Consider the following 288,358-nt stretch of genomic DNA (forward strand, 5'->3'; position numbering starts at 1 on the left):
GGGAGAAATGTCCTCACTGGCTAATTTTCTTGAACCAAAAATGTATAATATGTATGTTACTGCACAAAACATACTACATTCCCCCAAAAAGTTGTAAAATTATGAGATTCCTACTTTTTTCAGGGTTGTTCTTGCACGTGTCTCCCTATAAACTGAGAAAACAATTGAAACTTTGTGTATAGCATTTGTGTAGATTTAATTAACCCAACTGATTTTCTTAAACCTTACCAAGTGTTGTTGCCTAAATTTAACCAAGCAGCTTTGCAGTGAAAACAGAGTCTGAAAATACAAGAAAATGTGGAAAAAAAAGACTGGTTATATACAGGACTCACACTCTGTTCTCCTGGATAAAGTCCTGTATTTAGTTAGTCTGACCCGTTCATTTGGCCTCCTGATGAGGAGTCTGTTGCTCTTTTAAAGTTTAGTCTAAAAGTCTTAAAAAAACAATTAAAGCATCTCCCTCCTCAACTGCCTGGCCTTTATTGTGAAAGTAACATATTTTATGCTGTGGATCCATGTGGGTAAGACACATTTTGGAGTGACACTGTGTTGGTTAGACCTACAAAAATAAAGAGTTCAATTGATGGAAAAAAGACTGTTAAACCATTTATCCCAGAGATTTCTGTCTTCAGTAGAAATTAATCAAAATTACTTTGAGGTCTTCACAGAATATAAAAAACCCAGCAATATTGGCTGAAGACTCAGCGACGTGTCTGCGTAGTGACAGCATCAGGAAAGCAACGAGATTTTTAAACTATAGTGGAATCTTGTGTCTGATATTTAGGGATTAAAGCTAAAACTTTGATCGTGGAAGTCTAACAGACTGTATCTAAGTCATCTCGATACAGACCAGATTAATGAAGGCTTTTACAACCGTTAACAATCAGAGTTTTTTCGCTGTGATTGTAACATCAATGAATACGAATGGCCAGTTTACAGAGGGAATTCCATGGGGTTTATACGCCTTGATTACAGGGGTTATTCGTATTTAAATGTGGCCTGCTCACAATAAAAACAGGACGAGCTTTGAGAGTGTGGTGATGCCGTCAGATAAAAGCTATGAGAAAGTTAACAGGAATGAGAAAAACAGAAATGTGATTATCCAGAAGATGCTGTACTGTTGTTCTTCAGCCACATGGAATAAAGATCACATTTTTCAGTTTACATACAAACGTATCTTTCTTGCTGATTTGTATCTTTTGCAGATATCCCTGTGTTTTTGCAGAATCCTTGTTGCCGCTTTATTACCGTAAATGTGCCCTCTGTCTTAAAAAAATAACAACACACATAGTTCATATATAAATAGGTATGCATATTTTTGGCTCGGTTGTGTGAAAGTGATAAATGCTTTGAAATACATGTAATGAGTTTCCATGTACCCAAACATAGTCTGAGATAAGGTTTAGTTTACATATCCCGGTAATAATAATACATCAACAAACTGATGTTGTCTTTAGCACATTTAGTTTATTGTGTTTACTAGCACAATCAGTCCATAGCCTCATAAACACAGACCTGCCTGTTTCCCTCCACTGGCAAAGTAACTGTTAGTGTTTCAGTAGCACCGTAGCCTTTACAACAACACCTCTGCTCTCTTTCCACTTCTGACTTTACACGCACTCTGCACCTCTGATAAGACATCAGAGAGAGTTTCTGTTAATTCCGTCGCTAAATTCCAGGCAGAGAGGAAGTGCCTCCATAACTATGGCTCAGATGCCAGAGGTCAGATGGCATTAAAAAGGATCACAGGCAGATGATCTGCTGCCAAAATCAACACTTGCTCTGCAGCCAAAGAAGAACAATGAGGCAATTCTTTTTTTTTTTGCTTAGATGCCCCCTTTTGCCAGTACGGCTCTTTACATGGCGGGAGTTTTACTTTATTGGTTGTGCTGTAGGTGCAAACAACGAATTGCATGGATCAACAATATGCAACATGCATGTAACAGTCATACTTAAGGTTGCAAAGTCATGCGAAGATCTTAAATCTGTCAGTCTGGACCTACAAGTCTACCAGCAATTCAGTTTAGTTGAATCTACTCACTGTTAGATTTGCTCAATCTGGATGTGTGTAGAACTTATGCACCTTCTTCTCAAATGCACCTTGCAATTATATATTGAACCTCCCCATGTTTACATACGACACCATGTATTTACTTCCTGCAATACTTTGTCATTATATTTTTGTTTATGTTCAGTTTTGTGCAATATCCACAGTTACAATACTGTTTTGTAGTTCTTAGCTAATAAGCTATCCTTCCAACATAAGCCTTGTCACTGTTTTCATAGTTTACTAATATAACAAGCCTATTTAAGTTTCACATTTCTTACTGTACTTTCCCAAAAAGTCAGGTTTATGATTGCACTGACGTTTTAAAGTAAATGTTTTCTATTCTGATGATGAAAATAAATGCAGCAAAAACAACCACGTTCGCTGTATAGTTGGTGTTTTCATTTAATACAAGACAGAATGGTCGGTGAATGCTTCTTCAGTTTTTTGCAGAAATTCAAAGTGGCCAAATGTTGTCTAAGCCCTGTTCAAGCTAACAGCTCTTTGGGTCTGTTAATACTGCCTTTAGGAAACACACATCAGCAGACTAGATTGACTTCTATGTAGGTGGCACACTTCCATTTTGTGAACTTGTAGTGTTTAAAAAAATTGAAAGGGTTTGTTTCCAGAGCCTCATGTACAGCCTCTGTAACTTCAACCCTAGCGGAGCTTTAGAGTCAAGCCTTTAAACTGCTACAGTGCATTTTCTGGATGTTTTTTGCTCCTGTCATATTTTGACTCACTGTGGGCTCATTATTTACTGCACCTCTAGCCTAGCTGCGCTAGACCCATGTTCTGAAGGCACAAGGGTCTAGGGCTGTTCAACAGGGAGGGAGGCGGGCTAAAAGGTTGTCTTTCAAATCCCTCTGCAGCAACTGGGTAGGTATACAACCAATCAGTGCAACGAATAGGCTGACGTAGTTCCTAGAGCGCCGGCGGATTGTGGCTAAGTCTCATTAGCTTCCCAACCAGCGGAGCCAAATGGTATATTAAGGATTTGCCATAGCCCATCGGCATAAGTCCAAATACGTCTTTCTTCTCAATGAAACACTTAAGTGCCGTCCTTTGTTTATCTTTCAAGTTGAATTTTAGCTTCAAATCTTTAAGGGCTGTGGCCAAAGCCGAGTCGAAAGATAACTGTTTATTGTGCGCCGGTTGTTTCTGTCAGAATCGTCACGCCTCTGTCGTCACTTTGTTACGCCCGCCTTCTGACTCTACACTTCATGGTGATTCGTCGGCCAGTTTTAGGAGAATCCAGCCTCGAGCCTTATGGAGGGTAACTAGACCCACCCTGGCAGAGAATTAAATTTGTTGCCGTGGGTTGTCTAGCGCGGCTAGGCTACTGCACCTCTATAACAACCAACACAACCCTGACTAGAAGCAGAGAGAACATAGGAAAAATGTTTTGTGTGTAGGATGATGTGGTTTTAATACCTTCAAAGAGTAAAAGTTGATTTCTTTGATTGTTTAATTTCCAACTATCTAGAAGAAACTGGAACCAGAATGAACAATATTTTCACAAGTGCCTAGAGGTGTTAGAAGTAGTAGAAAGAAAAAAAAATAGACTGGCTGCTTGACTAAGCCTTTCAACTTTCTGGAAACTTTTGGAAACTGTCTGTTTTTCGCACTACTCTGTACATCAACTAGAGAGATACTTCGCCATGCTGAATGTATCTTCCATATATCAGGTTTTTGAGTCATGCTGCATTTATTTTACTGATCTAGTATGTTAGATTTTTCTCTCGCTCTGTTCTTACCTCTGCTCTGTGTAAACACTGCCTGCAGTTCAGCAGAGAAGTCAGAATTCTTGTCTTGTGACTGTTGGTCACATCAGTCATGACTAGTCTGTTGCTCTGAGGGTCACAGAGGTTTGTATTATAGGGGATCTGATGCAATTTATGTTTGACAAATCTTGGAATCAGACATGTAAATTTTAAGTTAATATTTGAGGTTTTTTCTAAAGGAACTAAACGTCATAAGAGTTACGTTCCATATCTGTTTGGGCTATAAATTCAGTGAGCTTTTCTGGCTTTACAGTTTCTTGCCTGAAAAATTTGTGTCATTTTGGCAATTTTTCAAAAGAAACTTTCAAACCTGCTGGCAGGTTTCGGGGTTCATGTCATTGAAAATGCACTGTCACGCACACAAGTTGCACAAGTCCACCAGTCTCTCTCTCTCTGGGTGTGGACAATGCCCATGAGTCAGATTCGTGTTGACTCATTGCACAGGTGGACTGGCAAAACATGATTCATTTCTGCATGATATGACTTCAATAAAACTGCATTTCTTGAGTTAATATGGTTGGTGCTGGGCTATGCAAAGCGCAGTCCTTCATGATTCTTTAGTATGTTAGAATAATGTACAAATCATATGTTGTAAGGTGTTAAATAACTGACAGCTGAAGCTTTTTTCCCTCCAAAACAGAATCTTGCAATCTCTGCTGACGGCTGACTTTTTTTTTACAGACAGGCAGAGGACAGCCCATCAACGTCATACAACAAAAAGGAATGTATCAGCTTTTTCCATATTTGGAGGTAAAAATAACAAAGCTTTGGTTTTTAACTGACTGTTCCACTGGGGCCCTGTGATGGAGTCTCGACCTGTCCAGGGTGTAGCCTTCCCTTTGCCCTATGTGAGGCAGAACAGGCTGCAGCCGCCCAGTGACAGGATAAAGCAGCTACAGAAAATGGACAGACAGATGGATGGAAGTTCCACTGGGTTGTACTGTCACTACTACATGTCACGGGGCTGCCCACTGGGCTTCTCAGCAGGGACTAAAATACCTGTGCAACCCCTTTCCTGGGGTCCCTCCTACCATAAAATCACAATCGTCATTCATGCATCTCAGGTTACTGCCAGCTGTTTAGGACACAACTGCCCTGTAAATACATGTAGCAAAATGTGAACAATGCTAACTTAATTAAACCCACACCTGAGACCTGGGAACGGGGCTGGGGTGCTATTAGTTTACCACATGGGGGTTACACAGCAGGGGCAGCTATATGATGGGCAACACCTTTCCCTTTGGTCGATCTCACCGGTCCTCTCCGGTTTTTCTCGAGCACATTTACAAGGATGGACTTGTGGATTTTTAACCTAATTTCTCATTCACATAAACTAAAAATGTGGATTCTTTGCAACAGTAGAATTCGTGGCAAAGCTGTAGCATTGGATTGCATGAGCATTTTTATTTAAACCTTTGATGCGCAGTGTGGGCCAGGAGATACCTATTTTACACTGGATTTGTGTCATTTTTGACCCATGTTGTGCATCAAAGGGTTAAGAAATTTTCCTGTAAGTTATGTATCCATATTTGGGAAATGAGATTCCAGTTGTTTGTGGAGCATAAACATGCTTCATGTAAAATTGCTATGGAAAGAAAAACATCCAATTTGATGGAGATATTAGAGATTCATGCACTCATCAATATCAGTTTGAGTTTTTGTGTGATCACACAAACACACGGAAATATGCAAGTTGGTGTGCATATAGTCTGAAGTCTTTACAGTTATCTTCCTGTCCTGTAACTTGTGCAGAAAAACACCAACAAACCCACATCATTGGTGTCCAAATGTTCAATGCACATTGTCTCGAATTAAGTTTTCTCTCATCTGCTTCAAGCGATTCTTCCAATATAAATTCCCAGGAAAAGCCACAACACTGAATCCGTTTGATTTACTACTGACTGTTTCACCGTGATGTGCTGCCACTCCACAGCTTCCCGGAGCTGCCCAGCGGGTTTCACAGCAGGGGCTACAATACCTGTCCGGCCCCTTTCCTGAGGTCCCTGCTATTTATGGATGGCCTATGGCTCAGTTTACAGGTGTAAAGGTGTTTGGTTTAAATGTACTGTAAAATACTCTAAGAACAATGGGGAGGAGGTAGTTGGTATGTGATGGAGTCATTCTACCCAAGCTGCCAAAGTGTGCCTCACACCAACATGTAACCAAACCTTCTCCCTGAGCATTTTAGACACCAGAACTGTGCATCTTCACACCTCTCCATAAAATAGAGGCTTTCTTTCAAACATTAATGATTGTTCTTTGAGGATATTTGCAAGAAACGTGATGGCATTCAGAATAAAAGCAAAGTATAATGGCTTTTATAGTCTTATAAATAGTGACCAACCAAAAAATAAGTGTCTACGCGTGTGTCAGCACATGCACAGACATGTTTCAATGCGCTTGTGTTCACGTGTTTGTGTGTGTGAACCTTCTCCCTGGCTGCACCATCCATCCCTCACCTGTCGCCCTGCCTGTCTCCTGCAGTGGGAGAGGCTTCACACTGTGGAATGCCTGTTGCCATTTAAGCTCCATTACTACCTGCTGCTGCCCTATTCTGCCTGCCCTCTATTGCCTGGGGTTCATATTGGATAAGAGCCGTAAAGCCCCACGTTTCATGGGGCTGGGTTGGCTGTAATTGGAGGGAGGCAGGCCCCTCATTCCCGGCACTGCGGGGGTCTACAATCACAGGCTTGCCCTAGCCTTTGGGCCGCCCCACCAGGCGCTAAAGAGGGTCTAAAGAGGGCACCGCAGGGGACGATATCAAACACCACCAGAGTCCCAGGATAACAGCAAATAACACTGCAGGACGGGGGACACACACACCGGCAGAACACACATACAACCAGCGTGTCTGTCTGTCAGGGCTCGAGGTTTTATTGCAGCAGATAAAAGTATTGTGCTCAGTAAAGCAGCATGAAAAAGGAAAGGGGGTGATTTGGAAATTAAAGGGGGGAGTTGTTTGTGCTGTTGAATTATGACTTCACAAAGAAAGACGAGCCGAAAAGTTCACACAGAATTAGCTCATTCGTTGTTCACCTGAAGGCAAATTTACCAATTAAGTAAAGATTTATTCATATGGCATATTTTTAAAAGCACAGCTACAAACTGCTTCACACGTATAAAAATCATGCAAATAAAGTAAGAACAACTCTCACAACTCAAACACAGTGCAGAGACAGACAGATTCACCAGTTACGGGTTTTCAGGAGCCACCTAAAGCAGTCCAAAGATTCTTCAAATCAGATAGATTGGGGAACGTAACTGCAGAAGGTTAACAACTACAAAGGCACAATTAGTTTTTTCTTTTGAGCTAGAGCAAATGATGGATAAAAGGCTGAGGACTGGAGTGACCCAGACATGGAATGACGAACAAGGAAATCAGAAATACATCTGGTGGTAAAGGTCATTTACTGCCTTAAATGTACTCAGCATTAGCTTTCTACAGGGATACAAAAACTATAGCAATGTGGGAATAATGACTAGCAGTATTTAGTAACTTAGCAACAGCATTTGGAACCAAATTTGATAGATTTATTGTAACTCAAGAGGGAATTACACTGCTGCAAATGCGAAAAAATGAAGAAAATAAGAGTTAGAGATCCATAGAAGACAAGATACATCTGATCCAATTTAAAAAAAAAAAGTTTAATCAGACATAGACAGTTGCTTACCATTTAGGGGAAACCCATTTATTTCCCTTCTTGCTGAGCGACAGTACATAGCCTGTCAGTTTAGCTTCGTATGCAGACTGGAAATGGGGAAACAGGTAGCCTATGTGCAAAATTAAAAAAAAAAATCCACTTAACAGCGCCTGTAAAGCTCAGAAACAAGTGTGCTACCTCTGGCTGGCTTGCTTTTAAGAATCTGCATGAGTATGATTTAGATCGACGTGAAGATATTCAGTATTCTCATTTTTACTTAAATTGTTGAACTACCTCTTTAAATAATGTGTATTAAACCACAACTGAGCAAACCGGATGAGATCCTGCACACACACACACACACACACCTGTATGGCCTGACACACAGTAATATAGCTTATGCCCAAACTTGTCCCTCCACATTCAGCCCGAAATGGCCTTTCTTATTTACACACCCAACGATAACAAAGATTCAGGATGTGTCAGGCAGCTTGTCATTGGCGAGAAAGACGGTGCAAAATCAACAACGGTTGCTGCCGCTAATCTTTCACGTGGGGATCACCGTGTTTAAAGAAGCACTAAAGTAACAGTGAGTGAGACACAATGTACAGTAAGTAGTGTCAATATGAGAGGGCAGGGTGATCTCCGTGTACATAGCAAAGCCTATCTACTGTATGTGTGTGACACAGAATCCATGTACGTTGTGTTTATTTACATTTTATGTGAGTGTGTGCATAAATTTGAGGTAAATATGTGTGTGTGTGTGTGTGTGTGTGTGTGTGTGTAGCATTCAGCTTAATGTGTGTAACTGCACGTGAGTGGATTTGTGTGTTTTTCCTGCTTGTGAGTCAGTGTCTGGGTACAGGTCTGTGTGTGTTTTCTACATCTCAGTGTGTGAAAATCTACAGTATGTTGAAATTTAAGGACAGAGTTTTATGTTAGTGTGTGTATGCATGCAAATGAGCTTAGATGTGTACATACAAGTGGGCTTGTGTGTCCTGTAAGTTGTACACATGTCTGTGTGTGCGTGTGTGTGTTAAGGTGTGGATGGATGTTAATCTTTATAGAAGCCGCAGCATGACAGCACAAAGCTCGGTGCAGGTGTCCAGCAGATCATGTTGATTTAGCGCCAACAGCTTGAAGAAAATCCCTGTGTCGGTTTTCTGTGCTGTCACGAACAAACATGTGGGTTGAGTCGGGGGCACAGCAGGGACAAAACACTGCAACGCTTCAATCACGGGAGCTGGAGCCGAGCCCTCGTTATGGCTGCCATCCACCTGGCTGACCTGTGTGTAAGATGTTCAAGAAGTGCTACAGGGCAGCTAACCCTGACCTCTGACCTCCCTGTGGCTGAGAAATGGAAAATTCCCCTGCAGGGATTATTCACTGGCTCCATTATTACTCCCAGCTGCTGAGTTACTATTCTGAAGCTACTTCAGTGTATTAGGTGAAGTGAGATATACAGTACAACATATATGGTAACATGGGACTAAAGAAACTATTGAAATGTGCTACTTATTGAAGATCACCATGATATTTTGCTTTTTCTATATTTTAACACAGATGTCAAATGTTATACACTGCCTGTCCCCCAAAAAAAGTCGTACATTTTAGTATTTCATTGGACCACCTTTAGCTTTGAGTATGGCACACATTCACTGTGGCATCATTTCAATAAGCTTCTGCAATCTCACAGCATTTATTTCTGACCAGATTTAAATTATTTTTCTGCCCAGATCTTCCACTGATTGAGAGTCGGACCGCTGTGCAAAGTCTTCCCCAGCACATCCCAAAGATTCTCAATGGGGCTGAAGTCTGGACTCTGTGGAGGCCGATCCACACATGAAAATGACGTCTCACGCTCCCTGATCCACTCATTCTCAATGTGAGCCCCATGAATCCTGACGTCGTCATCTTGGAACATGTCCATACCATCACGGAGGAAGAACTCCATTGATGTGAAGACCTGGTCATTCAGTGTACTCAGGTAGTCAGCTGACCTCATTCAACATAATGTTGCTGAACCTGACCATCTCCAGATCATAACCCTAACCCCCACAGGCTGGTAGGCACTAGGCATGATGAATGCGACACTTCATCCCCCTCTCTTCTTAACCTGATGCCCCATCACTTTGGCACAGGGTAAATCTGGACTCATCAGACCACATGACTGACCACATTTTTTCTTGGAAGATGATGGTTCACTACGATCCTTCCAGGTTTTAATAACGCATTGGACGGTTCTTAACCTGATTTTAGTAGTTTCAGAAATCTCCTTGATTGTTTTCTTTGCTTGATGCAGACCAATAATTTGACCCTTCTGAAACAGATTAACGTCCTTTCCATGACCACAGGATATGTCTTCTGACATGGTTGTTTAAGAAATGAGAAGCTCCTCACTGCATCAGCTATAGGGTTAAAGAAGTTGTTGCAGCTGAAACATATTCATCACTGCAGTAATTATCCAAAGGAAGGTTCTTAGCTGTTTGTTTAGTTTAGTCCAGGTGGTGACTTTTTTTAATGGGCAGGCAGTGTACATTTCACAACAGAAAATGTGATATTGTGATGATGTAAAGTACATTGACTCAGTTACTTTTTAAAATTTTGAATCTCTTTTGCTTTGTTCCAGGAAATTCACCGCAATATAGAAATTTCTCCACTAGATGCTACACATAGGCTGCACAGTGAAGTAGTGGTTAGCACTTTCACCTTGCAGCAAGAAGATCCCCGGTTCAAATCCCGGCCTGGGTTCTTTCTGCATGGAGTTTGTATGTTCTCCCTGTGCATGTGTGTGTTTTCTCCGGGCACTCCGGCTTCCTCCCACAGTCCAAAAATATGCTGAGGTGAATGTGAGTGTGATTGTTTGTCTGTATATGTAGCCCTGTGACAGACTGGCGACCTGTCCAGGGTGTCCCCTGCTTTCGCCCCAGTCAGCTGGGATAGGCTCCAGCACCCCCCACGACCCTAGTGAGGATAAAGCGGTGTATAGAGGATGGATCGATGGATACTACACACACACTGACACATCAGGAGATTTACTTCAACAGTATAATATAGATTGTTTTGTAAGACTCTGGAAGTGACAATCATACATAATGTGTACTTTTCCTGGAGTACACTTTGATGCATTTTGAATTATACAGTATTGTATAAAATCGGTACTATATGACTTTCTCCAAGATAGCACGTTGAAACACTAGGACTGAATGTGAGGAGCGTGTTTTGTACATGAAAAAACTTTCAGTGCAGGACACTGAGGAAGGTGCCTCCCAGTTGCTGGAAGGTCTTAGTCAAGCGATGATCTAAAGTTTGACTTTGGCGTGGTTCTTTGAATTTCCTGAGTTTTCAGCTCTTGGCTGAACCTAAAAGATCGTGTCAGCGTTATAACGTGTTCCTCTCCCTACTGTCCCTGAGACCGATGCCTTCACCCTTCCTGCTTTTTGTCATTGTTGCTGTCAGTTTGAACTCACTGCACCTAGTAGATGTCACTTAATAGAGCGTCATTTACACCATTAAGAAAGAAAGGAACATTTTATCCTGAGTAAATAATGGCTCACCTTAAAGTCCTCTCTACCCTTACTTGGGTTACCATTGCAATAGTGGTTGAGGCTTTTGTTATTGCACTGTACTTATTTTATAATGCTACCACTTAAAATTATCAAAAAAGGCCCCTTGATGTTAGAGGTAGACACAGAAAGCCTCTTAATATTATTATATCTAGCAGGACTCTATTGATTGTGTTGACAGAAATGACAATCTCACTAGCAGCCGTGGTTGGCTGTTTAGGCTAGCTTTAGCTCCATGAGTTGGTTAAAAACGCTGTCTCTGGCTGACTTTTATTGTTCCCAAGTTAAATAAAACAAACATGCAGGTCTGCTGTATTGCATGATCCCAATCTTGGCAAAACTTTGGGCATAAAGGTTGCTGTTCGGAGGTAGTTGTTTCCTGTAGTGAAGGGAATTTTGAAAATGTAGATAGTTGAGCGGAAGGAGAATCCTGCGTAAAATGTGCTGCACAGCTTAAACCAGAAGTCTACATCTGGTAGGTCTGACTTATCGTCCAAATACAGAGGTGTTCTGAAAGGACTGTGCAGATGGTCACCAAAGACTGTAGAACGTTCTGCCAAGGGGGCAAACTCAGTGTCTTCTTTTAAATCTCTTCTTCAGCTTCTCTTTTATCATATTGCTGTTTTTTTAATGTACAGTATTGTCTGTTCTCACTGTATGTTTCTCAGGTACGTCTGGCTCTGATATGTGGTTTTCTTGCTCCAGTAATTATGTTTTCTCACTTCTTGTCTGTTTGTTTCTGCTATCCTGTTCATTCTCTCCTTTTTCCCCTCACCACAGCCAGTGGAGGCAGACATCTGTCTCCCCTGTATCTGCTTCTGCTGGAGTTCTGCTGTAACAAGGAAGTCATTCCCCTCACCGTTGCAAATAAAATACAATTATAACAATAAAATAAAAATTAAAAAATGTAAAATCTTTTCTAAGTTAGCCAGTCTATCCCCGATAGCAATACTGGAGGGTTTAAGACACAATACACACACATACACACACACATACACACACACACACAACTAATTAGTCCACATTAGTTCAGTTATTTTCCATAACTAAAATCACTGTCGGGTCTCAGCCTTAATCTGTGTTATTATCAAGGAAAGTATATAATTTATGTTGAGTTTAATCCCTAATATGTGCATTACTCAGCTATAATCCCCGTTTAAATGAAACTACAGGGTGGTAACTGTAATGTTTAGTCTTGTTAGGTTGCTTTGGTAATACCAATCATAATCCTTGTTAATGGAAGGGACTTTGGCATCTCGGCTGTTGTTGTAGATGCACTTAATGAAAACGCTGTTGACTTGTCTTGACTTGATTTAACTGTTTTATCATGCTTATGTTGCACTTATCGGTTGATTTCGTTGTCAATATTCATCCAGTTTGCATCCATGCAACTTGAATACAGAGGAATTCTCTTGTTGCAATGAAAATATACACAGCGGACGAGCTAATGGAGACAAAATGAGCCACTTTATATCACTACACCTCTTTTTGTCTGTATTCCAATGAAAAGCAAGCGATCCTTAATTCCCTTTCCCATCCAGAGACATCAGGAAAGAACAAAATCACTGAACACATGAAGATGTCAAGAAGGGGAACGCAGGCATACCCGGAGGAGATCATCCTCTGGGCTCTGACTGCCTGAACAGAATAAAATCAGGTCTGAGCCTGTGACTGCTTGCCTCCTTTTAATACTGAACTGTTGAGCTGGCTACAGCTTGAATGCCGCGTCAAACTCAGAATCAGATGTCACATTCTGGATTTCCAAAAGGCCTTTTTTTATTTATTCCCATTGAGTAACTGATGGCTCAGTCACAGTCGTATCACATATCAGTCAGACTTTTGATGTAATAACCCTGCTTCTCTGGCTTTCCTGCATTTTTCTCTTCACCCACACATCATGCATGATGCAACTGCAAATAATAATGAATTCTATGATTAATGTTTATTGGACGTTCTCATGCAAGAGGCAAGAGAATGCGGTGTGTGAAAGCTATGCAATAAGGGCTGGCCTTTGCTCTCAATGATCTCATCCGAAAATGACAACAACAGTTGCCTAAACTATTATTGAATTTTGCCTTTTGCTGCATGACTTAACCGTTTGGGGAAAACGTCAGAGATTCGTGTCACTTTCAGGGCAGTTGCTGACACCTCTCTTTCCTAAATGCGATTCCTTTAATTACGTAGCGCAATGTTTCATTCAAATTGCATTCAAGTTCTTTCACTTCTCACTCTCTAAATGTCACCACAGACACCAAAGAAGAGCCTTTAAGCAGCTACCAGGTAAGTAAACACCATTTACTCTAAGCTATAATTAGTCTGGCATTTCAGTTTTAAAAGCTCTTTATGTCAAATGGTCCCAGTCAATTAAAATTCCTGCTCCTCAGAGCACTAATTCTCACATAAATTAGTCAAAATTGAATGAATTTACCTTAAAGCCAATTTGAATAAGGCTGCTAGTTTAACACTACATACACATTTGCTGAAATTGCACAAACATCTTTTGAATTTCTAACCCAAGGAACATTGCTATGAAGCACAATTATGAGACTGGCTGGAGTCTAACCGACACCTATCTCCTTCTGTGCCAACTGGGATTCCTTCACCTGACGCTCCCATTGGCATTCACACTTTAGTACACACACATGAAAGCGTTCCCAGTTCACACTGACTACTTGATCGTGTTCCAGAGCAACAGACATGACAGTGTTTAGTTCAAGAGAATCGGCATTGCTGTCTTCGCTAACACCTCGCTGGTATTTGGCTCTAGGGGAAATGAATTGTCAAACTGACATTCTGATGTACCATTAACGAGCTGAGAAGGAAAACAAAGATGAGCCATCCAGGCGGGCAAAAGGAGAAATCTTTCTCTCAAAATTTCGCCATTTTCAATGTTTTTGGTCTTTTTCTTAAATGAAGATGAACAAATGTGAAGACAGCTGCCCTCAGCTGGCTTCACATAAATCAAGTAGAACTGAAATCTGTGGTCTCAAGTGTTTTACTGATAAAATTCTGCAGAAACAGAAATTCTGACAGCAGTCCAAGAACAACACTTCGATGTGAGCGTTCAGTAATCTAGCCACAGGGGAAAGTGAAGTTTACCACCGCAGATTGTAGTGTCACCATGTGGGGAAATAAGCTGCACAACAGAGTCACTGATCAAAGATTAAATCTTTTTAGCCACTCTTAAACATATTTCACATGATACACTGAAAATCACAAGTTATACTCACAGACTGACTTAAATCTGCACATTTTCTAACAGCCAGCAGGGGGCGACTCCTCTGGTTGCAAAAAGAGGTTTGCTGATATAAAAGTCAATGAGTAAATGTAACACAGAATTACAGAGACCACTGTTTGCGTTACAGACTTTGGTTTAATATTATTCCTGTCACAACCTGGCTCATAAGGCCACAACAAAACAGCAGTCAAACAAAGTAACTTATTAAACAAACTGAGATGGCTTAAATAAATAACAAAACTCATAAAATGTAACAATCAGTGAACACAGCAGTGTGGGATGTGCATGAGAACTGAAGAGGAAGTAACTAATGAGCAGAGAGAGTGCCAAAGCTTTATAGACGAGGAACACCACTCTCCATTTGGTACCAATGGTCACCCAAAACACTACAAACCTGACAAACCTACCTCACCAAATCAAACAACTCACTTCTAGTCTTAATAGCCGGGTTTCAATTACCCTTAGATATGCGCAAAATGTAAATAGCGCAATAAAAAACTGGTAACGGAAACACCTGAATTTCGAAAAAGGACTAAAATATCGCTAAAAAGTTTTTACGCTCTCATGAGGCGAGTTTTCAGACGTTTCGATATTGAAAAATATCGCAAAAGCGCGATGGAAACACTTTTTCCGCAATTATACGTCACCGGACGTGACGTACCTGGTCACATGACCAGTTCTCTCGGAGTAAACATGGCGCGGTACGTGTGGACAGAAGAGGAGACCGAGACTTTTCTTGCCATTATTCTTGAGAAAAACATCACTGCCATACTGGACAGCAAACAGCAGAGGAATGCAGAGTGTTAGAAGGAGATAGAAACAGGTTTTGGGTATCCATCTTCCTGCAGTGAAATCTCACGGGATGATATTTTACGAGAGTTACGATGCTTCTGCCCAGAACAACCTTCAATGGAAACACGTTCAAAGCGCATATATACTTTGTCGAAATTTTAGAAATATCGCTTTTATTTTGCGAAAAACTGTAATGGAAACCCAGCTACTGTGACTTGTGGTGGGTTTCTATGCAACTGTAACCCAGTAGTATCCACCAGCCTGCTTGGGAGAAATAGTAGTATGGTGCAACTCCCATTTCCGGAAATACGGCTGAATAGTTAATAATAACAACATATTTTATTTGTAAGCACCTTTCTGGACAACCAAGGTCGCTTTACAGTAAAAACAAACACAACAAAACGGATAAAAACCATACAAAAAGATTAAAACCACACACAAAGAAAGAGGCAGCTAGAGAGACTAAATATTCTTGAACAGATGAGTTTTGAGCTTGGATTTGAAAAGAGGCAGAGTCAATATTTTGAATGTCCAGTGGGAGTGAGTTCCAGAGTTTGGAGTGGTACTGAGGGTGAGGAGGGCGCTGTGAGGTGGATGGAGGAAGAGGATCTGAGAGCGGGTGGAGGAAGCGGTGTGAAGAAGATCGGACAGATAGGGAGGGATGACGTTGTGGGTGGCCTTGAATGTATACAGAAGGATTTTAAATTCTGTTCTGGATTCGACAGGGAGCCAGTGGAGCTGCTGTAGGACGGGGGTGATGTGCTGAAATGAAGGAGTTTTGGAGAAGATGCAAGCAGCAGAATTCTGGACCAGTTGAATCTTATGGAGGGATTTGTGAATGTTACCAAAGAGGAGTATCAATGTAGGAAGTGACGAGGCTGTGGACCAGGATAGAGGTAGTGGGGGGGGGATTGAGGGGCGGAGACGAGTGATGTTTCAGAGATGTAAATATGCAGATACTTTAAGCTATTTTTTAAAAATTTCATATTTATTACCAAACACACTAATTCATTGTCACGTCTTTCAATAATTTTTAGTGAGTTTTAATAAGAATATTGACTGTAAATAAAAATATTTCAGGTAATAAAACTGTGGTTTGCCAGCAGTATTCGGTCCTCAGGTATCTGCCTGGGGCTGAATAAACAGCAAACTTGGGCATGAGCGCAAGATTTCAATCACTACAGACATCATGATATGACTTTCAGAAAAAAGAAAAGAAAGAGTGCATTAAGGTGGATATGATGACGGGACAGATACTGGCCATCAGCCAATGTGAGGCAGTGAATTATAGCTGTAAGAAACAGATTCTTATCTGCTTCACATCCTTTCCCCAGCTGTAAACACCAACATATTTCCAAAACGACATGTGGATGCCACTTGGAGAAGTCACAACCTTTAAGCTTGATGGCAGAAATTCTGATCCATGTGTATAAACATTTGCAAGATGGCACCAAATTGCACAATGATGCTTTTCTCAAGTTTTTTTTTCCCACTTTAGATCAAACGAATGGTTATACATACAGAATGCGACACATTTAGGTTTCTAGTCTTACAGTGTTTCTGTTTGTGAGAGATTTGAAATCTTTACCGTTTACATCTGTCATTAATTAACATTTTACTAAACCATAAGACGTTAGCTCATGATTCCTTCCCAAATCCTCAGAGCTCAGAGGCCCTGGCCTACAGAGACAGCAGAGACTTGAGATTGAGAGGAGTCAAGTTGAATTTAATCTGAAGCATGAATGATGATGTTCTTCGTCGTCTTTCACATTTACGTCAGATTGTTTGATACAGGGGATAGGCTCCAGCACCCCCCGCGACCATAGTGAGGATAAAGCGGCGTATAGAGAATGGATGGACGGATGTTTGAAACAGGGAGGATACAGGTTTATTCAAATGAGTTCTGTGGAAGTCAAACACAAGACGCTGAGCGGTAAACCACACCACAACTATGAATCACGTGTCCTCCAGGTAGCGTGAGATAGTTACATAGACCAAAATATGTTTTACCGCATTTTAACCCCAGTACTGTGCGTCAGTGTTTATCTCTGCTCCATAGCAGACAATTGCTATTATAAAATGGGAATTCAATATATATTAGTAAGGTACATGTGCACATTAATAATCTAATTTAAACGTATCTTTAAAAGAACGCTCAGTCAAAATGTGTTGACAGCAACAATGAAATTCAGCACAATCCAAAAAAAGCTGGCAAGTGCTCAGATAGTTTTGTGGTTATTTTACATTCACATCCAGTAAGAAAAAGCAAACAAACAAAAAAACCAATGATAACACATCATGAATGCTGCAAAGCTCTATTTAATTTTTAAGGTATCATGTATTTTTATAAAATAGAGGACTTGAAGAAATACTTGAAGAGATATTTTTGCACCTTAATATGTAAGAATAGCACATTTTGAACAAAATGCAACTTTCTTATTTTTAATTAATATTACTGTAGTTTATCTACAACAAATTATTCGATAATACTACTATGTTTTCATTTTAATTGTCTTACAGCTTGTCTTGGCTCCTTAAAATCAGAATGAGATTTTCACTCATGCATGTCCTGAACATCTGTTTCAATCCAATCTTTTCTGTAATTCTGTTTTTGATTATTCTTTCGTCCATTATTTATCTTACAGTCACATTTAGCCAATCCACACTAGACATGTCTGACACATAACAGCAGTAAGAACACATAACCTGCCTCACAGCTTTCCTCTGCAATACTGTCCATACTATCCATACATTTTTAGAACTTTTACAAATACATTTTTTTTACATAAAAATAAAATTGATTAGAAATAAAATGCTTACCTCTGTAAAATAAACCATGAGATGTTTGAATGGAAAATCACTAACAACCGCAAAACTGTGTATACAGCATGTAAATGAGTGCAGGGCAGTTTTTCCTTTTTTCTCCTCCCATTAATGATTTTATACCACTTTTCATTTATCTTGTGACCAGCTACAAAAATCAAAAACAGCAATTAACATTGAATGTGGATGCAAAACCTTCACTTATAATGGAATACTTTTAGTACTATGCTTTCGGTGAACAAGCTGAGGACTCCTTCGACCACAGAAGCAAGCATTACAAACAAAAGTAACAATAAATAAAAATTTATTGAAAATTAAATAATCAAAAACAGCCATTACTTTTGAATTGTTGATTAACATAATTATTTAAAAAACAAACTAATGAAACAGGCCTGGACAAAAATGATGGTACCTCTATAAAAGATTGAAAACTATTTGACCAGAGTGACATGATTAACTCAGGTGTGTCATTTAATTGACATCACAGGTGTTTCCAAACTCATAATCAGTCAGTCTGCCTATTTAAAGGGAGACAAGTAGTCACCCTGCTGTTTGGTGAAAAGGTGTGTACCACACTGAACATGGACAACAGAAAGCGAAGGAGAGAATTGTCCCAGGACATCCGAAAAAAAATCATAGACAAACATCTTAAAGGTAAAGGCTATAAGACCATCTCTAAACAGCTTGAAGTTCCTGTGACAACAGTGGCTCATATTATTCAGAAGTTCAAGACCCACGGGACAGTAGCCAACCTCCCTGGACGTGGCCGCAAGAGGAAAATTGATGACAAATTGAAGAGACGGATCGTTGGAATTGTATCCAAAGAGCCCAGAGCAACCTCCAAAGAAATTAAAGGTGAACTCCAAGGCCAAGGTACATCAGTGTCAGATCGCACCATTCGTCGTTGTTTGAGCCAAAGTGGACTTCATGGGAGACGACCAAGGAGGACACCACTGCTGAAAAAAACTCATAAAAAAGCCAGACTGGAATTTGCAAAAATGCATGTTGACAAGCCACAAAGCTTCTGGGAGAATGTCCTTTGGACAGATGAGACCAAACTGGAGCTTTTTGGTAAGGCACATCAACTCTATGTTCATAGACTCAAAAACCAAGCATACGAAGAAAAGAACACTGTCCCTACGGTGAAACATGGAGGAGGCTCAGTAATGTTTTGGGGCTGCTTTGCTGCATCTGGCACAGGGTGTCTTGAAAGTGTGCAAGGTACGATGAAATCTGAAGACTATCAAGGCATTCTGGAGAGAAATGTGCTGCCTAGTGTCAGAAAGCTTGGTCTCAGTCGCAGGTCATGGGTCTTCCAACAGGACAACCATCCAAAACACACAGCCAAAAACACCCAAGAATGGCTGAGAGAAAAGCGTTGGACTATTCTAAAGTGGCCTTCTATGAGCCCAGATCTGAATCCCATTGAACATATGTGGAAGGAGCTGAAACATGCCATTTGGAGAAGACACCCATCAAACCTGAGACAACTGGAGCTGTTTGCTCATGAGGAGTGGGCCAAAATACCTGTTGACAGCTGCAGAACGCTCATTGACAAATACAGAAATCGTTTAATTGCAGTGATTGCCTCAAAAGGTTGTGCAACAAAATATTAAATTATGGGTACCATCATTTTTGTCCAGCCCTATTTCATTAGTTTGTTTTTTTTAAATAATTATGTTAATCAACAATTCAAAAGTGATGGCTGATTTTGATTATTTAATTTTCAATAAATTTTTATTTATTGTTACTTTTGTGAGTTTCAAGTGATTTCAGTGAGAATTGTGGGTTTTTCCTTCTTTAACTGAGGGGTACCAACAATTTTGTCCACGTGTGTATGTACTATAATTATATTTCATCTTCCGTTTTTACAGCCTCTACAAACTTGCTGTTTTTCACACTATTCTGCACATGAACCCACATCAACCACCAATGTTCCACCATGCTGTATGTATCCTCCAACAACTTACTGACAATGTGCTACTCTTTACACTGTTTTTCAACCATACCACATTTATTTTCCTAATCTAGTGTATTTTTATTTTTATCCTAGTCTTTATAATTTGTTCTCATACTTGTCCTCTATCTGCTCTGTTTGAACACAGACTGCAGTTCAGCTCAACAGTTCCAGATTTTGTACTTTTCTACTAGAATTTAATAATACATTTTATTTGTAAGGTCCTTTTGTGACATTCACTTCGCTCACTTTGCAGGAAAAACAAATACAACAGAACAGATAAAAAACATACAAAAAGATTGAATATATATATATATATATATATATATATATATATATATTTAAAAGCTTACATCTGGTTAATTTTCCTGATGGAACCGTAAAGTACAAGTTGAAAATTTGATGATTCTTTCTTGATAAATGGCAACTGCAATAAAAAAGAAATCCCTTTTAAACAGACGAGCAGGTTTGGGACTAATAAGGTGAACCAAAGCATTGGCTCTTCATAAGGACCCTTTATGTAACTGTGCTTGTTTACTGACACTCCAGGACAATGCTGTTTTGCGTGTTTTCATTTGACAGCTCAAAAATCCGATTTGACTATCAAGACTTATCATGACAAAATGCCAAGAGGTAGCTGACTATGACATCTTGGCTGTCATTTTTATTTCGGTCTGTAGATAAACAATTATCATTACATCTTTGTTTTGTTTTTGTTTTGTCTTAGTGACACACACACAATGCAATTTTTTAAATCCCTTTTTATTGCTTTTCAACACTGTGGTCAGTTTAATCAGCCTTTTTTTACGATGTCAAAGTGAAAACAGATTTCTATGAGGTAATGTAAATTAATTACAAATATGAAATGCAACATAAGTGAGTGCATAAGTATTCACCTTCAAGTCAGTATTTATTTGAAGACTAAACAGGAACTAAATAATTTATCCTTTGTCAGATCAAGTTGAAGATATGATCTCCGATGCGGCAGCTTTCTTGCTTACCACCCGAACTTCTTTGTTAGTCTCAGTGTGGTAAATATTTCCCACACACTTCAGTCTCCACCGTTCACCTCAACCATGGAGGTGGGATATAAAGGGGAAAACCCCTTAGAATCCCTGCTTTCTGTGTGGCCTGTGAACCCCAGCTCAGAAGGGCCGCAAACATTCTGCCAACAGCCTCATGAGACCAAAATAAAGTCAGTTTTTCTTCTCAGATGAAAGTTAACTCAACAGAAGACTAAAAAAAATCCAACATGTCTGGAGAAACCCTCTGGTTCCCTTAAGCCCTCTACAGTTTTTCTTTTCCTGCATTGTATGAATGCAGACTGTATGAGACCAGAAGTGGCCACACTAGACCACTAACTAGCCCCCACTGACCCTCTTATAATAATCCGGGCCTAACTGATTGAGACAAGCCAAAGTGGTGGAAGGAGACTGGATCCCCCGTTGGAGCTACTGTGGCTGTGAGCTTCCTCCACTGGAGGAAATGCTGCCCCTCGGGAGACTAAAGCACCATTAGCATGAAGACGGAAACTGAGCTGCTTCGTCTTCCCAACTTCCCACTGGGGCGGAAATAGCACACATAGAGTCTGGAAATCAGAGAGATAGGAGGATAGAATGAATGGGTAAAGGAACTGTGGGACTGAATCATTTGTGGTTTGAAACAATTTGCTAAAACCCACTGAGCTTCAGAACTCAGCACCTAACGATAGTCGTTTTAGTCAGTTACAAAAACTGTAGAACAGAAATGCTAGAGATATGCTTTAAAGCACTGTCATTATTTTGTTTTTTGGCCATCAGAGACAATTGTTTTTTCATAGAATACAAGCTGATATATAATTTTCAGATTTCAGAACCCAGATGTCCATATTCACATGAATTTCAAAAATCCTGTCTTGGTTGATCACGACTAGAAATTTGCAAAACATTCAGTAGCCCTTTCCACATTCTCCAGGCTAAAGTTGAAATCATCTAAACAGGACAAAGCTGAGTTAAGACCAGGACCAGCACATGACACACTTATGATAAAATCTGGAACATGCAAACCACTGTGTCACTAAATCAATGCTCTGACATGAGTAGCCAAAATAAATCTTTATGGGTGAGAAGAGATGTCTGTTTGGCAAGGAAATAGATCGATATCATTGACTAACTAGCATCCGTATTGTACCTATCTACACAGTGTTTTTTCAGTGCTATTGGGGGAAAATGCTCCTTTAATGCTCTTATTTCTTGAAATCCATCATAGTGATTTTGACCGACGTTGTGCTTAGGATGTAGCATCGTTGCTCCTGCAAAGCAGTGACGGGAAATGTTCGGGTGGAACATTTCAATCCTTATTGCAAGACCTAGATCTTTGGTCAAACTTGACATTTTCAATGTGTTGGTTGCTGTTTACAGGTTTGTGTTGCTGTGTCCCATAGTGAGGGGCTCCAGAATCCTGTGTTAAATGCATAGCGGGAATGGCAGGCTCATACCTGCAGCCTACATCAAGTAGGTCAGTTCATTTACACTTAGCTTACTTCTCTTTTTGCATAATTTCTGAAAGTCTTTAAGTGTTCACCTCATCCCAGCCATGTTACTAAGTGCTGCATTGAAACATTTTACACACCTGTGTGTTTTGTTTTGGATGCTGTTATACAGTTTAACTGTTTGAGCAAAAATTTAAAGTTGAAAATTAGTCAAACGGGAAGTTTAACATCCAAACACAATCACAATGGTGAATAAAACAGGCATGGCACAGACAATTTGATCATATCCTGAGTCTTCTTTGCGTGAGAAAGATACAAGACCGAGTACAAACCTGGTCGATTCTGAGACAAGAGCGAGGCCATCAGAAAAACATCTCACTTGATCTCAAGTAATCAAGTACTACAACACTACCCAGGGTGTCAGATTAGCTTTGTGTTTGTGATATAATATAAATAGATAGCATGTTTGACACTCAGATGACCTATCATTTAGTCTCTTCTTGGGTTCATAAAGCTGCAGCCACAAGTGTTTATCTTTGAGATCAATCAGTCAAACTTTCTTTGTACAGAATGTTCTATACTGTATTCCCGTTGAGCCTTTAGGCTGTTGTTCAGACCTGACAGTCTTCAGGAACAGACCCTGAATCATTAACCAGTCGGAGATGCAAAGAACACCTGTGACTAACTGAGAAACTGCTGCAGCACGTTCAAGTGACGAAGTACAAACAGAGAGAAACTCTTCTCACTTTCTGAACCATTATTGATAGAAAAGCGTCCAAGTGCTGCATTAGCTCATGTACTCCTCCACAAATTGCGGAAAAATTTGCCAAACCCTTTTATGATACATTATCTCCGCTGCTGTTATGGCTCAACATTTAAACACACAATGCGTAATGTCAAACAAGTTCTGGATGAAGTTTGAATGCTATCTGCTAAAAAAAACACAAGAGGAAATATGAGTTGGGACCACAAGTCAATACTGATTATAGACTGATTAGTGACGCACCTGCAGAATGTGAAAAGCAAAGCAAATAACGGTAACTGAGTCCTGTTGGCATGTATACACACAGCTACGTGAGGAAAACTGCGTGCGGTCAGCAAATTAGAGCATTCGTAGACACAAAAGCTACCTTGATATTGCTTCATTATCTATTTTCAGGAAGATGTACACAAATTTAGTAATCTACTAATACGAATACATGCTACAGGAAGTCGGGCTCTTCTAAATCTATGGGGTCAAGACAGTCTTTTTTGACAACCATATTTCTGTTATAAAATATTTTGTGACCATTGCGTTCGAAGTCATTTTACATTATTTCCATGTTTACAGACGAACCGTGAGGTGAAACAGCTCGGTATCCCCACTGTGAACATCTGACTCAAGCAAACGGTAACATGCAGACAATCAATCGATGAATACATTTGTGAAAATAGTACGTGTTTTTTAAACCCATGTACAACTAGGTTTAACTATCCATCCATCCGTTATCTATGCACCGCTTTATCCTCATATTGGGATGACGTGTAAGCACCCGGAGAAAACACACTCATGCACAGAGAGAACATGCAAACTCCAGGCCGGGAGGAGAACCTGGGGAGGCGACAGTGCTTACCACCGAGCCATTGTGCCGCCCAAGGTTTAACTAATATGGTATGACAAATCTTGAATTATAAATGAACCCATCTAGCAATAATATGTCTTAAGTAGAGATTTTGTGAAAAACAGTAAAGAACTGTTCCAAAATTATTCTCCCTCTTTCAGAAGAAAAAATGTACATTTGTGAGGCATTGTTAGAGATCCACCTCTTTACTGGGGTCAGAATGTAATTGTGGGACTTGACAGGTGTCATTGTTGACATTTTTGCTTGTTTCAGGCCCAAAATCAACATGGCCACCGTTAACCAAACACCACATGGTATTTTTAAAGAAAGATTCTTCTAAATATTATATATACAATTGAGTAAAATTGAAATTGAAAGTTAATTATAAAGATATTGTAGTAAACCTGTTGATAAGTCCACACCTGACTCACACACTGCTTTATATTAAATAACTCAGAAAGCCTTGGAGTCTTTTCTTCAGGAGGAAGTGACATCATGTGGAGCAGGTCATGTGATCTGGAATCAACACACTTCCTTGAGAGGTGTTTTTGTAATGGGGAACTTAGTTGAAAGTGATTTCAAGGACACAGATGCAATTTGTTGTTTTCCATATAAAATTTGATATATTGCCAAAAAAATAAATATCTACCATTATTATTACAAGCATGGGTTTATTGGAATATACTGAGCCAGCTGAAGTGTATGTTGCAGCAGAGGGATGTTTAAACATCAAAACAAACACAACCTGAACACCTTCTACTGCTTCTTTCTATTCAAATCCACCAACCAGCATCCGAACAAAAGCTGAAGCACCTGCAGCACTGTGCACGTGTAAATGATAAATGAGGAATACAAACAGTAGACAGACATGAGAGACTTCATTTAGCAGGAATGTAAATGGAATCCTATCAGCATGATGCTTAGTTTACTCTCTTATCAGGTATTTCACTAACGTTAAGCTACATTACGCACAGGAGCAAATTAGCATCAACCTCATTATGTGTTTTACTGTATCTTTATATCAAACTTGTGTCTGTATATACATCACTTTGGTGTATGCGCCTTGATATATATCTGTAATATGTGTGTGAATAGGAAAAATATGATTGAAGAAGAGGGACACGAAGAAATGTGCAATAACTTTCTAGCTCAGAGCCATGTGGAATCTGGCTAATGCCGTCTGTCTTACAGGGTTTTTGAGCAAAAAAAATACACACAAACACACATAGGCATGCATGAATCAAGGCACGTATTGTTAATTCCCTTGAGAAACTAACCGCAAACTGGTTTTGTAATGCAAAGAGGAAGTGCTGGGTCTCGCCGCTGAGGAACTTCAAAGGCCCCAAATGGGACGCTCATTTGCTCAGGCAGATTTTCTATTTAGATGCTATTGCAGCGGTGGCACCACAGCAGCACTATCGGACATCTAGGAAGCCCCACGTTTGGACTTCTGTTGTGGCCCTTTTTTCTTCTTTTTTTTTTCTCCAACTCTCTCGTTTGACCTTATTCTCTCTCCATCCCCTCGCCTCTCACTGTTTTTTTTTTTAAATTTTCCACTGTTTTTTAAAGTCTTCAGCTTGAGTGAAATACACATACAGTACATGCATGCTTGACATACGCAGCTCTCCACATCAAACAGCATAAACACTGATGATAACTTCAATTTGTTTGTCTTAAACTTTGATATGTATCTCCAAGTCATGTGTTGTTTTAGTCAGAGCTTTCAAGTGTCCCAGTGATTCATGTCCCGTCAAATGCTCTGTCGCTGTGTTCTTAGGTTTCATTTTTGCATTTACATTTGATATTCTCTGTGTGTTTTATCAAAGATGAGAAATAACAGAGGCAATTTATAACAAAGAAACCTCATTCCACTTATAAAACCTCACATAAATCCCATAAACTTCAATTTATGGCTGTTGTACCGCATGGTACCAAACGTGTGTGTGTGTGTGTGTGTGTGTGTGTGTGTGTGTGTGTGTGTGTGTGTGTGTGTGTGTGTGTGTGTGTGTGTGTGTGTGTGTGTGTGTGTGTGTGTGTGTGTGTGTTCGCCTGGTTCCACACAGTCATTATGTCCATACAGACAACTCATAAACATAATTGACTGATAAGGAAGAGGAGACGTGATGAGTTAACTTCATCTTATCCCACAGTGCAGACACACGCACGCACGCACACACACACATCTAAACACACACACCTAAACACACACTCACAAGTCTCTCTTGGAGGACAGTGATAGGTTATCACAGGCCATGCCATACACAAACAAAAAAGCAGGCAAGTCTCCAGACAAAGAGGAAAACGTGATCTCATGCACACACACAACTATGTTAATAGGATGCATGCACAACTGTGTAACTACCTGTAGCTATGTGGTTCAGGAAGCAGGAAATAAAAGTTAAAAGGAAGATCAAATGAAAAGAAGAAAACGGCAGATTCTGGCAGTGACTCAACATTTTTTAAGTATTTCTGACAGGCCAATTCAGTTCATTTATTTTAGCAAAACTTAGTTCTTAGACTTCATTAATAGCACTCCTTCCTTCACTGTGCTTCTTTTACATGCACAAGGTACCCATATTACTGATTAATAAACACTGAAGGTGGTACAGATGCAAACAAGGTAGACAGGAGGGGACATTTTTACTGGGGATGGGAGTGACATGTCCTTCACACTTTTATTATTTCAGGTTGATTGTCCGACTGAAGTCTCATTGTCCTCTGGCTTTAGCTACTACAGTCCAGATGATAAAAGACGGCAGCTAAAAAAAATGTTGTTGATTGTTTTATTGCATATTTCGGGCGCTGTGTGTTTGGTGACCTTTTTGCCCTGGGTTTTGCACTTCAGGCTGCAAACAGTATGCAGGCAGGAAGAGATATTTGCAAACACTACAAAAGCAATACTTCTGAATATATTTTAATTGACAGCCACTGATTTTACATTTTCCTTACAATTAGTCTCAAAATTGATATATAAACAAATGCAAGAAAGATGCATGTGTGCATCCAGTATTGTACAACAGTTTCTGGCATTTTAGAGCTTGAGATTACTTTCTGTCACATCACATCCTGCCTACAGTCCATTTTGATTAATGAATTCATTCAATTAAGACTGAAATATACTACCCCCAGGTGGTTGCTGTCAGCAATGCACTTTGCTTCTGCACGCAACAAATTGAACTTGTCAATGGGACAATAAATCAACATACAAATACATTTTACTATGATTTATGCAGTTGCAGTTGTAAAACTGAGTAAACTGCTGGCCTACATTTGTATTTGAGTTTGTTTACAGGTGCGACTGCATAGATTTCAAAGCATTACATGACTTTGGTTCTTTAGTTTGCCCCTATGTTACTATTTAGTCACCAAATTGTGATAAATGGTTTGTTTGTTTGGAACCACTATAATCTCCATCCGAGAAACGCTACCCACCTCTGAATGGCAGCCATCATGGTGGATGAGTTTGAAAGTTAAATAAAATGATGTCAACAGATCAAAATAGTGATTAGAGACATAGAAAAAGGGGGTATAAGATGGCGTAATGGGCAAGGAACAAAGACAAGATAAGACGGTTATTGAGAAAAGCCAGTTGCCTTCTAGCACTGGGCACAAGATGTAAAAGCGTTTGCACGGAGCGCTGCAGTCGATTACCACCCATCATGTGGAAACGATCTGAGTTCTTTGTTGTCCTCTCAGGATGGAGAGAAGGGCAATTAAAACAAATAAAATAAATCCATTTGGGAGCATATTAGGATCATTTTTTTTACTCAAAATTCGCTGCATCCGACCCGAGGCCAAAGCCAGAACAAGACAGTTGCATATCGGTCATAAAAACACGGTGTCATAAAAACATGAGCACACACATCCAGATGCCTCACCTGCATTCATACCGGTATGATAAGATCAACCTCATAAATGAGTATGGCTGGGCTGTAAAACAGAACTCTAATTACTCTTTCTGTTACACAACTGTCACCTTTCAGTTGTGCAAGAATGTGTTTATTAATGACAGGAAAGCAGAGGATCCCTATTTTTCTTGTTAGACAAAAAGTTGACACATGAAGATGGACTCTAAAATGACTCATAGTGTGGACATAGTGGTATTACTTTTACTGGAAAAATAACCAGTCAGTCCCCAGGTACATCCATCCATTCTCTATACACCGCTTTATCCTCACTAGGGTCGCGGGGGTGCTGGAGCCTATTCCAGCTGACTCGGGCGAAGGCCGGGGACACCCTGGACAGGTTCCCCAGGTATAGCTAAAACAAAATAAAGACAGTATTAAACTAATTGTTGTGTCCAGTCAACCTACTGATAGCAGAATTTTCTTGTAGTCTTCCTCCTTGTTTGTCAGTCATCCAGGTCACGGTGATTCTCAGTGTCTCAACTGGCCTTTTCTTTTTTGTTCCTGAACAGATTTTACCTTTTACCCTGGAGGCTTTTCTCAGTTCTAACTGTCTGTATGTAGCTGGTGTGTCTGAGAAACTTCAAAGGATTGTCTCCAAACGAAACATCCCGGTGCAGTTCAGACCAAGTAGCACTCTTAGACAGAAACTAGTTCATCCTAAAGATGAAACACCCAAAACCTTGTCCAATCCACGAGGAGTCCACAGTCCTGTATAAAGACTGAGACTAAACTACCACTCCACAAATGCATTGCCCAACACAGGAGAGCAGTCTCAGCAGTCTACCTGCACCTGAGGAATTAGGAACACTCCTCTGAGAATGGCAATGTGCACATTCTGGATGGAGAAGATCAATGGTTTGAAAGAAAAGAGAAGGAAACCATCTATGGGAAGAGTCTATGACTTACCAGGTACTTATAATGCAGTCCTAAGATCCGTCTCCAGACAGTCTTACTGCCAATAATGGCCAGATTAGAATGAGTCTTTCATTGGTAACAGGACATGCACCATGTGGTCTAGGGTGATGATACATGCAATACCTGGGACGCCTCACCAGTGACTTAGAATTTGGAGTAAATGATCGTAGCTGTTTCGGTGCACAGTGCATTTCACTGTGCATTATATGATGTATAATTGCATTTGTGATAAATAAAGGTCTTGAATCTTGGGGTGAAAGTGAAACATCTGCAAAAAACAAAAAGAGAAGTCCAGTTACTTTCTTTTAAAGCATTCAGAGTATACTTACAACACCTTAAGAAAAGTCAAATGAGGTGAGCTGCTTTGTGTGATTGGGGAAAGACCCATAAAAGCATCATTACTCCATCTTCAAAAACATCAGGCCAATTCAGGTCTTCAGTCGATTTGGAGGTATTGCGTAACATACGATGCTGTCATGTGAAATTAAACTAAGACACAATGGGGCGTTCAACTGAGTTCTTGCTTGTTGTAGCTTAAAATATGCTGAACGCCTACCAAGCTGCTCTGAAAATAGAGTTGGGGAACATTTGAGGACATTGGGATTTGGTATGATAGAGTTGGCACATGGCTTCAGTTCAGGCATGTCTCCTGTAATTCAGTTATGCAACATCAGCACACTCTGTACTGGATCCTATTCAAATTATTGTCTCCTCTGGCTGTCAGAAATCTTGTGTTGCCTTTTAGACTGCACTGACTAGATGGGTGTAAAATCTGATTTCTAGATTTATGTAACAGCGATATGAATATCATTGTCAAAACAAAGATTTAAAAATCACGAACACAGTATTTTAAAGCGTTTCGTCGGTACTGAAACACTGAACATACGAGGGGCGTTCAATAAGTAATGCCCCTGACCCACTTCCAGTTGTCTGATCTAGCTGAAATTTTGCAAGTGCAATGATTTATATCTCTATGGGTTATGTGACAAATTACAGCTGTACACTAATTATGGTTTCTGATTTATACATCTTTGAACTGAGTCAGGTGTGAAATTGAGCCTATTGAGTGTCGTGCAGTTATCCAGTTTTTGTATTTGAAAGGACGCACACCACAGATAACCTTTGATGAAATGAAAGAAACTTATGGTGATGATGCCCCATCATATGACCTTGTAAAACACTGGCATCGTGAATTCAAACATGGTTGGATCTCTGTGGAAACAGCTCCCAGACCTGGTCGCCCCTGGTCACATAACCCATAGAGATATAAATCATTGCACATGAAAAATTTCAGCTACATCAGACAACTGGAAGTGGGTCAGGGGCATTACTTATTGAACGCCCCTCGTACTTTTATTCCCATTTTTTCTTTATAAACCAATATGTTTTGCTTCCCCCCGACAATTTGACCAGTTTCAAAGATGAAATATTTTCCTCTGGTGTCCCGACACCTATGTGATCATTTTCTAGGGTGTAGTTTGTGGTTGTGTGTTGTTATTCGGTGCAACTATAAAGTGCATCCTCCAATATAATACATACATGAATGAATAAGTGATACGGCTTCTAAGGGATTGTTCGACAAATGCCTATAAACACAAATAAAGTTGAAAGATGCGTTCCTTCCTTAAAGATAGCATTAGATTTCTCTTTTTCTTGCCTTTTCTCTCCCTCACACACACAAACTCACTCTCCCTCCCCTTTCATATGTCTCTCCCCCTCTCAGTTCTCAGTATCAGCAGGCTTGATCATAACATTTCACTCACATCTATCTTCTGTAAGGGGATCCACGCACACACACACAAATACGAGCGCGGCTTTTGTTACAAGCGCAACCCGATGGAGCTTATCTTGAAGAAGGACAAGCATTATGGAGCCCCCCCACCCCACCGCAGTGTGTGTGTTTGAATGTACCTATGTGTGTGTGATGCGCATTGTGGAGGAACAAGTGTGTGATCAAAGCCAACAGGTCTGTCTTCGCCGGAGGTCACAGGAGGTGACAGACAGAGCTGCAGACGCACAGAGGAAACGTTCAGGCAATGCATGACCGTGACTCTCCTGCAAAAGGTTCCTAGAGAGAATTCATTTTGTTGGTTTTTGAAGTTTAGCAGAAAAGGGATGTGCAGGTGTCTTCATAATGTTTGGTTGGGCAAGAAAATAAATTTTAAAAAGAACATCTAAGCGTGTGTTTCTATGCAATGTGCCAAATTCTTAGTGACTCATCCTGCAAGAATCCCTTTACCTTCCTTGTTTGACTCTCTTTTACAAAGTACTGCACGGTGGTGAATGTCAGGTTGGTTAAACCTGTCCATCAGAGTTGCCCTTTATCCATGGTAGAACCTTAATCAAAAGGATTAAAACCTGTTTGAGAATGCAGGAACTTTGAACTAAAAGAATCTATATCTTGATACTTGTGTTTGGTTCCTGGTACATGTTTCTTCCATCTAAAATGACCTGCAGTGCTTTAAAAAGGAACTGGAAAGTTTGCAGAGCTGAGCTCCACTGATTAACCAAACAACGAAGACTTTGCACCGCATTCATTGAGACTGCAATTAACAAACGGTTGTCGCCAACACAAATATTAAACTTGTTCTTGACTCCCACTTTCCAATTTTGCACATTTACTTTCTGACCTCTTTTCGAGCAGCATTAAGTCGCACAATAGAAAACACAAAAGAACGTGTTGTGCCAGTTCTGCTGCGTTATTTCAAGCAAAATTTACATCTCAAACAAAAACCTTTGTCATTTATCGGTTATCTGTTTAATAACATATTACACAGATAAGGTTTTGTTTGAGATCTAATTTTGCTAGCAAAAATGCAATTGGTTATCTGTCTAATATTTTAATCTACATGTTTGTGAGATGCAATGGAAACCAGAATGCACTGAAGGAATTATAAGACTGCTGAGTGGCTTTCCAGACAGATAAGATCCCATTAATTTGAGCATCACAGTCGGTACGAGGGGCACTAATGCAGATCGCTCCAATAAATGAACAAAAACAGCATGTAGAATCATTTAGCAACAAATCTGAACTCAGTTCAACTTTTCAATAATGCAATATCATCTCGTAAAGATACTACACTGGCACATTCCTTGTAGATTAAACTGTAACACAACAAAACTATTACTGACTGAGAACTGTCCAGAGCAGCAAAATCTTTTTCTGTAATTAAGTCTTTTCTTGTAATGTTTTTTTCATTTATTTCATTGCATTTATTTGAAAAAGGAAAATGTTCATTCATCGACATTCAGATAAATGTTACTGAGCTCACCTAAAGTCTCATTCTAATCTGCAGTCTGTTGTCTGATGCTGTTCTTGATTTGCTTCCAGTCTCAGATCTATTACTCAAAATGGAACCCTGCATTGTATCACATTGTGTCAGTGGCGCCTGAAACAACAAATAGAAAACCTGGCAGTCATGTCCACCTGATGCAGTGACTGGATAAATGTGTGGAGGTGTGAACACGAAACAGGGTCACGCTCTTTTTATTCCTGTCTGCAAATGTGGCCATTTAGGAAAACATTTAGAGCTTTAGAAATGTTGGTCAGTATCTATAAAAGGAGATTTGTGGCAAAATAATCAAAGATAATGCAAATAACTATTTTAGAGAAAATTAAGTTCAATGGAGGAAAAAATATCATCAGAAAGTAACACTTATAATGAAGAAATAAGCTGGTCTTTTACTTTGTTATTAAGTTTTTTGTGTCTTTTGTTTACAGTTCCTGCTCCTTCTTTCACCTTTGTCACCTGACATTTTGTCACCTCCAGCTTTCCTTCAGAGTGATCATCCAGATTCTTTCGATTAGATTAGATTAGATTGCAGAAGAAATGCAGTTTACCAAAATTGCAAAAGAAGCACTAAAAATGGCAGCCCAGTGTAACATGCTTCAGTGAAATAGTTTTAAGGGAAGAATGCATGTGCTAAAATATATACAGCATGTGCCAAATCAGTGCATGTAACTTGTATAGCATATGCAGTTTAGGTATACAGACTATGATAAAGTATTATTGAAGAAAGGTTTACATCTGAACTTTAGTTAGGTAGAACAAACAAGAGAGCTGGCAGTCGGATCAGTGTAAGAAGCAGTAAACAAAAGGCCATGTCACAAAAGAAAAAATCCAAATAATTAATTTGCAAGATATACATTATTCAATTTAACTCTTGAGATAATTTTTTTGGTAACTCTGTCTTGCTTTTGTTTGAAATTTAAGAAGTTTTGTGTAATTATGTGGCGCAAATCTGACTGAAGAGATGCCACATAGTGTGACCTCATTCATTCCAAGCATTCTTAACCTTTTAGTTCCTCATTTAGTTCCTGAGTTTAGTTTGGAGCTCTTTAATTTCCTAGACTGTCTGGTTTAAAAGGGTCAAATGGCTTCTCTGCACACATTCACTTCTCTCAGAGGCTCTTGCACCTTTACCAAGTACAAGACTTTTCACAAAAATTGTGGAACTTTAGCCTGAAACTTACATTTATACACAAGCTGCCCTCTTTCCTCATTTACACCCTTTATTTAAATAAGCCACGACTGCTGGAATTTGAAGCTCTGTTCTCACGTTTGCAACATCCTCATGCCTCTTTCATATCCTCAGGTAGGAACATTGCTCAGGCAGAAAGAATCCCTGCATTAAGGCTGACATTTCCTGATTACAATCATTTCAAGCATGCATGTCAATACAGTTTATTACCTGGCATTTCATCCCCCCACTTACACACACTTCCATCACACCACGTCAGTTCTGCTCAGCTCCTCGACATGTCAGTTCCACACAATCAGTCACAATAGGCGATGTTGCATGAACAGCATGTCTGTAAAGGTCACATCACTGACTGAAAATAAACACCTCCTCTGATCTGAACTTTAAAGAAAGAAAAAGAAACTGACGATGATGCCGTCACTTAAATCAAAGAGAGGATTATCGTCATTTTTAATGCAACTTAAACATTAAAACCATCTAATCACAGCAGGAACTAGAATACCCGTTTCTAAAACCGTATCTATTATCCAAGAGGACAAAAGCTATTGTTTCCCACAATGCACAAGTCTTTCCTACGTACAGAGACGATCCCTGTGAAAGCTCAGGCTGGTCGTATCAAATACACGGTTAACACTGCATGTCAAACCCTCGGTCATTGGATCCAATGGATAAATCACTAAATCACGCCACAATAGCCGCGGACTCGTCTCTTTCACACAGGCCACATGAAAAGGGAAGGGGAGAAAGAGGGAAGTCTGACTTCCATGGCCAGACAAAAGGCTCAGGAACAGCACTGCCTCAGGACAAAATCATATGACACTGGCGCACAGGAAATCACCCAAATTGTCCATTGTCTGGGACAACATCAAAATCCCTCTGCCTCTGCACAGGCACTGAAACCTGGGGAGGGAGAGGACAGAGGGAAGATGGATAGGAGAGGGGCGAAAAGTAGAAAGTGAGCAGTGGAAGGATGGAGGACTTTATCTGGTGTTTTTATACCACGTTTTTTTTGGAGGGTAATAAATTAGAAACTACTGGAGCTGCTGGTGACAGGACACCTGTTTGTATTGCCAGATTGTGTCTGTCAGTGTCACTCTGCGTTTTAAGGATGACTAAATAATAACAAAATGACTCCAAAAATAAATACTTTTCTAATGCGTGTCTGTGCAGGTGGATCCTAAAGACAGAGATTTATAACAGCTTAGTTTGCATCTTAAAACCATTAAATACAAGATTAATAATTTAAAAGCAAATAACTAGAAAGAAATTGCAGGATTTATTTAAATATTATTTATATAGCACCAATTTACAAGTCATCTCATAGCACGTCACATAGTAAGCATAAAGACCGTGTGAATTTTAATCAGAGAATCCAACAATCCTAAGTCGCCTTTTGGATTTCTGATGATCAACCAGTCAGTGATGGTGAGAAGGAACCAAAACCTTTTGAAAAACAGGGATGGAAAAAAATTATTTCATTGCTTTGTTTAGGCACTTTCCCGATTTCTCAGGGAAAACCTAAACCAGGGCTGTTTGTTCTTTAAAGAGTAAATCACATTAACGCAGCCTTACATCAGGAATATTTTCTGAAATATTTTTGTCATCTGCAAATCTGCAGTGTCAGACATGAATCACTGCAAATGGTAGCTTTAGTATTGTTGCTGCCACAACACCAGATTGTCACTGCATGATTCTGGTGACCAAAAGAAATCATGTTAAGAATGTTACTGCACTATTTATTAAAAATTAGCAAACATTACAGAGACAGGCAGTGTGTTTTTTATGTTCATTGGGATCATATTTATAAAAATCCCATCATTATTTATTATTATCAAGACTAACAATAGCAAAAGTGCAGCTGATTCCAAAGAAAGCTTATAGGTAAAGCTGGTGTTTTCTTTATTATGGTTACAACTTTAACAGAATTTTCTTGAAACTCACAGTGACAGACTACTGTACATGCTGCCATTCTGTTTCCTCTGGAAAAACTAAATGTGAAGGGACATAAATCATTACAAACACTCAACCAGAATTAGTAGAAATTCCAAATTATATACAAACCTAACAAAAAGTTCAGGTTTTACGTGGGTCATAATGCAGACGAGACACATGCAAGTATGGCAGCCGCTGCATCAGGCTTTTATCTTCAGCTGCCTTCTCTTTGTTCCTCCTTTTGTCCAACTGTGGTCAGTTTACCCTACTTCTTTTATTCTGTTTATAATTAAACCTTACATGGTTGAAATGCAATTGAAAAAATAGATCCTGAAATAATTTTAAAGGAAAATTTTAACTGACAGAAATACTGGAATACGCAGGGTTGGTGAGGACAAAGCAAACATTCAAATGAAGGCAAGAGTGTAGAAAAAGGTCTTTAAACACAACACGAAGTGACTCTCGGATCCACATCCCCCTCAGTTCGTGGCTGTTTTAGAGCATCCCAGCAGCCTGTCAGGTAGAGCCTGAGGCCACACCGACTCTCCTCTATTCAGCTCCACAGATCATACAGGCAGACAGACGGCTCTCCTCTGGCCTCTCATTCATCCCTCATGTCAGCCCTCCTCCTCCCCACCACACACACTGATTCTTTCATTCACTGAGATCTTGTGGTTATCCCTCCAGAGAAAATCCACCATGTTGTTTTCTCTGTTTATTCTTGCTGTAACTGAAAAAAGCAAGCGTGTGCTTGTTCTTATGTACAAAAAGTGTCCACACTCATTCTGTTTTCTGTTGAAGCTGCTTTAGAGAGGTGTTATTTCAACTGTTATTCTGGAGGATGTAGCTTGGGGTGGTATTGACAGGTGTCTCTATTATTTGGTCCACACCAATCACAAAGTTTTAGAAAATATATAACCCAAAAGCATACATGTGATTGTAGCTACAAAATGCTTGTATTTTTTGAAGCTCAGGTGAAAAGTCGATATAACAAAAGTTGCATTCACCTTGACCTTTTGTTCCCTAAAATATTATAATAGTCACTGTAGAATCCAATACAGAATGTAAATGGCATTTCTGATGTTACCATAGTTACCACAGGAGTCATCACATCAACCAGGGTCAAAATCACAAGAATTCCGACTTTCAAAAGTGACACAACAGTAGCTTCACCCTGCTCTTTATACAATAAGGACAAACCCGACACTGAATACAGGAGCTGGTGATGATGAAAACATTTAAAAACAAATTTATCCTGTTTAGAAAAATGGAAAATTCTTCACTACAGCCGCAGCATCATCATATTTTTTATTTCTTAACACAAAGACTGAAGAGTTTCAAGGTTCATTTCCACTTTAATCCCATCCAGAGACGTTCACAGACATGCACTTGTCTGGTTCCTCTCTTACTGAGATGCCTTTAAGCAAGACGTTGAATTCCAGCAGCTCAAAGTCATCTTCCTGTGAAGTGTAGAGTTGGTGGGGTGTGATTCCTAATTTCTTTTTCAAGCACTGCTAACTATGCACTATGAAAGCTACCGGAGTCCCCCTTAAACCATCAATGAGCTCTGTGTCAGCGGGTGTGTGCTCACATGTGTGGACATAAACTAACGGCTACAGTTTCTGTATTAATCCCCCACTAACCAGCCATTGTTTCTCTGTTTGCTGAGTATGAACGTTGAGTTTACCTATTTGCTTGTAAAAATCTTGACAACAATAACAGCCACAGTGGACTCTTCCCCTTTGACAAACTGACATCTTAGTTATAGGATTAGCTCCTGCCAGTTACAAGTGTTAGGATGTGATTACTGAAGGCTGATCTACAGGGGTGTTGGAAAGAGGCTCAGCAATAATGCCTCATTTACAGAGACCAGCTGAACACGAACAGGACTGATGTTTACAACGTCCTCATTCTTTGAAAAACATACACATCATATCACAGTTAAAGGAGACTGTTGCAGGTTTTTAAGCCGGTACTATGGAGTACTAGAGATTCTAACTAAATTCAGTGGAAACACACGAAGCAAGTTAATCATGATCTATCCACATCCACTGAAGGTGCTCCTCCCCCTAAATTTGTAGAAGAAGAAAACATCAGAGTTATGTGGGCTGATAAGGAGACTGAGCTTCTTCAAATTATCTTCAACGTAGTTCTCCTGAAGTTCTTTTGAGTCAATATAGAAGTGAGGGACTTTTGAAGCCTATGTACACTATATTGCCAAAAGTATTCGCTCACCCATCCAATTAATCAGAATCAGGTGTTCCAATCACTTCCATGGCCACAGGTGTATCAAATCAAGCACCTAGGCATGCAGACTGCTTTTACAAACATTTGTGAAAGAATGGGTCGCTCTCAGGAGCTCAGTGAATTCCAGCGTGGAACTGTGATAGGATGCCACCTGTACAACAGATCCAGTCGTGACATTTCTTCGCTCCTATATTCCACAGTCAACTGTCAGCTGTATTATAATAAAGTGGAAGTGTGTGGGAACGACAGCAACTCAGCCATGAAGTGGTCGGCCACGTAAACTGACGGAGCGGGGTCAGAGGATGCTGAGGCGCATAGTGCCAAGCGGTGGTCAACTTTCTGCAGAGTCAGTCGCTACAGACCTTCAAACTTCATGTGGTCTTCAGATTAGCTTAAGAATTCACTTTTAACTAAGCTACACATAACAAAAACACCTCTCAAGGAAGTGTGCTCATTCCTGATCACATGACCATGAGAATATGTTTTGAACTACACTGAATGGTCCCTGTATTGTTTTTACTGAATTTTGGACTGTTTGGACTGAGATTTAAGTTGATATCTAGTCAGTGATACAGACCTGTTCTTCCCGTGTTAAGAACAGTTGGAACTCCACTTCCTTGCACTGTGAGCACCACAGACCAGAGTTTGTCAATCATCTATTTTTAGACTTATCTTGTGCTCGTACAACTTCTTGTGAATGAGGTTTGGTCCTAAACTCATCAATCATGACTGTATTTTTCCTTACGCTCATAGTTCAGGCTCCTGATTAGCATCTCTCGCCCTCGAATGACACTTGTGACAAACATCCAAACGGAGCTACAACCAGAAACCTTATCTTCGTTGTGAGGATAAGTACATGTGTGTTGTCTATCACCTTTTGTTGATCTTCACTTGAGCTCTCTGGTGATTAGAGACACGCCATGCAAACAAAACCTACCATTACCTTACAGTCAGGCTTTGCAAAGATTAGTTGCACCTCCAAACAAGCCTGCTGTTGCCTAATGTGTTATGCAGAAATCCTCTTGCTGTTTACATTGCAGAGTATGAGAGATGTTAACAAGGTCTTGAGGCTAATACTTCATCTCTTCTGTCATGTGTTTCCTTTCTTTAGGGGTCAGAATGGTTTAGTTCTGTGTTTTATGAGCTTCAGACTTCAGGCACATGAAGGTAAATATGACACAAAATCGTGCAGACCAGCTTGGATGAGCATGGAATCAAACTGACCAACATAATGCGTCGTTCTCTTCTGTCACCACACCTGATATGTCAACAGTTTGTCTTTTCTTCACACCACACGGTTGGGATTACCAAGTGGACTCTAGCTCAGGATCAAGCAGTGAACGCAGGTCATGCACCGCTGGCTTTGTTTCACTCAAGAGCAGGATGTGAGTTTTGCATGTACAGACCACAGCAAGTTCCTTTGAATTGTATATCAAGTAATCACGCCAACGTCCAGCAGCCAAGTCGTTCTGCTCCTCTACGTTACTGATTTGTATTATTTTAAGATTATGAAGTATTCCCTCCGTGTGTCAGTCTAAAATGTACAGTTTGGATTTAGAGGTATTGTAGTTTTTGCTCACACCGTGGTGTCTTTTGTACATTAATCCATCTTTGTTCCCAACTTTAAATGTCTGTCTATTGAGCTGCCATAATATAAAAATGCAACATCATGTATTTTCTGTCCTGGCAATAATAACAACTCTGATTTTTTTTTTCAGTCTGGGTTTTTTAAAAGTTGTTTTTTGTCACTGCCAGAGCACAATTTAAAATCACAAAAGCAAACAACACAATTAAATTTGGAGACATTTTGATTACTTTGGATCAGGGTTTTTGATTAAATATTCCCACAGATGACAGCGTTACTCAGAAAAGGATACACTTTGCAACATACATGCTGTTTTGCAATATTTTGTATTATTAATTATTAATGTATGTTAATGCATTTTCCCCATCAGTCAGCCTAAATTTTACAGTTTGGATTTAAAGCTATTAGTACCTCAAAGAACTGTGTTCCTATTAGTATCTTTTATGTAAAATATTATTTTTCCCCAATTTAAAATGTATGTAAGTTGAGCTGCCATAATATAAAAAAAATTAAATCATAGTTTTTCTTCCCCTTAAAGTTATGCAAATATAGACTTGATTTTCTTTTTTCTGACAGGTTTTAGTACAGTACATTATATAGTTTAATCACTACCTGAGTTGGTGTAAAACAGTGGAATCTATATATGTATTTTAATTGTTTGGCCCAACAATGAATGTATGGTCCTGCTGGGACACAGAGCTGGTCTGAGGTCAGGCAACTTCCAGGCTCTGCTGTAAAGTCTGGAGAGGGAACATTTTATTCCGTTTTATCTCAACGTGACAAATAAAGGCTCTTTTCTTTAAACTGCAGATGGCAAGAATGTGTGAATTTCTTTGCAAAATAAGGTGTTAAAACATGCAAAGTCACATGTTTTGCTACAGCCACAGCTTAGGCTGTGAGCTGTGGCAGGGCTCTCTCCTCCCTCGGCTTTGCTCTCTCTCTCTGACAGGTGTGTTCTGTGCTGATGTGTCCAGGTGTGCGTCATCTGTAATCAGCAGATCATGTGCAGGTGGAGGCCAGCTAATCAGGTCCTGGTGTCCTATAAAAGCCGTCGTCAGTCGTTGTTTGATGCTGACCTCTGCTTTGTTTAGCTGACTCCAGCTCCTTGGTCTGCTCCTGGTCCTCCGTGGATTCTGCTGGATCAAGGAAAATCACCTGTTGTCATTTATTCTGATGAGCGATTCTTCATATGATAATCGTGTTTAATTTTTTGCACCAATGTAACTATGAAAATTTTTTTGCACAAATTTGATCTGGCTTCCCCACGTTTGGCCTGGATTGTTTATATTTACATATACCTGGATTGTATATACAGTTGTTCATTTGTTGAAGCAGTTTTTCATTAAAAGTTATCTCAGGTGATCGCTTTATTCGGAAACAGACAAACTGTGCATGCATATTTATGATGTGAAGCGGAACAAACAGACTGATTTTGGTGAGCCGACAGAGTTTCCTGTAGTGACACAATCAGTCACATGAAAAACGTGACGCAGAAGTAACAGTAAGTTCAGCTGAGAGAGCAGCGCGTGTTGGAAATGTGGGGGGGGAAGACAAGCAGGTAGAATATCAGAGGTTTTCTTTAGTGGAGGGGGTTTGGGAAGGAAATCAGCCTCATAACACACACACACACACACACACACACACACACACACACACACACACACACACACACACACACACACACACACACACACACACACACACATCCCTGTTAGTCCTTTCCACCATTATCTCATGTTGTCATCTCACCCTTTCAAGATATGGGGATCCTCTGGCGAGACCCCAAAACCCCCCTCTCTTTGTCGGACACACACACACACCTACACACACACACACACAGAGGGCCAGTGTTCTCCCCTGGGGGGAGTTGACAAAGATGAAAGGAGGAGTGGTGAAGGGGACTGAAGGAGCAGATGAAACAGATGAGATGACCTCGCTCCTCATCTTTTCTTTCAACTCTCTCTGTTCTTTTGCGTATCGCCTCCCAGCATTTCTACACTCAGATTAGGGCTAACCGACTGTTTTTGTTTCGTTCTGTTGTTGTTTTTTATTTTATACATCAGTGTCACAGTTTTATTTAACTCATTCCGTTTTTCATTGTACAGTTTACTTACAGGACTCGTCACGAAGCCATCTGGGGTCAGATCTTCACATCTGTAGCTTATGGTTCAGATACATCTTAACATTTGTACAGAGTTTTTATTTTCCTGGTTGCTGAGCGTTTGACCCTTAATCTTTACTTGTTAGTTTGCAACACACTTGCATATTAAATTATATATAATCCTGATTGGTCCTTTTGATAATCTAGTACATATTTTCCATCCTGTGCAAAATACCCTAGTAAGACCAGAAACAGGTATTATCTTCCATTAAGGTAAATGTCACTCCTGCTGTTTTGTTAAACTGTGAAGGTGTTTGCTATCAAATACTGCCACCCTGTGGACACACGAAGTCACTGCAAGACAACTGATTTCTCAGACTCCAGTTAAGCGAATAAAGTAATCTGTAAACATGATAAGATGAAGTTCAGTGGTTATTAAGAAGGAAGATAGTGTCAAAATTATTCATTTCTGCAAAAATAGATTTATGGCTGCAAGTTGACAGGTGAAAAAAAGTTATACTTGTTTTCAACATGCTCCTTGTACCATCTCAGGTGTACTGCAGAGGCGGGTGAAAAATTCAGATTCTGAGCAAAACCAGAAATCTCACTACTTAAAACTACCCAGTTATAAGCAAACATCCCATCAGTAAATTGGAAGTGAATACTACTAATACATAAAAATGGATGGCAAATTAAAAGAGAAACCAACATAAAGTGTCTTACTAAGGCGTTGAGCCACTACATGCCATCAGAACAGCCTCAGAACTCCTTCAAAATGATCCTCCAAATCTCTGGAACTCTACTGAAGGGATGAAACATCACTCTTCTTCAAGATATTCCTTCAGTTAGTGTTTTGATGAAGGTGTTCAAGAGCGCTATCTAACACATTGGTCCAAATTCTTCCATAAGTGTTTGGGTTCAGATTTAGTGCAGGAAAACACGATAGCAGGTGAAGCACATCATTTTCACGAAACCATTCAGGGACCTTTCATGTCCTACGGATAGAAGCATGGTAGTCCTGTAAGACACCCCTCTGATCAGACATTGAATAGAAATGATTCATCAGAGGACAAAGGTGACCTCTCAGAACAACTTTATAGGCTATTAATTTGCAGTGACTCTTCCCTCTAAGTGGACAAGTGGACCTAAACTATGCCAGTAAAATATCCAACCAGTATAACAGAGCCACCAGAACCCTTCACTGTAGAGGTCAACAGTTCAGATTTTTCCTTTAATTTGTCACCACTCAGTAAATGATAGTTTGGATCATGAGTGCTAATGTATTTCAGGCCCGGGGTGGCTAATCGGGAGGACCAGGACAATTCCCGGTGGGCCGGTCCGATGTTTGGGTCGTGAGGGCCGGTGTTCAGTCCTGGCACTGGGTCGATCATTATGCTGCTACCACTGGTCCTGGGCTGCCTCCACTGACAGCTGTTTTTTTGTTTTTGTTTGCTGTTTGTTTGTTTTGCAGACGAACCGTGATGTAACACGTTCGTGCACACGGTCAGAGGTACTTGGAAGATGAAAACAGGAAGAGCAAGGGTGGCGCGGAGAAGGCAAGAATAAAAAACGGGAAAGCTCTGGAAACAGACGCAGCCGAATGTGCAGAAATTGGAAACTTTTTCACTAAAGCTTGCGGTTTAAAATGACAAATGAGGACGAGGAAACGGATACGGACTTTGTTGAACTTTGCAATCCACCTTTCAAGTTAATTATCAAGTCACTGTGGCGTAAAACACAACGTTATATAATTTAAATAATAGTATGATGCGACCACATAGCTGGGAAACTTTGTCCTGCAGCCCCTCAGAGTCAGAAGAAAGATCCAGCACCAAGCAGCAGCCAAGAGCCACAAATCCAGAGTGGGAGGTAGGATTGTTCATGGAGTGAATATTATTAGAATGAATAGAATGAAGAGTCTGGTGTAGACCTGCCCTATATGAGAAGATGATTCAGCTCTACATTAATGAAACTGACCTGATGGCTTTGTAAAAGGGGGAGATTAGTGCTGAGAATTTTGACCATTTTAAAAATGTGATTTAATGTCAGAGCCAGTAGTGATGAGGGGATTACTGCTGTCAGTATGGAAGGAACAGGTGAGCTGCTGGAACAGAGTGAACAAGCAAGCATTAGTTCCAATGCCACCCTCCTCATCACTTAATCGCCGACAACCCTACCCTGGGGCAGGTCGCACTGGATTACAGGTTACCGGTAGCAGACCTGACCTGGAAGAATCTGCCACAGAGGTAAAGTGAATGACACTGATCATCTCATCGCATCTCAAAGTGCTGCTGGGAAACTTTGGATTCTTGCATTCATGTCGAAGTTGCTTTGACCTGTACTACTTGCCTAAACATTATTGTGGACCAAGCACACCAACCCAATGGCAACAATAATAACAAACAACAGTGGCCTCGCCAAGCACGACAGTTTAAACTACCACACTGCAAAAACTGCCGAAGAACAGCTCAAGGAACAAAGAGCTCAAAGTGTTGATCTGATTTCCAAACTTTGCAGATGCAACAGTGGGATGCACCAGAGCAATCCTGATCCACAAAGGCCACATACTGTAACCCATAGGATCAATTGCCAACATTCAGGTTCTAAACATCATAGCACACCCCTGTACTTGAATACAGCACTTCAGTATTTATACTTTTTGATGATTTGCAAATAAATGCCATAACAAGTCAAAAGTTCCCAACACTTTCTCACGTATACACTTTGCTCAAGAAGACATTATTGACTCTGTATCTGTACTAAGCAACAGTTCAGTTTGCTTGCAACCAACAGTTGACTCTACAACACTTATTCACTTTTCACATTTTTTAGCAACGTAAATAGAATTTTGTGACTTCACTCAGTGTTTACAGCTCAGTGGCATGATATAATAAGAAGAGGACATGGAGGCCATGGGAACTGAGTGAGTGGTTTAGGGTGGAGCTACTTGATGAGGTAAATGGCTCTAATGACTGTGAAGCAGCCTTCAGGGGGTTCTCCTGTCAACTGCTTCAATTTCCTGCCTCTTTCTGCAGGCGCCTCTTGGATAGACTTCCTGGTACCTCTGGCACCCAACGTGGACACATACTCACACACACACACTGGCCAGTCTCATTCTCTTCATCCACCCAGAGTAAGTTAGTCATTAAATCAATGCACAGTTTGTGTCAAGCTGTGAGTGTGTGTGTGCGCTCTTACTATATCTTATGTATGTGTGTCTTCAGGAGGTGCAGGGCGGAAGAGGGGACGTGGAGTGAACTATAAAGTGTCATATTGACTGATCTGTGTGAGTGTGTGTGTGTTTATAAAATGTCAACAATGACCATATCCACACTGTGTACATCCACATGAGGACATACACACTGTCTGAGAGACATCAGCACACACAAACACAAATACACACATGGATTGTAGGAACTTTGTATATACACATTTACTTATATTAGAAAACAATCTGAAGAGTAAAACTGGCATAATAATAAGTATCGATCATTATGTTATATTCAGGGCTGATTACCCTCAACCATGATCGATACTGAGAATTAATATTTCGGACTGACATACATTTGCAGTAAAATTAAAAATCTTGGTGTAAAAAATTAGAATAACACAAACTCCAACACAAAATCTTGTTAAAATATCTTTGTGTGTTTATGTTTTAAACATATTTAGCTGATCTCTTTCCTTTTCATTCTTAAGGTATGAGAATGGTGACTACAGGTGGAGAGAGGTGGCTGCATGGGAGTCAAAATAACACATTTTTAAATGTATTTTATTTTCATGAGAATCAGTTAAAAAAAAAACTCATACTTGAAAATAAGCATGGATATTATATCTGTTGAACGGCCAGGCCTGCACATCATCTAAAACAGTGATGTGATATATGTGAGAGTGAACATAATTGACCAGTATCATGTTGATAGAGGAGGTAACTAAAATGAGCTGATATTATAGGCTGACTATAAGCGATATTTGGGGACTACGGATGAAATTTAGCATGCATGCTAATTCCAGCATATTTACATTACATCATGTATGTACTGTCCATTAATATGCAATGTCCCGACTAAATAAACCAGAAATAAATAAATATTTGACCATTGTCGGCTATAGTGGACTCTCCGATCCTGGCACAGCACTAAACCCAAGGGCGGAGATAAATCTGTCTATGAAAGACAATAGTTTGACTAATCTTATGTTTTTCACTTGTTTTGTCTCTCCATGAATCAAATGTCTTGCTAATCTTGAGCCGAGCTTTCCGCAATGTCAGTAAAATTCATGTCTGGTGGTTTGTTTACATAGGTGGACTCCATTTCTAAGCCATTAGCAAGTGTTGCACTCTCTTGGTGCTGTGAAGCAGCGAAAGAGAAACACTGAGGCATGGCACTTGGGAGTGAACATTAATTTGACGTCATTTAAATTTTCCTGGAAAGTCCATCCCAAGTCCTTTACATAGAAATCGGCTGCTACAGACAACAGAGAAAGTCAGAGAAGTTACATCACAATCTGTTCATACAATGACAATAAAAAAGCAAATAATACATGTACATTGTTTCAGATTCTTACACACAGCATCTTTAAATAGGAAAATGATACAGTACGAATGTAGTATATAACTCAAGGTGACTCCTCATTAAAAATGTTCTTTTACCACACAGTCCTGTTACAAACCCACCACTGGGAGTCACTAAAGTCCCATTTTCTTAAACCATACACACACAGATGTGTGGTAAAATAGCCAAAACACAATCTGTGCTCAGGGTCCATTGAGAATGAAATGGTAAATAACAAATACAAAACAGCATTATTTAACTTTGGTTCATTAACTTTGGAGAATAGCCAACAAAGTTACAATCCCTACCCAATTCTGAATACAAATCATGAAATGTACCAGACATTGACTGTGAAAGCCCAGTTTTCGCGATACAAAAATAACCTATTATTAGTCACTATGCTTTCTGACAGGTCTCTGACTAACCTAATGTACCTGTAAGCTGTCTTTAAAGCACTCATCTAAGAAAAGAGCAGATCATTTCAGTCTTGGCCCAGGCTTGTAATCATGGGAATTGTTGAATCAGTCAGAGATATTTGAACATGCATACCATTTATCCTCTTTGAAACAGGATCTATAGATAAAGTTGTTAACTTGAACAAAAGCACAATGAAAATCAACTTTTTAATCATTTATTTAACAACAACATAAATGGGTGTAAAATTTGTCCGTGGGAGCACTAAGTACAAACCTGACCTCAGAGGCTTGTTTTGCCTTCTTAACTTCTAGTTAACACCTATATTTTCCTTGAATTGAAAGATATTTTAATGTTTTCTTGTGTGTACTGTTTGTCTCCATGTCAGTGGGGTTCAAATCTGGGTTTTGACAAGTTAATTCCATCAACCTCCTTTTATTCTTTGTGAGCCAGTCCTTGGAGGATCTGCTTGTGTGCTTACGATTATTATCCCATTTAAAAGTCTGGTCCAAGTTCAACTTTTGGACTTTATCTTTTAGCACTTTTTGAAATAATACAGAATTCAAAGTTGAATCATTGACTAAAAGCTGCCCAGTCCCAGAGACACTAAAGCAAACCACAGCATTTTCACCGAAACGCTTCACAGTTAGTTTGAGGTTTTACATGTCTCCTGTTGGCCAAACTACTCCTTGACTCATTTATCATTCCTGTATGTTCACTGTAATTTGACTTTAATATTTCCTTGGACAGCAAAGGTTCCTGTCCTGATCATTGCCCTTCCAATGGAATGATTTATTTTCAATATGTTGGAAATTTTTTGAAATTCACTGTCAAATTCAAAGACATCCACAGCCTAAGACACTCTTTAGGTCTTGGCATGACACCACACTCTTCAGTGGCAAAGAAGAAGTGTCAGAGGTTTAAACTAGACTAGTTCTCTGTGTTATAAATGTAGGGGCTTACTTGCTTTGTCCATTGGAATTGAATGGAATGGAATGCAGTACCTCTAGCTAACAACATGCTAAGCTAAGAAGGATCTTAGTCTTACAACTCAAAATAAAGCAGCCATTCAGCACTAACTGTCATTTTGTTTTTGCAGAACCAACATGAAAACACAGTATTATTGTCCAAATTACTCACTTACTGGATACCTGATAGACTACACTCTTTACCCATATGCAATCAGAATTTTGCAGTAGTCATGTCCAGAAGCACACAGCTCCAGAATATCCAACAAAGCTCGTCTCCTGCTGTGGTTGCCTCTCATTCACTGCAACTTTATTAGCATCTGACAGCACTTACAGGAGCGCTTACTGGGCAGGGCTCAGGGCTGGGTCTAATAAGGCCTCACCTTGGTCTGGGTAGGAGAGCGCTGCTGAAACGCTGCTTTTGTTTAAGGCTTGGACGCAGATCTGAGCGCCAAAGTGGTTGTGAGAGAGATCGCACTTGAAATTCTTGCTAATTAATGTAACAGGCGGCTGCTAAATAAGCTCTGATGTTTGGCAGGGTTGGTTTCTTTAGCATTGTTTAACAAGGGTAAGCAGGCACACACACACACACACACACACATGAACACACACTTTCCCAGAGCATGCGGACACCATCTGGCGATCTGCTGATAACTTCCTAATAGCAGTAGTGGGATTATGTGAAGTTTTATGGAGAGAGCGGTGACTGTGTGTTAAAGTCCTCTAGATGGCAATGCTGTCTTCTGGTTTTGTTTCGTAACCCCAGCAACTGCAGCAGCTCTGATTACTGCAACCCCACATCAGCTACCACTAGCAATGATTGGAGTTTTTTCTCCTGATGTTGCAGTATGAGATTCTTATTAAATTCATTCACAAAAAACAAGGTGTTCACTAAAACCAAGGAACAAATATTCTTTTTCTGGCTACAATTTGAAAGTGCTAACCACCAAACCACTGTGCAGCTCCCATTTCCACCAGTATATGATAAAACAACACAAAACATAAAGTCTAAATTTTGAGCTACATCTCCTCAAGACAACTCAAGTCTTAATTTTTGTGCTGACAGTTAGCTTTGGCTGTCAGTGTTACTAGATGACAGGAGTGGTGCTCCAAGATGCAAGGATGAGGGCAGGAACAGCCAGTAGTGCAAACAGGAAGTACTCTGTAGACCTGGCTGTCTCATTTATCAACCATCGGTTCAGATTTAGCGTCCCTCAGAGGTTGCAGCCTCTAAACTGGGAAACAGTTTAATAATTACTGGACACGAATTGCCAAAATACAGCATTACAAAAAACAGTAACTGAGCAACTTGTGTTCACTCCTGCACTCTCAACTTCTAATCGGTCACAGAATAAGGCTGATCTCAAATATTTAAAAAACATTTTTTATAAAGTGTGGAAATGTGACTTTCTGCAGTAGGTAAAAAATGACAAACATGTTTCAATATTGTGAAATTTTGTGCTTCACTTAGCAGAACATCATTTGTCTTTGTCTTGCAAACAGTTCAGAGCTGATTTGCAGTGATGATCCAATAATGGTGTATTTCTGTTAGAAATAGTTTCAGTACACTGTGTTTTTTCTTTCTGTAGAACACAGCTATTGAATGTTACAGGAGGGTTCAGTGGCGTTACATAATTTGAGCAAATTCAGCAGGTTTTACAGCACCTCCACACTCACAGAGTATGTAGGTTAGAGGTGGTTGGGGTGGATGTACTCTGACAGGAATGCGAATCTGAGACATTGTGGTTTTGGGATCAGTGCAACCATCATGGCGCCTCGCCATCCAAAACTGATTTCAAAACAGTTTGGTTTTAAACAAGACTCACCTCCTGCTGTGGCTTCCTCCCTCGCAATAAAATTTTACTAGCATCTGACAACACTCTTCTTAATGACTCACTCCGACAATGATCTAACACATATATATGTGGTTATTCCACCTTATGGAAAACAAGCTTTGAGTGTGGCGGCATCTATTGCAGTTATAGTTTCTGCCATTCTGCCTGAGCAGCAGTAAGAACAAACCTGTTCAAGATATTCAATTTGAACTGACTTGTACCCTGAACAGACTGATAAAAGTCTTTAAAAATATATAATGAAGTCATGTTTCTATTACAGGCTGCACGGTGACTTGGTGGTTAGCACTTTCGCCTTGCAGCTAGAAGATCCCTGGTTCATGTCCCAGCCTTCCTGGGATCTTTCTGCATGGAGTTTGCATGTTCTTACTGTGCATGCGCGGGTTTTCTCCAGGTACTCCAGCTTCCTCCCACAGTATAAAAACATGCTGAGGTTGTCCGTGGGTGTGATTGTCTCTATATGTAGCCTTGTGATAGACTGGCGTTAGGTCCAGGGTATCCCCAGCTTTCACCCTGAGTCAGCTGGGATAGACTCCAGCCCCCCGTGACCATAATGAGGATTAAGCGGTGTCTAGATGATGGATGGATGTTTCCATTACAATGCTTTATATCTGTAGTTCATATTTTCACTCAAACATGTATATACACAAAAAGTGTAGCTATTAAATAATGTCAGAAATGCTGCAATGTGGTTTAAATGGAGAAAATGTATACTTTACTTCCTTTTCCAATTAAGTATATTACTTTTCTGCAACTACACATTGCTGTGAAATCTTGAATTCAAAATTTGGCCTTCAAAATCTTTTGGCCTTAGGAGTGAATCGTGGCTCTGACTGAGAATTTGAGAACACTGCATGCAGATATATTAGCGGCTAGTCAATAGCAAGTTAGACCCGCCCTAAAACAAACCCTGCTTTGTCATCTATTTTACTCTAAAAGGGACAAGAACTTTCAAAACAAACATCGTGCTGTACTGAAGTAGATGTTCAACTATAAAATGGCACCATGAACTTATTGGGAAGATATTGACTGAGGTAAGAAATCAAATGTCAAGTGGGATCATTTTCTGATAGGCATCTATGCAATCACATTTTTTTGCCAACAGAGCAGGTGCCCCCTACTGGCCATTAGAAAGAACTTAAGCTCAAAGCACATTCACATTGGCCTCAGTTTTCAAACCTGCAGGCTACATCTACCTTTAATCTACAGTCTTTGGTTGCAGCTGGCAAAACAGGTTGAAAACTGCTAACTTCCTGTGCGAGGTAACGTGATACCACGAGAGTCTGCGGGACTTCTCTGTTACTGTTTTGCCCGGCAATGAACATGGCAGTGAAATAAACTTGGTCAGAATCCAAGAACGTCGTGTTTTTGGCATTTACAAAATTCACTGCCTTAGTGGATATCGAAGCTAACAGATACATGTTAATATTAGGATACACTTGAGTATACTACGAGATGCATCAGAGCCATGACTACTTTACAGTAATGATGAAAAAAAGAAAAGAATCATTAAAGTCCCGAAGACCTCATAGGCAAAATGACTGAAAAAAAAACTAAGCTGCTTTCTTGGCAAACATGTTTTGGCAGCAATGACAGCAACTCAAACAAGAAAAGCCATGGAGGGGGGGTAATTGAGATTTACAATTATTTAATTAATGTCAAATGTAGTTTACAAACGGGAAAGACATGTATCATTTCCAAGAATATACAAGACACAAATTAGTTCTGACACAATTCACTTGTGCAGTTTCTAATCTTTGGGGCAGGTTCGAATCAACAACTTCAGAGGAATGCAGTAACATGAATGCCACTGCTTAGCATTGTTTCAGTCCAGTATTTAACCTACCAAGACTTATAACTACATAGTGAGCTAAACAAAGGAAATTAAGCTAAAATAAAAATGACTTCAGCTACCGAAGCTGACCAACTCATGCTTACTTTACCCCAGAATTAGCCAAAGGATCCCAAAATCCCATTTATTTATCTCTGAATGTTTAAATTGTGGGCCTTTTTTCATTATTGAACAGTGAATGGAGATGAACAACATCCAACTCCAGCACCAAAGCCCCTCTGTGAGAGCAAACACTGCTGACACTGAGATGGCACATAAAATCTTTTAAAAATCACATGAACAGAACGTGTCTCCTGCATTAAGGCCGTCTTCTTCCCCTTCACGAACCGTGCCTTATTTTATCACACAGGCTGCGTCAACAGGTCCACTCATGGTATTTGAGAAGTTTTATTTTTTCTTTTTTCAGTATTTCTTACAACAATACAGACATCACAGAATACATAGTTTTACAAACACAAAGCACACCACCACCTTGGCTGCTGATGCTGCTGCCGTAAAGGGAAGGGAGAAGGGGGGGGGGGGGGGGGGGGGATGCTGCGGGTTCTGGAGGTTGCCAGTTCAGCCTTGGCCATCCTTCTTTTCCAGAGACTTCCCTCAGTTGTTATAGCTTACAAAGAACCTGCCCTTTGGGTTTGCCGTTTTGGGACCTCTTTTTGCAGCATAGCAGTATGGGAAGAATGGAAAAAAGCTTTCTTTCGAGACATGTAGGGGTAAAGAAAAAAAAAGTGTCTAGACTATGATCTGAGCATGTTGTTACTCCATCGGGTTGGAGGTTAAAAGAAGAGGCTCAGCTGGACAATGTTTCAACTAAAGAGCAGTTCCATCTTTCTGCAGGGCAATAGGATTCTCTCCATTCAAAAAACTAACAGCGTCTGTCCTCGCTTCATGATCAGATCTACAGTTTTTCAGGGTACTCTGCAGAAAAGTTACACCACCTAAATCTTGACCATCTAGTCTCGAGTAGATTATTATTACTTAAATTTTTTTAAATTCCTGTACAGTCAAATAAAACTTCAACGGATCTTCAAATGATCTTCTTTTTTAAAAAATACAGAAGGCTTCTTTTATTCCAGCCATTTTTTTTTACCCCCCCATAATCATCATTCCCAAACCCTTCCAACTAAAAACAGGACTTTGATATTATATACTTCTGCGTGTGTCAGTGGATGGTAATGTCTGTGTTTGTGTGTACATGTGTATGAACTCTATGTCATTTACACCCAACATTGTAAACATACATAGAACTATATTACATGTGCTTGCACTGCATCTTGGAGGGGGGAGAAATTTTGGTTTACTTCACTAGAACACCACAAAAGAGGGGAAAGAGGGGGCGGACAGGGCTCGTGAGAAGAAGAAGAAGAAGAAGAGGTGGAGGAGGGCGAGTGTCAAACTCCTTTTCAAGGTTGTGAGGTTATTCTCAGTTTGGTTGAAAGCTCAGTTTTAGTGGACAGGCCCTTTTTTAAATTCTCTTAAGCAACAGTTGCATGAAGTTTTCTCTCTGCAACAGATAACAAAAAACAAAACAAAAGAAGCTTTCTGTCAAGTCATGACGGTAGAGCCTGCTGTCCAGCACCACTGAAATGTCAAAGAAGAGCTAGCAGGGGAGAAAAAAAAGAAGTTTTTATATTCTGTGTTAAGAAGTTCCTTTCAGGTGCACCTCCAGCAGCGTGAAGCTACCAGGTCTCAGCAGGGCGTAGCTGGGCGTGGGAGGGTCTCCACTGACTGAAGGTCCACTTTCCCACCTTACATCTAGAAGAATCATGTCAGCGAGGCAGAGGAAACAGGCCTGTTGACCATCTGAGGGGTTGGAGGGCTCCGTATTTTATCTTTTTTCATGTGAGCAGGTGACGGGGCAGCCAGCCGGAGAGTCAGTAAGTGCTGCTCAGTCTTTTGTTCAAGCTGCTGCCCCCTCTTTTGTCTATGAATGCTCTTGGAGGCTCAGGAGCTACTGACTCAGGCCACGCGAGAAAGAGGAAACGAATGACGGTCGACGGGGAGGGAGATGAAATCCAAGATGGAGGAATGGACTGGAGGGACGAAGAGGCAGGGGTTGTGCTGTTTACAAGTAGACACGCCTCAGGTCTCCGGGTGAGGTGATGGTGTTGCACTGCGGGCACAGCTTCTTGTTCCCCTGTGGTGGATGGAGAGACAATAGTTAGCCTGGAAAATGAGGGGTGTCTGAGCCAGTCAACAACATCATGAGCGTGCCGAACGTCTGGTGGCCAATTACAGAATTTTCAGACATTTTGTAGCGAGACTGCTGCAATTAGTCTGGATGGATGGATAGATAATAGATAGAATAAAAAGGGGGGTATAATGAATCATGTTGACACTGAATCTGCCTTGACATCAATATCAAACTGTGTCTAAAATGCTTCCAATCATTGCTACATGTTTTCTTCTGCACTAGTATTTAATTGCTGTACCATAATTTCACTGAACTCAATGCTACAGTTCTAGAAGATGGTGGCTTCAGGGTAAAAGTTTCCAAAGAAGCTGCCAGTGTATTCTCACTGAACAACATGTACTTTGTAGACTGCAAAGTTTCAGTAGCTTAGCACAACAACAGTTGCACAATGAGCGAACATCTGAAGGGGAAACCCAGAGGACACTACTCAGCACAGACTCTTTACTAGGCTCACATATACTGTATTTTAATGCAGCTAAACTCCCAATGAAGCTATTTCATTTACAAAATTTCCAGTTTCTGTTGTCAGACTACAGAACAAGTATTAAATAGTGACTAAAACATGGTCCGTTAAGACTATGTGGTAACCAGCAGTCACTTCCGAGGTGCTGCTAAAATACTAATATTGCGCTGCAGCTCTTACAAACTCCTCCTCATGTGAATCTAGCCCTGCCTGTGTGCAGTACAGTACCATCTTACAGTCTTCTGCGCTGCCCTGGTGCTCTCCTTCTGCACTGCTTTGATAGTGTGCCATCTGCAGTAAAGCAGCAGGTGATAATATGGAACACAGAGCTGACAGCATAACAACATTCTGACTGGGTGGTCTCTACCACTGTCCTCCAGCCTCGTCTTTTTTCCCCCTGCTGCCTCTCTAGCAGTCAGCTTGTTTCTTTCTAGTGCTGGCTGCTAACTGCTGGCTGCAGGCGCATTCCTTCTAATGGTTTCACTGTGCTGCTTTTGGACTGGTTATGTATGAAGGAATATAAGTGTCAAAAAAAGACTGAATAAAAGAAGCATGGTGGTAAATCTGGAGTGAGATAGGAGAGGAAGTTGCAGCAGTTTCTGATTTTGCTGTGGATGCTCCTATGTCTGTGTTCCCTCTACTATGATTTAAGGCCATTCTAAATATTACACCACCCCAAAAAGTGACCTGTTCGACATGTTAGGGAGTTCAAAACTGATAATCATTCATCACAAAAGCATGCCAGTATGTGCAGACTTTCATCAGTCTGCTGTCGTGTGTGTAGAAAGTAGGGAGTGTGAGTTTAGCCTTTCTCCCAGGAAACACCTGGTGTAATATCTGACATGGGTCCAACAGAATGCAGAAATCTCATCACTGAAATTCCTGCACTTTCAAAAAAAATCCTCGGTGGTCACTACAAATGTACGAGTTCGTCTGACCCCGGAGGATTTATAGGCTTCTTTTCCTGTAAGCCACTGAATAAACTCTTAGCGCAGGCTGAGGTGGTCCGAAGGGCGTATTCACACAGCCTCAAGTGGACTGAGGTGGTGGAAGAGTCTGACAGATATCACACACTCCTGCTAAGAGGATTTGTGGCTCCAGAACACTCACAACAGTCTTGAGAGTAGAAGAAAAAGAAGAGAGAGTGTGATCGTGACGAAAAAGAATGAAAGAGGGATGATGTGTAGAAAAGTTTGGGAGGATTTAAAATGCTTTCATGAGGACCCTGGTAGTCGCACTTGGTGTGGGCGTCCAAGACTACTTAAATCTTTTCAGGTCATTCACGAGGCCAGAAAACCACGTAAATGTATAAAACAAGACCTAATGCAACATTTACATAAAGAGACTCAACTGTAATGTTTCCTGATGTTTCAAGAAAACCCTCAGATAGAGACACACCTGTCACATCCCCATTACATACAATGATAAAAAAGAAACACGCACCACTGACAGTTGTGTTTTTTTATGACTACAGTGTGTGAGGGCACATTCCTCTTGTTTGTTTGCATGTCTGTCGGAGCTGTGTGCTTCTGCTTGGTGTGGGCGGTAAGCGTGTGTGGGTGTGTGCTTGTCACGCTGCGCTCCAGCTGCCTTGCTTATTAAAGCGGTAAGGGGCCGGGCTGACGTTAACTAGATTCCCGGGCATTTACTTTGATCAGCTTGGCCCTCCCGTTTTTATAGCTGTCTCCAGGCTACGAGTTTAATGCTCCATACATTAGACTGGCGATGGCAGCATGCACGTCTGTGCACACGCTTACACAGAGAACACACAGCAAACGGAAACAATGGGGTTCGTTCGAGAATGCTTTCTCTTACAGATTAACAGAAAATTTGGAAATTCAACTAAGGCATTTCTACAACATGCACATACTGTTTCATCAATCTTCATCAATCAGTATTGATTCTAAAATGAAAGCATACTCCAGACAATCATTAACACATCCAAATGTCCAATTAAACCTGAAAAAAAGGAGAGCGAGCTAAAGTTTGATTTATACCTCTTAGTATGGAGCCATGTAACCTTCGCTGTAACCTGATCTGCACCTCCGTAAAAATGTAATTACATGTCGCAGTAACTCAGACAGTGATTGCTCCACTTGGTGTAAACACCACAAATGTGTGTCCGCAAAATGAATGCCTCGGTGAAACAGAAGAAAATATGTAACAGGCTGTAAATCTATCTGGCTTGTTCATCACGCAAACACAACAGCCAATATTTTGTCATTGTTCACTGTTTAGTAGTTTTCTTAGCTCTACCAATCTCTGTACAGTTTACTCTGGCCAAGAGCAAGCTACTACATCAACCCTGGACTGAACTATTATCACTATGTTTATCTTGTGTGTGATCTTAAACGTGAGATTAATTAAGCTCAACAAGCTTTTCATTTGTAGGCAAACAGGTTCAGTCGGTGCATGCAGGTATGGCGTTAACCTCTGCCACTGTACAGATACTATCGCACCGTATGCTCTAAAGTGGCACGAATGGTGAGCTTGGTAGTGATCCTTTCCCTACAGGTTAAAACTGCCATTTGAGTATACCGGTGACTGGAACGAGGCTTGACCAAGAAAAGGTGAAAGAATGAGAAACAAGAAACGTACAACGAGGTGAGACGAGAAAGTTGACAACATCGAAGAACGTGTGGAGCGAAAAGAGGCGAGAACAGCAAAGAAATCAGAGAAAACCAATCAGTCGACTGTTTATCCTCCCAGCAGCAGGAACACTGTTTTCCTCTGCGCTCCATTTACCACATTAGCACCAGCTAATTACACTCTACTGAATATATTAGACTAACTAATAACCAACAAGAACCACTGTGGTGTGTCTCCGTGTGTGTGTGTGTGTGTGTGTGTGTGTGTGTGTGTGTGCAGACCTGAGGCACTATGAAGAAGTCATTGGAGGTTGGAGTTGACCACTTTATTCCAACATTTTAACAAGCCTTTTGGGGACCATTCCATCTAAGCCTTTCCCCTTCTGAGACTACGAGTGTTTGCATTGCTTGGATTGTGCGTGCAGCGAGAGAACAGGTCATTTGGGGAATATTCCATTTTAGTTTCTCCCTATGGGGCACGGATACAGAGAGAAACTCACCGACTATGAAATGAGGCTGCAATAACTGCGTGTCATGAGGAGGTGCCCTGCAGCAGAGAGTGGGTATGTGTGCGAGTGAACAAGTGTGAACCAGTGTGTGATTGTGAACGTACCAGAGTCCTGAGCCAGCATTCTTCACAATGGACGTGCCAGCACTGGATGGAAGTGAGCGGCATTGTGTAGGAGTCCTAAAAAAAAAGGAAAACAATGGAATTAGACTCAGTTCACAGGACACACACATGCCAGTTACCGACAAACAACCAACACTGTACATTCCCTGACCGACCAACAGTACCAAACCACTAACCATGAAACGACACAGCCAGCAGCCACAGAACCACTGAGCAAGGCAGCATGGGGGCAATTGAACCGGCAACCTGCAGGTCTCACACACACACACACAAACATACGCGAATGTACAGACAACATCGGGCAAGCAACGAGCAGAGACGGAGGGAGGCAGGCAGAAGGGGGGAGAAGATGAGGGAGGAAGCCGTGAACAAGCCCTGCCGGGCGCTCGCTTCTTTTCATTTCGAAAAGAACGGAGAGATGAAGGAGGAATGGAAAGGGGTGAGGAGGGGGAGAGGAGCGGAGGAGGGAGGGAGTGCCTTACCCTCCGTAGGGGCTGTGGGAGGAGCCTCTTTATGCCGCTGCCGTAGCCACCAATCACAAGGCCCCTGTACAGGCAGTACAGGCCGAGGGGGAGGGACTTAGGCTGCCTCTCTCCGACCTCATTGGCCAGTGGCCGGGGCCCTGGCCACGCCCCTATGCTCTTGATCTCCGCACCTGACTGGATAGCAGGCTTCCTCTGCGGAAGGAGGGGGTGAGGGTGGGAGAGGAGAGGGGGCGAAAGGTGGCAGCTAATCATAGAGCCGGGCTTGTACTGACCGCGCACACACAAACACCACAGTGCTGCAAACACGCGTGTGGAAAAACACGAATACACCCACATACACACACACACACTTTGGAGACATGTAGCTACATAGCCAAGAACCAAAGTGACTTCGCCTGAGTCTGAAAAGGCACGACGACTAAATTTAATGGTAGTGTCTACGGATACGGGTCCGTATCCGTAGCCCACAGGCTACGGGTACGGCACTTTCCATTTGCCAGACAGATACGGACCCGTACGCGAGTCTCGCGAGTCAAGAAGCTGCTAACCACTGCAAACTGTTGAAAGGTAAGCAAAGGTTAAGGTTAGGGTTAGTGTTAGGGTTAGGTTTAGGGACCGTACCTGTCGTACCGATGCTACGGGTCCGTACAGCTAGCGTCTACCGGGAGTCACGGGACCAGATCTCGCGTATCTGATTGGCAAATGGCAAGTGCCGTATCCGTAGTCCACAGGCTACGGGTACGGGTCCGTACCTCTAGCAACAACCAAAATTAATAGCAAACGCTCAAAATTTTAAGAGTTCTCAGTGGCTACATCTTTTAATTTTCTTGCAGTGCAGGTAATGGCAGGTAAGAGTTGGCTTCGATATCCCCTGACCTCACCGGACACACCGGGCTAACAGAAGAATGCACTTAGAAATCAGCTGCTCAGATAATAAGTGTATTGTAATTATATTGCTACTGTAGGTATAGGTTACATCTCAAGTTTTATTTGCAACAAACAGCTCTGTGGTATGTATTTGTGTTAGGACGAAATGGTTTAATATAACTACGAGTATCTAAATTCAGGAAATCTAGCCATAACTCACAAGTCCCACTGTGTCCTTCATTATCCTGGTAAATGTCCTCACTGGCACTCCATCCTCTCCATGAAGCTTAGCCTATTGCTTGGATTATTTTCTTCTTAAATTTTCAATCTGTCGCATGACATCCAGCTCTAGGAAAGTGTAACGCTACACCACTGAAAAACCGCTGACAGTAAGAGGTAATACAGAGGAATAGAATAAATATACTGGCTAGTACAAAAACATGATATTTTGTTATTTTTTTAAACTAAACTTAGCTACTAATCTGCTCGACAGAAAATGTATAGCTTTCCAACATTCTGTTTGCAATGTTTACCTGTAAATGCTCTTTCTGTTGCATCATCAATCTGTACTAAAGTCAGCCATTAATGTCTACCAATATTAACAGTCTTAGTTTTTGTGCCTTGAATCACTTCAATAAATGCAGCTGCAAAACTATTTTCAGAAATAACTAGACAAAATTTTAACCCCACTTCCTAAAATGACCAGTAGATGGGGGTAGAAATCCACTAAGCTTCCCTCAAGAACCCAGAAAGGAGAAGGGACATCTTGAGTCAACTTGGTTACAGCAGGAGAGCATTTGTTTTCCAGTAAAGCGCAGTGATCTGACAATGTAAAGGTTCCGACTAGAAAGAAACATTTGGAGAAAATTTGAGTAAAGGCGACAGCAGCTGTGCTTCTCATTTCTACTTGGCACTGGAACTCTCCGGTGTCTTTAAAATGCTCCCCCTCTTGCCAACTACTGAGAGTAATCAGATGACTTTTAGATCAGACACGGTGACAGGGAGGGAGCACAGTGACAGGTTAAAGACAGACAGAGACAGATTAGATGGAGGACGTCTAGTGTGCGTACGCATGCTTGTGTTTCTCTGTATGCCGCGGTGTGTGTGTGTGAGAGATGAGGGACAGTGACAGATGAGCAGAGAAGAGCCGAGTGTCCATGGGGCAGTGAGTGATCGATCGCTGTGCCTTGCCCTCCGTGTCACCTCAGGCGACCAGCGACCTTTAGGAAGCGCAGGCGTCGGTAATTACCCGCTTTACACGCACGCACACACACACACACACACACACACAAGCAAGCACGGGATGCCGACGCTGCACTGTCCACAAGCCTGAAGGATGACAGGATGGGTACTTGACACAAAGTGGGGAACACAAACACTGATGCGGGGGACGGAGGTACAGCTGCATCACAAGTGTCTGATGAACATGAATATTGTCCCTCAGTCTGCCTGATGCTGCCGACATTATTGATCTGAGCCCAATCAATCGCCAATACAAGCTGTGAAGCACTTAACAAAGCAGCACTCCTCCAGATGTTGCACGGATTGTGTGCTGCGACAGCCATCAGTATGCTTTAGAATACACAGATATGTAGCTCCATTTTTCATCAGATCATAAGGAAAAAAGATTAGCTCAACACTCATTCATGCCAGAAGACATTCATGTTGACTTGCAAAGCCATGCAAGGGCTACGACCACGACAACACAACAGCAACACCACCAGCACTCAAACAGTCAAATAAGCTCCCAGAAACTGAAGAAATAAGACGCAGGTAGTTCCTACATGCAAGCCTATGAAGCATTAAGTATCCAGAATACAGCAGAATTAATTAAGATTGTTTAAAATGACTCACTCAAAGCTAGAAACTAGAGATCCAGGATAACAAGTCTGATCACAATAAATACATTTTGTAGAGATTTTCCTTTGGAAGGGTAAAGGATAGGGTTGCCTCTAATGATGCATGGATGCATCGTCTGAGCACGACACGTCATCAAAAGCAGAAGTGAGCCCGCAATGCAACAGAAATCAGCGTCTGACCGGAACGCGGAACACGGACGGACATCTGCGCTGCATCGTGCTTATATTAGGTATGCACGATACAGCGCGGACATCTGCGATCTATCGTAAACGCGGATGTCAGCGTTTACTACAGCTGTATCTAAACGCGGACATCCGTGCTGTATCGTGCATACATAATATAAGCACGATGCAGCGCAGATGTCCGTCCGTGTTCCGCGCTTCGGTCGATGCATCGTTAGAGGCAACCGTAGGAAAGGAGCAGTGTAGTGGGAATTGAGTCATTTTGCAAAGCACAAAGTTAAGAGTATTTACTCTGTGCTAAACATCCCAAATGGGAGCAGGGATATCTTAAAAAATATCTACAATACAACAGAGATGGGAGAGAAGATAAAGGCAGCAGCATATGGAGTGTTTGACATGAGACTGGTACCATCAGCCCCTATGATGTATTTGGCCTCATAATGTAAACGTTGGAAGATTCCACCACTGACCTTGAACAGCCTCTGTGTGCATCTGATTGAAAACTTCCAAGATTTGAGGATAGGAGGAAGGCATGCTCACTGCACTCCAATGGAGACAAAAGCAACAACCTCCTTCATAGCAAAATCAGCTACTTCTATATAAAGTTGTTCACCAGCTGCTTCAACTCTCAATTTTTAACCTGTGGCTTAATTTGTTTCTGCACTACATGAAGATGCTGCTGAATCTTATACTCACCATGCAGATGAGACACTTGTATCGGTCTCCTCGCAGTATCTGCTTCTCCAGCTCTCTGATTCGAGCCTTCAGAGCCTCCATAGTGGTGGCCGTGGACTCCTCCTCCGTTACCCTGAGGCAGAAGAAGACACAGAGACGGAGAGGTTTAGGTTCACGGCCACATCAGTAATCACTGAGGAAGACAGTCCACGTAAGAATTATAACAAAGGCTGTTCAATAGACTTCCATAGTTGTGTTTTCAGGTTGGTTTTGTAAGTTCTTCTTTGACAGTAGAATACCAAAAGCAGTAGAAAATTGGTTGAATCTCCTCTTCAGTGTGCTCAACTCAAGAAAAGAACAATCAAGTTTGATTTGTAGCTTTGTGGAGGTTAATCTTATTACCAACAATTATTCTGCCCATTTCTGTGATTTTACTTATTCAAATATGTGTGTTTAATCCACCCAGGTGAATTTTGTTTACTCCAATCGTTGCATAAGTTTCCCTAAAGATGCTCATGTAGCCCTTCCTGCAGTGCAAACCTGACCTTTCTGTCAGTTAGTAGAATATGTTCCTATACAAGCGTCTTCACCTCAGAACACAGCGAGGCATCTTTGAATCCCTCTGCTTTCTTTTGCTGTGTCCAATATATACCGGGCTTTGCAAAAGTTCTGTTACACTCGGTTTCATGATCTTTAGAGACGTTTACATGTCGGAGTGAAAAATTCCATTAAATAAACTGAAAGTTCTACCTTATAGGCAGGTGTCCTTAACCCTTTACGCTTCAGTGCGTCGTAGGTGTACCGCCGGCGGTACACCTACTAATTTGCATAGGAATTTCAAGAATGTCCGACGGCTGCAAACACGATTATACAAACACTATACGCCGATGGAAAGCTTAGATTCTCATGAATCCGCCGGTATAAACCACTTTCAGATGTGATTACCACAGCGGGTGAGAAAAACACATTTGTCCGACAAAAACAAATATTCATCCATCCGTTCTCTATACACGGCTTCAAAGCACACAGCGCGACTCACATTTCCGGGTTTATTATTACACACAGAAAAAAAGATTCCACAAAAAACGGCCATAATCCAACCTTTTACATCCAGACAACACAAGCCAGTAAACTATTTTGTCCAAAACATGTCCTGAAGTCGGTATAAAATCCACGAATCTGTCGTTTTCAAGGAAATGCACCTCGCGATGTGCGTCCAATATTCCCTGTATTTTCGTCATTTTTTTAATTTAAAAATAGAATATTAGCGATTTTTTGTACTGAAAACGGCTGGAATTGACTGAAGCTTAAAGGGTTAATACAATTTTTTTTCTCGGGTGAAGTTGTATCAAGATGGAAGTCAAAAGAGTTGAGATATCTGCTCTCCTTTGTGCTGAACATCAGCCGGATGACCGTCCACAGAGTCGCGGAGAGGCTAAAGAATGGTGAAGATCTTTCAGGTCTTCACCATTCTTGAAAGATCATCTGAAAGATCTTCACCATTCCGGCTGATGTTCAGCTGCTTGGCTCTGTCAGACTTGTTGTGGCCAGCATGAAGGAGAGCAGATATCTCAACTCTTTTGACTTCCATCTTGATACAACTTCACCGGAGAAAAAAATTGTATTAAGGACACCTGCCTATAAGGTAGAACTTTCAGTTTATTTAATGGAATTTTTCACTCCAACATGTAAACGTCTCTAAAGATCATGAAACCGTGTAACAGAACTTTTGCAAAGCCCGGTAGTATTTACATCCTTCTATTTAACACATCTCTATCCTCAAAGGCCCCATCTTATCACAGATTTACAACTTGAGCCCCCTCCTCGTCTCCCACCATCCTTTAATTTTTGCTCCGCCCTCCTTTACTTGACTTCAACTTGAATGCCCTTTCATTGTTTTCTAAGACCTCATGTTCACCTTCCATCCTCTGCATCTTCTTTGCTATGCTTTCCTAACTGGCCCACCGTCTGTCTATCTCTAGCAATTTATTTCCTTGTCTCTGCATTTATCTCCTTATCTCCGTGTGTCCTTGCTTCATCCCTCTCTCCTCCAGTTCCCTCCTTCGTTCCATCCAGCATCCTACCTTTCTCCCTGCCTCTGAGCGGCCTCTGATTAATGCGTAGCACGATAACAGAAAATGTGCATTTAACACTGTCCGACAGCATATGAAGCAGCCATAACGAAATCAATACGGACGACGTACAGACCGCAACGCTGATGAAGATGACGATTCGGTGCGGGGAGACGAGACCACATGAGCCAGCTGGTGTTTATTATAGCCATCCACTCGTTCTCTGGCAAGATGCGAGAGTAGTGTGTGTGTGTGTGTGTGTGTGTGTGTGTGTGTGTGTGTGTGTGTGTTAAAAGGAGTGTGTGTGTATTTATGGTGATGTGGTCATTTTGCAGCTTGATAGCTAGCTGATCTATGGTATTGATCTGGATGGGGAAGGACAAGCGGAGAGAGGGAAGGGAGGGCGAGAGCATGAGAGAGCAATAAGTGGCTCAGTGTGTGTGTGTGTGTGTGTGTGTGTGTGTGTGTGTGTGTGTGTGTGTGTGTGTGTGTGTGTGTGTGTGTGTGTGCATTTGCTGCATCCTCAAACAGCAGAAGAGAACAGCTACAGGCGAAAGGAAACAAGGATGGACTTTCTTAATTTCCCTCTAAGAGCCAGGTTTCTGTAAATCCATATTTCCAGCAACATCAGTAGCTTTACATCACATCTCCACGTGCTCAGAGAGGCTCATTAAAATAAATTGAACATTTAAATGAAATTGAAGATGAAATTAAAACTAAACATTTCAGGTTTGCACGGCGATCACCAGACTCCTCAAACACCCCGGCGGTAAGCTGCACTATAAAGCTCAGCAGAGAGGCCTTATTAGAGGAAAATTTACCAGGGGCAGGAAAAATGTGAAGAAAACTTTGATGGCTTCTCTCCATCAAAAGGAGACAGTACTTGCAATTAACGGGGAGCAAAGGAGAAAAGAAAGCCTCAGAATCTCACTAGAAATGGTGATAGATTGGCAAAACTTGCATATTGTCCTAAACCTACCATTTTATTTTCACGTGATTAATTTAATTTCTATTTCCATCCGTAGCAGACATTCACACAAACAGTACACTTGTTCACACCGAGAAATGTGACTGAATCATATTAAGTCCTCCTGTTTAATGCTACTGTGATACAAAACCCAGATAAACCTGGACTTGCATCAAAGCCCAACAGGTTCTGAAGAATACAACCCTCATCCTGGGCTGTCAGTGCAAATGTGACCTCTGTTTCTCTAAAGCTCGCAGAGTTCCTCCACCCAAACATAGCCTTTGACAGCAAAAGGCTAATCTCAGCTGTGCTAGAGTTCCTGTCATCTCATTGGTTAAGAACCAAAATCTCATCTGTTTGTATGAAAGTCCTACATTTAAAAGGTTTTATTTTTCATGAAAATAGTCCCTCCCTGGTTCAGATGTGACTCTACAGCATTGTTCCCTGTAGAATCTATAGATCTATGAAGTCCACACTTCTCTCCACTCACAGCTCACTGCAGCTCGAGCACACCAGCTCTGTTCAAACACTGTAAAACTACTTTCTGCAGCGTTATTACTGGATTCTGTTAATGTTGTTTATAAGGCTGATGATTAAAGACAACAAAAATCATGACTTGAAGCCCTGCTAGAGGCATTTTATGGGTCAAACTTTATTAATTCTTTCAGTATCATCTATAAAAATGAGAAGTATTGCTGCAGCTATCCACGAATCAAGTAATCGTCTGTCTCTCTCTCATGCATGTTACAGCATCAAAAGCGGAAGTGAGCGCGCTGTGCAACAGAAATAACTGTCCGGGTGAAACATGATCAAGGATGGACATCCGCACTGTATCGCTTATCTGTCCATGCTCCGCGAGAAGTATAATTTGTTGGGCATTATTGCCAAAAAAAAAAAAAAAAAAGAATTGATATTTTAATGGTTCTTATATTCTTAATGCATAACTTTGCCTCTGCAACAACTACGCTGGACGCTTCAATACCTTTAGCTTTGACCACAAATGTAACCAAATTTGTATTTCCTCTCTCAGATCTCTGGGTGAAGCTGACCTGCCCGACCTCCTCCCTGTAACCCCGTCATCCTCTTCCAGTGTCTATAAAGACCTCGCCTGGCTCGCCACCCCCGTGCCCTATAAACTGCTTTACCCTCTCCTCTTATTAGTGCTGAGCTTGTAAAAAGCCATTTAGCCTTGATTAGCCTGCTAGCTTATAAAGCAGCAGTGGACTCTGGGTTGGACAGAGCTGGACGAGGGCTGTCCCTCCAACAAGGCCGTCTCTTTCTTTTAACAGCTCCAATAAATCCCTCTGTCACTCAGTCGCCCACAAAACTCCACCAAAGGGGTCTCCTTCCTCGTCTGAAGTGGGGCAAAGAAGGGAGATGGGGGGAAGTTTTACTCTTATAAAAAAGATCTGTATAGCTTATTTTCTTCCAGCAGCTCTCACCTCTAATACCTTTTGTCTCTATAATGAGTATTCATTTAGCAATGCTAATTTATAGAAAGACACTGTTTAATGCCCCGATGCGATAAAAACATGTTAATCTTTCTTTATGCAGCTGTGGTCATCTAAACACGGGCTGGAGGGGGAAGTAAGAGGGGAGGGCAGCGATTTAATGGAGGTAAATAAGAGAAGAGGATGACTTCACAGGGCCAAGCAAAGGAAAGACAACTCTCTGGGGTGAAATGTGACATGCAGGGAGAAAAACAGCCTCTCAGCCAGCAAGATGCACAAGTAAAGATCCTTGAGTTTTAGAACGTTATGCTATTTGTGTATGCCACTGAGTTAAGCTGGCTCATGGGTTTTCAACATTTGCAGTCTCTTAGCCAAAACAGGAACATTTATCTCACTCTGGGACCAGGTTTAGCAAACATGTCATGTCGTCTCAGAAAAACAAATTAACAGTTCAGTTTGGGCTACATCTTCAAATGGAAGGTATTCCTGGGTCAGAAAGTGTGTGAGAGTAGTCAGTGTGAGTTTTCTCCTTCTCAGTGTAGCGGCAGGTTCACATAAGTGGATTCTCAGGAGGAGAGGCTGTATTTACGCTGCTTTAAAACATATATGTATATAGGTTGTACGAGTGTGTGTCCTGGTGGTCACTGAATTGCACAATGTGTTAACAGTTGTGGTTTGATGGCGTTTTAGTGCATCCAATTCTGCTTATTACATCAAATTTGAATCCTTTAAAATCCCTTAATAGCTTAAGCCAGGAGCCACTTAAACTCTGAGATTTACTGTAACTGAGGTTTCTCATTCCCTTCTGCTAGCAGAGAAAGTAGAAACACGATAGTTTGGAATGGAAGTTTATTATTCTGTAGTTACAGCATTAAAATGAAATGAGCAGCCTAATACTAAATGTCAATCAAATGTATGCGACACCATGAAGTAACAGCTGTAGTCTACTTGTGCTTTATTATGTACAAGCTGCAAATACAGGTGGTCCTGGTTCTTGATTCCCACTCAAAAGGAAACTTTCCTTACAGAAAACTCACTGTCATCTTGGTCTTTTTGAGCTGAAAAACATACAACTCACTCCTGTTTGCAGTGAGGAGGAAAAGGTCTTTGGTTGAACCTAAAGGATTAGCTTTGGCTGCTCGTCTAGGTACTTCTGAACTTCTCGTTAATTTGCTACTAATCAGGTCTATAATCTGTCACCATTTTGCTGCTAAATATAACTAGCTCAGGTGATTGTTTGTGCATTCCAGTGTCCATATTGTGGTATTCTATAGTATGCTACATCTGGCCTCATTTAGCATTATTCAAACCATCATGCGTTCCTGGTCATTTCAACCCACAATCCTCTGCGTAGTGAAGATATGCCACATATGCAACAGTGTCTTGTTTGAGTAACAAGCTTTTGTGATGCTGAGAGCACACAAGCAGGGATTTCACACTGCAGAGTCTGACAAATATATATGTTAAGATGAGTGTACGTGCAACAGTACGTCCTTTGCAAAGAACGGTGCTGTTTGTACTCACACTAAAAAGGAAAAGCAAACAATTTGGATTGCAAGGTTTGAGTGTTCACTAAAAATGAGATTTCTACTGCTAATAGTTTTGCTCATGTATCTCAGCTAATAAAATAAAGGAAGAAGAGAAACAATAACCAGGAGACTCCAAACTCAGAGCTGCCTGCCTGGATGTAAATCATAGAAACTTTTGACGCCAAACTTCCACTATTTGGTCTACATTTAATAAAGAACTGCCCTTCGTCTTGACCTAAATTTTGGGGTGAATACAACGGTCTAAATGTGCATACGTGTTTCTCTGATTATAGATATTTACTGCTGTGTGAGTTTTAAGGATTTGTAAGCACACTGGGATGAGTCTCTGGCCTGGTAGGTTTTAACTTGTGGCCTTGACCTGAGGGCTCGGTATAATAAAACCCGAGGAACTAATACTGAAATACAACTTCCATCCACACAACATGCTACTGCTCCAATTTAGTTGCTGCCCCGTAGGGCCGTGTGGATGGTGTGTGCATGTATGTGAGTGAAAGAAAGTGAAACTGCGGTGTATTTCCAGCTCAACTCATCCCTATGGCGGAAAGCAAGTAGGAAAGGCTGACAGAGACAGATAGATGGCTCTGCCTCCCCTCTATTTAGCGCCGTGTCCCCAACGTGCGTGGGGCTATTTCTCATTTCATTAGTGTGTGTTTGTGTGTGCGTGTGTGTGCGTGTGTGTGTGCGTGTGTGTGTGTAGCTGAAGATCTCTACCATCCATCTCAATCAGTCCTGTGTCTTAATCTACTGTCTACCCACATTTTGGCCTCACTCGGCTTCTCTCTCAACACGGGCACAAATGAATGATAAAATTACACATCAGTTAATTTTAGAACCATCTTGGCACCATATTCGAGAAAACATTTTATCCACCAGGTAGTGATATAAACCTCTCACATGCATGTGCTGTAAAAACAGCAGCGGTAAATCCCTTTAGAGCATCATTCTCTGCTGTGCGCTGTTAACCGAGGCCTTAACTACACCGACACACCATGATAAAACATTTAAGTCACTATTGATTTCCCCTGCCTCTGCCCGATATGTGCGCGTCACTGTGTGTGTGGGTCTCAGATGGCAAAAGGCAAAGTGGAGGGGGGTATCGGAGAAGAATTGAGAGAGAGGACGGGATGAAACAAACAAGAGAAACGGGAAAAAGAAAAGAAGGGAGCAGGAGACAGAAATGCAGTTTAGCGACAGAGCAATAAAGCGAAGAGAGGAAAAAGGCAGAGACGGAGACTGGCCGGTGTGCATGTAAGTGTGTGGGGGGTGGGGTGGGGGTTGGAGGACAGAAATCTAGCTTCATCACTTCCAAATTGAGGACAGATTCAATTATTTGCAGAAACCACATGGAAATCTCTCCGCATTGTTCCAGCTGGAGCACCAAATTTGGCAGCAATCGCATTGGCGGCATTGGAGAGACCATTTATCTTGGAGGGGAAAGAGCGTCTCAGCCGTTGCATGTGTATGCGTGTACGTGTGTGCGTGTGTGTGTGTGTGTGAGCTCATTTATCTTGCAGGGGAATGAGCAGGGGAACGAGGACGCCCCGGGAGGCGACCAGATCATTACCCATCTGGGATCAGAGACAGAGATTTCACTAACGCTGCCCTGTGCAAAGCCACATGCATGCGTGTGCTCACACACACACACACGTGTACAATGTATCAATGTAACGAAAGGAGACAAATCTCATTTTCATTTGGGGACGGAGGGGCACAGAAGCTCCACAAATACGTGCATTTATAACAAACGGAGAGGAGAGAGGCAGGGAATTGTTCCAGCCAGCCAGCTGACTGCTTGTTCCAATGCAATCATTCAGCATCTTGTTGGCTTCCTTTAAATGGATACTTAGATTAAGGCATGTTCAGCTCCAGGTGGCCACTAAAACCTCAGCTAGGACATCATGTTGCAACACACACTGACATTTGTGTCATAAAAAGTTACATCTGATTGTGAGCGGAGAAATTGAGGCCATTATCTGTATTTATTTTCCCAAAGTCCTCAAACCGCATGCAGTTTTTTGCAGTACAGCTACGGTTTGGGAGGTTTCAAAATCCTTTTCTGTAATATACAGGCAAGTACAAGCACATACTCTACACAAGACACTGTGATTAATATAGTGATTTTGCCACATAACTGAAGGTCATCAGGTAAAGTCTCATTCTTTCGTTAAAAATAACTAAAGCATAAGGATCTTTTACCACTTGAATTTAGTGCATCACCCAGAGGCTCAGCATTTCACTTGCTGAACGTCTGCATAACAACAGGCACTACGATTTACTGATGTTTCCAAAAATATCTCACATGTAAGCTGTGGTAGATGCAAGCTGATTTCTATTCTACATTTTATCTACACGGGCTGTTTTCTGTGAGAGTTTAACACATTTTGCAGACACACAATCGATCATTTCCTGAATTGTGGAAAGCCAAATTTGCGATAAATAGTTGCTTCATTGTGCAGTTCAGAACTAATCTGATATGAGTGCTCTCTCTCCCTTTTGACCAATTTAAAGCGTGCATACTAACAGGAATAGGGTTTAAGGAATACGGATGGCAGAACTATGAGCACTGAACTTTTTTATGACACTGAAGAAAAAATCTGTGGACCCACTATGTCAGTACGTTACCTGATCTGCTCACGAAGGCAAGTATCAGATCAGCACATATACTTAACTGGGGGATCTGATTAGTGCGTTATTACTTTTAGAATCAATGGCGGCTTCTTAAATTGCTTTTCGTACATCTAATGCCTGTTACTCTTGCTTTTTTAACCAGAAGTATGATGGGTTTTCATCTAAAATTCTGACCAAAGCCTCAAACATGAGACAGAAATTCACTTAAAACGATGCAGATAATTCTGATAAAATGCAGTCCATGATTAACTGTATTTTAACTATACTGTCAAATCAGCCTATCTATATAGGAATGCGCTGACTGTACGTTTGCATGTGTGCAGTAGTAAATCAATGCTGCCTCTCAACACAGCCCTACTGACCGACATCTTCTTCCTCACAGACACAAACGCACACAGGCATGCACAAAATAAAACTGTCTTGATCACATCGCAGTCTGCAATTTACCAAATTCTTCCCCTAGCTAAGAAAACACATACACAGTTCCTGCCCTGCAGTGTTGTTTCTGATCAATTCTCTGCAAACTGTTCTGCTTATTCACCCGTTATCCCCTCTACTGATATTTAATATGTGGAAGACACACACACACACAGTGCTGATTAATTCATTTAAATGAAGCATTTATCACATTTAGCCTTTTAGCCTTCCCAGGGGTGAAGGAGGACAAACAACAATATGCGAGTTAGAATGACTGTAAAAGTTTTTTTAAGTCATTAGTCTGTAACTTATCAGAAACCTGGCCTTCAGTTTCGATATCCACTAACAGGACAAACACAGTTTCCTGTAATTTCCAGCAGTTTTCTCTTTAATAGGGAATAGCTGAAGAAGGAAAGGTTGGAAAAATGAGATGAGGGTGGCAAATTTTTAGGGCTATTCTTCACTGCACTTCAGGGGGACAAAGGAAATCACTGGAAGGCACCAAGCTAATGTGTGTGTGTTCATATCGGGCAGGAGGACAGCAGAACATACCAGATGAAACCAATCAAGCAAATCCCTCTTTCTTTTTGCGTGCTTCTCCACCAGCGTTTTGCTCTCACTCCTGGAATGAGCTGACCTCAATTACTCATGCAAGCGACGAAGTGTGTGAGCGTGAGTGTGTGTGTGAGTGGGAGATTGTTTACTTGTGGCAGAATGTGAATGAGGAGATGGAAATGAGGGAATTACAGAGCGCTGGCCTGTCACACTCAAAGTGTCCTGACAAATAGGGCAGTGTGTCTGTTGTGAGTGTGTCTGCGACACGGTTAGGTGAGATGGATTGGTTTTAATGTCAAATGTCAATATGAGATCATTCCGCTTCGTGTCCAGCTGGTCAATAATAATCTGTTTCCTAAATTCAACTAGTAGTCAGGCCGTTATCCAAGGAAATTGAATGGTGCATTTGATGTTCTGTCTTTGTTCTTCCCTCATTCCAAAGAGTTTTTCTTGAAAAATATCACCAGACCACACTTTTTATGTTTTAGCATGGTGTGATGAAACATTTGCATGTGTCTTGTTTATGTGTCTATATTCACAATAACAACGTTCAGGCAGCTTTGTGCTCAGACGACACAACTACATAGAAAATCAATACCTGGCAAGACCATCAGTGACACACACAAACATCCACCCAGCAAAAACACAACACAGACAAAAAATGGATCATTTATGACCTTCAACAAGTCAGCTCTCCCACAAGGAGGAAAACTCATCAGAAAGTCATGGAATCGCCATGAAAGTGTGAGACAGTGAGGTGGTAAAGACGACAACTAGAACATGAGATGTGTGAGTGGGTTTGTGCATATTTCTGTGGGACCTACTTTTCGATCTCGCTGTTTTTACAGGTACGTGGGACGCAGCAGGAGGAGGAGGAAGATGAGGGAGTGCTGGGGTCCGTCTTGCTGCTCTCTCCGTTGCTCGTTGAAGGCATCTCTGTAATCACGACGACAGATAATGCACTTAAAGCTGAATCTGGAAGTCACAGTTGAAAAAGCTTCGATTTTGTAAATTTTTCAGATGGACTCCCAAGTCACACACGGTTAGTTCAAAGACTGTCGGAACATAGAAAATCTAATGTTTTTGCGCTTTTATAGTTTCTGGCTTCGACTGATGGTGTAGTTTAAGAGGTTTTTGAAAGCCACCAGTGGTTTTGGGGGTCCAAGGGTAAATGATCAAATAATGACTGACAACTCTGTCCTGCTGAAAGAAGCCACTGCCAGCAGGGAATACTGTTTCCATGAAAAAGTGCCAACAGTGTTTGAGAAGATTGTACATGTTCAAGTGACATTTACTTACCATCACTGGCCCATTTGGAGAATTCAGGCGTTATTCTGTTAGAAGGCATCCCGCCACTGCAACACAGACACGCAAATGAAGTGAAATGATTTTAATAATGACAGCAGAATTAAGTGAGTATTCTGATAGCATGTCCAGTAGTTCAGCCTTCGTACTTGAGTACAGCGCCCCGTAGTGCTTCTCTCTCCCTGGCTTCTCCCTGGTCCTCTCCAGCACCAGAACAGGGGATGATATCGGCCTCGGTGTACTGGGCTTTGCCGTACTCCAAAGTGTCGTCTCCGTCCACGTCAAGGTCGGCATCGCTGTCGGCTGCGCTCTCCTTGATACTACACGTGGCAAAACCTGTTCCTGTGGAAAGAGAATAAACTACCTTGAGCATTACTTTGGTTTAATCAGAACGAAGAAGGACACTCAAAACTGGTGAATGCTCTTAAAGAATTGACACACAGATGCTTAAATTTACGAGCTTTATCAATCCACTACAAGTAATTTAGGTCTTTGAAATGGGTCGCCAAACTTCAGTACTGCTTTATGCCCCTTACTCTTCAAAATGTAAGTTTTTTGTAAACAAAAGTCTTACTTCAACTACTGCAGCAGCATCAGACTCTAATGGTAATCACTTTTAACTTTACAAATCCCTATGAGATTATACACTACATTTCTCAACACATGCAAAGCAAACTTGTAAATTCTTACTTAAGTGCAGTGTATTTACTGTGAGACACCATGACTTAAAAAAATAAATTCCCTCACACCTCAACTTCAACTATATACTACAATCAGATGTTATCAGTATTAGTGCATAAAACACTAGAAATGTACTTTCGTAAGAGTCAAAAGAAACTCCACTAAGACCTCCACTAACTTTCTGAGACATTTAAAACTTAAAGATGTTAAACTTAGCTGCACTAAAACTTTACTTTTCCAAATTAAAGACTTTCAGATATCCTGGAGTTAGGTGAGAAGAAGACGGAGATTTGGTCTGAGACAAGAAGGTGAAGAGAGAAACCGCATTTAGACTTGGGGTGAACTGATGGAGGCTGACACCTGACCCATCAATCTTTGAGAAAGAGAGAAAAAGAGGTAGTGTGTGTGAGTGTGTGTGTGTGTGTGTGTGAGTGGCACTTCTATAAACCCAGTGATGAACGCTCAGACAAACCCTTACCACTGCTTGACTGCTCCCTTCAGCTCCACTTAACCACAGAGCCGGCTATGTGTGTGTGTCCGTCACTTAGAGGTGTCTCTTCAATGTTTGTTTGAGACTGTCTGTCCCTCTGTCACTTAGGTCCTGTCTCTCCAACCCTTTGAAGGTGTGTGTGTGTGTGTGTGCGCGAGTCTGTCTACCTGTCACTTACACCATGTCTATCCTCCACGCAAAGGCAGGTAGGAAGGTAGCTGTGTGTGTGTTCAAGTGTGTACATCGCTCACACCACTGTTCAAACTGTGTGTGTTGTGACTGTGAAGCTGTCTGTGTGGGTCTAACCAGTGACAGGCCTGACAGCCATCTTATTTACACCTATTCCAATTTCTACAAGCTCTCAGCTGGACTAGTGTGCTGTGTGTGTGGGGGACCAGAGAGAGTTGACAGCCATCCTATTTAACCCGCCTGTCCCAGTGTGCGAGTCTCAATACTAGACTTCCTATAACAGTTGCTCTCAGTGCACTGCCGTATCTCACTGCAGTATGGTGTCTTTGTCAAAGTGCAAATCAGCTGCTGGGGCTCGTCTCCGAGACTTTTCTGGGATTTAAACATCTGCTATGGCTGCTGCTTCTCCTCCCACCCGACTCTGTAATTCACTCTTACTCTGGAAAACCATAAAAAATGAAAAAAGGAGGCGAGAGGACACGTGCGAGTGAAAGCCACCGCGGTAAAACGCGCCACCAATGCTAAGCCGTTTTACAGCAGACCCATGGTTTTTAGTGATCAAATAAAAAGGACCTTTTAATTTTTATTTGGTCTCGGTGGCAGAGGGGAACATATGGGAACAATGGCCACGAGTGTAAATCTAGCAGTCTGCTCAACTATTGAGGCTATAGTTTTCAGGGCATGGCAGAAGAACAGGGCACATGTCGCATTAACATGCGTCAAAGCAGTGACATATGATATGTAAAGACTGAGAAATCCTTGTTTTCGGTTGCCAATATGTGCACTGGATAAAACATATCCCATAATACCACCAAGAGCACGATTTCATTAGACCTTGTCTTTCACACTCTAGTTAATGCTGGGTTTCTGGTTATGACATCACCAGAAATCATTACCCAGCACACTGTACAGCTGAGTGTAATCGAGTACTACAGCTGAGTAGTAGCAATCGGTGCAGCTGTAAATCATAAGCTGTGAATGCTGCCAGGTTTGTGATCCATCAGCTCTGACTGAGTGATCAACAAGATGACAGGGAAGCAGACAGTTTCACCTCCAAAAAACGAAAGCCCTACTGTGCGTGCTTTAGTGGGATGTAGTGGTTGAGGAAGTGATCTAATCAGTCTAATCAGCTGATCAGACTATAGATCTTGTGGCCAGTTGATCACAACAAGAAGTGGACCACGGACACACGGGCATTGTTGCTACAGATGCATTTGAAAAAAACTCTCAAGTGTCATTAACATGGCCATACAGTCAACACCATGATGAGGATTTTTACTTTGAAACTGCAACGTACCGATGACAGTCTCAACAGCACAGCTTCATAACATGTATGGCTGATTTACTTCAACATTACAAGTAGGAATTGTGTAGTGTAGAGAAGGATTACAGTGTTTGAGCAGAAGTGAGCTGGTGTGCTTGAGCTGCAGAGAGGGCTGAAAAGGCAGGGACTTCATAGATCTCAGCCATTTAAGGTCAGGATAAAATGGGAAAAAAACTTCTAAAATATGTACCTGATACACAGAAATTACTTTTAGAGGTGAAATCATGAACTGCAGAGGGATGTTAAAGTTGTGGTTTTAGGGTTTACATACCTGGTCTTTCTAAGTGTGTTCTACCTCAGATATTTACTGTACAGACATAAAAACACCGTGTAGGAACCACAAGAACTATGATTTTAACAGTGGAGGTAACGATGATAGAGATGCGACAAAGGCCTCTGAATGTCGTTCCTCCCGGCCAGCATCTCAATTCCTAAGCTTTCCAAACACTCACCAAATCCAACTTAGTAAAGCTGTGAAAACTTCCACCTCAGTGGAGTCACACAAAGATTTTGAAATTGTGAATTTGTCAGTTTTTTAAAGTAGTGGTAATTAACACCTTTTCTCCCTTTATTGTCTAACATACAGTACAACATACACTAAATATAAAAAAATCAGAGTTTTCATTCATTTTCAGTTATCTACTTGTGATGGATATGATGATGCGTTTCTTCTTCTTGCACTTCAAAGCTGGATTCCAGCTGGTCTGATGTGTGGGTACACACTCTGTCCATGCCTGTGGTGTGTTCACTGTGAGTTTACATGTGGCCTGTTTGCTCTGGATGTGTGTTCGCAGTGCTTCTATCTGTCCCTCTAAGCAGTCTTGGCAGGCCAATCTAATCTGGCCAGGAAAAGGTCAGCCCCACTCTAACTGCCTTTCACTCACATTATGCATCGACGCCCCCTCCTCTTTTCTTTCCCTCTTCGCCTTTCTTTCTCTTTATTCCTCCTTTTGCTCACCTTCTTCTCCCTCCTTTTTGTACAAACACCCCCTTCTCACCCACCTATCCTCCTTGAATCATTTCCCTTGCTCTTCTTCTCTTCCACTTTATCATTTCTTTTTCTTCTTCGCTCATGTGTCACTTGTCTTCTCCCTCTCCTGTACTCAATGAGTAGTTTCCCTTCTCCTCTGATACATCACATGAATCAATACAAACACACCGACTCCTTCACAGCCTCCGAGGTTTGCCTCATTATCATAACCATCTCCTGCAAATCGTTGGCTGTTTAACATGCTAACTACACATTTGATCCTCGGAGTTACACGCTTCCTTGACAGCAACAAAAGAGACCCTCAATTTCCATACATGTCACCACAACGAGGCTACAAGTACAGATCTGAACAGGCAGCCGGGATCAAAGGACTCATCAGGCTGACTGGCAGCTCGGCTCAACCAATCGACCGACCTCTGCAACATCCTGTTACCATAGCAATTATCGGGACCCCCTGAGAAGCAGATAGGAGTTGTGTCACAGGTCATCACACTATCTTGCTGCCATTTACAGGTCAGAGAGAGAGAGAGAGGCAGAGCGACGGGGAAAGGGACACAGACACAAAGACATGAGACGGTCATCTTTGAAGTCCATTTACAAAGCAGAGATTTCTCCTCTCCTCAATCCCTCTGGGCCATCTCAGCCCGCAATAATCCCCCTCTTCTCCTCCTCGGTCTCTCAGGACGGCCCCATATCAAACCTCAGGATCTGTCTGCCTATCGCCCTGTCTGCCTTTCTGTCTGTCTGCGGCTAAACTGACAGATCAACGATTGTGTGCCAAACTTTGATTACATTTTGACTTTTCCAACTCAGTAAAGATGCAAAAAAAGTGAATGCCACACTCAAATAATAGCATGATACAGTGGGGTGTGGGAAGACAGAAAGACCAAGAACAATTTCAAAGGATGACAAGATGATATGAAATGTGTGTAAATAAGAGAGTGGAAGTCAATGCTTTGGTCTTTCTTCTACAATTCAATTCTAGAATTTCATTTAGCAGACGCTTTTGTCCAAAGCGACGTACAACACAAGCAAGAATTCAGACAAAAGGAAAAACCTGTAGTAAGTGCAAAAGTGCTTCAAGTGCGATAGGTCAAAGGTGTTGCCATCAAGTTGCAGAAGAATTGCCCCCCCCCCCCCCCCCCCCCTTTATTTGTTTTTTTTTCAACTTTGTCAGCGCTAAACAAGTGCTGGGTTTTGGACCACCTGACTTATTCTACCCCTAAGGTGGAGTCGGATTAAGTGCCTAGGTGTTCTCTGAACAATTGAGTCTTCAACTGTCTCTTAAAAGTAGAAAGGGACTCAGCAGAACGCACAGAGTTTGGTAGATTGTTCCACCATTTGGGAACAACAGAGGAGAAGAGTCTGGTTTGAGATTTCGAGCCGTGCTGGGCTGGAAGCACCAGGCGTCTCTCACATGCAGAGCGAAGTGGGCGTGAAGGAGAGTAGACCTGGATCAGGGAATCCAGGTAGGCCGTTCTTGTAAATGTTTTGTAAGCCAGGAGGAGAGTTTTGAATTTGATTCTGGCTGCAACTGGAAGCCAGTGAAGGCAGATGAACAGGGGAGTGACATGAGCTCTTTTGGGCTGGTTGAAGGCCAGACGTGCTGCTGCATTCTTGGTTTAAATGAATGACTAAATGTTTGTTTAAAGTCCTGAACTTTCCCCTGCTCTGAAATGATAGATATAAAACACCCATTCTGATGTCCTGAGACTTTCAAAGTATCTCTCCAATACTCATTTCTTTCTAAATCTAGACATCCTATCACCTTAGAAAACTACTATTAAAATAAAGAGAATTCTCAGTTTTATTTATTTTGATCTGATAATCACAGTTTTCGCTCTGCATTGTAAAACCATGTGTTGAAATGCAGGTGCTATTCATTGTCAGTTGAACAAAACCAGCAATTTAAAGCTGCTACCTTGGATTTTAAATAATTTCTAAGTAGATTTCCTACTGAAGAAGTCTAAATTTTTAATTGGCAGACTGAAAATTAAGTGCTTGATGTGAGCAAGTCATCATTAGCATGAGTTAGGGATTTTATTTGAACACTTTTTTGATACCAGGTGTCAAAAATGTCAAGCTGGACCTAAATGTTTGGTCACATTCATATTCTTATTTACTTACTGCTTGATTGGAATGCAAATTTTTTTAATCAATTTTTGACTATTTAATGTCAATGTAAAAGGCTTTTGTGGCGCTGCTTGTTCTTTTTAAGATTTTTTAATGTAATTCTTGGCTTGTTTAAGTGGATAGAGAGGAAATTTGGAAGAAAGAACAGGAGTGACATGCAGAAAAGGTCTGGTTCAAAATGAAACTTAGACTTACTGCTTGAAAACATTTGAACTCACTTCTGGGGAAAATAAAATGCTCTTGCATAAACAAGAGAAAATAAATAAAAAATATCTTAGAATAAGCTTTCTTTCTGGTATCAGTGCCAGACTCGGTTCTCAGATTGACACTGGCATCAAAAAAGGTTGCAGATATCCGGCCCTGTCAGAACCCATTAAATATGGACAAACCCCTTTTGCAATGAAACCAAATTTGTCCCTTCTATAGAAACTGGCAAGCCCTTAAGTTGAAATCTAGTTACTTTGCAGCTCAGAAAGCAGACACTGCGTCCACTAGACAGACAGAGAAAGCCGTCTGTGCTGGGTGGGTCCTTTCAACCTGGCTAAGCCGGTGCGAGACACAGGGAAGTCTTCACTCACACACAGTTGAATCATAAACTGATCTTGTTCGATTTTTTTTTTTTACTCCCTCCCTCTCCTCTCCCTTGAAAAGGGCCCGTTCCCCCCGCCTTTCTTCCTCGTGCTCTCAAAGGGAGGGAAGGATGGTGGCACTTCACACAGGAATAGGCCCTCTCTTTATCTCGCCAGCTGAGGAGACCCCCCTGCAACATCTCTATATCCATCCAGCCGGCTGCTGGCTCTCGAGAAGCCTTGCTGGATTCAGCAGCGTGTTAGAACCACTGAGGAGCTTTCAAGACAAAATCCACCTTCTGAGCCTTCTGCCGAGTGTGTGTGTGTGTGTGCGTTTCAAGTTGCTCTCCCCAGGCCACCTCAGTTATCTGTGTCACATCACAAGGTGCCTTATTAGAGCACGGCAGAAGGGTCCTGTGTCTGCTCGTTTTAACGACGTGAAAGAGAGACGGATGGATGGAGGGAGCGTCGGGGAGATGGATGGACGGGTGGGGAGGCCGCATCCCACCCCACGAGCTGCACTTTGTCGTGGTTTAGTTGAGACTTCAACATTGATCTGTCTCGTCTTCTCTCCCCGCAAGGCGAGGGAGGCAGGTGAAGCTCAGCATGTGTGTGTTTAACAACGGATCGAACAGGAAGAGGGGCACATGAAAGCAGCAGCAGAGCCAAGAGAGTTTGAAAGAGCCTCTTAGAGATGACATCAACTCTTTACCTCCATCTGTGCACATCTTGATGGCTTGCTTCCATCTGTTTTTCTCTACCTGTTTCACATATAAAACCCAAGTGAGGCCACAATAAGAGGCCATTGTGGAGCACAATGTAGTATAAATCATCAAGCTGTGTGCAAAATCAGACATTCAGTAAACAAAACTACAATTCATGCTTTGCTTTGATGCACTTTCTAGACTTTCAGTGTTGCAAAGTACACTACAAAGTGTCTTCTACTCATTTATGAATTCAAAAGCAGTGCTGCTGACTGATTTAAAGTTGCTATTCAAAGCAGCTATAATTATTATGCAGCATCTTTGCATACAATATTAAAACAATTGCAGATTGTTTCAGTCAATTTATGAAGGAAAATAAGTGCAATATTTTCAGCTGCTGAAATGTGATGATTTGTTTATTTCTTTCTTTAAACTATGTGACAAAAAGAATATGAACACCTGAAAACCACATTCAACTGCTGAACATCTAATTCCCAAATCATGGTCTGTTCTAACAGCCTTCGTCCTTCTGGGAAGACCTTACACAGAATGACGTCTGTTTGCAGGGAACTGCTCAAGTTCAGCCACAGGAACATTAGCAAGATCCATACTGATGGGCAAAAAGAACATGTTTTAATTTTCCAAATGTGGAAGTAGAGCTTCAGTGATTGGTTAATTAATGAATATGTAGGAAACTATTTTGTTGTTGTTCACACAATAATAGCTCAATGTTCTCAGGTTTCTGCTTCCCAAAAGAGCAGATTTGATCATTTTCTTTGTCATTGGTTGCACAGCTGTGGTCTGACAACCCAAACTGACTACAATACCATACAGGGACATTTTATCGAATAAGTAACTGCTCAATTAATAAAGAAAACAGTTACACAATTGTATTAAAGTTAGGTGCATCCATCTGAAACATTTACATTGGGCTCTGTAAAGTTATGACTACCATTGGGCTAGTTCAGATCTTGCATAAGCTGCTAAATACCGTACATAAATATGTAGATACGAACAATGTTTCAACGATAATCAGCCTAAATTAATATTTTAATGCATAGTTTAATATTTTACATGAGAAAACCATTACTCAGCATTGGCCTGAGAGCTTTAGTAGGAAGCAACTGGACTTCTCTTTTTGGTTCTTGACGTTTAATCTCTAATTCACGAAGCTTTTTCAGTTCTAAAGTAAAGTTCTGTTACTTTCTGCTGAAGCTGTTAAGATTACTGTGACCTGGATGAATAAAAACCTACACAGAAATTATAGGAGATAATTGCCACAATATTTATCCAGGCAACCTCTCCTTGGGAAAACAAAATGCTCAAAAGTTGAGCAGAGAATGAAATTTGTTTAAGATAATGAAGATAATAAAGAATTTGTGGAAATAAAAGGTGAGAGCGAGAAGTGAAGGGGATGGAGAGCTCAGTGGGAGCACTGTAGGTGCGTCGCGTCACATCGCTGCTGCTTTGCTCCCCAGTGAGCAGCTCTCCCATCCAGTTCTATAATTGCATTTTTGGGCACACACACATGCACACAGAGCGGTGACCAGCAGGTCAATTGCCCGGCTAAATGTGTTTTCCTTCCCCTCGCTAAGAGGGTTGTGTAGGGCCGAGCCAAGCTGAGCTGGGCTGACCCCAGGCCAACCCGCTCTGCCACCACACCGCTGGCACCATTACGGCTCCCTGGTCGCATTCAGCGCTGGTCTCACAGAACTAACAGCGCTCACTCTGGACGGGAGCGCAGTGAATGATGGATGAGCAGGGAAACAAAGGAGGAGAGAGGTAGAAAGGAGGGAGGGACGGACAGAACAAACAGTGCTGACCCACGCTGCTGTGACTGGAGGCGACCTCGGAGCCGTGACAGGCCAGTAAGTCATCCTCCAAGCAGTCGACTGGACAGATCCATCATCACACAGATCACAAAGTACTTCAGAGCAGGACAGCCTGCACTGACTGAGAGGTAGTCTGAAAATAAAAGCAGCACGGGACAGTATGAGGACAGAGTGTGTTTGTACCTCTGAAGCCTCCTTCGAGCAACGCTGTAGCTCTGATCCTCTTCTGCCCCGCCCACTCGTACTCCTCGAAGCCCCGCCCATTCTCTCCATCCATGTCCGCAGAGTCGTCATCGCCTAACGCACCTTCGCGCTGATACACAAACAGAGACACATGTTAATCACAGCAAACAGAGGTAGAATTTGTCAAAATACTCTGTTGATAAGCATCATTTCAGTCTGCGGAATCACAGATCTTCTCAACTGAGTCATTTTTTGCTTACAAATTTCAACAATTTAGAGTAAAATATTTCACTTCTTTGAGCAGAAGTGTGGTGGAATACAAACTAGAAATCCATAGAGCGCTTTACCTGTACTGTACCATGCGGAGAAGATGCTGCTTATCTGAATCACATGTTTAAAATTTGGCGACACCTCCGATTGTTTTTTTTTCCCCATTGTGGTGCTTTTTTCTTTTTTTTTTAACTCAAACACCAAAAGTTAGACTGTACAGCCACACTTGGCCATGGCACAGTTGCATTCTGCCTTTGTGCTGCTATGTTTGCTGTGTTTTTCTAAAGGAAAGAAGGAGGACTGCTTCCTCAACAGCTTTGTTTAGCTGTACTACTTGTACAGTAGCTATGATGGTGTCTATGCCACCATGAAACTGTTCAATCTGATCTGCTGTAAAAACACAGAACCAGCAGAAGAGATTCAACTGTTTCACATGATCTGGTCAAGAAAGATTTTTCTACAGGCCTTGCATTAGTCAGAATTTTTTAAAAGACACTACAGTTCCATTATTTGTAAGGAGAAATTGGAAGAAAAAAGTGAAGGTGGTTAAAACTAAATCAGTAATCACTAATCAGACAGTAAGCCCTGTCTTACTCTACATTTCAATTCAATTGCATTAATATAGCACCAATTACAATTCAGATTGTCTCATTTCAGACCATCAGATAAATCTAAGGTTGCATGTTAGGCCTCCTTATAAGGAGCTAAACACTGTGCCATGGTACCGATGAACAATTTCAAGCTAAAAATGCTTCATGAAAACACAGCTCATACAACATGGTACAGTACTGGAATGCTTACAGCGTGCTCGTGGAAAAGAGGTGTTAGTGTCACTAGCTAGAGTAATGGACAGAAATTCAGGCAGAGTGGTGATTAGTGGTGATGATTTGTCTTAGGTCTACTCTAGGAAAGAATGTTTAGCATCTACCGGACAGAAGGTGTGTCGTTCAACTGTGACAGAAAAGGACGTCACTGACTGGCGGATAAAGCAAAAATATATAAAGAAAAATATTTCTATTTGGGCTACGGCTACAGAGATGTGGATACGATGCAACCATGTCATAAGGGATAAACTGCAGGTCTGAGATTGTGACTTGAAAATAGAGAGGCAAATTGTTTGAATAAGAGTTGGTTTTTGTGTTGAAGTTATTCAGACAGTTAATCCAGTATGATGTGACTGCAGACCGCCATGTGAAGGAAGTTAAGAGGTGCTCGACAGCTAGTGGAACAACAGGTGCTACTGATCTGCACTACAGCACGGATGTGACTGCACGGCATCTACAGGGAGTAGAAAGGTGACTGGAAGAGAAGGGTTGACAGGCTGTCCGACTGGCAGTAGGCAGGGTTCAGGGCCCGGATTGTACTACCTGGATCAGGCATTGTTCCACATGTCTACTCATCTCCTCCTCGCTCCCAGCCAAGGGGGCGCTGCACAGCGGACATACCTGGCCCCCATCCTCAGGCTTCCTCCTCTTCATCTTGCCTATGCGGGCTGGACAAGCGGAGGCAGTAAGGAGAAAGAAGAGAGACAAATTTATAATGGGGCTGTGGTTTGTAGTGGTTACATCAATTAAGCTTCCACACATGTTCTTGCGCATGATAGCATCACTGATTTCAAGGCACAGGAGAGAATCGAAAAGAGACCTAAGAGCTATTTTTGTTAGATGAAACTTCCAAAAGTTAAACATATACAGTGTAGTATAATTCCCCTAAAGGTTTGCTCTCTTTTCCCAGTTCTTTACAAGCCTGCAGGGATGTGAAAGAAGGCTGATGTGGCTAAATGTGCCTCTATCTGGAGTGCTACAGGAAAGGCAGAGCTGGATGTGACAGTCTCAATCCTATTCCCCCTCTCTACATCCACACCACTCCTCACCCTGTTTCCTCCCCCTCTCCTCCTCTTCCCGCCTGTCACAGCTCCCCCCTCTACCACACACACACACACATTTAATTAGAAATTTAACAGAGCAGAACAGCCGTCATTGCACCCTGAGACTCTGTCGTTTTTCTTAACTGCAAATGGCGCACGGGGACATTAATTTTTAGCTGGCTGGGAAAGCAAAGGAGGCCAGGAGGGACTGGATGGAGGCAGAAGAGGAGGGCATGAGGAAACGCCATAACTGCAGGAGATGAGGATGGAGAGAGCAAAAACCGGGAGGGTTAAAAAAAGAAAAGGCCTCCTCCTCTTTCCACCAAATCTTCCCGTGATGCTAATTGAGAGGAGCATTGTTAAATAGAGAGGGAAAAGGGCTGCTAATTAGGTCCGGCAGGGATCTCTGGCACCCCAATCCCCCACCCGTTACACCTCACATTACAGTGACTCCTGATTTCACATGAGGCCAGAGGGAAGGTAATGGGGGCAGAAGTTTCAACAGAGTCTTCACTGACCCTTGTCAAAAGCTCAGACCAATGCACTGAGAGTTATCTGATGTGTATAAATATAACAGTCTGAACATTAATGCATTCGGCACATTGCTTTTAATCACTTTAGGATCATGTAATGTGTGTTTTTGAAAAGGAGACATACTGACTTTGATCCCTTTGGTACACACTGATTGACAAGTTTTCATTTAAAATAATGTACATATATACTTTTTACTTCACTGAGCTTACATGTCATTTGTCTACCTGGATTTGGAAATACCGCTGCAAGCTGAAAAACAGCTTAATAATCTTTGAAATGACTTTTTTTGTCTTTGAGAATTCTATAAATACATCCAGAAAAGCAGTAAGTGGTGTTTAACAGCCTTCTGGGATTTTCAGTGCACTGGTAAAACATAAAAGGCACAAAGTGGGGCTTTAAAGAGCGAAGGCGAGCCCAGTCCATCGGATTTAGATGCTTCTGGCATATAAAAAATAAACCATACTACAGTAAATTTATCGAGAGACGGATGGGGCATGAGCAAAAATAAAATAACGGACTCAGCACACTAAAAACCCCTAATGCAAAGCACAGAACGATAAGGCAAAGTTAAGCTACATCAATAAATCCCAAGTGAGTTCCCTCCCAGGCTCATGAACAACCCGGCATGCCCCCCTCACCCTCTGTCATTCTCCCCCTAGCTGTCATGCAGGTTGTCTGGGCCTCTCATCACTCTTCTACTAAGCCACAGACCTCCTCTGGTGAAGGCTCTTTGACCTTGTGAGACGAGCTTCATGGTCTAAAAACACCCATGACCCAGTGTTGCCACAACCTCCACCAACGCAATGTACTGCTGGAGGTCTGGTCTGAGGCTGAACTAAGATGACATTGCAGATACCAGCATCTACCTGCATGGATGTTGGTACAGTGTCTCCATTTGGTGACATTTAACCCAGACCAGCTACTCTGAGCCTTATCCTCAGCGTGGTGCTGCGCCTTTGCCCAGTACACCTCCAGAGTTTACTTGGTTGCTTCATTCAATGTGAATCAAGGCGAGCATGTTCCTTTATCATTGTATATTTCGATATACTTATGTATGTAACATTATGTATTTCTGTGCACTTAACATTAAGTGATTACCTGTGTATTTTTTTAAATTAGTGTCTGGTTTCTTAGAGCCTTTGTCTTATTTGTGTTTTCTACTGTGTTTTGCGTGTTTGCATGTTCTGGGAGAAACGGCATTTCAATCCTGTACATGTGGCAGAATTGACAATAAAGTTGACTTTGACTGACAAAGAGGCTAAAGCACTTTATCCCAATGTGGTTTGAATTCAAAACACGCCATTCTTCGTCCTGGTCTTTATTAAAAATAGGTGCTTAAGATTTAGCAGAAACTACTGACTGAAGTGAAACCTTTCATTTCTTTTGCAATAAAATTACTGGGTGGACATTAGTGCATTTCTAGTTCAAATTAGCATTTCAGCACTGTTTCAGGAAAATTCTCTGTCTATCCTAGCACTTCAGTGTTAAAAGAAGACAGACGGTTGTTTGCTTAGTTGTACAGCTATATGATGGGACTTAATGATCAAGGAAGACCCAATCAAGACAGGAACGTTCATGTCTGCCTTACCAGTTTACAAAAGACTCCTTGTTTCTCCCTGTCTTTTTATCAACACTGCTAATAGAGTTTCTGAAAGTTCCCCCTTGGACAATATGCTCCAAAATGTCTATTCTTAGTGACCTAAATCTGTGTTTGTGTGTGAACTAAAGGTCAAAACAAACAGAAAAAGCTATATTTAGGGGAAAAAACCCTGTATGTTGATAAGGCCTTTGACAGAAGGACTCTCTGTGGGTAAATGACATCCTCTATTAGGCTTGGGTGGTATTATGGTAATACCGTATATCGCCGGTGTTTAAAAATAGCAGCGGTATCAGTTCCAATACCATCATGAAAAAAATGCAATGTTCTTATACAGGAGATAAGTGTTATGAGAGTGTGTGGCTCCGTTATGAGGCTCCTAGGAGAGTGAGATGTCCGAGCGACCCTGAATGCAGCGCGAGCGAGGAAGACGGCAGTCAATTCGGGGAGTAAGAGAGAAGAGGCGTGTAGCTGCTGGGTTAGCGCGACTGTATGATTCAGCCGCTGTTAATTTACAATAAAGGCTGCAGTATTCTTCAATAAGGCCGGGCTCCTGTGTCTTTGCCTTCTACGACTCCTGAGGAAGTGAAGGGGGTTAACCCCAAAGTAACAACAGTAACTTCAGCCCTGGAGAACTGTCCTCCCCCTGCTCCCGACCGGGTCACGAGCTGAGTAGGAAAGGTTAACATAAGGATTAAAAATTAAATAAAAGTCATTTAATGCCTAAAATTGATTCTCTGTCCAGTAGCACTTAAACAGTTATGTTTTAGCCTACTTTTGGAGACTTTCCATAACGTGACAGCACGGAGGAGAGAGAGAGGGGGGAAGATGGCAGATCCCGCAAGGACTGACTTGGTGTCAAAAAAGAACACAACGTCTGCAGTTTGGGAGTATTTCGGGTTCCAGGCACACGAGAAAGGAGAGCCGGTAAATACTGAAGAAGCAATTTGTAAATTCTGCAATCAAAAGGTGATCGCGAGAGATGGAAACACCTCTAACCTAAGGACGCATCTCCGAATCAACCACCCACTCACTGCTGCGAGTATTCAATTTCCGAACGTGAAGGCACAAGCCAGTAATGGTAATAGTCACGGTAATACGGTATACCCCGGTAAAATGTGAAGGAAGTTTGACGGTATCAAAATTTGGATCCCGCCCAAGGCTATTCTCTATATCAACTGAGCTTCACCTGAGGGGTAATATATGCTCCACTAAATAAAAGCACACATCTTTCAGAAATGACAAATTACACAATCAGTCACCATTGTGTCACATAATAAAATTATTTTGTCTCCTGTGCCTTGAATGCAGTGGTACAGTTTGTTTTAATTTCTGTATCAACTTTTATTCAACTGTTCCAACTAACAAAACAATGGTCAAAAAGAAACCTTAGCACAGTAATAAGCTCTTCACAAGGTCATCAGAATGGCATCAAGTTATTAGAGCCTTAAATGAATGGGTGATGTCAAATCAGGAGACCAAACAATATTTATACATACCATTCAATCTCGTTTGCCTGTTTGCCCGCACTCGTAAAAATGTCTGCAAGCAGAGGAGGAAAAAACAGGAAGGAGACACACATTAGATAATGAAGAAACGCTTTCGTATGTTTACAAGCGCAAACAGAACTTCTCGGAGTGGGATTGTTGTGGATGCTGTGAGTTTGTGTGCTGAGGCTGAAGCAGGTAAACAGTGAAACCTACATCTCTCTTGTTTTCCACCTCCTCCATGACTGCCGGCTGTCTGTCTCAGCTCCTTCCGCAGCCGCTAAAACTCACTGCAGCAAAGTGCCCGAGTGTGTCTCCAGATACTGAACATCACCGCAAACCCAACGTTTCGTTCACAATTTAATACGGATGGGAAAGGATTGAAAGTGGCGCCCGTATCGGTGAATACCACTCATGCCCGACGCCATGTTGGATTGTTTTGATCATGTGACCGCGCAGGAAACGGAAGTAGGGGAACCTGTTGTTCCGGCTCTAGGTCGGTAGGGGGAGGCAGCGGGTTTCATCAGGAGGTCTCGGTGATGGATTTAAGACTGCTTACTGCACACACAGATACTGTACTAACACTTGAACTTAAATTTATTATATTGGCTGGCATAAAATACAATAATGAAACGATTATACTTTTAAATTCAATGTTTTACTGTGCAATTTATCTAATTTTTGTTTTTGTGTCTTCAATAATTCTAGTTTTTCCTCTGTGATAGAAGATAAATTGCAATTTTTTTCACCCCTAAACCCTCATTCAAAATTGTATTAAATCATGATGGGGCAAAAGAAAAAGTATTTATTTAATTATTCAAAATTTTACGTAAATAGATGGTTATTTTGGATGCTTAAGTTAGTAGATCTAGTGTTAACTACCTTATATGACATTGCAGACAATAACTAAAATCAAAAGGTGTTCCTTTTTTTCTATTTATTATTCTGTGGCACATTTTACCTTGCTGGATTGTGACTTTTGAGGACCAAATATGGAAAAATTAAGGGTTACCAGCAAAAAAAAAAAAAAAACCTAACTAAAAAAAGCAATTAGTGGTTAAATCATTAACCATACATTTAATTTTGTACATTATTATTATATTATTTGAGATATTCAGAGGTGTAGTGTGGTTTGTTTAACTACCTTGGCTTCTTTGTTTAACTTCTTTGGCTTGTTTAAGGTCACAAGTTTACACACATTAGTCATCTATATTAGTCATCTATAACTGACCACATGATCAAACGTTAGACTGACTTCATGAATAGTTCATCAGGTCATTGCAGTTCTTTCATTTACAAAAAGAACAGTTGACATCTAAAAGATTATGTCCACATCGTCTCAATGTCTTATCAGTCGATTCGGTCACTATTATATGGTGAGTCAAAAGCCTAATTAACCCAATTTAAATAGCCTGACTTTAAACCTCAACACTGAGAGAGCTTGCATTAGCAGTGAAGAATGAGGTCAACAAGCATAAACAAAGGCTTTAAATAAATTAGAAGTTTTTTATTATCATTACATTTATAGCTGCCACGAAAAACTTTTGCTGCCTATTTCATCTTTACTAGTTAACATATAGACTAGGAAAATACAAATAAATTAATTCTGAAAGACAATTGGCAGTGTCCTGCCACTTTTAAGGTGGAATGCTTTCTTGCACATTGCTTGAGCATCTTCAATACAAACTTTGACCGTTTGTTTTAATGGCTCTTTTGTGTATGTCTAATACATGTTTGTGATAACTGGATCTTCCGGTGCTTCAAAAATGTAGGAATTTTCACCAGATTATTAAAACTGCAAATATTCTGTTTCCACACTAGAAGATAAAAGTGGCACAGACTCATCCTGTTGTGCTTTGGCAGCACCACACCTATAGAAATATTCAAAATCACCGTCAAAAAAAGCAATGTAGTTAAGAATACAGTTCTTCCCTACTAAACACAGTAGACTAGAAGTATAAAGTACAGTAAATTGCAAAAGTATCTCCAGATTGTACTTGTGTATGCTCCCTCTTTCCACCTATGGAAATCAAACATTCATCTGAGTGGATCAGTAACATTTGGGGTCCCAGCTAGTTCAGGTTGCCTGGGGTAAGTTCCCTGCATCATTAAAAATAATGGTCCAAGCAATAAATGTACAGCATTGTGAAATTAATTATGTGAGGTCAGATCCGTCTGTCCTTTCCACTTCTACGTCTTGAGAATGAACGCCTCAGGTCCACTGGGATTCAAACCCAGAAGCCTTTAACTATGTGCTGACTAAAGCAACCCTACACTCACGGTTATGGATACCCTCTCTTTGACACGGCAATGGTGAACAGGCAACGGTTCAGTCCTCTCACCGCCGGCTCATCGTCCATCAGCGAGAGCCGTCAAGCAGCCGGGCCTTCACCTTCTCCCCGTTGCTTCCCTCTCCCCTCCCCTCCCTGCCCACGCTTGAGTTATAGGCCTACTTGCTGCGCATCACCGCTACTACCGAATCATTATGATACACTCACTGAATGGCTGCGGATAGGTCAGGTTTTTAGAAGAAGTGAAGAGGTAGAGTGCCCTGAGACGGACTGACAGGCAGAGAGGAGGTGGCAAAGTCTGCCATTATGCTTTATTTTCAGGGTGGTAAAAAGAGTCACCATTGACTTAATCATTTGTATAATATAAGGTGATTTCAGCAGTTTCACTTAATGAGAAAATCTACTTTATTGCTATAAGGTCTTTATGAGCTGTGTCATCCTGAACGTATGGATGTAACGTCTGCATGGACTTAATAGTTCTTATTTTATGGTGTTAGGGGGGAAACCCACTTAACCCTGAGATACATCATAGCCAGAGGAATTACCCGAACAAACTTTGATGAATTTAAGAGATAAAAGCAGTCAGGGTGACATCTGAGATTTAAGGAGATTGGCCTGTTAGTCAGCTTAACTGCTGAGAAGGCATAAAAACCCAAATCTGCCATAATGTTCTGCTCCACTGTTATATGTCATAATTACAGAAATTCACCATTTGATCAAACGCATTATGGAAGTGTCAGGATTTGCCACATCGTTAATACAGCCAAAACAGAAATGCTAAGAATGTGCTTCACATTTCTAGCAGATATTTATTTTAAAATTCAACTTAACAAAAGTAGTGTTAGAGTCCTAGAAGGGCAACAGTGAAGGCTTGTCGGATTCACTGGTTTCTCAGCAGCAAAGTGTGATAGAAACATGAGATAAAACCTCAACTACAATGTCTTTTTTTATACCTTTATAATATTAGATCTTTATTGAAAGCTTTATTGTACTTTTCATAAAGTTTGTCCTGCCTTTTTCATACCTCATCTGTATCTAGCTTCTGTAACATGTAAATTTCCCAAGGGATCGATAAAGTTTATCTTATCTTATCTTATCTTATCTTATCTAATCTTATCAAAAACTACAGTGTTGCCATTAAGCAGAGTTTGAAGAAAAATGTGGTAGAAATCCACATTAGAGTATACCAGTATTGATATTATTCTTGATATATTTAATAATTACATACTGACAGCATGCTGATAATACAGATATGATAATAGAAATAATCCATCACCAATAACGGTCAAAGGAACATATAAGAAAACACACAACAAAGTTAAAGATGAATTGGATTGATAGCATTATGGTTATTTCAAATTCACTACAGATATTGTGATAGTAACAATATCACAATTTCTTTAGGCCACAATAGCGGTGGAGTGACCATCTTATATTGTGTGATGAACTGTAGTGATACAATTCATCATTTTAATGTTCGATTCAAAGCGTTCCCTAAAAATCACAATTTTAAACATGTTTGATCAGAACTTGACTCCAGATATGGTAGCTGTTGAAGGAAATACAGTCAGATGAGTAGCAGAGTGTGCCCACATATAGTATATTTCACTCAGGGTAAGTTGGATAGCTTACTATACATGGCATCTTAGACCGTACAAGCCTCTAGCATTACCCCTTGAGTACTGGTGATGTATTATAAGTGTGCAGCTGACTGTGCTTTGACCTCATGACAACATACATCACATTTGAATTTGAATGAATACTTGGATAAAATACTAAATATTCTACATTCAGGTGTGATAGGGGACCTTAGTGGCAAACAGAAAACAAAGACATCTGTATATATGTGTGTATGTGAGTGTGTGTGGCCGTGGGTGTGACCTGGTATCTGTCGGAGTGGTGGGCGTCCTCCGATGACAGGGGCGAGACCACGGGAGATTCTCCCTCGCGTTTGATGTGCACCGACAACAGCATCGACTAGCAAAGAGACAGGAAGAGAGAAATAAAATGTGTCTTTCTATGCAGATGATGTTGTTACATTGTCACCTCTGGAGAAAAAAGATTGCAGCAGAACCTGTAATCATTTGACAGTTTCTGCATGGTGCAACGAGAATAATGCTGTGTTAATATAAAGTCAGAGCTACAAAAACTGATTCCATTTGACTTCTAGACAGATAACACTCTTGCATCTTAGCTTAAGGTGAAAATGAATTAATCTGAATGGTTTACCACAGTCATAAGCTTCCTCCCTTGGGATTTGTTTTTTCTGAAAAACACTTATAGTCTGTATTATGATAGCTGACATTCTGAAACACATAATGAGGTATTTCATAAGTAAAGGCAGGTAAAATAGAAGTGCTGAAAGAGTTATAGTTTAAGCCCTGCATGAAGTTGAAGAATTTATTGAGATGTAAATGGTGAAGGGAGTTGAACATTCAGTTCAAGTTAAAGCATCAAAAAGCAATTCAGTCAGAGCGTGGGCGATAAACTGAGATGAAAATGTCAGATGCACCGAAAGAAATTAGTGCAAGTTAGAACGAATAAACTGAAGTCAGTTAAAAGTGTTGGTTGAAGACCAAACAGTGACAGAAATTGCAGTAAAAACTAGGAGCAGGAGAAGTTGTAAAGTTGAAAATCCAATATCTGGAAAGGTTTGAAGTGATGGCGGAGATGTAAGAATTGAGTTGAAGAGAAAGACATGAGTTCTGTCACGATGTAAACTGATAGTAACAGCAGCTGAATTTTTATTTGAGGGGAAACAACTGGAATCAGGTGTAGAGAATGAGATTTACCAGTGGAAATCAGTCAAAGAGGAATAACAGAATACTGAAACGCTGCAATGCATCGAGAGGTTGTATGACCTTGTTTGAAAACAAATTCTGAACTTTAAAGTATATTCTTGCATCGGAAAGGACAAAACAATAGAAACAAGGCTAGCGTTTTTTTTTTTTACCCTTGGAGAATTTCAAGAGTGTTATTGCCACTGATGCTGAAAGTGAAACGTCATTGATGATGACTGTAACCTGCCTGACTTTGTCTATAAAATCCCTTCCACTGATTAGAGTTAATGTTTATGGGATGTTAAGAGGAGTTAGGGAAGAATGAGAGATTGGAAAGAAAGGAAGCTTTGGGGAGGAAGAGAGAGAAGGAAGGAAGATAGGAAGGAGGAAGGGTAAACAGAGAAAGGAGGAGAGTAACTGTCTGACATTACGGGACGCTGCCTGTCCATAAATCTGTCCCACAACACTTTGCACGGACAATCTCTCTCTTTCTCCGTCACAGAAACACACATATAACACAATATCCTCTTTCTAACCCACTCTGTGACAAAGACAGTCCAGGGAATTCCTCAAGTAAAGAGGGAGAGAAGAGAAAGACGTGAAACTGAGAGAACAGCAGTAGAAAAAAGAGGCAATATCACTTTTTTACAAGGCTTAGTCCTGACAGAGCTGTAGTCGTATGTGTGTGTGTGTGTTTTCATGTGTGCCTGTGCTGCAGCTTTTTTTTTTTTTACAAGGCAGCTATGAAATATTTGTATTTACAGTCGTCTCCTATTAATCAAGTGGAAAGGGGCAGAGCAGAGGCTTAAGTGCTCGACAGCAGTAATCTAATAATAATATGTGAGAAATGACCAACCTCCAGTGCTGCCACAGTAAATTGGACATTATGCATGGTGCTTTTATGTGTGTGTGTGTGTGTGTGTGTGTGTGTGTGTGTGTGTGTGTGTGTGTGTGTGTGTGTGTGTGTGTGTGTGTGTGTGTGTGTGTGTGTGTGTGAGGTCTTTTTCTCCTCTTTTTATCCAGGTTTAAAAAGGTCAGGAATCATTTACCTGAGGGCGTTCTGGGAATATGCTTAAGTTTTATCATTAGAATATGACATTTAAGGGTATTCTACAAAGAGATTATAAATGAAGATCTCCCTGAAATTTTGGTCTTTTAAACCAACCAATTAAATCAGTATGTGTGAAAAGATCAGCGCCAAAAAGGTCTGGTGAACCACTGGATCTGCACCTCATGGGACAAACATTTGAGCTCTGATTGCGACTGTAAACTCTGCAGAAAAAAAAAATCATGTTCTGTGGATTTGCATGTGAGAATTTGAAGAGTGTATTTTCAAGAAAAGGAGAAATACTTGCCTCAGTCTTCCCAAATATATGTAGGATGGTGTAGTTTCCAACTTAAATGTGTGTGTTGCTTTACAGACATTGCATATTTTCCCCCTGAACCAATTGCCTCAGCTTAGCAATTGGGCCGAACCCCCCATAAGTAGGCGCGTTGGGGTTAATCTCCGGTTTAACAGGGGCGGGTGGTGCATACCAGGCGGGGGGACGACAACAACATGCCCATGTGCTTCAGACTGGCCCTCTCCATTCTTTGTGTCCTTCTGCAGAATACTAAACAACAGCGGTGAGATGCACAGTCACGGCCAGAAGGAAGGCCGGCACTCAACCCTCAACCCCGCTCTGTCTGCATTTCTCAAGTACAAGCCCACCCACAGTGCTGCGAACGCTGCTCTAAGCCCGGGTCAGCACCCGAAGGTCTGTGGGAATGAAAACGGATCACCCGAATTACTCTAGATCTCTTGCAGGAAGTCAGTTGCACTTTTTTTCCGCATTCGGGTATCTGACTTTCACCTGGTCTTTAGTTGAAAATGAAAGCAAACATAGTTGGTGACTTTACTGGTCTTACCATAGATCTTATCCATAATATATGAATGAGGTGACAAATTAAAGGAAAATCCTGAACCCTGATAACCCCCATTTAGGAGATCTAGTGGTTCTGCTGCCATACTTTGGGTCCAATTGTCCCCTTAGAGGTAAGGCTCAACAATCACCTTTACTCTGTGATAAAACATTTCTATCGGAATGGAAGCAGTCTCTTCCAGACTGGCAATGCTTCAATGTATGGAAGATGAAGGGTCACAGAATAATTTCATCAGTATGAAACTAACATGAGCTACATACTGTAGCCTTCACAATCAAAAGATGTCAACCCAATTAAACACCTATGGGAGATTTTGAACAAATGTTTCAGACAGCATTCTCCACCACCATCATCATATCATTAAACAAGGGAATTACTTTTGGAAAAAATGTACTTTATCTTTCCAGAGTTCCAGAGATTTGGAGATTTAATGCCAGTATCATTGAAGCTGTTCTAGCGACACATTGTGGCCCAACATCTTCCAAAAGTGACCAAAGCTCTGCTGGTGTTCCTCATCCACTGGTGCTCAAGGAAGGGAATAGAAGGAAGTGATTCCTTAAAAAATTACAGCCTAAAATATTGTCAAAAATGCCGATCCAGGCACTCAAGGCAAGTTTGCCTTTGTTTTTGTGGATGTAGGCCATTTTTTGGCTGTAGTTCGTCTACCCTCCTTAACCTCCCTAAGACACTTTATGATGGTTCTTACTTCAATTTATCCCCTGGTGTATATACAGTATGGAGTACTCAACCTAAATCATGATGGGAATCTTGGCCAGCTCCGGTAAAGCAGCTTCTACATTTATAGTCAAGTCAATTTTATTAAAGGTTCATATAATTTTGAATAGCCTGCAAAAATAGAAATGAAAAGGAAAGAAAAACTCCTTCCAAAAAGCCTTATGAAAGCAACAGAAACATTTCATTTTTGTAGAAATACTGTTCTACACTCAGGCAGTTTAAAAGAAAGCTCCACTCTGACAAGTAATTTCTTAAAACCAGTCATCATTAAGCCACCCCACTGTAACTATCCTCCATTCTGTCTTTCCATCCATGGCTCACATAGCTTGAACTGTGAGCTGGACTTTTCGATTAAGCCGACGAGACACCAGAGTAGTGAAGAGGTCTTTTAAAAAGGTCTCAGTCTGGCAGCTGGTGCTGGGTTCAGATGAAGTGGCACATACTGTAAGGAAAAGCTACTTGATGGGATCATGAATCTGTCGTCTTGCAATCTGACATCGTCTTTCTTTTTCCTTTCTTTTGCCATCCGTCTGCATCTCTCTCTCTGTCTCTCTAATTGGAACAATCACAGTACAGTGCCTCTTGCCTCTGCTGCCTGTTGGACCACAGGAGGCTGGTACTTCGATGTGTGTGTGTGGATTATAAAAGACAAGAGACCCACAGTACAGCTGATTTCCTCTCAGTGCAGCAGAGAGGAACAGAGGGATCGGGGAAATTGATTGCTGGACAGTAAGGAATGTACTATATATCACTGAAAACCACTCATTATGCTGTGCAATCTAACCAAGTATGCTATGTACACGTTTAATTTAGTATTAAGCAATATAGAATCTTCCTTTCCTGTATTTTGCACCACTTTCTCCACCTGTTTTAAAGACACCCTTCTGTGAAAATCGAGGTGTTTTGTTGTTTTTAACAGTTACCATTACTGTATGGTATAATTCAAATGATGGACAGATCATGGGGGAAATTTTAAAGCAGGAAGGGTCTATTTTCATGGAAAAACTTCTAAATATTTAACTTTGACTTCCATAGATTCATTTTTAAGAGTTTAATTAACAATCTGATAGAGCAGGAGTGCCAAACATGCGGCCCGCAGGCCAAAAGCGGCCCTCCACAGGGTTCAATCCGGCCCGTGGGATGACTTTGCAAAGTGTAAAAATGACAGAGAAGATATTAACAGCAAATTGCAAACTGATCATAAAGTCAAATACTGTATTGTTCATTGTTCTTTTGTCATTTTGTGTCTCGTTGTCTGACTTTTGTAATCTGTCTCATGTTTTTACCATTTTGTGTCTAATTTTTGTCCTATTCTGTCTTGTTTTTGTTGCTTTTTGTCTTTTTTTTGTCTGACTTTTGTCAGTTTGTTTTTCGTGTCTCGCTTGTGTTTTTTGTCTTTTCTTCAGAAATTTCTGGTTGTTCACAATGTTTTGTAAAAAGATAATTCCTTAAAAATGAGCATTTTCAGAAAATACTTTTTTGCACTAAAACTAAGGAAACATTTGGAGTTGTGGCTACTTACAGGTCATTATGCTCTGAGTTTACCGGTCCGTCACCACTTGAGATCAAATCGGACTGAATGTGGCCCCTGAACTAAAATGACACTTCTGTGATAGAGGATTTAACATATGAACATGCTGATGCTCACTTCTGTTTGGCCTTTTCAGTCCCTCAAGCACTAAAAAATGGAACTTTAATTGAAGAGTAAGACAGAGAATAATAAATATAAAGAGATGTACGAGGCCTTTTTGCTTTGCTATCACAGAGACCATATTGTGTGATGATGAGCTCACCTTGGGGGTTCCTGGAGTGGCTGCTGAATCCTTGGGTGAGGTGTTCTTACTGCAATGGAGAAAGAGAACAAAACAGAATTTAGTGGGGTTTACGTGACACGATGCAGCGCAGAGCGGAATCTGCTTACACCTCTTGTGCTTGTTCAGCAATTTCCTGGGAAACACAAGTACTCTGTGAATTTTACCAACGGCTCACTTGGGACCAATTCACCAGATTCTTGTTCATGCATTCGTTCGCTTTCATCCACTGCTCCTCTATTCTCATTGACCCTTTATCCATCCGTCTCCTGCTACTCTGTTTGAGGGTAATTGAAGTATTGCAGCAAACCCTGACTACAAAGCAACGAGTGCTAAGAAAATAGGGCTGTGTGTCTATATAAATATTTATTGATGTATTCATTTGACTGCTTTTTCTCATCACACTCATTCACGTACACGGACACACTGGAGCAGAGGCAGGAAATAACAGATTTTGCAGTGATTTGATTTGTCAGCGCAGTCGGCCTGCGGTCACTTTGGCTCTGAATGATGTTAAATACAATCAGCTGGCTTGTACACATTATAGGGAAGAAGAGGGGAGAAGAGGGGCTTGTTGCATGTAGATGGAAATGTGCGCATGACATTTTAGATGGAGGATGAATGATGGCAAGTCAAAATGTATTAAATAGACAGCCTTACTGCTGAACAACACGTTTTTTTTTCTGACCCTCCATTTTCAATTGATTCTTTGCTTGTTTCTTTTTTTGGTACTCCCTCTTCCTTCTTTTTTTTTCCTTTTCTCTTTGTCCACCTCCCCATCATTGTTTCCCATCTTCTGCCTATGCCATCCTCTCTCTCTCTCTCTCTCTCTCTGACTTTCACTGAAACACAGAGATAAATTTCTCCAAGCTTCACGAAGCGTTGCGACAGCCTTGACGCTGACAAAGCGAGACAGGGTTGTCATGTTTGCTTTGAGACCCTGTTAGCACTCTCAGACCCTCTTGGACACACACACACACACACACACACACACACACACACACACACACACACACACACACACACACACACACACACACACACACACACACACACACACACACACACACACACACACACACACACACACACACACGACACTAACAGACAGACAGTGTCAGACCATGGAGGGAAGGTTGCCTAAAACTGAATTGAGCGCAACCTCTAATCTGACAGCATGCCTTGGTAGACAAGGGATTTCCTTTTTCAATGGATGGACGGGTGGATAATAAGAATAAGAAGCCTTATTTATATGTCACTTATCTGAAAGAAGAGTTTACAAAGTGGTGCACAAAGAGCCATAAGAGCAAGACCAGGAAAACATAAGAGCAGTGAAATATAGTGAATAGCTTCAGAGATAGGAAAGAATGGATGAGGGGATGGATGTGTCAGAGGACCATGACAGTGCGTCAGCTCATCTGTCCAAGTGCTGTATATGTCCTCTTATATATTATGTGAGGCAGGATGTAGTTCGTGTATTTTTTAATCTTAAAAATAAATATTCTTTGCACAACATCCATCAGTTTGAACATATTTAATGGGGCGCTCTGCTAAGTTTACACATAAAAGCTGGTGTTCTTGTCATGGGGAATACAAAAGTAATTCATCCAATTTACAGTGGAATTGCTAAAAATAAGCTAAATACATGATGGAAAATACAGGACAGCGCACTTTAAGTACTGGCACTCACAGGCGCTGTAGCTTAGTTGGTCAAAGCGTCTGTCTCGTAAACAGGAGATCCTGGGTTCAAATCCCAGCAGTGCCTTCAATAATTCTCTTTGAGAGGAATAAAGTCTTAGTGCTAAAAGTCAAGATTCCCGGGCCTCTATTCAGAATTTAAATGTCCTTCTACAACATGTTTCTACTCAGCCTTCCAACAGGACTGAAATGCTGGAAAAGTCCTTTAAAGCTCAGCTGGAGGTTGTGTAGCTTCTTGTTTCTGAGAGAAACAGAAAATGAAGTGAAAATGTAACATAGTGTACGGCACAAACTTTTTAAAATAAATTACCAAATGACTAAATATTATGTTAGTGAGTTGTTTATATTGGTTGTCATTTCCAAAAGTCCTTATTGTCGCAGTGATTTGACTGATTCTGCATGTATCTCAGGGGACGATATAGGCTTTGGTGTGTGTAATAAATGTCTTTGTGCGTGTTAAACCTGTCTGTGAATCACAATACTGTGTTAGCGTGGATGTGCATATGCATCTGTATATTGTCTTGCAGCTGTGCGTGTCTCATGTGTGAACGGTAGGCCTCACCTATACCAACAAAGAGAATAAACATGGGTGACACAGTCAAGCTGCCGTGTAATGCAGGGGAATCTGCCAACACCCCCCCCACCCCCCCCACCCCGCCACACATCAACCCCTCTCTTACCCCCTTTTCTATCTCTGTCTCTGTCATCTCTCTCCTCTTCTCCCTCTATCTCTCTTTTATTCATTACCTGGAACCTCTGCAGAGGCATCAACAATAACAGCCACCTCTACCTGCTTGTTGACAGTGTCAAACAGCGACAAGAGAAGGAGGGAGCGACAGAGAGGGGAAGAGAGGGAGCGAGAGAGGACGGCAGTCGCATGCCTGCCACGACGGGAGAAAATTGCCACAGTGACAGAGGGGGTGATAGAGAGATGAAAGGAGAGAGGAAAAAGGAGGGGAAAGAAAAAGGAGATGAAATGTGAGGTGAGAGAGAGAGAGAGAGAGAGGGAGAGATGTGGCGAGGGAGGACGAGCGGGTAACATAAAGAGGGAGGATTGAAGGAGGGAAAGATGAAAGAGGACAGAAAACGAGAGAAGGGAAGAGAGGGAGTGATGGGAGAGTTGGTGCGCCGCTGACGTCTCTTCTCTCGCGGCTTCACGCGTCTGTTTGCCCGGTTCCATGAATTTTTGATGCTGTGAGGTTATGGGGCTGGAAATTCCAGCTGGCTGCCATGTCAAAGCAAGGAGAGGAGTGTGGAAATGAGCAGCACAGCAAAGCGAAACAAACACGCCCGACAAGCAGGAGGAAAAAGGAAGGAAGCAGGAATGAAAGATGCAATTTAAAATGTGTGGCGGTAATGAGGCATGTGTGTGAAGAGGGGGAGACAGTCGAGGGCATGTTGGTGCCTCAAACAAGTAGTTCTTGCAGCGCTTTGTCCCACAACGTCACGCAGGGAAGTTGTTTATACAGTACCTTGTCTGAAGTAGATTTTTCTATAGCTGTGAGATCACAAACAAGAAGAAGTCAGACAGTATAGGTACAACGGATCAGGTGGGAGGTCAAATGTAGGCAATCTTTTAACTGAAAATCATCCATTTATAGTTGGTTCATGACCACAGCTGATTGTGGCCTTTCTGGACTGTTGCTCATGCTGTTTAACCAGCTTTTGCTTGTCTATGTGAATGCAAAAATGCGGCAGTATACCACGACATCTTGAGATGAAGACATCCATTATGATATAATTACAGAAAGAAACGTGTAATCATGAGTGCGTTTTTTATGATTTCCATCTGTGTGGTGACTTCCAGACATAACAAAAAACTTAAAATGTAAACAGCAAAAGTGAAATATTGACAATTTCAACACACATAGAGGTCTTTACACAGCTACTCTTAGTCTGTGTGATGAAGTAGCCTTCAGGTATAAAAGTCAGTTTTTTTTCTCATTAAGGATATTAATGGGCTGTTTATGCCATAACATGGAAAACAGTATTTGTTTCGCAGCTGATACCCTGGTCGTACCACAGTACTGTACAGTGACTGTATGAAATATGGGTAGAATTTCAACTTTGGAAACACAGAACTCCAGGATTTGCATTAGTGCATTAATTGTCACAATAGTGCGGACTCATCATAGGTTTCACTTGACGTGTTAAATTAATGTTAATGTGATGTCAGGTGATTATTTAAGTCTGATCTAGAAATCTTTATGATTTCCCTCCAGTGTTATAATCTGCAGCTCAGGTAAGAGCCAATTAGTGACCAGTTACATCAGTCGGAAGCAATCTTTGTCTAATCAGGGGTTCTGTCCAGAAAGTGAGACGTTTTTTTGGCCGCTTGCTGCTGCAGTAGCTGCTTTTTTTCTGCAAGATACTTTCTGTTGTGCAGTGTAGAGAACATGTAACACTACAGACCCCATGAACGGAGAAAGAAAAGTGTGTCTTGGACTTGACAATCAGCATGTCAGTTGCATCATCCAGGTGCAGTGGTTTAAAATGTTGACTCTACAAATTAAGTCAAAGATCTAGATAGAACATCTGACTAAACAAAGTGTGGCTCCTTCTTCTCGAAGTGAGCACTAATTGGCTTCTACAGATTCAATAACACAACAAGGCATTCCTTCACGAATAATTGTATGTTCAAAGAATAATCAGGGCTAAGTGATGGAAAAGAAGCTCCAAAACAGACAGATCACATCACCTCCTATGTTTAATCTGGGGCAGTCTTCTATGTCAGTATTGAACCGGTCTGATCAGTAATTTGGAAGCAGATCAATTCACTAAAACTGCCCATCCACCCCCAGCCAAATTAAATCTGCATCCGTCTTGCACAGCTGGAGACAGACTGGGTTTGACTGACATCTCACCACCTCCACTCCCTACCAGAGAGGGGGCAGAGGAAGATAAAGATGGATAAGTGTGGTCTTGGTGGGAGTTGGGTGGACTGGGTGGAGGGAAGAATAGAGGAATGGTGCTAAACTCAAGATACTGATTGCTTTTTGCCTTTTCGTGTCACCTGGTAGAGAAGTGGGAGTTTGCTCGAGTGGAGGCAAATTGATTATGGAGGAGGAGGAGAAGAGGAGCAGGGGTATGAAAAGGAGGGGGCGATGGGGTATGTAGATTACTTTGCCCCCCTGAGCCACCTGACGTGTACAGGGCAAGATAGATTTCCATTTGCCGAACTCCGTGTGTGTGTGTGTGCGATTTCCATGTCGGTACATGAGAAGCTGTGGGCCATGAACAAGTGATAGAGCTCAGAGTCACCAGAGAGGACAAGCTGGCAGCTGTAATCAAACACACACACGCATTTATATGCAGCGAGAAGAAGAACGAGATAGGAAACAAATGGAAACGCACATAAGAGCAGATATTTATGGAAAAAAAACAGGCAGATACAGGACACGCGCTCAAACATGCACACCTTCGTTTCCATACCCGCAGCTCTTTGATTCAGCGAGCGCTGGTCGTCATTAAAGGCAGATTTACTACAAATTGGACCAAATTCCCACTGTCACTTTCAATGATGGCAGCTACCTTGCAGAGAGCCAGAGAGAAGGAGCGACAGCGGGTGTGTGTGCGATTCGGAATGAGGTCAGTTTTGTGATATGCAACGCTTTCTGCCTTCAGTCCATCACAAACATCCACAGACGCTTCGTGTGTTTGTTTGCAGGTAAAACAAGACTTCTCAAAAAAATATCTTGAAATGTTACGCCTCTCATCTCTCTCCTCTGTTGTCCTCTTTGCTTCTCATGGTGAGCGTGTGGGTTAATGGCGAGTAGGTAAATCAGTCAGCCGTGACGCGAGTCACCGTCCCATCTCACCCAGGGATGATGCCATTTCCTTAAATAACCGTGCGCGTGAGACGGAGAGAAGGTGCATGTGGAGATCTGAGTTTCCCCAGGCTATAGTATCACAGACTGCCAGTGGGAAGGACAGACCACTAACCTTTATTAATTATTGAAGCACACACACACCTCGCCATATCACGTGATGATGGACGGCTCCTTTCTGTTTGGTTTAGTTCTATTTTAAGATCTAAAAAGCCCTATTTCACAGATTTAGTGGCTTTTTAGGATAAAACTGAACAAATTTTATCCACTGAAGGCAGACTTTGTGACCTTTGTTTTGCTTTGTTGTTTAGATTTTCTTCTCCGTAAAGCTGCTATATAATCTGACATTCATTTTGATCCCTTTCCTAACTTCTCTTCCAATTTACCCCCTTTATCATCATGCTACCTTCACTTTCCTATTTTTTTAAAGCCATCTCAGTTTCGTTCTACTACTCATATACAGCAAACATTTTCCATGATTGCCCTACATACTTCCCCTTCTTCCTACAAAGTTAGATCACTGTTTCCGCCCCAAAGACAAGGCAAAGTCAGCTCATGAAGAAATGACTGAATTTGATTAGAAGAAAGCATGAGAAGACTAGAGATTTTGGGAAGAAACATGGGTAGAAGTGGAAAAAAGGAGAAGGATGCTTAGATTGAGGAAAGTAAAATGAGAAAGAAAGTAAAAGATTGGGGTGAAGATAGAGGATTGGAGACAAGAGAGGAGGATTAAAAGTTGAAAACAAGTGTCAGATGAAGAGTGTGGAAAAAAAAATCGAAAATGAGTGGTACAGTATACGGTCACAGACAGACAGGAGGAGGGGAGCATCCAGGGTAAACGGGGGTAAATGAAGTGTGATTTCCACGTGGGGTGACGCTATGTGTTGCCCCGTTCCTCCAGGTTAATGGGGGCTATCATAAAGCCGGGCCGCTTAGGTGGACACCGGGTCACACACAAACACACACGCCACGCCGACCACACACGCAAGTACACAAACACTCGGGCACATACACACAGCCAGACGTGCGGTCAAGGTGAAATATGGATCCTAATGGTTGTGTCCCATCGTTAAAAGGGCTTGGAGTTGATTTATCCGTCGTAAAACAGCTCGTGCGACTGCCATGAGGAGAAGAAGGGGGCTGCAGTGATCCTGAGGTCACAGGTTTGAATCCTAATCCCTGTAGGAAACACTTAGCTTTACGTTGACGGCATGCCTCTGCCTTTTATGCTGATTTATGGCACCGAAATCTCTGCTCAAAAAAAATATATGGGTCAGTGAACCTGACATAAAAGCTGAGCTGATGTACAGCCCACACCTTATTGCCTAAAAATTACAGTTTTACGAGCCACAAAGATTTGTCTTTTTTTTGTGCATCAAAAAACACATTCCGTTCTTACTATTAAGATAAATGTTATTTCTTTGAAGAAATAAAGAGGCATGCTAATTTAAGGTATCTGACCTTTTAATATGAAGGGTTGAGTGATAACATCGTATTTTAAAACATCGCTTTTGCTGCTCTACTCAGATTATAGGATTGATATTGGTTTCATCAACAGAAATAACTTTACCTTGTCTATTAGAAGGGGTTTGGATTTTTTTCCCTTCTTCAGTGGATGAAATTAACCAGAGTTTGTATTTAGATGGACAGATATTGTTATGTTGGTGGGGAAATTAGACTGCATAGAAAAAGATGCGAGTAGCCTCTGGGTTTCAAAATTGAACTCAATGTGGAAACCTTAAACCTGCATTCTTACTAACAGGCAGCAGGGGGCGACTCCTCTGGTTGTCAAAAGAGGTCTGATTGTACAGAAGTCTGTGAGAAAATGACTTACCTTCACACCTGGTTTGTTACCTCTGTAAACATTTTCCAAATAAGCTTCTGTTCTGAGTTGCTACTTTAATGTCTCTTTCAAACAGTGTAACGTTAATTGAGTAAATTAAGGTCTCATTTAAAGACAAATAGATGATAAGGCAGGTTATATGACAAGTATCCACAGTTTAAGTCCTGTTAGATTGAGAAATTCAACATTTTGACTTATTCTACTCTACTTTGTAAACGCAAATACTCACCTTGGGAGTCAGTGGACTCAGAAGGACCTGGATGTAGACAGGATGGCAGGCCTCTACATGAGCTACCTTTGCAGCTGACGGAAATTATATAACTTCAGCAGCAGAAGTTGGTCTTATCTGTACTGTTTTTGCATGAACTTCACAGCAGTATTAAGCAGATAAAGGAACTTTTATTAAGCTGTTGCGTTTCCAAGGTTTTATCAAACTTCATTACATATATTGGAGAATCCAGAAACCATTGGTAAACTTTTAAAAACATTTGTATAACTTCAATGAAGCCTGAGTTTAAAGTAGTTTAAAATGGGTAAAGTACTGCGGAGTACAGATAGACTGAGTCACGCTACATTAACTGGTCAGCAGGGTTTGGTTGCTCAAATGCTCCATCTGACCCTTAAAGCTCGCAGTGTTGCACGCAGCTGACTTTTTCCCACAGCTGTACTGTAGGGCCTGCAGGCTTAGTCACTGCCTGGGAAAGCAGCTCATAACTCAGGCTATGTGTGTGTTACTGGGTTACATGGAATGATTGGATCATTTGCTAACTATTTTTTAGATTCCCATCAAATCTTGGAAGTTCAAGAACAAAAGCAGCATCAAGCAGAGGTCACCATGAACACGGAGAGTTTTAACGCGATCAATGCAAAGTTGAAGTATTCCGATTTAAAACTATGTGCTGCTTGGTTATGTTTTGAAATGTAAACTTACTTAGTTTTGAGCTGCAGTGATGATTTTGACTCACAACATAAAAGATTTTGCATGAATGCCCAAAGGGTTCATTGTGATTTTGGAAACAGAGGTTGCAATAAAAGTGCAAAGGGGTCATTGTTTTCAGCAGCTTACAGACACACCCTGTTGTCCAGTCACACATAACCCATCCACACTGTTTATTACATGTTCTAGAAAATAAATTAGATTTAAATATTACATAAAACATTGAAAAGAACTGGCAACTTTTTTTTTATAGAATTAGAAAATTAACATTGCAAATTATTTAAAGTTTTAAAGACAGACTTTAAAAATATATTTCTACTGACTAAACTTTGTATATATTTTTTAATCTATCTGCTGCTTCATGGGACAAAAACAACACGACAAAGGCCAACTTCCACTGTTAAGGTCATATTATCTCCTCTGAGGTGCTACCATGATCTGCTATCTTGTCTGCAGCCGAGTACTCCTGAGTGGATTCCGTTTCGATTCACACTTTCTCTAACTGTACACATTAAAGTCTTACCTGAGACATATGTTGGCTAGCCTCTCTATCTCCGTCTCCATGTGTTCCTGTAGCTCTCCGGGCCTGAGCAGCACCTGGCAGATGGGACAGACTGGAGCCTGGCTGTCATACAGGGACATCTTCTTTTTACCTGGAGACAAGAACAAAGAGGAAAAACATTAATACTGCAGAGGCAAATAAAAACCAGGCACAAAGAAACATTAATTGTATTTACAGCAGGTATGGCAACAAAGTGAGTTCACCTCTGTGATAATGTTTTACTTTTTGTGGTGCTGTGTCAGAGGCAACTTAAAGTCAAAAATCAAGAAAATCGGGTTATAAATTCAGCAACCTCAGCACTGCCTGCATTAGCTCATACTGTACAGTGCTGCACAGCCTCTGTTGTGTAATGTTGTTCTCAGGTCAAAGCCGGGGGTGGGGGTGGTGGGGGAGTTAAAGAAGTGTCTGCCATGGATGAGATAATGCTGTATAGAGTCTGCCAACACTACCTCACTTCATTGTCCTTGATCAGCAGGGCACAGGGTGGGGCCCACCTGTTTGTGTGTTAGTGTGTGTGTCATTGGGAGTCAGGAGGTGTAAGTGGGCCGTGAGCGTATTTAAAGAGTGTGCATTTTGCATGGTCTGCGAGCCTTTGTGTTTGTGCAACATACATCCCACCTCTCAACGTTTACCTCCGAGTCTGTCTGAGTTGGCTAAAAATAACGCCTATTGAAATCAGTGCTTAATGTTGGAGGACACTTCCTGATTTCCTGTATTTGGCCAATCAAATGGGCTTTTTATAGCCCCCGAACAATAGGCCCCGCCTCGGCCAGGACATCCCGTTTAGACTGCTTGTCACCACGGCAACAAGAGGGCCAGGTAGAGGGGACTCCCTCTCCGTCTCGTCGCTGGCGTTTCTGTCTTTTAAGGCACAAATGCATACACATGCAGGCCTCGGGGGACGTGTATCCTTGCTCACATATTGGTCTGTCAGAACAGTTTCCTGCTAGAGGACTCATCAGGACACACACTTACACTCACACGCACACACACACACACGTACACGCATCATCCCCCTCTCCCCTCCTTGCTCAGAGCGTGTGTGTGCATACCAGCCTCCCATTCTCCTGCGCTGCTGCTTAACAGAGCCCAAAGCACTGGACACGTTAAGTGACTTTGAAAAATAGGTAATCGATGACCCCCGCTTTTTCTCACTCTTTCTTTCCCTGCCTCTCTTTCATACCTCTCTTTCCCTTCTCACACCTTTTCAATCATGCATCATCCATTTATAATTTTGCGGCTCCCCAACATTCATTCATTCGAGTCATTTCTTTCTTTCCTTCCCATCACCTCTCTACGTATCCACGCTGTTCATCTCCTCCCTTTCCTCCTCCAGCATGCTCCCTTCACATATTTCCCTTTCTCTCCTTGTTTCTCCATCTCCCTTTCTCCCCCCTCCTCACCCTCTCCTCCTCTTTATTGCTTTGACAAGATAATTTGAGTCATGCTGAAGCCATCGCCATCCGCCACAGCAAACAAAGAAAGATCCAATCCCCGTCTGCAGCCGATGGGGCTCTTTCCATTTCGCAGACAAACACACTCCTGGAGGTCGTGGACACACACAAACACACACACACACATAGACAAATGCCTATGCCTGATTATTTTTAGGCTTTTGTTATGCCAGAAAGTGTAAATGCTTATTTTTGCATGATGTAAGTTTACATTTTGCATATCAATATAGGGTGATTTTCTTTTGAATTGTGAAATTGTTGTGCAAGAATGAGGGCCTTTGTATCGGCAGATTGATGATAAAGAAATGTAGATTCACAGACGTGACAACAGAAAAGCAACATAGAATAACAAGAAAGACTAAAGTGGAGGAGTTTTTGTGTTGGGAGAAGTGATCTGAATTCACTTCTTCTTCTTTTTTTTACAATAAGACCAAAACTATTGCATTAAAAGCAAACATGTATTGTAGACATGCAAATCACACTCGCTCTGATGTGATGGAACAGGTGGAAAAGAATGCAACTTTTTCCATTCTCTGGAGATGGTCACCAAAACTTAAAAGCAGCTGAAGAATGTGCAAAATACAGAAAGTGGTAAAAAATATAAATAAAACCTGCAACACAAGAAGAAAACAGAAGAGAAAATACAGTTATTTTAGTTTTAAAATGTGTATATTTTTAGCCCAAACTGGTTAAAAAACATGTCATCTCAGATTTCCTGATGTGTTTCATTGATGTAAAACTGATCATAGCAAATGTTGGCTAATTAAATATTTGTCAGATAAAGCAAAGTGGTATAAATGTAATGTTTCACAAAGCTTATGACTCCATAAATGTGTCAAAACTTTTACCGTTTTCCAACCCCTTTCACTTTCCACAGGCTTTTCCAACTTGTTCTCTGTCGCTGTCCCTCACCCTTTCTCGTCATTCTCACTCCTTGTGTTTTTTCCCTTTTCCTTCCTCTATTCCCCCCCCCCCCCCCCCTTCTCTTTACCAAATGCTCCCCGAGGGATGTGAGTGATGGGGAGAGGCAAACGGACAGATAAATCCAGGGGAGGAGGAGGAGGAGAAGGGGAAGAAGGGCGTGGTGGTGTTGATGTGATGCGATGTTGCACCCCAGGCTTGTCAGCCCCTTAAAGATGATTAATGTTGGGGCAACACACACAAACACACACCAACAGACACACACTCACACATGTCGTGGTTTAGACCTCACGGCGCAAACACACACTCGCCCTGCGGCACAACGAGGGAGCGTTTAATCTCGGAGAAGCTCCGAAGAAGCCACCGGAGTCAGGGAAAGGTGGGGGGAAGAAAGAGGATGGAGGTGAGAAGACGGCTGGACAATAACAAGGAAATAGGCCTGACAGGACTTTTTAGAGATTCCTCAGTAGAAATGCCGACTGGCGGAGCGAATGAGGGATGTCTGGAGGAGAGGAGAGGGAGAAGGTGTGCATCCCTCTGACAGCCATGATGGACTATAGGCCTGATCCCCTCTAATGTGCCAAGATGGATCATCTCATCTCTCTTTCTCTGACTTGCTTTCTCTCTATCCCCTCATTTCCCTTTTGTTTCTCTTTCCAGATCTCTCTTTTCCTCTCCCTCTTTATCCCTCCTCTCACCACCTTCCCTTCTTTTCATCTCTGCCACTTGATCCACTTAATGGTGTTCACTGGTTTTCCTCATGTCACAAAACAATAAGTCACCCAGCTGGCAGGAAGCATATCCTCTGACTTTCCTCATCTTCACCCTGATTTATTTACTTGCTGCTGTTCTACTGACAGAACACAATAGAGTAACTAATTCCTAGTTTGTCTGCGTGACTTTGTCAGAGCGAATCACAAAAATATCCATAAAGCAACAACAAAAACAGAAAAACTTTTCAATCATTTATTCCGTATTTAACCCATGTATAACATATAATATGACCTCCATTAGGCTTTTAGATCCTTATGCTTTTAAAATAACGAGGAGTCACACACACAAACACAACTAGACAGGCAATTACAGACAGCAGATGGTGAGGAGGAGAAAGCTTCATCATGTGGAAGAGTGGATAGCAAAGAGGAGGATTCCACCTTTTATTCTCATCCCTTCTCTCCTTGCATTTGTGTCGTTTCACTTTCACCCTTTTCTTCATCCATCCTAATATTCTCCCCGCTTTCCCACGTCTAACTTCTTTGCTGTGCACCAATAAATATGAATCCCCACGAAAGGGTATTTCACAAAATCTATTTTGAAAATTCGCCAAACGTCAGTCATCATGAAACAAGTTTAACCCCTTTTAAAACTTCAAGCGGCATCCTTCATCTTCTTTCATTTTTAAAAACTTTCTCTCCTCTCTCTCTCTCTCTTCCTGTCTTCTCCTCAGTGTCTCTCTCTCTCTTCTCTCTCTCTCTCCGGTACTTTGGTCCAGATGAAGTGGGAATCAATAGATGCTAGATAGCGCCGGCTCCCAGTCACAGACTACAATGAGCTGAGGTAAAAGGCCACCTCCAGAGAGGACAGGGATTGTCAGCTCAATACTGGCTCTCAATGGGACCAGAGATAAAACACCATTTGGGGTGTCCTCACGGCTCAATGGGCTAAGAGGCAAAGCATGTACTCTCAACACTGTGGGTCCAAATCCCAGTTAATGACCTGTATTGCGTGTCATCTCTTCGCTTTTATCTCGCTGTCTCTCAGGAAACAGGAGATCGGTGGACATTTAACTTTACCACAGATGTGAAACTATGATTTTTTTTCATTCGCTGGTTATAGGTTGATTCAGCACTGTGCTATAGAGATCAGAAATGTATCATTAGAAGATGTGTGGCTTATTGTTTTGAATGTGTCTCCCCACTCGAACCCCATAAACTGACAAAATTACACCATTTAGAAGCCAGATTCTGTTGAAAAATGGAACCAAATTGGTTTTAAAAATGCATATTTAAAAACAAATCTTAGCCTTCTATTAAAAATAACCACAAATCAACTATTTGTGTTAATTAAATTCTGTTAAAAACAAAAAATTCTGCATTCATTGTCATAATAGTGAAGCCATGAGCGATTCAGCTGTGACCAACAGTCCCATGACAAAAATTCATGGACTTTTCAGTTGAACTGGGTTGAATTGAAGGCTGCATACACAGAGCATGCAAACAAATTTAAAATGCAAGTAGTAAAATATCAGTATTATATAGCGTCAAACATTTGCCCAGTGTTGTACATGATGAATCCAGGTGTTTCCATTTCTGTAAGAACGATCAAAGAAATTCAACTCTAATTTTTTCTCTTTCTATGATTTCTGCTGTTATAACTTTGCCATAGTGCACATAAGACATTGTTGAGTTCTCTCTACTTCCAAAAAGGTGCAGCACTCTATATTGTACTCAAAAATGAGCCTACTGTATGGAAAAACATGACAAGAGCACAAAAAAAAAAAAAAAGCCCAGAAACTGCTTTGGATTCAGAGAGTTACACTGATAAACAAAGACAGAAATGTTTGACTTTCCATGAACTTGATCATTTTCTATCTTTTATATCTTCTGTAAGGAATTGAATTGACTTGTAAATGATACACACAATCAGCTAATGAGCACTGAGCATGTAAACTGGATTTAAACACAACAATAAGAGTCAGAAAAGAGGAAGGCCGGATTTATGGGTTGGCACATACGCGGTAGGTTTGTGGGCAGAGGCACACACACACACACACACACACACACACACACACACACACACACACACACACACACACACACACACACACACACCCACTGCAAGAGGCGCACTTGCAAAACACACAAGCGCATTTCCCAAATGGAATGACAAAGTGTCTACATGTAGAGGCTGTTTTTCTGTCCTTGAACAGCTGTCTTCTCCTTACGTGTGCACACACACACGCATACACACACTTCCATTCTCCCTCCTTGTTGTTCCCCTAAATGAGTTTTCTGACATGCATCAAGTGTTTATGCCTGCTACCCCTCTTTTCCCGTCCTCCTCCTCCTCCTCCTCTTCCTCCCTCCTTTCTGTCCCCTCCCCTCCCCGCTCGCCCGGCCGGTTAGCTATAACACCCGCCAACATCGGTAAACAAGGAAATCTCTCAGCCGCGGCCCGGCATGTAACCGCATTACCGCGCCCGATAACCTCTTCAAATAATGTGCGATAAGGGGAATTTGATTTGATTCACGAAAGGGAAAGAGGGCCACTTCTGCTCCCCCTCCTTCTTCCCTCCCTCCAATCTCTTCCTTTTCCTTTATTTCTCTCTTTCTCATTCTTTCCCTTCGCCCCACCATCTTCTCCTCTTCTTCTTCTTTTCACTTAGCCTGAGGGTCCAGACCTCCTCCTCCTCCTCCGGTCGCGTTCTCCCCCTTTCTCCAGAATGACACCGCCTCGCATCCGCAATCAAATAAATCCCGCCGAGGTGTCAGCCTTCATTTCGACTCTCTCCTGTCTTCTCCCCCGACCAGCGCAAGGTGAGGTGAGAGGGGCCCCGTAAAGCCATCATCTCCATAATGGCAAATATGAGCCCTAAAGCCCAAAACTAGGGGCCGCATTAACACAAATGGGACTCGCAGGGAGTGTGTGTGCGCATTCCCAGTGAAGTGATATGGTTTTTTGCTTAAGTGAGCTGTGATTTAAGCAGGCTAGACACTAGGCTGATCACTGCCTTCTTTGTGTGTGTGTGTGTGTGCAAAACAGATGAGGCTGTGTGGCTCATTCAGAGGACATTTGATGAAATGGAACGGGGGTCAACTTCAGTTTGCCACCGGGGCTGCTTTGCGTTACTTCGTGCACGTGTGTGTTTCCTGTGTCTGTCTAACCGTGTGTGAGTGTGTGTGTGTGTGTGTGTGCGCAGTCTCACTCCCTGACAGTGATGCATGGCGCTTTTAAATAGCACTCCTCCACGCCCTGCTCAAAACTCATCACCAGGCTCTTTCACTATCCCCTCCCTCGCTCCCTGGGGTTGTCACTTTTAGAAAAGCAAATGAAATGTCGGCGCAGTGAGAAGACGAGGGATGAAGAGATGTTCGGATTGAGGAATAGAAGGGGCAAAGGTGTGTATGTGAGTGTGTGGTTGTGCAGCAGCATGAATATGTTTGCTGTCTGTTTAAGTCAAGAGACTCAAAATATTTCTTTGCGCGAACGAGAAGGAGCATAAATAAAGTGCAAAATGGATGGAACATGCATTTATTTTACATGGGGATTACTCATGTAATATTAGAAATGCTTAAAATGGGAAACAATGTGGGTTCAGCAGCATTTTCAAAGCTCCATTGCTCTTAAATACAAACACAACATTTGAAAAGCCGTAAGTGAAATCTGGAGGATTTGGAAAAGGGAAAGCTCAAGAGATCAACACGTCATAAATCATCAGCCGCCTAGTTTTGAACATCCGCTGATAAATGGTCATCTGATGCTCCCCGAGTGTGTGTGTGTGTGTGTGTGTGTGTGTGTGTGTGTGTGTGTGTGTGTGTACAAGTGTGTGTCAGCATGTATAATGCGGCTTTTACTCCTGGGACCCTGCTGCACGCCTGTGTGTCTGTCTCAAAAACAGCAGCGCAATGCTAGTGAGGTTATCTCTAACTACTGACAGCTGTTTATTCAATCAATCACCTTGTCAGTGTGTGTGTGTGTGTGTGTGTCAGAGAGACAGCGGTGAGGGAGAAAGAAGTAAATTAATGGAGCATTAACCAAGCGCTGACCCACAGAGCAGAGGCACGACCAGCAGCAGGAGGCCAAATCTCAATTTGCACACAACATGCCTCCATTCTTAGGTTAAAAAAGTCCTGAATATTTGTAGAAAATCTGAATTCATTCTTTTATTTTACTTCACTTCTCTTGATATAATCCTCACTTTAAAGTACATCATAATTATGAATGAATAATTCAATCATCATGATTAATCGTAAATATTTAATCATTTCGTAAACCTGTACATTGTGCATTTTAAATATTAAAGGAGACAAATTGAAATGTTAATTACTTCCAGAATAACAATCTAATATCTAATATCATCGATTTGATGAGTCAGGAACCTGGAATATGACTGCTATGCGTAAAACGCAGCGTGTTGTCGCTGCACTGTAACACACACTTGCCCCACTTCGGTTTATGTTTGTAATTAAGACGCTTAGAAAAAAAAAGGCACTTCAGCTTCCACTGGCCTCTGCCCTGTCACTGCTGACTGACTCGATTCCATTTCTCCTTCCTCAGCTGTGCGGAGGAGGAGGGATACCTAGCGGAGAGAGGTGTGGGCGTGAGGGCCTGTCGGCGCTCATTTCCATCCCAAAGGGGGCCTAATCACGACAGGAACATGCCGTGTCAGTGGGCAAACCGGGACATCAGCAAGTCTGAAATAGACACCCTGAGTCAGCCCTAATCACAAACACAACACCGACACAGCTTGTTTGTGTGTGTGCATTAAGCAGTGGTTAGCATCTTCATGACACATCGGAAAACACATTGAATGTTTACACTGACGAAAGATATGATAAAATAAGATAGAGTAAGATAATTTGAAGTGAGATGAATCGAGTCCAGTTATTTTAAAATTAGATGGCATGAAATAAAATGAGTTAAGTTGAGTTTAGCTAAAGAAAGCTAAGATGTGATAAGTTACGATGTAAGATAAGATAAGTAGCTATATATACAAGGTATGTCTGATAACATCGCCCCACTGATATTATATCGGCCTACTGATATTATTGGCTAGCCTAGTCGCGCTAGACAACCCACGGCAACGAATTCTCTGCCAGGGTCGGTCTAGTTACCCTCGGTAAGCCTCGAAGTTGGATGCTCCTAAAACTGGCTGACGAATCACCATGAAGTGTAGAGTCAGAAGGCGGGCGTAACTAAGTGACGGCAGAGATGCGACTATTCTGACAGAAACAACCATAGAAACAAGGATAAAAAAGACAAGAAGATGGCTGCACATAATAAACAGTTATCTTTCGACTCGGCTTCGGCCACAGCCCTTAAAGATTTCTGTTGACATGTCTGTAATATACTTGAGCTTCACCCATTGACTGTATAAATAAGGCTTCACCGAACTCCCGCATCCTCTGATTTCCGGCGCTCTCGGAACTACGTCAGCCTATTCGTTGCACTGATTGTTTGTATACCTACCCAATTGCTGCAGAGGGATTTGAAAGACAACCTTTTAGCCCGCCTCCCTCCCTGTCGAGAGTTCCTAGACCCTTGCGTCTTCAGACCTGGGTCTAGCATGGCTAGGCTAATTATTGGCCCCATATTGGCATAAAAATGTGATATCGGTCGATATAATTATTTTTTTTGCCTATCATGAAAAGCAATAAAATAATGCCTGGATTTTGACGACAGTTTTCAAAATTGTACAGTATAGTTGCCACATTGTCATAGACTTGGAGAGGGAGGGAGGGAATAGAGGGAGAGTGTGAACTCATGTTCATGTGAACTCAGAAAAAAGAGGAATTTTCCACGATTTAAGTTGAAGTAGTTTTCTTTTTTTGCCCAGACAATGTCTACATTTGGAAGGCCTTGTTGCATTTGAGAATGCATGCAATGGGGCGTCACAATAAAAGTAGGAATGATGTGTTAATTCCATGACAGGAAATATGTGATGTCAAATAAAATTAACTAAACAGCCCACATATATCGGAATCGGTTGATATCGGAATCAGAAATTGACAATATCGACATATCAGTTATTGGCAAAAAAAGCCAATATCAGACATCCCTGTTATATACCCATATATAGAACAAATTGTGATGTTATATGCATTTTCTCTTTTCCTGATAGTATTCACATATGAAAACCTTTAGTTAAAACCTCCAGTTCTTTGTCATTCTATTTGCTCTGCATCATGACTGTGTGGGTAACAGCCGTGGTAATCCACACATTAAACTGATAGTATTCAGCTACACACATCTAAGTGACGATTTCCTCCGGATTACTTCTCTATTATTTATTTTTCTTCATCTCTCTTTAACTCTCCTTTTTTTCCCCATCCCTTTTCCTCCTCTGCCTTTGATTCGGCTCTCTCGCTGCCTCTCATTATCTCTCTCCCTGCTGCTTTCATATGGTCTAGCGGCTGAATTAATTACCAAAGCCAATTAACGCTAGATTGGCTGATGTTTTAACTAATTAGCTTTAATGAGGGTGCCGTGGCTGCCTGCACTGTGTTAATTGAATCCTAACAGCGGAGGAGGCAGCCTTTGGAGGCAGGCTGAGAGGGATGGATGGATGGATAGATGGATGGAGGGATGGAGACATGTGCAAACTCACACACAAGCTGTTATTGATAATATTCAGAGCGCATCGCAGGAACACCCACCCTGTTGTTGCTGCCGCTTTATCATTAACATTATTGGCCTTTTCGCACAAGACACCCACACACGAAGGGAAGAAAAGGGAAATAAGGCATTCTATTAAAAAGCGACACGATTATGTCACTGCGTGCATTGCCTTCATTTGCTGGGTAAAAGTGTGTCTCTGCTAACTAGGTTTGGTTAATACAACTCATATCCGAGCACCACGTATCTCCTGGTTATTAGTAGGTGTACATGTTATTGCAAAACGTGCCCGGCAAGGAGCAGCCGCAGATTAAAATCTTAGATCAATGTCATGGCGTCCTCTTAGTGCCGGATTACCTGCTGCATACCTGAACTCTGTTCTCACCTGCTTTGTGATGGTAGGATCAGAAGAGATGAAATGTGAAATGTGTGCATTGATCTGGAAGGTCCTTAATTTCACATTCTGTCATCAGACAGAGGTGTGATTATATACAGCATTAAAGGTAACATCCTCAGTTGCTTAACTGAAGAAAACTTGCTTTTTTTTTTTGCAATACATGTCCCATTTTGGTCTATCAGACAAAATGCAGTCACTAGAAATTCAGTCATGACTTATTTCACACTTGCTGTGTTGTATGATAACAAGGGAAAAACTTGATTTTCACCAGAGGGAAAAAAATTGCAAACTAGAACTAGAAACAAACACTTTTACTCGTTATGCAGTGTGCTGGGTCTGCTAAAACCGTCTGCACTATTTGTTCTCATTTTCACACCTTCCGTCCTTTAGAGGGCAGCTCATTATGCAGCCAGGATATTACAACTTTATTAAAACCCTTTCTTGGTGTTTGTCTAGAAAAACACCGGATCAAAAACTTTTCAAAGCACAGCAGCTCCATCTGATACTTAAATGTACAATTTCATAACATCCAACCAATTGAAATCGATTGGAAATGACTGTGCATTTGAAAAAGTGAAACGTTAAATCAACGCAGACCACTGAGAGACGATGTATAAAGTTCTTACATTTTCCCCGTCCTCCCGCTCCGTCTTCTCCCATCTTTGCTGATCTAAAAACATGAACACCGGCAGATTGTCTGAGGTGGCTATAAAAATCTGCATGGCCGTGTAAAAGGCTTAATGATTTTAAAGTTACAAGAGAAAAGAGCCTGCAGTTTGTCTCATCCATCAAGTCTAGCACCGGCGCCTTCGCCAAATGGCCCTGCCACCTAACCTGGCGCTTAGCAATGCGGGGCCAAATATACCCTTCCTCTCTCGCCGTCTCTCTCAAACATTTTGTCTTTGTCCCACTTAGACTACATTATTTCTTTCCCTACTCTTTGGATCTCTTTCACCTTCTCCGTGTCACCTTCTATTTTTCATTGCTTTTTTTTCTCTCTTTAGTTGCATTATCAGTATCAGTGTGCTGTGCAGTCCTTTGCTTTCTGGAAGAGCGGAGGTGTGAGGTGAATTGATGCGTCTGGGAGATGTTTTTCTGACTTTAAATCTGCAATTGGGACATTTTCAGTTTGGTATACAGCAAATGACACTTAATGTTGAAGTATGAATGATCGTAATTTGTTGTTGATGTTATTGGATGAAGGAAAAGCAGGGGGGAGATAGTAAAAATCTAATTCATAAAAACCACACCATAACTGCTAAAATGACTTGAAATTGGTTGATTCAATTACTCACACATAACTAAATCCGCCAACAGAGTGCCTTATGTTAATCTGAAACTACTTTTCTGCAGATTTTACTACTTTTTTCAAGAGATCAGGAGCTCTTTACTGCATCTTCAAGGTCAAAAGAGGGAGAGTATCATCAAAAGCTCCTTGTAGACCCATGTGTGCCTTCGTAACCGCCTCCCACTGCAGCAACACCTCACCTGCGATAAGGTTCCAATTACACATATAAACCTTTTAACCCACCGTTGCAATTGGAAATCATAACTCACTGTGCTTCTTACACACTCAGAAATCAGGTTATAGTGAATCATATATGACAAAGAGGCCACAAGACACCAGAACAGGCATCAATTAGAAGATTTTTCTATGTTTTGGTATCAGTTTACAGCTTTTTGCTCTCCCTGTCTGCTACATGCTCAAAGATTTCCTATTTGTGTGGAAGTTCCCACATATTAAATACATGTTAACGCTTAGATAAATACACTCACATGTGTGTTTCCCTGAAGGGATGTGGCCATGTAGAGGAGAAGCACCACCACTGCAACACCATCCTTCTTTATGAATCCTTATTTTTCCTTCCTCTGTGCTTCCTTGTTAACTTTTGAACAAATTAACTGACTCATAATTTCAGTATAAACTTCTACAGTCCAACCACTGTGTGTATTCCACCTTTATCATTTTCTTTTCTCTCTAAAACTGTCAGAACAAGCTGACAAAATGATATTCCGTGCGAATTGTAAAACTCACACCTTCAGTTCACTGACATTTCTTACAGAAAAGCTAAGGTTCTGAAAGCCTTGGGTGGAAAAAAAAATGTATGTTTTATGCTTGTTTTCTACTTCATTTGACAGAACTTGGATTTATAGATTGCAATGACTAACACTGAAACACGTAGATTTACGGCTTCTATTAGCGATCGTCGCGCCATCGAGACACAATAGCAGCTTTAAACGCACACAGATATACAGCCTCGGTGACGACAATAGCCAAATGTAAATCAGATAAATAGATGAAATTGAACAGTCATTCAAACAAGCCCATTTAACGCTGAAAACCTCACGAGCCTTTTGTACAGCAGATGCTATTGTAGGTGTGTGTGTGTGTACGCTGGCTTGTCAGCGATTGAGAAGAACCTATTTCCTCTTGCAGAATCCCCGGCTCTAAATGATGGATTGATATCTCTCTCGCTGTGGATTATATGCGACGTTTGTGTGTGTGTGTGTGTGTGTCAGCAGCCCTCTCAGCCTCTTGCTGCCTCTCCTCTCAGGCCCTTATCAGCTCTTGTCACAAACAGAGGATAGGGGATAATCCTTCATACAAGGGGAGCAGTCCTGCCTTCCATCTATCTAGCTGTCTGTCTAGCTGTCTGCTATATTACCCCTCTCACCAGAGTGTCACCGGAATAGAAATCAAACGGACACAAAGCAAACTTCCTGCGTCTCGGTAATCTGTGAACAGAATTCCCACCGGACAAAGTTTGCTCCAAATATAGCTATTTGCACTAAACATCCGAGTTAAAAGCTGGGAATTGTGTGTTTCCTTTAGGTGTCAGTTGTCCTGGTGGGAACAAAAATGAGCCGCAAACTCCTTTGGAAAAAAGACTGCAACCCAAATAATGAAAACTTTCCTAAGTTCACGGTTACGCCCACGCCTGAGGGTGCTATGTTGTGGTTTCCTGTCCCCATGAGTGGGTGCTGTGGGTCATTTTCGAGTTCCAAGAATCGGAGCCGTCCCCTGGCAACGCACCGAACCAGACTGCAAGAGTTCGCTTGTGAAAACACGACTTTCACAACATTTCATAATGTCACTGAGAGAAACGCTCACAACATATAATTTATATGAGCACTTTTGTTCTAAAAGGAGACTTTAAGAGGCCAATAAAATAAAACAACATGAAAACATTACAACAAATTGTTAGCCACAGTGACGGGTACCACTTGAGAAAAAAACCCCACTGGAGATGGAAAGATTAAGTTGACTTTTGGTTTTGCCTAAAATACATGAATCCTCCAAACCCGCATTCCTTTCTCTCTGTCTGCGTGCCTCTTATTTTCCATCGAGTAATATGAGGCCGAAGGGAAACAAATGTATATAAAATACGGGTGGAAACACTTGATATGAGCAGACTAAAGATGTCTATCTGCTGGAGTGGGTTATTGCAGCGGTCACACCTGAGGCTTGTGGATATGTGTGTGTATATGTGTGTGTGTGTGACAAGCAGCTGCATCACACAGCTGCAATTGGACATCATTGTGATCTTTATCAGCCTGCTATCTTTCTGCTCTACAGGACTCTGCCTATCAACTCTTCCTTCTCATTTCTTGTCCTCTCCTCTCTACTCCCCTGTTCTCTCCCTCCACACCGTGATATCACATTGTCCAATAGAGGGCGATGTTTCACTACACTTTGCTCTGGCTGAACCTTTGCTGTTTTTCCCTGAAGAAGCAACATTCCATAAAACGGCCCATCATTTAGTCTAAACCTTTATTTCAAATCTTTAGCATCCTGATCTTCTTAAAAATACGTCATTTTGGAGTAAACGCGTGAAACAATTTTAGTTTTTTACTGAGTGATTTTCACTTGTTTCCAAAGAAACAGCATCTTTCAAACAGTTCGCTTCACTAAGTGAACAAAAACGACTGAAGATTTCAGGGAAAAAGATCAGATTGAACTAAGCAGAGAAATGTATCATAAAAAGTATTATTTTAATATTCAGTGTCTCTTTTTATGGCATCAAAATATATGTTTTGCAGCACATTGCCACTTTTTTGATTATATCATTACTCTCCTGTTAAAATCACATTTCTCCAGATTTAATGATGTCAAAAATCCTGGATAAACTGAACCATCAAGGTGTAAAAATTCCTCTAATTCTAAAAATAATAAAGCATCAAGAATAGAGTGGATTTGCCACAAGAGCACTGCCATTAAAGAGAGATTTTCTGAGTTTATTGAAACTTATGCTTCCACAGGAGACATTTCTCCAAAATTCAAATTTGCAAAATTCAAAACGATCAAGTTTGGTGATGTGAAGCTGAATTATGTCGTCTCTACTCCTGTTTACTGTCAACTACCTTCAGCTCAGAGGTTGCTTCTCTCTCTCTTTTACACAGGGTGGAGGATCTGCAGCTCAAATCAATAGAAAATTAAAGAGACTGAAATGGTTTCTGCTCACATATTAACCTTCTTTTCTCTTTTCTCCTTTCTTATCCGTCTTTTCCATCATCCCTCCCTCTCTCTTTCTCCCTGGCCTCCCTTAATAGCCGGTGCCACTGACGACAACGGTGCTTCAAACAGCCTGAATGCAGGTTTTAGTGACAGAGAGAGGGGACAGATGTGTTTTTTCGAGTTTGAGCCTCGGAGATCGAGGAAGAGGGCGAGATGGTCGGATGAAGGGATGGGTTGGAAGGACGAGGGGCAGTAATAGCACGGAGGCAACCAGGGGGGCTTTGGATACCCTCTCTCTGGACACACACACACACACACATGCACACACACACATGCACACACACACCGTCTGGGGACTCAAATCTCAGAGCAATTTTCAGGCCGGATGATTGGCAGTTTGATGCGTATTCTTCCCCTACAAGACTGGCTGATAACTCCAGCTATCCCATTCCACCTCCTCGCCATCCCTCCCTCTCTTACCACTTTTTTTTTTTGTCACTGTGACTCTCTCAACACCTCCTCACCCTGCCTCCTCCCCTCCTTCTCCCCTTCTCCCTTCCCTCTTTCCATCCTTCTTTCCCCCCTTTCTCTGTCTCTCTCTCTGGGCTTGTTGTGGGACTATTACAATGACAGAGGCGATAAGGGACATTTATCACATGTGCGGCGGGGTGAGCGAGAGAAAGCCCTCAACAGGTCTGGGGGGAGGAACACACACAAATGTCCAGACGCACACGCATACGTTCAGCTTTGAAATGTGTAGAAATGAACACACACTGCATGCATGCAAATGTGCAAGCGCCCGTTTATGCACACACACACGCAGACAAATAAACAGCCAGAGGTTGCACTCGCCTGCACACACACACACACGCACACACACACACACACAGAATGTAACAGTGAATCATCCTCCTTTTCCCCATTTTGTATTTTGCAGTTGACTGAGGCCAATTCCCCATAATTCAATACAGCTGAAAAATGAAACCCTGGTAAATCGCTACAGCGATTTTACAGATCCCCGCTTATCCTCATAATTCATTATTTCCAAACTGTAACAACATTACATTTCATTTGTAATGCTCCGCCTGCCTCAGCCATTTGCCAATTGTTATATCTTATTGTTTTCCCTCTCCAAGCGGGAGAAAAGTGAGTTATTGGGGGAGAGATGGAGGCTGGCTGGGTGGCGCAGCCGAATACCTGTTTGTCTGTCTCCCTGTAGCTGCCTATTTATCGTCCTGGCTGCCTGTGGATCTGCACTGTCTTCCTCTCCGTCTGTCTGTCTGTCTTACTGTCTCACTCACTAACGCAACAAATTAGTGGCTGTTCTCATTGTAGTCAAGTGATAATGAGCCTATTGTTGCATCCTTATGCACTTACACAGACGCATTGTTTTCCGGCACCGTGGTACAGTCAGAACCACAGCTGGGTCGGTGCGAGGCCGAGACTGGTGCAAGGACGGAGTAGGGATGAGGAGGAGGGAAGGAGTCAGGAGAGAAAGAATGGAAGGAGAAGAGATAGAGATGGAAGTTTTAGAAAAAAAAGGTTCATGGTGGTGGAAAAGACAGCGGAATGAATAAAAGACATAAACAGGGAAAAGGTAGGAAGCTAGAGGAAGAAGCAGTGCTGGGAAATTATTGAGAATTTATGTAAAAATATCCAAAAATGCTGCAGAAGTATTTTGCAGCAAAATGTAATTAACTGTACAAAATAAAAGGATTTATTATGCCAAATAGCTTCTGCCAGAGTCTTACATTGTTGCATTGTTCTGACTAATAAAACAGAAAGGCTACATAAGCAGGATGAATTAATTTATTGTAAAACTTCCAGAAAGTAAGACAGAATTAAAAAGAATGGATAAATCTAGGCAGCAAAGCCCAAGCAACCGTGACTTTGATCCCTTTTTTGCACATATCCGGACCGTACATTTGATATAATTTATGAAGAACAGATCCTAGCCGCATCTTTTCAGCTGAAATTTGTAGCAAGCCCTATATATCATCTTTGAGATTTGGCTAGTCCTCTCGATTGGACATTAATTTATATAAATATAAGTATAAAGTGGCATTAAATGTTGAACATGATCCATGTTGGGATTTTTGAATAAAACCGATAAAATCTCCCCCTTTCATTCCAATGATGCATGCATCCTGCGCTCACATTGCAGAAAAGCAACATTCTGCACTTTCAAACTTTAAACTGCAACCCATAAGCTTTTGTCGATACTGCAGATGAATATCCTTTCACACCTGCGAGTGCGGGATGTCTCCAGAAGGGTGTTTGCAATATTTACAGCTTCAAAAAGACATTCTTCAAATAGAGGAAAAAACCACTTAGATCAAATACTGGAATCGCCATTAATCTGAGAGCTAAAAACACGCTTTGATGTCTTTTTTCTTCGCCCCGTACACACACGAGCTGAGACACCATCCTTCCTGTAATCCCCCATTTATCACAGCTGTAGCCACTCTCCGGCCCTGCCCATGTTACTGTACCCTGTCACCCTGCTGGCTAAACAAACTGCTCCTTGATGTATGAGGGCCTGCACCGGCCATAAACTTATTCGCTTTTAACTAGCATGCTACCAGCTTGCCGTGGCTAGACATCACCTTTACTGTGTGTGTGTACAGCGTATGAAAACTGCCGGTGAGGAATTAACCCCCTGGGTGCTGCTTCATAACTCACTCCTCTCTTTTCTTTTCCTCTCTCTTTCTGCACCCTCCCTCCCGATCCATCTATCTTTATTCTGCAGCCCAGGCATTAGTCCTGTATCTATTACCCATTAGAGTGTGTATGTGTCTTTGACAATGGAGGAAATGGCTCAGCGTTGGAAGAAGGAGAACAAAAAAAAAGAAGAATTGCAGGACTTATGTGTCTCGCCGGACGACAAACTGTTTCCTGCTGGGGAAAGAATGGGAAGAAAAGTCAGGACGTCAGTCTTCTCTTCTCCTTTATTTGGTCTTTTAATTGAGTTCATCCAGATAAGACAAGAACAATATAAAGCCATAACCAGGTTATGGTTGAAATTGTGATGTTGGCAGCTTGGCATATGTCTCAGCCCACACCTATCTCCCCGTTCTCCCATGGTGCTTTGCTGTTTTATTGACTATATGTATTTATTGTCTCCAGTCAGTCTGGAGTCAATCGGATGACGCACTAATCTGGTAGAACGCGATTAACGATTAATTGATAACTGCTGCTTTATCAACTCTCTGTGAACGCTTAAAAAAAAACTACGCACAAACTCACAACACACCGGCGCACAGCAGGTAGACACATACTGGGGCAAACATGCAAACAAGCGCAAAATGAAACGTCTCCCCCGCCGATACACGTCCCACATCAAGCGGCACCACCTACTTCACACAGCTAGTAAAGGTTAATTACATCGTCTCTTCTTTTTTTTTCCCAGTGTTTTATGACTGCAGTAAGTTGTAGCTGCATGGGCTCCCTTCTTATCAAGCAATAAATTCATTAGTGGCTAACACACCTCGCTGGGGCAGCTCATTTAGTTCTGACAAACAAGATTAGAGGACAGAGGGGGCAAGAGGGTGGATCTGGACGGAGAGCTCCGGAGATCGTACGACATGGATGTGTACAGCCATTGGAAAAGGCCGGCCCTATTACAGGTATTACTGTGATGTAGCACGACAGGAAGAACACCTTTTTGAGGAGCGCTAGGAATGGAAAAATTCTGCAGCCTGATGAATTAAAGAGGTCAGAGGGAAGTATTGTTATCTCTGTTAGGGCAGCTGACTACTGTAATGACATAACACATGCAGGAGTGTAAATGGGACTGTGATAAACATCGGTTTAGCTCAGAATGCTGCTGTATGGCTTGTATGTGATTAGTCTCAAGGCCAAGTCATGAGATCCACATTCGTGTTCACTGGCTGATGGCGTTGGCCCCAGTATCAAGCACAGAGAAGCACATTCGACTGCTGAGGGTGTTTCTAAAAGGCTGGTTGTGACTTAATGCTTATCAGTGATTATTCGTTGATAGTCAAGCTCTAGGGATAAAACCAGATTTTGTTGCTTCTTGCACTGAGGTCAGTTGGTGTGCGCACGATGTGCAACCAAAAGGTTTCGACACTGTGCCTGTAAAAATAAAAATAAAAAACAATCATATCTGGTTTAAATTTGGCGGCCAACTGCTACAAAGTCGTCTTCATGTGCAGCGACACACCGTTCGCAGGATCTCTGGAAGCCTTGGAACTCTCCCTGGATGACCATATGCAATAGGTGCTCAGTTTTCTTCTAGACCACGTTAAGATGGTGACCCTTGAACTTGAATTTAATTTGGGTGAACAGCAAGAAGTCACAGAGAGTCATATCTACCAAGTGTGGCAAATTGGGAGCAACGACTGTGTAGTTGGGGTCAAAAAAGCTGGCTACAACTGGGGGCACAGTGCAGCTGGAGCCATCGTGTTACACTTCTGGTTGTTTGGGCCGTGTACTCTACCTCAAGAAGTTACAGCAGAAATTTGCCCTGGCAGTCCGACCCTGAGGGATGACTTCACAGGACAGAATCCTGTATAATTTGCTTCACACGTAACCTTACGGACACGTGTAAGCAAAAAGCATGAACTGACCTTTAATAATATGTGTTAAGTACAAGCATCTTCCACTAACAATTAGCAATCACAGTGTGTTTAAAGTTTAACATGGATGGATATTATGTCACCCCAGAAAGGGATTCATTTACAAACCCCAGTAGCTTATACATTACTGTGACCTACAAACACCATTTTGGTTAGTTAGAGTGTTATAAATACTGACAGAACATCAGCAGATGTACTTGTACTTGGATAGGCTGGGAAGCTAGATTTGTAAACAGATAATCAGGTAATGAAGCTAAACAGCTACAACAACTATTAAATCTAAAGATGGACTATGAGGTTTTGAACTGGGAAAGCACATACTGACACAACTCCATAGAAAAGACACAGTTTTGTTGACTTCCAATTTAAGTGTGTCACATATGAATGGAGTCAGGTGAGGTTAAAATGTATTTGTTGAGGGACATAAAAAAGACGAGTCTAGCGGACAAGCATGATAATTTCATTTAACCGCAATAAACCTCACACGCACGTGATTTTCTTTAAACACACACACACCGCTAACTCAAATACGCCATTATTCGCCTCTTCTTGTTGAGTTAAATTGGCAAATATCACCTGCTGTGTACAGAGGCAGACAGGCACCACACCCACCCACACACACACGCACACACACTCGAGACCCCCTTGTTTTATGTCAGATAAAAAGGATGCCAGCTGGAGATGTCAGCAGACAAATCAAAAAAAATTCAATCAATCACAGGGTATCATCATTAGGGCTCATCCTACACACTGGATCTGACAGGTCTGTGTCGCTGTAGGTGTTGGCTGGTAAAGAGCACACAGAAATATACGCACACTTAGCCTCTCTCTCTCACCCACACAAACAGATGTAAATATGCGTGAATATTACCAAGCCCATCCAGCGCACACACACACACATACACACACACACACACCTCGGGCTTGTTTCAGCTGAGTCTCATTTCCATTACAAGGTGCGAGCAGGCACAGAGAGAGGGTAACAAGCCGATCGGTTGTGCAAGCTTTCATCTAACAATATACAAATACAAGCGCATTGAGGAGATCACTAGATATGAAAATGTAGCCTTAAGCACACAGAGAGGCCTCTTATTCAATAAACACCATCTCAGCGTGTGCTATTATCAGCCAAGGAGGCTCTGGGTAGAAACACAGACTCACCGTCTTTGATGACTAAATGTTAACGTGACGCTCAATTCGACTTCTGTTCAAAAATAAAACAGATAAATACAACACAATAAGCAGAAATACTGTATTTGTTGTATTGGTTTCCCTTCAATCCCAGTGTAAAAAGAACATGTATTGAAATGTTTTGTCTTGTATTGTGGAGCGACATTTAAATTTCAAAATAACAGCATAATCTACATTTTTTAAACTATAAACATTTTCCTCTCAAACAGTAAAAAGAAAAAAATGTAAAGAAGAGAATTTTTGCATTACACTTACAGAATGACTGCATGATATTAGCCAGGCCGTGTTTTAATCTTTTACCAAAAGCTGACATGTGCATGTACTTAAACACTAATTTAATGGACCTTATTATCCCTACTAATAAGGAAGCATGGTAATCATACCGACTCCTGCATGGTGATCCAGAGCAAACAAACAAAAACAAGGACTCATAAAAATAATTTAGGGTCATATTAAAATGATGCTTGTTAGCCACAGCCTGCCCAGTGAACCAGTAGATCAAACTGCACCTGTAAAGTCATACGGGATAATTTAGGAGAGCAATAATGGTCCTCAGATATGCCAATTTAGCAGAACTATTAGGGGAAATTGTCATGTGTTTAAGGGGCAGGGGAGCCGTGTTGAGGCCCGGTGTGGTGATCCAGGATAAACACGGGCTTATTTACTCCTCCAACAGCCGGCTTATTTACAGACTGAAATGAGAGCCGGATCCTTTAGGATCAAGTGCTTTCGCTGTTTGGTGCAGAAACATTCTCGGCATAAACTGCCTTTAAGCTTTCAATCAGATACACAAACACACAGCAAATCGTCTAGTGTGAGTTGTTCGAGTGTTTTCAACCCTGCACCTAAACCAAGCCCAGCTCGTTGGAACGTACTTCTGACATGTTACTGTAATAATTCTGAGGCCTGTTGTGAAATGTATCACAGAAAAAAAGTGAATTGAGACTGGCATGTCATGAGTGATTTATTTTTATGCACAGAAGATACGAGGGCCCGCTTCAGTCGCAGTTTCGTAATACAGGGAAGAGGTTAACCTACGTTGCCCGACAGTGTAACTACAGCCCGTCCGTTAGCTCTCCTGAAACCACACACACACACACACCACACAACCCTTTTCCTCTACTGCAACGGCTCAGCAGGTGCTGGTCCTGTAACAGTGTGTAGTTACAGGAAGTGAGTTGTACTCAGAGTACAACAGAGACAGACGAGGGGATTAGCTAACATTGTGGTGAAGGGAAGGGAGGGGAGGGAAAAGGAGACTGAAGTGCTGGGAGGTGTGAAGGTGTGTGACTGTAAATCAGACCAACATTATGTAAACCGCAGGCCCAAAGATTCATGTTTCTTACTGGAAGTATACACCGCAAGCACACACACACTTCATAAACTCCTATTAATATGAATTTTGTTAGAAAAGCTTGACATTGATTAGATGGATGTATGAAATGTCGTCACAGATCTATTATGTTTTCTATTCTAAAGTGTAAAATGTGTGTTCTCCTCATCAGCACAAAACAGGCCTCATTACACTTGCAGTACTCCAGCAGTCACCAGATGGCATTCATTAAGACGCACACACATCCCTGTACTCCACACACAGACATACACGGCGTAGAGCATCCTCTGCTCTATTATTCTTATGTCAGTAAATGTGGCCGGGGATAAATCCAAGCCTTTTAGCCATCTTCCACTCGCTATAATACGGCCATCACCATTACAATGCACGCACACATGCACACGAGGCGTCTTCTCTATAATAAGGCCATCACCATTAAAGCTGTCAGGGCCAGAGTGTTGAGTAATACTGCAGAGAAATTACACCTCACTCACCCTGCGTGACACCGTGTGACCTGCAAACACACACAAGCTCTCCGGTTGACCCCCACCCACGCCCACGACTCTACGTGCATGTAATACATATCTGCATGCGGGTGGTTGTTTCTTTATGGCCGTTCTGTCTGAGAGTGTGAATCTTCCCCACCATGCATCACGGGACCGTATAATTTTCAACGAGGAGTCAAAAGACCACCTTCTATTTGCTAAACACACACACAGGTGCGTGTTTTATTTTGTCCTGAAAAGGATTTTTGAAGGAGTTAAAGAGGAATAGGTCCAGAAAAAATCAAGTAAGGAGGAGACTGAGCAAAAAAAAAAAAAAAAAAAGGCAATTTAACCCTCCTGTTCATTTACGGGCAACAAAAAATATTGTTTCCTTTTCAGAAAAGAAATGAAAAACTCAGCAAAAAAAATGCCCAAATTTCAGAAAATTTGCAAAACTTTCAGGAAAAAATCAATAATTCCTAAAAGTTTTCCTTAAAAGTTATATTTTAAAAAAATCTGCCAAATTTGGCAAGAAAAGTCTTGTAAATATTTTCAAAAAATGAGTAAAAATCTGCCCAAAAAAATCCTAAAAATATCTAAGATGATTACAGATATATCAGTAAAAATTCTAATGTTTTCAACATTTCTTTTTAAAAAAAATTTCTCCCCCCAAAAGTGTTAAAAATTTCCCAAAAATGTTAAAAATGTGGACATCAGAAGTTTAACTGTGAAAATATCTTTGCTTTCCCACATTTTCAAACTTTAAAACAGGTCAATTTGACCCGCAGGACGACACAAAGGTTAAAGTGAAAAGGGCAGAGGATGCAACATCCACTGCCAGTTGGAGAAGTAAAGAAATGGAGGGTTTAACAAAGTCAGATGTTTGAGGGAAACTGAGAGTACAGGGACATCAACAGGAGCAAATAGATTCTCATATGTTGCATCTTCTAATATGTGTTTTATTTTGAAATTTGCAAGAGTGAAAGGAAACCTTAGCATGCCAGGAGACGTTTCATTTGCTTTCCCCAGCCTTATTACTGGTGTTAAGTCGGTCTACATCGTGCTCCACTGATTTCATACTCTGACACTTTGATTTTAAACAGACGGAAAACGTGGTCAGACCGCTGCTGATGCTGTGCCCCGCAATGTCAACACATGTAATAGACTGACCCCAGTTCAAGGGCGTATTGGCGGTGAAGCAAAGACTCAGTGGCAAAATAACTGACAATACTCAAATGCGGTTACTGGAAAAGGCAAGAAAACAGCAGAAATTGAAAACATGGGGACCTCCTCCTGGAGTTTTCCCCTCTCCTCTCTCTGTCTAAAGCAGAACATGACTCAAAGGTGCAAAGATAGTAGAGCTAAAAGTCAACAATCATTTGTGGCTCCGTGTGGGATTCAAAGCCTGCTCTCCTGGGGGAAAACCCTCCATCTAATCCATTGCGCCACCGTATCCTGCTCCCACTCTGGACTTTGTTGCCATTTATACTATCTCACCTCTCCGGGGGAAAGGCCTGTGATTGGGTAGAATCTTTCTAAAGCCTGAAAAAAGCCAGGAGGAGGTGCAGAAGTCTGGTTTGCTCTCAAAGCGCGCTTGAATTCAATCCAATCTGCTGAGAAACACTGATGGCAATGGCGGCAAAGAAAAAAATGCTTACACCAGCTTTAAATAGTACTTTGTTTTTGTAAATCTGAATTAAAACATTGTCAGAGATGTTGACAGTCATTCCTTTTAGTTGACTTTGGGGTGTTCTCCTTTCAAATTGTGGACAGTGGAGCTCACTATCTCTTAAATGATGGTTAATTATCCTCTGGTGCCATAAAAAGCAGTTACCTTCTGTTGACACATAAACATTATCACCTTTCATGAGGGAAATGTTCCATTCTAGAGTACACAGCGACTCTATGGCACTCATTTTCTTCTGTGACTTGTGGTCTTGACATTCAAAAACTGGCCTTTCATGGTTAGAAATGTGACAAAATGCTGTCTACGTATCAGCTTGGCAGAAGCAGCTGGCTCAAAGCAGATTTCTAAAATCATCAAACAACAACAGACACACACAATGTGCCTGGAGTGAGCGCTGACGTATTTATCACATTAGTATTAGCCCTTCTCTCTGTCACTGCGATCCTCACAGCTGGTGTTAACATGCAGACCCCGGACCCCCACGGCACCCCCGAGGCCTTGTGCACGAGTGTGTATTCTCAGTATCTGTGTGTGAAATCTTGTTTCCTATTCCCTACAGAGACAATCTTCTTCAAGTTAACAAAAAAATAAAACGCCTCTTCTTAACAAACCGCGAGACGCAGCCTGACAAAAAGAGCAAGAAAAATGAGAGGAGAAAATAGATTTTTTTTTTTTTTTAAAAATAAAGGAAAGAGACGGAGATAAGAAGCAAAATTGGGATTTGAGAGAGGAGGGGCAGGGAGCGACAAGGGAGAGACAAAGATTGGTGATGCCAGTTTCCATATGACAAGTGGCGACGTTATGAAGATGGACGGGCGACCGAGATGGAGCGCCTGACCTTTCCCAAAATGCCACATGTCACCGTGCTTTTATGTCACTCCCCGCAAAACAATATGTCAGGGGCATAAAAAATCATTACGCCCTCTCTGAATTATGCCGTTATGGCGTACCGCAAAAAAATAATCATTAAGATGACATTATTCCACATTTAACTAGCAGGGAGATGAGAACGAGGCGGGGGCGGGCTCTTTGAATTTATGATTTGTCGTGATTTCATGAGTGAAGCGGCCGTAGTGAACCGTTGCCTTTTTAGATGTATTGTTATGACTTTTATGCCTCGACGTGGGACTTTGGGGAAAAGCTAGAAGAGCAGCGATGATTGCACAGGAGTGGAAAGATGACTTCTCAAAATGGAGCCGTGCAGGAGTCATCTCGTGGATCTATCGGATATAATAGTCTATTTAAAGTGAGCATATGAAGCTGAGAGAGGCTTCCCGGGAACATTGACTCAACAGAAATCCTACAGGAAGACATGGAACCACTAATAAAGACTCACTATCTGACAGTTGAGCCATGTAATTGTCAGCTTACAGCTCCATAATACGTCTTTAAGACATAGCACCTGCTTCAGTAAGGCTTTTTGGGTGGAAATAAAAGTTCAACGTCTATCAGAGAATATTAAAATAGATGGAGCATGACACTGGGGTTTCTCATTTTGTGCGCATCTGTGAGAAAGTGTGTGGATGGGTCAGTGCTGTTTAACACTTTTAACTCCTAAATAATTGATTTGTTGTGGAAAAATAGTTAAAACAGCATCGTTCAGCATGAAAAAATTTGCATGTTCTGTATGTGCATGCAAGTATAATTATTACCACAGTATCCATGATAATCGACCTTTTTTCACCCCCTTAAAAAACAAAAAAAATTTAATTGATAAAAAGCAAAGCATTGTGTACTTTTAATATGAGGTGTTGTACCCCAACAAAAATCCTTAAAGTCCAAAAGCCATTCATAAAACTCCTAAAACTCATCTCCATGTCTTAGAGTTGCGTATTTAGAAGTTTTTTTGATGAAAATATTCCCTTCCTGATCCCCAGCTTTAGAACACCAGCTGATATATGACTTTAATCAATGTAAAACTACTGTACAATGTACAATGGCAAGCTGTAATATTGTAATTTAGGGACATACATTTGAACTGGAACCCATTTCCGAGGAAGAAATTGACACAGAAAGTTCTACCTTACAACTTGACAGGATTGCCATGACAGTTTGTATGAAACCCAGAAATTCTGAATGTACTCACTCACTGGGATGGCTTACTGGTATGCTTGTTTTCATTATTCCTTACATTTGTACTGTGCCAGTTCCTCAGTATAACTTTAAACACTTATCCAATCTGCAACCTCTGGTACTGAAAGTCAATGTGGATGTGCCAAAAACTGCAGTTCCTTGAATGGCCACTTGGGGCGGGCTCCAAATACACGTCAGTCCCCATAGACCCCAGTGTTAAAATGTAAAAGTTTACCAGCAGAAATAAACATGCTCACAGCCTGGTTTTGACTTCTACAGCTAATTTCCCCATTCACGAGTGCGGTCCAGGGTGATGAATTTTTGTATAGCTCACCTGTTTGAATTATATTAAGGCTTAAAGTTATGCATAATTGAGCATAGGGAGTTTTAAATTTGCCGTTGAGGAAACCGATGAGGGCTTGTTCATCTTTACACACAGTGTACTGTATATGGACTTACACTAGAATAGTATGGAGCAGAGGAATTGTTTATCTTCTAGAAAAGCATTGGTGATGTTAGTGTTAGACTAAGTATTTTTATCATAAAATTTTGACTTACATTGTCTAGTCAATCTCTGTTAAAAGAACTAAAGAAATGTGCATGTTACCAGCAATGAAAGCTGCTTAAAGGTAATGTTTACGCACACGTCAACTCCAATGTTCTTTCTTCTTCTGTTCTTTGATACATTTTCACAGGCACACCACAATATTGGTTGCAGCTGGTTAGCAGTTCAAACGGAGGCTGGCCCATGATATAGCACATAAGCCCAGTGACTAGAGTGATGCCTTTATGTCCAATTGAACTATTGATCTGAGGGATTGCACAGTAGCAGACTTTGACATTTTACCTGGTATTTCAGCTGGGAGATGTTCCAGCTTCAGACATTTGACCTATATAACCCTGAACATGACTGCACAGCAACACACACCGATTACTGTACACAAATATACACACTCGCTCATGCCGGCCCGTCCCGGTCTGTCTGTGCATGCGCACGTCGTCAGTTGTAATAGCTCCTGACATCAGCAGAATCGAGTTTGGAGTCAATGTGGATGTCCTCTGTAAGCCAATCATCCAATCAGCGCTCTCCTGACTGCGTGGGTCAAAGGGTGGGGTGATGTCATACTTTCTGACAACATGACAAAAAGCCGGTTTGGGGTGCTACCATGACGCAGTGGCGGATTGAGCGCACACACTAAAGAGCCCTCCGTGCTTCTCCAAATCTGGCAGCCAACAATAAAGCACTCAGTGAAACATTTATGACTTTCATAAACAAGAGCCGGTGATTAATGTTAGCCCTCTTCTTTGGGATTTCTAATAAAGTATGACACATTTACACCCTCGGTCAGCGCAGCCAAAGCCCTATTAAACATGTCTGAGAGGATAGATGGCCGTGGAGCGCACACCGACACTCGCACAAGGAAAAGGAAATTAACCAAACAATGCCTCGCTCGTGTTTTTCCGTTCAAGTCGTGACAAGCAATTCGCCCTTACGTCCAATTTGCCGTGACATTAAAGGCTCTCTGATTGGAGCCTGGCGTCTGTCCTGTATAACTGTGATTGTTGTGAAATCGCCTCCCGCTTTAACTTGTCTCTTAGTCTTGTTTAACAGCTGGACCGCGCAGGGAGGCTTGTAAAAAAACCAATGATATATCACCGTGAATATCGAGAGGAGGAGAAAAACATCAACAACAGAACTCTTCTGGCTGAAGAGCTCAGAGTCTTTATTTGCCAGGTTCCTTTGGGAAAATGACTCCTTGCTCTCTCTCTTTCTCTCGCTCTCTTTTCAGCGAGAAATGGTTGTCGCTCCTCTTTTCCAGACTTTGCACCTTTTGAGATATTAAAACGACGTGTTGCATTAGAGTAACAAAGAAAAATTGGAGTTGTATTATTGTACGATTTCAATTGACTGGCGTAGTACTTAGCTTTGACTTCAAACACGCCAGAAAAAAAAAGCTAGAAAGATATGAAAAAAAGTAAGAAAGTAATCAAAATGAAAAGTGAAACGACTTTTTGACAACTGCTTTGATTGCAGAAATTTCAATTCAGGTCAAGTGCTGTGGCTGAGTGTTAGACACAAGCCAGGAAAAGTGATTGTAGCTCGGAAAGGAAAGGAAAGGAAAGGAAAGGAAAGGAAAGGAAAGGAAAGGAAAGGAAAGGAAAGGAAAGGAAAGGAAAGGAAAGGAAAGGATTAATGTGTCTATTGAGGTGTACTTTTTAATTGAACAGGAACTTGGTGTATCTATTTAATTGTGCTGCATTTGAGGCATGTTCAAAAGGTCAAAACAAACCAAACTGTCTGAGAACAAAAAACTTAACTTCAATCTTCTTTGCCGAGTCTTTCTACGTCCTTCAGGGTATTTGGATGTGAATATGCATATGTGTGTGTGTGTGTGTGTGTGTGGTAATAAACCATGCCATGACTCCATCTCTCCATTATACTGTAATCATCTAAAAGTAGAAAGAGACATTAAAGTGGGAATGAGCACATTTTAAGAAGGGGAAAAAACCCTAGTGCCAATACCACAGTTGGAGTGCCACACAAACTTGCTTTCACCTTTAGCCTGTGTCCCAGTAACACCAGCTCCACACAGAGCGTCGCAGATGACATGATTTTAGTACTTTAACGTGCCGTTTCTCAGTTTCATCCCCTTTCAAAGCCATTTCTAGACGTGGGGTCACTATATATAATCAACAAGATGATGATTATGAAGGCAAGCACTACCATCAGCCAAATTAGATTATGTTTTTAGAGAACATTTCATTTAATTTGGAGGTATTTGCAAAGACTGGAAAGCAGAAGTGTTATTTATAATTTTGCCATTGGAATTGACCACCCAGATGCTTAGCTGTTGTTTCCACAAATATGTCCAAAAAGCATTTTCTACTCCTTTGAAAAGGGAAATATGCTAAACAGCAGCACTTTAATTAGAGGTTTTACGTCACGTGAAAAAGCAAGGAGAATTCAAAGTTGAATTTCAGCGTATGCCAGGGTCAAAGGTGTCACTTTAGACAGATCTAACCTCCACTTTACCACTGATTCCTGGCCTTTCTGCCAACACTGTACTGACTTTCCCAGCACGTCGAGCCCTCTTCACCTCAGTCCCACCCGCTGTAACCATAGTAGCGTTTGGTCCCAGACTCTACCAGGAATCCCATCGCCCATTCCCTCCCTAAAGTACACCCCAGAGCCACCCATTGTTTTATTGCCCCGTGTTGTTCTCTGAAAGGCTGGAATTCAACGCTTCATGGGGTAAAATCAAACCAGATATGTGGGGCGGAAAGTGGGAAGGGGGAGGGGGAGGGGGGGGTTTGTATTACTACAAGTTCTTTGGTTTTGGAACTGTTACACTTCATTATGAAAATTGATGGTTACAGACCATGGGACTGTACATTTTTTACATGTTTACCGCCCTGTTGGTCTCTGAATGCGTAAAAGAGTTGTTTGTAATGCTAAAATTGGGCCAGATACATGCCTATAAATTTATTAACTAGGTTTGAAAGAGCAAAAGGAGGGAAGAAGGGGATAGAGGAAGGAGGCAAGGGAGGGTATATGGGTGAGAGTCTGTGTGCTGGAAGGGAGGGGAAGGTTTGAAGCATGTGAGGCTGCCAGGCTCCCTGCTGGGCCTCCATTCACTGAAGCTGTTTTTTCTTTACAAGGGACCCTGCCTGGCAGAGAGGGGCAAACCTGCCAGGATAAAAAGAAAGGGGTGGGCAAGTCCAGTCAAGGATGCAACTGTTGCTATGTGGGGGTAAAAATACAGTAATGTGCTTTGGTACAGTACAGTTCTAGTAATTTCTATCACTGATGAGTGCAAGTTGACGAGGCATTTTAATGTAACTGAACTGAAATCATAAAAATAAATAACTAGTGTGTAACAATAAACATGTGTATCTTCAGGCTGTGTGTGTGGGCGTGTGTGCGTGTGTGTGTGTGGGTGGCTCCTATTGTGACAGTACGACCCATATGGGAAATAGCGGTGGTGGTGGAGGTGATGCTGTCGGTAAGAGAAGGAGGGGACTCTTATTGTGAAATCCCGGTGGAGGGTAATTGGAATTCAATAGGAGTTAGATCATGGCTGCTGCCTTAGTTCCTTTGAGGGAAAAGCTATGGGGGATTAGCAGTCGTTAGCCCATAGTGATGTGAAGTGGAAAGGAACAGCTGGCTCTCAGCTAGCCACATGGTGTGTGTCTGTGTGTGTGTGTGTGTGATTTTGGTGTGTAAGAAAAGAGATAAGCAAGAGAGTGTGTCTGTCTCTTTTCCATCTGTGTGTGTTTGAGTGTACTAGAGGTGCAGCACCCAAATGAGATGCCTCACCACAGTGGCTTGAGGTTAGATTTAGTAGCTCTACACTAATGGTTTGTGTTTGCACTTAGGATCGCTTCTAATCTATTCTATTCTATTCTATTCTATTCTATTCTATTCTATTCGGCTCCTTATTGCTGCCTCAACAGCCGAAGTTTCTGGACTGTGGGGAGTCTGCTAAACTGTCAGTCCTGTAGTGTTTTACAAGCTCTGAACACTTTGTTATTTTATATAAAAGCAGGCAGGCAGGTTTGCTGAATACTTTTGCCATTTTATGTGGGCGGATGAAGGAGGGCGACAGGGAGGGAGGCGGTGAAAGAGCATGAGAGGAAAAGGTGGAGTAAACAGGCCTATTAGACAACTTGCCCGAGGATCGGGCACGTGGCTCCACACTGCAACGAGCAGCGACCACCAGCATAATAATGCAGAAAGCTGGAGCACAGCCCTGTAACTTTGATGCTTTTATGTGTCTCTGGGTTAGATTATGCTACATGCTCCTTTTGATTTGCTAACGCTGGAGTCTACAGAGTTACCCGTGACCAGTGTCATGCAGAAATACGGTTTTATCTGCAGCGAAAACTTTTTTGTAGCATCGGTTCACCCTTGATGTCTATGCATTTCTGTCATTTATGACAAAATTCAAACAGTGACTGGTGCTGCTGTATTTGTGTCTAAAGTCTGAGCAAGGAAGGAGAAGGACACAGCTTTTTCTCTGCCATGCACATCCAAGTATTCCTTTATCTCACAGTAAAGGGTGGTGGTACCTAATGCCACTTATCTCATATTCTACATTTTACACATGGATATACAGCAGCTTTAAACTGAAAGAATTTCAGCAAAGTGATATAACAATCTAAGTTTTACTGTGCCAAACTACTTAAACAACTAAAAAAAGTAAAATTTAAGTGAAATTAAGGCTGTGTTTGACACAAAATACATGCATTTCTGCTACAAAATTTCTGCATCTATGATCAGCCTGCTATTCTCTGGTCCAGTCCTGCCTCCAAGAAATGATCGTCCCAGACAATTAAACCACTCTCTCTTTTACACTTCGAAGGAAACCTGATTTTGTTTTGAAAGCAACACATTTTCACTGACGGCTAAATTTGTGATATCCAGGACCCAGGAGACTGGCACATGCATCCCATGCGGAACCATTGTTCTTTGGCTGAGGTTTTGTTTTTGCTTTGGTTAGGTTTAGGCACCAAAACTATGTGGTTAGGTTTAGGAGAATGGGACACTTTGGTTGACACTTTCACAACAATAACTACATGTTAAGAATTTTGGTCCAGTTTTGGCACCAAAACTCGGTGGTTTGGTGTATAATACGACCATTTTAGAATACGTTTGAAGCTTTGTCTCCCCGTCCCATCTAAAATCTAATTGGTTGGCTGAAAAGGAGTTACAGTAAAGCAATAAAATGTAATTTGGGTGAAAATTTGCTTCTCTCAAAATGCGGTGGTATCCAATGCCCCTGATGATATCTTGGAGATTTCAGACAGGCATGTGCATGAGCTTAAAGCAGAAGGGATGTCAACAAATTGATATAATAATGTAAGATCTGCTGGGCCAAATCTGATACAACCACTAAAATATGAAACTTTAGTCCTGTATTCTGTGCATTTCAGCAACAAAATCTTTCCATTCATGGTCAGCAAGCAACTCTCTGCCCTCCGTCTCAGTGGATGGTCTTCTGTTAAATTTACGTCACTTATTGAATGACGTAAATCCCATTTAGGACTTCTTTAAACCCCTACAATGCTTACATAAAATTAGTCAACCGTGCAGCTTGCAGTAACTATATGACAAGGTTTAAAATCAGGCACACAGAGGTTCCACAGCACGACGATGGGGGAAAAAAATGCAGCACTCTTACAGAAAGATTTTCAGATGATAGGCACGGCCTCATGAGAGACCTCAATTCAAACGCTGTATGGGATATATCAGACCTTTGTCTCACCCCCTCTGGGGTCAAAACGACAAGACCTACTCCTCTCATCAATGTCATGTTCTCTCTGTTTCCCTCTCTTTCTCTCTCTCTCTTACCATCTCTCTATCCAGCCAGGTCAGGCTATTAAATGGTAGAATACATTATAGGGAAAGAGGGGGCTAATAGATTGGAATATTATAACCATACAATAATTTCATGAAAAAGTCAAGGAGGGATCATCGGTCTTATTAACTCCAAGAGAAATTGAGGCTGAAAAATGTTCAAATAGAAAATGTTAATGCCAGGCTATACTACATGTAATTGTGCCTGCACCATTCCCTGGGCTGGCCCCATTCATGCCACTTTATTAGTGGTAATTGAGGATATGAATTATAAATGGGGGGTGATTTCTCTCCTCCTTCTCATTGAAAGTGAAGCGTAATGACCATTGCCATTGTTTAACCTTCATAATCGTGTGTTCTCATTTCTTTGCTTTCCTCTTTCCGTCCTATTTTTCTTTTTAACTTCCAGAGAACTCTTCTCTTTTCTTCTCTTCATGTCTTCTTCCCCCCCTCATTCTCTCCACTCACCATCACCAACATTTTTCCTTCACTTGCATTTTCCTCTTTTCTTCACTTTGTCTTCTTGATACTTCTTAATTACCTCCGTTTTACTTCTTATCTGTTCCCGTCACTGCCCATTCTTTCACATTCCCGTACTTTCTGCGTTTATTTCACTTCAGGCTTCTGTTTGACAGGTACAAATGAGCAGACCACAATGGTTTTCTGAATTTACAACATAAGACACACACACACATGGAGACAAACACATACAATGGTGCACCCACGCCCTCCGATGAGGGGTTAGCGGTGCTTTTTACCTTGCTGTGATTGCATAATAAGCCCCACCAATGATGTGAATGCCCCCAGGCGAAGGATCCAGCAAAAAAGGGAGGCTGGAGGTTTTCTTGGCATCGTATCTGAGAAGTTCACTTTTTTTATTTAGGCTTTTTAAAGATCAGCAGCTCCACACCTACCATCCAACAAAGTCCATTAGCCCCAGCCTCTCACCCACGACCAGTCTGCTTTTTATTTACAACATCAAACGTTTCACTTCATTAAATTACCTTTTCTTTCCCCTCCCTCCCTTCTTTACTCTCTCTCCCGCTCTCTTTCCCTCATAGCTCTCCCGGTTGCATTAAGTTGAAACATGTTTTCCGAAACAAAAGGACGTGGGGTGACGGGGGGATAAAACAGCCCTTCGATGCAGTCTGCAGTGGTTTTATAGGGGGAAATAATGGGTAATTGGGAGAAGGTATTTAATAGGAAACCGACATCGCGCTGTAATGCAACTGTTGTTAAATGGAGACTTGCTCGGCCGATGTCTCTGAAACGTGGAGGGCTGCTGCTCGCTATTTTCCTTTTGAAGGCATCCGTCGCCTGTTAAGTGGTGACGACTGCATGAGTTTGTTCTGGAGACACTCAAGTGTGTGTCAATCTTTGGGGTAATGCCAACTCAACGAAGTGTAGCAGTTGTGATGCAAGAATCGAGCCAAACCGTACATATAGTTTGTATGGTTTAATCGTCAACACTATCCTGTAAATGGTATTTAGTATTATCATTAACCTATTCACAATGTCCACTGCTTTAAATGCAATGAAAGTGATTTAATTGTTCATTTTCTGATCTTCTTAACTGATCATTATTTACGTGAACATGCAAGAAGCTGCGTGTGAACTCCCTGCTAAAGCCAGATTTTTTTACTCGCATTTTTTTTCTTCCTCCAGCATTGATTGGGAGTTTGATTTGATCTAGGTCCCTCATGTACTGCCACATCTGCAGCATGTACTGCTGTGTGAAGCGGGTGTCAGCTGTGTGAGCATATAAATGAAACCAGAGAAGAGTGAAAGCTAAACATTCTCCGAGATCAATATTCCAATATCTAACATCAGGGAACTCCAATAAGTACAACGCCAGGGACACTTCAATGGCAACATCAAGGCAGCGGGGTTTATGCACACACGCGCACACACACACACACACACACACACACACACATGCACTAACGATTAGCTGGTTTCAGATAGTGATCAGGCAAGCACCATAAAATCCATCCTACTTAGGAGAAAGGACTAATCCATTCGGGGACAGGTTTCAATACGGTCCATACTAACCATGTCACAGTGAAGTGCCCACCAAAAGCAATGGAGATAATTTGGGGTGTGAGATACATTGGCAAAGTTTTGAAGCAATGAAGTGAGGTCATATTGCTGGAAGCGGAGATAAGAATTAGCAAATCAATGTTCATCAAGGTGGTTAACATAATGGGCCCGAGGCCAACAAATGTGACCAAATACGGCTGGTTACAAGCCCTGATAATCAAGCTCTGCTCTGGTGATTTGCACTGCTGACTGGTTGAACTTTAAAACATTTAGACATTCCACTGATGTCTGTAAATGTGACCTGTGACGGATAAATTCAATAAAGAGGAAATGCCACGCAGAGAAATGTCCATCTGCAGCGCCTCATTGTTGCTCATCTTTCACCCAAATTATTAAGTAGCTTCCATTAGTCTTGGACATCTTTGTTTGGACAATAAGCAGCGAGCCTGAACTAATGACCCTTATTCTAATCACATCAGACTCCAGGCAGAGGTGTGTGCGTATTTGTTCAAAGCAGTGACCCCAACCACCAGTGGTCATCGAAGCACTGACCACCGCTGGTCGATACCCTCTCAACCACCTAACCAATTGCGCCCCCCTCCTCATCATCTCTTCCTCCTCCCCACAAAGCCCATTCACGGCCCCAATCAATGTCGAATTATGGGTTATTTATTGAATAATCAAAAAGGTATTATGGGTCCGGCCGGCTGACTAGCCTGCAGTGGCTGACAATAGGGAAATAGAAGGTGGTGGTGGGTGGGGGGAGCTATTTATCAGACTAACTGCCATGCATGCGTTGGAAATTAGGGTAATCAGTTGGCATGTAAACAGTAGGCCCAGCAGCTGGCTGCCAGACAGCTCGGCTATTACTCACTTTCCACTTATCATCGCTGACGTCTTGCGTGTGAGTGTGTGTCTGTGTGTGTGTGCACATGCAGATACTGGTCAGAGGTGACTGACTATGTATTTAGAGATTGTTGGTACTTACGTTTGTTGTGTTGGGCAGCGTGTGTGTATGCAGTAGAGCTTGTTCGTGTTTTGTAAATAGCACTTCTGCTTTAACTCGTGGGAGATTCGAGGATTTCAACATGAGCAGAAATAACAGAGAAAGGAGTGGAGTAAATATTACTTGGTATGAATGTGAAAATAGGGTTCTATTACTCACTTTTTCAGTAGTTTCAAAAGCAACTAAAAACATTGTTTAAAATGTGTGTAGTTTTGTCACAGAGCATCCCATGCATATGTGTATGAAACCGGCAGTTTAAGCCTGTTTAAATGAGTAAAAAAAATTCCATGTTTAATGTTTAATTTTGATTTTTTTTAAAGCCCCCCCCCCCAGTAATACGCATACAAGATGTTTTTGTTTTTACTTTTAGGACATAGTTTTTAATGCTAAAATAAATCCAAACTTCGCTTTATAACTTTGGCAGAATTTCTAAGATGCGGTTTCAGTTTTACATTAACTTGTGTAGTTAAGAACAGTTATAAGGTTGGACAGTTGTTGAAAACTATGACACAAAGTTGGACATATGGACACTCTTGTATTGCTCACAAACCGTGCTGACAATGGTGGCATGACCGAATGGGGAAAAAAAGTATGCATAATCAATGCAAGAAAATTGTAGGGGTTAGGATTTGAAACCCAGAGTCCCTAGGCCACTTGTAAACTAATCTGCCAGGGCAGCCTTTGTGTTAGAGGTCAACAGACATCATTACAGTGGGTGTGCAGGGGGCAGAGGAGAGGGCAAGCCGTGGACGTGAGTGTGTGTTTGTGTGAAGGACAGATGAGAGGGCAGAGTTGGTCGCTGTGGGAAGATCGTCTTTCTCTCCAGAGCTTTGGCCTGTGAGGATTGGCTGCATGTGGACGGCTTAGTCTGACAGGGTGAGCAGACGAGACCTGATTTGTGTTTTAAACACCAAAGCAAGCAAATATTGGAGGCTGGGCTGGAAAATTATCTTGGTTTAGGTGTGTGTTGGTGGAAAGTGCATGTGTGCGCCCAAGGGCTTTTGCAAAAGATATATCTGTACCACTAATTATGACTTTGATTCTAAAAAATTCAGAGCCACAGCTTAACAATAAGGCTTTATCTCACAAATAACCTACATCTCCCATGATACACCACGTCCATTTTGCTCCAAAGGCAAAAACAACGCACCCAGTCTCCACTTTCTCTTCTCAATAATCAATTTTGCTTCCTATTTGTGTGCAGTTTTGGGATTCACATGCAAAATATAAGTTAAAGGGCCACTTCAACCAATATTTGTTTGCTCATCTTTGAGAAGAACATGTTTGTAACTGATAAACATTTCCTTTAATGAAAGTTTAAGTGTGTATCCGGATATATAAGTGCTTGCACAGTACATATGCACGGTCTATCCGCTGCTGACTGAGGTTAAAGCTATATCTTCGGGGTCTGTCTCTGTATTAAATAAAGTGATGTCGTGGTGAGCTCGCCTTAAACAGCCCTATCAATCTGGTCCACTTATGGACTCCATAAATTACAAACCATTCACAATGCATCACTTATGCTCTGGCTGTAGCCACACAGCAAGCGAGGAAGGAAAGAAGGATTATAGAGGGAAGGAAAGGAAAGGAAAGAGGGACAGTTGGAAAGTGAAAGCGGCTAAGAAGAAGGGCTTAATAGTGGAGCAGAAAGTGCAAGAAAAGAAAGACAGGAACAAAGGAAAAGGGTGATTTTTATCCATTCATCCCTCTACGTATCTGTCCATCTATTTGTCTCCCCTTCTTGCTTTTAAGTCCTCTGTACTGTCGACACTTATTGCATGTCGCCATATTTTCATCCCTCAAAAAGCATTAGAAAAGCCAATGTCAGGGTGGGGTAAGTGAATTAGGATTGGTTTTTGCCTCCCCTGGCCACAAAGAGAGGTAGGGTTACCCACAATAAGATCAGAATGAGACCAATTTTGTTTCCGTTGCCATTCAAAACAAACAATGGGCACCTAATAGCCCTGCAGCATCTGTGGCCTCGCTCAGGCCAAAACACGCATGATGGCCCTGGTCGATAGACGCCGACAGCTAGATGGACGAGTGGAGTCGCGCAACAAGAGAGCACACACAGGCATGAAGGCGGCCACACACTTACATAGGCAGACAGGCTCGTGTGATTTCGCCCTGATAGCCGCGAGCTGCCTGGAACACTAGTTAGCGGTTGCTGTAAAAGTGGTCTGAGTGCCTCTGAAGACACCGATCATATCAGCGAAAAGAGGAGAATAGAGGCTTATCGACTCAGAGAGGGTGACAGACAGGGAGAGAAAGAGGGAGGGAAAGGGAGAGTGAGGATTGGTGGTCATGTCTGGCCAACACATACTGTAGGTGATCTAATCTTGAGGCATTACACTGACAGACAGCCCGTAATCAGTGGCGACTATTTGAGGATTGGGAATGGATATATGGATGTCGAAGAAGATTTGTGTTTAGTTGCAAATCTTCTAGTCTCTTCTCGAAAGACAGGAAATACAGGAAATGTCTGGCCCAGACAGGAATCAAGCCAGATATTTACCATTTGAAGGCATTTAGCTGGTGTGGTTTGCACCCTAAAGGCCAATTCATGCTTCCCTTGTCCACAGGTCTACAACGGTAGATGTGATGTAAATTTGATCATCCACCCAGACCTGCACAGGACTGTCGGAGAAAAAGTGAAGAACTTCGCCTCTGTGTAAACCCCAAAATTCAACATTTCTAAAGTGCAAGCAAAATGACTGGACATGCATAAGGAACACGAATGGTTCTAAATTCTCCAGAAATCCTGTGCTGCCCACTGTGCTCGACACACCTCAGGAATAATCACTGATATGATACTACAGCCCAATCTGCAACAAGCTGCTATATCCTGTAAAAAGTCATAGTAAACCTTTCAGAAACATCAGTGTTTTTTGTGTTTGATATGAGGGACAATACAAAAAACTGTGTCCCAACCAACACGCACCTGTTGTATTATGTACAGAACCACATGCAGGTCCAGTTTCAAAGTCTTGAATAGATCTTAGTCACTCAGGTATTGGGTCACCTCCACAACCTGGACAAGATGTCAAAACCAATGTCCCTTTGTCAACAATAGCCTTTGTCACACTAAATAAGTGCTTTTAACCTAACTTTACTTCTTGCTTAGATGAAGAATTCCTGAATTCCTGGATTCACCACAAGCTATGTAAACTGGGCTCAGATCAAAAAGGTACCTTGAAGCATTCGTATTGGATTGTGAGTGGCATTTTTCACTATTTTCTGATATTTTAACAGATAACTTCCCCCCAGATGTCTTCAGCTGTTTTCTATCTCCCAGAGTGTTCCATGCATTCCTTTAAATCCTCACCTGTTTCACCTTTCATCAAAATAGGGAACATCTCAACTGTCATTGTTACACCACAAAATCTAGAGTTAACTCAAGGAAATTCAGGTAATAATTTGTGATAACAAGGAAAATGTCTAAGCAGGTCAACTCTCCACCCGTAATACGCCTTCCGGGTTCTACTGTAAGTACGTAAGGATGCTCTACGTACAGCAGCCTGACCTCAGACTGGCCTCAGCTAATGATATTAGGACACGTTGCCGTTGTAACAGGGTCACTCATGGTGCACCTATACGCACACATGCAGACGTCCGCACACACACTGGATGACCTATGAACATGCATTCACACACACACAAAGTCCTGAGTCCCCTGGGCGAGCTGTTAAAGAAGCTTCCCTCTCTGGTTGCCTCTCATTACAGCCCATTAGTCAGGTGCATTCGAGAGAGTGTGTGGGGTCACCCCTCACCGGCTAACAAGTGGGGTAACGGTGTTAGCGATGGAGAGGCCGAGGGAGGAGGGGCGCTGTGCTTACACCTGCCCACACATACCCTCGGGGTATTGATTGCAACCGCTGTTTCACCTTTGCCTCTGTGACCTCCCCAACGATGTGTTTATTTACTCTGCCACACGCAAACACACACGTCTGAAACCCAGTGCCTCTCTCTCACAAACACATATATGTAACCAACAAGGGCATTAGGGAGGCCTATACGGTGGTCCCCGTAACACCAGTTTTGATAACCTATGCAGCACAGGGCAGACTTTGGCCTTCCATAAGCCTTATGACTTCACCTGAGAGCGAGGAGATGGAAATTTATGGAAGATGGGCAGAAGGTGGACACTTTTTCTAGGTTTGCATACAACCTGGATGAAATTATATCACAAGTGAACAGGTGGCAACTAGTCTAGATCATTGATATCTATTTCTGTCATAATCATTCTTATATAAATGAATGGCTTGTCTCTCTGCTGTTTCAAAAAGTCCACAAACAGTCATCTGAAATCTTTGTAGGTTGGCTTTAATAACTGACAATGTAAACAACATCTTGAGGACATAGTGTTGTAGGTGGGTTTCCTCTGTCACTTGCAACATTCTAACTCAAGGCCAAAGAGGTCACTGGAGGATCTACTTTATCAGCAAAGTGAACCTGACATTCCACATGTATCCATCCACCTCTTCACTTTTCCCCCCACAATGTTTCCTACACTCCCCCCTCCCTCTACTCCTTCTGACACTTCAGCTGATAACATTATAACACAACATGGATGGGTCTTAAGATACGCAACATAGAGTTTTATGAGTCTGCCAACCCCCTGATGAACTTTACCTAGACCCACCGTGTGAGAAAGGTAATGCATTATGCATAATGCTGTTGTGAGGGGAGATATACGGTGTTGAGTTTGAACCTCTGTGTAGTATTTTCAACATGTCCACTGTGCATATCCGCTAATATTCACCTAAATCTTTGAATGACCTTGCAACGTGACGTTGGGACTGACGGTATTACTGTACACTGTAGACTTTGATAATATATCATGGGTGTTTTTGGTATTGTGGGCAGATCACATCCATAACGATTTATTGTGTCTGTAAATGTGCCATATACGATACAATAAAGACACCAAAAGTGCAGCAAAGTCCAGACTACAGGGAGGGACATGGATATCCACCTGTGCCTGTAAAATGGATCAAGGTTGAAAAATCTGATAAACCACTGAAAAAAAGGTGTAGTTGAACTTGCAAGCCTTTGACTCAGTTAATTTGTCCTGTATTTGTGGCTAATACAATAATTTAACTAACACATTTTTGCTCAAAACAGACAAATCATAAATGTTCAAAGTGGGCATAAAAGTGGAGCAATAGAATTTATTTGGGGTCATGTTTCTAGTCACATGATACATTTAAGTCCAATTATTTTCATTTATTCTCAGTTTAGGTCTACACCATCTACTGTGAGGGAAAATGTGGTTTCTTAAGGTGTAAAAATGCTACTCCGTTAGCACTACATTGGTGACATACAGAGCTTTGTTTTTTAGACACTTGTAAAGAAAAGACAAAGTCATAGAAAACAAGAAACTACTTTGCAGTGGAGTGAAACCAAATGGATCTACATAAGAAAACATTACTGACAGGTGTGTTGTATCTGCAGTCACAAATAGTCTTGATGTCAATCTCTGTTGTTTCCTCTCTGGTTGAAGCCAAGCTTTCAACTAATCACCCTTTGACCTATGGAAAGCATCATCACCAAGGGGTGATGTGCTGTTGACTTGTTGGAAGACTTCATGCAAGCCTATTTTCAGAGGATCTGTACTGGTTGAATTTCCACAATCCTTCACTGTATAGACACAAATGGACACCAACGTAGAACCATAAATCCATCTTTAGTTCCTAAATGCTTCATTACATTAAACTTGCTATTGTTCACTACTGAACATGTACAATAGTTCACAGCAGGTTTATCTGAGCTTTTTTTTTTGCTAGAAAAAGCTGTTTGATAAGAATGGCGGTGAGCACATAAAGATGTTTCAAGTGAAACCAAAGGAAACAGCTGAAAGATGTTACAGGATTAGAATCAAGGGCTTGATTTTCCATCAGTTTGTTGACTGGACAGTAGGATTTTAGAGGGAGTACTCACTGTATGCATGTGAAGTAGATGTAAGTACACATAAAATTGTTGATAGGCATCCCTATGCACATTTGTCATATTTTGCGCATGCATGCATATTTCTGTGTGTGCTTACAGTATGCATGTGTGTGTGTTTGAGCCGTCAGCCAGCCGGTAGCCAGGCAGGCTATCCATAGTGATTAGTAGTAAAATTTTAATGGGGGATCCATACATATGTCTATCTGTCAGCTTTACGAGGGCGTTTATACAGGCGAGTCTCACCATGCCAGCCTGGACTGCAGACAGCCAGGACACAGACTCTGTTCAGCACACACACAGCCAGAGTGTCGCTTTCTGTCACGGTCTGTTTTAGCGGTGCCACAGGGACCAGTACTGTCACAGCGCTGTCAGCACCGGGTGCTCGGGGCCCTAAATGAAGGCATCAAGCGCTCTCATCCCCCCTGCAATAAAACCCAGTCAACAAGCCCCCGCCGCGGGCAACACATAATGGGCTTTTTATTTCCGTTTGGTCGCCCCAGCCTACGGAATTAAAGCCCAGTTTGGTGAATGGAGGACAAGGTGGTCTCAAGGTCACTGGGAAAGCTGGAGGGTGAGGACGACACCTTTAGGTTTCAAAACTGAGAGTCACACAATTCCTAGTTCATAGTCCTCTGAGGAATGCTTAAAGATGCAAAATAACGGTTAAAGTCAGCAGACAACATATCTAAAAAGTGTTTTATCTGGAAATGTGCTAATAATCATGGTGTGCTGAGCTAGAACAGCAAAGAGGCAGAAAATTGGGCACAAATCTCGATTAAATCTGACATTTTAGCAAGAAATGATAGAGAAAAAATATATTTTGACTCAAAAAATGTTCCAAGTGTGACTTCATGACAATCCTTATGTACATTAATTGAATGTATTTAGAAGCTAAACCAAATTTGAAATGCTTGAGATACTCCAAAATTTGATGAATATTTTTGTTTACTCTATAAAGTCATCAAAATATATAAAAAGTTTCTTAGTTCTTTGAATTGTAACAGTTTTAGAACCACCTCTCTAACAAACATTCCAAATATTGCATATTACTTTCAGCAGTCACAAGAGACCAAAACCTTGTTATTGCTGCATCATTTCTAGCTGAAAAGCTGAAATGAAGCTCCAAGTTCGCAGTCGCGCTAATTAGGAGTGTAGTTTGGCAGCTGCCCAACAAATCCACCGTGACCCCAGTGATCTCATTTACCCTACCTGCTTCATTTAGAAAGGAACAGGAAGCAAAGGATCTCTGCAGAAAAGGTTATGGGTCAGTTCATGTTGTTGTGTTAAAGTGCACAAACCGATGGTGTGTGTTAAAAACAAGCCGAGTGTGTGTGTGTGAAAACAGGATACTTCATGTGGTGGTATTCGGTAATGAGAGGAAAAAACAACAGAGGAACAGAGTGTAAACAGCGACAGGTGTCTGGTTAGGTTAGAATTACTAAAACAGACGTAAACACACACATTCTGCACACTTACACATCAAATTAGCGAAATTAAACCAGCAGAACTGAGTGCAGCAAAGATTTAGACGATATGAGACAGCAGCAGATATCAGTGACATGCTGATAGCATTTTAATGAAGGTCTATTTTTATCACTGGTATCTGGAAATAGCGTTATCTTATTAAGTCTACATTCAATGTTTAACGAGGTCCAATCGAGAAATGATGATTGTTAGTGTAACCATACAAGAAACTATAATGAGTCATCCATTTGTTTTTATGACTTTTCAACCCAGTGAGCTACAAATCAGGGAAAAAGGGATAACATTCCAAAAAGGAACGCAATTATCAAAAAAATCTTCTTTGTTTATTTTTGCTTTTTGAGCATTTTATAGCGATATTCAAAATATTTACTTCACCCCAAATACAGTGTATGAGAAACTCACGATAAAGCCAAAGGGATATATTTCTGTGTACTTTGGTCTTGGGCTGGTTTTCATTGTTTGGGATATGGCACATATGCTCACTGCTCAGTAGATTTCCTTCTTCCCACATCCAGGAAACAGAACACTGCCTATTCAAAAGTATCTGAACACCTCTGTCTCAACACTTTTGTGTATTTAGTCTGGGTTGTTTTTCATAGTTTGTTCTATTTGAAGGCAAATCTTGATGCAACAACATGCAGCATAGAAGTGCGCCTTCAACTTTGTGGCTACAGTTTGGGAAAGTCTTCTGTGTTTCGCCATAATAATGCCTCCATCTGCAACATTACAGGCCATTGTCTAATTGACATTTTTTCCCAGTTGTGTGTGTAAGACCTTGACTGACCTACAAGAAACTTCAGGACAATCCAGCACCTCTGGGGTGAACTGGCAAACCACTATTGCCCAAGATCGGAGCCTGACCTCAGTAATGTTCCTGTGATGAATGAGGGTAAACCCCTGCAGACAAGTTTTGAAATCTGGTGGAAAGTCATTCTGAGACTAAAAACTGGTAGGCAGATTAGTGCTGCTTATAGTTTGGGAATAAGATTTTCAGAAATGACATATAGGTGCCATCAGTGGGTGTTCATGTAGTTTTACATAGTGTACTTTCACAAGGGACAATGTTCGCTGTCAATTAAAGCAAGCCAAATGACAGAAATGGAAGTGGGAGGTTTTCTCTGACAAATAGACCTGGAAGAGATATGCTATTATGGAAGTGGCTAACCATCACTGAAGTACTTAGTGAATGTCTCCTGATAACGCAGCTAGACTCCCTTTTAGGTGATACTTTACTTAATTGAGTGTGAAACCTTTATCACTATCAAGACAGAGAAGCGGAAGAAGGATGGATAGATGAAGAAAGACAGAGGAGAGAAAGAGGATGAAGGAGAGGACAGGAGGGAGACTTACGAGAAAAGAAGAAGAGCAAAGAAAAGGTGGAGAAAGGAGGTGAATGAGTGTCCCTCAGCAGATGGAGTGGTCATATAGGCAGGTACCCTCCAAATGAACCTCCACCCCTCCCCTCGTATTAACCCCCATCCCCTCCACCCCCAGTATACTGAACCCCACCACTCCGTCATGCTATTACCTCCCTGTCTCTTTCATTATCTGCCGTGAACTCTAGGTAACCTCGTCGTGGCCATTCTTTATGTCACGGCCCGCAACGCGAGCCGTGATTTAGGCCCATCCAGTCCACCTAATTTGATTTCATCATCACGGGGTGCAGCGAGAAAGAGGGGGGAGGAGGGTTATGTTGTGGGAGAGGAGAGGGGAGAAGCAGAAGAAGGTGGAGGTGACGGCGGTGGAGGGTTCGGAGGGAACGAGGTAAGGGGATCTCAGGAGGGGGTCACATCAGTAAGCGCTAGCCGAATGACTTGAAGAGGCTAATAAAGTAATCAAGGCCTTCGTTACATGGCCATAATATTCGCCCTAAAACACTGATAACTATTACCAGGCCCAATCATTAGGCAACATTAATAGCTTTTTCCTCCTCTCTCCTTTCCTCTCCTATCCTCTCCTCTCTTCTCTTCTCCATCCATCCATCCCTGTCCAATACAACGGACACCATTCTAACACCCAAGCAGAACAACAACATCTGTGATTTGTGCCTCTAAACAACTTATGTTTACATGTTTGTGCTATGAAGTCATGAAGTCCACATACGGTGGCCATAGGATAACAACTAAAGTGGTACTTAGCTGATTTGTTTTTGTTCCCTTACCTTTACCAAAAGGCTATTATTGTAACCAAAACAGAGGTTCCCACATTTTAGAAAAGTAGCCATTCTTACCCAAACTGTGATGTTCCCATAAATCTAATGAATCTCTTTTTGTTCTTTATCCTGTTCAATCTTTACTCATGCCACTGTTATATCATAAAACATCTGTAAAACTTTTGGAAAGCCCAGACAAACCAGTCTGCTGATAGATGCTGTTCGATCAGATAACGCTTCTGTATAGTGAGCAAGGCCAACATAATTTTTAACTTCATTTGGAGGACTTGTTGTTTTCGATGATGAAGTCTCTGATGTCGATTAAAAGAATAGCTACAAAGTTGGAAAATTGTTGTTTTGTAAGTCCTTCAACTTAATTTTAAATGAGTGTTTACTGACTGATGAAGTATGAACAAGAAAGACAGAAACTGTGACTTAAAGCTGCTGTCCGGAGTTTGAATCGCAGCGTCTCCCAAAACACTGTTGGTCCCACCCTCCGTCCCTCTGATTTTGCCCCTTTATTTGTGCACGCGCGCAGTACATGAGAGAAGTGCCCGGAGTGCTGCAGCATCTTGCCTGTTGTGCTGTTTTCCCCTCTTCTACATTTAGTACATTTAGTAAATAATAAAGGAATTACGTTAGAATGCTGTATTGAGTCTAACTTGTCCTAATACCAAAATAACATAAATCTGCTAGGACGAACTAGTAAAGTTTCAATATGTGATTACACTCGTGTATCCCTCTCGATTACGTTGTTTATCAAACTTAGTGCATTTACGCGTGTATATGTGTTACATTGTTTATTTATTTCTATCTAGAGTTCAGAATTGCATGACTCCTCTGACGAAGAGTATGTCCCAGACGCCCCAACATCTTCCTCCAGAGGTCGGGCATCTAAACGAAGCCGTCAGGCGGGCTACGGAAGCCGTGGTCGGGGAGCGACGCGAGCACCCCGAGCCAAAAAACGTCCTGCAGTCTCTTGGCCTGACAAGCCGTGGGACTGGTAACTTTTCTGGAAGTTGCTGAGCCCTGATGCTCTCTCCTCCACAAGCAAAACAAATGTGCACGCGGTTGCGTAGTGCGTAGCTCGCCCACCTCCGCATGGGCTTGCTTGCTGTGCGCGTAACCGTTGATTGACAGCATGACAAAGCTGAAGCTCGAACTTGATTGGTCGGCAGCGACCGGCGCTTTTTGGAATAACATGGGGGTCTATGAGAGGAAGGCGGAGCTCAGGAATAAATTTTCATATCACGTTATACTAACTTTATATTATAGTATCGAACTAGACTAACACATTTAAGCTTTGTTAAAAAATGATACATACATTGAAAACAAACAGAAACTCCGGACAGCAGCTTTAATCTTGTAAAATGACTGCACACAACTCACAGAAAATAGATGTTAGCTGAAAAATACAGCTATTCTCAAAGGGAGAGTATCACGGTTGGGTTGGGATAGATGTTTGAGAACAAAGACTGTCACATGGGAAGCCTGTGTTTTGTAAAGTTGGGAATTTTAACATTTATGTCTATGGGGATTCTTTTGGAGTCCGTCTCAAGTGGACATTCGAGGAACTGCAGTTTTTGGCACTTCTACATTGACTTCATCTTTGAACCCTAGAGGTTGCTGCTTAGCCTAGCTTTGACTGAATACTAACTACAGCGGTGGCAATTAGAAAACATCGTCAGTTTTAGGAGTGAAACACAAACATTGGAGCGTAATTTTGATCGAAAATGCTTTTTTTTTTTTTACTTTATCTTAACCATTTTCAGGATTTCTTTACACAATATGTCATATGTTGCACCAGTTTTATCATTCAGCATGCAGAGTAAATATATTGTCTATTTATCTGTCTGTTAATATCATTTATCAAAGTCAGCTCATGTGTCAATTAGCCAATACAAAGGAGGAAACACCTGTACAGCTGCCAATACCATGCTACCCCCACTGACATGTCCTCCACTTCTGCAGCCTTATACACACAGACACACACAATTGTAGACACATATTCAAGCCGACAGACATGAAGCCTCCTCTGTTTCACATACAGACACAGACACTGTCATTGCAGGGTAATCATCAGCCATTAGGATGCACGGAGAAAGACAACAAAGCAAAGTGTCTTCGTAGTCAAACTGGTTATTATCTTTCGCTCAATACACCGTAAAGGAAAGGAAGGAACACAGAGAGGTGGCTGTGGTAAGGCCATATGTGTAGTTAACTTCCACTTGAGCTTCAGATGAAATTATGTTATGTCTTTGTTAGCCTGTTATGGTAAAGAGGAGGGTGGAGACAGAGAAATAGAGACATTCAGAGAGAAAGTCTAGACAGAGAGTCAGAAATGATGCTCTTATCCCTTCCTGTGTTGCGCTCAGAACGCTTTACGTTGCTGGTCAATGAGTCCCAAAAACAAACTGCCAGCTTGTGTTTGAATTGAAGTGCAAGTGCAATGAGGCATCTAATTCAACTTAACAGGATAGTCTGTATACAAACCATCTTTTGGAGGGTAGGGCTTAAAAGAAATAAGTCACAGGCTTGAATACGAGACACCGATTTAATACAAATCTATAGGTAATGACATCAGTAGCTTTTTCACGTTGAAAACGGGAACCATCTATCAAAGTCAGAGTTGAGGAGAACGCCTCTTCACTCTTCAATATAAGTCTTTGACGGGAACAACATGGTAATGCATAACGATCGCTTGAATGTGATTATCTTCCAGAGGGGAAAAATGGCCATCTATTTTCAGTGTGTATGAGAGTGTTGGAGTGCTCGTAACAAAGTCAACCCAGACACTTGTACAAACCTCTCCTCCTCTAGAAAGGGTTATTTATGCTCTATATGAGTACTCACTCACACACACAAACACAAACACAGACACAACACCACAATACATAGTAGCTGAAAGTTACCGTGGCAATTCACCAGTCAGTCAGCCAAATGGAAGCTATGGCCATTCAGTTGTGTTGAAGCATGTGCTGTTTTGTTGTTTGATTATAAATATATGTTTGTGTGAAAGTGCATTAAGGTGTGCACGTTCCAATTTGTGTTTGTGAGAGCAAATATATGTATTTAATCTACTATAACCCAAGTAACAATTTTAGTGGTGATGTGGGAGTCAGATTTTAAAAAAAAAAGTCCTATATCAAGAGCATTTGTTGAAAGCAATAGTTTGATATCTAGGCATTTTACTAATTCACTTTCTTGCTAACAGTTAGATAAGAAATTTGACACCAGTCTCACATCTGTGCATCAAAACGGAGCTAACTGGAGGTGATTAGCTTAGCATAGGAGCATGGGAAAACAGTTAGTTGGATATGTCTAATAGTAAGTCACAGACTTCAATACAAGGCACAGCTTTAATGCAAACTCACAGTTTACAAAATAATACATATCTTATTTGTGTATATATTTTTTTTCCAAATGTGCAGGATGTAGCAATGGCTGCTGTTTGCCTGTTAGCCTCACAGTTAAAGCAGGCTGCAGGAAGTCACTGCTCTCAGTCACTGAGAGCCAAGTAATAGCTCACAATAGAATAATAACTTGCTAAGTGCTAATTAAGGAGCTCGAGAGCTGCTGGTATCCCTATGTTTTAACTTTAGGAGGAGCTTTTCTTGCCATTTCTATCTGCTTCCATTTTTTATTCCAAGCTATGCTAATTTCCTCCTGGCTCTAACTCCGTAGTTAATTCACAGACATGAGAGCGGTATCGTGGAGTCACACATGTCAACTTATATGGAATATCTTATACAGATTTCTGATATTTAAGTTGCTTTCAGACACCTAAAATTATACAGATTACAAAAAAAAAATCCTTGTCAACATATTTGCATGTGTGGTGAAAATTCAAGCTCAGTCAGGTGGTGTGCTACAACCTTCAGCAGATTGTGTTGTGCAGTGATGTTGGAAAGCAGAGTTTCAGTCCTGACCGCATTGGTGGAGGTGTCACCTGTGGCTGATTCTCCCTCTGATACACATTCTTCTGAAGCTTTGCAAAATGCTCCCTGGCATCATATGCACCAGACGCTGCCACTGCGATGTTTAACCCACAGACTGTGCAGTGTGTGTATTATTCTTTTTTTTTCTGGTACAATCATGCAGTTGAACATGTCTTGTTGTTGACTTTTTTGTTCATATCCAGTAGCGTTTTTAGAGCCTACGGATTTTCAGTGAATTTCGTGGATTTACCTGTATTCATCAGATGGCACAGATGGGCATCTGAAGCAATCCAGTGCAGCAAAAAATGCAAATTACAAAATTCTTAAACTTTTGCTTTACAGAATAATAACTGATGAGATCTGAGAACACATGACTTTGGGACAGCTGAGTCTGACAAGGTAAGAAAGTCTGATAAATTGCATACAAAAAGACAGTTTAACCAGAATTCCCGCAAAATTGTCATTTTGTTCACCAGAAATCTAGTTAAACTGACTTATTTGGCATTCAAGCTGATGTTTGTGTGCATAGCTATGGCAAGCACAGTGGAACAATTAACTTAGTGAGTAGGAATGTCAAAAATAAGAGGCATAAACACCCCAAAACACCCTGTAAGCCTGTAATAATTTGCCTGCATGCATTATTATTATTGTCAGTGCACATTTTTTTCCAAATAATTCCTCTTAAGTGAAAAGCATCGCTGCTTCGGCGGCGCAGAAAACATCCAAAAACGTGACACTTCAATGACGACTAAATATTTAATCAGTGCCAGTTATTTTCTGCCAGGTTGTGCCTCCATCTGGGTAGCAGCCGAGCGTAAGCGCATGTGTGTGTGTGTGTGTGTTTGTGTGTCATGTGTGTGACCTCAAAATGAAGCATTAAAAGAAAGGACTGTCTGCATTCCTCTTTGTGTTTCTCACACACTCAGTTCTTTTGCGCTTACACTGGCATCATTACTACAACGCTGCTGTATGCAAAGACCATATGTTCAATTTAGCAAACGCCAAGATATCATTGATAATGATTACTCCGATGATGATGATGATGTGTGCATAAAGAGGGAGAAACCTCGAGGGCGGGGTGCGTTGCGTGACTCATTGTGTAGCTTATGGAGTATGTAGGTGTAATCCAAAAATCGGTTTCTGCACATTCTGCTATTGTATGTAATGTCCATGTGTTCAATTTATTTAAAGGGGATAAATACGTGAGGAATACGTGTTCATTTAGAGGGTGTCGGAATCACTCTGGCGTGCTCCGTTTTGAATATGTGCACGTTATAAATCAAGTGTTTTAACCCTTATAGCGTTCCAATTCAGTGCTCGGGTGCAATTTTTTTTGTTGGATTTATGGACAAATGAAAAAGAAGAGAGGGGGAAAAAAAAGGGTGACTTACCTATGAGGAGAAGCCAAACAGAGGGCGAACAAGGCACATGGAAAACAGAGAGAAATTGAGACAATGTTAGGAACATTACTAAGCAACATATGGCCTGTAGTTCCACGTCCAGCCTCTCTGAAACCATGTAATGATCTTTATATGAAAAGGACTTACTTCACAGCGCCGCAAGATGACCGTAAATCCTAAGTCACATTATTCTCCACCACAGTAATTATGTGAATAGCATGCATGTCAACAGTTATATGTGTCCTGTTTGAGACTCTGTGTGTGTGTGTGTGTGCAGAGTTTTTTAATGCCACCCAGCAACACAGAAAAACCTTGTTAAATTCAAGTTGGGAACAGACGTACTCTCCAATGCGACCGCAACCTCCCTCCTCCTCCCTGTCGCTCCTCTCCCTCCCCTCCTCTTCCTCCCCCCTCTCTCCTTACTGTGGTGTAAACACAGATTGTTAGGTTAGGGGTTAAAAGTGTTGTGCTTAGATTCTCTCAGCACTAATCTGATTTCTCCTCTCTTTGCGCGTCTATATTTATTTGGTTTTGTCAACACTCACGTCTCCCTCTCTCTCCCCCCTCCTCTCTCTCTCTCTCTCTCTTTCTCCCTCTCCTTCTCCCTCTCTCTCTCTCTCTCTCCCCTCTGCCAGTGTATTGATCGCTGCTAATGGATTGGCTCTGATTCCGGAGACGTCTAACATGCTTTCCTATCCTCTTATTTTCACCCGGGGAAATCAATGAGGAAAGGCCTGCAAATTTAGACAGGATCAGGTTTTAAGGAATCTACAGTGAGCCACAGCCCACCGGAGTGTGAGGGAGGGAGGGGAAAAAAGGGGAAGAGAGTGTGTGTAGGTGAGCTGTTAATGACAAACAGTATGTGGCTTTATGTGAGAGATGCACGTGTTGGCAGGGATTTTGCGGTTTTGCTCCATTTGATGATCTCAGCGAGGCAAACGACTGTTGATAAAAACACAAATCAATGAGCATTTTTGCTAAAACTTTCAAACTGTTTATGCCCCCTTAATGTAAGTCGCCTTTACTGTATACTATGCATCATTTCATGCGCAGAGTCACAGTTTGCGCCTCTCAACCTCATATTGGTTAGATTGAACAGGTTGATTTACACTCAAACATCTGCTATAAAACACTCTAAATTTGAATTCGAAATACACTGAACATCAGTGTGAGATTTATGTCGGCTATAAAAATGTGGTAACTATATTCTGCATATAAAAGAGTGGATAATTTGATATGATGTGGGTTCAGTCTCAATCGTGACCCTGCATTCATTTCTACATTATGTGTGCGTGTCGCTGAAGACAGGTACATTTACTCAAGTAACATACTTAGGGACAATTTTGCACGGTACTTGTAGATGATTGTGGAATTTGTATTTTGATGCCTGTTAGACTACATTTCAGAGCCAAATAATATAACTTGACTTCCATATTTTTTTAGAGAGCTGAAGATATTAAATATTACGATAAATCTGCAATGTGTAGAAAATATTTTGCATGGGAAGTATGTTTATTTGTGACGTGCAAATGCAGTTTGCCATTATTTCAAGTCAAATTGTGACTCCTCAGTGTCGTTGCATTGTAGTATTGCTACTTTTCCTTATAATGCTTGGTAAGTAATCCAAGCACCTTCTTATTTAAGAAAAAAAGGCAAAGAGCCTCTATCTTAGGTCTTGTGCACACTATAACAAACATTTTCCTCTATGTTTGAGGCCCTCACCCACACACAAATTGTTTTTTAAGTCACTTGAATTTTCAAACATCTTCTAAAGGGCAGATTTTTTAAAAATGTTATGTTTATGTGAATGTACTGTATGTCTGGTTTATAAAATAAAGAGTTTGGGAGATAACTATGTCACAACTCATTCCTGCATGCCCATGTGCTGTTATTTATAATGAGCATGAGCCTGAAACAACAATAACAGATGATATATACTGCATATATAAACAGCTTTTTTTTCTCGTAAGCACACAAAAGCCTGTTTTCATCCACATTTGCTGTTAAAAGCCCGCAAAAACGCCACAATGACAGAATGTTCCTCTCTCCTATTTGATGTATTGTTGATGTAGACTGGCCAAGGATGCTTATTACTGCGTTTCTAGTCATTGTTGTCATGTCACGTGCACAGAGATACTTGCAAAATGTGAACATGTTTTATATTTTTACTAAACTTAAAGGAAAGATATCCATCCAGAAACGTACTAGTGCAGACGAGGCCTCGGTGTGATTTTCCTGAACATGTATTGACCGGATGCACCCACATGTCCACATGCTTCGCAACTATGAATAGAAAGTTAGACATCAATCGGTGAATACATCATCCACGCTGACACACCATTTAGCATCTCTCTCTGATTCTCTCACAGCGAACCTCTCCTCCTCGTTTCCTTCCTCTCTCTGTCTTAATCACACGACAAAATGGCCAACGTGAGAGTGTGATCCTGCTCGGCTCCTTTGACCTTCATTCACTGTGTGGCTAAATTTGCTGATGTGACTGCACAAATAAACATGCACGCACACACACACACACACACACACACACACACACACACACACACACACACACACAGTAGGATGAACATGGACAGAGACAGAGGTCCCCACTGCTGCTCAAACAACGGATGGAGCTGTGTAAAATCTGAGAAGGTAATCAATGACCAATGAGGAGTGTGACTCTTTGTGTGTGGGTGTGGGTGTGTGTGTGTGTGTGTGTGTGTGTGTGTGTGTGTGTGTGTGTGTGTGTGTGTGTGTGTGTGTGTGTGTGTGTGTGTGTGTGTGACAAGCAGGGGGCAGAAGGGCCCAGCAGGTTTGAAACTCTATCCCGGGGCCAGATCATTTATAAATGGGAGGATATTGATGACTTGGGTGTGTGTGCATGCTGATGTACGTGTGTGTGTGTGTGTGTGTGCATGTGCAGGGAAAAAGATTGCTCCTGAGTGTGTGCGTAGGTGGGAAGATATCAATGTGCTCCCTGCCTCTTCACACAGCAGAGCAAATTGGAGAAGTTGTCAGGAGTCACAACACGAGGGGCCAGCCAGGGGACGAAGAGGGCTGCAGGCAGGACGGCGCTGGAGCTGGTGGCTGATGTGAGGAAGGCCCAAAGCATGATGGGATGGGGAATGGATGGGGATGGGACTGTGTGTATGGAGTCATTTTGAAATCTTGATTTCCTTAAAAACCCATCGAAACTCTGTGAATCTACTTCCATCTACGTTGGCAGAAAGGGTGTAGAAATGAAATTGTGAACCTGGAATGAGGCTAAATTGTTCATTAAGATTTTTTTTTTTCTCTTGCGGCTCATTTCTCTGAAGTCTGGGATGTGGTCAACCTTCTACAACAGCTGCTTAATACCCAGTGGATGTGAACTTACTGCCAAACAGATTTGGGTGCTTTTTAAGTGTTGCACACCTGCATGTTAATGCTTGCTGGAAGTGACTATTATTTTGATATATAGCCTAGTCACTGAGTTGAAACATGTCTTGACTATTACAGATGAACAAACTTTAAAATGGCATTTCAAAATGAAGACAGTCTCTATTCAGGCAAGCACTTTAGCACCGTTCCAGAAATGGAAATCACTTGATCATTTACTTACAGTAGGTGCGTGTTTGCTGGCACAAATTTTAAGCAGGAGGTTGGTTGGTTGTAGAAAATAAAGCAGGTATTTCCCACAAAGGGAGGCAATGCCTGTTATTGCCGGTAATCTCTGTCTTGCATTGTCTTAGTTTTCCTTCCAGAAAAAGGTCACATAATAGAAATATGACGAATCAGAGAACGACGTGACAGTTTACAACCAATACCCACTTTCCGTTGGATTTGAGTCACTTTTGACCCATGTGGCGCACCAAAGGAAGTTTGATTGTGCCAAAATTAAGACAAATAGTGATTGGTGGACTTAACTTCCTTAAATGAGCATTCAAGAAATGTAAGTTTATGCTACTGGTGGCGATGTTGAATAGGCAAAAACTGCTGGTGATCATCGTCCTCTCTAAGTTTGACCAGCAGCTTTCTCAAAAGCCTCCATTTGAAATCCTCCATCCTAAAACATCTGAGTAATGTGGGCACTAAGTTGCAAAAGTTTTGTATTTGTTTAATTGTAACATGAATTGCAACAATTAATTCTCCAGAGAAACTGTCATTCCTCCAACATGTGGACTTCAATATCTACAAAATGACTCCAAGTTTTTGGTAGATTGATAAATATTATTGACAGTGTCCATCAACTGCTAGTGTCCATTCATTCAGGAGTTTAAAATGTTGAACAGAAATGGGCAGATCTTTGATTGCTACCAAAGAGTTAACTCATCATCATTATATACAATCAAACCACAAATAAGAGCCAAGAATTGTATCTTCAGTATGTGATCTGTGTCTTTCACCTGGAATCTGATAATTCCATCTTGGATGAAATCTTGGAAACAAAAAACATTAAGCTCGTTCATGAAGAGATGATGGAGACGATGGAGGATGCAGAGGGGTGTTTCTCTGCTCAAAACTCCTCCCTCTCCTGAGAGCTGTTCCAATGACACCCACCTCCCCCTCCTCACCCATCCATCCCCTCCACCTCCCCGCAAACACTTTCACTCTCCCACACAGCAACAGAGTGGCTGCCGCTTTGTCCCCTTACACAAACATTCCCAGAGAAAAAGGGGGCAGAAAACCATTTACCCCCTTTTACTTACTAACCCCCGACACCCCCCACTCCACCTCCCCTTTACTGCCCCCCTTGGAGGTTGTATTGGGGCAGAAAAGGGTATCCTGCCTCACTTTCTCCCTCCCTGTTTTTTTCCTCCCCCCAGTTTCACACACACACAAACATGCGCACACATCCAAACTGAACCCACCCGGTCAACAGCTGTACATGAGGTGACAAATTGGGGTCTTTGTCTGCTTAAAGGGAGGTGGGGGAACCCCTACTTTGCACACCCACACACACACACACACACACACACATTGAGCCATCCACCTCTATTGTGGGCAAGTTCCATTGCACACCAGACAATAGGCATTGCCCCCGATGTTTAAGAGCAGAAATATGGTGGTGCCTTTGTGGGAGGTAGAGAGCTTCAGTTCATTGAGAGAGTGATATAGAGACAGACAGATTAACAGGGAGAAAGACAGAGAGTGCATAAGGCAGAGAAAGAGGGAGCGAGACGAAGAAAGGAGGGAAAGATGGATCAGCCGTTCACGTGGAATAGATGGAAATTGTATGAAGCAAGAAAAGCAAGAGATAACATTCAGCCCAGAGAGTGGTTTAAAGCCAATGTGGTCACATAAGGAAAATAAGAGTCCCTACACTGTGATAATTACCTTTAATTAAACATTTTTTGAACTTACATCCAGTACATTAAACTGCTGGCATCCAGGCCTCAAATTGGCAAATTAAGTGAATGTGGGGAAGGAGGTTAGGATGGAGACAGGAATTTAAACTTCACTCATTTTTTTCGGTTGCTGTGGCAGGGTCGGTTACAAATGAGTCTCGACAAAGCTCATAAAGATGCCCAGAATAGACCCGGCGTCTCACCACACTGATTATTACCCCGCTGGCTTCTCAGCTACACACGTGTTCAAAAGAAGTGCTACTACTACTAATGCAGTTAATATTATTGGTCCTTTCACAGCTTTTGCTACATTTACGGCTAATGCTGTTATTATGACTGCTAATAGGCTTCTTTTTATTTAGTTACCATTATAAAATCTATACAAGCTTTGAAGGAATGCCAATCTATCGCACCAAATTGCAATTTTTCTCAGTAAAACACTACTTTCCACTTAGTTTTCACTTTAAATGAAAGTGTTTCTTGCTAAATAAGAAGGTTGGTTTCACCCAAGTATCTTAATGCAAAGATTAGAGGGAGGGGAAGAGGTAAAATGTGCTGATTAGTGGATCTTTGTGATAACCTGCTAATCAAGTTCTGGTTTCTCGTTCCAATGTCACGTTTCTGAAGAAAGTCCACACCAGATTCACTTTCTCAAGTAATTCTTTCCCACATTGTCCTCACTTTTAGATTCCATGCCTAATAATTAACGAAATATTGTCAATCTTGAGCTACTTAACGCTTGATAAACTTCCCACAGCTGAAGTGAGGCATTCAGAAGCTCTGAAAAGGGGCTCGGTGACAGTCTCTGGAACCCAGGTTACCCAACACACACATGCATATACATAACCCGGCTGAGGTGGGCTGACCCTCGAGGTGAAAGAGCTAAGCGTTTGACAGACTCCACCTCTTAACTTGTTAACTTGCTAATTAGACCTCACAGTCACTTCATGGGACCGGACAATAGACTGCAGGCTGAGCGATGAGCAGGCTGTGATGTGCGCGCACACACACACACACACACACACACACACACACACACACACACACACACACTAACCCTAAAAGCTAACAACCCCCCATACACTCTCTACTGATGTGACCACCTGCCCCCTCTTGCTCTCCAAAGAACAGTGTGTGTTTGCCTTTGTGTGTGTGTGTGTGTGTGTGTGTGTGTGTGTGTGTGTGTGTGTGTGTGTGTGTGTGTGTGTGTGTGTGTGTGTGTGTGTGTGTGTGTGTGTTTGTGTGTGTGGTGGGGTGGGTTGATGATGATCTGGGGGTCCGGTTGTTGTGTGTGGGGTCTTGTTGCCACGGGAACGAGGCGGGACTGATATATAGGGTGAAGGATGCTGTCCCCTCTCCCTTTACTTCTACATGTCTCAGTGTCCCCTTTATACACACGACTATAGCCAGCAGAAAAGAAGCAGGGATAATGTGTGTGTGTCGGTGTGTGTGCACGGTGTTTGCCCAGTGGTCTCCAGATCGGGGCTAAACGGGGTTAAACATCTATCCATGTTAGAGTCCTGTTCTCAGAGTTCTGTCATTAGCCCGCAGCTTAGAGAGCTATTACTGACACAGCTGCTGCTGCTCGCTGGGTAAACACACACTCATCCACACACGCATGCACACACACACATGCACGTACACAAATACACTCTGTGGTATAGCGAGTTGCCCACAGGGGACTGTGTGTACTGTCTGTTTGTGGAGCAAGGTTGCCAAATATCACAGGGCTAAAACAGTCAATGTCCAACTGGCATCCAGTCGTTGGTTTTGTCCAAATGTGTGTATGGGTATGTGTGTGTGTGTCTGTGTGTGTGCAAAAAAAAAAAAAAAGAAAAAAGGAAGGCATTAATCAACTGTACTATAAAGCAGTCATTTGCTGTGTTTTGCTTTGGCTTTAATATAGAGCAAAACAGTTGGCTGATTAATCAATCAGTCGATTGGCTTTTAAATTAATCAGCAACAATTCTGATCATTTATCAACCTCAAAATGAAACATTCTATGTCTCCAGCTTCTTGTATGTGAAGATTGGCTGCTTTTCTCTGTTTTCTTTGATAAAAATGGGAATATATTTGGTTTTAGAGTGCTGGTTGGATAAAACAAACTGATTATGTCAGTGTGGGCTTTGGACCACTAAAAAATCTTAAAGAAGAATGAAAAAACGGACAAAAGTCTGGTAATACATGAAGGGAAAAAAGGCAAGAAGTCTTCAAAAATTGTTTTCAGTTGGCCAAGTTGAAATTAGGCTTTTATGTCTGCTGGTACCAGACATGTTTCATGGTATCTGGAGGTAAAGACAACAAATCAGCTGATCACTCATGAGAGTTAAATGTTTGCGACATCAGAACTTATTCGAAACAGGTGTTTCCATCACCCTTTTTGGTCTTTTTCAAAAAAGTCAAAAGCTAAACCAAGTGTTAAAATCAACTTCTTCTAAGTTGGGGCACTGGGACCTCTAACAGCTTAATCCAGCCAGCTGAGCTACAATCCAATAAATGACTGGTGGATAAAATAGTACAGACGGCTCAGAGCACCATGTGAGTGTCAGAGTCGTGCACCTTCATCCTCCTGCCTGGAAGAACCTACAAACATTTACTGGAAATAACTCGATAAAAACAACCTGCCCTGTAGAGTCGGCCCTCACAGGAGGTGTTTGTAGCTCCCTTTAGCCTCGTGGCATCTGGGAGCGCCGTGGGGAGTCTGTGTGTTAAATAAATGACTGGGGAGTTTAGCCCATGTGCTAACCATGTTAGAATAACACGAGCAGCGCTGGCCCCGCCGGGCAGCGCTCAAGCCTAACACAGGGCTCTTCCGCTGGGTCGCCTCCCCCGGGTGAAGCCCAGGCTCCACCCGGGGCCTTGTATATTTTTCCCTGGCTGCCTCTTTATTTTCCCTCAGCTGAAACCAGTCAGATCAAAGAATGCCTTAACCTTCTGTCCTCCCGTGCCTTCATCCAGACCTACACCGACTGCTTTTTTTTTCGAGCCACCAAGGTTGAGAGACGAGGAATGGATGCCAGGGAAGGTGTAAAGAGTTTGACTACTCATCTGAAACAACTGGCTGTACCCGGAGGGCTTTGAGCTTTATGACCGCAGGGGAGAAGAGGAAAAAAGATGGAAAGAGAGCGAGAGGACAAGAGAACGGAGAGGGAAGAAAAACAGGCCAGATGCACAGTCAGTTGAGATAACATGGGAACCAAAAGGCCGTATTCTTCGTGGAACTTTCGCCTGCACATTTTGACATTATTTATGAAAACACAGGTTGTTGCACTAACATCCTATCTGAACAGGTTATTATATGTATGTGTCTATGTGCATGTGTACTTTTAAGATCTGTGTGTGTGTGTGTGAACATGTGTGTCCTCATTTGTCCTCCAACTGAGCTGTTGTTGCAGACAGTAGCCATTTTCAGCTTACAGGGCCCTTCATCAAAGCTTCAAACCCACCCATGGTCTTGCTTGCTTGTTACACACTCTCTTTAGCATGTGTGTGTGTGTATGTGTGTGTGTGTGTGTGTGTGTGTGTGTGTGTGTGGCTGCCAAGCTAACGAGGCACTAGGTATTGTTACAGGGGCTCACTCCAACCGCACCATGAGCAAGCCATTACACCAATAAGCCTGCATCATTTCCAAAGAATCCAATTAAATTTTGGTCTTACAGCGCTGCACTCTGAAAACACAGATTTTCTCCATTGAGAATGTGCAAACACACATATTATACACACACAGACACACAAAATGTCTCAGACACAGCGCACAGTATCTTTTCCTCTTTATCCTTACTTTGCTTGCGTTTTCTATGTGTTTGCGTTTCAACAAGGGCAGAATAAACCACTCATCCAGCTGCCCATGGACATGATATCTCTGTATTTGTGGTGACTCTCTCTCTCTCTCTCTCTTTCTGGATCTTTCGGCCGGTGTTGATCATCCCGTCTTTGTCTGTCTCTTCAGAAGTACTCAATATCGCTTCTTCTTCTTTCTTTTTTCCACCTTCTTCCTTCCACCAGCTTGTCTCCGTCTCCCCTCTTCTATCCCTCCCTCCTTTCCTCTCCACCGATTCTGGTTGGCATCTGTTAAGCTGCTAAAGAGAGAGCGCGTTTGCATGCGTGTGTGTGTGCATGTGAGAGTGTGTGTGTGTGTGTGTGTGTGTATGGATGTGGTGGTCTTGCTGGGTTGGATTTGAACAAGCCCATGCCTGTTCTGCCCCGGTGGCCTATGAAATGAGAAAGGCAGCCACTGTGCTGCAGACCTCCACTGATAAATCTACCAGGGTTACCCCCTCTATGCGTGCATCTGCATGGATGTGTATGCGCCGTGTGTGTCAATTGCATGTGTTTGCATATGTGTAGGCGAGCATGCATGTAATGTGCGCGCATGTATGTGCGAGCAGTGATCATCTGTGTTTGCATCTTCAGCTCCGTGACGCCAGAATAGAGATTTGGAGAGATTTGATTTCACACACCCCAAAGCCAAATGTGTATGTGAGTGTGTGAGTGTGTGTTTGTGTGTGTGTGCTTGCGCACCATGTGGTGTAATCTCCTGTCATCGCCTTAAATGCATGACATTAAAACGCCACCGAGTCGATTCTTCTTCAGACATTTGTGTGTTCTTTTTTTCTTCTTCTTGTCGTTTCTCTCATTTTTATCCGTGCGCACATATTCGTCTCGGGAGAATTAGAGGTCATGTTACCAATCTATGGAGCACTCAAAGACGGAGTAAAGAGAGGTAGACTGAGACAGAGGCAGACAGAGAGAGAGAGAGGGGTATACTGAGAGCACTCAAAGCCTGGGGTTACCTTGCTTATGACAGCGAGGTCAGATATTGAAGAGGTGAAGTCAATACAACACACCATTTAGCAGCCATATTCATCTGAGGACGGCTTGTAGAGGAAAGAAAGAAAGAAAGAAAGAAAGAAAGAAAGAAAGAAAGAAAGAAAGAAAGAAAGAAAGAAAGAAAGAAAGAAAGAAAGCATGTTTGTGGTGTAATAGTACACAGCATGCATATAAAAACTAAAAGGTTGCAAAGATATGCTACTCAGACCTTGTCACATACAGAGAATTTTAATTGTCATAGTTTCATTTTTCACATTAATGGTGCTGTAATATACTTGCATTTACGATATTTCAAATATATATTGATTTAAATATTGATATCATGTTAATAATACACAAATTCTAATATCATAAACAATCCAGTGCAACTAACAGAGTAAAATTATAGTTACAGATTGTTTCTTCACCTCCCTACACTCACATTTTAAGTGGAATTAATTTGTCATGAAAGAGAAAAAAGGCGCCATAAACCAAGTCAAAGATGAATTTCAACTTTTTGGTATGACATTTTATCATACTTAATTTCATTAGGTTTGGTAAGAATTCTTGATTTAAAGAAAATATGTTTAAGCTATAAAGTTTCAGGTTTACAGTTTTATACAAGGAGTATACTATGAAGTTCCAAGCTATATGTAACCTTTATACAGCTTGTTAGCAAACACTGATAAGAGAGACTGATGTGATCATACCCTTAACTACGCAGAACTTTAAGCGTTATTACAATCTAAATTAGTGAGTTACATAAAAAAAAAAATCTCCCCCGTACAGTTGTCATGATCGGGGAAATTAACTTTAGAAAGCAAAATATTTTTGGTACCAGGCTGTAAACATGTTTATTTCTTCTATAAAGTTGGACATTTGAACGAGGGAATCTATGAGGACTGACTCTCTTTTGAAGCCACCCCCAAGTGGCAGTTAGAGGTACTGCAGTTTCTGGCACTTACGTATTTTTCAGCCCTGTAGGTGGCCACTTCTCACTGAAATCTGAACACTGACAATTCTGTGACAGCTGACAACAAATGACTTATGCATTCAGGATACAAAGTTTACAAATAAAATGTCCGTTGCCATCATGACGCACCACAAGCATTCTGATTAGAATCCTTTCCTTCACTGTCTAACTTGCACATTTTTCATTGTTATGAGTTCATGGAATACAGCCAATCATCACTATACTCATACACATTTATGTAAATTGTTTAAAATCTATTTATTTTTCATTCATTCAGCCAATGTGCTTAGACAAACACTATTTTACACTTGCCTTTTTTTAGATTGCAATAATGACAATAACGGCTATATTCATCCATAGCATGAATTTTGATTAAAACTGGACTCAGAGTCTTGATTTTTTTTTTTCTAAATAGAGACAGGAGCATTCTCAGTAGTCCACTCTGTGAATAATGTTGTATGTAAGCCTTTCATACTTTTACACCTTCTCACAGCATATTGTATGCACCTGTTACTGATATAAAGGAGGTCTTAAAGTGTGCGACTGTTTCAACATCACTGGAGCTGCTCTACTGCTGCATGAGGAATGCTACCATCACCCTGACTCTCACCAAGGGGATCGTTCAACAAAGCAAATGTTGTCACACACACACACACACACCGGTGCACGCACAAACACACTTACGTAAGCACACATCTACTCAAACCCACACTGTAATAATTCATGCGGAGAGGCATGGTCCACATCTTGTATCTTCAATGCACACACACACACACACACGAGGGTGTTGGGGGTCATTGAGGTGTTTTTTATGAGCGAGGGCCTGTTCCTTGTCTGCCATATTTTACCTCCTTAGTGTGCATGTATGTGTGTGTGTGTGTCTGTGTGTAACAAAAATAGGAGGGAAAAAAAACAGCCCAAGACATTATCTTCAAGCCATGACAGCTGTAATTGTGGAGCACATTAAAATGGGTGCAGGGTGACACCTCTAACCACCTTCTATTAAGAAACACACACTCTCAGACAGCAGCCCTCCCCTCCTGATCGCTCTCTTTCACACAGACACACACATAAAGGTGGCTTCATTGTGGTCAAACAAGGAAATGAGCATCTCCAAGCCCGTCAAAGCTGAGTGCTTTGAGGAGGACCGGTCTGACTAATGTGTACATGTTGATGTCTTGATTATATGTGTCAAATATCTGTCCATATCCCTCAATAGACAGGTTTGCCTGGTAAGAAAATGGAGAAAAGACGTCCTTTACACAGAAAAATAAGCAGAGAGCAGAAAGAGAGAATGAAAGAAGCAGCCCTGCCAGTCCCAGCAGAACAGATTCTGCTTCTTTTGGCTGTCGTTCAACACACTTAAGTTTTTCACTTTTGTTGTTTGGACCCCATTACACTTTATGACCTTACAGGTGACAGGCTTGCCAGAGTTGCAGTCTGAAATCAATGTAAAAGCAGAGTACCAAGGATCTAATGTATGGGCACCTCTAGTCTCCACAAAATGCAAAACTATCCAGTTGAACACAGAAGCGGACCAAACCTTTTGGTTTCTCTTTTCAAATTTGCTGTGTTCTTGGCCTGTCATATCTCTTTGTTCAATCTAGTTAAGTTTAATAACTAATCATCTCACTGCTACTGCACTATAATGGCACACTGAGCTTTGTTTTTGATTGTGATAGCATTGAGACACAACCAGACCAATGCAAGACAGTTTAGGCTCTAATTGTCTCTGATTTTGTTGGGTTCTGTTTATGTTTTTCTGTTTTATGCTTACATTGTTGACATGAATCAAAATTCTGATAGTGTCAGCATGACTGACAACAGCTCTGACTCCCCAAAATGACATTTCTGTACAACTAAATTGCATTTTCAACTACACTTTCAGTGAAATTGCCATTTATTTTAGAGCTTTACTGTCGCTCTTTTTTCAGCCAACCAATCATATATTAGATGGGGTGGGACTGGTGACCCAGAAAATGGAGGGGAGGCTTCAAACATGTTTGCGAAAGTGTCGTATTTTAACCCAAATTGTGCTATTTTCCTAAACCTAACCAAGTAGTTTTGGTGCCAAAACCTAATGAATCAGCAAGTGAAAACAGAAACTTATGGTTAGGGCTGATGGTCTCACATGGGGCAGTTTCATCTCTCAGAGGGAAAATACATTCTTCTCAAAATACAGTTGTATTAGAAAGTATTTTTATAGTGTGAGGGTTAGAGGAAGAGTTGAAACCTTCAAACTATGTTACTTGTATGACGGGTTTTTTGGTTTCAGAATTCAGATTGTCAAGCTCAGCCATTTCTTTCCAGGCTTTCTCATTTATAAAACACACACACACACACACACACACACACACACACACACACACACACACACACACACACACACACACACACACACACACACACACACACACACACACACACACACACACACACACACACGAGGTGCCATCGATACAGCAGTAATCTGTGCAGCCGATAAGCCAAGCTCATGGCTTTGGTTGTGAACAAAGGCGAGGGCAGCATGGCTGTTATAGATCCTCCCTCTCCTCTGTTCTCACTAAATCACTTCACCTTTCAGGATCACACACATACACACTGAGACACACATGCACACATCTACACTGCAGGAATGCATGCACATACACTTGTGCACTAAGAGATTTAACATGGACAAGTGGGCACATGGTAGAAGAATTCAATTGGCCTCTCTCTCTCCCGTCCTCGCTCTGGGTCTCTCTGCCTCTCAGAGTGTCACAGGACATGCCAGGCCTTAATGCCTTCCAATCTTCTCCCCAACACACACTGTCGCCTTTCATTTAAAGGCCTGCTGACAGTGATGTCCACCATCTCCACTCCTCCGTCCCTCCCACTCTCCTCACTCTCCTTTCTCTGCCTCTCCCTTTCTCACACTTGTTATCGCTCTTTCTGTCTGTTACTTAAGCCATCTGCCTTTCTCCATCAATCACTCAAATTATGTCTGTGGATGTGCTGGGCTCCATTATTAGCTCCTGTTCTCTTGCTTTCATTAGTCTTTGACTTTCTTTGATGTATTTTCTTTCCTTCCTACATTTTCTTTGCCAGTTTTATCACCCCTTCCCTTTCTCTTCCCCTCTTCTACTCCTCTCTGTTGCTGAAATCAAATCTAATGCTCCCTTTCAGTGTAGTCTGTGCACTGGTTCGTCCTCCCTCCCTCCCACTGTGTCCTCTCCTCTCTAACAGCTTTCTATCTATTTGTCTCGGTGTCAGTGCTCGGCACCTCACACCGCCACTTTAGCTCCTCTCCCCATTGTGCTTTCCCAGCCTGCCACGCTGGGTTTTCAATTGGCCAACAAGAGTAAACACCGGTTGCCGAGCATCAATCACATCACACACACCGGCGGAGAGAGTGAGCGAGAGTCTCCAATTTCACCGTTTGCTTCTTTTCCACCAATCTTACACAGAATATGGTCAGAACAATCTGAGACGAGACAATACCCCGGGTGACAGTCGGGTGGTGTGATTACAAGTTGACCAGCTCTTAAATGATTCCTATGAAATGGTGTCTCTGTTGCAGCAGCACGTAATAAATGGATGAAAACGCGATCACCGCACCAGAGCGTGATGATTCTAAATATCTGTAAAGTGATACATGCAGGATCAGAATATTCCAAACTGTGCATATGCAGGTTTTTAAAGTGCTGATGTCAGACTGAAAACAGCTCAGATAACATGAAAGAAGAGCAACGGTGGTCAAAAGTCTGAAAGCGGTGTTGTAAAAAAATGGAATTTCTATTTATTTTACTTGCAATATGGGACAAAATGCCACCGAACCCACACCAGACAACCATGAGGAGGCAAAATGTGAGTAAAAAGTGTGATGTTCCTTCAGAAACAACTGAGTCTATATGGGGGTGACAGGAGAAGGAGAAAAACAAGTAGCTACAATTGTCTGCAGCAATCAAAACACAGCACCCAAGTCTCTCTTTCACTCCACACACACTCAAACAGACTCACACAAACTGGCACAGACACTGGACTGAAGTGTAGCACAGAAGCCTTGTTAAAGCATCTAACTGAGCAGCATAACATGATGATTTGCTGTTGGTGAATTTGCTCTTATCTACTCCACCTCTCGCTATCTCTGCCTCTTTCCCTCCCCTATTCACAGACACACACATATACAAGGACACATTGTGGTTGTACTGTAGTCCCTCTCTGTAGACTTTCATCTTAGCTTAACACCCATACACACTCAAACACACACACCCGGGTGTGTATTTGTGATGTATTTTGTGGTTCGTCCCCTGAGCAGTAAATCAGCGCTGTGCTAATTGGTAGGAACAACAGCAACACTTTGGCAGTATATAATGTTTTATGTTTGTTTCTTTATTACCATCTTTAATGTTCATCGCCGCATGTGTGCGTAGGTGTGTTTGCGTGTTTGTGTGTGTGTGTATATGTACTGCATTATGATCGTAATGAGACACCGTAGATGAGAGGGGACTGGAAAAGCTCAGAGGAACAAGAGCATGATAAGCTTCTTAACGATGATCACTCAGTGTGTGTGAGTATGGCAGCGTGTGATATGCATATGTGTATGTGGGTGTGTGTGTGTGAGTGTGTGCGTCTCTCTCGAGCCTCTCCACTCACAGGTGGAACACAATCAACGCAGCTCTCATTTGCAATCAGTAATTAGAATGCTAATTAGCCCCTGGGAGCTAACGGGAACTAGTGTATTACAAGGGCTTGATTAGGGCCGCTCTATTCCTAAGGGAGGGATTTACACCTGCCTGCTATTGGCTCAAACACCTGTCAGTCACGACCTCGTATCCAGTTGGGTGTGATTACGAGTGAATCTGGAGGAATTAGTCGCTGGGATGACAGTTACTGAGCAGCAGTTGACTACAAATTGCTCATAATAATAATAAGAAAACTCTAATATACAGAATCCTGATTCAAGAAGCATCTCAGCAGTTAAAGGAATACCAACAAAATGTGTCATTTAAGTATATAAAAAACCCTCTTGAATTCAAACCAGTTACAAACATATCCATGTGCCAGCACACTCCTTTTCTTTGTGCTGATTTATACACTGTTTTTATATCAAGTTATTGCCATCTCACAGCTCATAAACTCTGCTAGAAGTAGCAACTTTGCCAGTGCAACGTTCTCCTGTTTATTGTGTTGATGATCTCTGTCCATTTTCTACAGCAGGTAGTTTGAGTAAAAGGTTCCCCAGCTTTTGTTTACTCGTGTCCCTCTGCCTCTATCCTCAACCTCCACTCTCTGCCTCTCCATCCTCTAACCGGAGAATCAATCACAATGTTGTCTGTGCTGCTTGGACGCCGCGGCCGTTCGGCTAACCACCGACTGCTCAGGTCTATTCTCCTGTCTCATTTAACACAAGACTGAGTTGATAACAGCCAGCAGGCTATTATACCGGCTCTGGGTTGTCTCTAGCTGCTCCCAGCAGTCTAATCTAAGCAGAAGAAGAGGAATGACGATGGACTACACCAAAGCTTGTGCAACTTCTTCATCCTGCGACTAAAAGTGAATAAAATTAGAGTCAACCAGGGAGTGAGACTCATTAAACCACACCAGTGCTGCAAAGGTTCAAACTTTAAAGGTAAGGCAAAGGATGCAAGTGCACAAGTAACTACTGCAGGAAAGCTTGAGTTGGTTCTATTTAGTCTACGCACCGTTGAGTCTATTTGTTTAACATCCGCAGTAAATAAAAAGTAGACTTTCTGGATATGTGGTTACAATTTTTTTTTAAAAAAGACTTCAGAATTTTGGAAAACATGCTACTTTACTTTCTTGCAAGAATTTAGATAAGATAGTGAAACCGCTCTCATATTTGTTACTTCAAGTATGAAGCTGGAGTCAGGTGGCAATTAGCTTAGTCTAGCTTGATGACTTAAAATAGGTGGAAATAGTTAGTCTGGCTTTGCTGGTTATAAAAAAACGAACTTGTTCACCAACAATTACCCCAACTACCCCAACAACTACTTATTGACCATTTTCCACATTTTGGTTTGAGTTTTGATTGAAAAAAATTAGATATAACAAGGTAACAGCTTTAGACGTGCCAACAGACAGCTTATTAAACTGGACAGAATCACATCTGCTACTTCCCTTTGCTTCTAGGCTTTATGGTATGCTACGCTAACCACCTTGTAGCTTAGTTTACATATATAGCTGTAGCTCTTTTCATCTAACTTTCAGCGAGAATTTCCAACTATTTCTTTGTTGCTTATTGCTATTTCTTGTTTTGTTTCTTTGTCTTTTGTTTTTTTTTGCAGGGACAGTGCACAATAAAATCAACTGAAACAGAGTTAGCAACCAGCTAATTTGCATCTGTTGTCAGTAGGCAGGTACAGAAAAAGAGAACAACCACAGAGTAATAAATAAACTTCATGAAAAAATGCAGAACTTAAAAGTCCATCAGTGGGTCGGTCATCATTAGTGGTGATATTTTTTGTGGTGACTTCAGCCAGACCTTATGGATCTATTGGACCAGCATGTACAAATACTGCAGGATTTAATCATTGCTTTGTTCCACCTTTAAATCTTTATATATTATTTCCATTCACAAGCTATGATTACATACTTTTGCTGGCTCAAAGCTGGAAAAAAAACAAGAATCAAGCTGCCTTTTGGAGGCAATGAAAACACAAATGTATCTGAGTAACGTGAAGAGGTGTCCTCTCATCTGCAAACAACGAAACTCCACAATTCTCACTATCTCAAGTGCTTTCTTCTATCTCTGTGTTGTCATTCTGCTTCCTATCAAACCTTGTTGATATTCCACCGTCTTTGTGTACTACCAGCTCCAGTGACCGTCATCACACACTCACACACAGACACACACACACTGACAGTGTGAAGCGTGACTATCATATCAGGTCTAATTTTCTCCTCCATTCAGCCAGCAACCTTAGACACTGGTACGATACGCACACACTGCAGCACACGTCGTCACATTTGCACACATATTTTGCTCACATGCATGAAGACACACACTCTCACACACACACACACACACATCACAAAAGCGCTCCTCCTCTTCTCTCGCTGTAAGACAGATGTAAGTGGGGTGTCATTGTGGGGTGAACAGACTGAGTGCTGGGTGATGAAGAGAGGTGCTACAACCCTATGTGTATGTGTGTGTGTTTGTGTGTGCGCAGGAACTTCTTTACGCCTCCAGGCTGTGCTAACTGCATCGTGAACCCGCCATACATTACATGCTGCTAATAACACACACACACACACACACACACACACACACACACACACACACACACACACACACACACACACACACACACACACACACACACACACACACACACACACACACACACACACACACACTCAGAGTGCAGCTAAGCACCTGCACTACCCCCCACAACACACACTTACACACTCATCCAGATACATTGCCAGCCTATTCATTATTTGCATCGGGACTCTTCAATATTTCAGCAGACCCTTCTAATCCCATTACAGTGACTCTCAAAAGCGTGCGTGCATCCATGTAAGTGTGTGCGTGAGTGTGTGTGCATATTAGCGAGCTATACTGACTGTACTGGAGAGGGCTGCTTGAAATAGTGAGAAAGGAAATCAATCTTGGCAGAGGTAAAGAGAAAATGAGAGGATAAAGACAGAGGTGATAAAAGGCTGGAGGCGAGGGAAGAGGGGGAGAAAATGAAAGGAAAGAGACAGAGAGAAGAAGAAGAAGAAGACGCAAAGGAAGGAAAAAACAAAGAGAGATAGATTGGGGTCTTTACGATGGGCATCTTTAGAGGATAAGAGAGGGTGGGAACCCCTTTTGAATGCTACAAACCGCCTAAGACATGAGTGTGTGTGTGTGTCCTGCATGGCCACAGCTGGGGAATAGCTGTGAAGTCATCCTAGCAACCAAACAACAGTCCACCCAGGTTTGCATGAAACCACTGGGAATGAGCCTTTTTATTCCTGCTGAGAGTTCAGAATCAGCGCAAAGTTGCAACGCTGAGCCAAATGTAATATTTAAATAAGTGTCGTGCATACTTAGGAAAATTGGAGGGATATTAAATACCCATAGGTTGTTTTTAAAGATAGAAATCAAGGGCATAGATTGCCTTTTGGTGACTTTTATGCGTGTGTGTCCTGTACGCATCAAATAAAAACACATACAATTCTTCTCCTGCAAGTTTCAGAAAGAAAGAAAGAACGAAAGAATCCATGTCCTCAGCTGTGAGTGTGTGTGTCTGTTTGTGTGTTTGACAAGCCACCTCTGTCCACCATTTCCAACCTGCTGTTACATATTTAATATGCTGCCAACCCTGCATATAGACCCCTCATTATCTAAAGACACACACACACACACACACACCTACACACACATAAATAGACACGCACTGTGTTTCACGTTGAGGGTCGTAAGAGGAAATGTCACCTTGGTCCCACCAGACGACAAGCGATCAGTAAAAAACCTCTGACACGACTGGCTCTACCCTGAGGAATTACAACTACTGAGTGTGACTTTGTGTGTGAGAGAGAGGAAGAGAGAGAACACAGGAGTGAAATAATTTAGATAAACAGTCAAAGTCATAAAGTTCAAGTGTGAAAATGTGTGGGCAAATAATTCAACTAATTAGATTCCTGTAAAGAGTGTGTGTGTGTCTGTGTACAATCAGCATATTAGTGGTTGTAGACTCCTTATTTTTCTGCTGCTTCTGATGTTTGTGGTCCACTAATTGGAGCTACTCATGTTAAGTCACTACAGATTAAAAAACTGAGTGTAATATGTGAATGAAATGTGTGTGTCTGCTGAGAGCTATTATCATTAGGGGTGAGTGTGAGGCTAGCTGATTTGCCATTCAGCAGTGGCTGACTGATACTCTGTAACCCTGCTCTGCTGAATGGCCCGGGACCGTTTTAACAGCCAGCCACACAAGTCGAGGCCATTTCTCATGGTGACTTCATAAAAGTCTGAACCCCCCTCAACCCCCACTTTACCCCTAAATCCACCACCCCCACCGCTCTACACCACCAGCCCCATCCGTTCCATCACTTCACTCCACAGTTCTCCTGTGAACTCACCATCAGGTGTTTTTAGGTTGTGTGTATGTGTGTGTGTGTGCATGAAAAAGGAAAACTTGACTTACCTGAGGTGAAGAGTTGAAAGAAGCGAAGACAGGCAGCACAGGTCACCAGAGAGAGGGAGGAGGGATAAAATAAAAAGAACAAAGACTTAGCTCAGTGATCAAAAAGACAGCACATGTTAAATTCATCTTGGTAAAAGACAAGTTTTTCATGATCATTTCACATAAAACTGAAGGAAAAAAATGAATATATCTGGAGGGTTTTGTCATTGTTGTTGTTATTATTTTGTTTTTCTTTATAATATGGTTCCTATTTCCAATCTGGATTCATCCGCATCTCAGTACAGAAACAGGGCTTTGAATAGTTTTCAATAATCTTTTCTAAACTGGTGATTCAGGAAACGTGGCTATTCTAGTGCTTCTAGACCTGACTGCTGCCTGAAACACTGGCGATCCAAGGATCCTTATATCACGTCTTTTTTTTTACAGTGTGTGGTTATCAAAGGTACTGTCAAATGGTTGAAGTCATATCTGTCAGGTAGGAATTTATTAGTTCATTCAAGTGAAATATTCATTGATAGCAGCGCTGCTTATTTTTGGGGTCCCTCAAGGCTCCATTTTGGGCCCAATACTTTTTTCATTTTATGTGCTACCTTTGTGGCCTATTTTCAAGATTCAATTTCATTGTTTTGCAGAAGATACACAAGACTACTGATAATAATAAAAGGTAAAGAATTGTTGCAGCCCTTTAAAAGTTAAATAAAACATGAAAGAAGCTATTCATCTTTGGAAAATATGTATTTAGCAGAATTTGTGTCTTATCATCATACCCTGGCTACAACGCTGAGGTTGACCAATCAGATGTTCTGAGATTTAGGCATAAAATTAGAGGCAGTCGAGCTTTTGTCAAAGCTGCTCCTAAACTGCAAACAGGTTATCTTTTCACGTAGCAACTGCTCAGATTTTAGAAACTTTTAAGCCGCCATTCAAGCTCCCCTCTTCTCCTAAGCATTTAATCTGAGGAAAGCTCAACACCACGACTTCATCTCCAATTGAGTTTCATATTTTTTTTCTTGTCATTTGGCTTTCTTTTTACTTAGATTCATTTTCCAGTTGTGTCCTATTGTGCTTTAGTTGTTATTCTTTATCCTGCTATATTAGTTGTGCAGAACTTTATTTTTAAATTTGCCTGGATGTATATCATAGCACAGGTTTTAACGATAGGCAGGAAACAGGATCATCTATGCAAAACAGTGGCAGCAGTGTTTCACCAAGTAAAAAAAAACAAATCAAATGCATGGCAGGGATGCCACGCTACCTGAATGATGTACAACTATGTACTGAGTGAGCAGACTTACAACAGCAGTGTGTGAAAAACAGTACAACACATGTGCTGGTTAAAAAGTGGAGCCCACCACTGGCTAACTGCTCCTTGTAGACCAATAAAAAACAAATGCTAGATGGAGCAATATAAAGTAAAGAAAAAACACAACCAACCACTCATGAGGAACATGATGGTACAAGGCAGGATCCAGAAGGGAAAGCAGGAAGAAAACACTGATGCTCATTAGCGGATAATGGGAGGTGTGAGTGTGCTATCATGTGTAATGTGCAGTGATGGAAATAGCCCAGTATGCCCACTATGCTGTTTCTGTTCCATGTGGAGGGTGAAGCCTTGTTGTGGTTTGAGCAGCGGAGGCCACCTCCAGCTAACAGCTCCTGGTAGACCTATAAATTTACCTTCATAAACAGGAGAGACTGGGAGAGACGGGCAGAGGAAGGAGGTAGAGGAGTGTAAAGATAGAAGGGGGGAAGAGATGGAGGGGAGGGGTGAAAAGAGGTGAGGACAAAGGAAAGGAGGGATAGAGGGGAGAGGAGAGGATGCAAGGGAAGGAATTTGACTTTGATGGCAGCAAAAGAGGGGACGGAGATACGAGAAAGGAAAGAATGCTGAAAGAATGCCGTTTTATCTGCCTTCGTCATAGATTCTATCCTCGTATTTCCTGTCCTCTGCCATCATCTTTTTTGCATCTTCTTGCTATATTTCAATGTCTCACTATCTTATTTTCCACACTGGAACCTTTTGAAACGTCTGAAGGTGAAAATGTTCGTGACCAGGCTGGTTTGATCATTAGCAGCGGCTCTACGACTCATTGGAGTGACAGGCCTCGGAGGGGTAACCCGCGGCAACCCCGCTCAACCCTGCTCAAGAGGCTTCTTCTTCTTCTCAACCAATCACTTCAGCAGATGGCGCCGGGTCATCCAGGAAGTAGGAAGTAGGGGTCGACCAATGAAAAAGCAGGCCTGGCCTCTCCTGTTGACCCGTGACACCTTCCTCCCACAAAAACAGACGCAACCTGTTCATGTGTCTGTCTGTCTGTGTAGGGGGGGTTAAGAACAGACGGATGTCCAGCCGCCCACCCCCCCAGCCAGACAAAGAGAAACCTTGACCATCATTGTTTAGTGCATGGACACGCACATAAACACACACACAGTAAAGGACTGTCTGCATGTTTTAGTGGCCAAATGTGCATTTAACCTTTACAGCTTGGACTTTTACAGCCAAGACAAACAGCACACGGACGGATAAACAGACATGAGTGACGCAGCATTTGATGGCGAGTGTCTTTTCAAAATAAACTTTGAGTAAAGAAGCTATAAGCCGAAATGAAATAAAATGAGAGGAAACTGACTCAGACAGCGTGCCGTAAAACATTGCATTACCCTCCGCAAACCGTGCCAAACTAAGGCGTAAATTTCTCCAAATTGTTTTCCCTTGCGTCCCCTGTCTCTCCCCTCTCTCCCTCTCCTCTATCCATCACAAGACGAACCCCCGAGATGCCTGAAAGCAAAGATGACTCACGTCGATAAGGACAAATGAGATTTACACGACGCGACCCCGCTACGTGAAATTGTCGTTTTTCCTGTTGTATTTTTACTTCCTTTTGATAAAACCTCTTTGTCTTTCCGTTTCCAAATAAGCATATGTGTGTGTCGGTATCTGAACGTGTGTGAAGTTTTCTCTGTGTGCTGTGCGTGTCTTTTGAAAGCAGCTGGAAACTTCACAGAGAAGTGAACCTCCAGCTAAGGCAGCCATCCACTATTGGTTTTACTGTTAAGACCATCAGACTCTCTATCACACACACACACACACATGCACACAAAAGCACACACAGGCGTGCACACACACAGACACACAGCGGGGTGTGACAGCACTATCTCTGAACTTTAATGCTGTAACTTTCTTAGGGTTGTGTCTCTTATAGTATCAAGTACGGCAGATTATCTTACCCCCATTGACTTTCAATGGCACTAATTCTTCTGCTAATGCTCTTTTGCAGGGCTTTACAAAACTGGCTTCAAAGTTAGGTCCAGATGCCCTTATTTTTCCATGTAAAGAAATCAAATCTGGCTTGATGTCACAGAATACACCTGAACTTTTAGTTGGAGCCCTAACTAGAGTCATGTTGCCAAACAAATGTGGCAAGGAAAAGAAATAAGAAGAAGAAAGAAAATGCAAATTAGGTTTGTTTGCATGAACTACTTTAAAGTGAATGAATTAGTCTGCTTAGTTTTGTCAGAAGGTGGAGGTATAGTTACACATGACTGGAATAAATAGAATAGAAGAAGCCAACTGTTTAAAAAGCCCTGAAGCAGAAAAAAACAACAAAACTTTGTCCATCTATGAGAAAATGGAGAAAAGTCTTCAGGAATTGATTTAATTTAATTTAATTGAAGAGGCAAAGACACCAAAAAAAAGTTCAAGCAGCTGATCAGATATGTGATTCATATGGTTTCTGTGTCAGAATTTATTCTTTTTTTTTTTGAGAAGTCAAAAACCAACACAATCAATGCAAAATTGGGGAACTGTTTTCCAAATGTTGCTGTTTCAGTTAACTGTTACAAATGCAATACTTTAAAATGTCCAGCTCATGAAATCAAATGAAGCTTTCCTTTATTAGTCATGAATACTGTTGCCTAAAAATGTCCTAAACTGTCATTTAGGAGGACTGATTTGACTAATGTCCTTCTCAAAATAGCAATTCAGGTTAATATCATTATATAAACTGAGCATTTTTATCAAAGTTTCCTGTGCTATCTGAGATATGACATCCTCTTAAACTAACCAAAGCAGACTTTGGAACCCATGCATCCATCTGGGCTCTGAATGATTTGTCAGCCCTGGGGAATCTTTTGCGGCATCTACCCCCTACTCCTCTCGTCTTTGCATCATCTCTCATTCCTCCTTTTACTTCCATCTTCTCCTCTGGACCCAGAATGCTTTGAGCCTCTTCCCTGCTGCCTTTGAACTAAGATCAGAGGCAGCGTTTTGGCTCACAGGGCTGCCACTGCTCATTCAGGTGCATGAGATCGTCTGCTGTTTTGATTGAGACTTTCTCCCTGTATCTCTCTATCTAGGTCTGTCATTCTTTTACTGTTGAGGCCTGCAAATACAAACAGCAACAGACTGAACGATCACACATTTCAAGTTTTGCTGATCTCATGTTAACTATTAAAATAATATCGCTGTGGTGAAGAAGAAAAAAACGCACTGTCAGGTGATTGGAAATATAATGTTTTTGTCAGGGTTTTTGTTGCTTTTTAATCAAACTAAGCAGACTACTTTCTTTTTCATTTTGTTACTTCAGGCACATCTGGAAAGTCCAGTTTTCTGCTGTTTTCCTGTTTCTTTATAATCGGTGAAATTGGTTAAAAATTTTTTTTTACAGTACTTGTAATAACTTTTACAGTTTTATTCCGACTTTAAGTCACACAGAATTCCATATGTGCAAAATTTGCAAGTAATTACAGTGCAAAACCCTCTTCTATTAATAATTGAACTACACTGAGTGGTGTATAACATAAAAACAATAGCAAATGGATGGAAAGTTAAAGGTTAAATTCCCATTTTAAAAAAGGCAACACAGTGTTATTGGTGTTTGTGTGTGTGCTGTAGTTTAAGCAACGTTAAAAAACGCAAAAAAAAAAAAAAAGGAAAACAGGTAGGAAGGGAACGAGCTTAACTGCTACCTTTTACACCTGTCAGGAGCCAACTCAACTGTGTTTATACAATATTTATATCTGACACACACACACACACACAAAGAAAAGGAGAGAAACAGGCAGCAGTTGACAACAAGCGGTTCAACAACCTAGCAGCAATTTTGTGTAAATTTCTCCTTAAAGAAACACACACACACACACACACAGAGTCGGGGCTGTGTATATTGTGCAGCTATCATATAGTTGCTGTCAAAGCCACCGCCAATTATGACCATTAGGAGTCCCATCATGTCACTAGCTGTCCCCTGCATCGCCTCCCCCATGCGCCTCCCTCCACCTCCCTCTCAGAGACCAGACCCTATAATCTAACCTCACTTTGCCACCATCACACACACACACACACACACACATACACACACACATAGAAAGAGAGAGAGTGAGGGAAAGAGGGGCTAACAGATTGTTAGATGTGCTGTTTTCTTTTCCTCCTTTTTTATTTCCCATGTATTTTTTTTTTTCTGGACAAGAGGCAAATGGATGCTTGAGGTTCAGCAAGAGAGAAGGAAAGTTTCTCCAAACAGCAAGGCTTCATAAGCGGCGAAGAAATAAAAAATCCCTTGTTTCTATCTCCTCTGGGGCATATTTCACATAAAAAGATGACTGAGGTTGACTAGAGAGACTTTACCTTTCATTTTCTTTCTTTTCCTGTCTAAAAGGAAAAGATACCCACAGATACCCGAGTGATGTTTGCATCTTGTGCACCGGATTGAAACGGAAACGGCTATTAAAGTATGCAGGGCAGAAGGAGAAGTTCACCGTTTCACACACTCCTCAACTGCCTGCGTTATAAGTTGGGACCTGTCATTGAGGGAGATATACACGTTTCCTGTGGGTCGGGGCATGTGTTTAGACAGACTGTGTGTGGCTGTGTGTGTACAGGAAGCCATTAGCCTCATAGCCAGAGGCTAGACAGAAGTTTAGCCACCTGTTTCGGTTAACAGGTACTTCTTAGTTTATGAGTCTAAGTAGTCTGTTTCCTATGGAGAGAGACAGTGTGTGTCGGTAGCTTCTGGGCTGAAGACTTCTTTTAGAGGTAGGTGTGTGCGTGTGAGTGTGTGTGTTTCTACAGTTGCTTAGTTACTGTGATGGTAAATGCGACATTATAAGTGTCTATCAGCTGCTAAAGAAGGATAAAATGTTTAACCCTCTGAACCCCAAAACCAGCTGGCGGGTTTGAAAGACATGTAAAAAAACGATACCACTTATCAGAGCTACTGAAACTATAAAAACAGAAACAATCATTGGATTTTCAACATTTCAACTATCCAGGAAGAACTAAATAAACCAATTTGAAATCATGATATTTTATTCTGTTTTTCAGCTGAACTGCACTCGGTGTTTACAGTCAGCAGATATTCAAAGACTATAGAAAAAAACTAAAGATTTTAGTAGCAGCTGCTGTTTCAGTGAAGAAAATACCACGTGATATTTTTCAGAATTAGGTTTTGTTATTCTTTTGTAGAAGGGATGTCCCAACCTATTCCCAAAAATTGAGACTGAAGCCAATTAAGGCCTTTTTTTAAACTAATTGGTGTCTGCATGAACCTAAACCCAATGCTTTCCTTAATCCAAGAAAGGGTGCAATTTGTGCCAGGAAGCAAGAGATGTGAATTACTGTCTGAATAATGTGCATTATCAGTCTACAACTGATTAATCAAACATGCAAAGTAAGCTCAGCAGACATCTGTCCTGTGCTGATTTTGTGGTTTCAGTTATTCGACATGTTATGGTCCAGCTCTGTCAAACATGTCACTGGGATAAAGAAAACCCATCTCAGTCTGTCTCGACATGATACAAACACACATGCTCTGATCGGAGGTCATTAAGTGTCCGTGAAGACTTTCTCATGGTGGTTTTTTACTGGCTAAACCCCACTATGTTCGCCACACATTAAACTCCCTGAAGTCTGCATGACCGCCTCCTCTGGTTGTTATAATAATTAACAGTAACTGCTACCAGCACAACCAGGTCCTACAGCTTATCTACATCACTTGAAGTGTATATAATCTGGGAGAATGTTATATCAGATTAGCAGATACTATATAAAAAGTGACATAATTGGATCAAGGGCAACAAAACATTATCGGAACATCCTAATTTCATGGTATTTTCTTTAACTAAGCAACCCTCCACTTAACATTTACAGTGACACCTGAATGGTGAGTGGAAGTAAAAGGTAACGTATTACTTTGGAAAGGGTAACAACTTTGGCCCGACTCGCTATGAGTTGATGTCACCCTCTTTTCCTCACTCACTCACACACACACACACCACTTTCTTTGTCTGCATTGCTGCAGCTCTAACTGGGCACAGCAGCAGCGTCGGTGGAGCTGGCAGAGTCGCCAACACGCTGCTGCTGCTTCAGTGCCAGGAACCGACACTTCTCTGGTCTCTCAAGTGTTTCAGCAGCCAGAGCGGTACCCGAACTGGGGTCACTGCAAGACTTAATTGGGTGCCCAAACTATTCTGGGGGTGTTTTAGTATCCAGAAAAAGAAAAACACAGGGCTGTTTTAGTTACGTTACACAGATTTTTATACAATGCAGGCCTGCCTTTTGGTTAAACTCAAACTTTGCTTTTCATGTTGAAAAAAACATCTATGTAGTTTTTAGTGCTGCAAGGGAGACGGGATCTACTTCAATAAAAGAAAAAAAAGCAGGAGAGGAAAGAAAAAGTATCATGTTTAAGTATCACAGCAAGTGGTAATGGCTGCAACACAGACACACAGACACAGACACACACACACACACACACACACACACACACACACACACACACACACACACACACACACACACACACACACACACACACACACACACACACACACACACACACTCACTCACACACACAAACGTACAGGTGCAGCACCCTGCAGTGTCCCAGTGTGTGTCATTAGGGCTATCAGGGCCACTCTAGAAGGATTAGAGGACTGTTAGAAGAACAAGGCTTCATACACACACAGTGACAGCTCACCACTGAGTTGTCTACACACTGCTGGACACCAAATCCCTGCTTATATATGTGTGTGTGTGACAGAGAGAAAGAGGGAGCACGTGCCAGTATCTTGTGTATCATGCTGTGAGCACTGAGCAAAGATATCAGTGTACCGCTGAGCCCCTTACAGAGCTAATCCATCACACACACACACGTGCGCACACACACGTATCCAGACATACACGCAACACAAAAACAGATATCACAGCTTACATTCTCATTGCACTATATGAGGAATTTGCTAATCGTTTCCCTGACGTTTTTCACTTTTTTACGTTTTTGTAAGAGCTCCACTATGTTTGCAGTATTTCTTTTTGGTATTAAAATATCAAAACTTGCAGAAAAGAAAGACAAGACAAACTTTATTGATGTTACATCAGCTAGAAAGTTATAGGTTAACAAATTAAAAGCCCAAAAATAAAATTAAAAATACAGAGAAATGGAAATTTCAAGGAAAGAAGAAAAAAAAACGAAAGGAAAACAGAACAAAAGCTGATCTCTTAATGTTCCATTCATGCTACTTGTTTGAATAAAAACTATCACAGATGGTTCTTTAAATATAGAGGAGTGGACTCACCCACCCAACATATGTACTGACAGCCTGTCTCTCTTTATTCAGCCCTTCTTTTGACTTCACCTCAGCCTAGAAGGGCTTCCCAACCACTCTAGGAGGGGAAGAGGAGATGTTGAGGATGAGAAAGGACGGAGAGAAGAAGGATGAAGGGAAAGACAAAAAGAGGGACGAGGATAAAGGCCGGTGTAGAGGTGATGGAGGTGGGTGTAAATGCAGCAGCGGCAGCAGCCAGTCAACGCTTCGGAGAAGAAGCCAACACAAAAGGAGTTGATGTGTGTGGCTCTTTTCAAGGCTGGTGTTTTTGTGAGTGTGTGTTTGTGTGTGTTTGTGTGTGTTGGGGTGGGGGGGTGGGGGGGGGGCTACCCGTCTTTCAGGGGGTAGTTTGGGGTGGGGTGGTCAATGGGGTGGAGGGCTGGATGCATTAAGCTCCCTTATAGCAAGCTGAGCGCAGTCACCGAGCCAAGGGGCTGGTCATTTCGCTGTTTTCACTGAGGGAGAAAAAGGGAGGTGAAGGGGGAGGTGGAGAGGAGGTGGGGGTCTCTCTCTCTGTCTCTCTCTCTGGTGACAATTTCCACCTCTTCTTCTTTTTTATCCTCCAGCCATTCTTCTGCTCCTCCAGCAGCTTTCTTCAGGGTTAATACAGCCTGCAGCGGAGGGTGGGATGGGACGGTTTGGTGGAGGGGAGCACTTTAAGGCCAAACTAAAGCCCTCCAACCCCGAAGGCTTTTATTACGATCAAGAACTATTGGAGCACTTCAACTCTGACTGTGGAAACTAGACTGAGAGAGGCAAGACGAGAGGGAAGGGAATATATTTACGTTATTATACTTTTTCTTGGCTTGTGAGAAGAAAAGTAATCAGGATCATGAACATAGAGTGGAACACTAAGTAATGACCCCTATCGAAAATACTACAACGGAGTAAAAACTCCTGTAATTTGAGAGATATTCTTTTCAATTTTTTTCTACAATATTCCACTGGATGCTGTTATTGCATTACAGTACTGCTGTAAACAGATTTGCGACAGAAATGAAAGTGTTTCAAGAAATGTGAGAAGTTTTTGTCCGGCTGATAGTATGAGAAAAGGACGTCACACATGTCCCACCTGTATCGCCCAGTGTAAAACATCAGATAGAAAGTTTGTAGGATCCAAGAAGTGACAGGAAAATGAAGTAAATATTACAAGAATTATGCAAACTGCACAGTTACAGCATCCGATGTGTTTGATGCAAAAGAGCATTTTCTCTGGAAATTGCACCAGAAGAATGTGCATCAGAAGGAGAACTACAAACAGATAGGGATGTTTGCAGGTCCAAAACTCAACACATCGACAAATGGGATAAGGAAATCGTGACGTTGTGCTTTATAATGAAAAAAAAACAACAATCTGCTAGTGTCTGTAGCGGACCGTCTGACTGACATTTTACCACACATATGTTCATGTTATTTATGACCTGTGTAATTTTATGTATATGGCCTTAAGAATGCTAAACGGGTGAAAATCTGTATAATTAACGGACATTCCATATAGCTTGACATGTATGATGAGACATTAAATTCAAAATTTCTAACTAAATCCTTTGATTTATTGCCATTGTGGTTCTGATGACAGCTGGCATGCACTTAAAGAAGAAGTTTCATGGCTCAAATGTTTCAGATTTGGCACAGTGATGGAGAGTTAAAACTTATAAACTATTCTAGAATACCTCCCCAACATCCACCTCATTAAAATTATACAAAGAAGCATGTCTTGCAAAGATTTTTTCCTCTAATAACCTGATAATTCCTATGGAAATTTACATTTTAGCTAGTAGGAGAGGAAACAAGTGTATTCGGTTCAGTGAAAGTTTTTAAAAGCTGCAGAATGTAGTGCAACTTTCATCAAACTTTTCTAATGTTGTGGACTGTACGTGTGCCTGTGGAGCTCTCGTGTAAGAGCACAGAGTAACAAAAAGAGAAAAAAGGGACGTAGCAACAGTGAGAGAAAGAAAAAGAGAGCGAGAGGAAAGGATGAAAGCTGTCTCCACTTTAAAGTGGATTAGGGGCACACAGCGCTGAAACAATGGGAGGTGAAAAATCAAATTACGCCTCCCGAAACATCAAACGAGGGAGGCCAGGAATAGCTAAGCTTCCTCTGTCGCTAATCTGTTGACTCAATGTGAACGATACACACCGCCATTCACCAGTGAAGACAAGCTGTTCTGCTTCTCTTCGCCTCTGTGTGCTGTGTTTGACTTCTTCTCTCATCTGCCCCCCTTTTTTTTTCGCTTTTTGCTTCGGCCTCGTCCTGTTCTGCCTCTGAGTCGGGGGCTTCAAAGGCCTCCGCACTCAGGTACGGCTGAAGTCCAGTTGAAAAAGTCGACTGCTGATATTATGAAATTGTGCGATTTCTGTTTTTTTTTTTTTTAAAAAAAACACAAAATCACTGAGCTGTCCTGCGTGTTTTTTTTCCATTTTGTTGCCCATTTCTCAGTTTTGTTCTTCGCTTCCCTGCTGTCATTTGTGCCTTTTAGCTGGGCTCATTGTACATATTCCATAATTCTCTCCTCTTCCCCATCTTGCTTCCTTTCATCACCTCCTGTCACTCAGCTGCGCTTCCCTCACTGTGATCTGACTTCAGAGGAGTGAAACTTACACAGACATGTCCATACAGTCCATATGAAAAACACACATCTGACTTCTGTGGGCTATAACTTGGGCTGCATATTGTTCAGGGGTACAAATGAGGCCATCGGCAATCGCATGGCAGGCAACATAAAACCTGAAATCCAAAGAAAAATAATGATGTCCTAACTTTGAACGTGACAAATCCGTAGCCCTGGTTGTGCAGCCGGAACTGCCTTAATGTGCTTCTTTTTAAAATGCCACGCTTACGGTTAGTTTCCAACCATGGCTTTATGCGCTTTTTCTCTCTTTCCCACCAAATTTTATTGTAATTTTATCAATTAGTAATTAGATTTTTAACCCAACAATGTACATAAAATCCAGTCAGACTATCCCACTGTTAGTAGCTGCTGTGAGTTCAGTTTCCAGATCCTTCAGTGCACACTCACCGTCTACAACTAGATGTCTATGGCACTAGAGTTTCCTTTCGAAATGACTTTCTCTCCCTCTACCCCTCCCACAGTTCCCAGTAAAGGAGAAGAATGCCCCAGCAGCGATGCATGTTCCATTGTTCACGCTCTGCCTCCAATTTGCTCTCCACATTCTGCGGCCTCGGCCGAGACGTTACGCCGGCTTAAGGGACAAATCGCACACACAAAAAAGGGGAGCGAACGAGAGAAAGACGGAGGTGGGAGGGGGGGAGACGGCGAGGGAAAAAAAAAGATAGGGAGAGAGGAGAGGCAAGAGGGGAGGGAGAAAAGGGCTAACCCCTCTTCACAGCAATGCAATTATAGTCTGCATTTGAAACCGGTGGGGGCTTTTTTTGTGGCTGCCTCTCTCGCTGCTTTCTCCCTCCATCACTCTCTGTACTTTAGCGCTGAAGCTAATAGCCATAGCCGCAGCAATTTCTACGGTACATGACATTAACATGGTGGCGTGTCACCGACAAAGGGAGGCATTCAAAGGAACTTAGAAAAGAGCAGCGGTTTCGCCTGGTTAAGTAGGCCTCAACCTGCCAAGACTGCAAGACAGACAGACAGCTAGTGAGTTTATTACCCGAGCCACCTAGGGAGAGGAGACGAAGAGGAAGAGGAGAGGAGAAATTAGTCAGAAAGAAGACGAAAGAAAAGCAATAATGTCCTTTTTGCCATGTTCTCCCCCTCTAGCTCTCTTACAAGTGTCACATGAGTTAAAGACACCTTACACCTCCGTCCACGTCCAAAAAGAAAGAATGTAGACGCTTAAAATGACGCCATAAAACAACACCACACGGGGAATAGCACACCGAGCGAGATTGGGTTTCATTTTACATACGAGTAAAATTCAACACATAACTGGGACCACCAACCAGGACAGCTGCTCAGACGCCGCTAGCATTCATACGCGCAGAAAGACAATACATGTTATGGAAGTGTGCGGTGGCTGTCTGTGCATGTGTGTCCGTGTGAAACAGGTGGTCAGTTTTATAATTTGTCATACAGTAGCAATGATTTTTTTTTCTCCTCTTTATCTGAGCGTTCACCCTGACTAATTTGAGTGGGCAAGTGTTTGCCTTAATGCCGGATTCTCCACGGGGCCTTGAGATGAAAATACAATGAGAACATTGTGCCACTGTACCATAATCCCTCACACACATACCTTCAACGGAAAATGATTTATTTAAAATATTAGCGGTTGGGTGGTGCAGATGGTGTTTGGGCCACATAGGAGAGCATAAAAAGTCACACTTTTGCATCGTATTCTACACAAAAGTTAGTGTTAACATGAAATTTGTCACATTTTTCCTTACAAAAATCGTCTTTAGGTTTGTATTTTTCCTCTTATAACATCTCACATTAACTTTGCGTGCTGGCGCATCTTTCTGAAGACATATTTAGGGATGCTTTCTGTTTCTAAAACACACTCAGTGAATGGTGTCTGAGGTGAAAACGGGGGCAGATGAGCAGAAGGCAGAGTCAGTCAGCGGCTGTGGGTTCAACACAAAAGACGTTTTTTCTTTTTTCCTAAAGAGAAAGTTGGGGAGGCACAAAGAGAGAAAGAAAAAGCAGGAGCAAAACGGCTGCCTGGACACATAGGAGGAGGAAAAGGGGGAGGCTGAAAAAGCGAGGGTAAACTCCCACATTCACCCACACACACACACACACTACAAGGGAACCCCTGCTCCATTCAAAAGGCCATCTGTGGCTGGAAATGTGTGTGTGTGTGTGTGTGTTCAAAAACATTTCTGTTTTAATTCTTGTGGCTCCCAGAGTGGGCGGGGCAAATGGGGGGAGGAGGAGAGGAGAGAGAGGCAGGCGTGAAAAGATCCTGCTTCTGCATCCTATCAGTTTCTTTTTTCAAAAAAAGAAGAAGGGGGGAAAAAGACCGTAAACAAATAAATGAGAGATACGGAGGGTGTGTGTGTGTGTGTGTGTGTGTGTGTGTGTGTGTGTGTGTGTGTGTGTGTGTGTGTGTGTGTGAGGGCCCCTATAACACAGGGCCGGCTACACAAACCAAATTACACGGGGCGAGGTGGACAGACACAGCGATTTTGGAGACAAAACCGCTCTGAAATGTGGCATTAGGAGCACATGGAATGACTAACCGGGACAGACGTTTAGGGCCAGTTTAGAAAATCCACCATGTCCCACCGGTTAGCAAAATACACGATCAATGACTTTAATGTTGAGTTAGCTGACGGCAAGTTGCAGCTTAATTATGCGAACAAGTAACACATTAGATTAGTAGCACGAGATAGGAAAATAAGACTCCTTATAGATTCTTTTGAATATTTTTGTGTTTGTCGTGAGGCGTTCAAGTGTCCTATGATGCATTTAAAGATATTCAAGTACAACTGTAAACTGCATCAAGTCAGGGGTATAGAGGTAGATGAATAAAATAACTCCATAAAAGAAAAAGTCCTACAAACATACAGAGAAGGAAAGATTATTAGAAGAAAAGAAAAGAAAAACACAAACACACCACACATACAAGACTGTGATAGTGAGATAATGATACTAAATAGTGATATTTTGCTCTCTGTTTAATAAAAAGCAACATTTATTTCTCTTCTTAATGTAAAACTGCAATACAATCACTATCCACAAGAAGTTCCTAGCAATGATTTGACATAATTCTAAGCCAAATTTGAGATTTTTTTTTTTAAATTTTGCATGCTCTTTTCGCTACTCGCACCATTCTTAAATACACTTTAAATCTGTGAACATAATTAGAATCATCTCCATTATTATAAAATGAAATAAAGATACACTAAAGTTGTTTTCCTGCGTCTCCCCTCCTCCCTCCCCCTCTCTCCCTCTCTGTTGTTGTCTCCCCTCTCTCCAGATTGAGTGCCTCCAATTCATTTGCACCCCCCTCCGTGTCAATTAATTAAGTGCACGCTTTTCTTCGGCCGTGCACGCCAATTAGCATGAGATAAATATGCATTAGTCGAATTATCTTGTCTTGTCGTTTGCTCCCCCCTTCCTCCTCGCTCCCTCCTCACCCCCTGCACCTCTGTTCTGATGTTAACGGTAATTTGCATCATGAGTATTTTAAAATGCGTGTTAATTAGGGCCCAGGTATTAGGCTTTACCTTGATACGGGACCTGGAGAACGTGTTCGAGTGTTTTTGCCAGCCGGCGGGGAGCCTGACATATTTTAATTAAAGGCTTTAAATGAGTCGGAAGGAGAAGCGTGTGCACGTTGTACATAGACTTCATTTTATTAATTATTATTGCGATTAAGAGAAACAGCAGCAGGAGTCGCCGAGTGATGCCGATGTATTATTAACAGCAATATGTGCAAAAAAAACCTGCTTTTCTAAGACATTCTGAGGTTTTCTGGATGCTATAATCTTAAATTTAAAAGCATAAAAGCAGCATAATACTATTGGCTCACTTTTAAAGCTGAAAAATGTGATCTCTTCCCATAACATGATGCCAATGGCCTCCTCCAAACTTCCTGCAAGATAATCAAATAATGGGCCCAGAAGTCGATTTTCTCTAATAGGCGTAGGGGCAATTCAAACGATAGACTTCATAGCATTACATCACTCACAGAGCACTCTGACAAGCCATTTACTGACAATGAATTACCTCACTGGCCATAAAAACTAAACTAATGTGAAATATCACATATTTTAATCAACTTGGAGGAGGGGGAAAAAGTATTGCTCTTCTCAAATATTTGGACCAAGGCCGGACATTTTGGAGGCAAGTCTTAATTAAATTAACATGGGACTATATTTGATTTGTGCCCATTAAAAACTCCGGGCTTTATGGCGTAATTCCTAAAAAGTATCACGAGAGGTTAACGACTAGTAGAAAAGAAGCGTGCGGGTTTTTTAATTACGTTTGGACAGTGTTTTATTGTCCAAAACTAAATTCAGGAAAGTGATTCCTCAACAGGTCCTCTTAGCAGCGGCCCGGGCCTTAAATCAAACAAGGAGCTTCATCTAAAGGACGCGGGGCCTTCGTTTAGCGTTTCTGTAAAACTAAGTGAGGAGACGAGGAGGAGGATGGATTGGGTGTCTGCACCTCATACATTCTCTCACACACATAAACTCTTAGTGCAGAGACTTATTTCAATGGAGACTTAGTCTTAAAGAAATCAATTATCCCCAGAAGAAACTAATAACGCTGTAGAAAGATAACTAACATACTGCGAAAATAAGTTGCTATGGAAGTATTTCAATTAAACTGTGTTATAATTAACTTCTGAGTCACTTTGGGCTCCGTAGACGCACAATTCAACTGTAGAGCAGCGAGAGTGACTGCTGGTTATCAGAATAGAACAGAATAGAATAGAATAGAATGTGCTTTATTGTCATTACACAGCGTACAACGAGACTGGAGAGCTTCTCTTTTTCAGTGCAAACATAGCAGGAGGTGCAAGATAAAAGTCTTAAAAATCTTAAACAGTCTCTATTTACAAATATACAATATAAATGTCACGAACGATAAATATCTTTAAAAAATATATGAGAATTGTGAAGAAAAGAAAAGAAAAAGAAGGGAAAAAGTGGAGGTAGTGCTTATGTTGGAAGGATTTACTTTATGACAGTATTTATTTAAAAAAATATTCATGTTTTAGCAATTTAAAAACTGGATTCTGGGTTCATTAATAAGCCATCATTTTGCAGTTTTCTCAAAAAAATATCCCATGAAAGACCAACAATACTTTCTGACTCACTGTCTGTTGAAGCGAGCACCCAAGTCTATTTTATAAAGTAAAATAGATCACACATATAGTGTTTCATTTATTGAAAAAAAAGGGTCAGTGTTTTTTTTTTAAAGAGCTGGGCATCTTTTTCAAACTTTAACAAACAAAAGTAAGGTACATTTCTAGAACTCTATTTCCAGGTTCATACAGGCTTCTGGACAATGTGGATTTGACTGAAATTAAGCCACAGCATCCAGATTATAAACCAGCGGCACAGAAAAACACACTATTTCAAGGTTTGGCAACACAAACAGTTCTTAAATAGAATTATTCGGAAACAATTATGGTCTTTTCATGGCATTTTCTAACGAGAAATGTAACGAATATTGCGAGCATCCTGTCTCTGCTCCGGCAGCAGTACATTACCACACAACTGCTGGAGTTGTATAGAGTTACAGAGCGGTCTAATCTGCTCTCGTGTTTACAAAGCTGCTCATCGGCCTTCCACTGGAGAAAGACAGTCAAAGAGACAGAAAGAGATAGAGAGAGCTTCATGAAGTCAAATAAGAAGCCAAAGATCGCCTGCTGACCGGGGCCTGGTTTGCTGAGCACTAAATTCTCTCATGTAACAAAGCCTGAATGGCTGAGAAAGAAACTGCAGAGTAGTGTGTGTGTGTGTGTGTGTGTGTGTGTGTTCGACCTCTTGTTTCTTGACCTCTGCAGCCCTCGGTCCGAGCCGATCCACTCAGACACAAGCTGACAGGACCCCCCACCCCTCTCTCTCTCTCTCTCTCTCTGCCTCTCTATCAATTATCATTTGTCCAGATTGAGCGTGCATCATCTGCCTCGACTTCAGTGGATGCACTTACTCAAAATGCAAATTCGCAGCTCGCCATTTTTCCTCGACGAGCCGCTTGTCACTCGGTTTGCGTTGCGGGACCGAGTGTGTGGGTTGGGAAAAGCAGGGGGTCTGCGCCGCTTATCGAGTGAAAGAAAAGCAGCTTGTCAGCATTATCAGCTTCTCCCCTCTCGAAACCAGAGGCCATTTAGTGGACCGCGCACGGGGAATTGAACCCCTGACACCGCAGATTTGGTGCCTTGCTCAACTCAAACGTATTAGCATTTTGATGAAAAAAAAGAAAGACAACCTGACTGATTTATAGTGTGTGTTAATCATCCAAAATCATGACTTATGTGACTCAAGTTGGATCTAAAATCTGTCTAGAAAGTTTCAAATTGTGGGGAAAAAAAGTGAAATAAATTAGCAGAAGGAGACGAGGAGGTGTTGGGTGGACAGAGGAGGAGAGGGGATGGGTCAGTTTGCGTGCATGTGGGGGGTGTAAAAGGGCTGAAAGAGGGGGTTCCTGATGGAAGCTGAATGCCACCACCCAGTAGGCCGTGAAATCAGAAACCCTTGCCAACAAGACAGCCACCCGCACACCAGCCGTCGCTCAGTGTGTGTGTGTGTGTGTGTGTGTGTGTGTGTGTGTGTGTGTGTGTGTGTGTGTGTGTGTGTGTTCCTCCAGGGAAAGAGCAGTCATGCAAGGTATCGGCCAGCTCCTCCTCCTGCTATCTCCTCTCGTTCCTCCTTCCTCCTCCTTTCTCTCCTCCTGCATTTCATGTCCATCTTGCATGTGTGTCTTCCAGCGTTATAAAGCTCTGTTGTAAGTTCTGCACACACTGGGGTGATCACTCAAGAGCCTCGGCATGTAGAATGTTTTTTTTTGTTTTTTTGCTTATGATTATACTAAAATAGATGAGGACTTTAAGGTACAGAAAGCTGCTTAGCCAAATGCACAGACAAGCTTCAGCACTTCAGTCACTTGACTTCAAAAAATCAAGTCTTGCTTTCTGATTTAACTGAGCAAAAGGATACAAAATTACCAAAAAATAATCGATATACCCTCACCGATCTACTACCAATCTATCAAACATCCAAAATCCTGAGCTTTGTGGGTTGAATCTAAAATTAGGCTTGAAAGTGGAAGTTTCAGACTGAAGAAAGCAACAGACAAGCTAGCCATCCACCTGCAATATACTTTAAAAAACAATCATGTCAGATCCTGTTTAAAGTGTAGCTTTCTGACACGATAAAGGCCTTGCAACTAATTGCATTTTTTAGTCGCTGCGGATGAGAAAAAACACATTCATAAAGTCTAGTAATTCATTGAAACTTGATCTAAAATAGCTCCACAAGGGCTCAAGCTTATTCAAGCACAAGCCCGGTGTAAAGGCGTAAAAGAAAGAGCATGAATAACCAACTAGAGAAGGTCGCTGTGTCAAAAACACTGCTGTAAAAACACCTGTTTCCAATGCTGACTTTTTTTCCCCTTTCGTTTTCTCAAAGAAAAACTGTTTTGTTTCCATGTAAAGTTTACTTCCCTCCCTTTTTTTTCCCCTTTCTTTGCTTTTACAGAATAAAAAAAGAAGTGTTCTGAAAACGTCTCCCCCACTCATCCTCCCCCTCTTCCTCCCCTCCTCTTCTCTCCCTCTCTCTTTTCTTTTCTCCTTTAACAAACTCCCCTCTTTTCTTGGTGTCTCGGTTAGCAGGCCTGATTACCATGCTGCCGGTGACTTTTCCCCTCTTGTCTCACTCTCACTCTTTCTAAAGGGTACTTAATAAAATTCTGAGTCTGGTCTTCGTGTGTGTGTGTGTGTGTGTGTGTGTGTGTGTGTGTGTATATATATTTTGTGTGCGTTTGTGTGTGTGTGTTTGTGCGAGAGAGAGAGTAAGAAGAGAAAGCGGGGGGAAACGGAGAGAGACTTTTCCCGTGTTTTGTTTCTCCCTCTCTCTTTCTAAAGGGTACTTAATAAAATCGGAGTCCTGCGAGGCGGTGTCACAAAAGCACGGCACGTCTCACGCACACACAAACACAAACACGCACGCATTACGCGACCCTTAATTTCCATTAGAGAAGAGCAACGCAGAGCTTTCACAAACTAGCGCCTGGGGTTTGCACTTCATTCTCACTGCAATCTGCCAAAGTAGAGCCAGACAGAGAGAGAGAGAGAGAGAGGAGGCAGAACAACCGAGCTCTGATGCTTTGCTGAGTTAGTTTTTGTCTTAGATTAAACCAAATATTGAGAAATGGTTCCCGAGAGGTTCAGTAGCAGGTGAAAACAAGTAAACAGGAACCAGAGTCACCTCTTTTTACCACATTTAACTTGATAGAAATGTGCAAATTTGTGGAATTTAGGCCCCTTTGTTCATTAAAAGGCTTTTTTAGATCGTAAAGAATGCCTTCCAGTTTTTCAGACACTTAAAAATACTTTTTGCTCCTCCACACCTGTACCATAGATAGTATGCCAATGGTTAAGTACAGTACTTTTTGCATTATATTATGCAATTATCATTTTTGCACTACTGTGTTTATATATTCCTTTCTAGTTTGCACATATCAGTATATATTGTGTTAAATTAATTTTATTACAACTATTTTTTCCCTGTTCTTCTTTCTTTGGTTTCTTTGTTTGTTATTATTCTCCTTCCATAATCCTAGGGTGACACCGACAGCGGAAACTAAACGCCTTGTATGTTGTGTACGTTCTGATTTTTGCCTGTGTGATAAAAAGACAAAAATCGTATTCATTTCCAGCACTGGAATAGCAAAATCCAAAAATCCAAATGTGCTTTATCTCATTAGCATAAGTGTCTATAATTAGAGGCTTTAACTTGAGATATCTGTTTAATAAAGGCCTCAAATTTCCACCTTACTCATACTGGGCAATGATTGGCTTTCAAACTTGAGCTGATGTCACAAAACACAGTGAGTTTGAGTTCAAATAGAAAAATTGCAGATAAATGTGAAAAGCTTCTTTGATACATTATGCTGCACAGCAACATTTTAAAAAAAGGAACCAGAAATGAAACATATTTTTGAGTGTATGGAGTCAGTTTGACCACTTTCACTATTTTATCTGATTAAAAATGAATGTCAGAAGTAGATCATTACTGGCACTTGTCAGGCCTGCTTCCCACGACCAAAGAAAAATGTTTACTCTGTACCTCTGTAATCATTAGGGGGTTGAGGGATTCATCTGTACCATCCAAATATGGGCTTCCTTTTCTGAAGGAAGACTAATGGCTTTAGCATTAATGAAACTCTTTCTTTCCCCGCGATGAGAAATTAATCAAAGATAAAGTGGGAGAAGGAAGATATTAAAAGTTTAAGTGGGGCTAAGTAATTAATTACCCTCTCAGAAAGCATTTGACAAAGACAAATTCTCCCAAATTGAGATTCGCTTCTGCTTATACACTGTCCGGATGAGTACGTCACAAAAAGCAGGATCAGATTTGGAAGGAAGCAGAGAGAGATAAATAAAAGAAAGGCAAATGAGAACAGGAAAGGAAATAAATGAGGGGGGGAAGATGCAAAACTAAGGAATATGTGGGAAGAGAAAATGAGGGAGGCATCGTTAACAGAAAAATGTATGAATTTGAGAAGAAAAAGGAGAGAGCAAGGTAACAAAAGGAAGAGAAAATGAAAGGAAGTTGGGGAAATAGTTGGAGAAAACTTAAAGGAGGAAAGGAAGTGGTAGGAGATCGCAGGAGATAATGGAAAAAAACATGAAAGAAATACAGAAAAGGGGAACCAAAGTAAAGAGGAAGGAAAATCAAAGGTTGAGCCGAGTGGAGGGCAAAGGGAAGAAACTCTTCCCATCCACCATCTCACCTTCCTCTCCTTCCCCTGCTGACACCCTCCTCCTCCGCTTGCTTATTTCCCCCTCGCTGTTAAATTATTCAGGACCACTTCTGCAGCATGCTTGATTAAGTTTTCATTTCTGCAAATTACCATTCGGAAACGCGCCACGCTACTGAATCACATAACCACTACAAGCTACAAGGCTGTTTACCTGCTGTTGTACAGAAAAGAGTGGGAGATATGCAAAGAGAAACAAAGGCAGCATAAATAATGACATTATACCTTAATCATTTCTTTGTATTGTTGTGATCATTATGTATTGTAAACCTCTTTGTCAACACTGTTAATTCTTCGACAGCCACGCCGGTAAAGCTTTTTTTTTTCTCAATTGAATTGCAAATTGCCAGGCGAGAAAGAGACAAGAGAGAGGCAAAAAAACAAATCCAGAAAGAGATAAATAGATGTAAAGAGAGTGTGAGGGAGCGGCAGAAGCTGCTGCTCCAGTCTCTAATCTACTGTACATACATAGTGATGTACTGTGATTGCACAAACAGTCAATAGGTCCCATTAGGAAGAGCAATGAGAGGGAGGCCAAACATTTTGCACCCAGTTAAACTGCTATTAGTGTGAATGCACTGTAGTCACTTTTTAACTGTTTTAAGCGTCCGGCAGCAGAAACCTTCAATGTAGCTGTGAGGAATGCCTCTGACTGACTAATTGAGATTTAATCTGTTGGCTCAAATGGAATTCTAACAGCAAGTTGTACATTTTTAGATGCACAAGTGGTTAAAAAGAAAACCTCAATTTGCACTAATCAATATTTTATAATAAAAAAACTGGGAAAAAAATGCTACCTTAAGCATGGCACACTCTGAGAAAAACCAACTCTGCTGCCCAAAATTTTGTGTCAAGATCTACAAGATCTGACTATTCCTTTCAATCTTCCTTCAAGCAGAAGAAAGCACATATTTTTGGTGAAAAACACCCTATATATCACTTAAATGCTAGCTGTTAACCAAGAAATTCATCATTTAGCAGTTAAAACACCAGATACTGGTGGTGGAGACCAAAACTGAGCTAAAAGGATATTAAATGTTGGAAAACTGTTCATCAAATAGGCCAAATGAATGCTGGATGTGTAAATAGGCAACTGTTTGCTAACATTTTGCAAATCACAGGGGATTTTTGTGCACGTATTTCAGAATTCCATGACAATAGACTTAACTCTGGCACAAAATTAGAGCAAAACTGCAGTTGTTTACTATGTGCATGAGCCCTTTTTTCACCCTTTTCTAGAACAGGCGGTCTAATGCAGGCCTCTGAGCGATTGTCTCACCGGACTATGTTTTCTGCTGCATCCCACAGAGCATCCTGCAGGAGGCCCTTCATAACTATGATCACCATGTAGAAGAGGTCCTCCTGGGCGACGCAGGCTGCAGTTAGGGAAATGATGGTGGTTAGGATGAAGAACATGCATGTTTAGGTCTTTGAGAGGCAGCAGGAAGCATGCGCATGATTTGTGTCCGGACAGTAGGAGCTCCGTGTGCGTTGCCGTTTCTGGGAGCGCGGTATGATTAGAGGGGAGGGCGATGTGCTCGTAGGGGTGAGGACCGGGGCTGTGTGTGATGCATACGGTCATGTGTGTGGAACACAGTAGTCTCCGAGGCCCACTAAGGCAGCAGGTATCCAGTTCTGGTGAATCAACCTAATAAATTCCCAAGAAAACCTGGACTGAAGCCCTCTGGAAATTGCAACGCTGTTATTAAAACACACACAAACAAATACAGGCCCAACACACCCACGCTTCCTTTTCTGATGCCTAATTAGTGCTAATATCGGCTCACACAGAGGTTGAGTAGATTTATGGTCGGGCATGTGTACGGACAGCTAATCAGCAGCACACCACAAAGGGTCCCTCTGTGGCTACAAGATAAAGATAACCATCAGACCATATACACACATGCACACACCTGTAGCTCTCAGATAAGCAGTGGCCTTTCATGATAGAAACAACAGGTTCTGATTTACTACTTTGGATAACGGCAGCAAAATGCCTCCTGATTATGCTTCCCTCTCTGTGTTTCTGTGTGCGGGTGGCCAAGGTGGTCGGCGGTTGATTTGTGTTGCCTCTCTGATGAAAGCAATTCGTCACTGAGTGGCTACCCTCGTGTCAGCCCGTATCATGTAGCATGTACAGCCGCATCTGTATCGTATTGTGAGCGTGCCGTGTAAAGGTTGTGGCGTAGATTTATGGCCGTCTCCCATGGCGAAACATCCACCGCGGTCCCTCCTGTAGCGACTGACAATGGACGCTGGATTAACAGCCGTCCTCCTGCCTCTTCCTCTCCCCTCCCTCTCTCTCTTTATTTCTCGGCCTCAACTGTTTCTCTCTCTCTCTTGTTAAAACCTGGCTCCTAATTAGTGCTTGTGGAGTCTGGTGATATATTATCTGCTATCTTTCTTACACATGCTGAAGAAAAGGAGACATTTATTTTAGTGCTTCTCTTTTCTCGTTTGCGTCGCCTGGACGCTGTCCGATTCCTTATCTGCTCTTCTCCCTCTTTCACCCTCTTTTGTTTCTCGTTAAGCGCAGTTGCTCTTTTTGTTTCTGCTTGTCTGTTGCTATGTCAAATTAGCCCGTGTTCAGAGGAGCATTAGCACCGTGTCACAAAAATGCAGTCCCCTCATTCATTTCGATTAGACCAGTTGCACTGCGATGGCGGGGATACGATCGAGAACCTGACAAAAATGTTGTAACATTCTTTTTAACCGGTCTAACTTTTGTAACATCATCTTAAGACACACTTTACAGGCAAAAGAGCGTAGACAACCTCTTATCTTCTTTTGTACACTTCAAATATAGTACCTTTCACATGAAACCCTGAACGCAACAGGTTGACATTGTAGCAAACAATGGGATTGCTTTCCGGCACAAATTAAAGCTTTATGGTGCCAAATATTGAGAGAACTTTTGCGTTGCACAGAGCTTTTTTGAGATGGCAGATGGGAAGAGGAGTGATTTGCACGCTTCATGTTAAGTGAATAGAAACAGCTCTCTTAAAGTTAAAATCCATTCAGTGACAACATCTGTCGTCACGTTCGATATCAGTAAGAATGTTTCCCTTAAAATCCCTGACTTCTTCTTGAAATTAAAAGCAAAACAAGTCAAGAAGACATCAACAAAACAAAATGCACAATTCAGTGCAGGAATGATGGTTGCCAAATTATAAACAAAGAGGTAACACCTTATTGTGAAAGGTACAGCTCCATTAAGTCATTGAGTTTTAATAATCATATAACCGTCACGTCCTATGCTTATGAAAGGCAAATGTTATGCACAGCAGCTTTAATCTTGGCCTGTCGTCCTCTTGTTGTTTTCGCCTTGTATTCCTGTATCTCTCTCCCTCCGCTCTGATCTTTTTCCTCTCTCTTTCTCCCCTTTCGCCTCTCTCAGGGCTGAGGCCATAGATCTCTCTAACAGGCACTATCTGCAGCCCTAAGCCCTAATGAGGCATCATAAGGCGAACAGTTTGCAGCAGCGCCGCGCTCCTCTTTTATTTGCCAAACCATATCTCTTCCTCTCCCCCCTCCTCCCGACTTCCCCTCTCCTCGTCTCTCAATTGCTCCATCAGTCTGCCCTGCTCACCATATCTCTCCCTCTCTGTCTCTTTCCTCCGCTCGTTCCCTCCATCTCCTCCTGCTCTCTCTCTCTCGTGCTCTTCTCGCCATTGTGTTTTATCTCTCTTCTCATTCACCCGTTGAGCTCCCCTCTCCCTGTCGCCGTGGTTTGAATCATATCTGGCCGTCTACATATGCTAAAGCCTGTGTAATTACAGCAGCTCTTAAATAAAGACACGCTCCTAAAGCTGTCGGCTGGAATCACAGCCAAACAAGGCAGGAGGGACCTCCCGGCAGCAACAAAGCTGTCATAGATAGCTATAGATTTATCAACAAGAAAGGATGAGGGGAGAGAGAGAGGGAGAGACAGAGAAGGTGGGAGGGGGTAAAAAAATCACGTATTGTCTTAAACATGGTGGAAGATGGAGACACCTGCTCTGAAGTTTACTCAGTTTTTCATTTAGGGGGAAAAAAAATGTGACAAAATCAAATGGACAGAGGAAAAACCTGAGCAGAGTGAGATAGAGACAATCAGTGTAAAAAAATGAATTTAAAAAGCTTCCAACTGTAATGTATGATTACAGATTTAACTCTGATACAAATCTTTATCTCTAAATCTTTCTAATCAATGATATGTGCAGTGTATGCATGTTAATAGAAGTTCTGAAAGAAAATTTACATTGAAATCTGAGTAAAATAATGTTTTGTGGAACCAGAAATTTGACAAAAGTGAAGCCAAAACATGCAAACAGCTCTCCAGCTGCTTAAATGTCACCAGTGGATGTAGTGTAGAATAGACTGGCAGCTTTGTGTGCAATTTGTCAGGCGATTTTGAAGCAAAAGTTCTGAAATATTGCGGAAAATTGTTAAAAAGAAAATGCAAATTAGATTTACTTGACTTACAAGCAGCCAGAGACAAAATCAGTTGTTTGCCAGCTACTAAGAAACCTTGAAAATGAAGTAGAAAAAGAAATAAAACTTTGGCAGTCTATTCAAGAAAAGTGGGATAAAGTGTTCAGGGCTTATTTTCAGTTGGGAAAATTGTAATTATTCTTTCATGTCAGCTGGTATTAGACATGTTTTGAGGTAAAGACGGCAAAAGAAGTAGAAACAGCTGATCATATTTATTTGCTAGGTCAGAAAAAGGTGTTTCCATCTCCTATTATCTGCCTGAACTCTTTTTCAAAAAGTCAAAAACTATTCTAAACAAGCATAAGTTTCCATGAACTTTTTCCAAAGTAACATATCAACAAATATGCTACAGAAATGTCACAAATATCTTGATTTTTAGACGTAATCACACCACAACAGCCGACAGTGTGAATTCTGCATAGTGTGTGTTATGATGAAATCCTGCTCAACTGACCAGACTTCTTGGCAGAAACTCCCTGAAAAGACCCAGCGTACGTTATCATTCCTTTATGACAGCTCTTTAAAACAACACCATGTCAGAGAGTCTCAATTCCATAAAACAATTTCCACCCCCAGTGCCAAACAAAGACGTCTATTCAAGCCGAACATGTCTCCGTGGCTGAAACTGTCTGTCACAACGGAACAGCTCGGGATGAATTTCAAGCGCTCGGCTTCTGTATATCATCTGTGTGTCCTTGACTGACTAAATGAGAGATCCATGTGATGGGCTTCTGCTTTCTGGAAGCTCATTTTCATGAAACTCTTTCAACTTCTTTATTCGGCTCCACCACTTTTCTTCATTTTTCGTTCTAATCTACATCCTTTACCCTCATCGGCATCATCATCAAACCGCCTATTGCTCATGTTTTCTCACCATTCCATTACACGCCTTTGTCTTCTCTCATCTTCCTCCTCTTCTTCATCATCCTCCCACCACATCTCCTCCATCTCTCTCCCTTTCCCTCCTTTCCTCCCTCTTTCTTTCTTGACTTCTATAATTCATCAGTGCAAGCAGCAGTACAGATTGATCAGCCTCTGAAGGCAGTGCTGTGTGTGCTGCTGATGTTGCAGTAACCTCCGCTGAATAGTGAGCAGTGTGTGTGTGTGTTTGTGTGTGTGTGTGTCTGTGTGTGACCGGCACCGGGGGAAAGTGGAGGGGACATTTTTTAAAATGTATTAATCGTCGTGGTAACAGGGGATGAGAGTGGTTGCGACAGGCCCATCTTTTGAGAGAGAGACCATATGTGACACGTAGACACACACACACACATGCCGACACACACTTACACAGACACACAAACACACAGCCGCATTCTAATATCCCGAGGGTTCAGCCCAAGTGCTTTACACCCTTGTATCAGTCAACACACACACATACAGATACCTAAGATGCAATCTTTACCGCACACACACACACACACACACACACACACACACACACACACACACACACACACACACACACACACACACACACACCACCTATGGGGAAATACAAGGCAATTTATCACTAATCACTAGACTCCCTAACTTTGTATTCATCTGGATTTCCTATGATTAATAGCTTTCCGCAGCAAACTTTATCTCTCTGAAAAGTGCGTTTGGGTGTGTGTATGTGTGGTTTGGAAGTGAGTGCAGCGCAGTATAAGCAGACATAAACCAGTGTTTAATTGTTCGGGGAGAGAATGTTGGATTAGCTACAAGATTACCTCTTCTATTGCATCTTTCTCTGTCTTTTCCGCACTCTACCGCTTTGTCTTGCCGCTTTTGTATTCTGCGCTCTATCCGGCAGGATGCAGAGGGGTGAAAGGGGAAGAGAGGGGAAAAAAACGAGGGAAATACTTAAAGAAAGCATTTAGTGTTTCTTGGGTCCGTTTTTTTCCTCTTTTCTGTCCATCTGTACTTTTTGTATTTGCCTGAAAGTCAAACAAATGAATCAGGAAAACCCTCCTGAAAGAAAGAAAAATCGATTTCTAACACAGACTTTTCTTCTCCGTTGAGCCGGTAGCCTTTTAGATGCATCTAAAAAACAAATTGCGTTGCGTTGCATTGATTTTACACAAACCCTACACATTCCAGGAAAGACCTGAAGTTTCTGGAGTAATTTTAAATCTTTTTATTAACTCGCACCACTTTGGGTTTTGATGCTAGATCGTGTGTGGTCGAGCTTTCTGCAAGACTGGAGAGGAGAAGGAGGAGGCGGATGGGAGGGAAGAGGAGATGAGAGCGGAGGAGGAGGAGGAGGAGGAGGAAGGGATGAAGGCGACAGAGGAGAGGAAGCAGAGAAACTGGCGAGTGGAGGAGAGGTGACAAGGCTTCAGGGACAGACAGAGGCATGAATAATTTATCAACACTTCTGATGGACAGATTAGGGGAAAAAATGAAGAGAGACGGAGCTAGGGAGAGAGGGATGGGAGGGGAGACAGAGAGAGAGAGAGGAAGCGAGACTGAAAGCAGAGGAAGGGGAGGAATAAAATGACAAACAGAAAAAGGGGAAAGAGAAGAAGAAAGCAAGTGAAGGGTGGAGGGGCCACACACTGGAGCTCTTTGATCCTAACAAACCCCTCTCACCCTGACACCACCATGCCATCTGTGGCCCGCACTGTGTGTGTTTGTGTGTGAGAGACAGATAGAGGAGACAACGACAAAGGAACAAGGAGACAGAAACAGATACAGACACAGATGAGGCATCTATACGGTGTTTTTATGATCTCAATCAAGTTCAGGCCCAAATTCGAATATGGAGGCCTTAATTTATGTAGTCTGAGCTGCAGCGTGGGAGTGGTTAGAACTAAATTCCTCAACATTGAAGCAGGAGATGAAGACCAGTGTCATGTCTTTTGGCTATTTTAATTCTGTATGATGCATCAGTGTACTGGCATTCAGGGGAATGCAAAAAACAAACAAACAAATAAGATGTATGTACATTTAGAATATCATGCTCATAATTGTGCTCAAGCAGAAAATTTTGAAATATTTCAATGAAAACAAAGAAAAGCACTATATATGTTACATAAAAGATACATTTTACATCTGTAATTAGCACTGACGAGCTAAAAAATGTCTCATTAACTCAATATGTGTCAGGGCCCTCCCCTCACACTGATCCTCGCCTGACAATCCTTAGTAATCACTCCGCTTTTTCTCCCTGACTGCAGAGCTGAACAACTGGCAGCTGAAACTGGTCTCCAATCAGTCGCCTCCACCAGAATCCAAGCAGCCGACGATTATCTGGCTAATCACCTCTCTGACAATAAAGGACCGGTCTCTCCTGCAACACCCTGCCAGATCGTTAGACTCGACTCAAACTGTCAGTCTCCTTCTAGCTACTCATCTGTTGTCTTTTGAAACCAAGCCTAACCTTGTTTTTCTGTTGTCTCCAGAATCCTGCTGCTTGGACTCTTGCCTACCGTTCCTCTCCGGCTCCCCTTGGACCACATCACTCCCCTCCGGACCACCCACGCCACCCCAACCAACTCCAGCCTGTCGTGCCCACGTTCAGCCCCCTTACCCACGCTACGTTCCCTCCCCAGCCGCCAGGGATCTCTCTTCCCCCTGCGTCACACTCTGCTTCCCTCCCAGAGCCTTCGCCGCCGATCCCCGGCTGGAACTCGGACCACCCGGTCCCCCTCCCTCCTCTCCAATAAATCACCTTCTTAAGTGTGTTTTGGTCTCGGTAGTGTGGTTCTCTGCCCGAGTTCAGCCTGGTTGCGTGACAGAACGATCTGGCCAAAGATATGGACTCGGAGAACCCGCTGCCGGGACCAGATCCCCTTTCTGGTCCCAACCTTCTAAATGCTGTGGCAATACACGGACAGCTGCTGGGCCAACACAGCAGAACTCTCCGAGAGCTTGTCGAAGCCGGACGCCAGCTACATGCCCAACTAGAAACCATGGCGGTTCAGGTCACGCATGTATCGTCGGCTCCGGAAATCTTGGATCAACACGGCCGAGCACTACAGGAATTGGCAACTACAGCCAAAAATCTGCACGACCAGATGGAGAGCATTCATGCCCAGCTAAATCAACTCACCTCCGCCATGGCTCTTCTTACCGCCTCCCAGTCAGATCCAGCCCCTCCACCTCCTGTTCCGCCGTCAGCTCCAGACCCCGTGCCACTTCCCCCAGTTCCCCGGGAGCCCCACGTTCCAGATCCAGCCCGCTACGCCGGTGACCAGGGGGCCTGTGGAGACTTCCTGATGCAATGCTCACTGGTTTTTGGTCTACAACCCCTGACCTACCGCACTGACGAACAGCGAATCTCCTACACTCTTAGTTTATTGTCTGGAGCTGCTCTTCGCTGGGGATCGGCGGTGTGGCAGAAGAATGGGCCGGCTTGCCGTTCCTACGCCGCCTTCACCGAGGAGATGAGGCAAGTTTTTGATCACCCTGTTCAGGGAGCTGAAGCGGAGAAGAGATTGGGAGCACTCACCCAAGGAGGACAGAGTGTGGCGGAGTACGCTGTTGAATTCCGGACCCTGGCGGCGAGCTGCGACTGGAATGACTCCGCCCTCCGATATGCTTTTCACCGTGGACTAAACGATGAATTAAAGGACCTGCTTGTTTCCAAGGAGGAAACTTCGGACTTTAAATCCCTCATCGATCTCTCGATTCGCCTGGATAACCGGCTCAGGGAGCGAAGACGGGAGAGGAAGAACCAGGCTCCTCCACCATCTCGACCTAACCCCCCAGTCCAGCCCCGCTCCTACCCCGGCGCCCCCAGCACCAGCTCCACCCCTCGGCCAACACATCCAGACCGTCCCTCGCCTCCGACTCCGGCCCGTCCAGTGTCGGGGGAGGAGCCCATGCAGCTTGGTCGGGCCCGCCTCACCGAGGAGGAGAAGGCAGCCCGCCGTCGTCGAGACGCCTGCCTATACTGTGGTGAGGTCGGCCATTATTCTTACACCTGCCCGGCCAAGCTGGGAAAAGAGGTGGCTCACCAGTGACCGGGGGGTCCTGGTGAGCCGTACCTCGGTCTCCTCCCTTACGACTCACCTCCGGGTGATGACCTCACTTCGGTGGGGTGAACACCAGTGTTCAGTCCCGGCACTGGTGGACTCCGGTGCGGAGGGCAACTTTATTGACGAGACCCTGGTAAAACAGCTTCAGATTCCCACTGAACCAATACAGCCCCCTCTCTGCGCCTACTCCTTAAACAACCGTCGCCTTGGCCATGTCAGGATTCAGACCACTCCCATCAACATCCGTATCTCAGGTAATCATACCGAGACCATCTCGTTCAGTTCCATGCCCAACCTGCACACCCCTCTAGTTCTTGGCTTCCCCTGGTTGAAGCAACACAATCCCCATATCGACTGGGCAACTGGCAAGATTTTAACCTGGAGTTCGGCCTGTCACGCTTCCTGTCTTGTCTCTGCCCCAACCCCCGGTAGTCCTGCACCTCCTGCTAGACCCCTGCCCCCTGATTTGACTAATGTCCCCTCAGAATATCATGATCTCGCCCTGGCCTTCGACAAGGATCGGGCTCGGTCCTTACCCCCACACCGACCCTATGACTGTGCAATTGAACTCCTGAAGGACGCCCCTCTACCCCGAGGTGGACTGTACAACCTGTCCAAACCAGAGCAGACAGCAATGGAAGAATACATTCGAGAGTCTCTGGCGGCAGGATTGATTCGCCCCTCTACGTCTCCGGCTGGGGCGGGGTTTTTCTTCGTGGGGAAGAAGGATGGGTCGCTAAGACCCTGTGTGGACTACCGGGGCCTGAACAAGATTACCGTGCGTAACAAGTATCCTCTTCCCCTCATGGACTCGGCTTTTACCCCCCTACATGGCGCAGTCATCTTCTCCAAACTGGACCTCCGCAATGCCTATCACCTGGTTCGGATTCGGGAGGGGGATGAATGGAAGACGGCCTTTAACACCCCCTTGGGGCATTTCGAGTACTTGGTAATGCCTTTTGGTCTAACTAATGCCCCGGCCGTCTTCCAACATCTCGTCAATGACGTCCTGCGGGATTTCCTGGGCCGGTTTGTTTTTGTCTACCTTGATGACATCCTGGTCTTCTCCCGCAGCCTGGAGGAGCACCGTGGACACGTGAGAAGAGTGTTAGAGCGCCTTCTGGAAAATCGCCTTTTTGTTAAGGCTGAGAAGTGTGCCTTCCACGTGTCTGCGGTGCCCTTTCTCGGTTACATCATCGCTGCGGGGAAGATCAGGATGGACCCTGCTAAGATTGCGGCGGTGGTGGATTGGCCGGAGCCCGGGGACCGCAAACAACTTCAGCGGTTCCTGGGCTTTGCCAACTTCTACCGCCGCTTCATTCAAAACTACAGTATTATCGCTGCCCCACTAACTGCTCTCACTTCTACTGCCCACAGATTCTCCTGGACTCCAGCCGCACGCTCCGCCTTCCTCACCCTCAAGTCTCGGTTCACCTCCGCCCCCATTCTGATCCAGCCAGACCCTTGTCGTCAGTTTATAGTGGAGGTCGACGCCTCGGACACCGGAGTGGGGGCAGTGCTGTCTCAGCGTTCCGACGGAGATGGCAAGCTACATCCCTGCGCCTTCCTTTCTCGTAAACTTTCCCCAGCTGAGCGAAACTATGACGTGGGTAACCGAGAGCTCCTGGCGGTTAAGTTGGCGCTGGAGGAGTGGAGACACTGGCTGGAGGGGGTCGAGCAGCCGTTCCTGGTGTGGACCGACCATAAGAACCTGCAGTATCTGCAATCAGCGAAACGACTAAACCCCAGGCAAGCCAGGTGGTCCTTATTCTTTGACCGATTCAACTTCACCCTTTCATATCGCCCCGGGACCCGAAACGGAAAGCCTGACACCCTGTCCCGAATTCATTCCAAGAAGGATTCGCTAGAAACCCCAGAACCCATTCTTTCCCGTTGCCACCTGGCCAGTCTAACCTGGGATATTGAGAGCACCGTTCGCCAGGCCCAACAGACACAAGTGTTTCCTGAAGCCGGTCCCCCAGGAACGCTCTTTGTTCCGGAGACCGTCAGGTCTGATGTCCTCCGATGGGCCCACTCCAGCCAGCTGTCCTGCCACCCGGGGGAGACCAGGACGCTGGCGGTTCTTCGCCGGAGGTTTTGGTGGCCTTCCATGACTCGAGATTGTCGCAGTTACATTACGGCCTGCTCCATCTGCGCCCAGAACAAAACCTCCTGTCAGCCCCCCTCAGGTCTTCTTCATCCCCTTCCCATTCCCAGACGACCTTGGTCACACATCGCCTTGGACTTCGTGACTGGGTTGCCCTCCTCTCGGGGAATGTCAGTCATTCTCTCGGTCATAGATCGCTTTTCTAAATTTGCCCACCTCATTCCCTTGTCCAAGCTCCCCTCTGCCCATGAATCTGCCGAATTGTTGATCACCCATGTTTTTCGGGCCCATGGCATTCCCCTAGACATAGTTTCAGATAGAGGACCTCAATTTACTTCCCGAGTGTGGCGGGCTTTTTGTAAGGCCCTAGGGGCCAAGGCCAGTCTCTCTTCTGGGTTCCATCCGCAAACCAATGGCCAGACGGAGCGGCTGAATCAAGAGATGGAGGCCACCCTTCGGTGCGTAACATCTAAGAACCCCAGCTCCTGGTGCTCTCAGCTCCCCTGGGTGGAGTACGCACACAACACCCTCCCCAGCGCCGCCACTGGCCTCTCCCCTTTCCAATGCCTCTATGGTTATCAGCCCCCGCTCTTCCCTGACCGAGAGATGGAAATCGCAGTTCCTTCAGTGAGGGCCCATCTCCGTCGGTGCGCCCGCATCTGGCGTCAGACCCGCGCTGCCCTCCTCCGGACGTCTCGCCGCACCCAAGACCAAGCCAACCGGCGGCGGTCCGAGGCGCCGGTCTACGCTCCTGGACAACAGGTCTGGCTCCGCACCAAAGATCTTCCCCTCCGTGCTTCTCCTAAGAAGCTATCTCCCCGATTCATTGGCCCGTTTACCATCTCAAAAGTGCTCAATCCCTCCGCAGTCCGCCTCCGGTTACCCCGATCCCTGAAGGTCCATCCCACTTTTCATGTCTCCCAAGTTAAGCCGGTTCAGGAAAGCCCGCTGGCCCCTCCCGTTCCGCCCCCTCCGCCTCCCCGGCTCTTGGACGGTGACCCGATTTATACTGTTTCCCGGCTTTTGGATGTCCGCCGCCGGGGTAGGGGTCTGCAATATCTGGTGGACTGGGAGGGTTATGGCCCGGAGGAACGGATTTGGATCCCCAGCCGCCACATCCTGGACCCGGCTCTCATCCGGCAGTTCCACCGGGAGCACCCTGGTCGGCTTCTTGGGGCACCGGGAGGTGCCCATTGAGGGGGGGGTACTGTCAGGGCCCTCCCCTCACACTGATCCTCGCCTGACAATCCTTAGTAATCACTCCGCTTTTTCTCCCTGACTGCAGAGCTGAACAACTGGCAGCTGAAACTGGTCTCCAATCAGTCGCCTCCACCAGAATCCAAGCAGCCGACGATTATCTGGCTAATCACCTCTCTGACAATAAAGGACCGGTCTCTCCTGCAACACCCTGCCAGATCGTTAGACTCGACTCAAACTGTCAGTCTCCTTCTAGCTACTCATCTGTTGTCTTTTGAAACCAAGCCTAACCTTGTTTTTCTGTTGTCTCCAGAATCCTGCTGCTTGGACTCTTGCCTACCGTTCCTCTCCGGCTCCCCTTGGACCACATCACTCCCCTCCGGACCACCCACGCCACCCCAACCAACTCCAGCCTGTCGTGCCCACGTTCAGCCCCCTTACCCACGCTACGTTCCCTCCCCAGCCGCCAGGGATCTCTCTTCCCCCTGCGTCACACTCTGCTTCCCTCCCAGAGCCTTCGCCGCCGATCCCCGGCTGGAACTCGGACCACCCGGTCCCCCTCCCTCCTCTCCAATAAATCACCTTCTTAAGTGTGTTTTGGTCTCGGTAGTGTGGTTCTCTGCCCGAGTTCAGCCTGGTTGCGTGACAATATGACCATCTATTAGAGGGTTAAAGGCCACATACGAAGCACTACTGTATATCAAACATATTGTGTAATGTCATTCTAGTTGTGTGCTACTTAACAAAGGTGTCCACAGCTGTTACAATCCTTCTTTTCTGGCAATAAACATTAAGCATGCAATTTGGGCACCGTGCACCTTTAAGTCTCAGTCAGGATTCTGAATATTTAAAAAGGCCCCGGTTAATTTGTCAACTCTCTGGTCGAATGTCACAATTAGCATTCTGGCCACTTATTGATGAGCCTGCGAGTGTGTGTGCGAGTGTGTGTGTGTGTGTGTGTGTGTGTCCTAATGCCAGACATCACACATCACCACCTCAGTGTGTAATGTGTGTATTGATGTCGAATTATGAATGCAGTGACGACAGGACGGGGGTAGTCAAAGTGCCCTCAGGTGCTACAACAAATTAAGTACACACACACAGAGTTGTATATCCATGACTTCAGAGGACATTACATTGACTTACATTCATTTACTGGAGAATAACACCAACCTCAACCATAACAACAAACTGCCCAACCTGAAATCTTACCCAAAAATTTAACCTTCCCTAAACCCTGAGTCACGTTTTTAGCTTAAAATCCAAGGATTTCCCATCAGCTGACAGCAGAAGCAGATTTAGGTCCCCACAACATTAGCAACACCCCTGACGTGAACACAGGAAACACATTGTGCGTGTTTGCCTTCTGGTGTTAAATCTGCTTCGCTATTAGACTCAGCGCACCTGTCCCTCCGTCGCACATTAAACATCATCATCATCATCCACAAATCCGTCACTCTCCTTCACCTGCTTTGACTTTCACATGCTCTTTTTTGTCTTTTTTCATTTTCCCTTCCTCTTCCTCTCACCCTCACCCGGCCCTCCCGGTGCACCTGCCTTTCATGATTGCAGCCGGCACTTTTCAGCTTATACCACTGACCGAGTACGTGAGGATAAATGTGTGTGTGTGTGTGTAGCAGCAGGGTCAGCATGTGGCCTGTCGACATTATACCACGACCCTTCCGCGCCGCAGACAACAACCCCTCCATGTTGAAGCCTTTACCTCCGTACCACACACACAAACTGCCATGACCGGCTGCCCCCAGCGACCAGCCATTACCAGAGACCTTGTTCCGTGCCGCCGTGCCAGGTCGCCACACACGTGACCTGACGGTGAGCACAGATACTCACACATATGTGCCACAAGTCTTCCTGACATTGATGCAAAGTCAGGGCTGTTTTTCTAATGCAGATTTCACACTTAAAGGTTGGATTAAAGGTGCATTGGGCGGGAGTTTAAGAAGACAAACGTGTGAAATAACTGTGTGTAAGGCAGAAGGTGTAGGCTTGTAGTAATGAAATCTGAATTCCTACTAGGTTGTGTTGTTTTAGCATCTTTCATTTCATTGTTTTGGGTCTCCGACAAGCAGCTTTCATGTTTTAATTCACTCAGATTATCACGGTTTTCAGTAAAAACGGCAGACACACAAAATTAGCTGGTGATGAATACGGAATCACTCAGAAACTAAAACTCCAAATGAACACACATGCTTCTGTATGTATATACAGGTAACTACTTGCTAACACATCCATAATGATCATATGTTAAAGTTGTGTTTAGAACATTTTCTATTGCAAGTGACTTAAAAATTATTGATGCAGTTTTTACATATACAATATCATGTGTTTTTACTCATCATTTTTAAGGCATATATTTTTAAACTTAGTTCAGGTCAACTGCCTTCAGTCTTAAACAACAAATAGAGCTAAACACCCAGACATAAGGTTAATATATATCTATATCCATCTTTCCATTTAACTATTAATTAAAAAAAAAACTAGTCTGTTTCCCGAATTGCAAAAAAAAAAAGTCCAAGTAGTAAAGCTAAATGGGGTCGTTTGTTTTGACAGATGTAAGAAAATGCATTGAACAGAGTGACTTTGTTTCATATCTTTGAGCCAAAATTCAAGTTTGATCTCATTTATTGTTGCATTAACTATCCACCCAGTAAATGTGCATTTCTCTGTCGATTAGCAAGTTCATCTGCTATTTTGCTTTGAAAATTCAAAGCGCTATGAATGTTCGAAAAATCTTTAGCACACATGTTGGCCAGAAAGCCTGTCCAAAAACTGATTTCTTTCACTGCCTTTGCTTTTCCTCCTCTCCAGTAGAGTATTGTGAAGTGTACACACAAAAACCCAGCCCAGCAATTTGCAGATCCTGCAGTCTCTTCACAGTATTTGGCAACATGCAGCTAGAAGCTTTGGCTAACACCATCTCCAGTGCGATTTGGGAGGCTGATTGTAATCTTCCCACCGCTGGTCTTTAAGTCTTGACCCAGTCTTCTGACAATTACGTGAAAGTACACAAAGGATCCCTAACAGTCGGCAGAGCCACAACTGGTGACATCCCATAGGTCATTAGGACTCAAACTGGGAAACAAGGCACAGCTAACAAGTGCACAACGAGGTTTAACACAGTATTAGCGTTAAGATAAGAGACATGTTCAGTTTGTGTTTTTCTCCCCTGCTGATGCTTTTTTTTCCCCCCAACTAGAACCAAAACTCAGTATGTAACAGACAGGAAATAGAGCAAGACAGATAAAAGCCCAAAAGAACGGCAAACTAGGTCAGACCGTGCTACAAAATCTGTGTTGTTTTTTTTTCCAAAATAATCTCTGCCTTTCACTCTGGCATCGATGGGGAGTCACAAATAAGTCAAAATAGTAACACAAATAGGAAAAACTATTACACAATCAAAGACATTTATGTGATTATTTAACAACGCTGCAGGAAGAAATCTCTTCGCTTATGAAGGAAGGAAGGAGGAAAGAGGCTGTGTTAAGCACTTGTGCACACACACACACTGTTACACACACACACACACACACACCCTCCCCTGTTGGGTGTAGAGGAGAATCAATATGTCTTTGAATGAGGGTCAGAAGGGTTGTCTGCCCAGGGAGAGCTGACAGATTTGCTCTCTTTTGCTCTGCTAAGCCCCTGCCTGCTTCTAACACCCCCTAACACACACACACTCACACTTATACACAGATGGAGACACACACACAGACATATAGAAGAAACATGCGCACACAAACAGATGGATAGAGGCTCACACATACACAAACACATGGATGTGACGCTTCTCCAAGAGGGCAGAATTCCAAGCATTTTTGCCGCGGGGATGTGATATTAGACGTTCCACATCGAAACGAACCCTGTTGAGTTCCCCGCCGAGTTTGTGTACAGCATTTATATGTGTGTGTGCACGATATAGAGTAAGGGAAAGGCGGTGGAAGTGGGGATCTATCGACACCATTCGGCAGGTGTCGTAACTCAGTGTGGGACAAACAATTTCACAAAGAAGAAGATGACAGAGATGGAAGCAAACGATGAAGAAATTAAGCCAGGAAGTATTAATTTTGGACACTAATTGGACACGAAGAACTTCTGAAAGTAACACAAGAGCAGAAGATAGATAAGGAAAGAAAAAAGAGAGCAAAAATAAGTGACGCCAAATTTAGAACAAAATACCTCCTAGGCGTCTCTTTAATATGATGTCACTCATCACTGTCCACTTGTCTTTATTCCCAGAAATGCCCTCTCAGGCCTTGTGAGTTGACACCCCTTAAATATTAATACAACTCTCACATTTTATTGCTTCAAATGTCACTCTGTTCTACAGTGGGGCTATTCTGGAAAGTTGTGCCAATTTACTGAACATTTTTATACATCCAAAAAAGCAGAATATTTTAGTTGACTTGGGTTTATTTTAAGTAAATTTGATTAGAATTCTCCAGATTGCACATCAGTTTGTGGTTTATTTGCCTTGAAAATTAAACTGAATATGGTAAAAAGGTTGAAATAAGGGATTTTTGCACGCAAAAACAAGCATGAATCAATATTTGCGGGCTAGGCTGTGACATCTACAAACAAAAGGACACAGCAAGGTTAAACAGCTTAAAGTGCTGGTTATTCCCACTTATAATAAGACACTTAATGGATGCAATTAAAACTAAATAGCTAAGCAATAGTTTTTCTTAAATTGTTCCGCTGATCAATCGTTGACACACATCCTTTAAATATGTTGCCTTTAATAAAAACACATTTACCACCACCATCTTTTTTCCATCTCCATGTATATTCATTGTTTCTCTCTTCCTCGGTGGCTCAGTACATTATTTTTATTTTGCCGTGTTCCTCGCTCGCGATCAAATCTGACAAGTGGATTCAAGCAGAAAAACGTATGTGTGTGTGTGCATCTGATAACCGCTTCCACGTGTGTGCGTGCATCCTGTGTGGTTAACATACTGCGGCAGCAATTAGTAATCACTCATGGAGCTAATGACATCAATCAATGAGCTTTTAAAACCAGCCATTTGATAATTACAACCATCAATTGTCACCCGTGGATTCATTATAGCAGTGTGCTCTCCAGTACCGCCGTCTCTGTCTCTCTCTCTGTCTCTGAGTCCATTTACTAGAACTTCCTCTGTCTGTTTCTGTGATTATGTTTCCTTGAAGTCGTTTTTACTATTTATTTTTGTGTATTACTTTTTGCCTGATGAGTAAAGACGCCCCAGAACTGTTTATTTAATAATCTCAGGACACATTTCCAAGGGCAGAAAATACTAAGAAGTATTAGTTATGAGTTTAAAAAAAAAAAAAGAAAAATGGCTAAATCCAGAGTTTATTATGGTAAACTCTGACTGCATGGGAAGTCTGAGATAGAAAAAGACAAAGTAGAAAAGACAAAGTGAAGATTGAAAGCATTTGAAAAAAGGTTGCAACTAACAATTTCTGTCATTGTCAATTGTCTTCTCTTTTAATCAATAACTTGTTGACCCTATATCAAGTCAGAAAATGGTGAAAAAGTCTTTCCATGTTTTCGAAAGCCTAAAAAGGACATCCACAAATGTCTTGTTTTGTCCACGACTCAAATACATTAAATTTAGTGCAATGGAAGAGTAAAGAAACCCGAAAATACTCAAGTTTTCGAAGCTAAAATCAGAGAATTTAGACATTTTAATTATTCAAATAGTTGCAAATTAATTTAATAGTTGCAGCTAACTGACTAATTGATTAAGTGTTGCAGTTCTATTTGAAAATCAGTGGGAGGATGGAAATGAGGACGACTAGAGTCAGTCCTGCTCAGTGTTACATCAAAACAAGAGACAGTATACAAGTATGAAAGGAGGAATTCAGAACTGAAACAGAAAGAGAGAGAGGGAGTCTATTCTTTCTTTGTCGGTTTTACCAGCTTCCCACTCTCACTGCCACATTTTAGATTCAATTTAGAACTGATGCAGCCACAGTTGTCCTTTTGACCAACAGCTGCGGTGGCTTTCCTTTAAGGCAGTTCAGGAATTTGAAAAAAACGCTCAGGTGTGAGAAAAGTTGAAATTTATGCTCTGATTTGAGTAAATTCAAAGTATCCTCACTTAAAAGCTGATGCACTACACTGAAATTTGTGTTTTAAAGGATATATTCCCTATAAATGAAGCAATCAAGCTACAGGACGCACATTTTATAATCAGCGTCTGAGTAAAATTTAAAAAAAAAAAAAAAACTCTCTGAAGCTGTTGCATCCAATATCAGACTGTTTTGTGACCTTGACCCTAAATTCAGTTTCACTCAGGGAAAATGAAGTGTCCGGGGGCCAGCTGACAACTCCAGGATCTGAATATGAGCTAACCTGCACATCATATAGGTGCACGGGTGTGTCTGTCCACTACTGTGTGTGCATTTGTGTGTGCTCATCTGTGTGTGCGTGTGGATGTGCGTGTGTGTGTGTGTGTGTGGCACGGATGCACAATTACCAGGCAGGCGCGAATCGATAGGTGCCTGCTGACAGATGGATTAGCACGGTAAACAGATGATACACACACCGCTAAATTATTCATCTGCTGAACAGTGGGCTGGGTTTCCACACACACCCGGTGACGAGGGAGAAGAGAGGCAGGAGAGGGGGGAGCTGGAGGGGAGGAGGAGGAGGAGGAGGAGGAGGAGGGGGGCATAAAAATGAACAAGAGAGCTTCTCTGTGTGTGTTCCACTGAAACATTTCCCTGAAAATTCACTCTGAGCCTCTGACCTGCTGCAAAGGTTATCACCTGGAGCGCGGTGTTTGTCTCTCAGCTCCACACAATGAAAAAAGCCGGCCGTGGACACACTCACACACAGATTCGATGTCCCTCTAATGCCTTCTAGATATGCAGAGGCACCGCAGGGTCAATGTGAAGTGTCTTGCGAGGCGTTTGAGACACCAAACAGACATGTGCGCAAACATCGACACACTCATCCTTTCTTTATCCGCGTCTTTCTCTCAAGTGCAGGCAAATCCGTGATCATCCACTGTTTATGCCTTTAACAAAGTCCACGGCATGAATGCAATTTCGCACGCGTGCAAACATGCCATTGGATAAACCTGATCATGCCGTAGGACAGACATGCACCATTATGTTTGGTGCTGAAGCGTCTTCACTGTGTTCTCAGGTGGCCTTTTAGCTGGAACACCTCACGCTGCTGCCTATGAAAATGTGGGTAAAAGCAGCTCACATTGGACACAGTCTTCCATGGAGCCTTTAAGTCACTGTGCGCCTCCCAATATTGAATAGTATAGATTCTGGTGCATGCAAATCATAGGAGCATCCACACGCACACAGTCTGGCATGCATATAAAGCACCCATTATTGATTTGTTTCACCTTTCCGAGGGACTTTGGGGGCTTTTTTTGCAGCTGATGCTAAGCTTTGGGTGGTTGGGCTGCAACTTTAAGAACCAGAGAGAACATGGTGAAGGTTACCATAGAACTAAACACAACTTTCAACAAAAAAAATTCAATATTAAAAGATGTGTTTCACTTCCAAAAAAGCTACAGGTGCAAGCGGTTTAGTTGCTCTTGCCATATTAAAAATAAGGTGTGTGTGCGTGTGTGTGAGTGTGTGTGAAGTAATGGCTCGGTCCAGCTTTGTGGAGCGACGGTGCGTTAAGATGAGCTAACGATGTCGAACCCACGGCAACCTCTCCCCCCCTCCACCTCCCCTCCCTCACGCGCACACAAACCGGTCGCTCGCACCATGGCCGCCATCAGCGGGAACCAATCAGATTTGATGAATAATTCAATATTAAAGAGGGTGTGACCAAAGGCGGGGGAGAACCGGGCCCCTCTGCCAAAGCGAGTGGGCTTTTTGGAGACGGGCCTGCTGCTGTTTGTGTGTGTGTGAAAGTGAGAGAGGTGTGGAGGTGGAGGTGGTGGTGGGTGGTTGTCACACTAGACTGCATCCACAAACTGGCTGCAGATTAGATTACTGAGGAGAGGAGAGGAGGTGAGAGAAAGAGGGAGGAGGAGGGAGCGGGTGAGGAGAGGGAGAAGGAGATGAGGACAGAACGGAGGGAGGGGAGGAGGACGAAGAGAAAAGGGAAGAGGAAGAATGAGAAGAGAGACCGAAGAAGAAGAATCTTTTCACACATCTGCATTAGAAGCTGCCTGAATCGAGGAGCTCTCCGGAGAAATACGCAAATGTCTGCTGCCGCCAGACGAGCAGGAATGTTTGGCAAACTGGCAACCAGAAGCGACAACGTGTAGCGTCGTGTCGAGCAGAATACACACTTTAACACGTGTTTCACTTTTGAATTTGGTCAAGTTAATCAATTCAATACTTCAGCGTTACGTCTGGGCTTTACTGAGGAGGATGAACATGTTCGAGATGCTTTTGTTCCCATCTTTTCGTCAAATATCTGGCAACCCAAAAACGCTCCAGTATATTTATGAGCTTTGTGCTGTTAAAGTAATGCGGCGTCCTTTCTGAAAAATTCCACCAAGTGTAACAAAATTTAAAAGACAGCCGACCGCTGAGGTAAGTTCAGGGCTGTAGCGTGCCATGACCTTATGTCAGCTTGTGTGTGTCTGTGCGTGTGTACACATATTAAAAGCTAAATGTGTGTTGTGTTGCCAGGTGTTCTGCAGTTGTATGAGGCTCAGTGGAGTTTTAACGCAGGGATTTTATTGGCCGAAGCTGACATCACCAAGGGAACAAAGTGGAATTCCGGAACCTGGGACGTTACGGACACGGACTCTTGTGTGTGTGTGTGTGTGTGTGTGTGTGTGTGTGTGTGTGTGTGTGTGTGTGTGTGTGTGTGTGTGTGTGTGTGTGTGTGTGCGCGCGTGTGCAACAGGAATAGAAAGTCTTTCATTTCAAAGCAACCTGTGTCTAAAGTTCCCTACAAAGTGACATCCTGCCCTGAGTCCTGAGTGTTCTACCTGATTTTAACATGTTTCCACTGTTTCTGGAAATGTCCCGAGTGGAATTTAACAGCGGCGGAATCAGGTTAGATGTCGAGTCACAGCTCATTTAAGAAAAACCCTGTCATGAGGAGATAAGACGAAATGAGCTTTGAGACGGGGAGATATTTTGCAGAGGGAATCCTCACATCTCATCCAGTCTGCTTCGTGTGTCTTACACCAGCTCCAGTGGTTCATTTGTGTAACCTACTGCTGCACACACACACACACACACACACACACTGATCTATGTCCAAATGGAGTGGCTGGGCCGACAAAAGGCTCGACAGGAAGCGACTAATCCTTGATCTGCGCAGTGTCGCAACAATGACCACAAGACTCACACTAAATGACACACACATACATACACACACACACACACACACACACACACACACACACACACACACACACACACACACACACACACACACACACACACACACACGTATAGACAATTGCTGCTTGTTTCCAGTTACCACCCAGTGAGAAAGAAAATGGACGAGGAGGCTGCCTACAAGAGAGACGGGGGGAAAAGAAAAAAAAACGTCTATGCATATTTCATTTAAAAACTACTTTAGTGTTTTGTGAGAGCAATAAATCTTACATTTCTCATCCCCCAATATGTGTACTGTATGGATCAGATGCACAGAGGCCGGTATTGACAGGGAAACACACACTCGTCGCCCTGAGGGAGCTGCCAGAAGGGCAGAAGGGGGAACACACTTGGGGGTAAACAAAGCCACCACAACTAGGACAGTTCCCAATGTGTGTGTCTGTGTGTGTGTGTGTGGCACACAGTGGAGACTGACAGGGAGGCAACATGAGAGGGACAAGCCTTTTAACATCTGGCTAAGCACTGACAGGAAGACACACACACACACACACACACACACGGCCGAACAGGCAGGCGAGTCCCAGTCCTAATTATTAGAACACTCTTACTTAACTTAACCCTGCCACTAGACCGTGACAGGCAGAGATGGAGGAGGAGGAGGGAGGAGGAGGTGGTGGTGGTGGTGGTGGGGTTGGAGGAGGGCAGATTTTTGTGAGGACAAGGAGAAGGATGAGCGTTTCTGTCTCCTTGACCAGGGTTTTAACTCCTTGTATGCCGTGGCGAGAAGAAAACAGCAAGTAAAAGGGCTGAAAATGACACAGTTTTGGAAAGAAAAGATCACCGCTCGCTTCATTCAACCCTCGTGTCGTCCTGCGGGTCAAAATCGACCTGCTTCAATGTTTGAAAACGTGGGGGAAAAAATGTATTTTCACAGTGAAACTTCTGATGTCCACATTTTCAACATTTTTTGGTGGAAAAAAAAAAGAAATGTTAGAAATGTTTCTTAAGAACATTCACCAAAAAATCAACCAAAATCCAGCGAAATTCGCTGGATTTTGGTTGATTTTTTGGTGAATGTTCTTAAAGAAAATATTAGAAGTTTTACGGACATATATGTAATCATTTTAGATGTTTATAGGAATTTTTTGGAAGATTTTTACTCGTCTTTTAAAAATATTTACAAGAATTTTCTTGCCATGTTTTGGGGATTTTTTAAAATGAAGCTTTTAAGGGAATTTTTTAAAGAAATTATCGGAATTTTCTTTTGAAAGATTTTGCAAATTTTTCAGAAATTTGGGGGATTTTTTTGCTGAATTTTTTGGATTATCTCAGGCAAGGAAACAATATTTTTTGGTGCCCGTAAATGAGGACAACAGGAGAGTTAAAACAAGACTATTTGACCCCTCAGGTGCTTTGTGGGAAGTGCAATGCAGAAATTCCAACATAGCATTAAAAATGGGTACAAAAAAAATAAACAAAATCTATTTGTTATCCATCAACATCGCGATCATCCGTCATCGAGCTTTTCTAAGAACTCTGTTTTGTCCCCGTTTATTTTTCTTGACTTTATTTAGCTGCGCAGTTTGTGCTACTTGGGCCCCAGAAAGGAACAACACACATGACATTTGCTCTGTTTTAAGACGGGGAACCAAAAAAGAAGAGGCAACACCAAAAAAGAACAGAAGAGGAGGATGAAGAGGAGGCCTCTTGCTATGTGTTTTAACAGCTGTGTGTGATGCAGTCGCTTGTTGGAAGTCGATGGGAATGCAAAAAGTAAAGTTAACTTTTTTTTTTTTAAAATGGCACAATTGGAAGCAAAAATTCCTCGATTTACTGTTGTTATGTTATTATTGCTGTAGTGGATATTATCACTGTCTATCTCCATGGTTTGCCTCTGAAGAATTCCTGCTTTTATTTCGGGCAGATGGAATCTGCATTTCAGCTCAACATCTCCATCCTCCCTGTTTCCTCCGATGCTTCCCTCCTTCCCATAACCCTTTTTTCTTACGGCTTTTACCCTTTTCTTTTTCTCATCCTCCCCTTCCCTCCCTCATATCCCCTCAAAGAATTTGCGTTTTTCTTTCTTTTCCTGTCAAAGATTCCTATTTCTTTTTTAAAATATTTGTACATTTGCCTTCTAAACTGCATATTTTACCTCCTTTTCTCTGATTTGAGCTTCTTCTTTTCTACCTGTGTGTGTGAAAGATTGAAAAATGAAACTGAGAAAGAAGAAAAAGAACAAAGGAAGGAAAAAAAACGAGGAAGCTGGGTTCGGCATTTAGGGTCAGGTTGAGTGTAAATCTCTCGGCCTTGTAAATGTGGAGAGCAGAGAGAATGTAAACAAACAGACTACAGCTGTCACATACTGGAAGACGCTCGCATATGCAAAGGGAAATGGAGGAAGTGAAAGACGACAGGAAAAACGAGGAATAGATGTAGGAGAAAGACGCAAAAAAAAAGAAAAAAAGAGGCCAAGATGATGGAACGTGCTGATATTGAAGCACACAAACCTTCACGCTGACACAAAACCATCAAATCCCCTCCGCAAGCAAACAAGTGCACTGCAAGGGTGGATTGTTTCTTTTGTCAACACTCCCATTAATTCCAATCACACATCCCATAATTCCATTCTCTCCTTTACTCACTTTCCACACTCAGGGAAAAAAAAAAAAGCCCTCCTCTGCCTTGAATTCCTTCATTCTTGTGCTAAAGCCGCACACTGTGAATAAAGTAAATGCTAATAGCTTTTACAATAATATGACATGCATAGGCCTCTTAAGGCATGATGGGGCCTTTATGTGCAGGTTTAGCGGCTGACAGGTTAGCAGGTTTAGTTAACAGCCAACGTGCCTGCCGGTGCAGTGGGCGGATTTAGGAAGGCTTAGCGTGGAGTTGGCCACTGTTGCCTGGAGTGGCAGGCGGCGAACTTAACAGAATTTCATGCGGGGAAGTTGGGACGGCTGTAGGGGTTTTCAAGTTGTTTAACACGGTTTTATAGGTGCGAAGAGAAAGAGGCAGGGATCACCTTCAAGCCCCTCGGATTTATTTGCATGACAGGTGATTGGTTTGTAATGCGATAATTGCAATTAGCATTTGAGGGATTATTTTTACCGCTAAATATTAGTTTTGTTCGACTACACAGGGTGGAATGGAATTGCAGGACAGGTGTTCCAAAACCAACCTCGGACACCCAGGCAGGTCTTTTCTGCACAAAACATAGCTGAAAATGTTCTTATTCATGTAAAAGAGAACACTAAATTCAGGCACCGGATGACAATTCAAAATACATACATGTTTTCCACTACAAATGCTGTGATTGCTTGAGCCATAACTCATATTTTGAGAGCAAAAAAGACTTCCACCTGCTGACTAAATAAAAGCTAAATGTTTTTATGGAGACGAGTTAATGCATAAAAAGTTGAAGGGGACATATCCCCTCCATCCAGCACTAAATCTACACCTATATCCTGAGGCAATCCTGTATTAGACGATCCCACTAAACCAGGATTATGTTTAAATTCAACGCTTTGGAACATTTTTTCCTTATGATCCACTGGCTTAACCCGACCCAGCATGTGATTACAGATAACTAACAATTACACAAGAATCACATCCTGTGCTTTGGCAGCTTTGAACTAACTGCAGTCACGTTATTACAATCAAAAGGACACATATAATTAGTTGTGCCATTTGGTAAGAGAGAGACAGATATCAGCTTTTTATTGGCGGCTATATAAATTAAATCCAGTTGCTATAAATAATAACAGTGCAGATAAGACACAGATTTACTGCCACATGAGGATTCAAAGTTCCCTGAAATCTATGATGACCTTGACCCACTGGAAGCACCCTTATGAGGGAGGTGATTTAGGTTATGTAAACATTTAAGGCTTCTCCGGATTTCAAAGAAGTATTGAGATACTGAAACTCTATAAACATTTGAACTGATTTTGTATATGTAATCATATTTTTCAAGAATCATGTCAGTAATAATTCATGTTTTAGACCACGCATTATAAATCTGTTTTCTCTGTCAGAGTCAAAAATGGGCCATTGTATGTGTGAAGCAGCTCGGAGGCTGCTAGTTAGCTAATGTGTGTGTGAAGCAGCGAGAGCACTGTTCTCATGGGATTGTACCAAAGTGTTGTTTGTTCTTTACGCCTCCCCTGGATAGCCAAAACCAGTGAAGGAGAACCCATAATTCTTTGCTGTAAGCAGTGCCTCTGCACATCCAATTGCATTAGAAGCCTATGGTAGAGGTGGAGGCTACTTGTGCCAAGATTTAACCTGATTAGATACAGATTCAGCCGTTCCAAAAGACAGCACAGAAGCCCTGTACCCAGCTTCTATTTCTGGCCCCAGTCTTAGCGCTCACGAATCTGCTTTGATAACATGGCTCAGCATTCGGTGGCCGCAGTTCTCTTGAGCAAGACACTAAGCAACAAACAGAAGACACTACAACACACATGAAACAGGTGTAGATGTCAGGTTAAATCCGCACTATGAGATGATTTAGCAGAGTTGCATTTTTCTCTTTGCGCTCTCTTTGTCTCTTTCCCTCTCTCACATTATGTCCCCTTTGATATCCTTCTCCTCCTTCTCGTACCGCCTCAGCCAACCATCGGGTGTCATTTTCCCAATTTCCTCCTCTTCCACTCCTTCCTTCCTTCCTTCCTTCCTTCATCCCTCTCTTTCTCACCCTCTCTGTCTCTCCTGTGGTGGTCTTTTTATCGGATCAGTCTCAGGTCGTCGCCTCTGTCTCTCATGTGTTCCATCAAGGATGCATCCCTCAAACGCACTCGCAAGCTCAAAGACGGAAGAGGATGTAAAGGAGGAAGAGCGAAGTAAAGACAAAAAGAATCAACAGCAACAGAGTGTAGTAAGAGAGACAGAAAATAAAGGACCTGCTAAATTGTACACCATAAGAACGTCTCTCTGTCTGCCTGTTGCCTAATTTGTCACTGAGATCCGTCGCAGCTTGTTGACATGTGTAGGAGATGTCGGTGCTCATACTAAAAGCTGTTTGTGGGTCTGGAAGGGTGTTTGTGCATGCTTGTGTATTTGTGTTTGGAGCTCTTACAGCCCCTCTCCTACCTTCCCATTATTACGCACATACACATGCAAACATGGCTTGCCAAGCTTTTGGGTATGTGGGTAATCTTTTGGCAACAAGGCTGCCAGCACGAAGCTATGATGAATGCTGATGGCAAAGAGCATGGCCGGTCTCTGAACCAGTCACACACACACACACCCTCACACACTAATCAGATTCCCAGTGCGTGAGGGCCAAATGGCATCCTTCCACTGGTGAATGCTAATGTGACCAGTGGAGCTTGTGGGCTTGTGAAACAAGGATAGGGAGAGCCAGGAGAGATGATGACAAGAGAACATAGATGGGATTGTTTATTGGCGTGTGTGATGCTAGTGTGCGAATATTTGCATCCTTTTACAAATTGCAGCAAGTTGTACTTTGTTTTTAATTTGAGAACCAGAATTTGATTTGGCTGTGTGTGTGTTTATGAGTCTTGGTGTTTAAGTTTGCGCGTATGTCTTGTTTGTAAGTTTATTACAGTTGCTTCCAGAATCACTCCAAATTTAGAGAGTTGTTGAATGAGTATTGAGAAGTGTGACAAATACAGTGAACTAAAGCAGGTGCAAGACTATTATATGCTTTTAGGATTAGGGTTTCTTTGCTCTATAGATCATATACTCAAGTTTTCCAATGATTTTTCGCCCATTTGTATGCACAGTTGTGGTTACCTTGAGTGCAATGTGTAACAAACGTGAATATCTACTCACAGCGCTCAATGCGGTCCTCAGGGCTGGAGGAAGTCTCTCGATCAGACAGGAGGCCCGACACGGCGAAGATCTTTTTCCCACTGTCCTCTACTGCTTTCAAGGCGCTGCTGGGCGAGCCTCCAGGAGGGATCTGAGCGCCGCCAAAGTCGTACTCTTTCCCCTCAGCGTCGGAGTACCGCAGGTGGGGTGAAGCCTCTGCATCCAGGCAGCCTTTGAGGCGCTTAGCCGGGGTGAAAGCAGACTGATACCCGCCTGGCGCCCCGTCCCGATCCTCTGGGGGTGAGGCAAACGGCCTGAAGGCACCGACGCCGCTGTGATTCAGCATGCTGATGGGCGAGCAGTCCAGGTTGGGTGGGGCAAACTGATGATGGAGGTGCAGGAGGGATGGAGGAAAGTCCCTGTTGGGGAATCCTGGTGGGACTGCACCTTGGCGGTGGTACATTGACGCAAAAGTGTAAGAGCCATTGTTAAATGGCAAATGCACGTCTTTCTCGACGGAAACTGGGACACCGAATGGACGTGGCTGCTGGCACGGGATTGAGGCATCACGAGAAGCTTCAGCAGTGGAAGCCAGGACCATGAGGGCTGGAGAGGCCAGGGGGTTGGGCAGATAGGAGGAGCTCTCCATCTTGAAGGCTGCCCGGTGGAGGTCCATGTCTGGAATGGACGAAAGTGGTTGTAAAGATTTTAGGAGGAGGAGATGATTCCTCCTCAGTGAGATTAAAGACAATGCCCAAGACCCTTGGAGAGGGCGTGAGGAAGTGAAAGAATCTGGGCAGAAGACTTGAAGGATTTTTGGCTTTTCTTGACAGAAGGGGCGAAAAAAAAGAGCCCTTAGTAAGAAATGAGAGTATTTTAAAGTAAATTAATTTTAAGTCAGTTCTGGTTGGCTTGAGTTCAGTTCATTTCTCGTCAGTGGAACTAAAGATCTCAGCTCAGTTCAGTTCTGATCATTCCATATCAGGTAAGCGCTGTTGGGTATGTTCAGTCATTCACACACGTAGCACTCTGGACCAGTTCAGTCCTGATGATGAACACAATATATAGTCTAGATGAAGTTTGTCCTCAATAATAGGCCTCCTGTGTTTGTGATCGCCGGATGTGTTGCCAAAGCCGAACGGTTCGTGGAGGGTGGACATCTGTAGGTCGTCACAGCTGGTTCCTCATCTTCACGTCGTCTTTAGCTGAGGACACACAAAACACAAGAATTAGTTTTTAACTGAGTTTCAGTTAGGATTCAGGAGTGTTTCCATATCATCAATGTCTTACAACAGCAAGGAAAACAAGTTGAAAACCTCAGAATTCTCATGAGTTCTTCACAGGGATCCATGTCACAAGACCAGCTCTTCCACTAGTGTGACCCCCCAACAAAGAACCCACTTAAACAGAGTAATGAGTAAAGCAAATCAGCTATTTGTTAAGTGAACTGTCGGTCAGACGATATCTGGACCTTGACAAATATTCGTTTCAGAAAAGTCCTGTGACTTTTCCATTGTGAATAATGTCCTGCCTGCGTCCCCCAAACTGTTTCAAATCTGGTCTTTTGTATCCTAACAGCCATAATAAAACTTCAAATCCCTTTGCACGCCCTTTAACATTTTTCTTAGTCCTCCTCATCTTTTCTTAATGATAGGTACTTTTAGTGACAAGAGGCATGCTGCTTTTTAAACAGACAAAGATCGATGTCTTGCCCTCGATCCGTACGTAGTGGAAAGGAGAGGAGCTGAGTGGAAAATTTTTAATAAAGAAGCTGCTGGAAGCCACGGCTTGAAGTCAGAGCCTCTGGAGACAGAGTGTTCTTAGGCAGACACTGTTGTCGAAGCCACAAATTCAAAACCTCTTGGGGAAAAAGTGCCCTCAAGTTGACACTGTTGCTCAAATCCTGTAAATCCCTGCCCTTTGACAAAGAGCCAAGAACTATTTCAAACCCCCAAAACTTCTGTCACTTTCCCCTCCTCCTTTCGTCCTGCTCTTTAAAAAAAAAAAAACTTCTCCAAACTGTTTCCACATCACATCTTTCCATTCGGATCTCTACAGCCCCGTACGTCTCATCTCTATCCAAATGTCCCCTCCTTGTCCTCCATCCTCCTAATCTGTCCATCTCCTCCTCCTCTTCCTCTTTTCTCCATTCTCATCTCCTCCTTTCATCTCCCCAGTGCTATCTATCCTCCCTCCCTCCTCCAGCTCAGATCTCAGTCTAAGCCGCTTATTCCTACCATCTCCCAGGATATTATTGGACCAGAACCACTTGTCTTAAGATAAGGACACACACACATCCACTCTTCACCCACACATCTGATAAGAGGCTGTGTGGCTCAATGTTCAGCTCAACACCTGACTCGGTGGGGCGAACACACTCCACACTCTCGCCGGCTATGCTACCCAATCTCCTATCTCGCCATCTAACCACTTTTAATTCCCCAATTTTTACTATCTGTCCTCGCTTTCTTTTTTACATCTTCCCTGTCAGTCTCTTCCCCTCTCATCCCTCCATCTCTCTCCCTCCCTCCCATCCCGGCCCCATCCCCTTCTCCCTTGGGTGATTCAGATGGGTGATATCATATCAGACCTCTCCATCTGCCATCCACGAGCCAGAGGAAATCTGACTGAGTGAATAAATTAGCCGTACTTGACCTCGCGACCCCCCGGCATCCGTGGCAACAGACTAGAATCTTCCCTCCTGGGGATTAGATTGTAGCGTGCGATTGGTCGGTCAGAGGAACGCAGAGAGGCAGCCGATGAAACGACAAAATAACATTTCAGAGATTTTTATCCCCAAAGGGCAATTTGAAGGTTGCTGGCTTGTTAAAGGTCCAATATGTTAAGATTTAGTAGGTAAAGATGTGCTTGTCATACACAAGTGATGGTGGGATTTTGTGCCTGATAAAAAAAATAAAAAAACAGATTAGCTTAAATGTAAATAGGTTATCATGGGTAATTTTACCTGATTTTGGCAAAGCAGATAATCTTTAATGTCATGTGTGGGGAATATTTTCTGTTTTAAAGTAACCAAGGCCATCCAAAATTCTGACTAATGCGACTTTTAGAAGGTCAAACATGAAGCCATCTGCATACATACACAAATGCACAACAAACACAAACTCACACAGTATCCAGTAGCGGCGCGGCCTGCTCTAGACGAGCTTCAAAGCTGCGCTGACTACCGGCCAACATCAAAGGAGAAACTCCCTGGGAAATGAAAGGAGAAAATCTTTTATAGCTATCAGCTGTCCACAACACTCATTCAAATCAATTTCCAAACCTGATCTCGGCTTTGGCACGCTCCTCTACCGCCCACACAAAGACACACACACACACACAATAACAACTGCCAAGAGAAAGGGGAGAGGAGAAGGCCCAGAGACAAGAGAGGGAGATGGGGGAGATGTGAGATGTTTTACATTACCGCAAATGTACAGTAGGCTAGTGTGGAGTGTTGAGAACGGCTAACACCTCTGGTCTGGACAGATGCCACAGAGTCACATTACACGCCTCTCTTCCTCGTCCGCCGCCGCCGCCCCTTTATTCACTCTCCTATCTGTCGCAATCTATCCTGGAAATAGCACCTTGAAAAACGCAGCCATAACAAAACCTCCCTTTCTTCTCCCCTCATCGCTTTCTCTGTCTATCACCTTACTCCCTCTTCTCCTCGCCCTTCTCTTTCTCACTTTCTCGCCTGGCATCCTTCTCCCTTGTATATCAGATCATGCTTTCTCCTGTGTAACCTCTAGAGCAGGAGGGTGTCTGAGGTGTTGATAGCAAGGTAATACACTGATAAGTACTGGGATATTTCAATTTTATTATCATTACCCAACAGGCCGAGGGGCGGCGAGCGGAGGGCCGCCAGCATGAAGCAGCCAATCCAATAAGAGGACACTGGATATTTCCTTACAGGCCGCGACAGAAGAGAGAGGAGGGAAGATGGTTAGGATACAAGAGGGAAGGAGAGGAAACGTGAAGAGGAGACAGGAGATAAAAACTTGAACATGAAGAAATATGGAGATGGAAAGCGTGGGTACAAATCTCATCTAGTTGAGTGACTGACTCAAGTTTGCATGTGGCCACATGTACAAATACACACTCAGGCATCCGTGCATGTTTTGAGGCCTAAAGAAACTCGATTTTGTGCTTGTTTTTTAATCTGTACCTTTGCATGTGAAAGATCTAACTCATTCAACGCGTCATTTCTAGCAAAATCTGCTTTACCTGTAACATAAAACTAACAGAAGTGTCGGAAAGCTGCTAATCATTGCCGTTTTTTGCCCACCTTATCGCTAAAACAACAGTCATAATTCCAGATGACACACACCTATGCATATCATCAATATACAAGCGCAATTACATCCAACGCAAACACGCATAATGTCAGTCGGTGCCACTTACAATCCCATTTGTCACCGAGGGATCCCACCCACACATTGTCTGACACCGGGTATATGCATTTTATAATAGAAAATGTCACAGGGGAACATTTACCACGCTGTCATAATTTGATTACAGTGTGCAAGAATGATACAGCTGTCAGCGCGATATTAAATACAAACAGCGAGGAGGGCTTTTCACGTCGAATCTACACTTTAAGTGACAATGCTGTACCGGTTGGTGATATTGTGGTGTCAACAACAATGCTCTTCAACATCATTCTGAAGGGGGAATTTCGCTCGGAAAATACGAGTGAGTGAGAAGGGAAGACAGCAGGAAGGATTCCACATTAAAATAACTGTTAACTGGGGTGGTAAGTATTGTTATTGCTGCTTAAAATAATCATAGAATATCATTTGGATGTTGGATGACTCAAAGGTTTAATTCAAGCTGTTAGGAATGTTTTGATGGCAGCACTATGGATGTGAAATGTCACTTTAAGCCTCCAGTGATAAGAATTTCATCTTTTAACATCCGGACTGTCTTCCAGATGTTGCAGCAGATTCCTTCTCTGATCAAGCAATGGAAGAAAGAAACATAAGCGGTTCTGAATGTCAGGATCAGAAAACCAGGAGGGAAAATAGCATCCAAACAACTACACCGGCGACAGAGAGCACCCGTCTCACAGAAGCCTTCCTTTTTTTGTTGACTGGTCGGAATAAATATTGTTCTTGCATGGCCGCTTTGAGTGTGTAACTGACGGCGTTTGCTGTTTCAACGTGGCGCCGAAACTTGTCACATCAAGTTTTCCAGTGTGTCTGCTGAGTTTTGGAGAGGAACGAAGAGGAGGAATCCAATTTTTGTTATAAAAATGTCTTGTCGACTGTGACTGGTGTGTGTACGCACGCATCTGTGTGTGTCTGCTGAAACTGTCGGGAAGCAAAAGCAGCTGAATTTTTTTTTTTTTTTAATGGAGACGGAGAGAAAAGCAGTCAAAACCGCAGGCCTGTCTAAACGTGTGTGTGTGTGTGTGTGTGTGTGTGTGAGAGAGAGAGAGAGAGTGCACACTTCCCGGTCCATGGGTATATTTAGAGATTGTTGACAAGCGTGAAAGTGCCACTCTTACATTTTATTACAAGACAGGCCAAGCTGTGTCATTCATCTCATCTCTCTGCTGAACACACACAGACGCACATTCACTCACACATACCGGATCACGTACGTATAGACGATTTAAAGTCACAAACATCTGAGCGTTACCATGCAGTGTATTTTAACTTGACGCCCCCATTGAACTACATTGACCTACGTGCATAAAAATAAACACAACGGTGAATTTTTACATTGTGTGGAAGAAAAAAAAAACTCTCCTGAGAACAAATTGTTCAAGGCCAAAAGCTCTAAAACTCCTGTTAAAATTTACAGCCAGTCAAATCTACCTCCAGCTTCTGCCATCCACATACACTATAACCTCAACATCATGGATCATTAGCTCTTTGATGCATAACATGGGTCAAAAGTGTCCCCTATTCAATGGAATATGGGGCACTTTTGACTCATGTTGTGCATCAAAGGGTTAACAGCAACATAGGAGTCACAATTTACATTGATAATGATTTAAAAATATAAATTAATGACTTAAAATACATTTTTAGCACCTTAATACATCTTAGCAGTGATCCTGAGTATCCCGTAACTGCACAATGTAAACAAATTCATCACCAAAAATGTTAACTTTCAATAAATTACGACATGTATCTGACTGTGTATCATTTTAAGGCCTTTAAATAAACATGAAAGAAATTCACTAAATACTTCAGCGTATCAGAAAACCTCAAAATCACCAAATATGGAACTTTTCACGAAGCAGCAACATGGTGGACACGCATATCAATGCAGCTCAGATAGATGACGTCGCTGAAAAGGTCGCCGGCTAAACCTGCAGTGCCAAAAACTACAAACGAAGCCTTAAAACGGTTTAAAAAAACACACAGCTTCTCAGAGACCGCAGTGCAAACCAGCCCGAATACTCGCTCCACCAGCTCAAAGACAAGAGAAAACACAGCTATTTATAACGCTGCTGTCAGATATTAAATATTTGCCGCCATGACACATCCACAGAGGGAGGCGCAAAGTAAACTGTCCAAGTACAGTGTGTTTGTGCGCATGATTTTATTCGCCCAAAAAGCACGAGCTGACCTGCAGACAGGTCCACTCTGTATTCAGGACAGACTGTAGTGTTTGTGCTTATGCGCGAGTCCGTGTGTGTGTTTGCTGATGTCCGAAGCAACAGTCGATACTATTGAAATCTACTCATTCATGTCTGGCCGTGAGGCAAAGCTCAAATGTCCTTGTGAATAAGAATCACACTCATTTATCTCCTCGCCTCTCTTTCCTCGCTCATATTATTTGTCCTTGTCTTTCCTTTTCAGCCGTAAAACCCTAATTTTGTTTCCAAATGTCTTTCAAATATCCAATCTCGTGTTTCTCTCCTCTTCTTTCCACCCTCCCTCCTCTTTCTTTCATCATCTCCGATATGAAATCTGTAACCAGGTTATTTGCTGCAGTCAACAGCTGCCGCAGCTAACAGGAGATATATGCATCAGCAGTGAAAAATATTACTGTAAGATTTAATAATAGGCAGACACACACATCATGCCGAGGTGGATAATGACACTTGGGCAATATTCAGCAAGAAAATCAATAAGGATTGGACAAACTCACATGCAGCAGTTCACTGACAACAAATATATTTTGTAGAATGCATTACTTAACAGAGAGTTGTCTTTTTTTATTTTTTTTTAAAAAAGAGGGTCAGTGTTTTTTGTCGTTTTCCTTTGACCTTTCAGTGACATTCATTAAATACTCCCCGCAAAGAGCAAAAGGATTTACTTCTCAAATGAGCCTTTGTGATTTCCGAGACAGAGTCATGGCCGGCGGACAAAAATCGTTCTGGAAGTCAGCCCTGACCTGTGGCAGGGATTTCTATTCATGGCAGCACCAGCGAGGCCTGGTTCAGCGGGGGCCAGCTAATTCCTGGTACCAGACAAGGAGGCTAAATGGGAAAAGCACACCATTCCTTCGCTCGTAGATCCCCAAAGGGTATTTTTGGAAGCTCGGTAAACCAAATCTCAGTTATTTTTGTTGTTTCCCTGAAATGGTAAGTGGGCTTTATTTTTACATATTTGTCAGCTGTCAGGTGCAACATGTATCAGACTATTTTCTAGACAAACCACACACAGAATAACACGGCTTGAAATGGCTTTATGCTGCTTAATATCTCAGTATTTTAACAGAAGCTGGACCTATAGCATGAAGGAAGCCAAAAAACGTGACAATCTGCTCCTATTGAGGTCAAAATACCTTCAAATTCTCACTTTTCAGCAGGATAAACACTCGTGTTCCTGACAGATGACGCCGGTGTCTCCTCGGTGACCGACAGGTGACGGGGCTCGCTGTCCGTCCTGCAGCAGCGTGACTGAGTGTGTGTTCGTGGCACCGGCCGCCCTCCTATGACTCTTTATTGCCGTGCCGTGTCGGGGTGTACAACAGCAGCCACTAATCTAGCCGGCTGGCAGGCAGACAGGCGGCTGGCTGGCCGGTTTGCTCTACAGGCTGTGTGCAAGCCAATTAGTTCCAGTTTAACAAGGAAAAACTGTTGCCAGGTACAATGCTTTCACTCACAGGTTTCGCTCTAATAGCTCACCATTGTGGAGTTAATAATGATAACATGAACAAAAGGGAGAAACTTCTTTAATGCCCGCCGTGGGGGGAAACGATCTGCTCGGCACGGAGGTCAAAGGTCAGAGTCAGATAGGAGGATGCTCAACCAACATGAAGTCATATTTGACTTCTCACAGGGCTGCCGAGCGTGCGGCGTGAACTTGATCCCGTGAACATGCAGGTTGCTTGGATCAGCCTCCCCTGTATCAGCCCTGTTTCCTGCCTGGATGGCTGGCTGGGCCGCACGGAGAAAAATGATAAGTAGGCTACACAAACAGTGCCTGTCTGCAATCGATGCACGCAAATGCACCAACTGTGTCTTCTGGGGAGGTGTGCAAGAGAGAGGGAGAGAGAAAGAGAGAGGCGGAGGTGGTGGGTAGGTGGTTGGAGGGGTGAATATTAGCTTATTTTCCAAGCAGGGAGCTCGTGATCCGGATCACAGTGTAATTGACGAATGGGAGGGAAACCTGAGAGAGATATGATGCGGCGGGTGGGAGGTAGCAAAGGTGGTGGTGGTGGTGGAGGGAGAATCGACACAGAGAGACACACAGAGCAATATGGAGAATAGAAAGTATCTGACATCCGACACAACTCCTCTTCCTCTCCCTCTCCTCCTCCTCCCCCCTCGACATTAGGCTAATTCTTTGACTTTCTCTTGTTGCCAATAGCGTCTCCAAGTGATATTTCCCCCTATAACGGCATTACCAGTGGCTGCCTTCTCCAATGCAATCAAACCATTAAACACGGTGCTGCATCCCCCCTCCGATGGAGTGATTTCCTCGCAATAGAAAATGACTGGACGTGAGCTACTCCCCTTTCCTGTCATCAATAAAAGGAATAATCGGTTGTGCGTGTTGTATTTGCAAGAGGAGTGGATAAACTTCAGCCTTAAAAATCTCATTAATATTCAACAGCAGAAGAATATAGCTGCATGTGATTTTATAGCCACTTAAAGGACAAATATCCTTCAAAATAAAATAACTTTCATTTACCAAACATTAAATAGAAAAGTATTTTTTTAAAAACGCACAATGCATTATAAATATTAGAAATTTAAGCAATGTGTTTAAAAAAAAATACAATGTAGAAACTTTTGCTCCAAGTTCAAACACGGAACATTAGACAAATCAATCAAAAATCTTCCCCCAAATGCACAATCTGCATTGCAAGACAGGCTGCAATTTCCAGCGAGGCAAAAACATTCGGTTTGGTTTGATAAGCGAGACAGCCCTACAATATGCAGCCATTAAACGACTGCATCCGGCTCTGCGCGCTTAATTACGGTTATTAGAAGAGTCATAACGAGACAAACAATAACAGAAAGTTTTAGGATGCAGAGCAGGACGCACTTATTTTTTTCCTGGGAGGAGGCTGCGCTACTCGTGTCTGCGCGTTTCAAACACTTGATATTTACCGGCGACGCGTTGATTTCAATTAACGGAGCAGCATGTCAAGTAAGCTCCGGTATGGAAGTGTTTATTAGCACGACGAAATAATAATAATAAAAAAAAACCGCATCCGAATGAGGAAGAGGAGGGGGAGGAAGGTGAAGAAGTGGAGAAGAATGAGTTGGTTCTGCTTTTAATAAAGAATGAGGAATTAGCGCATATTGATAGGACTTAATAGACCGAGGGGGGTCATCAAACTAGTCGCGACTGAGCGATTCGTGGTTAATTTACTATCAGTGTCATGTTATAGGAGGGAGGGAGGGAGGGGACGGGGGGGGGGACGGGGGTGCGTCATGACGCACGGATGTTTGCAAAACTGGAGACATTTTGGATGAGAGTGCATTAATAACCCGTCTGAAAGGGGGAAAAAAGATTCATTAACAAGCAGATTTGTTCGGGAGTTTTGTGGAGAGAAAATGAAATAAGTTGGAAGGAGATGAGGCGTTTCCTGCAACAAAAGTTACACCCACTTCTTTTAAAAAAATCTTAATTACTCTCCTGCTCTCCCCTCAGAGAGATGTCGGTAAATAAAACTTGACGAGCAGCATAAATCCAGGCAAAAAAAATTAATAATAATCTGCTTTTCATCTCCAGATAAAAACATCTGGAGCTGATGGATTTGATTCGAAGCTGCTCTTAAGTGAGAGTTTTTTTTTCCTGATAATTAAGCAGGCGGGAGGATTTTCTTCTTTCTTTTTTTTATATTTCGGACTGCTTAGGATTTAAATTAAAATAAACTTCTCTCCCTACGGACATCGATCCAGGAGAGAGGTGTGAAATGGACATTAATTTTAGTTCACTTCTCGCTGCGCAAAGACGGCAGCAGAAGGAGGATCAATGGCGAGCAATAACAGCTGACTGCTGAGAGAAGGGAGAGACAGAGGGAAAGAAGGGTGAGGAGGAGGGGGAGAATCGAAAAAGCTGACAAATAAATCATCTTTTGCTACTTTTCCTACAAACTCGACACTTTTTTTCGCTTTTTCTTCGCGCCTACAGATCGCTCCTTTGGGAAGGACGACGAGGGAGAGAAGAAGGTGAGGCCTAAATGGATAAATAAGACAAATAAACAGAGATTCTGGCGATTTCAATTACAAATCAAGGTTGGTACAGTGAATTTGGATGAGAGGAAAAATACGCAGAGCTCACTTTAAAGGCCCACGCTGTGTTGTTTCATTCAAAAATAATTAATTACATATTTTAAGTTGAAAATAAGCATTGTTTTGTTAACCCCCAAGCGCCGATGCGTAATTTCTGGATTATTTCCACGTGAAAAGTTGCAATTAAAAACCCAGATTTTAAAAATGCACTGAGTGTCTCATTTCTCTAAAAATGTGGCAATACAAATATTCGTAGCACCTTTATATTTGCATGTAAACAAGTGAGAAGAAATAAACGGCAGCCTATAAATCACTCAGATCTGAAGCAAGAAATAAAGAAATGATCCAGAAACGGGCTGCATCATTCGAAATGACAAGATTTTACGATTATGCACACATAATTTGTAAATATATACATATATATATGTGTATATATGTGTATATATATATATATATATATATATATATATATATATATATATATATATATATATATATTTTAAAAAGTGCAGATTTAAATATCCTTAATTAAAAATTGCATTTTAGTTAACAGAGGCTTCTTTAAATTATCAATTAACACATAAATTTGAGTGAAACCTGCCCGAAAATTCGCTCTTAATGTCTCATTATTAAACTTATATGAATTATAACATCATTTTAGAACATCAACATCTTATAAAATGAAAAGGAAAATAAATTTGCAAACATTTATTTAGCATTGTTAATCATCTGAATTATTAATTCAGACGATATTCACATCAGTAAATAAGAATAATGGTGCATATATTATTGTTTATGCGGATAATTACAGGAAAACACAACAAGTGCTCATTTTTACTTTACTAATAAAAAAGCTACAACTTCCATTTTCGACTCCAAGCATCACTGATTACATGAGTCTATTTAAAAATAATATATGCTTCTGTGACACCTCTCCTCCTTCCTCGTTTTGCCGTTTAACGGATAATTATTGCTCGCTAATGTGTTTGGTTGGAAAATGAAAAGGCTCGGCTGGTCGTTAGAAGTCAGGGCTGGTTGATCTGACAATCAATAAAATCAATCTGGAGGCATTCATCACGCTGGGATCACCGGGTCCGGATCCGGAGCACACTTTCTGACTTTTTTTTTTTTTTTTGGAGAAGCTATAATTCAATCATCACAGTACGGTGAGTTCAATGACCCGCCTCGGGCGCACCTTTGCTCCAATAAGTGCGTTTTTACGCGCTATTTATTGCTGGCACTGAGAGGAGTTTTTTAACTTGGAAATTACCGCTAATAGCTTCGCCGCTTTTTTTCCCACAGTTCTAATTTTATTATTCCCTCTGCTGAGTGTTGCGGAGTTGTGCGTTGATACGGGAGCGTGCGCGTCTGTTCGTGCAGGTTTTAAAATACGGGATGAATGAGACGAGGCCGGTTCACAGGAATAAAGCTGTGCGTAAAAGTTTCCAAAATGTCCCTTCGACTTCAAAAGATCGGGAAGTATGAGTGCAGAAGAAAAAAATGCTTCAAATTGTTTTATAATCTGAGTCCTTATTCATTTAAAAAATATATAAACAAACAAACTGCAGCTCTCAGTAAATAAAATGTGCGGAGGAACAACTATTATAGAGCCAGGCATGAGGTTTGTGTGCCAAAAATAATTACCCCAAAACGAAATAAAAGGAGTTATTTCGCGAATAATAGTTATTTCTTCCTGAGGAGACACGACAAAATAACGCGATTTAAATCAAAAGTGAACGCTGTATCCTGGAACACCGACGGAGCAGCAGCGGGAGCAGGAGCTGGAATGAATCCGTCTTTGGCTCCCCGTGCTCGGCCATGGAGCTGGAAGGCCCCCGGGACCTCCACTGGCTGGGCGCTGCTTATTTAGGGGGAGGATGTAAATTATAGTGGCTCCCCAGTTAACAGGTGTTTCCCAACTGTGCTGAGGCCTGTGTGTATGTGTGTGTGTGAAAGTGTGTGTTCACATGTGTGCGCGCGCGTGCACGAGCCTCTTACGCATTGAATCGACCTCCTTTTTAAAAAAAATTCAAGCCGTCTGTTTCTCCTTGGGGATTAATTTTAAGAGGACTTACATTCACACGATCATAGCCGGTGGAATTAACCACAACACTTTCTCTTCTTTTCCTGCTTTTATTTCTTCTTCGTAATGCACTGGAATAATGTTCTTATTTAGACTGCCAGATTAAATAAAAATTGCAAATCAGAATCCAAGATTTCAGAGCAAATTCGTTAATGGAGATCAGTGATCCCATCATGGAACAGAAGTCCTTCATAAATTCCTGTCTGAACCGCGTGATGCGTTCAAATCCGCCTCATCAGAGTCTCTATTAAACCCAGCTAACGGCTCCAATATGCGGCAGTTTAAGCCACATGCCCTCATCATTATGAGGCTATGCTTTAGTGCTCCAGAGCAACAGTAACTTTCACTGGGAAGCAGCGATAGAAACACTCAGTGAGCTATAACCCCCGCTGTCTTCATGTGAACAACTAAAACTCAACTTTTAAACACATATATTCGCAGCAGGCCTGCGAGCTGACGTTCATTATTGTGGTTCTGTCTGGTAGTGATGAGAAAAGAGCTCAGGAGCACCACAAAATAATAATAAGCTGATGTTTCCTGTGGTAAAGAGAGATTTTTATTCCTTTAACTGAAAGGTTTGCTGATAATTTAGGTCCCCAAAGGACACAACCTGTCTTCCTGAAAAGCAAATTACAAAATCAATATTTGGAGTTATAAAAACTTTCAGTAGCACTGGCTGCAGTGGAACACAGTGCAGTGAGGCTGGGCTGCATGTTGATGGTGAGCTGTGCGTAATGGCACCAGCACACGCGCTAAAACAGCTTAAGTGATTTCAAGAAGCAGCTCTCTAGTTGGGGGGAACTCTGATGCACACGCACGCCCGCGCATACATAACGACATATATGACATGGATACACACGCACACGCATTAACGTGCACACGCGTCAAACTCGGTGTCCAAGCGGAGCCGTGACTTTTCCTCTATTTTTTGTCCACGCGTGGAATTGCCTCCGCGAACAGCGACCAAACGCGCACAACGTCCCCGAGAAAGTTTACTCGAAATGCGTCTCCAAAGCAGGAAGAAGCGCCGGAAGAAAAGCCGAGGAAGCACAAAGTGTATAAGCTTCAAACCCAAGAACAACAACAACAAAAAAGACAGTCGGTGGTACTCACCTCACCGCAGAATCCGCTTCAAATGCAGACGACTCCTCGGTTTCCGGCTTCTTCAGTTTTTTTTTTCTTTTTTCGATGTTGTTTTTTTATCCTCACAACAAACCGAAAACTTTTTTTTCTCTGCAGAGTAGGAATATCAGTAGCACTGGCCCTTCTGGCTCTTGCGCAGCAGCACCGGAGATAACGGGAGGCGCTTTGGAGAAGCAAAAGTAGTTAACACCTCCCTGTTAGTTTACCAAAGCGCAGCCAGAGAGAAGGACGGAGAAAGCGAGAGAGGGAGAGAGAGAGGGACAGAGAGCGAGAGAGAGGGAGGGAGAGGGAGAGAGAGAGCCTGACTTTCCACAGACACGCTGTAAAGTGGGTATCAATAGCGCAATCGCGCGTGCAGCCCCTCCGCGGAAACACCGAGAGGGACGATCAGTGAGAGGAGAGAGGAGTGAAGCCGGTGGAGGAGCGCAGGATCGCAGAGACAGTGGCAGGCAGTGGTGGTGTGAGGGGAGGGAGGGGAGGGTGGAGGGGCGCACAGGGTTCCACAGCAACGTGTGTGAGGCTGGAGCTGGGGCTGAGCGTGGGGGTGGATGGGGGAGGAGGGAGGGAGGGAGGGAGGGAGGGAGGGAGGACGTCCAGGGTCCAGAGCGCTCCGAGGCGCAGTGCTGCCGCGCAGCGCTCGGGTCGCTCATTGACTGACAGATTCACCGCGTCTTTGGGATTTTCTCTTGATTGAAACAAACAAAAAAGTGTTACTTCACAATTACGGACTCATTCCAGGTTGTCAAATTCTCCCAAACAAGGGGCTGCTGTATTTTCAGGCTTTAAAATAATCAGGATCTTCCCGTACAGTGACCAAACAGTATTGATACTCCACACTGGATTCGGTGTTTTGTTAATATTTCTGTTACTTTAACTGGACTTTCAAATCCGCGTTTCTTCTTCTAATTCCACAAAATGAAAAGGAATCAAAGAATCAACTAATAAATGCAGTTTGGGAATTTCTAAGCGTCCGGCTGTTTGTGTGGACACTGTTTCCCAACACAGCACCATCCCGCCACCCCCTTCCGCCTCTCCCCTCTCTGTCTGCCGTTTCGTTCCCTTGGGTGATTTCCATTGCGCTTTGTGCGTAAAGTGAATGAATTATCCCCCTCCTCTCTCTCTCTCTCTCTCCCTCTCTACGTTCTCCCTCTTTCACCCGTTGGAGAGACTGCTGTTTGCCATAAAGCCAATGAAGTCCACCTCTTAACAAAAAGAGGTGGACCAGCAGACACTTGTACAAAGTGAGCACTAGAGACTGAAGTTAGTGAGACAGAGGGAAGTTCACTAAAACCCGGAGTTGTGTGCAAAAAAAAAGTCCCGGCAACCACCCACACAAACTTGCAAGGTATTTTACAAGTCAGCAGATTTACAGGAATATGGTGACCACTCACCAGTCAGTTGCAAAATAAGTGTTAATTGTGCCAAATCCATCAAACTCTGCTTACTAAACACTGGTTTTGGATCATTTGGATGAAAATAACCAAATTTTCTCAAGTTTCCTTATTTTTCTTCTATATATATATATATATATATATAAATAAAAATCACCTCACTTTTGATCATCTTCTGCGACAAATGTCAGAGAATCTAACGACTGACTGTGGTACAAACTCAAGTCTTACATTAGACCTCTGTTATTTGTGCAAAGCTAAGGGTGAAAAGAGGCAAAACCAACTGAATTTATGACTAAAAGAAGAGTGAGTGTTTAGAGGGAGACTCAGAGGAGAGGCCTGGCCCGTCTCCTTCTCCACTACACCCCCCTGCTGGTCAAAGGTGGAACTGACCAGCAGTGCAGACAGCTTTACACCAACTTTTTCTTTCTCTTGCAACTCTATTTTCTCTCAGTAAGGCGAAGCTGTTGAATGGTGCTGTGGTGGCAAAAGCTTGTTTCCGGTTTTTGATTCAAACTGGGCTCTAAAAGGACTAATGGCTTGAAAACGTGGGACTTTAAGAAGAGTTTTTCCAACAACCAGACATGAATTAGTATGGAAAAAAATCACACTATTGATAAAAAGTGAAGTAAAAACTAGCAATGCCATCAGGTGTGGGTTAAAAAAAAAAGTCCATTTAGGAGCATTTTCTAGTTGGACTGAAGACTTAGAGGAAACTACACTTTAGTTCTGGATATGTATGGAATTTTCTGACATCAAGGAAGAGATGAAAGTGTGTCCTACATGCCCTTAAGAAATTTTCCTGTTAAGTTACATGCAGAATCTGTGACTATAACAAGAAGAGGCCCTAAATGTTTTACATGCTTTTTTCCGTTGCATCAACATTCAAAACTCTTCTTCAAAACTCCCAAATCTAATTTGACAAACAACACTGCAAGAATCTGGTCATTTTTACTGAGATCCACGACAAAACTAAGCATTCATAAGATTTATCCCAACTCTGGTGATCTTCGCCAACATTTAATTCATGCCAAAAGGAATTTCCCCCAAACTTTCCGTTTCCATTTACAGTCCATCATTCAAAACTACAAGTACACTCAATCCTAACATGCTGTTATGGTTTTCCAATGGAACTGACACTTTGATCTGGTTTCACGCTATAATATACCAATGTTTTAGGTAACAATAGCGTGGGAAAAGTGAAAGGGCTTGAGTGCGTGTGTGTGCTGGGTGGTCTTCATGCACATGAGGGGCAGCAGCAGCAGTAGCGGTGCCATTAGTGGTGTGTTGTCTTGCTAATAGGCTCAGTTTGGAGTCAATGGGCTGACTGAGGAAGAGGACCATCCATGTATTAGATCCCTCTCCATTCAAAGTCTAATGCCACCCTTTAGTCCAACCCCCTGATGTTTTTAAATGCTGCCTCTGTGTGTATTGACGAGGAAGCACTTTGATAGCACCTGTTTCACTGCTGAGGCATCTGTACTGCTCCTTTCCCTCCACTTTTAAGTATTTCTACTCACCTTGAAATCACTTTAAATGATTTCAGTGACAGTAATGATGACTAACACAGAAAACATTGAGTGCTATCAGTGTAGATTTGTCAAATCAAGAGGATATCTTTCAAACTTTTTGACGTTTGGACTAAATTCTCCAGTGTTTCCTTGGTGAGCTGCAGTGGCAGAAGAAAAACACAAAGAGGGAATTTGGCGCGAAAAATCTTAATTTCTACAGATACCGAAAGCTTTGTTTTTTTTTACTGATTTAAGGTGTTAAAGCCTAAAATTAGCTTCAGAATCTTTTGCCTGGACAGACAACTGTGGTTTTTGTCCTCCATCACTTGCACTGAAATCAGTTTCTAAAGGTCATTCACGGTTGTCGGACGACTAATGCAGATTTTGAAAGCAGACATGAACACACTTGTATTCATAGCACCGCAAGCACACTTTGTTCACATTGCTCCATCAAACAAACACAGGGCTCATGTTGCACTTTCTGAAAAGCTGGCTGTGATTTTGCACTATGAAGCAGCAAACTAAAAGACTGGGTTGTAGCTCTGTGTCAGTGGGATTATTCCTGAAGTACAGAGAGCTGAGGACTTCTGGAGATCTTGGAATTTCCTAGTATGTTTGTGCACCATCCGTTGAAAGCATGGACAAAGCAAAGAAGCATCTCCAAAGTCCAGCAGAGACAATTTCAAATACAACTCTTTTGATGATGAATAAAAAGTTATGATCGAGAATCTCCTCAAACAGTCTCTCTCTGTAACAAATAACAAATACTTGTAGGTACCATTTCTTTATTCATGGCACATGCACAGCTGGTGTGATGCAGTGACAAACTCTGTACTGCATGTGGACGCCCACAGGGGACTCGGATGGATGAAAGAATTCACACTAAATGTTCTTTTGTGGACCCTTGTGGCCCAGTACATTCACAAAGCATGAACTGGCTTTTTCTGCCAGCATGGATGGGAAGAACAAATACAGCGACCAAATGAATGCCTCTTTTTCTGACCTGCTGCCTGTTAGCACAATGACCACCCCAGGTGAACAAAATATCTGTTTCATGATGTGATGATGCTGTTGTAGCATTTCTGTAGGTTTAGATTTGGAACTAACATCTTCAATTGAGAGAAAGATCATGCGTCAGTTCAAAAATGTGGTTATGTTGGTAGGAAAATGAACATAAACAGTCCAGTGTTCTGCTGGCCCTTCCATCCACCCCATCCCTGACTGTATGGACTTTGTGACTCAGTGACAGTATCATGCCATTTCTCATTTGCTTCAGACAAAGAGAGACAATGGCAAAAGCTGCGAAAGGGCTTTGTGAAAATATGTGACAATGACCGACAAGTCTTTATAGGGCATTCCCTAAAATGATTGACGCTGTACTTTCACTTGGGAGGACAGTCTGTATCCTTCAGATGTCCACAGAAATGGGTGGATTGAACTTTAATATGCAACTTTAAGTATCTATTTTTTTGCTATTCTGATTATAGAAAGCATGTTGTCATTTTCAGCGTGTTTCCAAATGTAACAAATGAAAAGTATTTGCTGGAACACCACGGTTCTGTGACATTCCAGGAGTGTACAGCGCTACGTGTTGGTGGATACAGGTTAACATCAGGGCATGTTCTCTTCTCAGCAGATTTCTTCGCATCCATCTGAACTGAGTCATGTGTTGGTGTTATGAAACCCTTTACATCTCCCAAGAAATGACAGGGCGATAATGTAAAGCCGAGCTGACAGCAGAGGGCCGGGGCTGCCCTCTCGCAGCCGACTTTCACATCTGCTTGACCAGCCAGGTTTATCCTTAAATTGAATTCCACTTGTTTTGAAACTCTGGACTGAGAGGAGGAGAGTGGAGAGGTCGGGATAAACTGTAGGTTTCAGCTTTTGTTTAAGGTGCTGCAATGAAGGCATGCTGAGTCTTTTTTTGGTTGATAAACAGATCAGGACAAGGTTACGTAGCAGGAAGCCCTTCTCTCTTTTATGGTTTGAACCCATAATCCTTTGATATTTTAAGGCAGCTCATACTTGACCCTCCCAACCACCCAGTGACTTAAGCAATACCCGGTAAGGTCGTTTACACCGCATGGGACTTAATTCCTTAAACAAACCGTGTTTGAGTGTGATTTACAGCTAATCTGGACAGGCGACGGTCATTTCTATCTTTCCTTTAATAATTTACGATTGGTGGAATTTATAGCACTGGCTCCCCAGCCGTGCACGCCGCCAAATCCATATGTCTGTAATATAATGAGATTTTAGCACAGCGAGATTATAAATTATGGTGTGATTTGTTCTCTTGCTGTTTTGTCAGGGCATAGCCTTTGAGTGTGTGTGTGTGTGTGTGTGTGTGTGTGTGTGTGTGTAGCTTGGGGATATGGCTGGCATTTGGCTGCCACGATGCTCTAATTGCTGACGTACACATAGATAGATGGGACCTGATGGTTGGTGTCGCCACTGGAGGGAGAGAGGAGGAGGAGGAGGAGGAGGAGGAAGAGGGGATGAAGAGGAGGAGGGGAAAAAAAGAGGAAAGAAAGCTGATTGAAAGAGATGAGGAGGAGAGGAGCAAAGGGAAGTGGAGCATGGATGGATGGATAGAAACATGGAGAGACAATTGAGGAGGAGCGATATTGTCTTGCGGCGGGAGACACAGCTGCCAGCGGCTACACGGCCAAGCGGTTAACCACACTGAGGCAGCCGCATTTAGAGAAGGAAAGCAGAGAGACAGAGAGAGCAGCGACGGAGACTCAGCCACATTCATCTCGCTCTCAGATCCGTTGCTCCAGGGAGCTGTTGGAAAATGAAGAATTACATGGCCCTGATCAGATTACATTACAGAACAAGTGATTACATGCATTTGACTCTTGTACAAAGGAACAAAAATGAAGGAAGGGAAGGGAAACATACATGATCTGATTAATTATGTAATTATGTGGTATTTGCTCTGGCTATGATACATGGGCAACATTCTGAGAGAAGGTAGATGGGTAATTTCTTTGACGTTTCGCTGCCCGCCATCGAATGCTGCTTAAATATAAATGGCGGTTTTTGTTCTGTGATTCTCTGTCATCGTGCTGGGTTGGCCCTAAAGAAAGGCTGAAAAAAGACATCAGTTCTGAAAATTCTGAATTAAAAGCAACACAATTCTGATGTCTAGACTGTCAGGTTAAGATTATTGTGGTAAATACAAATACATTTGATAAGATGTGTGTTTTTGTGAGTAGATACATGGATTTTGGGCAGAGCTGCTTTAATTGTTACTATTATGATGAGCTTAACAAAGACCACTCTTAGCAGATCAGCCACAGCAGCGGTTTCTTTGGTTCAAGTGGAAAAACAGGTGCTTCTGACCCTTCACTTTTAGTATGACTACAAGTGGGAAAACACTGCACTGGTGTCAGCTAGTTGCAACAGTACCAGCACACACAATTGACCACACAAACTACTGACCTACTATAGTTCCACAGCAATATCCAGATAGTTCAACAAGAAAAAAAGAGCTTGCAGTTCTGTCTCTTGACATGATGTTGTAGGTATGATGAGCGGTGATCCAGAACAATCTAATATGGAAACATGTCAAGTTGAAGATTGCTAGTGCCCAGAATATCTGCCTTGATGATTGACATGCAAACTGTTGTGACGGTTCAAGTGATAACTAACAGTGTGACTTCCATTCATACTGATCAATAGGAGACACTGACTGTAAATAAAGATCGTCAAAATGTCTCCGACATCACGCAGTAGTTTTGAAGCTCATTGCAGTGGCTCTGGCCGTCACCATTGTGTCATTTCCTGACCCCTTGAGTAAGCAGGCGAAGAATGAGTGAAGAAGCAGGCAGTACAAACACCTGTTGGCCATAAACTGTCTTATGACGATACCCACCTGTAACTCAAAGCAGCCAGGCCCTTTATTATTTATAATATTAAGCCATAAAACAATTTAAATGGGCAAATGCTATAAAAACGTCCATCCAATACTGTTTTCATGAACAAAGAAATTAGCTATAGCGACTCTTTTTATTGCAGGCTGTAAATGTGCTTATTTGTGCTGTAAAGTTGAACTTTTTTTTTAAAAAGGGTCTATGGGGACTGAGTCACTTTTGGAGTCAGCCTCAAGTGGACATTTAAGGAAGTGCAGTTTTGGGTATTTCTTCATTGGCTTAGTTTTTTAGTCCTGGAAGCAGTAGTTTAGGATAAGCTGGAGGATGTGGATGGGAAGCACACTCACTAAAGTTTTTCCTTAACTGTGACCAAGTTGATTTGCTGTCTTAAATGTGAGCACATAGAGACATCCAATCAGGGAACAAATTCATTGTTTTGACAGTGGACTCACAACAGAAGTATCTCTACTACTGATACTCAGTCTTGTTACTCCGCCAAGAAACGTGGTGGAGTCATCCGATGATCGGTGTACGCTTGTCTGTCTGTCTTTCTGTGCGCAACATGACTCAAAAACGGAATAACAGATTTGGATGAAATTTTCAGGGAAGGTCAGAAATGACACAAGGACCCCCTGATTAGATTTTGGCAGCGATATGGCTTACAGTCAGGATCCACGGGTTTGTTAAAGACTTCTCTATCATTGTGAGATAGCAGCACAGTGTCACTGTAACTATGACAACAAGTGAATGCTACACATGATTGCGACCCTACTACAAATCCACTGCTGCAGATTTATCCGTCAGAAATGATACAATGACTGAGCAGCTTGGCGGAGTACTGTGCTCTCTTGAGTGCTTTTCTTGTTTTGCATGTTGATACAAGCCTTCTTTTGGACACATAACCAATAGCACATGCAAGCACCTTGCTTGTTCTTAAAATGTACTCACTAACCATTTGTTTCTTACCCAACAAATAACAGCTCAAATATTAGAATAACAGAGGGTGAGGGTGGGGGGAGGAGGAGTCAGGTTTTGAAAGCCATTTGATTGTGATGGAAATGTATTCAGAAGTCACATATTAGTTATGCATTTAGCTCATAAAAAAATAAATTTCTCCAGAAAGAAACCAAATTTTGTGATACTGTCCAACCCAACAATGATGTATTGGTCAGTTGCAAAAATTCATGGAGTTCTGGATTTCTGGCTGAACGGGGACTGCTCCCGTGAGCATTTAGAATAAAGTATTTGCTCATTGTAATATTACCAACGATTTGTCTGTGTCCCCGAATCACAACAAAAACAATAACATGAAAAAAAGATTTCCCCCAATAAATAAATAAGTAATATCGGTGCAGAAATATGGCTTGAAATATTGCATTGGCTTCAAGACCGGGAACGATCAGAGTGTATTTTCTCCCTCACCGCTCCGGTCGCTCCGTCATCTTCAAACATCCACGGGGAGTGACTTGTTATTTGCTCTGAGCTGTCTGCATGGTTTGGCTTTTTGATTAGAGAGAGACAGAAAGAAAGAGAGAGGGAGACAGAGGGAGAGAGCGGAGATAGTGAAGAGAGAGACAGCCTTGAGGCACATGTCAAGCAATGTCACAGATAATCACACATTGTCTTAAAATAGCTTTGAAAATGACAGTGTTAGGGGTGGGCTGGGGAGGGTGAAGTTAGGGTTTAGGGGTGTGTGAGAGATGCATCAGAGCACATGTACCATAATTAAAGACCAGATAAAGTTAATTTCTGACAACTCCCAGGGGGGGATTTTTTTTTATCAAGGGCAACATATAAAAAATGTCTATCTGTAAAAGGACTTGGAGGGCTACATGAGTGTCTAACATACATCTGCTTTGTCCTCTGAAACAGAGATAAATATACGGGGGTTGCCACAGTGGCAGAAAGAGAATGAGTAATTTCCCCAGTCAGTCAGGTGAAGATGGTGAAGTGGCCTCCTTCTATCATCATCTACCCAGTACAACCATCCCATTTCATAGTCCAACTAACCTCCATATTACTGCTTCTACTGGAACTGTCACACCTGCTGCAGTCTGAGGAAAAAAGAATCGTTCTTACAGATTATTAAAAATGCATACCTGATTTTTCAGAAACATCTACCATTATGGTTTTTGGCCTTTTAATGCGCCCGTTCAATGTCATCGCAAAGGCTAAATGTGTAAGAAAGTTAATATTTCTTTGTATTAACCTATTCTATTGTGCTGTCATAGTTTCAGGAATCAACGATGGCTACTGAAGGCAAACACGTTTAATGTCTGCAGCATCGTCCATTCATTTCTGAAGCGATGGTGTGAATCACTGAGGCTAAGTCCACCCAAATATATTTTCATTTTAAAACAGTGCTTTAAGACAAAAATATATTCATTCAGATGAAAGTTATACATTAGTTCTCCATCTGTTCTGACACGCCTGAATATCACATTCACATTCACCGGGGATGTCCTAGCCGGAATAAACAGGAAGTTAGCCGCCTAGTTATGGAGGGATGTGACAAGATGCACGTGATAAAACCCAATCAGAAGGTGAACATGGGCGTCTTTGTCATATTTTCCAAAATTTAGTTTCTAAAAGGTGTTTTTTCATTTATTAAATCAAGAAACAAAACAAATCTTACAATTTCCCCGTTAATTTTGCTCATTAACTGATGACTTTGGAAATAGTAAAACTGGCAAAGAAGTTCAGAACAATCTAACCTTAAATTCATTCTGTGACCGTGAAACTGCATTCGTATGTTAATGAAAGACAGAGAAAAAGTTTCTAAAAACACGTTTGTGCTTGTGGAAAAGGACTAAGTGCAGAAAATCCAAAATACTCGCTTGATTTACAGTAAGAGATGTGGGCCAAAATAACAAGTGACAAATCTTTCAATCAAGCAAAACACTTGTCTTGAAGATGCAACATCACCTTCAAGATGCAATCAGTTTCAAATATACCAATAAGACACATTAGAAGAAGCGAAAAATGCAACTGAGACCTTGACTTCTTGTTGAAAAGAAACTCAGATGGATTTTCTTCATGCAAAATAAAAGAAAAATTTGTCTTTACTGAGGCTCGCAATGCAGAGGAAATTACCGTACTGAAATTTACTCCTGAAAGAAATGATTCTTAAAGTCAACAAAAGCGCTCACTGATGTCAGCCACACAATAATATTCATTTAAAATAAAAAAAAACAATAGCTAACCTCAGCAGCTGTAAGTGACTGGCCATACCAAAGCTGTCCTGGTACATGCAAGGGTGCTAATTTCTGCTTTCAATGTCAATTTGTCATTTTTAATTGTAACAATGTGTTGTTTCTTTATTCAAAAGCATTGCTTTTACATTAGACAGCTTTGAATAAATAATATTATTCCATCACATTTGACAGCTGAGACCTATTTTTTTTAATATCCATTGTCAATTAATGTAAAAATAATAATTAAAAACCAATCATATCCTTACAAATATGACAGAATAAACAAACAGCTGAGACTTCTGTATCTCTAAAGACCGCTTTTATTTTTTGGTCGGGATGATTTGCCCATCTACTCCATAGCCGGCAGAAGCTGGTAGTTAAGCTAAAAATAATGTTTATTCCTGCAGACGTTTAATGGTCCGTCAAATGGGATAACAAGGACGGCTGATTTGTGGGCCTTTCTCTGCAATTACCCAGCCTCCCCACTTCCTCCCTGTTTAAATTAAACAAGCCATTGATTTTATGCTGAATATTATTGTGCCATATTACTCAAGAGCGCTTTTGATAGAGATATGGAGTGATTGAACTCAGACACATACAAAGACAGACACATATATAAGACTTAAGCAAAGCCATGGGGAGAAAAGCAGATTTTGTTGCTCGTACAATGAAAGTGTACATTTTTAAGCGGATTTACACTCGTGCTTCTTTTTGTCCATTCAGCCGATACACAAGAGGTTGAAATTTAAAGAACAGACTCAGAACACATGCAAGCAAAACAGAAGCGCATGGATTCAATAGCAAAAAAAGATGTGTAAGATGTATTATCCCTCAGCTTGCAACCTCTTCTTTAGGGGCTCAGTTGGTTAACATTAAACAGACTCTTTCCTCTCGGGTGTTTATGTGCCATTTTCAAGCCGAAAATTAAATCCTGTACATTTTTCTTTCACATCTCTGGAGAGCAGCTCCTTGTCACAGAGCACGCTGTGGGGCATGATTTGTTGTTGCCTTGCCAGGTTGATGTGAGATAAACACAGCACTCGCCATGAATATACACCAATCAGCCACAACATTAAAACACTGGCAAGTGAAGTGAGGAACATTGATCATCTCATAATAATGCAATATTCTGATAGGAAACCTTTAATCCTGGTGTTCATACAGATGCTTCTTTGACACATCTACTTTACCATTGTAGCACACCAAGCACTCAATGCAATGGAAATCCCCAATGGCAGTGATCTGCCCCAAGAGGAACATATATTCCACCACACTGCAAAAACTGCAACATAATGGCTCCAGAAACACAACAAAGGTGCTGACTTGGCCTGCAGACTCCTCAACGCCCAATAAGATCAAGCATTTGCAGGATGCACCAGAACAAACCGGATCCACTGACAGAGAAGAATTTTAACATTATTTCTCAAAGGCACAGATGGCTAACGCAAGATTTAAAGAAGTCAGAGAATTCTGATGGGTCTTGGCGGGTTAATCAGTGGCCATTTCCAATATCAGCTGTGCAGGAAACACAGGGAATTGATGAGCTCCGAGCCTTAACGCCGTCACAGTATAGTGACAATAAGGAAAGTTTTTTCTTCTCTACCTGTTTTTGAAAATGCACTCAATGGCAGCAGGAGCCACTTCAGATACTTGACAAACCTAAAATCTTGCAACGGCACAGTCAAGCTTACAACTGCCCAAGTCTATGATCCGTCAGATAAATAAGATTCACAGCCATCTAGCTAGCATTGATCTCGATGAGAGTTACGTTTCGATCTCGTCTTATTGCATCAGGTGCACAAAAATAGATGCAGAACAATAAAAAAAAAGACCAAGAGTACAAACAGGGCCATACAAGCAAATGTGGAATACCTACGGTGTCTCACAAATATCTGTCAGATGAGCTTCTATCCAGAGTCAAGAGGTTTCACTGTGTAGCAGGTGCACTTCGTAATTTCAGCTAAAAACAACATGATTCTTGCCTATTGCAGCTGTGAGGTATGACAGATGCCCTGCATAGCGTGGGCGTGTACAAAAAAAACCCCTCACACACACAGCACCACTCTGCACTGCTATGCCGGCAAATTTTGATTTCTCTTCCACTGTGTTAGTCATGCTTCTGCAGGCGATTACGCTCCATTGTTGTGTTTGAAGGAAAAATGAGATCACCTTTGACAGGTTCATCACGGAGGCCTTCGAGAGGCATTCTGTCTGACTTGGTGGCCTGACACTCAGCGACTCTATTAGTCATGTGTTTTCATCCAAATCACAAAACTGTGTCACCCAGGTCTTTCTAAGCACATGCACACGGGCAGACAGCACAGCCGCTAAGGAGTGAAGATTACACAGAGAAGTCAAGTGACAAATTCAAGTGGCCAGAAGAAATATCAATTCATTTAGGACCAGTGAGCAGCAAGCCAGCTGTCAGACAGAGAGGGAGAGAGAGATCAAAAGGGCTTACCCCTGATATGACAGATGCATTAGAGTTGAGAGCAAGACAGTTAATTTTGTGTGTCAGTGTGAGTGAGTGTGTGGCTTCAGTCGGCCGCATGTGCGTTTGCGGACACTGAAAAAAATCAACACTTCAAGCGGCTAAACCTATCCTTTGTGTTTGAGAATAACCGCAGGGACAGATGTGAGCTTGGTGGCCTCAGTATAGACATTTTTTTCAGTTTTACAGATGAAATACACCCATAAAGTGTTAAAACCAGCCTGAGCTCAACAGAAGAATTAGTGGTCGACTGTTGAAGGGGGTGAAAGTGACCAACGTTTACATAGGGGACCTCTTGTAGCTGTGTGAATATGCGCATTTTTAATCTCTGAGCTGTTACAAAAAGCAGCTGGATCGTCACTGTTGCTCCCTTTAGAATAGGAAGACCTATCACCCTGGCAACCAAGGAAATGGAGGTGAAGCGTGTTGCAAAAGTGAAAGATGTATTTCAACCCAAACCACGATCTTATCTGCCTGTTGTCCAAAAAAAACCAAAGAATTTGTAAAAACCTATGTGCACTCGTTTCATTTCGGCACAGTGTGAGAATCAGTGCTGCTCTTTCCTGTTTTGGTACCATGAGTGTTTCCTCTGCTGTGTGGGTGAAACATACCTGCACAGTGAAGGGGAGACAGGTTGGACAGTGATTATACATCCCAGTAAAATATGTAACAGATTATTTTCATGTAACTGCATGACAGCAGATCTAAACAAACAAAAAAAAAAAATCATGCTCAGGTTTGTGCTGATACTGATAACTTCAAAGGATCAGTGATTGGCCCTGAGTTCAATTCTAAGATCTGCAACTCCTTAGTATTATTATATATGCATATGGTTATGTTTAATTTGCTAATGGAGAGTGAGACTGTCAATGAGCAATAAGACAGCAGTGTCAAAGTTTTTTCTTTTGCTACTGAAAAGGACAATAAAAATGAGCCGATGTCAAAACCTTACACATGTAGCCACATTACACACGGTGTAAGCAATTGATTTAGATGTCAAAAATGAGCATAACCCTCAGCAAATACCACTCTTCTATGGATATAAACTTCTTTAAGTAAGCACAAAAGGTAATGGACTGTGGATGAAGGAGGCAAAAGTAAAAGCTCTTCATAGAGTGTGTGAGCTCACCTTCAGACAACTGGAAAAACCTCAGTGCAGAACCAGTCACCGACATTTGTGCTGGTGGTAAGGATGTCTCATAAAGGCTTTCCTGTATTCAAGTGGGCAAAGATCACTAGACTGCTCCAGCACTGTGTGGTGGGAGTTAATGTCATTTGGCTTGGGATCTCCAAAGAGAAGCTGAAGGACATGTGTTCTGTCTTTCTTACACTCCTGTCTCTGTGAACAGTCAGTGGACTCAACAATGGAAAATGGATGATGGATGGGTAGATACACTAAAACCAAACAGAACTGAGCATTAGTCAGACCCTCCATGCGATCACATGAATTCCCAGATTAATCACCAAAATGCCGCCGATTATTGCCCAAAAGGCCGCATAATCCCCCGCATAACAGCGCATAATTCCCGCAAGAATCTCACATTTCCATGAAAAAAAAGAGAAATATGCGGGTCCTGCTTGATTTCACAATTTCCGCATAAAATGAGAAAATTATAACCAATATAAATGAAGTTGTGAGTTTTTATGTGACGCCCGGCATGACGTCATCAGTTCGCGCATTCACACACACACTAGAAGCACGAGCTGATGCGGAGCGCGGCGCCAGTGTTGCCAACTTAGCGACTTTCTCGCTAAATCTAGCGACTTTCCAAAGCATCCTAGCGACTTTTTTTGTCAAAAGCGACTAGCCACAAATCCAGCAACTTTTTCTGCCGTTTTGGAGACTGACAGGAAAACTGGGATCATTCTGCAGTTACTGTCCTCAACAAGCAGCAGGTGCTGCTGTGAGCTTCTCCCCTTCCCAAAGCTCAGGCTGTCAGTCCAGTAACCCCACAGCAGTCCCAGTGTCTGATTAGAGGACACATCCCTCCACGGCCAGACGGCAGATGAATCGCGCATTTTTTTGCATATTTCACAACAATTCGCATACTTTGCAACTTTCCGCAATTTCCCCGCATAAAATTGTATAAAAACCCGCATATTTATTCGCATAATCAAGGATTTTAGCCCGCATAATTGAGGATTTTTGTCCACGTTTTTCTGGAGGGTCTAATTAGTTGGTTGAGCCATCCAGTTTTTAAGAAGATGTGATGTTTACATGGTTGAAATACATTGTTGAAGAATAAACTAAAGTCTCGTTGCTCCAGTGACATACATCACACATAAGTTAATCTACAGCTCATTGATCCTCACCGGTGTTGATGGCGTTCATCTTAAATAGAAATCAAACCACAGTCTAGTCCATGCTTTACAGTTAACATGATGTCATTGCAGTAAACATGTTTGCCCATAATGCCCCCGGTGATTGAAATAATAGTAAAATCAGAACAACATTGCTATAATGGGAATGGGGCTGCTCATGGCTAAATCAATATTCATGTATATATTAAACCAATATTTCCTGAGAGGCAATTACTGCTGTAGTGAAATGGTGTCATTGTGTGTGAAACAAAATGACTTGGAAGTGTGGAACATTTTGATTAGACCTTTTCAAGGTGATCTCAGGACATTTTTATGTGTCACTTCTTCCCTCCTCTCCCCACGTCTTCGAACGTTCCTTTGATGACGGAACGATGTGTACAGATGTTGAAGCACGCTGACATGCCCTTGTGGAGAGATTTCAAGCATGATGCTAATAACAATAATTAGCTCCTAAGTGTTTGTGGAGGGGGAGGTAGAGACATGAATATTCTCTCATTGTGCGTCTGTGTGTGGATGGGTGTGTGTTTGAGGACAAATGGCTTCCCCGTGTCTTCTTAAAAGGACAAATTAGCCGTAATTGCTTGTTTCAGGGGTCTAGGGATGAAGGAAGCTTTTTGCTACTTCATTATGCCTGTTTTAACTCTCCAAGAACGCACACACACACACACTTGTGCCATTGAATCTATTAACAACATAATATTGTGACTATTTATGAGCAACACAGCAATTAGAGTGAATAAGGGTAAATTTACTCCATAATGAAAATTGCTGAGTTACCGACGACCAATAGAACTGAATGCCGCAATTTATGAGTGAAACTCCCATTAAAATTATTTGGAAGCGGTTAAAATGTTGAGCGACTGCAAGCAAAGAATCATACAGTGAGTAATTGAAATACATTGCGACTAATACGTTTCATCTTTTCGCTGGAGCCGATGCATAGGAACTAAATCCATACACCACTTAGAGCAATCAAGGAGGGGAAATTTTCTGATGTGCAAAGACAGACTCTCCCATCAGCTTTGATTAGTGTTACAGTACGTCTTTCCCGGCCGTTAGATATTTGAGAAATTATTATTAATAACAAAATAATTTCCACAGATTAACCCCATTCTGGCTTTATTCCTGATCCCCTGGCCTTTAGGAAATTGATCCGGGGAAAGATTGATGACTCTCCTGCTGTTTTAAAACGTTTGTCCTTGCTGGTCTGTTTCTTTTCTTCTTCTATTGTAGCGCAGTTACAGATCCGGACTTCTGTTTAATGATGCAGATGTATCTCTGAATGTCACATTGAAACAAAAGTACATTTTTCAATTTTACAAACATATTTTATCTAAGTCCATCCACTTTTCAACATGTTTAACCAGCTGTGGATTATTAGCATTAACTGAGGTAACAGTGATGCAAATAGTCGATGTATTTCAGTGACGTGACTGTTCTGCTTTGTCGCTCCTTCCTGTGCCATTGGCAATAAATATGCCTCATGGTACTTATTTTCTTTGCATCATGTGCGAATGTTCACTACTTATCCATACACAATCGGCACTTGGCTTCCTTGTCATCAGTTTTTAAACTTTGGATGTGTTAATAGAGCTCACTAAAGCATAGCAAAGATAGTCTAACACAATGTCTACAGAAGCTGAATGATGGAAGTAGGTTCAGCAGTGGTGTTTCTATCATGCATTTATCCTCCTCAGACCCGGCCCATTCATTTATGTCCTCTGTACTGGACATTTGATCAACATCTTTGGACTCATTTGAGCTACCCTACTAAATCCTGACGCACTTAGTGGAGGATATCCTGGCCACTCTAATGATATCGTAAGTGATTGGGTGTGATGAGGGGAACTTTGTTTTCATGCTGAGACAAAATGGAGACAGCAGCAAAATGCACCAGCCAGGAAAAGAGAAAAAATAAGTCAAAAATTGTTATGATGTCGTTGTTTATGAATATGTCGGGAATAAGAAATTGAGGTCAGAGTGCAGTAAAACTTTTTGTCAGGAAAAATAATTGCCCCTTTATGAATGTTACCTGTTACGGACATGAGAACGATTTAATGGGGTTAGCTAATCGCTAACTAGCTGGCTAGTTTGTTTACATTCAAATTTCTGCCCCAAAACATTTCTTTGTGGGGTAATAAACACGTTGAATGAAAAATAATTAATGCAATAAATAAATTGTCGTTTATTACTACGTTACATTCAAGCTCTTAAAGTTTCATGAGAAAACGGATCGGCATTCTTGTTTTCTTGTCGGCCTATTTTGATTTTAAAATGTTGCCGTTTTGTTTTTTTATGGAAAAATTGTTTTGTTGTCTCTAAAATAAAAAATATTTTTATAAAATTCTACATTGTAAGTTGTTGTTTTAGTACCAAAAGGCAGGAAATAACAAAAAAGTTGCATTTTTAAAGATGCTTTTTTTCCCTCTGTTCTCAGGAGGTTATGGAAGTATTACAAAAAAAAAAACTTAATAGAAAAAGTAAAATATAAACAGTTAGGGTTACCTTTAATCCCACAAAGGGCTGCTGTGGAGTATCACAGAACTAAAACAATTACAAACTGCCACACAAGTGATTTCATAATTCAAAACTGAATAAATAACACAGGCAACTAATAGTTCTGAAACTCAGGAGTGTTAAAAGTTTTTTCCCACTTGACATCGTGTCACTTCTCCTGAGAACTTCCCATTACAGCCTATAATTTTAGCTTTGCAGGTCAGAGTTGAGAACCCGTGGTTACAGGGCCAGAATAAAGTGATTTTTGGATGTGCTGCTGAACGATCAGTGCGCTGCGCTGAAAAGATGACATCGGACAGCTGCAGTGGATTCCCTCATTATCCACAGGAGATGATTCTGTAAAGGTAAGAAAGTATGTCACAGCGAAACATGACGGCTGGCAGGAAATGAAAAATATGTGTAGTGTTAAGGCATAATATCAGCATGTGATAAGTCAGGTGCAGCAGCTGTGATGTCTTTTATGCCTTTTCCACATTCAAATGTTAGACTGGTTGTAAAAACAGTAACATCATCCATGCAGAGATTATTGCAAGTAGAGATTGCTTGTGTCTCCTGTCATCTCTCACTTCTACCAATAAAAACCTGAATTATCAGTTAGAATGACAGCAATACACCCTCATGAAATACAAATCTGTACTGTATGTCACAGAAAATCAAGAACCTACAGCACCATGGATCTCTGGGACATGTAGTTCCAGTCAGTTCAGGCACACCCAGGGCTCCTATGGGGTATCAGGGCCCTTAAAGTGCCCCCATCTACAAGGTCAGCGGGATCAGCCAAGACCCTTTAAAAAACATCAGCCTCAGAGCCCCATGAGATGCGGAGTTCCTACCTTGTAGTCTAAGAATTGTAAATGTTGACCGAGAGGATATCAGTTAGTCACCTCAGTGGCTGCAGGGTCACTACGGGGGATTTCCATTTCCTTTAAGAGGCTGAATGAGCTCTGCACAAACATGAGCAGATGGAATGATAGATGGATGAATTAAGAGAGCAAGTTACAGAGAGAGAGAGAGAGAGAGAGAGAGAGAGAGAGGGAGCATCCTTATTTATTGTTCATGCATTTTTAAACAGCAGAGCAGAGGGGTCAAATGAGTAAACAGGACTTAACCTGAGGGCAAGAAAAAAGGAGAAAGGAGAGCAGGAGAGATGGACAAATTGGAAATGTCAGTGTGGATGGATGAAGAGAATGCAAAAAAAAAAAGGTTTGTGGGAAAAGCGGGTGTTTATAAAAGGTGAAGTGTTTTGATACAGAAATACCTTTAAAATCGCTGTCTGTGTGACAGTGAGTGACTCAACAGTGGAAAATATTGTAAACTGTTAAAAGAATTGAGTTTTGGCGTTAATTCTTTTCACCTCTTGGAAATTTTAATCACCCTATTTCTTTCTTTTCTTGATGAATCCTCGCAGCTACAAATTTGCTGCATTACAGATTGTGGTTTGAAACTTGTGTATTAGGGGGGAAGTGGGGTTAAACTCTGCCCCGCAGGTGTCTTGACCTCTGCCCCCTTAACCTTTACACAAAAAACGCACACATGCACACCAAACGCACACTTGCCCACACACAGCCTGGAGCATATGACTGACTGATGTCGCTGAGATTAGCTCTACGTGTCCACAGGGAGCTGAGCAGCAGCAGCAAGTGTGACGGTGAGAGAGAGGCAGGAAGAGAGAGTGAGGACGAAGGTCTGCATTGATTTGACTAACAGGCTAAAAGACAGGGGGACTGCAGTGACCTTTGGCCTTCTGTGAACGTACGGGCACGGCTTTATTTTGTGTGCTTTACAACATTAAACCGTGTACGTGCTCTGTAGCAGAGTTCTGATTCACAGAGAACGATTTATGAGCCCTGTTTATGTGTAAAATCATAGTTGGAAGTGAGCTGGAGGGCTGAATGTATTAAAATAGAAAAGTAGAAGAGAAGAAATGAAAAAAAGAAATGATGTGATGTTCCAAATCATAGCTTATGTGTTGCACATTTTGTAAAACGTATGCACAAGTCAGAAAAGATGTGTCACTACTTAGAACATCCTTCGTATACGATATTATGTTAAATTCATACAGTAACTATAACTGTATTTAGGTGGGCTTTACTATCCTTCTGGTAGAATTTTTCAGTCACCTGTTTTTGTGTTTGTGCATGCAAACATCATATCCACATGTCAGAATCAGGATAAGTCTCTGGATAAGTTTAGAAAAACCCAACAACAGTAGCCACAATAATCTTCAAGAGATTAAAGAAACGAGGATACTGTTTTCAGTATTAGACTGAACTGGAATCCAAGCAGCTCAGAGACCAACTGTATCTGACCTTTAATATTATTATTATCAAATCTTAATATCTTAAATAGTCCTTTAGTGTCTCATCAGTAGAGGATACTGTGGATGTTGGGTGGCTGCTCTTAGTTTTAATTAACCAGGATAGAAAAGAATTTCACAGATGTCTACCTCCAGTTCCTCTGACGACTATCTGATTTCATATTGTTTCACTTCCTGATGTTCAGCAGAGATGTTGAGTTTATTTTTCACCTTTTTATGAGTTGAGTTTATTCCCCTTCTTTTCTTGTAACTGGATGTGGAACTTCATTGCATGTTACTGTTCCTCATATGAAACTGATGTTTCACATTTGAAATCTGAAAATTAATTGCATGTACAATGAGAAAGTCAAGCTCAGTCTCACCAAAAAATGCATTTTATATTACTTGTATATTAATTTACAGCACAAAATATATTATTTTAATTTTTAAAGGCTGTAAAAATTGTGAGCTACTTACATTTCTGAAAGATTTATGGGGCTGAACTTGTCATCACAGCGATGTATGTAAAAAGCCAAGCCGTGACCTTTTCCTGAAGTCGTTTTGGTGCCTAAACAAAAGGAAACAGCACATAAAAACAACTGGAAAGAGCAACACAAAATGAAACAAGAAGTTTTGTCAAACTTGGACCGCCCGGCGACAAAGATGACCCCTGTGACCTTGAAAATGAGGTCACGGTCACCAAATGTGAACTTGACCTGTGTCTTATTATGGTACACCTGTGTACCAAATATGGTGAGGCTACATCAATATTTTATCGAGTTATCGCGTGGAAACCAAATTGTTACAGACAAACAAGCAAGCAAGCAAGACCATGCAGCTGAAAACAATACCTTCCGGAAAACGCAGTTTTGCCGGACGGTAATAAACAATGTGTAGAAATGGCACAAGACTAAAGAACCAAACAGGACTCAAACCTCAGTCTTCTGGGTTAAAACCCTGTGACGTCGGCCTCCTAAAGCGGACTTGGTTGCTCCTCTTCTGTTGGTAATATGATGTGACACTCTGATGTGGACGCAGGCCAAAAAACACATATCTCACATTTTCAGAACCTTTATATAGTAATTTCCTCAGAAATCCTTCTCCAAACAGTGGTTTCTCTAAATATCTCTATCTGGCATCATTTTCATTTTTGTTTTGCTGTTGTTGGCAAATGTTGGTCATATCATTGCTGTATGACTTTCTCACTCTATTCTAAGTAAAATAAAAACATAAATATCATCACATCCAAGAGAATTTACCCCAAAGACCTATCACCCTCAACACGTTTAGAACATCAAATATTCTGTCGCATTTAGATAAATATCTGTGCCAAACACAAAACAGAAAAATACCGCCTTAATTAGAATTGCCAGAGACCCACACATCGGAGAGTCGGGCAGCAGATATAAGGTGAAAGTCTGCGCGTCCACCTCCGCCCCTCACCCTCATCCCTGTTGCCATGGCACTGAAGTGTGATTAGAACTCTGGCTAACCAACATGGCTGACGATATTGACTTCCCGTCTGGTTCATGCAAACAGGATGTGACAGATTTAATTTGTTTGTCAGCTCACCTTAATTTAAACAGAAGGCTGGAAGTGGCAGAGAAGGAACGACTGAGGGAGGCGAGGAGTGAGGAAGGATTTCACGCAGACACACTCACTTTCTGACTGGCCTGGCTTGGCATGGTGGTCTCCATGCGTGTGCATTTATGTGTTTTTGAAGGAAAATCACTGTTTTTTCCCGTATTTTTAGCAAGTTTCTTCCACAGGGATGACATGAGATTGACATGAAAATAAAGAACAAGTGTTTAGCTTCACATCCTCATGCATGAAATGGTAGAAATACTGAAAAAGGCGAATGAAAAACTCATAAAGGGTGCGTGTGTGCTGGGAAGAGTAAGGGAATATGTTATGTATGGTATATATACGGTAAACCGGGGAAACCGTCACAAAAGAAGAAGACCCAGTGGATTAAACAGGAGTGGCTTGACTATGACATGATTGTAGAAGTGAAAAAGAAACACAAGAGAAGCAAGAGAATGTGGAGGGAAATAGAAAAGTGATGGAGGAGGAAAAGGAACCTCGCAGACATCTTCAAGATGGAGCATGAACCAGATGGACATTCTCGACTTGTGCGTGTCTGAGACAATCCTGATGGCGGCTGAGAGCGAGAGTGTGACAGTGAATACAGAGGGATGCATTATTGTTTAAATCATTGATCGCTTCTATCTATCTAGTCTCTCTCTCTCCTCTCTGCCGATCTTATCTTCAATCTTTCTCTTTCCTCTTCACTTCAGATGTCTCTGCAACAGTCACACAGGCATCCTGTCTTCTTATCTTTGTTCTTAGCCTTTCTCTCGCTGACACATACACCTATCTACATTTTCACATCCTTTTAGTTGTCTCTCAACTACAGTTTTTAGTCTCTCTCATTTTCTTACTGTGGTTGATAAAGTTCTGAAGACTCTGGGTCTATATTGTCTGGACTCACTTAACTCTCTATACCTAACGGCACTATTCCATTGTTAATTTCACTGAAGGCTACAACTGTTTTTGAAGACTGACGCATTTCTGACACAATCAGGATCGTGATTTTCAGGATTTAAAATTGATCAGGCAAGATAAAATGTATCCATGTTTTCCATTTATTGAATATACAGCCTGTCATTGACATTTTATTCAATTAACCACACATTCACTAGTATTTATTTCCATTAATAACATATCTGCACTTGAATTGATTGTTGATATCTGTGTTAAACATCATTTAGTAGACAACCTCATCATGTGTAGGTTTTATATGTTCTAATATCAGCAGTGTTTACCACAATATCAACCATATTTCAATGATCTTCTGCATGAGATATATGATGACTTACTGGTGTTTTACATCTAATAGATGGGACTCGGAAACACCCCCACAATTTATGTAATTGTTCCTTGTATCATTTCCGATAAGTCCACAGTGGTGGATTTGAGTAAGACTGAAATCATGTGATCTGACATAGCATTCACTTGTTGTCACGGTTACAGTGCTGTCATGCCGCTATCTCGCAATGATAAAGAAATCTTTAACAAATTCATGTATCCAGACTATAAGCCGCATCACTGCCAAAATCTAACCAGGTGGTCCTTTGTGTCATTTCTGACCTTTCCTGAAAATTTCATCCAAATCCATCAGTCTGTTTTTGAGAAATGTTGCACACAGACAGATTCACAGACAAACGTACCCCGATCGTCACATAACTCCACCGTGTTCCTTGGCGGGGTAATAAAATGTAATAAATACTATGCAATAATATACAACAGCAGGGGTCAAAGAGACTTTAAACAACAAGGAATCAAAAACCAAGACAACCTAACACAAAGGTTAAACTACTGTATTTTAGTTTTAAATGAGTGACAGTGGAGTCTTGACATGGCCTTTGCTGTTGTGACCAAATGTTTTCAGAGCGTGCTTCACTTATGAATTATGAAGTATAGTCAAACTGCCTGGATGCTCATCCAGAATTCCCTCCACTGCAGACCTCAGCCCATCTTTTGCCAGTTCTAAAACATCTCGCCCAAACATTATTTTGCATCTTGCTGGGAAAGTCACCTTCCACCATGCCGACACACTTGCCACGAGGCTGCAGTTCTGGTATGTTACCACGGAGACGAGCGCGCAGGGCGACGGTTGCCGAGCGGCGGCGATGCTTGTCTTGGCAGGGAAACGGCCAACTCGGAGGTCGACTGACAGCCAGACGCGCGCACACAAAACGCAGACGCACACTCTTTCTCCCTCTCCTCGGGGCTCGGCAGGCAGGGCGGGTGGGCGGGATCTGTTTGTGTGTGTGACAGTGTAAAGCCAGCGAGGGTGACAGTGACGTGACACTGGTGAAATAATTATGAGTCCAAAACAGGGCTGACAGGGAGCAGCCCGTGCCCTTCAACTATCTGTCAACTGTCATTAACATAGAGCCCTGATGCACAGCCTGGGGAGAGAGGCACAGCAAGAGAGCGAAATGGGAACAGAAAAGGAGAGAAGACACAAAATACAGAGGTGAATATAAAACCCAGCCTTAAAAATCCAGGATGAAATAACATCATCGCTGAGCTCATCTGCATGGTCAGGCTGCTCTTATTTACGTGGTTTGGAAGGACTTGCTTTTTTTATTTCTTGCTGAGAGAACGTCCAAAACCTGAGATTTTGGAGAAAAAAAAAACTGAAGTGAAGATTGAAATACAGGAGAAGAAGAGTGGCTTGTTCACAGCTGTGTCCTTAAACAATTTGGAACACAGCTGTTTTCTTTTCTACATGCATTGTGTGTGTATTTTTAAATGTCTCCAGTAATGTTACGTGATTTATGTGTGAAAATGGTTGCAGAGGGCACATTTTCATCAGTCTGTGTGGCCTCAGGCCTTGAGAAAATGGTCCCAGAAGTCAAACCTTCACTAATGTGTGGATTTTACTCCCTAAACAGCAAATACCAAAGGTCATGGACGAGAACACTGTTTATGTGAGCATGTGTGCAATCATTCAGCATTAAAACTGCCTCACTACTATGGTATGGATGCCCCTTGTAGCAGACATGAACTCCACAAGACCTCTGAAGGTAGCAGATGTCAAGATGTTAGCGCCAAGTCAACACCTCAAAGTCTGTCATGTTCCTCAAACCATTTCTGAACACATTATTCTACGAAAGACTGTCGTCGAGGAGTATCACTTCCATGGAGAAGTGGACGTGGTCTGCAACATCTAGACTGTGTCACAGTAACGTTCACATGACCTGAGGTTTTCCAGCCTCTGCCAGCTTGTGCAAAGTATCTCCTGAAGCCATCTCTTCCCAGGTAAATGGCATACATGTAAATCCACATCATGTAAAAGAAAATGCAATTCATTAGACCTTATTTTACTGCTCCATGATCCAGTTTTTAGACGGATGTTTCCATTATAGGTACTTCCAGCAGTGGGCATGGCTCAGCATGGGAGATCTGACCAGCCTGCAGCTACTGTGTGTTCTGACACCTTTCCATCAAAGCCAGCATTGAGGTTTTTAAATAGATTGTGCTGCAGTATGTTTTTGGTGATCAACCCAGAGCAGAAACTTTACTTCCCATATCCATTAATGAACCTTGCATGCCTATGACTCTTCTATGCTTCTTGAAGCCACTTTCGAGAGCCTCACCACCACACTGCACTGCACTCCTGGAAACAACCCCAAGAGCTGTTGCTTTGGCGATGCTCTGACTCAGACTTTAAACGGTGCAGGTTTACAACAAAGGCCAGTTGTTGTTTCTGGACCAGATCTGGAATGAAGATGGGGTTGTAAATGCTCACAGAGTCTCGGAATCAGACTAATTCCTGGTAGGTTTTCTGTGGGTCAGGCGAGGAAGAATGTGTGGTGCCAATGAAATCACAAAGTGAGGGATAACCTCCTTTAACAGTATTCATTTTTGACAGTTTGGTCAATATTTGTGCAATGCTTCTGTCACTGAAAAATGGAAATGCCCTTTACATTGAATTTTTTGCAAGGTTACTTTTTTAATATTGAATACAATCTTTTTAATTTCCCCCCTTATGGTTACTGTGATCACAGTTGGGCTCTTAGAACCCTTTGCTGCCCATTCATCCTGTTTCCAACACATAAACGTCACTTGTTGGCTCACATTTCCATACCCTCGACAGGTGCCATTCTAATGTGATAATCTTAACTTAATCTTATTTAATTCACCTGTCAGTGGATCACCCTACTGATTAAGATATTTTTTGGGGCACTATGAATGTCTACACAAGTCCATGGCTATCCATCCAACAGTTGATGAGATACTTCAGTCTGGGCCAAAGTTGTGAACTGACAGACAGACCAACATTGCTGTATCTAAACCAGCCAACCACTAGTCTTTCAGATACGTCACTTAATCTAGCCGTCCATTTTTGGAGTCTGGTTGCAGAGACAGAAGGTGAAGCAGGTCGCCCCTTTCCACAGCAAAAGTTTTCACTTCTTCCTGGGGAATCCTGAGGCGTTTCCAGGCCAGATGAGATATTTAATCCCTCCAGTTCCTCTGGCTTGACCTCAACATCTCCTCCTGGTCAGACAAGTCTGAGCCAACTCCAGAAGAAGTCACTCAGGAGGCGTCCACTTCAGTTCACTCCGCATGTACAAGTTCCTTGCCAAATCTCTTAAAGTCCAGCTCCATCAGCATTATTTTGCACCTTTATAATTATAACCCTTAAGATTTTAGCTCTGGTTGATTTGGCAACACCAGCATTAGCTACTGATCAAAGCTGGTGTGTTTTAAAAATACAGTTTCTTTCGTCATGTTTTGAAGTATGCAGCAGGCGGTAAATACGCCTTGCACTGCTTCTCCTTAAGAAATGCAGCAACAGAAGAACTTATACATCTCTGTCAGTGTATCTGAACAAACCATGCTCTGAGACAACACAATGCTTGATAAAGAAAACTAAAGAAGAGAGTCAGCACAGTCGTTTGACACAAAAACACTGAGCTCATGATCAAAAGTTATCTTCCAAGCTACTGCATCATATCCTGTCCATACATGCATTGTTTCCTGTGACTCATGGACTCCCTTGTGTGTGTATCAAGTGTAGGACTGACGTCAAAGAGCAGAGTTCACATCCTGAGTTGTGTGAATTGTAAGATTCAGACAACAAACAAAGGCAGTTTGGTTAAAGTCAGGGAATAGGTCCATAAAATGTAGACTTTTTTGTGTATTAAACCAAGTACAAACCTTAATGATCAGTAGTCAGCAACACAACCCTCATCACCAGGATATAAGACAAAAATACACAAAAAAAAAGAAAATGTAAGGAGATGCCTTTTACATTTCATTTGAGAATATAAAGCAAGTGAAATAATGTATGATTGAAGCTGTGTAAGACAGGAAACAATGAAATGAAGCAGAGCGAATGAACTTCTGGCATGCTCAAGGACATGCACTGAACTGCAACAACTTCTTGAATATGGTGATCATAAAACACCAGCATCAAATGTATTCAAACTGCATGATTTCTTCCATGTCAGTCAGATACGTTTCCTTCTGTCTCAACTGCATGCAGATTTTTGGTTTTAAAGGCTAAAATTTATTAGCACAAACAATATACAACCTGCAAGTTAAAACATTGCTGTCAAATGCCCCTATGAGATCTCTTTCTTCCCCTGTAAATGTGTGTGAAAGTGTTTCTAGGCTGTGGATTGATATGTGGATTAGGCGAAGGCCCGGGTGAAATATGTCGCAGAACACCCTGTTACCAAGAGTCAGGGTGTAAAACGCCTCAGTGTACATAACTCTTCTTAACGGGGAGTAAATCCCTCCTCAAAACAAGAAGACACACAGTACATTTTGCAACAGTATATTTGGAAATAAATCTCACATGATGCACCATGAAACACTCAAGGAGACGACGAGAGGCAGAGTTAAAGGGGGGAAAGAGAGAAAGAGAGATGAGAGGGGGATTTATGGAGAGGGGCGATATCCCAGTACCTAAGTCGAGCCAAATGGCCAACAACAGACTGACGGACTGAAAACACAAATAAAGAGCCATTTTTATGATGTGAATTGATGGGTTCCCTGGAAGACACTTGGCTGGATTTTATTTGGTCATGGCTTTGGCCCGAGCCACTACATATTTCTGTTTTATGAAGAGACTCAATGGCTAAGACAGCGGCTAACAGAGTTGTACGAACCCTCTCACCTCATTGGTAGACGGAGCAGGAGGAGGGGGGGGGGAATCAGGTGAAAGAAGATACAAAAAGGGAAGAAGAAGAAGAAATTGAGTGTAAAAGGGGACACTGGCCCAATTTATGTGATTCATAAAAACACAGCAGTCTAAAATGTACAGTCTGTACCGACGTTACTGTCCAGAAGTATGTACTTTCACGTGCAACACTCTCACACAGAAGCACTTCTACAGTCACCAAGTGTAGGTTTTGGGGAGATGCAGTATTGAAAACATATGCATTTATCTCTTCTATTAGAAACAGGAGAAGCAGAAGACTTTTACTCTACAAAAACACTACAATGCCACTCATAAATGCAACAATGACTCCAACAGAAGATTTTTACTCCCAAAACATGAATACGATTTATGAGCTTGTACAACCACTGAATCTTTTGTGGCAAACGTAATTATATCCGACACACACACACACACGCACACAAACACACAATGCTATGATCACAACGTCTCCTCTGGCGCCGTGTACATGTAGGCAGGTTGATGACATGGGGAACCACAAAGGAAAAGAGAGAGGAAATCCCATATTAAGACATTTTTTCCTGAAATGACTCAACCTCCAGTAAATAATAAGCTACTAGGTAATGGTTTTTGAGTTTACTTTGTTTTTGCTTCCCAGAATTATTTAGAAACTTCAACAGGAACTCATTCTCTCATAGATCTGATTAAAGCTTTAATCGGTTATGGACAAAATGTGCATTATTTTTCTCAGTCAGCTTCAGTGACGCAGTAGAGCTTCCTGAAGAGAAAAGCTGCATTATCAGTTACATTCTGAGGGAAACATATTAGGTGTCAGATTATATCCTTGCCATTTATTTTTTTTTGCATTACTGTAACTTCTTTGCAGCCAAAAATCCTGTATTAGATGAGGCAGAACTTACTATCCTGGTAACCAAGAAGATGAAGGAAAAGCTTCAAAAATGTTATGAAAGGGTCAGATTTTAGCTTCTTTGATAAATCTGATCGATCAGTCCTTTAAAACTAGCCTAGCCGCGCTAGACCCAGGTCTGAAGACACAAGGGTCTAGGAACTCTCGACAGGGAGGGAGGCGGGCTAAAAGGTTGTCTTTCAAATCACTCTTCAACAATTGGGTAGGTATACAACCAATCAGCGCAACGAATAAGCTGACGTAGTTCCTAGAGCGCCGGAAATCAGAGGATGCGGGAGTTTGGTGAAGCCTTATTTATCTTTCTTATCCTTTGTTTATCTTTCAAGTTGAATTTTAGCTTCAAATCTTTAAGGGCTGTGGCCAAAGCCGAGTCGAAAGATAACTGTTTATTGTGCGCCGCCATCTTCTTGTCTATCCTTGTTTCTATGGTTGTTTCCGGTTGTTTCTGTCAGAATCGTTGCGCCTCTGTCGTCACTTACTTACGCCCGCCTTCTGACTCTACACTTCATGGTGATTCGTCGGCCAGTTTTAGGAGCATCCAACCTCGAGGGTAACTAGACCCACCCTGGCAGAGAATTAAATTCGTTGCCGTGGATTGTCTAGCGTGGCTAGGCTACTTGAAAACTGAAATTAAAAAACAACTGAAAACAATAATAGAGTCTAAGGGGCTGTTTACACGAGGACCATCTTAACAGAAAACGCAAAAGTGGCGTCTTGTCATTTCACGTTTAGACGAGCGGTTTTGAAGGAAATCTGCGAATATACGGTGACTCTATAGTGTGTGGAATTCGATTAGATATGCATGCCAGGCAGCTGGGTGGCACTGTGATAAAACTCCGCCATGTCTACGCGCATGCGTACTGTCTCCCTTTTCGGATCTCCGCCGCGGTAAATGTTCATGAATGGAATCTGTACAGATTCTGTACGTTTGTTGGTATGACTCCTGTAGTGTACATAGAGCTGCCAGAGTTGCCTGAAGGTACGAAGGATGGAAATAATCACACATCTTTGTTTACTTCCTTGTAACGGCCGGCAAACCAAAGCACCACGCACGTATGTAACGTAATCGCGTACGCGACATGGTCAGATCTCGGCAAAGTTTTGCGTTTTGCTGTTTAGACGGAAACGTAACAGTGGAGCGTTTTCTACTTTTCCACTCTGGAGGCCGGTTTCAAATTTTTGCGTTTTTAAGCCCCCAAAACGCCGTCCTCGTATAAACGGTAGGGTGTTTTGTTGAAATATTTTGACGTTTTCACCTGCAAGCGTCCTCGTGTAAACGGCCCCTAAGAACACTGGTCCCACACTTGACCAGAAGTATGCTTTCTTCAAAACATAAATGAAAACGCGCTGTCGTATCGGAACATGTTCATGTCCATGTCCATGTTCTCTTGAAAAATAATGAACTTCTCCCTCAACACTGTTCTGTATCTGGAGCTTGTTAGAAAACACACTTGCAGAAGCGCGATCCTTGCCAGTGCCGGCCTTCATGTTTTTGATAAATTGCTGTGTGAAATGGTTTGAACAGAGGATAAGTCACAGTATTGTCAAACACATTCCAGTAGCTGGTAAAATAGTCATCACTGAAAAATTAATTGCACCCGTCGCCTGAATCTTTGACAGCCAACATGTGACAGTTGCTGCTTTCAGAGTAAAGCCCCGGTGAAAGCAGAGACGACTCAATCTCGTCCTCCGCCTTTCATACAGTATCTCTTTCAATCTCTCACACACATGCTAATCGTTCCCTCTCATTTGCATCCTAATGATTTCACTCTTCCTTTTTAGCCCTTGTCCGATCCCTCTATTAAGTTATCTGCCCCCTCCCATGTCTTTGTGTAGGTGTCTGCTGACTTTCCTGTCTGTGTCTGTTGGAGGCTTTTTCTGGAGGTTATATTTTGGTAGCACAGGGCAGGATTTGAATAGCGTATGTTTGATCTCTGACTGTAAAACCTAATGTGCTCCTTACAGAACCGCATGGAAGTAAAATGAAAACCACCAAGAACTTAAAATACGGTCAGTACAGGATGACAAGTATTATTATTTTAGTGCAGCCTGACAGAAGAGATAACCAAAGGATCAGTAGGGATCTAAAGTAAATTTAGAAATACTGATTAATGAATGAAAAACGTGTGTCCAATCTGAATGAAATATGGTTCAGAGAAAAGTACATGGACTCCTGTGTTAGTAAGAAGTCATCAGTGACAATGAAGTACATTTACTGTGGATCAGTTTCAGCTTTTCAACTAAACTGAACTATTTGTTCTTTGCGTACTGAAACATTTTAATTCCTACAGATTTCCAGCAAAACATGCAGAAGGATGAGGTGATTTTCATTTGAATTTCATGCCTATGAATTCAAAAGTCAGAAACACAATGTAATGGTTTGGACAGCCTCTTGGAATACATATTTACAAAGATTAAAGACATATAATGGACTTCATCTAACCTTTACCTGAATATTTAGAGATTTTATTGTTTTCTAATGGTATATGATCTGTTATCGGATTATCATTAACTAACTAGTCTGAGTACAATTACTGCACTGTGGTTTTATACCTCTACCAACCAGCCAAGATGCAGTTTACATCATCGTGTGTCCAAACTTGACCTTCTAGATATAAAATGATAAATGGTAATGGTCCACGTTTACACAGGGAGTCTTCAACTTACGTTGGAGTTCCGTTCCTACAAACAAGCAGTCAAGACATATACGGCAGCAGACCACTAAATAAAGTTTTTTTTTTTCCTTTTAAAACCCAACTTGGGTTTGAAAAATAATGTGGGCTTGGAACTGGATTATTCATGCCACTGCTCTGGATACAATTTTTCCACCATCCTTGATCAGAACCTCCTTCCACAAGTTTAACTGACAAACTCTCAAGGATAAAATCTACCTTTACCTGCATTGCTTGTGAAAATCTTTACAATACAGCATAGAAATCACACCAAAGATTGGCTACGGTTTTCTCGGCTTTGGCTTGAATCTTATCTGACAACTTTTAATGAAATCAGATTGTAGTTAAAGTTGTATGCTATGGTACCCCTATGGGATAAACAGTATGAATGTTGTGATTCCGTAAGCTTGTCTGTGTGTCTTTCCACTATCCTCCTACAGCCTCGGTCTCTTACACTGTAATTAAACTCCACACAGTGAATGTACTTGTGTGTTGTCTGTCTCACTGGGTGAGCTAATAAGCAACAGATATACAAAAGCAATAAATTAATGGTGTGGATAATTAACCAGGACTGTGGCTGGAGACGCATGAGAGAGCAGCAGCCACCATTAGGGAGCTCACAACTCTGTGTGTTTCTGTGTGTGTATGTGGTGTTACTTTAGTGTGTTCACCTGGTAATGCATCTAAGAAAATCCAAAAAATTTAAAGAATACTACATTTGTCATGTTCACTTCATAATGAGTTTACTGTAAATGTAATTTTCCCTCTTGGAAATACTTTTCACGGAAAAATCCAATGATTCTTTTGTTTCACAGACACCAGAAGTCAACAGTCATGAAAACAAAATCCTAATTGAATGGGTTTTTTTTAAACATGCAATTGCTGCTTGGCACAAAGTATATCTTTTACTCAGATTGCAAATTTCGCTCATCATTTTAATGGTTTTTGTCAAATGTACATGTCCAACAGCCCCAATGCCATCGGCACTCTTTCCCCTCATTAACTTTCACCATGATGAGAAAGCAGAAACATCAGCTCTCCCCACTAAAAGAAAAACAAGCTAAAGCAGTTCGCGATGTAGTATGTAGAAGATTTTGGTAACTACTTGAGTTACACAGTTGCAGTATTTTGCATCAGCTGTCATAAAGACAAATTGCCACTCGCTGTCACATCATCACAATGCAGAGAGGCATTAAGACTTTAAATCGTATAACTCAAACTGAAAATTGTGTGTAGGGAGAGTTTTAAAATGCTGCACTCAGGAGAAGTCGTTCTATCAGTCGGCAGCACTCTCTTTCCTCATAATAAGTATTGCTGTTTCACCTGGTGGTAAGTCCCGGAGCCCGACAGACGTGCTTTGCATCCAAATTTACGTCCATTTTCTGTCAGCGAAGCAAAGTGCATATCAAATAAAACTACATGATTTTACAATTTCAACAGTGCTATTTAATTGCCTGCATGCAGAAGAGTCATGAGAAATAATAATCTTGAACTTGATCAATTTAGTTACAACCCCCCGTTCCACCTCTATGCCTCAGAACTCTACACTCGAGCTGGCCTCTGTTTAGACATGTTAATATTCAGATATGTTTGTTAATGTCATGTCACAAGACGGAGCGAATCTGGAGATTTTTAGGGTTGTTAAATGTTTCTATATATCAAAGTAATTATGTATTGAAAACAGATCAAACTTCTGCTAAGTAATATCTCTGCTAATCTGTTTATGCTTCCGCTTCTCGGTTCAGTAATGACAACAAACAGCAGAATTTATACTTCCCGATGATCACAGTCGTTTCTCTGTGTGCCACAAAAATATATAAATGTTGTTTTGAAATTACAGCAAATTAATGCATCATCTTCAATACAGAGCTGGTATTACATTCCTCTGTATATGAAAAAAACACAGAATTACGGCTCGTCATTACGGTGATTTAAGAGCTGTGGTCAAAAGATGAGTGAAGGTCATCTGTGCACAGGTGGTGATGCGAGACTCTGGAGAGCTTGAGGCAAAGAGACCATTAGGCCCCTTGTTGGGGCACATTTGGTATTAAGCATATATTTTCCTAAGTTTTAAATTGTTGAGTATCCCACCACTATGGATCTGATATTGCCAGACTCCAAACAATCCCCCTACGCAATTCTGAAATTGTATCTCTACTGCCAGCATATTATGGTGAATTACATCCATCCATCCATTCTCTATACACCGCTTTATCCTCACAAGGGTCGCGGGGGGGGTGGGGGGGGGGGGGTGGGGGGGTGGGGGGGGGTGCTGGAGCCTATCTCAGCTGACTCGGGCGAAGGCAGGGGACACCCTGGACAGGTCGCCAGTCTGTCACAGGGCTACATATACAGACAAACAATCACACTCACATTCACACCTTCGGGCAATTTAGAGTAATCAATTAACCTCAGCATATTTTTGGACTGTGGGAGGAAGCCGGAGTACCTGGAGAAAACCCATGCATGTGCAGGGAGAACATGCAAACTCCATGCAGAAAGATCCCATGCAAAAAAAACAAACAAAACAAAACATACTTTCATGATGCAGTTTGTTGCCACTGATATGCAAGTGAAGGCCTTGCTAACATGATAGCCTCACAGCCAACTTAGGAGATCTGCACAGTATTTCAGTATTTCTACTCTTAATGAAACTTTGGATGAACAAAGTGGTTATCCAAACTTTTCCAGCACTGCAGTATATTTAGCATTTGCTCTCTAACTGGTGACATCCTTCACAGCATCTGTAACAAAAAGGAGAATAGTTCAGTCTCACTTTCATGTCTGGATAAACAGAGGCCTCTCTCTGCGTGCTGTAGCTTCACCCTTCCATTTCAAAAGCATAAATTACAAAAACCTGTGCGAACAATAGTTAAAAATCATGCAAACTGATAAAGCTAAAGAAAACGCCACAGAAGACTTCATACTGCCGATATTTGCGACTGATTCTGCTTTGTTCCTCCTGTTGCTGGTGTTCAAAGTACAGCAATGCACATCTGAACAAATGTAATGTGCATACATTACAATAGGCTGGTAGTAGATCTGAAGAACATTGGACAGGCTTCAAGAAATCGCCTATCACACCAGTTCGCTGAGATGGATTCACTGCCGACTCAAAGTGTCCAGCAACGATTGAAAAGGTCACTCATGTCTCCGCTGCACCCCTCAATGTCCCGCACGCCTTAGCCTCTAATCTGAATAGTGTGTGTGTGCTGTGTGTAATCTGAATAGTAATAAGGCTGCCTGATAGATTGATGCATAACAGCAAGGAGCATGCAGAGCAGGCAGCCTATTTTGGTGTCAGCTCCCTTTATTTTTCAGCCGGCCCTGTTTCATTCAGCCACTTCAGATGCTGTAGTTCTGATACTTGCTTCGGAAGCTGGGAAATGACTTTAATCACAGCTGTATTCGGTCCTTTCAAAGCATATAGTCATGGAGTCTGGCATTTGATTTTGTAGCCTGCATGTTTAAGAGGAAAGTAAAACATGTGGGTTCCCCCTCTGTGTCCTACTAAACTAAAAGAAGGAAATTAAATTCATCTCTGACATCACAACATCTTGCAAAGCTGTTTGTGCTCCAGGCATTCAGGGCTTTTTACTCCCACAATTTTTCCTCACTTTTTGTATTTTTCTAGTCATGGACACAGCTTTGTATATATTCCAATAAAACTGAAGTGAATGTAATTCTGTCTGTTGTTCTCAAAGCATTGACAAATGACTCTGCCGGACCCTACATTTGTATGTATTTGCAGAAGCACTGGCGACCCAAACTGGAAAAAGAGATTAGTTGCACAGACAAAAAATAAGGCACAGACATTTTTTACAAGAAATAGCTGAATATTTTTAAAACATAATGAAAGATTTAATACAGTATGTATAAGATATAAGAGCAAATCAAATTTTATAGAAAGTTATGAAAGATTTTAAAAACATACATGAGTACACAAGGCTTAAAAGTTACATAAAAGCATTACTTTTCACAAATGCAACCCCTGTCAAACAGTTTGAAAATTACTGATCTGTCATTTCAAACAGTAATCTGAATCCTTTTGAAACTTTCAGCGAATGTTTGTGTAACTTTAGAAAAATAAATGAAAGATCTATCTGAAATTTAGCATCTGCTGTGGTCAGCAGAGTTGAGTGGCAGCCCAATTAGTAGAAACAGCGTGTGAATACTAAAATTCCTTATTCTCAGCTAAACATTTATCTCCATAAATTATTTATATTATATGAGGTGCAATAAAAAAGCTCCAAGACTGTACCTGTCCACGAGCACTACATGGTCAAATGTGTGCAAGCAGTAACTGCTACAAGTCAGCTGCTGTGCAATTAAGGCCCATGTTCTACAGGTTTTGTGACCACTGGTAGGTGCACTTCTGTGATCTCAAATTGGAGCATAGAGCAAACATCAAACATCACTCTCTTCATCGGTCAGGAAGAGTCAACCATCATGTCAAAGACAGTCTCTGGTGATGAGGGGTGGATCTATGGCTATGACAATGAGACCAAACAGCAGCCGCATTCTCCAAGACCAGAGATGGTGTATCAGGACAAGCTTGTGAGCCATGACTTCACCTCTTAGTGTCATATTGGTAACGGCAAACTCTCCTGTGTGTGTGAGAGAGAATATTCAGTGCAAATAACCTGAACTGTTTCGAGATGGTAAGCTGGTGTTCCAATGAGCTACGTATGCGTCTGTTAACAGTGCATTGATTACACACTCTCCCCACTCACTAGATCTGACTCCCTTTGACTTCTTCAGGCACGTGTCCACTAGATCCAGTCATTTCCTGTCTATGTGAGAAACACCGCGTTGCATGCTGGTCCGGTTGCGGTGCATTTTGAGCTGAGATCCGGTGCATCTCCCCGGAGCGGGCAGCAGTTTGTTTGCATAAAGTGGATTCAATTTCTACTTTATGCAAATTCAATGCAGTGTGCAGAGGTCCAACGCATCACAAAGCTTTCAAACGTCTAAACTAGCCATCGGTGAACTAAAATGAGGACAGATTCCGCTTCTGCACAGGCCTCCAATGCTTTCAGAAATACTTTTCACGGAACTGTTTTCATAATAAGAGAAAGTTTGCGATTGAGCCCCCATGTTGGTCCGGATTAAAATCCAGGAGCAGACAGCTCTCGAGCTGATGCGTTTGTCCAATCAGGGGCAGGCAGGATAGTTGGAGAAGAAGGTCGGCAGGAGTTGAACACCAGCTACTGGCCTCCACCAAGCGGGCGATTTCCAGATGGGGTGCATTTTTTCAGTTCAGTTCAGGCCAGCTTCAGCCGCTGCTGTCTATGTGGAAGAAGATCAGCTGGGTTTTATAGCTGAAGGGCTGATCTTCAAGCCAGGACTTTGAAACAACTTGGGTTGTCCTCGTACTTATCAAGTGTTTCTCTCGTCTGCAGTACATCTTAATCAGAGGAGAAGCACGACCAATACGTCTGCGATGTCCTGCATGTGCAAGGACTGCCGTTAAGTTGGAATGTCAACTCTACGCCTAACATATACATGGGGTCTCACTCCATGTCTGATGGTTGGCCGGTGATTGTTGAGTCCATACGCCCTTTGGAGACTGAGTCCTGGGTAAACCATCGACTCATTTTCAATGCAGCAGGTTGTACTGGGTTACATTGTACCAGTAGCAGGTAACACAACCTGACCTGACCTAGAATGAGGCACGTGCAGGAAAAATGCATCTAGTAGACATGTAGCGTTCCTCTTACCCAAATTCTATTCCTACTGAAGGGTCACTATACTGACACAGTTTAGGAGGTCCAGCGAGTGACCCAGATGTGACCAGGCGTAAACTAACCGTGACGTCACCCGTTGGTTTCAACGGCGAGAAAATGAAGCCCGGATTTTGCTACTTCCTGGTCGCCGTTTTGGATTTTTTGGAGCCAGTGACGTAAAAAGCGTCATCAAACAGACTGGACCGGAGAGCAACTAGGGGCAGGATTGGCTGAGAACTCTCTTATCCCGCCCACGTTTTGCCGCAGAGGCTTCTGTTGCTGTCTATCAAGTATAGCCACGCCCCCTGGCTCCGCCAACTTTAACGATTTATTTAAAATTCATCCATCCATCCATCCTCTATACACCGCTCTATCCTCATTAGGGTCGCGGGGGGTGCTGGAGCCTATCCCAGCTGACTCGGGCGAAGGCAGGGGACACCCAGGACAGGTCGTATTGATTTATTTTAAGATCGGCCACCTGATCTCTCATTTTGACCATGAAAACAAACGGGGGAAAAATCCTGAGCTGTAGAAAATCAGTCTATCAAATTTTATTTTTTCCAAAAATGAATTGGGGTCTATGGAGAAAAAGCTTTTTGGAGCCAGCCCTAGCGGACGGCGTGATATTGCAAGTTTTTGACACTTCCGGGTTTGCTTCAATTCTGGAGCCAGATGCTACGTCCATTATATATACAGTCTATGGATGTGACATGCTTACATAACCAGACTTCCAGGAGCGACCAAAGCATGATAGCAGCACTTGGAGTGCTTTTGGAGTGCTTCACAAGGAGGCTACTTAAAGCAAATGGTGGCCACAGTTTAATCAGGCCCAGGTCTTCATTTTAAAAGGTACAGTCTGTAAACTTTTCACACCTCAAATGAATTCAGTCTAAACCCACTGCTGAAAAGGATGTAACTTGATAAGCTGAAGGTAAACCGAGTTTGACTGTTAACGTCTGTTCCAGTGTTTCTCCAGTTATAAGTGTTAACCTTGACCCAACGCCAAACACACCAAGCAGTGTTCCTGGTTTTCTGGATTGCTAAGTACTGACATATAAAACAGCTAAATTAAAAAGAAATCAAGAAATGGCACAGCAAAAGGCCTGTTGTGTTGCTCCATGCAATGACATAACAATGAAATACGATTCAGAAAGTCACATTTGAGTTATAAATCTATGGAAATGAAGGTTTATCAGAAACTTTGAGAAAGGAAGACTGAACTGGAAAATTACAACAGAGACCGAGGAAGGCATTTTATCTTCAATCTTTAAGATCTAACAGTTATATCAGAAATATGGTATTTGTTCCAAAGAATCTACCAGAGTCACAAGGCTGGAAAACAAGATGTATGATCGCACAAATCCACTAAACACAGCAAAGATGTCTTTTCCAGATGACATTTTCTAAAATGTAACTTAAGAACTTGCAAACAAACGCTGCACACAAACGACAGGAATTAATCAGTGCAATTAGAGGAATTACAGAACTGTTTGCTTGAGCTCAGTCGTCCTTCTGGTCCAGCTGGCATTCCTGGAGCCAGTTTACCATCTTTGTTTCCTGTGCTTCACCCCCGCGGTCACCGCCTCGCCGCCTGCACGCTTTGCAGCCTTTGGCGCAATTACGGAGACTTTGAGGGAGAGCGGTGAGGACTGGACTGTCCTTTAACAATTACCAGCCGCCGTGAATATTAAAATAATATTAAAATGTCTGCCTCCATCTGCATGTCTGTCCTGATTGCTATCTTAACCTCTGACTGTGGGAGGGAAGGGGGGTGCAGCAGTCTGGTCTGCTCAGAAACAGCAAGAAGACTGAAAGGAGCCGCACTTTAATTCTCCCGCTTGTGATTTCTGGATAATAGGGAGGATGGATAATGTATGCATGGCAGATATTACTGTCTGGGCTGTAATGTGTAGCCGCACGAGTGTACATGCGTGCGCACACAACAGCGGAGACGCACACGCTCACACACACATATTAATCTCTGTGAGTGAACTGTGTGGTTACAGAGGGAAAGCAGCAATACAGAGCTATTATATTTGAATCATCATGGATATCCCTCTCTCTCTGTCACACACACGCACACACACACACACACACACACACACTTCTAATCTGCTCTGATAGAAATACCGATGTGTCAAAGCCAAGAGGGCAACTCTTAAATCAAGTTGAGGAGAGACGCAGGCAAGCAAGGGCGGACAGACAGATGGAAGGAATGAAGGAAGGACAAGAGGAAAAAAGATGGAGTGATGTTTGCAATGAAGGAATAAATATCTAGGCAGAAGGGAAACCTGAGCAAGTTCAATGCTGCTTAGTGCCACATACAAAAGAGGCAAAATTAATGAACAACCTTTCCTGTCCTGACATTATATGACATATCGCTTTATCCGCACGCGACCGGCACTCCAAGTTCAAACCGATATTAAAAGTAACCCCACAACCCAAACATCCACACATAATCAAACACACACACACACACACACACACTTAGTTACTCGTAGCAGCCCAATTCCCCATTGATAATCAGTAGGATTCATCTCAGCAGGTGATAAAGATGTGACGACTCGCTCACATCCAGTCCTTCACCGGATCCGAAAACAGCACGACGCTGATCAAAGTCCACATCCACGCACACACACTCCGCTTTACGGTTTACATGAAATATTATAATGCATCTCATACAGGGGGGAAACAAGACCATAATTTGTGGCAGTGCTAATAAATCACACAGATATTATGAAAGCAGGGATTGAGAAAGAGGAGAGGCACGAGACTTTTTAATTATGACTTAAACATCAAACCCCAAACACGTCTCCAGGGAACCGCTGTAATGATTTCATCTCCCTCTTTTTTGTCGTGGCAGAGCTGTTGGGCTGTTGATTTATTATATTATTAGCATTATTTGTACTATTAAAGGAATCAGAAGACAAAGAGACCGCGACACAGTGCAACAAGCAGCGAAGATAATCAGCCTGGGAAAATTTACAGCAACTCTAAAATCCTGAAATATAAAGAAAGGATGTATTATTCTTAGGATTTTGTAAATGATTGAAGGGTTCCAGTTACACAAACTCCACTGATTATCCGAAACTGCCATGTTTATTAGAATTTTTATTGATGCTGTACCCATAAAGCATCTTTATTAAATAGCAATAATGAAAAAAAATCTAAATAAAGACATAAAAAATGGGAAATATGAACCAAAAGTGTATTTAAATGTAGTGTAATCATAAAACGTGGACTACTGAAGTGATATAAAACTTAGAAATGCATCAAATCTATGTAAACAACTAATGTAAATAACATATTAACTTAAAACTCAAGTCCTGCATCCTGCATTCCAAAATTAACCAGGAATCAAAGCGTTGGCAATGCCATGTACTGAAAATATCAAAATTCACAATACTGCAGGATTATTGCTGTGTTAATATATAAGTAGCAGTTATTAATTAAGTTGGTGGTTGAGGTTAAATCTAGAAAGAAAACACATCTAACTGACGCATGCAACACAGCACGATTTCACTATTTACGCTTAATAACAAAAAACGTACACTTTGTTTTTATTTTAGTGTAATTAACCATATTCACTGTATATTTTTTATTCTGTCCAGACCAACTGAACTTTTGCTTGCTGCTAGATACTGGCCATCCAGGCTTTTACCATTTAAATTAGCTTGAAGGATTTTTAATGGATAAATGAAAACATGGCCCAAAAAATGCCCGATAATTAGCCACATTTTAGCACGTTTTTGAGTATGATCAATAGTTAGTGGGACCTGTTTTGTAGAAAGTAATAATTAAATCAAAAGAATGAAGTTTTCTATGAACCTATTGTTGTATTTAATGTTGACATAGTGTATACTTATATTTTTAGGCTCTGTCAGCAGGACTGTTACAGCTTTACTTAGTGTTAATTTATTGTGTTGTGAAATGTGTGTGTTTTATTTAATGTCCTACAGCTCATGTTGACCAAAAAAAGTCAGATGAAGTAAATTTTAAGAATTCTGCAAGAGCAGACGAATCAATATTGTCCATGTCATATTAAAACTTTTCATTTTGAACACTGTAGGCCACAACAGAAAAACCACGCCAGCATCCCCCTTTCTTTCTTTTTTCTTTCTTTCCCCCCCTAATTCTCTCCCCTCTGTTCTCCCTCCCTCCTCTGCCACCATCCCTTTTGTTCTGCGCACTCCTATTTATCACGGTGTGAAGGTTGAAAGAGATATTATTATGGGGTGTCGGGCTGGAGAGAGGAGACAGGGGTAGCCACACGGATCGCGTGGGGAGAACGCGGGGCTAATGACGGGAGGACAGGCTTGGTCAGTGGCCTGTGGTACCCGCTGGATGTGATAGATGGAGAGCAGAGAGAAAACAGGAGGGGAAGGAAGGAGGAGGAAGGAGGAGGGCAGGGAGTCCTTCCTCTGCCTGTACATGTGTTTTATTTTATTGTTTCCTGGAAACAACTTGGTCACATTTTTGCCATATAACTATAGCAGAAGAAAAGACTGTGACTCTACCTGATTGCCGGCAGTGTTTGCATCGGTAAATGATGCACATCTGGAGGTCTTTAGTCATACTCTGATAAAACAGGAAATATGTTTAAACTCTCCTCAGTTTGGGTTCCATTTCAATACTTTAAACTTTGCATAAAAAACATGATATATAATTCTGCATAGCCTGCCTTGCTTCACATATGAACACAGTTATTAAACATCTTCCCTGTATGATTCACTGATGTTGTGTCTTTCACTCAGAAAGGTATAAAAGTAGATTTTATTCATTTTTTAAGTGCTTCTTGTCCAGAATGGTCCAGATCATGGCTAGCTACACCTGCTCATGGGTCACTGGTTAAAATGTTACATTTGGGCTTCTGTTAATTAGTCCAGGAGCCCAGATGGTCTACCATGCACCCCCCCTTTGGACTGATTTTTGATCATTTTTCATTCATTTGTTGTTCTTGTTACTTAACACCATGTTCTGGTTTAGTTAAGGATGTTTCAAAGGCTTTTCAGTAAAGGATAAGGGTCCATCGTGGGAACCAGCAGATTTCACTAATTTTCGGATTTTACCCCAGGAGTGGCAGATACAATGTATATTACAACGTAAAAATTCTTTGTTGGAGCAGTAATATTTTATGACCGTATCAACTTTTTAATAAGTTATATTTCAACTTTAAATGTCAATTTCTGTTTTGAATTCAAACTTGAATTTATTGTTCATTAGTTAAGACCTAACGACGCTTAATCTGGCATTTACACATGCAACAATGATATACTTTTGTGTTAATGTTTTCCTTCAATTTGGTTTCAGATACTAATAGAGTTACGTAGGCTTTTCTGCTGAGTACAACTGTAACACGGATCATCCAGAAGACGACAGTGACCCTACTGCAAAAATGAAAAAGGACAAAGGTAGGCCATCTGGGTTCTTTCTCGTCTCTTTGCAAGACTTACAACTTTCAACTATACTCTGAGACAAGAACATCAATTATTCTGCAGAACATCAAGTTACACTCTATAATAAATACTCTACTAATATATATTTTCACCTATTATTTGACATATGGTAATGATAATGGGAATATTGTTGCCGCGATGGATAAGCTATTATTAAAGTATGGCTATTATTAGAAAACTAAAACTCATGCTTAAGTTGAGGGCTGGATTGTGTTTCTAGGCTAAAACCAACTAAAAACACTGTAAGCTTTAATGTAACCTTTGGATCGTCTTTCAGCACAAATGGTACAAAGACTGTGGATTTTGTCCCTCATCATTTACAACAAGCACAGACGAAAGAAAATGAATGTTGTTTTTGTGCACACATGGCCAACTGATCTGTGTATTATGACAAATTATGAAGTTTTTCTTTAAAGTTTTGTCACATCTGATCTGATACTGTGTTCAGCATGAATGAATTGGAGAATAGAAATCCAGAAGTTTCTGTAAACTCCTGTATTTCTGTGTCAGACAGAAAAATCAGGAACTCACACCAGGAACAGAAACCTGAAAGATCCACAGACGACAAGTTTCTGCAGTGATATCAATTCATATTACCTGATGAGCATTTTATTGGTTTAGTTTCCGCTGCGTACTTCACATTTAGAAGCATTTAAATGTTAATATTTTCCATTTATGTGAAATGTTGTTTTCACAGGATGTTCCCAGTCGTAATATTTGACCATTCTGCTCTTTCTATAATGACCTAAAAATAATGAAATCACTGTTTTTCCTATCTGTTTTGCTCAACCTTGTTTGGTGCAATTACATGCTTTCTGCATAAAACTGTATTTACATAATGCTTTTAATGATAACATTTGGCCACTTTTGTTTGTGCTTGTGCTTTTGTTATTAGCACCGAAAGAGCAGGAAAAGAGAAATTAACTGCAATAATTATCAGTGATGAGTCATAATCATAAATATTTGATCAAAATAAAATCCTCATCTCCTTCCCAGGAATGGCAGCGGATGCTTTAATTGCTCAGAAAAGCAGCATTTATATTTGTTTGCGTTGAGAAAAATTAAACACGGCAAAATTCATTAACTTTGCCATTCATTTAATCTCACCTTCTATACTTTGTAAATAAAAATATATATATATTACCTCTGCCTCTACTCGCACACACAAGTGCAGCCTTGTCTAGAAACAATATAACAAAGAAGGCAAATGAATATAAAGGCTGGATATCAGACTATTCATCACTAGATGATTACCGGCTGACAGCAGTAATTGAAAAACACTTATTGGAGTGGTTGGGGAGGAGGGCTGGTTCAGTCCCATCAGACAAAATAACCCTCCGAGGGTAAGAGCAGTCTAAAGGTGATGATAAATGGACATATTTACAAAGGCAAGCTTCAGGTCTGTCTTTTTGTTTCTATTTTTCTCTCTCAAAGAAATACATTCAAGAAAAACAAACATCCCCTTTCACATTTTTTTTCTAAATTCTCTAAAATGTGCCATTTAAAATTTTAAATTTTCAGGGCTTTTTTTTTTAGGAATATGCTTTCTTTCTTTGGGAATCTGTTAAAATGAGAGCAATGAAACTTACTTTGTCCTCAAAGACATTACCTTCATTTTGTACATTTTCTCCTTTTATCAAATTAAAGATCAGATTGTAATATAGTGTCACTGTTCCATAGTTTGTGTTTTGTCTTCTCTGCAAGTGTTTCTGTGTCTGGAGTCGCAAGAGTCTGATTTGTGGATGCTGGTTTGTACACTCATTTGTTGTTATTCTGCTTCTCTCTGCTATCATTTACTCTTTCCAGTTTAGCCTAGCCCAAACAGGATGAGGCAGATGTCTGACCTCCCTGAACCTGGTTCTGCTGCAGGTGGTCACCAAGTGCTTGTTTACAGGGAATCGTGGCATTTTAAACCTACATCTTCAAATTAGTCAGGTAATTTGGGATAGCACGCAATATTGTATGTTGTTAACCTTAATATTTAAGTTAGTCAGGTGTATTATAACAGAAAACATTCATCACTCTGTACAAACATCCTGGTATCAATGTCCTCATAAGTGCAATACTGTCTCTCTTCTCTTCCATTAATCCAAAATTATATATATATATATAGACTGTTCACATTCCACTAGTTCAGTGTGCTGGATGCAATCATCTCTAAACCAACACAGTATAACAACTGTCTTATGAAAAAGCTTCATTTGGCTGTCTAAACTCATTAAAAAAGACAAAGGCACTTTTGGGTCATGGTAATACATATTAGAAACACTTTGTACAATTATTGTTATCAGAATTTTACATATAAAAAATAAGATATATTCTCAATGAGTAACAACTTCCTTTGCTTAAAAATCTACTAAACTCCTGATTAAAACTACAACAAGTGTAGGAGCCCAAATGAAACAGTAAAGGAAGTATTAAAGAAGGTGCGATCTCCCTGCCAGACAACGCTCAGGTAACAAAAACCCACAAAACCACGGTTAGCTTTGCCTGGAAAATCCAGACTGACTTTATTTATGTATTAATATCAATACAAATAAAGGCAGTCTGGCATTGTGATGATAGGAGACGATTTCAAAAAGGAGGGGCTAACGAATGCAGCTTGAACGAGAAAGAACCAATCAGCGTAACACGGATGTGACGCACAAACAAATCGACCTTGTAGTCCATGTAGTCCAAACAACAATGGCATGCAGCCGAGAAAGCGGCTTAAATTGTTGCTTAAATTTACTCACACGTTTGGAACGGGATTTTCCTCTGTACAAACAATGGCAAGAAGACGAAAGTAACGAGCCATCCACTGCCTCCTCATCGTCGGAAACGTCAAGTGAAAAGAGGCAACGACTAACGCCATCCAAAACGCCAAGAGACCACAAAAAGATTTGCTTTGGCCCCCCTCCTCCTCCGGCATCCTGTGCTATGATTGGTCGTACCAAACTGTACCGGGAGGGAAACGCGATTCAATTCGCCCAGTGCCAAACTGACTCTCCTGTATCTCCTAACATGGAGATAGGAGATTACATGGAGATTCAGTTTGGATTTTCCAAGCTACGGTTAGCTGTTAGCCCGCAAACATAGCTGTTGCGGATTTTAAACGGCTTTTTTTTTTTAAAATATATTTCATCTATTAAAACAACCCTCACTGATTTAACATTTAAAGTTTGATAATTCATAAGCACACTTTAATGGTTTTTAACTGTACTAAAGACAAGGATTGGAGAATTCACACAACTAGAAGATAACTAAAGAATGTTAAAACGCTGAAGTCCTCCAAAATCCAGCTTTCTTGTATTTAGAGTAAGTCAGACTGATGCACCCAGCTAATTCCTGACATTTGCACTCTAATTTTCACTCACATTTACCAACACAAGGCTCACACTGCACGGTAAACATGTTTTATATATCTACTAAACATTGGCCCGCTGCTATTGTTATTGTAAGCTGTGCATTAGCTTTTTGTCAGCAAGCTTAAAATGTTGATTTGGCTTTAAGCATTTCTGTGCCTACAGACTTACAGAGCTGCCTGCAAAAGCTTCAGACTGTGAAGTCAGAAATTACTGTTTGTTCTGCAGCATCGCATAGGGTCTCTACATTCTACACACTGTATTAATATACGTTCTGACTTTCAACACCATCTGGCCCAGACTGGACTCAATTAGATGTAATGCAAAGTATATTCTGTCCATCAATTAAACTGTGTGTTCTCAGATGTAAATATAAACAAATAAATCTGTCCATGTTGTCATGAGAAAAGCTGCAGGATCAAATTGTGTCTTTTTGGCAGCACCGTCCTCTGAGTAGTCGAGTCATGCCAACATAAGAAACATTTGTATTTAAAAAGAATGTAAAATAAGATTTAAGGGTAGAAAAGTTACGTTTTATTCAAAATAAATGTCTGGAATGTCGCCTCCCTCTTCCTCCAACTTTCCCTCTCCGTCTTTTTCCTCCCCTTGTCATATTTCACGCCCTCCTCTCCTTACAGTACGCGTCATGCTCAGCTCCTGTGCCAACATATCTATCAGGATGCTGTTACTTAAGAAGTCATCCATCTCTCGGAGCCAGCTCTGCCTGATGTTCAGCACGGCCAATACTTAACACTGCTTTTTAACCAACTAAGACATCATCATTACTTTGAGGGATAGGGTCTCTCTGAGTGGAGTTGTCCTCCTATTTCATCCCTCCTTCGCTCATTCTTTTGTCCTTTCGCTAACTCTCCCATCCCCTGTCCCTCACTCTGTCGTTCTCATCTCTTTTATCTCTCTAGAGAGGGTTCGATCACTTTATGTCCTGTCCTCTGCGGTGTCTTGTCCTGTGTAATGAGGGTCTTGTACCATTACGTTCCAACAGTGTCCTGTCCGGTCCAATCCTGTCTTGTACCATGTAATGTGTGCCCTTCATCATTAGCAAGCTATTGTCTTGTCATACAACATCTTGTACATCTATGCACTTATCAGAGAGGCACTTACTGGATGGTGACCGTTACACAGACTCCAGATTACACTGGAGTAGAGCACCCACAGCCAAGACTTTCATGAAGTTTGACAGAAACTTCAGGTCTGACAAAGATTATTCATTAAAACAAGCACAGTGTATTCATAATAAAATCAGGCCAATGTTGGATTTTTGAAGTGAATGTCGATACTGCATTGTGTAAAAATAAAAATAAAATCTTTCAGCAACTCGAAATCCTGCAACAAAAACATTACGTTATAAAAAATATATATTTAAAGCAAAAAATGTACTATTTTCAAGTCTAAACATACACATTTTCTTTCTTTAAATGTTGGAAAACATCTCTAAAACAGATTTTTTTCTGGTTAAAAACAGTGAACATGTGTAATGTCACAGTCAAACGTAGTAGAAGAAATGTTTGATGTGAACATTACTTACAGTTCTTGTTTTTGCTTTGTTTTTTACTGTAAACATTCAAATTAACCAACATTTGTCAGTAATTTTACTAGTTTTTATCTGTAACTATAAAAATATAAAGTCTGTCAGCTTTTACAGGAACTTCTAAGTTTTAGTTTCCTCTGCTAAAAAGTTGGACGTTACTTTGTCAGAGCAGTTTATTCATCAGCAGTATTCTGCAAAAAACAGGTCAGTTTTCATGAAACTTGCTGGAGAAGTGGAGCATGGATAAAGGAAGAAACTGTTAAATTTTGGTGCAGAATGTGAGCACTTTTTTGAAAGTCCTTCTCCAGTCATTGATCAATCCCCTAATTGCTGATACATGTGCAACATAAACACACATTTATAATCATTTTTTTCATACAATAACTTAGATAGAAGCTGTACTTTTGATGCTTTTTAGCAGGTGCAGATCTATGAATGTGCAAACTGATCCCCACCTTTGATTAAACACAATAAAACTTCTCAATCACAAGCTATGATGGATTAAGATGTGTCTTCAAACATAGGGAAAACACCGTATGGAAACATTAACACTGTGAAAAACTTCATTTTCATCAGAGGTCACTGACATTGCAAGATACGGCATTGTCCTTGGCAGAGTGGACTAGAGCATTTGAAATTAACTGATAAACGTAATGTGAGTGATAAAATGAATGGTACCGCATATGTGTTATATATTGTGTGTTTTGTAGTTAAACAGGACTGTATCTGAAACCAAAATGGTCAAAGGGTGTATTTTTTCCTTCTCTTCTCAGCTCTTTCTGTTCGTTTATCATCTCTATTAGCCAATTTGTTTTTGCTACATCTATCTGACCATTTCTCAAAGTCTTTCTTTTTTCTCCTCTTCTTTGCTTTTCTAGTTTGTAATTTTCCCTTCTCTCTTCCAGGTAAATTGTGTTTCTTACGCTCCTCTGTGGCCCGTTAATGCCTCCAGCTCTCATTGACTCTTCCTCTCGCCCCTTCTGATATATGCAGGTTGTAGATCTTCTCGTCTCACCTCCCACTTTGTCTCAGGGAAGCTGACAGACCACAGATGGCTGCTTTTGATCTCCCATAACGAGCATCTCCATGTCAAATTACAATGGAACAGACAGCAGAAGAAGGAGACACTGAAACACAAAACAAAAAAAAAGATAAAATAAATAAAGAAGCCGGCAGACATGGCTGGGGAGCGCGTGTCCCTGTGATCACAGCAAATGAGACCCTCATGTTTGATCACTTTATCAAGAGAGACATCACTGCTGCCTCCACAGATGAAGAAGAAAACGAAGAAATTTTAAAAAAGGCAAGCCATTGATGAAATAGTCGGCAATCCATTTCAGTGGCTCTGTTGTAATTATACCTTCAGACTTTGGAAAACAAGAAGTCAAATGGGAAAGAAAACAAGCTGTATTCTCAGACATTACACGCATCACATGCAAACAGTGCAGTCAAATGCAGACTCATTTGTGTAGGGAATGATTTGCATTGGAAATTTTGTGAGGCTCTGCGAGTAGAAATTGGGACCGAAACTGAATGTTGCAGATTAAGGTGTTTTAAAGTGATCGTAAATACTATTAAAAAAACAAATCATCACTAAATTTAGACTTATTCGTGGGCTGTCAACCAATGGCAATAAGTATTCTCCAGTTTCCGTCTGATGTTGTCAGGAAAATATCATTTTATAGGCAAGAAATTTATAACAGAAAGTCGCTGTTATGCAAAAACCGGCCACATGACAAAGACCAACAAAAGACCCAGGTGCATTATGGGAATCATGGGATCCAATATTGTATGAGCTTGACTTGTGTTGAGCAGAAAAAGTCAGAAATTGTGCTCTAAGTCTGCAAAAAAATTGCAAAGTTATTATGAAGAAGCACACTGAAATCTGCCGTCACAGTCCTAATATTTATACACGTCTTTATTCAACACCAGCAATAACAGGAAAGCCAGATCCTTCTTCACTTTTAGTTTAATTTGAAAAAAATGATACATATATATATACTAAGTTCATGCACTATCCTTCCTGTTTCCTCCCCCTCTCTCTCTCTCTCCAGCATGCCTCATCTTCTCCCTCAGTATCTCGCTGTGTGAATATACAGTGATGGTCCTGCCCACATCCCGGCTCAGGCCACTGTCACACTGTTAAGAAGCAGCCATTTGAAAACATGGTCAACATCTCTCTCTCTCGCTCTCTCTGTCAGGATGTTGGCAGCTCGTGGGAGGTGCTAATGGAAAAGCTCCTGCTCCTGTTCCCCTTGTTCACCACACTAATGTGAAAAGCACCATCCATGTTACAGCTGTGTGTTGCCATGACCAGGCTGCCCTGTCATAGTCCACTGGTCACCCAGCTAATGGGCCGACCACAGAGGAGAAAGGCCCACTACAACAGATGGAGGGGGAGAAAAGAGTGCGATCCAGTGCTGCAAGCAAGAAAGCACTCCGATCTCATTTACTAATTTGACAGTTGTTAAGAGAAATCACCTATTTGCATTTCTAGAAAAGCATGCCTTTTTCCACACTGTTTTCTGTTTTGGATTTAGGGTTCTTTCTTCATTTTTTTAATTAATTAAATTACTAGTAACAATTTTAACTAAGGAAAGAAAAATACACTCTTTTACTTCAAAAAAAAAGTAAAGTAATAGATGCAGACACAGATTTGTTTGGTAGTAATTTCATAGATTCCTCTAGAATCCATCCATCCATCCTCTATACACCGCTTTATCCTCACTAGGGTCGCGGGGGTGCTGGAGTCTATCCCAGCTGACTCGGGCGAAGGCAGGGACACCCTGGACAGGTCGCCAGTCTGTCGCAGGGCTACATATACAGACACACAATCACACTCACATTCACACCTACAGGCAATTTAGAGTAACATTAACCTCAGCATATGTTTGGACTGTGAGAAGAAGCCGGAGTGCCCGGAGAAAACCCACGCATGCACAGGGAGAACATGCAAACTCCATGCAGAAAGATCCCTGGCTCAGGCCGGGACTCAAACCAGGGATCTTCTTGCTGCAAGGCGAAAGTACTAACCACTATACCACTGTGCAGCCCCTCTAGAATCTACAATGGGAAATCCAACCTGATGAGTAATTACTAAGAACTTAGTGTCTACAATTTTACATACAACCCTAATAGTGGATTTTAAAACAGTTCAAATTTAATCCAAAAGTTTAAAGACCCCCTCTGGTGAAATTTGATTTTTTTTTAGTTCTTTTTTTAAACTTGTTACCTTGTTTTTTATGCGCTAGAAGACATATATTAAGCAACATATACAACCTAAGGATCTAATCCTGTCAACTTGCAGGGTGGAGGTT

The 288,358-nt window shown here is 41.9% G+C and overlaps 1 protein-coding gene and 1 non-coding gene across 13 annotated transcripts; one reads left to right on the forward strand and one right to left on the reverse strand.

Annotated features, from left to right (window-relative positions):
• Positions 1-50,508: 50,508 nt before the first annotated feature.
• On the reverse strand, positions 50,509-238,516 carry rnf220a (ring finger protein 220a). Of its 12 annotated transcripts, XM_051953605.1 has the most exons (17): positions 238,038-238,515; positions 227,318-227,400; positions 224,212-225,395; positions 153,983-154,012; positions 104,836-104,965; positions 95,990-96,038; positions 90,640-90,735; positions 86,480-86,522; positions 82,350-82,489; positions 80,713-80,842; positions 71,766-71,958; positions 71,611-71,666; positions 71,136-71,247; positions 60,693-60,804; positions 57,085-57,279; positions 56,585-56,659; positions 50,509-52,863 (listed from the first exon to the last, which is right to left on the reverse strand). In XM_051953605.1, exons 3-17 carry the CDS (start codon positions 224,864-224,866, stop codon positions 52,792-52,794), a joined length of 2,088 nt encoding a protein of 695 aa, XP_051809565.1. In that variant the 5' UTR covers positions 224,867-225,395; positions 227,318-227,400; positions 238,038-238,515; the 3' UTR covers positions 50,509-52,791. The 12 variants fall into 12 exon arrangements, with proteins under 12 accessions (XP_051809565.1, XP_051809567.1, XP_051809568.1 ...); XM_051953607.1 differs by lacking the exon at positions 227,318-227,400 and having other exon boundaries at positions 82,428-82,489; positions 238,038-238,516; XM_051953608.1 differs by lacking the exon at positions 227,318-227,400 and having other exon boundaries at positions 82,428-82,474.
• trnat-cgu (transfer RNA threonine (anticodon CGU)) lies at positions 97,699-97,772 on the forward strand. Its single transcript has one exon. It is a non-coding gene; the product is annotated as a tRNA-Thr (tRNA).
• Positions 238,517-288,358: the final 49,842 nt, after the last annotated feature.

Source organism: Acanthochromis polyacanthus, chromosome 9, assembly GCF_021347895.1.
Source record: "Acanthochromis polyacanthus isolate Apoly-LR-REF ecotype Palm Island chromosome 9, KAUST_Apoly_ChrSc, whole genome shotgun sequence".
Lineage (NCBI taxonomy): Eukaryota > Metazoa > Chordata > Actinopteri > Pomacentridae > Acanthochromis > Acanthochromis polyacanthus.

Bases quoted from the DNA above. Each gene is read 5' to 3' on its own strand.
- rnf220a (XM_051953604.1), bottom strand. From the start codon at position 224,866: ATGGACCTCCACCGGGCAGCCTTCAAGATGGAGAGCTCCTCCTATCTG. The intron at 96,039-104,835 runs GTAAGACTTTAA...TCTCCATTGCAG, and splicing joins CTAGCCAACATATGTCTCAG to TAAGAACACCTCACCCAAGG. The intron at 82,490-86,479 runs GTATGTATAAAT...TTCTCCTTACTG, and splicing joins CAGGCAAACGAGATTGAATG to CCTCCGCTTGTCCAGCCCGC.